Source organism: Ahaetulla prasina, chromosome 1 (genome assembly GCF_028640845.1).
Source record: "Ahaetulla prasina isolate Xishuangbanna chromosome 1, ASM2864084v1, whole genome shotgun sequence".
NCBI lineage: Eukaryota > Metazoa > Chordata > Lepidosauria > Squamata > Colubridae > Ahaetulla > Ahaetulla prasina.
Window position 1 is genome coordinate 102,780,604 of NC_080539.1, and position 218,210 is coordinate 102,998,813.

General features: G+C 37.9%; 3 protein-coding genes across 3 annotated transcripts; 1 reads left to right on the top strand and 2 right to left on the bottom strand.

The window, feature by feature from the left end:
- Window positions 1-11,393: 11,393 nt before the first annotated feature.
- CCDC28A (coiled-coil domain containing 28A) lies at window positions 11,394-25,119 on the bottom strand. Its single transcript, XM_058170825.1, has 6 exons — window positions 24,965-25,119; window positions 21,998-22,171; window positions 18,374-18,537; window positions 14,962-15,116; window positions 13,878-13,900; window positions 11,394-11,858 (listed from the first exon to the last, which is right to left on the bottom strand). The coding sequence occupies exons 2-6, from the start codon at window positions 22,153-22,155 to the stop codon at window positions 11,804-11,806; spliced, it is 555 nt and encodes a 184-aa protein (XP_058026808.1). The 5' UTR covers window positions 22,156-22,171; window positions 24,965-25,119; the 3' UTR covers window positions 11,394-11,803.
- A 13,024-nt stretch (window positions 25,120-38,143) lies between these two features.
- On the top strand, window positions 38,144-201,458 carry NHSL1 (NHS like 1). Its single transcript, XM_058170855.1, has 10 exons — window positions 38,144-39,129; window positions 158,818-158,970; window positions 168,870-168,997; window positions 173,904-173,975; window positions 178,784-178,976; window positions 184,648-184,779; window positions 190,640-191,683; window positions 192,494-194,749; window positions 195,310-195,439; window positions 199,344-201,458. The coding sequence occupies exons 1-10, from the start codon at window positions 38,808-38,810 to the stop codon at window positions 199,987-199,989; spliced, it is 5,076 nt and encodes a 1,691-aa protein (XP_058026838.1). The 5' UTR covers window positions 38,144-38,807; the 3' UTR covers window positions 199,990-201,458.
- A 2,461-nt stretch (window positions 201,459-203,919) lies between these two features.
- Window positions 203,920-217,151, bottom strand: HEBP2 (heme binding protein 2). The gene is made up of 5 exons (XM_058170835.1): window positions 217,069-217,151; window positions 214,990-215,065; window positions 209,232-209,367; window positions 208,331-208,511; window positions 203,920-207,270 (listed from the first exon to the last, which is right to left on the bottom strand). Exons 2-5 carry the CDS (start codon window positions 215,062-215,064, stop codon window positions 207,093-207,095), a joined length of 570 nt encoding a protein of 189 aa, XP_058026818.1. The 5' UTR covers window position 215,065; window positions 217,069-217,151; the 3' UTR covers window positions 203,920-207,092.
- Between the last annotated feature and the right edge of the window lie 1,059 nt (window positions 217,152-218,210).

The following is a 218,210-nucleotide window of genomic DNA, read 5'->3' on the forward strand; positions in this document are numbered from 1 at the left end:
CATTCCCTCCCCACTCCAGGGGAAGGTTACTGCAAAATCTCCATTTCCTCCCGATCAGCTGGGACCAGGGAGGCAGAGAATAGATGGGGGTGGGGCCAGTCAGAATTTTTCCTACTGGTTCTCCGAACTACTCAAAATTTCCATTACCAGTTCTCCAGAACTGGTCAGAACCTGCTGAAACCCATCTCTGCCTCACAGGGTTGTTGTGGGGAAAATAGGAAGACGAAAGTGTACTGAATATGTTCATTGCCTTGAGTTATTTGTAAAAATAGTAAAGGGTCCATAAAAATAAAATAAATAAATAAATATTGGCCTTTTGTAATCTGACAGATATCCTGGGCCTACAACACCCATCGTCCCCCTACCCAAAAGGGCATTTGTTTGTGCAAGCTGTGGGAGGGGCTATAATGTGCAGAAGGGGTTGAAGTATGAATTCTGAACTGGAAATGCTACCTCATGGGTAATCTCTAGAAGTTAGTAACTTGATCAGAATGGGTAGATAGACACTACATATTGTATGATTACCTTTTGTTGCAATCTTTCTGTTAGGTTCGGGAAGTAACGAGGCTGGAGACCAGGGTATTGACAACAGCTCTTTAATATAGGGTGAACCCAGCAACAGGCTGGGGGAAAAACCTCTCCTTTTATACAGTTCTACTGGAGGCTTCGTCCAATCAGCAACGTGCTGATTTCCCGCTCAAATATTTAAAGGTACAAACATGAATACATAACACTCCTCCCCTCCCAGAAAACACTTTGCCTCTATTTACATATTTATTTACATGTTATTTTTCGACGTAGTCACGCAAATAACCTGGGCGTCTCCTAGTTCTTTCTGACCTGCGCGGTTCAGTTCTGGGTGGTGTTTTGAGCTGGTCGGAGGGGCTGTTTTCTCCTCCCAGCTCTTTCTCTGAGCCAACGGGCTCGGATGAGAAGAGACTTTTTCTTGGCCATCCGGCCTTGGATTATTTTTGAACTTGTCCCTGCTGTTTCCCTCGGGAACCTGATGGCGTCGCTGGAACTCTGGGACCTCAGCTAAGTCTTGCGCCTCCCCCGGGTCATTGTCAGCTGTGAATTCAAATTGGTATTGGTCATGATCTGTTTCATTTGGTTCGGTTTGATCAGTTATTCGTTTCCTTAACTGATCTATGTGGCGCCTCCACACTCGGTTGTCTGGTAGCTCTACCACGTACGATTTTGGGCCGGTTATCTTTATTATTTGTCCTGCGAACCAACTAGGGCCGTCCCCATAGTTTCGGGCCCACACCCGGTCGCCTATGCTCATTTCCCTTGTCTTTTCTAGTTCCCCCTTGTAACCCTCTGGTGTGTAATGGGGATTCAAACGGTCAAGTGGGCATCGGAGTTTCCGTCCCATTAGTAATTCGGCTGGGCTTTTCGGTGGCGTGCTTGGGGTTCTGTGCTGAACGGCTAGGAAAAAGTCTATCTTTGTTTGCCAGTCACCTGGCTTGAGCCTGGACAATGCCTCCTTAGCGCTCCGGACGGAACGCTCTGCAAGGCCATTCGACGCAGGGTGGAAAGGCGCAGAGAGGGCATGTCGGATGCCCTCCTCTGCCAGGTATTCTTCAAACTGGGCTGCCGTGAATTGAGGCCCATTGTCGGACACCAGAGTGTCCGGCAACCCGTGAGTTGCAAATAGGTGGCGCAGGGCTGCGATTACTGCTTGCCGTAGTGGATTTCATTAGTATGATCTCCAACCATTTAGAGAATGCATCAACAACCACTAGGAACGTTTGGCCGTGGAAGGGCCAGCAAAATCAATGTGGATTCTTGACCAGGGCCCTTGGGGCTTTTCCCATTCCTGACTGGGGCGTTGGGGTAGAGGTCTGGACTCTTGGCAAGCCTGGCATTTCCTACCCTCTCAGCAATCTCTGCGTCCATGAGTGGCCACCACATAGCTTCTAGCTAACCCTTCATCCTTACGATCCTGGGTGACCCTCGTGGAGGAGGTCCAATACCTTTCCCTTAATTTATCAGGAATTATTACACGATCACCCCATAACAGGCACCCCTTGAGCCGAGAGCTCATCTCGTTTTTAACAAATTCTTTGAACCGTTAGCCCGGCAGAAGCCACCCTCTCTGTACCCAACCGGTACAGTCCTTAACACAATGTCCCGGTATGATGCCCGAGCCACTTCCTTAGATGTGACTGGGCCAGAGTCCAAAGAGTCAATAAGTAGGATGGGCGTCCCGGAGTGGGGTCGCCGGTTGCCCCTGGTAGTGGGCATCGGCTTAACGCGTCTGCATGCCCCACTTCTTTTCCTGGACGATGCTGCAGCTTGTACGAATAAGCGGCTAGGAATATAGTCCATCGGGTCAGTCGTGGCGAAAGTGCCACAGGCGTTGGGCGGTCGCCAGCCAGTATCCCCAGTAGCGGTCTGTGGTCAGTCACGATTTCAAAATTCCGCCCAAAGACATATTCGTGGAATTTTTTAACCCCTGACACAATGGCTAGTGCTTCTTTATCTAGCTGGCTGTAGTTTCTCTCTGGGGAGGACATCGTTCTAGAGTAAAAAGCTATAGGGGCTTCTGTGCCGTTTGGAAGTCTATGGCTGAGTACAGCCCCCACCCCATAAGGGGAGGCATCGCAAACCAGCACTAGGGGTAATGAGTTGTGATATTGGATGAGCAGGCTATCACTTGAGAGCAGGTTCTTTACTGCTTCAAAAGCCCTATTTTCTGACTTTCCCCAAGACCAAACAGTATTTTTTCCTAAGAGCCTATGCAGCGGTTCCGCAACGGTTGCTTTGTTCTTTAAAAAGACCGCGTAAAAATTAACCAATCCCAGGAATGCTTGCAGCTCTGCTTTGTTTTTGGGCGCTGGAGCCTTCCTAATTGCCTTAACCTTGCTCTCAGTAGGGTGAATTCCTTTCTTGTCTATCCGGTAGCCCAAGAAATCGACGGATTCGACCCCTATCTGGCATTTGTTTGTCTTGACTTTTAATCCGGCTGTCCGGAAAATGCTCAAAACCTTTCTTAACCGCTCCCCCAATTCCTCCATGTTTTCCCCTGAAATTAGGACATCATCGAAGTAGGGAACTACCCCTGGGAGCCCCTGCAGTAGTCGTTCCATCAGGTTTTGGAACAGCCCTGGTGCCACACTGACCCCAAATTGCAATCGGGTGCACTTGAAAGCCCCCCTGTGCGTCACAATCGTTTGGGCTTCGGCTGTGCGGGCGTCTACGGGCAGTTGTTGGTAGGCTTGGGCCAAGTCTAACTTTGCAAAGACTTGCCCTTGCCCCAAAGAGTGCAATAAGTGTTGCACCACGGGAACCGGTGGCGCTTTTCTGTAAGGCTTTGTTAAGCGTCGCCTTGTAGTCAGCGCAAATTCTAATTGACCCGTCCGGCTTTATTGGGGTGACGATTGGCGTCTCCCACTTTGCGTGATCGACTGGCACCAAAATCCCCTGATTTATGAGCTTGTCCAGCTCCTTATCGATTTTTGGTTTTAGGGCAAAAGGGACTCTCCTCGCCTTAAGCCTAATGGGGGCTACCTGGGGGTCTAAGTTGAAGGAAATAGGGGTCCCCTTGTACTTGCCCAGGCAGTCCTTGAAGACATCTTCGAACTCGTTAAAGAGAATGTCTTTCAGGTTACAGTCACTTCTGTAGATGCCAGTCACTCCCATGCCCAGGGCACGAAACCAGTCTAGTCCCAACAGACTGGGCAGAGTTCCTTCGACGATCGTGATGGGCAGGGTCTTCTTGTGTGGACCGTACTCGACTCGGACGGAGGTGGTCCGTCGAACAGGGATGCGATTCCCCTGGTAGTCGTGGACTCGTAGCCGTTGTGCTTGCAGGTGGCGCTTCGCGACAGACGGCAGTGACTTCGCCAAAGTGTCCCAGGACATGATGGTGATCGCTGATCCCGTGTCTACTTCAAGCCGGCACCGTACTCCCTCTATTTTTGGCTTGGTGAAGATCTTCTTCTCCACTCGGGTCGAGGCGCGGCCTATGACCACAGTTGTTTGGTTGGAATCCGCGCCTTTTTTGTTTGAGCCAATCGCGGGTCGCCTTGCCGATTCCGCGCTCTGATTGGCCGATTTGAATTTTCGGCGGGAAGGTTGGGCCGCTCGACAAACTTGAGCTAGGTGCCCTTTCTTCCCACACCGCCGGCAGGTCGCGTCCTTAAACTTGCAGCGTTGCCGCTGGTGTTGACCACCGCAGCTCCCGCATTCATCTCTGTCCCCTTTGTCGCGTTTCTCGGTTCGGCAGACCCCTTCCTCATCTTCACCGTCGGATTCGGTCTGAACCTCCTCCTGGTGCACCGGGGTTGCCTTCGCGCTCGCCTTTGGTGGGACAGGCTTCTGCAGTGTCTCCGCCGCTTGGGTGGACATTTCATGTGCTCTGGCTTCGTCCAGAGCGGTGGCCAGAGTTAGGTTGCTCTTTGCTAGCAGCCGTCGTCGCAAACGGATGTCTTTGACGCCTCGGATGAGTTGCTCGAGGAGCACCTCGTCTAGGTCGCGGTATCCGCAGTCCTTGGACGCTTTTCTTAGGGCGGCCATGTAGTCACCGATGGTTTCACCCTCCATCTGCCTTCGCTCTCCGAATTCAAACCGCCGCACATATTTGGACGGCGTTGGTGCGAAGTGGTTTTTTAGTAAAGTCTGTAGAGTTGGCCATGACACCGACTGCAACGGCGTTGGCTCTGCCAGGGCTTCCGCGATATCAATGACCTCCGGACCACAGTGGCTTAAGAAATAAGCCCTTTTTCGGTTATCTGGAACTCCTTGCAGTTCGTTGGCTTCTAGAAAGCTTTCGAAACGGGTCATATACGTTCCCCATTTCTCCTTAGCCGGGTCAAACGGTGCGGGCGGAGTGTAACTGGCCATCTCCGCTTTTCTGCCCTGAGTTTGCTGGGTTCGGGTTTATCGTGCTTCAGCTCGGTTCTGGTTCTCCTTAGCCTCGAGATCCCATCCTCGTCGCCAATGTTAGGTTCGGGAAGTAACGAGGCTGGAGACCAGGGTATTGACAACAGCTCTTTAATATAGGGTGAACCCAGCAACAGGCTGGGGGAAAAACCTCTCCTTTTATACAGTTCTACTGGAGGCTTCGTCCAATCAGCAACATGCTGATTTCCCGCTCAAATATTTAAAGGTACAAACATGAATACATAACACTTTCCCTGCCCCTCGCCCCCAAATATTACTTGGATCCCCGTTGATCCATGTTGAGTGAGGCACCAACATCAATGAATTTGCATCATGATGATTTAGCCACATGACAAACTGTGGTGGTATTTTAATTTATCCTCCGTATTAGTAACTGGACCAAAAATTTGTACTATCTGATGTTACTATAAATCTGAAGAAATCCCTCTTCACCTTTTCTATCTTTACATTTACTTTAGAAATATTACATTTCTTTTCTCTGAAGCTGTTAACAATCTGAAATATCAGGAAGGGGTCAATGAGCTGAAGAGCTTTGGATCTCTTGTTCTAGAGTGTGTACATGGACTCTTTTTTTATTCTTACACAAACTGGGGGAACAACTGTTTAAAATATGTGGTTAAAATGCAGGGAATAAATCAGTGAGTACTACCAATATCTGTGTGCGGAAAGGGAGAAATCAAATACTAAGCTATTAGTTTCTTTCTTTCTTTCTTTCTTTATTTATTTTTGTCACAACAGTATACACAAACAAATGTCATAGATAAAACAGCATATCTTGAAAATATATATATATATATATATAAAATTAAAATTATGCATCAACTATATTAATTGGATATTATGAAGGGAACAATAAGACAGGAACGGTAGGCACATTTGTGCTCTTATGCACGCCCCTTATAGTCCTCTCAGGAATGGGGTGAGGTCAATAGTAGACAGTTTTTGGTTGAAGATTTTGGGATTATGAGTAGAGACTATGGAGTCAGGTAATGAGTTCCAAGCATTAACAACTCTGTTACAGAAGTCATATTTTCTGCAATCAAGTTTGAAGCGATTGACATTTAGCTTGAATCTATTTTTTGCTCTTGTAATATTGTGATTGAAGCTGAAGTAGTCTTTTATAGACTTTTTTTTCTTATTAAAACATACACTTTTTCTTTTCAAAAGCTCCATTTTAGATTTTGTGGTTCGGGGGCAAAAAAGGGTGAGACTTCCATATACGGAAGACAGGATAGAAAGAAGAGGGATTAAAGCTCAATAATGTTCACTGGAAAAGCAAAAAGGGGAAATTTTCCTTCCACTCTCACATTCCAAGTTTTGCTCTTGTTTTCACTCTTTCCTTTTGCTAGGTTAACTTCGAATGTTTTTGTTATAAATTTTATAAGGGAAACAATTGCACTCTGAGATGAATTGAATCCTATTAACCTCTAGAATTATCCTACAAATTAAGCTTTTGTGCGTCAGCCTCAGGATTCAGTGTTATGACGCGTTTTGCTCTTTTTAGACTAAGAGAACATCAACTCCGCAGTTTCTGAAACAGAGCATACACAATACACCCCCCCGACCCCTCAATATCCTAGCTATCCATTCACATGTTTGAACAAATAAATGATCACAGGGGATCTACTACTTTACCTTAAGAATTGATGGATCTTTCCCTTCTGAGAAAAGCCAGAAGTATTGTTGGCTGAAGGTCTTCTGCACATCTCCATAGGAACCAATGTACACAATACAACATACCTTGGGCTTTTAGCCAACACTGGCTGACTCAGAACCAGAAGATAAATATTCCTTGTCCAGTTTGAATCTTTTTACAAGGGCAAAGTCCTTTGGCTTTGCATGGCACTGTAGCACTATGTCTATCAACCTGTGTACTTATATGACAATATTTCTATGGGGCTTTGATTAAAAAAAGAGAGAGAGAACAAGAGAGATAAAGCTCTTCCTAGAGATGGAGGCCCAGTAAAAAAAAACAACACCAACCAAACTTTCTATGCCCTTCTTATCAACATACCAAACAACAATACAAAGTAGATATTCAATTTTCCAGAAAACAGAAAAACTTACCACTGAAGTAACACCTCTGAAACAATTAAAACATGCCAATATCTATAATAGTGAAAATTACTGTGGTCCCCACTTATATGGAAGGGAGCAGATCAGTAAAGCTCAGCAGAGAAAGGGGTTATTACTGTGAGAATCAAGCTGTGATGCTAATCAGTCATCAATATAATGATCTCCATATGAAACCACTCACTTTCACATAATAAGTGTCTGGCATCTGGTTTTAATTTCCTCTTCCATCAATCATCTGAAAATAATAAGACCATACAGATATAGAAGGATAATTACCTGAAAGCAACTAGAAGTGGAAAATTTGAACAGCATACCTTCACACTTTCATTACTTAAAATAAATATAGTTGTTCTTAGTTGCAAAGTCGTGTCCGACCCATCGCGACCCCATGGACAATGTTCCTCCAGGCCTTCCTATCCTCTACCATCCTCTGGAGTCCATTTAAGCTCACGCTGACTGCTTCAGTGACTCCATCCAGCCACCTCATTCTCTGTCGTCCCCTTCTTCTTTTGCCCTCAATCTTTCCCAGCATTAGGCTCTTCTCCAGTGAGTCCTTCCTTCTCATTAGGTGGCCAAAGTATTTCAGTTTCATCTTCAGGATCTGGCCTTCTAAAGAGCAGTCAGGGTTGATCTCCTCTAGGACTGACTTGTTTGTTCGCCTTGCAGTCCAAGGGACTCGCAGGAGTCTTCTCCAGCACCAGAGTTCAAAGGCCTCAATTCTTTGGCACTCAGCCTTTCTTATGGTCCAACTTTCACAGCCATACATTGCAACTGGGAAAACCATAGCCTTGACTATACGCACTTTTGTTGGCAGGGTGATGTCTCTGCTTTTTAGTATGCTGTCTAGATTTGCCATAGCTTTCCCCAGGAGCAAGCGTCTTTTAATTTCTTGGCTGCAGTTCCCATCTGCAGTGATCTTGGAGCCCAGGAAAATATAATCTGTCACTACCTCCATTTCCTACCCATCTATCTGCCAGGAGGGCCAGATGCCATGATCTTAGTTTTCTTAATGTTGAGTTTCAAGCCAACTTTTGCACTCTCCTCCTTCACCCACATCAAGAGGCTTTTTAGTTCCTCTTCGCTTTCTGCCATTAGAGTGGTATCATCTGCATATCTGAGGTTGTTGATATTTCTCCCGGCAATCTTAATTCCAACTTTTGATTCGTCTAGCCCCGCCTTTCTCACGATGTGCTCTGCATATAAGTTAAATAGGCAGGGCGATAGTATACAGCCTTGCCGGACTCCTTTTCCAATTTTGAACCAATCAGTAGTTCTGTGTCCAGTTCTCACTGTTGCTTCTTGACCCGCATATAGGTTTCTCAAGAGACAAATAAGATGGTCTGGAACTCCCATCTCTTTAAGAACTTACCACAATTTGTTGTGATCCACACTTTAGCACTTTAGGCTTTAGCATAGTCAATGAAGCAGAAGTAGATGTTTTTCTGGAACTCCCTAGCTTTCTCCATGATCCAGTGTATGTTGGCAATTTGATCTCTAGTTCCTCTGCCTCTTTGAAATCCTGCCTGTACTTCTGGTAGTTCTCAATTCACATACTGCTGGAGCCTAGCTTGTAGGATTTTAAGCATAACCTTACTAGCATGTGAAATGAGTGCAATGGTGTGATAGTTTGAACATTCTTTGGCATTGCCTTTCTTTGGAATTGGAATGTAAACTGACCTTTTCCAATCCTGCGGCCACTGTTGAGTTTTCCAAATTTGCTGACAAAGTGAGTGTAGCACTTTTACTGCATCGTCTTTTAAGATTTTGAATAGTTCAACTGGAATACTGTCTCCTCCACTAGCTTTGTGGTTGCTCAGATTTCCTAAGGCCCATTTGACTTCTCATTCTAGGATGTCTGGCTCAAGGACAGTGACCACCCCATTGTGGTTATAATGGATGTTAAGCTCATTCTTGTATAGTTCTTCTGTGTAATTTTGCCACTTCTTCTTAATCTCTTCTGCCTCTGCTAGGTCCCTGTCATTTTGGTCCTTTATCATGCCCATCTTTGCATGAAACATTCCCTTAGTATCTCCAATTTTCTTGAAGAGAACTCTGGTCCTCCCTATTCTATTGTTTTCTTGTATTTCTTTGCACTGTTCATTTAAGAATGCATTATTATCTCTTCTAGCTATTCTCTGGAATTCTGCATTCAACTGGGTGTATCTTTCTCTTTCTCCTTTGCCTTTTGCTTCCCTTCTTTCCTCAGTTATTTGCAAAGCTTCCTCAGACAGCCATTTTGCTTTCTTGCATTTCTTTTTCTTTGGGATGATTTTAGTTGCTACCTCTTGTACAATGTTGCAAACCTCCGTCCATAGTTCTTCAGGCACTCTGTCTATCAGATCTAATTTTTTAAATCTATTTGTCACCTCTATTGTGTATTCATCAGAGATATGATTTAGTTCATACTAAATTGGCCTGGTGCTTTTTCCTACTTTCTTCAATTTAAGCCTAAATTTTGCAAGGAGAAGCTCATGATCTGAGCCACAGTCAGCTCCTGGTCTTGTTTTTCCTGACTGTATAGAACTTCTCCATCTTTGGCTGCAGAGCACATAGTCAATCTGATTTCTGTGTTGACTGTCTGTGATGTCCATGTGTAGAATTGTCTCTTGGGTTGTTGGAAGAGACTGTTTACTATGACCATCAGATTATCTTGACAGAAATCGATCTGCCTGCTCCCTGGTTCATTTTGTACTCCAAGGCCAAACTTGCCTGATATTCCAGTTATCTTTGGCTTCCTGCTTTAGCATTCTCCTACAAATAGGAAGCTGTAAGCACCTAGCCTGAAGATGATGAATGAGACTTCGTCAAAACGTCGCCAAGACACTTCCAATTTTACGCGGGAGAAAACCCGAATAACCAAAGACCTACATACAAACACCCGCGAAAACCTCAGAAAACAAATATATATATATGTGTGTGTGTGTGTGTGTGTATATATATATATATGTGTGTGTGTGTATATATATATATATTCGGGAGAAAACCCGAATAACCAAAGACCCACATATATATATATATATATTTGTTTTCTGAGGTTTTCGCGGGTGTTTGTATGTAGTCTTTGGTTATTTGGGTTTTTTCCCGCGTAAAATTGGAAGTGTCTTGGCGACGTTTCGACGAAGTCTCATTCGTCATCTTCAGGCTTCAGCTTCGTGCTTCTGGGAGCAATGGGTGATTGCAGCTCTTTCTTCCTTTTTAACTGCTAGTGGGGGTTTGAACTGATTGGGTGGGAGCTTGGCTGTGTTCTGATTGGATGGGGTTTTTTTTGTGCTCTGATTGGCTGGCGGTGTGTCCTGTGTTGGTGGGGGCTTGGTTGTGCTCAGATTAGTCTACATGCACTATATACATGCAAAAGACTAATGTGGAATCCTTGTTGCTATCCGAGCTTGGTTGTCTGCTTGCAGACAAATGTCTGAGACCTTTTTCTCACTCAAGATTATTAAATGAGTGAAATCAATGTGCAACTACAAACTCGTTCTAATAACAAGGGCTCCCAAGTGGTAAAGGAAATGTAAAGCTGTAATGAAAATGTAGTGCAATTCCTCCCTTGCTTTGAGGGCTGAGTTATGTGTAGGATGAGCCCAACTTCAGCTATTTCTGCTCATCCAACTCAGCAAAGTAGACATGCTTCAGGTCCCCTGAGGCAGTTATCTAATGGGACCTAGACTCCATACTTTTACTGTTGAAACATCTGCTCTTTGGGATGAGCTTCTTCCCCAGCCCTAATGTACAGGCACTCTGATCCTACTACTGTTTTGTAAAGCTGAGAAGAGATGTTCTTCTCTGTTCTTCTCTTGTGTCTTGGACCAAGATGGTCACTGAACCCACTCAATTATGAGAGGGAGTGTTTATTTGAGCCATGGTAGCATACTGGTTAGAATGCAATATTGCAGGCTAATTCTGCTGACTGCCAGGAGTTCGATTCTCACCAGCTCAAGGCTGTCACAGCCTTCCATCCTTCCGAAGTTGGTAAAATGAGGACCCAGATTGTTGGGGCCAATATGTTGACTCTGTAAACTGCTTAGAGAGGCCCATAAAGCATTATGAACCTGTATATAAGTCTAAGGGCTATTTTCAGCCTTGGTTATCTGTATACTGTTGTAGTTTATTACACTGGTTTTATATTTATTTAATATATTAATATATTATATTTATTATTAATATATAAATATTAATATTTTTATATTTATATGTATTTATTTATTTAAATATATTTATAAATATATTTATTTATATTTATTTATTTTATATATTTATCCAATCACACTTGGCTAATAAATTCTCTTCTATTCTATTTACTTATATCTGCTGTCCAGAGTAATAAATTATGAATTTGACAGTTTTATAAATTCAATAAATAAAGATACACATAAAAACGCTCAACGGTAACAAAAATTCTATAGAAAATAGAGGTCTTTAAAATTATTTTATTGCTAAAATAAATTAAACATTCATTTAATGGCATCACTGAGCATGTGCTGATTGTCTACATTGTGGAAAAGGAAGCAGGCACACCATAGTTCATTGTTAACTTAATCAATACTGATTATTATTATTTTTTCCATTTTAGAAATGCTCTTTCAAGTTTCCCCACTTTTCACAGAGGATAAGGCAACGATACAAAGCATAGCAGCAAAACATGGCCGTCCTGTACCCTAAGCTTCAAGGCTGACAAGGCTGCAACAACGCACGTCTGCTAAGAGGAGTGTGTGCACATATTAATTATTTTCAACATGTTGTTACAGAAGCAAGGAACAGTCTGCTGGAAATTAAATACGGGAACTTGGATCCCCTAAAAACAAGCAAGAAAACCGCAGGTTTAGCTTCTGCTGGTATTCGGAAGATCTTGAACATCTGCTAAGTGAAGTTTCTGTCTGAAGTAAGGTGTCAAGGAATAGCAATCAACGACTTTGAGCTGAAAGTAAAATGTCTTATGCTCTTCTAAGTTTACATGCATTTCAGGAGAAGCAAGTTTTGAGGTAATTTCTGAAGATGTTTTTAAGGGGCTCCAGGATACATAGAACCTTGTCTTTCCTTTCTAAAAAAGGACCCTAAGTAGCAGGTGAGCATGAGAAAAATGGAAAAGTTACATTTCACATAAAACATGCAACTGTAGTACTGCTTCACTCAAGTTTAAATCATAGTCATAGATAGATATTGGGTGAAAGATTTTTAAAAAATAAATGGGTTCTTTCTCTGCTATATAATCCCAGAATAAGTCCTCTAAATCAGGGGTCTCCAACCTTGGTCCCTTTAAGACTTCTGGACTTCAACTCTGCAAAGCTGGCTGAGGAACTCTGGGAGTTGAAGTCCACAAGTCTTAAAGGGACGAAGGTTGGAGACCCCTGCTCTAAATACTGAAATTATTTCTGCTTTTTCCCTGGGAGCTCAAGATGGCAGACATGAAAGCCTTTCCACCTTTTAGTTCTCACGAAAGAAAACTAATGAGGTAGCTTGAGTTGAGAGCAAACATTGTCTAAAGTCACTCAGGGAGTTACAGTGGGGGAAGGTGGACTTGAGCCTGAGGCTCCCTGGATTTAGTTCAACATCTTAACTACCACACAGAGATGCTACTAGGCTATGTCACATTACAGACCCAGTTCCTACTGCTCTTTAACATTTTTAAAAATTATGCAAAATCAAAATTATGTTAATTTCACACTGGGTATGACAATTGGGTCTCCACAGCCTTGGTCCAATATTCTGTTTTATCGTTTCACTATTATTATATTTAATAATACTATATTTACTATTACTTTACTATCTTTATAATTATCTTGAGCCATGGTTGCGCAGTGGTTAGAATGCAGTATTGCAGGCTAATTGTGCCAAATGTCAGCAATTCAATTCTCACCAGCTCAAGGTTGATTCAGTCTTCCATCCTTCCGAAGTTGGTAAAATGAGGACCCAGACTTTTGGGGACAATATGCTGACTCTGTAAACCGCTTAGAAAGGGCTGTAAAGCACTGCGAAGCAGTATTTAAGTCTAAATAAGGTAGGTAAAATGAGGACCCAGATTGTTGGGGGCAATAAGTTATTTATTTATTTTTATTTTATTATTTAAATTTGTATACCGCCCTTCTCCCGAAGGACTCAGGTTGACTTTGACAAGTTGACTTTGTATATAAATATACAAATAGAATGAAGACTATTGCTAACATAGTGTAAGCCACCCTGAGTCTTCGGAGAAGGGCGGGATATAAATGCAAATAAAAAAAAATGCTATTGCTATTACTACTAGAAACAATAGGAGTAAGGCAACCAGGTTGGTGAACGTAGGCATTAGGAAAAATGATAAGTAGTAAGCATACAATGCTTTTTAAAAATCTACATAGTAACAAACACACAGAAAGAGACACCCCAAGTTATAGTTTATTAAGCCACATGGAGAAAAGTATTACTGAGCCAAAAAAATGACACTTCCCACTATTATTCAGGTCTATAGAGAAGAGTTTTGTGGGAAGCATGTGAAATCAACTTACAGCCCAAACATGGAGTAAATCACACTGTTTCTTATCAACCTCTTAAGTTAGTTCACAATTGATACAACCGATTTCCATTCAAAGCCACTAAAGAAATATTGCTCTGTTCAAAAACTGAGCAGAAGGTAAAGTAACCAGGTAAATTTGGAGATGTACAAAGATACGGAAGTGAAAAGAAATGGAGGGAACAAAAAGCGGAAAAATGTGAGTTGCATGCTATTTAAAATAACTTGTAAATCATGAAGAAATGTTAAATGTTTCTCGGTTGCAGGCTCAGACAAAACAGATTAAACTGTTTTTAGACTGAGGTGCAGTTGCCTCACATGCACTTAATTTTACTCTTTGTATAAAATGAGCTATTACATTTACACAACTATTTGGTTAAGACTTGATATTTCACAAAAAGGATACATAGAAGAATTCAGTTCTTCCAGCTACAGCAGAAAGAAATATAAAAAGTTGCACTTATTAATTGTCCAGATAATTTATCAGTAAGACTTAATTGTATTTAGAAAAGAGACTGAGCTCTACTGGAACCCCAACTAGAGAAAGAATTGGATGTCAATTTCCCACAGCAATGTCCCCACACTGTTCTGCAATGTTTCCAAACCCTCCAGAACATTTTTTCATCAATGATGGAAAAATAAACTGAATTTGCCTTTTCTGCAGGAGACTTCTACTTTGGGAAACAACAGCGGCCCATCAATTTAATATTTTTTGTTATTCAAACATTTGTGACAGCACTAAACTAATCTTGCAATCCACATTAGATTCAACTTTCATCCTTTACCAAATTCCCAAATGCAAATGTAATGATACCACAAAGGCAGAATGCAAAACAAATACCTGAAACCTATCAATACCTCTTTTTGTTGCTTCCAGAGATTGTAATGCTGACATTTATGAAAATGTAATGGTATTTATAGGGTTTTAGGGAGGGATGAAAAGACAAAAAAATGGAATACATTCCTTTTTAAATGTATTCTTTGGTTTAAAAAAAGGAAGGCTGCAGTGTTTTTTCTTTATCAATAGAGGGTGGTATAATATTGGGAAAATGTCTCATTGTCAGCGCACCTTCACTTATGAAGGAAAAGGTTATAGTTTGAACAATGTAATTTTCTTATTATGCAAACTTTACAAAAATAACAAAGCCACCTATTTTTGAAGGATAAAAAACAGACCTGAAGTCAGGGGAATTTTTGCACCTCTGCTCTCAATAAGGAGTGCAAAATGCTTCATTTGGAACATAAAATTTCACAAAAGTACAGCGTTAGAATGCAAGGCAGGGTGTTCTGAGCACTGTGAGACAGTTTTGCTGTTAAAATGGGTCACTCTTTAAAAATCTGGTGCTCAAAATTGTTTGAAACAAACAGAACTGAAGAAGCAAAGCATCTTCAAGGAAAAACAAAGTCCAGTTGCCTTTCGAAAAAGCACCTTTGAAACACACCCTTTGCAAGACTCTATTATAAACTCCCTGCGCCCTGCTTATACTTACATCTGACAACAACCTATCCAGATTAGAGTCGCTAGCTAATTTTCTTTTATCTTCAGGGAGTTCTTCCAACTCTCCGTAAAGCTCCAAGTTCAAGCGGGCCAACTTCTCTTGCATTTCTCTTACATGTTCCATTTGCTCAATAGAACATTCATTTCCTGAAGTAAACAAAGGTATAAAAGAGCATTAAGCCAAAGATTTGATAATAATTGAAAGTATTAACTTTCCATCATGCTAACAGACAGATCAGAACTGCTACAGGAAGCTTAAGAAAATGATTAAAGTGCAACATCGCGCCTGTGCTTTACTCTTCAGAACTGAAGGGCAACATGACTCCACAAACCAGCTTCAAAAGAGCACTTCGCTTGAAACAGCGTAGAAGCAATGTTCCCCTTTGAAGGTCTGATAACCCCATAATTTAGTTTTTCTTCATAGTAATTCTCCCTGAACCTGTCCTTCCATAAATCTTGCAGATGGTTTTCTGTTTTCTTTAGGCGATCCCAAGCTAAAGATGTGGCATCTCTGGAGGCTTTGAAGCCACATATCATTTTTTAAAAGTGCTTTTGTGGGGTGATGAATAAATATGATTTATTGGATTTACCTCACCACATTCAAGAAAACTCTTGTTAGTTTACCCCTTCCATCAATGTAAGATCATAAAACGTTCACAATAAAAAAAAAGAGAGAAATAAATTACAAACAGCCAGCCAACCCTAAGGGAAGTTTATGATGCCATCTCAAATCTCAAAAGCTCCCTGTAAAGCTCCACTTTAATACCTTACAGAAAAACAGAAGTGTGGGGGTTCATACAATTTCCAGGAAAAGGCTTTTCCAGAATGCAGGCGCACCAAAGGACAAGCAATCTGTGAATCTCCAACCCTGTTAACTTTACAGACTTTGTGAGTGACCACCAGCAGGTTCTACTGCGACATATGGGGCAAGACTAGTTAGAGAAGGTAGCCCTGAAAGTACCTTCATGCTAAGTCACGTAAGGCTTTAAAAGTTAAAAACAGCATTTGAATTGCGCTTAGAAACCAACAGGAGCCATTGTAGGGTACAGGTGTCATGTATTCACGTTAGAATGTAACAGTTAGCACCTGGGCTGCCACATAGTGCAGGGGTCTCCCACCTTGGCAACTTTAAGACTTGTGGACTTCAACTCCCAGAATTCTTCAGCCAGTTTTAAAGTTGCCAAGGTTGGAGACCCCTGACATAGTGGATCAACAGAAAGGTCCAGGTGAAGTTCAGAGGCAGTCCCGTGTAGATCTGTGCTGCCATACAAACCACTGGTGGCTAAGTCATACCATATTCATTTTTATACCCTTAGTGGTATAGGTTCATTTTACTATTTTCAGAAATACAATGTAATCTGCACGACTTTACTCATATATCAGGTTTGATATGCTTATTAAATAAAAAAGTATACTTTAATCCATTGCTCCAAAATGTTTTGCTTTGTTACCCAAAGCCGCTTATCAAAAGGCTTACCCATTGTAGGTAAAACCAGTGGTGAAATGTAAAAGTTGTTACTACTGGTTCTGTGGGTGTGATTTGGTGTGTGTGTGTGGGGGGGTAATGTGACTGGGTGGGGGGTGGCCAACTTTTTCTCTTTTTTTTACTTTTAAAAGCATTTTTTCTACAATCTCTTCAGCTGAACAGGTCAGGTCTGACGATCCCAGCTGAGCTGTGTAGTCATCTGAGACTTTTTTTTTTACTTTTAAAAGCATTTTTTCCGCTGAAGAAAAAATGCTTTTAAAAGTAAAAAAAAAGCCTCTGATGATCAAACGGCTCAGCTGGGCATTGGGGGGGGGGCAGGAATTTTTGCTACCGGTTCTCCGAACCGCCCGTCACCATCACTACTGGATCAGACGATCCGGTCCGAACCGGTAGTATTTCACCCCTGGGTAAAACACTTTAATTTCAATGTCCCTGAGAGGATTTGGTAATAGATTTGGGTGTCATTATCCAAAGAGCCTGAGTAATTTATCCAAGCTTGAGAAGCACTGCTTTAGTATCATGGGAATTTTATTTCTGGGTGTTTCTTCTATCCTTTGAGGCTTACTTAAGACTTTAAACAAAAAGTCAGCAGCAGACAATTCCACAAGCAAATCAAGCCTTGAATCTTCCTTCCTTCCTTCCTCACTCGTGGCCATCTCGGAACAGAAAAGCATCTCACTGTTGCCTTTGAGAATTGTACTGCATTGCTTGTCCTCCACACACAGGAATTGCAGTATTCTGCTGCCCTAAATAAAGGCCTACTTATTACAAGTTAACAGAAAGTAGAGCTGTGAACAAAGGCAAAAAGATGCTTTGGACAGTGCAAGCCATGCTTACAGGACAGCTCTCTGCAAATTTTTTAAAGCAGGGGTATCTTTTCCTAGGATCATATGCCTCCCTCCAGTTTCAACATTATTCCAGAAAAACACATTGGATTTTATGAATTGCAAGAGGGTTTACAAACATGCCTCTACACATTGCTTAGCCATAACCAGAGAGACATTTGGGAGAAATTAAAAAAACAGCTTTTTGTCACATTGCGTTCATTATTCTAAAGAAAACATTTCACTGGAATTGTTTATTCCTTCCAATTTGTTTCAGCTTTCCCAATCTTTCTGAAAAAAAGAATTAAAGACAGAAAATAATGTAAAAATTTAAATTTCTAGCTATAATTCAAAATTGATGGGCAAGACTCAGGCCATTCTCCCTATGCTTGGATATGTAGCAAATAAAATTTGTGTCTCATTGGGAGGATAAAGTAATTTATTTATTTTATTTATTTATCAAAATTTGCTGCCCATCTTCTGGCTCGGGAGACTCTGAGCAGCTAATTTAAGTATGTATTACAATCACTTACATAGCTAGCGAGAATATAGGCCTGTGAATATAGTATGCTGAAATATATATGTTACATACCCTACTTTCTAGTCTTAACAGGTGAAGCCACGGCCACTATAGACAATTTACTCTGAATGCTAACTTATTTTTTAAAATCTCCTCTTACTATTCTACTCCTCCTTTAAAAATATAAATTCTGAAGAAAGAGTTCGGATAGCAAATATATTACAAATGGAATACAAAAAAGGGTTGCCAGGCTCAGAATTGTTAAATAACATTACTGTCTATTTTAATGTTGATTTTTATCTTTTAAAAACTTTTCAAAATTATTTTGAGTATTCACCACAGTAGAAAACTGTTACATAAATCCATTAAGTAGTACCATAATAGCAACGGTACATTGATCCAAGCAACTTGCCTTGAAAAAATAAGTTTAATGAAACATTTCCCAATTTGTATGACTTCAGCAAATCATGCAGTTGCTTTCAGTTATGCTCTCAATGTCCCACTTTTTCCAACAGTGGTCACATGAGCATTTCAACATGTAATTTATCTAGGGGAACAGTCAGAATACAAATACCAAATGCTTGCAGTTTTCCAGAATGGAAGTCATTCAGAAGACTCAGAAGTCCTTTCTCCATTTCTTGAACATCTGATACATCCGTGAGAAATGAATGCTGGATTGGAGCTGACTGGGCTCCTTTGTTTTCCACTCCTGGTGTTTTGGCTTTCTCTTTCACACCTCTAAGACAGAAAAATTGTCATTTAGTTCTGCTTGCTACTTTGAATGTCCCACCTCAACAAATGCTCTGAAGCAGGGGTCTCAAACTCGTGACCAGCAGGCCGGATGCATCACACGCTGGCCAGGCCCACCCCTGGTTTAGCAAAGGGGGGAGTCGCGATACATCACATGACAAAGCAAGACGTCACATGACCTGATGCTGCAAGTTTGACACCCCTGCTCTGAAGGAAGAACTTAACCCCTTCTCTCCCAAACATATACAAAAACAATTCACTATAGGAACTCAGGTTATGATTCATAGGGTTAGTTTTTAAAGCTACCGATCAGATAGCTTATGTATCATATGTCCATAAATTTTGCTTTCCTTTATCAAGAAGGCTAATGGAAAACTGCTCAATTAGCTTAGGAAAGTGTTCAGTCTCTGGGAAAAGCCTCCTTTTCTTCTCTAATTGGTCTGGAGCAACTATTTCAGTTGTTCCCCTAAGTGAAGTTATCCTATTGTGGTGTCTTATTTGGACAAATCATGATAGGAATCAGCTTTGTTCCAACTTTCCAAAAAAAGATTCTGCATCATATATACCTTCATCATTCCCTAGTCCACATTAATTACTGTATGCCAATTCTACACTTTGCCCTTAAAAGCTGAAAGAACCAATCTGGTATATTTCAGTTCCAACTAACTGTTATTTGTACCCTCTTCTATTCTTATACCAAGTATAAGAATAAAAGGGAAATGGTTATTAGGGCTGAAGTATTAGCCCTTTTCAGAAATCCAGACATTTGTCAGAACAGGCAAGCCTTGTTACAATATCCAGGTCCCTCAATGTTTAGCCTTCTTGTATTGTACAGGAATGTTTCAAGATTCAGCTTTTAGCCAGGACAGCTGACGTCCTGTAATAGCTTCTGCACTCATGCTTGGGCTTATCTCTTGAGAAAATAATTTAGAAAGAGATATAATGTACAGGTGCCACCTTATCTTGACCAGCATGACCTACTATCTGATCAGTAAGAGTAGCAGAATCATTAGGCGTCTCACGAAGAACTTGCTTTTTCACTTTCTTATATTTTGGATAAACTGAGTTATGCTGTATTTAAGTAGAACCTGTTATTTTGATTATTGTTTTGCAATTGCATTCTGTTCATTGAGCAGGAGATTCCAGACATGCCTGGATATTTGCTATCAAAGCCTTGGATGTACCCCTAGATGTATTTATCTAATTTATATGCCACTCATATCACAGTTCGAGGTAACTCTGAGTGGCAAAGTAATTATCTCACATGCTATCAAAGTTACTAGGATCTTCAAAAGAAAAAAGTGAGTTTGCATTGCATATCACTATTCCTGAAAGAAAAACATAAGCCCATTTAAGGGCTGAACCTGACAGGAATTCACATATACATCTTTAATATATCTTTAACTCATCTTTGGAAATAGTTTCTTTGACTGTGTTCTGAGTTTACATTCAGAAATACTTTTATTTACAAAACACTGTACAACCACTTCAAATCCAGGAGGGAACACATTGTTCCATTCTTGAGTATTAAGAAGAAAAAAGAAGAAAACTTATGGGAAATGTTTCTTGACTCGAATAATTAGCAGAACTTGCACTACTGCCTTCATTCTGCAATGTTCATTAGACCTTGAAATGTCAATGCATTTGTTCTAGAATGGAGACATTTCAGGACCTAACCAAAGGATGCTATCTCTTTTATCTGGACATGTCCTGTTTCATTTTCTGGCCAAAACATTCCTTGCCAAATCTAAAAAAGAAACAAGTCAACAGAGCAGGTGAGATATTTCTCAGACTATATTTGTATTGCCCTGTAGTTAGTTTTCCTTTACCCATTTCCCTAACCAGAAGCAAGTAGCTCTGCAAAACTGGAAGACTAATATAGGAATGACAAAACAAAAACAACAAAAAAAGAGCAGAACAGAGTATAAAATGTTAGTGGCGGGCTACTTCTATTCTTTGCCTCAATGATTTTTGGAATTATCTCCTCTATCTGCTGAAATGACTGCAATAGCAGCAGCATTATTTTTTCAAATAGTGTTGTGTTGATTGGGTTTTGTGAAAGACTAAGCAAAGTTTACTTGAACACAATTGAAGTCTGGCCTCCTGAATGGGTTTTTTAAAAAAATATTATTTTAACTAACAGGTTTCATGTCCTGAAAATCTTTTAAAATCCTTCTTCTATGGCAAGGGTCCCCAAACTTGGCAGCTTTAAGACTTGTAGACTTCAACTCCCAGAATTCTCCAGCCAGCATGGCTGGCTGGAGAATTCTGGGAGTTGAAGTCTACAAGTTTTAAAGCTGCCAAGTTTGAAGACCTCTGTTCTATGGCATCCATCTTTGGAAGCTCTAGCAATGCCACATATTGTATGATACCTTTATTTTTCTTTTGAAGGTATTGTTCCACTTTGCTTTTCATGCTTTTTGAAAAATATCAGGAAAACTGTATCTGGGGATTAGAAAAGCCCTGAAGATAAACCTCCTTAATTGTTTCAAATTATAGGGATGTGGAATCCCTTGTGCTCTCAAAGCCGGGCTGTTTGCTTGCAGATATTTCATTACATTCATTCTCCTTGGTAGTTCTTTGATTAAGAGAAAACTACATCCCCACCAAAACTGGCAGGGCAAGCTGCTGTATGAAAACAGGGTGCAAACCCCACACTTACTCACACTGATGATGTCGCCTAGTTGGGTAATGAAACATCTGCAAGCAAACAACCAGCGCAGAGAGCACCAAAGATTTCACTGTTCAACTCTGAGCTGCAGATATTCTCTTCTATTGGATTTACAGGACTGGCAGGAAATGTCCACTATTACTAATATTCTTTTGTGTGGGGGATATATTTTACCCCCCTTAAAACCTTGAAAATTTTCAAAAATCGTGTTCCTTGCCCTACCCACTTGAGATGTCATGCAAAGCTCCATGAAGCTCTTGAGCTTATGGAAATTTGTATCGAAATATTGTACTGATTGGAAGAAAAGTAATTTCTTCTTTTGTTTTATGCACCATTTTCTCAAGTAGTAAAGATCACACTCAATTTTAAAAATAAAAAACTCCCAGTTAGTTAAAGAAACAGCATGTATGTGTTTGTATGTTTTTAATTAATCTATCACAATAGAACCAAAATTAGTTTGGAACCAAATATTGCCTCTAATGACTAAACTCATAAATGGAGTTTGGATGATCACATCCAAAGGGGCCAGCACCCTTAAGCTTGAATTTGTTGACCCATACCCCTCCCCAAATGAGAGGGTTGGAAAACATCATACCAAGGAGCTTCTGGGGGAAAAGCTTCAAAAAAGGGGAAGCCACAGACGGCTTAGCATGGCAAACTGGATGATTTGTGGGTCAGGTATTCTTTATCCCTTAATGTCTCCCTGCCTGAAAATTGTAAAGCCCTCAAATTTAACCAGCTTTGATAGCCAGAAGCACATTCCATATAAAACCTTACCTTTTAAGCTTTGGTTTTTGTAAATGAACCTGGGATGTAGAATTGGTAAATGCTGTACTTTTGCTAGAAGGCACAGTGTTTTTCTTATTGTTGTGAACCTGACTGACGTGAGTCATAGATGACTTGGGACTTCTCCTTTTGTTTTTTTTCTCCTCCATTTCCTGATTCTTTTATCTTTTATTGTAGAGGAAGAAAAATAGCAAATATCATTTATATATACATATGCTTATCATATCGTGATTTCAATGGAAAAATAATTTTGCACAGTATTTTTACATTTGATAAACTAGCTTGATTTTATAGCAACAAGCCAACTCAGATATACTAGAAAATATAAATCCTCCAAATTAAATTATCACCATAATGCAGCATAGAAAAAAGCACATAGAAAGACAGCACAATGCATCACAATGCAAGAAAGAAAAAAGAAAGGAAGGAAGGAAAGAAAGGAGAAGGAACAAAAGAAATGAGAGAGAAAAAGAAAGAGAGAGAGAGAGAGAGAGAGAGAAAGAAAGAGAAAGAAAGAAAGAAAGAAAGAAAGAAAGAAAGAAAGAAAGAAAGAAAGAAAGAAAGAAAGTAAGTAAGTAAGTCAGAAAAATCCAAATTGGAAGAGGTGACAAGTGTTGCATACACCAATTTGCCGCCTACCCGTTTGTCAAATGTGAACGATGCAATTTGACAGCTACTTTCAGTAAAGGAAATATTATTAGTCAAATCATATGACTATATATTCGAAGCCAGTAATTCATAAAATATTTTTTATTTTAAAATTTTTATTTTTTCCAAATAAAAATAATGGCAATTTCATCTTCAAAAGTGGGTTAAATGTATGTCATAATGAACATGTAATTCACAGAAAATGTATTAAAATGTATGATAATATCCATTAGAACTGTGGGAATTACTGGAAGGTCTGTAAGTGATATCAAATACAAATGCCAGTCAATATGATCAACCTCGCTTGAAAATCAGTATGAGTATACCCTTTAAAAAATGCTGGTTATTCAGAAGAGAATAGATAGCTGTTTCCACCTCTCCCCCCCAGAAACAATTCAGCACCACTGACCTATTTTAAAGACTCCAATCTGTTCAACAAAAGCTTTGCCTGGCTATCAAATTGGTATACTATATATGCCTTCTCATGACAAAGCTCCTAAAAAAACTTCTGTGCATTCCCTACTATTTCAAGGACTGTGAAAGTTGTAGTACAATTCCATTCAAAATGGTGGTGTGTCCCCAGATTATAATTTTTAAAAAAAAGTCAAAATAATAATCACATATAGTTATACAATCCTTGAATGCTGGTTTGTTTTTATATTTTATATTGTGTTCATAAAATGTATTCATTTTATGGTAAACTGCCTAGAGTTAGATGGTCAGCAATAGGATGAATACAGGTATTCCTCGATTTACAACTATTCGTTTAGTGACTACTCGAAGTTACGGCACGGAAAAAAGTGACTCATGACCGTTTTTCCACTTATAACCATTGTAGCATCCCCATGGTCCTGTGATCAAAATGTGCATGCTTGGCAATTAGTTTATATTTATGATGGATGCAGCATCCCAGGATCACGCAATTGCTTTTTGCAACCTTCTGACAAGCAAAGTCATTGGGAAGCCAGGCCCCAAGGTGCTTTTTTCAAAGACAACTGGACTTTCTGGGTTTTCTTTGAAGATGTTTCTCTTTTCATCCACGAAGCGAAACATGGATGAGAAGCAAAACATCTTCAAAAAAAACCCAGAAAGTCTAGCTGCCTCTTGAAAAAATTTCCACATTTGGGACAACCATGACCTGGATGACTAAGAATCTCCACAGACATTGGGAAGGGGAGTTCACTTTAAAACTATTAGCTAACAATTGTTAAGTTAATAAACTCAAAAATGGGACAAAAGTCATGTCTCACTTAGCAACAGAAATTCTGGCCTCAATTATTATGGTTATAAGTCAAGCCTGTATATAAATATGTAACACTTGCAGTTTTGACTGCACCATCATGGCTAGCATTTAGATTGTTGTTTTTTTTCCACATCTTGGGTAATATTTTAAGGAGGGGAAAAAATCTAATCCCTCAATTTTAAACCTAAAACTTAATCCTTTCCCTCTCAGTTCTTGCTTGACCTGTTGCTCTGGAAATGAGAGTCTCCTACCATTGGTAGTTCTAGCTGGCAAAACCATTTTTAGGATAACTGTGCTTGAGTGGGTCCTTTAAGTAAGCTGCAGCAGACTCACTTTGGTCTGGTTTTAATTTCAGTTCTCAATAAGTCTTTGCTACTCTCTGCAACAAATAACACCCTCATTGATTCCAGATAAAACAGAGGCAAAGTAGACTGAAGTATCTGCAGAAAAGGATGTTTGTAAAAAAACAAAAAACAAAACCCCAACTTCATCTCATGACTTTTCCTATTTGAAATCCAAAGTGTTTGGTCAGGTCCGCAAACCCTTTAATGGAGGCCATGTTTCAACGAAAGAATGGATTGAAATAGGTTTGACCTGAACCTGACTGTAACTTTGTTGCTTATGATTTATATTTATATTAATTGTTTCCTAGTATGACTTGATTGCTTAAATTTACCCTATGGACTATCATTAAGTGTTATACCTTATGATTCTTGACGAATGTATCTTGTCTTTTTTATGTACACTGAGAGCAAACGCACCAAAGACAAATCCCTTGTGTGTCCAATCACTCTTGGCCAATAAAGAATTCTATTAACCTGATCGATGCCCGAGGGTCAAGTACCAAGTCCCGTGTCTTGTTGATACGCACTCCCACGGTCACGCAACAAGCGTTCTTAAAGTTTTGCAAACGCCTGATCGATCCCACACCATTTTCTCAGTTAACCGAGTTGGAAGAAAACGGTTGTAGGCAGTTTGGGCTTCACCCTGTCGTGGAAATGCTGCTAACATCCCTGGGAGGTGGGGGGGTGGGGGTGGCGGCGAGAGCAATGGGTCCTCGGACCTACCTGCGACGGCGAGGAAGTGCCTGGTATTTTCCCCACAAGTCAGTCCGGTCCGACTGAACCCCTGTAATCTGCCGGCACTGGCTTATCTCTTCCCCGATAAGGCGGCCACCCCGCGCAACGCAGCCCTTCCGAATGAGCCGGCAGAACGAAACTTCCGGGCCAGCTGCAAACAAGAACCCACGTGCTCTAGGAGACGAAACCGAGGGGGGAGAACCCGGAAGAGGTCGGTCACGTGACCGCGCGTTCTTAGAGTGCCTCTTCCACATCGCTGAGATGCTCAACCTTTTCTTTCTTTCTTTCTTTCTTTCTTTCCTTCCTTCCTTCCTTTTTCCTTCTTTCTTTCTTTCTTTCCTTCCTTCCTTTCTTCCTTCCTTTTTCCTTCTTTCTCTTCCTTCCTTCTTTCTTTCTTTCTTTCCGTCCTTCCTTCCTTCCTTCCTTCCTTCCTTCTTTCTTTCTCTTTCCTTCCTTCCTTTCTTCCTTCCTTTTTCCTTCTTTCTCTTCCTTCCTTCCTTCTTTCTTTCTTCCTTTCTTCCTACCTTCCTTCTTTCTTTTCTTCCTTCTCTCTCCTTTCTTTCTATCCTCTTTCCTTTCTTTCTTTATTTCCTTCTCTTTTTTTCTCTCTCTCTCATCTCCCTTCCTTCCTTTTTTTCTTTTTCTCTCTCTCTCCCTCCCTCCCTCTTTCTCTTTCCCCCTCCATCCATCCACCCCCCTACCTCATGCCTCCCACCGACCCGCACCCTCACACAGAGAGGGTCTTCTCAGGGTGCCGTCCGCCAAACAATGTCGGCTGACGGCCCCCAGGGGCAGGGCCTTCTCTGTTGGAGCTCCTACGCTCTGGAACGAACTTCCCCCTGGCTTACGCCAAGTGCCTGACCTTCGGACCTTTCGCCGTGAGCTGAAAACACACTTATTTATTCAAGCGGGACTGGCTTAACAGTTTTATTAAATTTTAATTGGGGTTTTATTATTTTAGGGTTTTAAATTTTAAATTTTTAATGTCGGCCACTTTTGTAATATGCTCTGTTTTAAATTTTTTGTTTTAATTGTATATATATTGGGTTTTTATCTTTTGGCTGTACACCGCCCTGAGTCCTTCGGGAGAAGGGCGGTATAAAAATCTAATAAAATAAATAAATAAATAAATAAATAAATTCTCTTCGTTCATTTGTTGGGTACTGATCGGCTTGTATTTGTTCCTTTTATCCAGAGAGAAAAGTTCGACTGGAATCCAAAGCTCTACAGTAGCCACGATCCTATTGCTTTAATAGGATGCGATACTTCATCGCTCCATCATCTCCCAGATACAATAGATACTGCCTAGATGGGAATTTTAAGCTAGCAGGAACCAGGTTGGGGAAGAACATTGCTGTGAGGCTTGCTTGCTCCAGGAAGGGCAAGCATTGATCTCTGTTTCAACTTTGGCAATGAGTGCAATCCCAAACATCCCCCTTATTCCTCTTTTTTCCATCTCTTCCCCCCCTATTAATTTTTTTAAACATCGATTCACCTTCATAGCAGAACTTTCAAAAGTATTTCTATAATAATGCAGTGGATGAGGTACTCGTATACAATAATTTTTTTCTTGCATAATTTTAATTTGCAAGTTTCCCACAGTTGCTGGTAATCTAGGGTATATACATTTAGTAAAAACCAGTCACTGTTTTTAGAAAAAAAAGGGTGACATAAATATAAACAGATGTGGCTAGTTTCACCCATCTACACTGTCAAGACAGTGAATTACTGACTTGCCATTCCATGTTTATTCTGTTACAGACCGAAAGGCCAGTGTGTAATTTTGATGGTGATTGCAGTTTTCTGGGAAAACCAAGAGAATTCTGAGCTGGTCTTTGTACTTGGAATAATGGCAGATCAAGATCCAAGCAGCTATTTCAATATAGTAACAAACTCTTGATCTTTTTTTTAATACTGCAATCATCCTATTTTAAACTTATCATTCTTATCCATTGCTGCTTCTTGCATGTAAAAGTAGAATGAGGGGTAAGTAGAGAGAATTCAAATTAAACTGTTGTAAAATTCATTAGCTACCATATATTGGATTTCAAAATGGGAAATTTTACAACAATCAAATACTACATGTATTCCACAAAGGTGGCACCAATGCAACTTGAACTGAAATAAATACAAAGGTAATTCTTGAGTTGCATACATTGTTTCTGTAAGTAAATATTTATTTAAATTGCTTTAAGTGGAATGCGGTTCAACTTTTCCCTGTGCAGGAACAGTTACTGGAACCTGCAGTGAGTCACTGGAGAGTACAGTAGTGGGGTTTTTTTTTCTAGCAACAATACTGCTCTGAATAACTGCTGAAAAAAGGATCAGTACTTATTGTATGTAGAGATGAGGTAAATAGGCTTTTTCAATCAGTTTTTACTTTTTATTGAAAAAAGTTTCACCTCTCCAATACACAGCAGGAGCAAGGAGAAAAGTGACACTGACATTCCCTAAGTGGATTGCCTCTTTCAAGGGACTTCAATATGCAAAACTACATACATACATGAATGATCAAATTAAATCTGTTAAAAGTATCTTTCACAGTTTTGATCTTATGGCACTACTACTCATAAGGGCAGTACGCCATCTCTTGGGATCTATCACAGGAAGCACAAATTGTTTTCTAAGGGTGGCACAACATGATCCCTGCTTTTGAAGATGTGCAGAAACATAACCAAAAGTGATGCACATGCACAGATATTGCTACCACATTTTTCTTCCACAATACTGTAGGCAACTTTACATTGAATGCCATTCTATCTTCAGCTGTTCAAAGCCTCTCTCCACCACATTTCTGCACATGTGGTTGCATTATGCCTTCTGTGGATTGGGAAGCCTGAAAAATAGTTACCTAAACCACTGGTATATATCAGTGGTGGGTTGCCCCTGGTTCGGACCGATTTGCAAGAACAGGTAGTAAGACCGGCAGGAAGCTCCATCCACTGACCTGGATGTCATCAGTAAGCTTCTGCGCATGTGCACGTGTGCAGTCCTGTTGCGAACCGGTAGTAAAGATAAGTAGAACCCACCCCTGGTATATATTTCTTGCATAATAAAACTTGGTATGTCTAGTTTAATAAAAAGATATTTTATTTAATAAAAAGATATCCTTTTAATAAAAAGAAGGACTAGGGGAGACATGATAGCAGTGTTCCAATATCTCAGGGGTTGCCACAAAGAAGAGGGAGTCGGGCTGTTCTCCAAAGCACCTGAGGGTAGAACAAGAAGCAATGGGTGGAAACTAATCAAGGAGAGAAGCAACTTAGAACTAAGGAGAAATTTCCTGGCAGTTAGAACAATCAATAAGTGGAACGACTTGCCTGCAGAAGTTGTGAATGCTCCAACACTGGAAATTTTTAAGAAAATGTTGGATAACCATCTGACTGAGATGGTGTAGGGTTTCCTGCCTGGGCAGGGGGTTGGACTAGAAGGCCTCCAAGGTCCTTTCCAACTCTGTTGTTATATTATATTATATATTTAGTATATGCTATCTCCTAAGGTAATTAATGGTGAAAAGCCACCTCCAATCGATCACCATGGAATTTCTAGCAACAAATAAAGAGCTCTGAAAAACAAAAGGCATTGAACTCTTATACAGTGTAGAAATCCCATTTCACCAAACCATTCAGGGTCTGCCAGAGATGAGAACTCTGGAGACCGCTTGACATTCATACATGACTGCACACCTCAACCAGTGGTGAGTTTCTACCGGTTCGCCCTGGTTCGGGAAAATCGGTGGCTGCGGTGGGAGGCTCCGCCCACCCACTCTGAGCATGCACAGAAGGTTCTGTGCATGTGCAGAAGCACCACAAACGAACAAAGCGAGTGCGTGCGCACGCACACTCATAGTTCCAAACCCATAGCGAAGGTAAGTGAAATCCACTACTGACCTCAAACTCATTATGGTTGTTTCCACTAGGGACCTTCCCAGGTGAGATTGATGCACAACCTCATGGCAAATGACCAGTCCTCACACTATATTAGTCCTGTCCTTCACTGTAGCTTGTAAGCTACTGTTGCAATGGTGGATCTTAGGAATTGTCGTATTGAAGTAATAGTTGCATTACAGGAAGTGAAGGAGTCATAAAGCTAAAGGTGGGTGCAGGCATGTTAATGGCTGAAGGGGAATTTGCACAACAATGCCTTGTACAGTCACATCAACATGTATACAACCACCTCATTTTATCCAAGGTGTATAAACTTTATACACTTTATACTATATTTTTCCCTTGATACTATAAAGGGAAACGTAATCCCTGGTATCATGTTTTGCTTGTATGGCTTTTCATTTCCTATTATGGAAGACGGGCTGTGGTTATCCATTCTATACATCGACTCCTAGCTTGCCAATAATTTTATGTGGATACAGAGGTCCTTAGACAATTGCAAATCACTGTGTTTGTGAATACTTGGAAGAAAATATATGTATGTCCCAGATACTCACGCGCTGTCAAAGAACAGCTGGCGAGGGGGTTCCTCCCATTTCTGGAGGGAAACCCTGTAGAAAACCATAGGCAGCCATCAGGGCAGTGATTGAGACTAATGTAACAGTAAGCTAAAAAGCATTGTTGTTTGTTTCCTTCACTGCAGTCTTTTGTGGTCGCTGCCCCCATCCTCCCCTCTTCCATCTTAGACTATGTTTTATCAATGCACTGGTTACTGTTATATTCTTGGTGTGCTGCCAAATGCTGCTTTGAATCTGTGTTATTGTGTTTGTGGTACTGCCACATTTGCAGAGACAGTACTGTGACATGAATGGGGAAAAATACTGTAAATGGGTTTGCTATGCAACAGATTCTTTTCCTATGATTCATTGAAGGGAGCAAATTTATCAAGGATTCTAATGCTCACTCCCTCACAACCCCAATGGAGACCAGCATGCAATGTTCCAGGGCCCCTCAAGGAATTCAGAACTATTTCCTTAAACTATCTTCCATCCAGGAGTGCTATTCAGCAGGCTCTGACAGGTTCTGGAGAACTAGTAGCAGAAATTTTGAGTAGTTTGGAGTACCAGCAAATACCACCTTTGGCTGGCCCCAGAGTGGGGTGGGAATGGAGATTTTGCAGTATTCTTCCCCTGGAGTGGGGTGGGAATGGAGATTTTGCAGTATCCTTCCCCTGGAGTGGGGTGGGAATGGAGATTTTGCATATCCTTCCCCTGGAGTAGGGTGGGAATAGAGATTTTGCAGTATCCTTCCCCTGCCACGCCCACCAAGCCACACAATACCCACCAAGCCATGCCCACAGAACCGGTAGTAAAAAAATTTGAATTCCACCACTGCTTCATCTCTTGTTTTTGAACAGGATAAACCAAAGACTGAAGAAGACATCCTAGTGTAGAATCCAGGGAATAGGGGCATACTATTCCAGGCCCTTAGGTTACTGAGCCAGTATGATAAAACACGCATGCAGGGAGTCTGCATTCCTACAGCAAAGAAAGTTATAAAACAGGTGCTTGAAGTACATTACCTGGGACATTGCAATATGGCAAACTGAAAGCAACCCTTCCCTCCCCCCATCTCCAAAACGTGGCATAGTGATAGTGGCATAGTGGTTGGCCACTGCTAGGGCAAGAACAGATGATAAGAAATATACTCTTGCAAAAAGTTTATACAATAGTAGTTAATAGAAAATTGAATATGGGTCAGCAATGTGTTGTAGGTTTTTTTTTAAAATCCAATTTAACAGAATAATATAGTTGGAAAGGACCTTGGAGGTCTTCTAGTCCACTCCCTTGCCCAGATAGGAAATCCTATACTATTTCAGACAAGTGGTTGTCCATCCTCTTCTGGAGGCAAGTCATTCCACTGATTAATTGTTCTAACTGTCAGGAAATTTCTCCTTAGTTCTAAGTTGCTTCTCTCTTTGATTAGTTTCTACCCATTGCTTCTTGTCCTACCCTCAGATGTTTTGGAGAATAGCTTGATTCCCTCTTCTTTGTGGCAACCCCTGAGATATTGGAACACTGCTATCATGTCTCCCCTAGTCCTTCTTTTCATTAAACTAAACATACCCTGTTCCTGCAACCATTCTTCATATTTTAGTCTCCAGTCCCCTCATCATTTTTGTTGCGCTTCTCTGCACTCTTTCTAGAGTCTCAACATCTTTTTTATATCATGGTGACCAAAACTGGATGCAGTATTCCAAGTGTGGTCTCACCAAAGCATTATAAAGTGGTACTAACATGTCACTTGCTCTTTTTCATAGCCTGAATTTTACTTTCCTTCACAGAAAGATAATACAATATTGTGACCAGTGATGTTACACCGTTATCTCCCCCAAAGCAGTTTGGTGATAGTTTTTTGTCTGTCACATATGACAGAGGATGAAGATGCTCCTCCTTGTGCCCACCTGGATAGAATCTGTCTCCATCCTTTCGGGCATGCACACACCAGAGCAACCCAATCCCTCTCAGAAAAGTGGATGAAGTGTCACGCATAGAGAGAGGATGCCTTAGGTATGACAACTAGCCTGGCAACCTGTATTGGCTGAATACAGGTAAAACAGCAAATGAGGAAGGGAGGAAAGGAAAGGCAATGGGTGCAATTTGGGGCATGGAACCCCTTTTACATCAGTGGTTTGGCCTGAATTAATATGGTTAATTGCACAGTCAGCCAGAAGTTTAGATGAATTTGGCATTTTTGTTCACCCATCAAGTCCTTTCCAAGGACCTGGGATAGGCTGATGTTAAATGTATCAATAAGCTCTTCTGAGTAAAACTGCCTTTTGCAGTTAACTGATGGTGGATTTGCCAATAGTTTTCAAGTGATGCTACAGATGTTTGGGGATTGCACTCAAAAGCACCTATTACTATTGGCACTACCTTTGCTTTATTTTGCCACAGGTCTTCACAGTTGTCTTTGTACTTTGTTGTTTTCTCCTTCTTTTCTTTTCTGCTGTCTCCAGATACAGTCACGTCCACTATCCGGACGTTTTCTTTCTTTCTCATTGACAATTGTTAGTTATGTGGTGGGTGCCTGTCTATTTGAATTCTAAAGTCCTGGAGAAATTTAGCTTCTTTATTTCTTTATTACTTCCTCTATTTGATGGTCACACCATTTCCTGCTTGCAGACAAATGATATGTCTTGCAGATCTTCCAATGAACTATTTTTGCTACTTTGTCATGCCGTTGTTTATAGGCGGTCAGTGCAAACTTCTTCCAGCAGCTGTTGAGGTGATCCACTGTTCCTTCAGCTTCTTCACAGAGTTGACATTTACAGGACATTGCTGTCTTCTCAATTCTGGCTTTGTATGTATTTGTTCTTAGGCATCAATCTTGTACAATCCAAATTAGCCCCTCTGATCAATTTTCCTGCTCTTAGCCATTACCAGGTCTCGTTGTTATATGCCTGCTATTACCATATTTTTTGAGTATAAGGTGCACTTCCCCTCACACAAAAGAGGCTGAAAATTTGGGTGCAATTTATACTCCAAGTAGTTTTTTTGAAGCTTTTATCAGCCCTAACAAGGCGCTAGCAAGTGACAGTTGCCTGTTTTTCTCATTGCTGCTCCCTCTGACGATCAGCTGTGCTTTAGAAGCTGTTTTTTATCCCCAACCAGAGGATAAAAAATGCGCGCAGAGCTCAAAACCAGCAAACTAATCTGCTGAAGCTGACCAGACTAAGGACGCTTGCCAGATGAATACCTGGTAGGAAGATTTTTATTTTCCTATTTTCCTCCGCAAAAAACTAAGGTGCATCTTATGCTCTGGTGCGTCTTATACTCCGAAAGTACCGAAGTACTCTGGTACTTTATGTACTAGCCTTGTAATACTTTGCCTTGCCACGTCTTTTTTCTATTCTTCTTTTGGTTTTTCTTGTAGACTAATTTTGTCTTTTCAGTAATCAGTAAGTCATCATCCTATAGTAGGTTCATCTTCTTCACTGTGCTTCAGATATTCTTCGAATGCTGTTGTTTTTTTAACTGTCTGATGTACTTGCAACATTCCACACCCACTTATTTTCCTTGGCAAGTTGAGTCTATCAACATTGCTTTGTGGGTGAAGGGCATGATTCATTGTTATTGTTTTTTTCATCTTCTAATCCAGGGCTTTTAATTCTACTTGAATGCAATTCAATATTCTAACTGTGTACGACTGGAATTGACCAGGTGTTAATTGCCTTGATGATATTTCCTCCACTGTTTGAATTTTAAGATCTTCTTCACTTTTATAATGTATTCACTTCTAACCTCCTTCTTGACTTCAGTGTGCTTGAAATCATCAGCTTGAAGGATGCCCAAGTGTTTGTAGTGTTTGTCTTTAACCAGACTCTTGATGTTATTTCTGGAGGGCATCTTGCTTCATTCGTTGTTTTCTTCTGTTGATGAGGAAAACTGGCACATTTGTCCAGTCCAAATAGATGTTCCAGGGAATCATTTTGGTGACTGTGTTATGTTGTTGTTTATAATCAGCTTGTGAAATCTTCTTGCATGAGTGATATATATGATCTACTGTTTGTTTTGCCTCTTTGTACAATCTGCAATTGGAATCATTTGATGAGTTTTTAATTCTGAATAATAAGGATGATGATGATGGTACTTGGTTGATACCTAGGACACTAGCAGCAACCAATATCCACCATTAGCACCAGTCAATGGTATTTGACTGAATGTTCAGTTGACTGAGTTTCTTCATCATCATCATCATCATTCTGCGCCTCCCCCTCTCCTGCTTCTCCTTTTCCCCCTACCTCTCCTACTCCTGTTTCTCCTTCTCCTTCCTCTCCCCTTCCCCCTGATCCTCCTTTCTCCCTCTCCCTCTCCTCCTCCTCTTCCCTCGTCCTTCCTTCTCCCTCTTCCCTCCTTCTGCTTTTGGAATTTGGGTTTGAATCACTGAAAATATCAGGCAAATTGCTAGCCTGTTCTCAAAGACAGCAAGAATTGGCTGTCCTTGTGGTGACACCCCATGACTAGGACTAGCTTCACCAAGACATATGGCTACAAAATGTATTTCACAACAATTAACAATAAATTAGTGATGACTAAATGCCAGGAGGATATAAGAACAGTGTGCTCATTTTTCCACTTAATTTGCTATGAATATACTTTCTCATTAATCTATTTTTTCTTATTAAATTAGTTTATTTTTAGTCACTTTAAATCAGCTATCTGTATCACTCCCTCTGGTTTAAAATCTGATATTTGAAGAGGTTGGTGCTATAATTTATACATAGAGGAGGAACCCAGCACCAGACTATAGGAGGATAACAGATGTCATGTATTTATTTGATTGTTTACTATAGTGGTATGCGGTCCATTCCCAGAGATTTTAGGAGAGTAATATTTATTTAAAGAATAGAAATGCCAAATAAGTACAAAAACAAAACCCATATAAATATACCAAAGATACTGCATGCACTGCCTCTATTTTATAAAGCTTTATCCTGTGGCGAAAGGAAAGGGGTTTTTTTCTCTAGTTTTTTGAAGCACAGGAGGGATAAAGCCTACTGACCCTTTCAAAGGATTTCCAGAGAATGGAGATGTTGATGGAAAGAACGTGCTTCTGAAGTCCACCTCTGATGACAATTGCAAGCCTGGAGACTGTTGGCCCTACGATTCCTATTTGGACAAGGAGGTAAATGACAGACAAGGTAGCCTCTGAAATAACCAAGACTGGAGCCAAGTAAGATCTTTGGGGCAATAATCACCACTTAGAATCACACTCAGAGACCCAATGGCAGCCAATGGAGCTTCACAAGCAAGGGGTGGAATGGGATCACCAAATATATCAGGACATATCCGAGCTGATGCATTCTAGGTGTACCTTTTGAATGTTCTTCAAGGACAACCCATGTAGAATGCATTAGAGCAGGGATGTCAAACTCGATTTCATTGAGGGCCACATCAGGGTTGTGTTTGACCTTGGGAGGCTGGGGTGGGTGTGGCCAGTTCGACATCACTCCTGCAGGGTGCTTAGATCTGGCTCACGGGGCTACCCTGGAAACAGCAAAGGACTGGCCCGCTGGTGCCTCTGCAGCGAAAATGGAGCTTCGTTTTCACTAGCAGAAGGCTGCAGGAGGTTGTCGTAGCTGAAAACAGAGCTCAGGAACCTGTTTTCACTGGCAGAGCACTCGAGCCACCACAGGCACCCGATACATGTGACGTCGAGCTGGTCACGTCCACCATGGCCATGCCCCCCCCCCAAGGTCAAACACAACCCTGATGCAGCCCTCAATGAAATAGAGTTTGACAGCCCTGCTCTAGGGGGTCAGAATATGCATTTTTCGAGCCTTCTAAAGTAATTTGGATGACACTATTAAGAGTTCAGTGATAATTTGCCAGCCACATAGTCATAAGACATCAATGGGAAGCAGCAAGCTGCCAATTTCATCCACTTTTTTTAAGAGCCACGGTGGCACAATGGTTAGAGTGCAGTACTGCAGGCTACTTCTGCTGACTGCCAGCTGCCTGCAATTTGACAGTTCAAATCTCACCATGCTCAAGGTTGACTCATCCTTCCCTCTTTCCAAGGTGGGTAAAATGAAGACCCAAATTGTTGGGGGCAATATGCTGACTCTGTAAACCGCTTAGAGAGAGCTGTAAAGCACTGTAAAGCAGTATATAAGTCTAAGTGCTATTGCTATTGCTAAAAAAAAAATCAGCATGTTTTCTAGAATATCAGAGGAAAGAGGGAATCTTTTCAATTGTGCTGTTGCAAAACTTTGGTACCTTTGTACTGGGAATTGGTGGCAGTTTGATGCTGCTACCCTAAATTTCCAGCAGTGAAGGCATGATATCTGAGCCTGTGCAAGGCCTTTGAGTTCCCTAGCTCTGCTCTACTAATTATCTATGACCCCTACGCCCTAATGTAGTGCTGGTGTTTGTCCGAGCATCTAATCCAACTGTAATGACCATCTGAGCCATTATCCAAGAAGAACATGATTAGCTGACATATATAATTTTACATATGGTTGGATAAAATGACAGGTGTATTTTTTTCCATGTGTATTCATTGGTTATTAAGTGTAGCACTAAGCTTGAACTGAATGTCCTTTATAAATGATTCCTTCTTCATGGTTAGATGTTCTAAGTAACAAACACCTGGTTTTGAATTTCTAAACTCAAGATTGGGCAGAGATTCTGACAACTTCTCTGTAGCCCGCCTGAAGTATGGGAGGTAGACATGCATACACATGTTTGCAGAAATACCTAAAGTAGGAACAGAAGTTTTTAGTGATTACAGCTAAAGTACACTAATGTGTTTTTCTTTTGTGTGTGCCTGTTGCTTATAACTGTATTTCATGACATTGAGAAACTTAATCAGAATGCAGAAAATCCTTCTAATTTAATAACTACTAATATGGAGCCTGAAAGATAGGAATATAAAATATTAAGCACGATTAATTGAGGAGTGAGCTAACATAATTCTAGGCAAGACAAGAGATTCAAGTATTTTTATGAATGTGTTTTTACCTCCAGAAGATATGATCAAACTAATTTTTTAAGAACCATGGTTCCATTTCTCGGGTGGTACAATAGTTAGAATGCAGTATTGCAGACTAAATCTGCCCACATCCTGGAGTTCGATCCTGACTGGCTCAACCTTCCATCCTTCTGAGATCGGTAAAATGAGGATCTAGTTTTTGGGAGGCAATATGCTGACTTTGTAAACTTTCAAGAGAGTGCTGTAAAGTCCTATGGGGCAGTATATAAATTTAAGTGCTATTGCTATGTCTGCTATGTAGATACTTGTTTTCCTTCCAAGTGTATCTGCTAGATGGTTTCATAAGATTCAAAGAGGTGTTACTTAAAATGCCCCTGTTTTCAGCAAGCTAAGGCATGTCAAGAAATAATATATGGTTAGTATTTATTTATTTATAAAATTTAGTGGCCATCTATCTTACCACAAGGTAATTCTGGATGAGTTAGTATACATCTAGCTCCTTAAGATATTCTCCAAACATCAAGATTTGTGGGGAAAACCTATCAATGAATAATGTAAGAAGTTCTGCCTATATAATTTGCCATGTATGGCCATCAGTCCAAATGAGCACGATGTGACATACACGACAGATACTAGATTGTCACCTGAATAAGAGATCAAAACAGATATCAATATATCCTCTCCTGGACACAAAATAGACCACAATTTGCCTCCTGGGGCTCTAGTGCTATGGGAAAAAGCCTTATCTCTTGACTAGAAATGTAGATAAATGAAAGAGCCACTATGCATGACTGAAGTCAACTATGGAAGTTCATCAGGTGGTTTTGAACATTTTCTCTAAGAGGGTTGTTGTTGGAGAGCATAATAAGAGGGAATCCTGTATGCCGTGCCTTCCATTCCTGATTGAAAAGTGGGCTATAAAAATAATACGTAAATGGATGTTGCAAGAAAAAAGATCAGGGAATCCACCCTTAAAACTGCCAGAGCCATGCCATTAGGGGCTCAGTCCATTTTACCAAAAGGTCCAAGAAAAATCCATTCCATATTTATACAGGTAGTCCTCGACTTACAACAGTTCATTTAGTGACCGTTCAAAGTTATGACGGCACTGAAAAAAGTGAGTTACGACCATTTTTCAAACTTACAACCTTTGTAGCATCCCTATGATCGTGTGATCAAAATTCAGATGCTTGGCAACTAATTCATACTTACATCCCTTACTGTGCCCCAAGGTCATGTGATCACCTTTCGCAACCTTGGGGAAGACAGATTCGCTTAACGACGATGTTAACTAACTTATCAACTGCAACGATTCACTTAGCTACTCTGGCAAGAAAGGTTGTAAAACGGGGCAAAACTCACTTGACAAATATTTCATTTAACAACAGAAGTTTTGGGCTAGGTTGTGGTCGCAAATCGAGGACTATCTATACTCTTTTTTTTTTCTTTTCTCCTGCCTTTGTCCTAAGATTGCTTCTGTGAAAAAAGGACCAGCATTTGAGCCCTTAAAGGACAAGGCCAAGGCTTTCCCTGGGCCCTTAAAATGACCGAAAAAGGTGGCAGCTAAGAGTGCCAGAGGAGAAAGTTCATTTTGAGAGAAAGAGTCCTTAAAAGCTTCCTCGGGAGGGAGAGCGAACCAACTGAGCCAAGGCTGAGATTCGCTGACCTCCAGCGGCAGAAAGAGTTAAAGCGAAGGCGGAGAGAAAGAGAGAGAGAAAGGCGCTCCACCTTCGGCTGGCTGGGGGGCAAGGAGTAACTCGGGCTGGGAGAGCCACAGGTAGGCGGCGGCCTTGATTGTTGTTATTGGGTTGCTTAAAGAAAGCTCTCGCGCCAGGTTTCTGGTGAGACGGATCGTCTTGCGCTCCCCTTCCCCGCCTCATCGGTTTCCCAGGGTGGAAGCGCGGTTGCTTCGGGAAAGCAAGAAAAGAAGGATCCCAGGTGACCGAGCGCCTTAGTGGGGGAGTCACCCGAGCAGATCCCTTTTCTTCCAGCCCGCTTCCTCGCCGACTTCCACCAACATCGGCCGAGCTCTCTCCCCTGCGGTCCTTCCTTCCTTCCGTTCGGAACTGCCCGGCTCAAAAGCTCTGCTGGATTCCTGCTCCCCGGCGCGCTCCGCTCTTTGCAGCGCCTTTCGGGCTAAGCGGCGAGCGGGCGGGCAGGCAGGCGAGCCAACTCTTCCCAACAACGCTCGCTTCGGCGCAATGTACCTGTGGCGGCGGTTCCCTTGCGGGCCCTGGGCTAACGGGGCTTACGGCCACGCCACCACTTCGCTCCGGCCTTTTTAGTAACGGCAAGCGAGAAGGCGAAAGGGAAGAAAGAAAGAAAGAAAAAAACTCGGTTGGAAAAGCTCGGCCTTCTTTCGGGCACAGGGGACGCCGGCAGCGCCAAGCCTCCGCTTTGGGTTGGATGCCTGTTGCTTTCAACCCGGCGAAGCGGAAGCCCAAACGATGCCTTTCCCTCTGAGGACCGTGGCTCCCCTCCAGCTCTGCCGCTTGGAAGAGGGCGCTGCCGCCTTTCCGAGGGACAAAGAAGGGCACGCCAGGCGGAGTGGCGCGGGGCTCCTCTTCGACTCTTTGGAAGAAGTCTGCTCCCGCTCGCTGGTCTCCCTCCTCTGGCAGCTCTCGGACCTCTCCCGCTGGGCCAGCGACATCTTCGGCGGGATCCAGAGCGAAGCCGACAGCTTAGGGCGTCGGAGCGTCCGGCTCCGGGGCCGCTTGGAGTCCCTCAAGGCTCTCGCCGGTTGCCTGGACCATCGCAAAGTCAAAGTCCGTAAGTCTCTGGCTTGTGGCTGGGTTTGGCGGGCGAGCTCGACCGGCGTGTTGGCTGCAGGGCCAACTCTCAGCTGCTGCGGGTCGGTGTGTGTGTGTGTGTGTTTGCGTGCGTGCGTGCCGCGCGGGGGAGAAGAAGGGAGGTTTGGGTCGGGGGAAGTGTTTGAAGTTTGCATGGGTCCCTCTGCTTCTCCGTGGGACCCACGGAAGACCCACCACCACCCAGTCGCGAGTGAAAACGGGGCCGTCTCCTCTTCCCGTCCAAATCGTCCTGGGACCAGAGGCTGGTGGTTCTTCTGAGCGGATTTTGCCTGAAAGGGTTTAAGCGGTTATTGCAAATAGATACAGGCTCCACGGGTTGGGTCACATTGTTGAAATGCTGCTTTGCCTCTCCCAAACAGGGTTCCTGAAAGAGTCCAAAATGCTCAAAACAAAAGACCCGGGTTTCTTCCTTCTCCGTGGCTTGGGTAAACCACGGGGCCACTTAGAAACCCTCCCTGACAGTGCGCCAGGCATGTATTTGGCGTGGCTGTGTGCTGAAATACAGATGTGCGTCCATCAGATGGGATTATTTCCTTCTGGATTGCATGCCTGAGATTCCAAGAGGGTGTGAAGCAGGTTTGGGATTAGGTCCCAAGACTGTAAAATGTTTTCTGAAGATAGGAGAAAATCTTCCACATCTGTGTTTCTTTGTGCTTGTGTTTTTATAAACAGGACAGTAAAGGGGGCGGAAAATGGAAGGGAACTTCAGATGAAAAAAATATTTCTGGTACACTTTTAAGAGACTTCTTTACAATGTCATTAGTTAACTTGTTTTATGGCAATGGAAACGTGGGATTGTCTGATCAAATTTCTTCTAGTGAAATCTATTCTGATAATACTAAACTCTGGGAATGATCTCTTCCATGAGTCCCTTGATTAACTAAAGTTTGTATATTATACATTTTTTTGGAAAATAATGCATAGAAGTTTGTAGAAGCCCCAATGACTGATTAAAGTCATTCAAACAGAGAATGAGTTTGAATCACACTGATATGACACCTGAATGATCAAACCCTCATTGAAGAAGTATTGAAACTTGGTAAACTTTCAAAAGCAAGTTTTAATTCAATATTTTTTCTTCTGAACAACATTGTTCCTATATCCAGACTGTGTTTTTTTTTTTATGGATTTGACTTTAGTACTGGATGCACAAATTCTACCTTCAGGATGAAAAAGCTTTTATTAACTTCATTTAATTTGGAAAGAAAAGGACACTCTTGCTATACTGTAGATGTTATCGGAGTTATGTTTTCCACAAAGACATAAAGCCAACACCCATGGTTTGGTAATACAGTTATTAGGGTGCACCAAACTATTACAGAGGTGTCTCCTACTAAAGAAAGCCTTTAAATGCTGCTGCAAAATATGTGAATTCCTAGAAGGGTCTAGGGGAAGTGTTCATGAGCGGTCCTTGGTACTCTCTGAGCTGTTTGGTCCTTGGTACTCCTTGATTGTTTTCTTGCAAACGTTTCATTACCCAAACTAGGTAACATCATCAGTGCTAGTACATTTGCAAGAAAACAACCATGCTCAGAGAGTACCAAGGAGCCCTCATTTCAACCCTGAGCTACAAATATTTTCCTTTATTGTTTATTCATGAGCATATATTGAGATAAACAATTGACACTTTTGGGGAAACCTTCTTTTTGAACAATAAGATAGTGGTTGGCATCTTCTGTGGTAGCAACTATATCTGCTGCTGGCAAATTAGCCTAGCATCTGGTGCCTATTTTTTGGAGAGCAGCAGAAATCTGGTCTCCTGAGCCTTTAAAGCTAATTAAAGTAACATTTGCTCTTACTGATTTCATCAGGACGGGATGTCATTGGTTAGTTACCTTTTACATAATAATGTGCTGTTTCTGTTGTTTTATCCTTTGAAAATTGGAATCAACTTCGACAACTGTTCACAGTGGGATAAGAATATTTTGTAAAGAATGAAATACATCTTTCTTTAAAATGTCCTTGGCTGAAAAATGTGAAGGTTTTTTTTCCTTAGGAGAGAATTCTATAACTTCTGCTGAGTTACGTAACAGTATACTTTTCCTTAATTTTCCCATGGATAAGATAATGCTAGTCTGGTATCTTTGATCAACCTCAAAGTATTTTAAAGTTAGACAAAGGCGTCTGATCCTTAAGGTTATCTTTCTGGGAGAATACTGAATCAACAATGCACAAAAGTGATTTGACTTCACCTTTCACTGGAGTACTAACCCAATTCCTGGGAGTAAGCTCTAGTGAGTACAAGATATTTAATTTCACTTTATGTTTATGAAAGAATTACTTTAACACTTTCCATTTTATTATATTCCATTAATCTAAACATGGAAGTGCTTTACTTTTTGCACAATATGTTCCTTTTTATTCACCCCCACTGTCCAATTCAATTTTACTTACAATCTGTTCTAATAAAGTAACTTGTTTTTATTTATAGTATGTGTACAGCTTATTCAGAGATCCAAGACTAAAAGAATTGCTGTCACGTGATCTGTTCATTCTGAATTAAAAGACTTTCATGTAAATATTATACAAATAATACTGGAATTCAACTTTAGTCATTGGGAATCTACCTTTGACTGTTTAAATGAATGGAAGCAAAGCCAGGAGGAGGCATGCTTCCTTCCTGCTTTCTTTTTCTTATCCCAGGCCCTGGCGTTGGAGGTTCAGAAGCATGTTATGATTTTCCCTCTGTAAACTACATACATCCTTTCCCCAGAAACTTTGTTAATTCTTGCATGGAGTGTTTGGAATTTCCTGCTGGCTCTCTGCAGTGAAATATTTTTCCGACCTCTCCTCTTTTTTCAGTTTTGCAGTTTGTCCCACTCTGCACAAAACAAAGCTTATAATGTGTGATGTACAGACAATTCAGCAGAGTAGAGAAGCTTGTTTGTCAGCATTTCTGATGGGTATCAGTTTTCAGCTTTCATTTGGCACATTAGCCTTAGGAGAGTAATTGGGGTTCTTGTTTGCTTACACTAACCTTTTTGTTTCAATTCATATATATATTTTTTGGAAATAAAACCCTTTTAAAATTCTGTTCACAATAGATGGTCCTATAGATTTAATTTTTATAATATAATTATTTTTTTATAATTTTCAATATCTAAAGCTTATTCTTCAACACTATGTTCTATTTACATTGGATTGTAAAGAGTGTTCTGAGAATTCCATAGAAGTTTCCATTGAAAAATTGGGGAACTCTGCAATATTTTAACCCAGCACGCGTTAAAAATTACACAGATATATAGAGCAGCTTTTCAGATGGCTCATTGCCCCAAGAGTTTAAAAAAAATTAGGCCACAGAACTAATTAATTAAAATATTTCCCTTGAACCTCTGATCAAGAAGCATAATTTTAGTAGTAGAAGACTGCATGAACTTTTAGGTTCAGGTATTGCCCTTGATCTCTCATGGAACATCATCAAATTCTTATAGCATTCTACAGTTTTCAGGTACATACTGGTAATTCAAATAATCCTTCATTAGTTAACCAATGTCTTTAGCTGAGTTTGTGCTCATTGTTGCATTTTAAGTTTCATGATAATGTACAAGAAATAGTAAGCAACCACCTTAGCATATTAAGATGAAGTATTAATTTATGCACATAGTTTAAAATGAGTAAATAATTTGTGCATATAATTTGAAGAACAAAAAAGAATTTACATTGTGCTAATTTATTTAATTTTGCTTTGTTTTACCTCTTGATTATTTAGCAAAAATATATTACAATTTCTGTAAAATTCTTCCCTATTGTAAGTTTGGGCTTGCTAGGGTTTTTTTTTTTCTTTAATGGTTGAAGTATAAGTCCTGTTTTCCCCCTTCCATTCATTGTATCAGAGACTTCCTGGACTGCAGAATCCCTGAAATTTTCTTGGCAATATTTTTCAGAAGTGGTTTGCCATTTTCTTCTTCCTAGGGCTTAAAGTAAATGACTACTGCAAGTCATCCAGTTTGCTTTGTGCTGGAACTGGAACGGACTGGACTGGAACTCACTATCTCCCAGTTCCTAGCCTGATAACCTTAACAACTATATTAAACTGACTTTCAGTATAAGTCCAAGAGCACAAAGGATGGAAATATAATATTTTCGGGAATTACACCGAGATTTTTTTCCAGTTTTTCAGAAGCAATGTATGAATATTGCAATTCAATATTTGAAATGTATGCAGTATTTCTTTTAATATTATCCTTAGTGATCGGAGTTCTCTTTGCTGTTTTAAGAACATTCAATGCAATATGGCTAACTTTGCTCATACAAATAGAAAGTTTGTCATACTTTTTACATGCAGAAATATACACTAGTCACATAATAATTTTGTCTACTAATTGAATTTACTTTAATATATTTGGAAATCTTCAATTTGGTGTCCCTTAATGCTGCTTCTGTCCTTTGAAGTTAGATCAAGGCAAATCTACCAACCTCTAAAAGAAAAAAAGCAGCAACAGGCTTGTTTTCAGGCACAGAACATTCCTTCCTTCCTTCCTTCCTTCCTTCCTTCCTTCCTTCCTTCCTTCCTTCCTTCCTTCCTTCCTTCCTTCCTTCCTTCCTTCCTTCCTTCCTTCCTTCCCCCCCCTCCCTCTGTGGCACTTGTAACAGAAGTGCCTCTTGTCTTTGCATTTAAGAGTTATATTGCATATAGGAATTATATTGCTCTGTTACTCTGAATAAAAAGATTCAGGAAAAAGCACTTTGCATTATGGAGTTCCAAATAGGTGCTACATACCTACTATTACATACCTTGAAGCATCTTTTAGTTTTTGAATCTCAAGCACAGCATTGTCATAATAAAATATCTTTGGAATATAAAGGAAAGCAATATACGAGCCCCTGTTTTATTGCATCCATAATGCCAAACAAAACATCACATTTGATTTTTTTTCATCTTTTCCAATTTTTTTCAACTTTTGAAATTTGCAAGCTTTTTATTATTATTTTTCTGCATGCCTCCATATCTCCGTATATATCTAATAGCTTCAAACTGCTATGCTATACAAAGTCATTTTGAATTGTAAACCTGAAACAAAATTTTGCAAAATTTAATTTACAACATGTACCATCAGTGAGGAAGTATATGTATTTACCTTATTTCATGTAAAATATCTTAAAAATGCCTTTAGAAATAAAAATGAATACATCCACATATATATTTTATTTGATCTTGGGGATCTTTTTTATGGTTGAGAAATGGAAAGTGAAATTGTCGACATTGCTGAAAACCAGTTCACACCACATAGGACATAGCAGTCATGGTTAGAAAAATTTGTAATCAGGACAGTTTTATATATATATGCTACCATTTAACATCCTATCTATTTATTCAGAGGACTTAGAAGATTGTTTTTATTTTTTTCTTAAGAATAATGAGTTTTAATTCCCTTTCGGTAAAGAATGAAATCTATAAAAAGATATCACATGAACTGAGAATTTAAAGATTTTTTTAAAATCTCTCTTTCCTGAAAAGCTTTGCAAGCCACTGTTTAACCAAAATAACATAGAAATTATAGCAATAAACAAAAATAAAATCCTTTGTTTTTCCTTGTATTTGAAGTTTGGAAAACTAGCAATTTGCTGCATTCTAAGTAAGACAATATGCTTCTTCTGGACTTGTAGAAAAGACTGTATGGTTTTGGTAAAATGGTTTTCTTATGTTATAGATAATGTGGAAGGGATTCTTTGTAGAAATTGCTAAATCCTTTCCCATTTATTCTTGTGATTCATACAGTTGGGTGACTGCAGTTCATGTCTTCTCCACAGCCCTCCAATGTTAGGAAGGAAATACTATGCAATGAAACTTGTGACTGTTTTTGTTTTGTTTGGGGTCAGCTGTTTCCATGGGGGAACATCTCATTTGGCTCACTCACCTCCTGCTGCAACAAAGAAAAATACTATGAAAGGGCTTTCCTGTGTATTAAAAAAAGAACCATATGAATGGAAGAATCTTCCCTTCCATCCTTCACAACACTTCCTGTCTTGAAAGAATTTGTTTATAAAACATTTATTCAATATTGTAGTCACTTCTATGGTATATATAACACTGCAGAATTGTTCTAGCAGCTTTCCTCTTCTTTGGTACCTATGCTTTTCCACAAGTGAATCGCATAAATGTCTTGCTTAGTTTTCTGAAGAAACATTGCCTTTCTTGTTTAAGATGATGTCTGAACCATTGGAGCTTTTTAGGTCCCAGATAAGAAAGCGAAAACAGCCTAATTTGATTTGCAAGACAGTTTTAACTGTTTTATTCTTAAATAGTAACTAAATGCCTAGGTTCTATCCTTCAAAATCTATAACTTGGACCAATTTTTTTTCTCCCTTCACTTTATCACAAAATTACATGAAAAACTGTCATATTTCATTCAATACTTTATCGCAAGGCTATTGCAATACTAGAAACAAAGATACACAGGAATTACTAAGTCACAGCCATAATTTTATAATTTAACAGTAAAGATAAAGGTGTCCCCCCCCTGCACATGCCCAATAGTTGTTTCTGGCTCTAGGGGGCGGTGCTCATCTCCATTTCTAAGCCAAAGAGCCAGCGCTGTCTGAAAACATTTCCATGGTCATGTGGCCGGCATGATTAAATGCCAAAGACGCATGGAGCACTGTTACCTTCCCACCAAAGTGGTCCCTATTTTTCTACTTGCATTTTTTACATGCTTTCGAACTGCTAGGTTGGCAGAAGCTGGGACAAGTAACGGGAGCTCACCCCGTTACACGGCACTAGGGATTTAAACCGCTGAACTGCCGACCTTCTGATCGACAAGCACAGTGTCTTAGCCACTGAGCCACCGCGTCCCTAATTTAACAGAGAATAATAAAAACCAGGAATTTGTTTCAAAAGTTTAGCCTTTGCAGTATTAATGACATACTTTATAAGAAGTAAAAAAAATGCAGGTTTCATTAAAACATGAACCCTTTACAACGTGAAATGCACAAATCTTTGCTGTGCTAAAGCAAAATCCATCTGAATGAGCATGAAGTTTGCACATAAATAATTTTTGTCTAAAACTTGATTTTTTGTGTGTGTGTATGATATAGATAAGTTTCCTTGTAATAAAAAATTATCCTGTTATTAGCTAATAATTATCTAATGTTATTATCTAATAATCTTCAAAAGAGTAGCTACATCGAAAGAACAATTAGCAATGACCAGATATAGCTGCAAGAAGTCTGCCTTAGATTTGGCTAATAATCAGTGATTTATGTTCAGATCTGGCATGACTTTGAAAAAACTCTTTGATTTATTTTTTTTTAAAGCAAATAATACCAACTGGGAGATAAGAAAAATAACAGCAGTTAACATACTTCCTCTTCTGCAGTCCTGGAAAAGATACTATTCTGAAGCTTGGGTCTGTTTTAACGTGCACAAGTTCCCTATTACAGCATTGATTAAACTTTGTGCCTATTATAGTAATCACAATAATTTAATCTTGCCGCAAAGCCATTTGCAGTTTTATAAGCCTGTTCGTTACATTAAAAAATGCACCCCTTGCACTATATGATTTATTATTTATTTAAAACATTTTGTTTTCTCTTACTAAAAGCAATTCCTTTTAGAAGTCACTCTAATAGGTATTTGACATTTTCTACCACTCATAATATCTATCCCCTTGCACACAGGGATATACTGTGTACTGCATAATCTATGTACTGTAGTTTATGCATAAATTTTGCATTTCCAATAACTAATATATAAAGTTTTCAGAGAAGAAAATCTAAATATTTTGAGCTTGAAACCAAAGGTACTATTAAAAGTCATTCCTTTATTTTGTATTTGGTCAGTGAATATTTATTAATTAGATGGTATAAAAAGTGTGTGACATTTTTGGCTGCTGTTGGCAAACCAGATGACTAATTATAGCATTAATTAATGGGTGTAGGACTGTGGACTTGCAAGGCAGGCATAACAGGTATGGTTTTATTTTCTGCCATGTCTTACTTGGGGAACGGATTAATTTCAAATGATAATGCTGTGTTTCTTAAAATTAGTAGCATTATACAATAGTATGATACTTAAGGGATTTGGTGGCTCAGTGGCTCAGACTCTGAGCTTGTCGATTGCAAGGTAGGCAGTTTAGTGGTTTGAATCCCTAGTGCTGCGTAACAGAGTGAGCCTTTGTTACTTATCCCAGCTTCTGCCAACCCAGCAGTTCGAAAGCACATAAAAAATGCAAGTAGAAAAATAGGGACCACCTTTGGTGGGAAGGTAACAGAGTTCTGTGGGCCTTTGGCATTTACTCATGACCACGGAGATGTCTTCGGACAGCGCTAGCTCTTTGGTTTTGGTTTTGGTTTTGAAATAGAGATGAGCACCGCCTCTAGAGCCAGAAATGACTAGCAGGCATGTGTGGGGGAACCTTTACCTTTTATGGTACTTAAATGTAATCTGATGCATGAAGAAATTGGCTATAGTGACAAATATCCTTATTTCAGTCACTTTTAGTTTTGTGGTCAGTTTTTATTTCTGGCCACAGAGAAATGTTTTTATACAATCAAATGCACGAAATGGATATATTTTGCTCCCGGAAATTCCAGTATGGTGTGGAATGCCAGTATACAGTCATCTTATATCATAGTCCTGGTCTCATTTGAAGGACAGGAAACGGAATAGATATGGCCATATGTAGGCATACTATATAGTAGTGCATTGGGAAAAAATAATTCTCCCAAATTACTAATTAAAAAGTAATTTAATATACCTTTTCCACCTAAAATTTAAGCAGGAGGAAATTATCTGCCCCATGTTTAAAGGTAATTTACATGAATAAAAAGTTCTCGTTCTCATTGTTCCTCCTGTTTTAAAATATGCTATCACCTATTACTGACTTTTTATGTATTGCAAGACTTATATGTGCCAAATCTATCAACCAGTAATAAAGAAGAAGTTGCATGTAGTTATGTAACTATTTGTGTAGTTGTAGAAATGGCACCTGCATTTAAAATATATGGTAAACTGTCCAGAGTCTCTGGGAGTCGGCAGGGAAATAAATTTAATAATAATATTGAAAATGAATATTCAGACTTATGTGTAGTATAATCATTGAATGCAATTGACTAAAGTTATTCTTAAGTTTTGTTGATGTCAGTGCTTCTGTTCTATATATAAATAAATCTGGATCCACCAATAGTTATAAAAATAATTGTCTTCAGCTAGAAAAAAAATCCTCTTCGTTTCTGATACTTATAATTTATTTTGCACAAAAATATTAGGTTATTGAACTATTTCTGTGTTATAATTTGGCATCTCTACCCTTTCCAGTATAGATTAACAGTGGCCTTGGCCTTGGTAATAGGTGTTTAACTATTTATTTTTTATATTTTCAATTTCAAGCGTGCAATGATGAGTCAGGGCAGCTTACAACATTTGTTTAGAGAAGGTTCATAAAAATTTGAGAAAGTGATTCTGTACTTTCAGATTATTGATTTATAGTGAAAAAAAAATGCTCAAAATCTGTTGTCTATGGAAATTCTCAATCATCCAGGTCATGGTTGTCGCAAAAGAGGCAACTGGACTTTCTGGACTTTCTTTGAAGATGTTTCACTTCTCATCCAAGAAGCTTCTTCAGCTCTGACTGGATGATGGGGAACAGAAAGTTCAGCTGCCTCTTAAAATAGTACCTTTGGGTCAAAAGTCTGTTTGTATTCTTTTCAATTTATTGGATTGACTATATTCAAAGTAGATATCAGACTAAGAGTTATCAGACTGTTTTTGAATGATTATGATGTATTATTTTTTATTGTTTTCGGGGGAAGTTAGGAATTGATGATCGTAGGGGTATAATTAAGTTGGGACGAAAATTTTTTAGCATATGTTTGTTTTATTTTTAACTATACCTTGTGCTCGTTCTGGGAAGTGGGGGGGAGGGGGGTTGTGAAGGGAGGGGGGAGGGGAGGTGGGGGGAAAGGGGAAAAAAATTTCTGTAAAACTTTTTGAATAAAAAAAAAATTTATTGAAAATCATATTATTGTATGATGAAGGAAATTTAAAATAGACTGATGATCATTTGAACCTAATGAGAAAACTCAGTTCTTGTATATTGCTTCACAGTTATTTACAGCACACTCTAAGAGGATTACAGAGTCAGTATATTGCCCCCCCCAAATAATCTGGGTCATCATTTTACTGACCTCGGAAGGCTGGAAGGCTGAGTCAACCCACAGAAATACCTATTCCATTCCATTTCGGTGTAAGCAATATTATATAAAATGCAGAAAAGATTAAGATAGTAAGCCAAAGAAATTAAAGGCATGAAAAACAAAAAGGAAAGGAACATTTGCATTCTGCCTTGGCAAATGGTCCTCTTCTATTATCTACATTGCCCTTTGTTATTTTCTCTCCTTGATCCTATCAACTCCAGCAATGACTGGGATCTTCAGCTTCCTCTTGACCCATTCACTCTTCCTTCATTCATTTTGAGATTGAGACTTGAGCCTCAATCATTATTTCCAGAAGATCTAGTCAATGCAGCACAATTCTTTTGTCCCAGTCTCCACTTTTGTATTCAAACACATCCATTCACCACTCATTCCGTCCCATTGAGCTTACTTATATGTTTCTCCAGACATTAACAGCCTTCACTTCCGTGCAAAGTGTGAGCAAAAATGTTATTTTATACTGCTACTTTGTTTTTTAACAAATATTCATTAACCTTTATCAATTGCATGTTATCCATTACTTTTCTATCTGCATGTATGCATCTCTTTACTTCCCAGATGGCCCAGACATTTTCTCTGTACTGTCTTCTGATTGCCCGCATCCATTCAAATTATCTGACAGAATAACAGTTTGGGTGAATTGAAGCATCCATTTAGTAATATATTATTAATTTATTTATTTGATATGCTTCCATCTTAATTTGTACAATTCAAGTTGACATTTATAATGCTCCTCCTTATTTTCATAACAGCAGTGAGGTGTGGTGGGCTGAGAGAAAGTGGCTAGCCCAAAGCCTAAGAGAGCACTATGGTCTCCTGCAGGTATACCCTACTTGCCTTAGCTTACAGTACCTGTGTCATTTCCCTGCCATTGATAAGAATAGTGGTGGTTAGCTTTGGCACATTTTGATCAAAGAGCCTGCCCAATTTTACTTCAAGCATATTCATACCATTCTATGCAAAGTAGGATCGCTAATCTAGAAAGCTCCTTGCAAACCAGTATATTTACATTGTACCATCTTGGAGATTCAATGCAATGTTTTGATAGTCTTCATTCTTCATATTTGAGGACACAGTGGCTCAGTGGCTAAGACATTGAGCTTGTCGATCAGAAGGTCGGCAGTTCAGGGGAGAAAAAGAGTTATAGATATGTCATGATTGTATGGTAATTGTATTAGAATGATATGGTTGAATTATGGTATTATTAAAAGTATATAAAATATGACTAAGGGGAAGGAGAGGAGAAGAAAAGAGGGAAAGAGAGAGAAAGAGAGGGGAGTAGAGAAGAGAGGGAGGAGAAAGAAGATGAAAAGAGAGGGAATGTTTTAAAAATGAGTGAAATATGGTGTACAGGAGAAAAGAAAACCGATGGGCCATTTCGTATTTTCTTTTCTTTTCTTGAGGTTTATACTATTGAAACTATAACGGAAGATAATACGGATGCTAAAGCACATTGGTTTAGATTTACTGCATACTAGTTAATAGTTATATGAAAATTAAAATTTTGTGTAAAAGGTAGGAGTAAATAATAGGAAATAAGAAAAATGGAATGTAAAAATATGTTTATATGTATGGAAATGTATGATACTCAAACATCGTGCCATTCACACAATGATATGTATACATTTAAAAAAAATAATAAAAACTTGATAAAAAAAAGAAAATGCATACTATAAAAAATTAATAAACTGCTATGAAATGTATCCATTAAGCTTGTTCTAGTTAAGCATGGCAGGTTGCCAGTTTGTGGAGGAGTGGCTCAACTGAGCCTTGTTTTTGTTGCTCCACCTGTTAAGATGAGCACATCAATGAATACTGTATGAAGGCAGGTGCAGCTGGAGATGTACCAAGAATGGAAGAACAATTCAGATATTCCATGGTGTCATGCAGATTTCTCTCTCTACCATGTGAATGTCTTGTGATTCAAAGCACAGGAACCACCAAAGAAGAGAGAGAGAGAGAGAAAGAGAAGAGAGATGCACAAGTGTTTGCTTTCTTGCATTACCACTTAAAACACTCATATTGGGAAGTCATTTGTTGTCGCCTCGTGAGACTCATCTGTACCGAAGCACTACAGTATGACTACATTTAACTGGATGAGACTTATTCCCATGTGGTACCACATTAGAATTAAAATTGCCTGGTTCATAGAACTAATTCAAGACAAAAACAAAGAACAGCTCTTATTTTCAAATGATTTGAATACCATTTGTCAGCAACACCTTTTTTTTTTGTCAAATAATGTTATCTGAGATTAAATAATACAAGCAGAACATGTACAACTACAGAATAAACGAATATATTAAAAAAAATTAAAAAGGAGTGCAGAAAAAGAAAAAAAATATGAGAAAAAGAAAGCTCCCCCTTCGGCCTCAGCAACTTTAACAATTGATCACTATTTCTTAAATTATAAGCAAAAATCTCTTCATTCTATAAATGTCATCCCAATTTCTATAAACCTATGTCTAGAACTCTATGAAATAGGAGAGGCCCAAAATATTACAGATTATATCTAATTATACCCAATATAAATCGTTATGTTCCCTTTAAATAAATCCCTATTTTCTCTCTTCAAATAATCAAGGTTTAGTCCCACTCAAAAAAGAATTAAATATTAATAGAAATAAACATCATCATCAGTTCTAATCAAGCAACTGCTAAACATTTCCCAAAATAACAAGCCATTCTTTTAATCTTGATTGAATAACTAATTCTGTATTCTTTCATTTTTTTTCTTCAATCTTTCTTCAGAGAAAGTTCTAACATCTGATTTCTCATACTCTCCTTTTCTCACAAAGTTCTTGTTTCCATCTTTATGTAGCTCCTTTTGTACTTCCAATGTAGCAACTCCAGCAAATCCCTCTTGCAAACTCAGTATAAGGAAATATTCCATATTGCTAATTTGACTATTTTTTTTAAATTTCTTCATCAATTTTAAATCATAATCTTTCATTTGTAAATCCCTTATTTTCATCTCCTTTTTGTTAGCTCTAATTTTTAATTCTACCTGTATGTCAGTTTCAAACAACCAATGTACAAGAGTTAAATAGTTCAAAACCTCCTGTCACCATATTTTACAGTAGATCAAATGTTTCTTTTAAGGTAGCCATCTGGTGCCCTCTAGTGTGTAATCTTCAAAGTCTTTTTTTTAAATTATTATTATTGAAAAAGTTTTTACAAAAAAAAAAGCTTCCCCCCCCTTTCCCCCTCTCCCCCTCTGCCCCCCTCCCTTCAAACCCCCCCCCCACTTCCCGGAACAAACACAAGGTATAGTTAAAAATAAAACAAGCATATGCTAAAATTTTTCCCTCCTAACTCAGTTATACTCCTGCAATTCTTATCAAATCCTAACCTCCCCCATAGCAATCAGAAATAATACATCCTGATCATTCAAGGGCAGTCTGATATCTCTTAATCTGATATCTATTTTGAATATAGACAATCCATTTTTTCCATTCATTTAAGTATCTTTCTTGTATATTGACTTTCAAAAAGGCTGAGATTTTTGCCATCTCAGCCAAATTAGCAACTTTCAATATCCATTCTTCTATTGTAGGTAGTTCTTTTTTCTTCCAATACTGTCCTATCAGTAGTCTTGCCACTGTTACTAAATTTAAAATTAATTTAGTCTCAATTACTGTACAGTCCGTGATAATTCCCAGTAAAAAAAATTGTGGTAGGAACTTTATCTTCTTTTTCAAAACATTTTGTATAATCCACCAAATTCTTATCCAAAAAGTCTTAATGTTCTTGCAAGTCCACCAAATATGAAAATATGTAGCATCATCACAATTACATCTCCAACATTTTGCTTGCATATCTGGATACATACATGATAGTTTCTTAGGATCTAAATGCCATCTATAAAACATTTTGTAAAATTTTTCCCTTAAATTCTGTGCCTGCGTAAATTTAACATTTCTAACCCAATTTTTTCCCCAAGTTTCCAACAATATTGGCTCCTGAAAATTTTGTGCCCACTTTATCATACAGTCCTTTACCAAATCCCTTTCAGAATCTATTTCAAGTAACACATTATACAATCTCTTTATATACTCCTGAGACTGGTTTCTAATTTGCTTTACCAAATTTTCCTCATTCTGCACTATACCAATTTTCTGATCTTCCTTCCATCTAGCACGTAATTGCCCATATTGAAACCAAGTATAATTTTTCCCTTCTTCTTTTAATACGTGCAGAGATCTTAATTGCAAACTACCTCTTTCAGTATACAAAAGATCTTTATATGTAATCATTTCCTGATTCTGTTCTATATTTATATTCTCTATTGTATGTCTGGGACTTGCCCACATAGGAACCTTATAATTTAGTTTGTAAGAGTATTTTTTCCAGACACGCAAGAGAGCAGTTCTTAACACGTGATTTTTAAAAGCCTTAGCCACTTTTTTGTTGTAGATTAAATATGCATGCCATCCATATAGTAAATCATAACCTTCTATATTCAGGATTCTTTCCTCCGTTAGATTAAACCAATCACTTATTGCAGAGAGAGCAGCTGCTTCATAATATAATTTAAAATTGGGCATTTTTAAGCCTCCTCTTTCCTGTGAATCTTGAATTATTTTCATTTTAACCCTCACTTTTTTACCTTCCCATATAAATTTATTAATTCCAGTCTGCCATTCCTCCAAATTTTTATCTTTCTTAAATATTGGTATCATCTGAAAGAGGAATAAAAATCTAGGTAAAACATTCATTTTAATAGCAGCTATTCTCCCCAGCAATGATAACTGCATTTTTTTCCAAACAGTCAACTCCTTCTGAACGTTTTGCCATAACACCTCAAAATTATTCTTGTACAATTTCACATTTGAAGGGGTAATATAAACCCCTAAATATTTAACCTTTTTTACAATTTCAAATCCTGTTATTTTCTCTAATTTTTCTTTCTGTTGTTTAGTCATATTTTTTATTATCACTTTTGTTTTATTCTGATTTACCTTAAACCCTGAAACCTTTCCATATCGATCAATTATTTCCAACAGAGAAACACTTGAATTTATAGGATTTGTTAGAGTAATCACCAAGTCATCTGCAAAAGCTCTCACTTTATATTCATATTGTCTAACTTTAATTCCCTCTGTCTCCTTTGATTCTCGTATTTTATCCAATAGTGGCTCCAGAGTTAGAATAAACAATAATGGTGATAAAGGACATCCCTGTCTTGTTCCTTTCGCAATCTTAAAGGCTTCTGTTAAATTACCATTAATTATTATCTGAGCTGTTTGCTCTCCATAAATCGCTCTAATTATTCTCAGAAAACAATCTCCAAATTGCATTTTATCTATTAATTTAAATAAAAAATCCCAATGCAATCGATCAAAAGCTTTCTCTGCATCCAGAAAAATAAATGCTGCTGGAATAAAAATTTTCTTTTCTAAATATTCCAATAAAATAATCTTCAAAGTCTTCTTATCTGTTTCAAAATATAACCAAAGAATCCCTTGGGAGAGGAGCCTTTCAATCAATTTTAAAGTCTTAAATCAAATCCATCTGATCCTTTTATCTGTTTAAAACTTTCTAAAGTCAACAAAAAAAAATCATCCTTTTGCTATAATTTTAATAATTTTATTAATTTGTAATAAAAAGCACACATCTTTAAACTTATATTTAAACTTTTTTAAGAATTGAAAGAAACTTACCAGTGATTTAATAAAACTTGCCGGTTTAAAGATTCTTAAACTTTAAATAAAACTATGTATGTATCAGGGGTGAAATACAGCGGGACTGAAAGGTTCTGGACAACCAGTAGCGGAAATTTTGAGTAGTTCGAAGAACCGGTAGTGGAAATTTTGAGTAGTTCGGAGAATCAGCAAATACCACCTCTGGCTGGTCCCAGAATGGGGTGGGAATGGAGATTTTGCAATATCCTTCCCCCAGGAGTGGGGAGGAAATGGGGATTTTGCAGTATCCTTCCCCTGCCACACCCACCAAGCCATGCCCACAGAACCGGTAGTAAAAAAAAGTTGAATCTCACCACTGGTATGTATGTATGTACGTATGTGTGTGTATCAAATATAAAGTCCAAAATGGTTAAGAGATTACTCCAGTTGAACATAGTCCATATAGATGACATTAGCAGTTGCAATGTGGTGGAATCTGGTGCTGTTGCAGGATGTAGGGGGTCTTTCACAAGAAGCTAAGAGACAAATCAGCCTTGAGTCCTTGGCATGCAGAAAGAGGCCCAGGAGGGATTCTTCCTAAACCTTCACATAATATATCTGATAGTTTTGCAGTGTATACTTTAGGCTGGAAAGATTCCTGTGTATGGGAGAAACAAAAACAAAGAAATTTCTCTGAGCAATTAATAATAATAATAACCACAGAGTTGGAAGGGACCTTGGAGGCCTTCTAGTCCAACCCCCTGCCCAGGCAGGAAACCCTACACCATCTCAGACAGATGGTTATCCAACATTTTCTTAAAAATTTCCAGTGTTGGAGCATTCACAACAATTCATTGGGTTATTCTTGGTTCCTTGCACCTAGCATATAAACAGAACAGACATAACTTCCATGACTTCCAGCCAATTGCAAGTTGACACAAAAATGCAGCTCCTGCCCTCTACTTGCAAAAACGTAGCTATATGGAGGTAAGTAATCTGATGGTCTCTCTTTAACTCCAAAGAGATTTTAGTAGCCTGATTCCTGTATTTAGGTATCATTTCAGTCACAATGGTTCCTCTCTTGGATTGATTGGAAGTTCTGCACACCAACACAGTTTTAATGATACTGTAAAGTATATTCTTCATATTAATTCTTTTTCCTATAAGCAGTGGTGGTTGTTGTATTTAATTTAAGCAGTGAGGAAAAACTTATGTCAAATAATCATATGTACAGTAGATTAATAATGGGCTTGAGAAACAGATGAAAGATGTAATGGTAGGGAAAAAGTAGGTAGAGCAATAACTTTGCATATAATAGACCCAGCCTCCACCCACTTTCTCCAGATACTCATTTTGGACTAATTAGCACTTGTACAACATAACCTGTCAGGCAGGCTTTGTTAAAATAATGCTAATCAGGGAAAGTTTAGAGTGAAACGTCTATCCTTCCAGTTGTGATTTCATCCCTCTACCATGTTGTTGTGATAAAGGTTTCAAACAAAAGGTTTTCTTCCCTGCTTTTTAACTTGGGTTTAAAAGTTTAAAATTGGGTTTAAATATACTATATGCTGCATCTTCTTTGCTAAATTGATTTCACGTTAAATTACTGTATAAATCAGGGGTCTCCAACCTTGGTCCCTTTAGTCTTAAAGGGACCAAGGTTGGAGACCTCTGGTATAAATCATACAAAAGACCACCTTAGTCTGTCATAATGGGTTAACATCCAAGTATACTTTCTGGAAAACATTTAATTTTTTTCTTTTTTATCCTGACAGACGCATCAATGATAGATTTTTCATTTTTATTCCTTCCATAGAACTTGTAAATGATTGATACCAGGTGTAGATATTTGTGTGAATAAAAAATATGCTGTCATAGACGTATTTTAATATCAAATTTTAAACATAGGTGTAGCCCAGCATTATTCTTTCATGTAAAATGTTGAGTAGTCTATGACATTTCAGGGTAGGTATTAACGGTGAAGAAATCTCAGTATTGAAAGCTTCAGCTGATAATTCTCAGTCATAGGTTCTAAGTATTTATTTAGTTTATTATTCTTATCCTGGCTATTACTAATCTAGCATATTTTTACAACCTACTGAAAATTAGAGATATTTTCAATCTGTTCTTGACATTAGAGTTTGTGTGTTTTATGGGGTTCTTTGTAGACCTGCTTTAGAATGATATCTTATGAAATGCTGCATGAAAAGGGCCTGGTGTGGAGAGAGATAAGTCATTTGGGAAAGAAGGATTGAGCTTTAATTCAAGCCCATCTGGCAATTAGCAAATAAACAGGCAATATAAAACAAATGGAAAAGTCCAAAGGTTCACAGAGCCTTTTAGAATGTTGGTATGTTTAACACAATTAATGCAATTAAGAATAAATTCTGATTTGACAAGTCAAAGGTGGGATCTCTTTTGCAAAAAACCGTTAATGTCTAAAAGCAAACACTAAGAATATATATTTTACCAGCTTCAATTTTAAAGGCATTGGCAAATAATTTAAATACTAGACATGATATTTTAATTATTCATGCAGACGACAAACTAAATAATATTGCTTCAAGGAAGGAAGCATATATTTGAGTGAGAACATCAGTATGTATATGCAACTGAATAAGAGAGTTGTTTTATCGCTGTAGGAGAATTTATAATTAATAGTAATCATTCGCTATTCTTGAATCTAAACCTATACAACAAAACTTCACTGTATTGCTGTCAGTTGTAAATTCAAGCAGTGCTGGAAAATTTCTGTCTGAAATCTTAGGGATTGCTCTACTGACATTGATGGACCAGTGATCAGAATAATGCATCTTCTATCCAGAAGCTTTATCCATACACAGTAAACTACTGTATTTTTCGGAGTATAAGATGCACAGGAGTATAAGACACAGTTTTTGGGGAGAAAAATAAGAAAAAAGTTGATTGGCAGGTGGATTGGCCTCCCCAATCAGCTGTTTCCAGAGGTGAATTTTAGCAACAGGTTCCTTGATTGTGAGCTCTGTGCCTTGCTTTTTTTTTTTTTGCTTTTTTTCCCCTGCCTCTGAAAGCCTCTGAAACAGAACTTCAGAAAAAAAAGCCTCTGAAGCTCCGTTTGGGGGCTTCTTTTCTGAAGCTTCGTTTCTGATGCTCTTTTCAGTCTCTGAAACCTCTGTTTGAGAAGCTGGGCGGGGCTACATTCGGAGTATAAGACGCATCCAGATTTTCACCCTCATTTTTTGGGGAAAAAGATGCGTCTTATACTCTGAAAAATACAGTAAATAGTTGCACAATATTTAAGATACAAGTAGAAAACATACATCAACTTTGCATTTTTTCAGTATCTAAATGACAGTTTTTTTTAAGGGCAAATTATTTCTCTTAATTTTACCCATATGCCCTTTCATATTTAGCAATTCATAAATCCATATGATATCCCATTAGAGGACAGTGATTGTCCTTGTTAGACAACATGGTCACTTTTCCTATATGATAGGAAATGATATCATTATATTATGATACTCTAGCACAGAATTCATAATTTTCCCAACCTGATCCACAAAACCTAGTTCCTTTTTTAAAACTTGATGTGGTTCTGTAAAAAGTAATAGGCATCTTGGGTACGATCCCAAAACAGTGGATCACCATTTGAACACCATTGGCATTGACAAAATCACCCTTACTCAATTGCAAAAAGCAGTTTTGTTTGGAACGTTCTGCTTACATTCTGTGACAATACCTTCGACACCATCAAATAACAACATCTGTCTAACCCAGATCCTTGGGAAAAACTCGGTAGATGGATAAAAATACCAAATCCATCCTAAACTGTTGACTGTGTGTGACGAACCATAATAACAACTTTAATAGGTTCATTGGCATAAACAAATTACAAAAAACCACTTCATTTCATTGCCATTTTTATACACTAAACTAGAGCTTTATCTCTGGATTAGGGATTTCAAGATATATTTTTTTTTACTAAGAAGTTCTATATTTGAAAAGCCCTGCTCTGGCCCTCTAATTGTCAGGACAAATTAGATGTGGCCTGTATCTCCAAGCGCTCATTCTACTTGATTGTTTGAAAAAGGGGCATGACATTTTAATTCGTGCTGAGCTGTGGGAAAATAGGAAATGGCTAAAATAATTTCTCTCATTTCTTTTCCCTTTAATAACAGCATATTTGTAAAGATCAAATTGTTTATAGCATCCTAACCTGAGCCAAAAGGGGATATATACTTTTTTGTATCTGTTACTTAAGTTCTTTTAAATTATTTTTTAACTGAAAACCTTCTGCTCCCTGTGCTGTGCCAAACTTTCTCCCCTGAGTTTGGTTTCAGAATAGCTCTCACAATGGCACAGTTACAGATTTATTCCAATTAATTTTAGATATAGATAATTGCCCCAGATTAATTTTGTATGTATTGGAACAATCTAGTGATTTAGTTAGAAAAACAAAATGTAATATAATTTAGGTATTAATTTTTTACTTCCTTTTTCATATCAGAATACCTTTGATGGCTATTAAATTATATTTAAACATTAAAAACGTCTGTTGTTTATGATAAAGACAGAGAAAAATTAGAAACCAAATAATTAACACCACAATCTGGAACAGATTTTCAGTACAATGATAAACATTTTAAAGTTGCTAAGAGGAATTGCCAATTAATATTACTGAAAGATTTTAAGCCTAGAAAAATAACATTGCTTGTTATAATTATTAATAGAAGCATATTCTTTATATTTGGAATGCAGGGTTAAAACATGAAATAAATATCTAAATAATAGATGATTTTGATTTAACTTTACTGTGAATTAAGTTAATGTTCATGAATTGATCATGAAAATATTTCTCTAAATCTATAGATATGCTGTTTATAATGTTAGGTGCTGTTTTATAATATGGCTTTATGAACTTTCTAATGCCAAAAATTTAGTATAGTCCAGATATTCATATGCATGTGACATACATTACAAATTCCACAGAATATAACACACTGCACATATGTTTTTTGTATATCTAAAGATCTTGGGGATCTTAAAGCACTTTTCTGTTTATATGTATGTAGAAATGTTACAGATTATACTATATATGCTTTAAACTGAAAATTGAAAATGTTTAAATCAGAACTACGTAAAAATTAAGAAGAAACATGGGCATTGAATACTATTATATTTTAAAACATAAAATAGTACTGATATTATTGGTTCACATTATTATTGTAATATGTTAGCATGTTCTGATTCCTAAAAACATTTTGATTGCCTATCTCAATAATCAAAACTGATTTTACTAGAGTAATCATGAATTTACTATTCATGAATAGTAATAAATCATATGAAAAGTATGCATATGTTTATAAAAACAACATGAATTACTAATGACATAAAAATTTAAATCACATAAATCCCCAATTATGCTAGGCATAATGTAGTTGTAACCGGAGAGGGAAAACTCAATTCACAACACAAGTTTGAGCTCACATGAATGCCTTTGTGTATACAGCTGTACACACAAAGGTTTCCTCACAGCAGATTTAATTATTGAATGTGCCATTGAAGATTAGATTCACTAGTATGACTCCAAAGGAGTAGGTCTCATTGTATGATGAGTTTCTTCCCTTGTGAAGATGATTGCAAAGGGAAATAATATACTTTTGGCTTAGCATAATACACAAATTTATCCATAGAAAGAAACTATGGCTTACAAGCAAAGTAGTTACATTCACACTTCCCTCCAATTCAAAAGTAAACCACACTAAGGCTTAATTTGATGTAGAAGTAAAACTAAATACTAATAGTAATCCTTTACGATGTATGCTTGTAATAAATGTTGATTGTGCAGCACTTCTATTTCTACCCCCTTTTTCCTTTTCTTTTTAAAACTATTTCTCCATGATTTATTTAGTGTGAATATTTAATTTTCTAGTTCCAAGGTTACTATCTTCCAGTTAGTTGAAGTTTAGCTTGTTCTGGAAGTACCAGTATGTGAATTGAATGTATTCTCTTCCGTCCCAATGAGATTTCTCCTATTAGTGACACTGCTTTACACATGATATTACGGTATATTAAAAAAAAAAAGCTTGATGGCATTCAGCTTACTAATGAAAACATAAACTCATTCTCAAAAAATGGTTTATTTGAAATCCTGCTTAATCTGATACTTTAAGCTTATTTGACCAATTTTTTTTCTGACTCATGATTAAGCTTGTATGAGGTTCATTTATATTAAAATATATCTTTGTAGGAAATGATGGAAGAATCCTTTCTGAGTTACTGAATCATGAAAAACCTGTTTCCTAGAGTTTCAGCAAATTATATTAGACAATAATTTGATTTCTATCCAGTTCAAAGAACATTAAAATGTTTAATCTTGAATGTCCACATAAGTTAACATGAAGATCTATTTTTGAGAAGAGCTCAGTATTAGAAAGAAGGCCTATGAATTGCACTAGAACAGAAATTTATACAGTATTCCTTTGTTTAAGTTGTGATGAATAAAAGGCTATAGGATTTAATGAAAAACTATTTTTCCTGAAACATGTCTCTTGGTCATGATGGCTATGCTCATAGAATGATTGAGTTCAGGTATTCCTTGATTTACAACCATTTGTTTAGTGACCGTTCAAAGTTACAACAGCATTGAAAAAAGTGACTGAAAAAGTATGACTGTTTTTCACATTTACAACCTTTGTAGCATCCCCATGGTCATGTGATCACAATTTGGATACTTGGCAACTGGTATGTATTTATGACAGTTGCACTGTCCTAGGGTCATGTGATCATTATTTTTTATTATTATTTATTATTATTTATTAGATTTTTATACCGCCCTTCTCCCGAAGGACTCAGGGCGGTGTACAGCCAATATAAAACAATAACAATGTACAATTAAAACAGAGAATTAAAAAACTTATTCTATAATTGGCCAAAATTTAAAATGTTTAAACTTAAAAACCCTTAAAATTCATATAAATTACAACCCCAGTTAAAATTAATATTTAAAATTAAAAAATTAAGAATTTAAAAAGTTTAAGACAGTCCCGCTCGAATAAATAAATGCGTTTTCAGCTCACGGCGGAAGGTCCGAAGGTCAGGCAATTGACGCAAACTAGGGGGGAGTTTGTTCCAAAGGGTAGGAGTCCCCACAGAGAAGGATCTTCCCCTGGGGGCCTCCAGCCGACATTGCTTGGCGGACGGCACCCTGAGAAGTCCCTCTCTGTGCGAGCGTACGGGTCGGTGGGAGGCGTGAGATAACAGCAGGCAGTCCCGTAAGTACCCAGGCCCTAAGCCATGGAGCGCTTTAAAGGTCATCATCATTTGTAATCTTACCAGCCAGCCTTTGACAAGCAAAGTCAATGGGGGAAGCCAGATTCGCTTAATGATCATACAATTCTTTTTATAACTACAATGATTTGCTTAACAAATGTGTCAAAAAAGGTCGTTAAATAGGGCAAGACTCAGTTGACAACTGCCTTGCTTAGCAATCAAAATTTTGGACTCAGTTGTGTTTGTAAGTTGAGTTCCTGTAAGGCACAGGTCTCCAACCCCTGGGCCATGGCTCACTACGGGGCCACAGACCATCTGGAAATGGGCTGCGCAAGCGATGAGCAAGTGTACGTGCACTCGCAGCTTTACTTACATGCGCAGCTCTACTTGCACAAGCTTGTGCTTAGTGCAAAGCTCCATTTGCTTGAGCAGCAGGCACTCCCACGTGAAGGGGATAGTAGGCATGCACCCAAGCATGCACACTCACACATTTACTCACACTTACTCAACCTGCTTCGAAATGGGCCACAGCCCGGGAGTGGGCTGTGGCCAGGGGTTAGGATTGTATTCCTGCAGTGCGAATATTTTAGGATTAAATGCAATAAATAGATTTGAAATCAACCTTTAAAATCATGCTCATCATATCATTTCCACACAGAGATGGACTACTTATTTATTTATCAACTTACATACCAGTCAAATCACCAAAGTAACTAGGTGGCTTCTGTATTAAGGTTTATTTAAAGGGGAGGGGAACCCTCTCATTTTTATAGTTGTTTTTATTTGGCTCATTGCAGCATTACTGCAGTGATAATTCCTCATTTATCCCATTCAGAACTCTGTTGCTGGTTTCTGTATTTTTCATTAACTTTATAAACTATATTATCCCAAGCTTTCTCATCCCAAAGAACAATGTATCTGTTACAGTTAGTTTCCAAAGAAGAAGAATAGGCCGAGCCATAAATTTTACAATCTTAATGTGGTACTTTCTTTTAAACTACTAATTAAAGTTAACACTGTAAAGAAGCTAATTGTTTAAATGTGGTCAGGCCTGAGAGGTAATAAATTATTTCTTTGTTTTAATACTAACTGGCTATTAGTCTTTTATTTCAAGACAGATTTTACCATCTTTTAAAAATAATATATAGTTACAGAGCTTTTTATGTTTCTTAGGACCTGTTTTGTATGCTTATACAACGAGCAAAAGTGTCTTGAATATTTAAAAGCAAGATTTGTAATATTTAACTACACATGACTACCTATGAATAAATTCAGCTGAAGCCCCTACTTTGGACCATTAATCTTTAAAAATTAGATGTAAGAGCCCTTAGAGAGGCAGGCATGTTTGTCATGGGATAAACTTTCCGTTAGTAATTAGTTCAGGTAGAATGGTTTGATGTATGTCCTTTCCCCAAGTTGTCTTGATCACTACCAAGTGATAGTTAGTGACTGAGATATAAAAAGGAGGAAATAAGCAAGATTTTCCAAGCTTCTGCAGGCTGAAAACCTGAGTTTTATACAGAAATACACTGAAGAAGATACTAACTTATGAAAGTTTTTTTCAGGAGAATGACATAGATTTTTCATAGGGCAACAATATTGTTTCTGGAGGAGGCAGAAACTAGGTAACATGAAGATTGGTTTGTTGTGGAAGGAAATGAACATTACATGCCAATTATAATAAATATCGATCCTGCCTGAACTGGGATTCAGAATGTTTAGGTGATTATGTATTTAAATCGGTCCACAAGGATTTCTAGGTATTAAATGTCAATTGATAGATATCCTCAATATAAAGGAGCCTAATTATGAGTTCATTTAGGATTTATTAGAATTTATATTGTAGCAAGGATTTTTTTCTGCTGGGTTCTTAAGATTCCAAAGGCTAAATTTTTACTAGTACAAAAATATTAATAAAAATGCCTTTTTAAAAAAGACTAATATACCTCTATAAACCAAACAATAGAAAAGGTTAACGTATATTTTTAATAGGTTAAAAACTATTATTTATCTTTAAAAGATGTAAAATACCTTGATTCCCCTTTTTCAGAATGAGAAGTCTTAAATACGGCAAGTAGCCTGGGCCCCTGTGTCTTAACAGGGAAATTTTTTAAGGAGTTTAAAGAAATTCTGATCTTAGAATTTTTGTTAATTAGCAATTTTTTCCACCAAGGATATTCTGTCCCTCAACGTGGGAAATATTCAAAATAATTTTAATTCTCAAACCAGGTAAAGGTTTATCATCATCATCTTTTAGACCTATATCTTTTCTTAATATAAATTATACACTAAGGTTTTAGCTGATCATTTCAAATTAATATGAACAGGAAAATTATACATTCTGTCCAATCAGGATTTATCCCCAAAAGAAATATATCAGGTCCCGCTAGGAAATTGTTGAATATCATTAACCATTGTAAAATTAATACATGGTTTCTATTATTTTGCTATCTATGCATTTTTAATACTTTTGATTTTGTTGAAAGGATCTTTTTAAAATAAACATTACATAAACTTGAATTTGTTGATTATTTCTTCTGTTGATGGGTCAAATTTATAATCATACTTTTGCTCGGATAAGAATTAATAGCTATGATTCATAGCAATGTGTTTTTTTAAGTCATAAAGCACTTGTTTATCACCACTGTTAATTGAGTTTGTTATAGAAATAAGATAGCATTTTGTGCTAACAAGGAAATAAAAATAGGAGGAAAAAAATTATTAAACTTGTTTGCTACTGACACAATTCTGACTTTTTCAAATCTTAAACATTGTTCAAAATCGTAGAAGACAGAGGAAATGGCCTTGAAGAGCAGGACAAACTTGCTACCAAGGCAACAGTCAGATAAGCAGGGCTTTAGCCCATTCTAAGAAACTAATCTGAGTAATTGTCACAAATAACCTCTTTCTTAGTTCAGGTGAATTGAGAAAGTATGGAAGCACACTCAGATTTGCAGGATTCTGTTACTGTAGATGTCACAATAAAAGTAGCCCTCAGTTATATGTCATTAATTTCATAGTCAGGTCTATGTTATAGGGCAGGGGTCCCCAACCCTGGACTGCAGTCCACTACTGGGCCGTAGCCTATTCGGAATTGGGCCGTCCAGTGGCTGGCTGGAGTACATGCAAATGGGCAGCTCAACTTGCGCGACTGGCGGGCTGGTGGGTGCATAGATGCTGGCCTGCTGCATACATGGCCCAGTTCCCCTCCCCCCCACAGCCAGTGTATTGGAATTTACAGAGCCAGTAGTGTGTGTGGATCATACCTACAGTTAACCCATAAACTTTCAAACTAGAATGAACAGGTTCATACCTCATCTAAGTCTAAACTAAACAAACTATATGGTTTACAATAGTGAGTGAATGCAGCTATTGTGAAACTATATTCTATTAAACATTAAAAGAGTATTGGTTTAGCTTAGCACATGGAGAAGAATTATACATTTTTAATTCTTAAATGAACTTTGTTTCTTCTATGTATTTTTTCTCCTGACTGTTAAAACTCTGGAAGAGCAAGCTATCTAATTGCACAAAAGCAGGAAATTGACATAGAAACAATAACAGTATTTTTTGCAAAAGCCAGTAGATTTCTGCTTCTGTCTCTCGTATTCAATTGGTATTTCAAGATTACTGCCTGAAAATTGCTGCGGGTTGACTGGTTCCAAATGTTTTAAGATGAGAACATTAGTCTTTAAATTAGTACATAAACTGCCTTTTAAAAAGAAATGAATGAGCTTGTGAAACAGCGTATTGGAAGCTTAAAATAGGTTCTTGTCTATTAGAGGCCCTTCTAACTCAGAAGAAGCATCAACATAATTGTCACGGTTTTCATTTTACAAAGAGCACGAAATTTTGGCAAAAGTATAAAAACTTTTTGTGGCTTGTCTGGCTTGTAGCCTAGTACTAAATCTTTGCTTCATAGATTTCTCTACTAAAGACAGGAAACCGAGTAATAAATAAAATGTTATTCAGGTTGACTGTCATGACGATGAGACACACCTTCAAGTCCACATAATTTAGATGAAGAATGGATGTAGAACAGCACATTCTAAAACAGGGATTACTTTTTAAATTTAGGATAGGTTAACCAGGTAGTTATTTAAGTTTTATTGTAATGTAGTATTTGTATTTATTTTGCCACATCCTTATATCATGTAACCACTGTCCCTGTTTATCTGTTAGAGTAAATGTCTAATAAATCATTAAACATTTTGGATTTCATAGAAAAATATGAACTGGAAGAATTGTAGAAAGTTTTCTTACATAAATTAGGTTAATTTTCATCAGGTAATTTGCATTAACAACAGTTTACATTGGACTGAGAAAATGTAACTGGCCCAAAGTCACTCAGCTAACTTTCATGTTCTTGAATTTCTGGTATTAGGTAAATGTGAGGATCGAAATGAAAGAGGTTTGATTGACCAATTCAAGGAAGAACAGTCATATTCAATAGAGATAAGTTCATTTATCAAGAGGTCCTAGACACTAAGACAGCAGTAAATCCAGATTTGCTAGCATTTCAATCAAAGACTTGAATTGCATTATAGAATGGGTAGGAAGGGAAGATGCAGTTTCATCCCTGCTGCCTTCCTGCCACTCTCAAAATAGAGACTTTGAAAGTTGAATCCATATAACTGGCAGCTAGTATAGCTCCAGTATCTCCCCAAGAATGATTGCAAGTTGTATACCTCTATTATAGAAACCTTGACACTTTGAATATTTATTTATTTATTTATTATTTAAATTTTTATACCGCCCTTCTCCCGAAGGACTCAGGGCGGTTTACAGCCAGATAAAATAAACAGTACTATTACAAAATAAATACTATTAAAATACCACTAAAAAACTTATTCAATTTGGCCGCAATTAAAATTTAGCAAATAATAAAACCCATTAAAAACCCATTTAAAACCCCTTAAAAACCCACGAATTTAAAAACTAATCCAGTCCTGCGCAGATGAATAAATGTGTTTTAAGCTCGCGACGGAAGGTTCGGAGGTCCGGAAGTTGACGAAGTCCTGGGGGGAGTTCGTTCCAGAGGGTGGGAGCCCCCACAGAGAAGGCCCTTCCCCTGGGTGTCGCCAGACGACACTGTCTCGCTGACGGCACCCTGAGGAGTCCCTCTCTGTGAGAGCGCACGGGTCGGTGAGAGGTATCCGGTAGCAGTAGGCGGTCCCGTAAGTAACCCAGCCCTATGCCATGGAGCGTAGGCTCTTACTTTTCTGAGTAAGGCAAAAACTTTTGCAAACTGGTGCCTTATATGCCCCAAAACATAGTTTCTCAGGAAACAAGATGGTTTCAGACAGCATCCTATGTGCTAGTTTTTAGAGCTGTGGACCAGGGTAGAACATGCAGGTTAGGAAGGATTGTAGGGAAAGACATATTTCTTTGGCATAGACAGCAAAATGTCATACTGCTTGTTTTCTAAGCTTGGAATGTAAAAGATTTTAAATTTAAAGACTGTTAAATGTAGAATAAAATTAACCTGTCCTTCACCAATATAATTGTCCATCTACTTCATTAATTAATTAATTAATTCCACTATAGAGTTTCCAAGGGAACTTGGTTTTCCCACAATGTGTCTAAAATATGATGATTTGAATCTGTCTACTTGATGAGAACTCTGGATTCATTTATACCATGAACCATGTCATACAAAATTTGCCTCTCAAATACTCACAAATCATGAATATAAATAATTATAATTTATTGCAATAACTAAATGACAGATTTGTCATTCATTACACACAATGCTTATAAATAATTTATCATAGGGTGATAAAAGTTCTTAGCAGCAAAGAATGTTTCATCTAAGGCTTGGACAAAAAATCAACTTCGTTTTTATGGAACTTATTAAGGTTCCTTCTTTGTGTCAGTTTTTCTGGTTAAGTTCCTTTGAACACCATTCCTTTTTGGGAGAGGACACTTAGTTGATGATCTCTGTCTTGTCTCTATCACCTGACAATATCCTACCAACTTTTCCTAGCAACAAATCCAGCCCTTTTCTCTCCCTTTTACTATGTTACAAAAACCCTTTCTATTGCCTTTAACATCTTTGCAAAATGGCAATTTAATATCTAAAGTGCAAAAAGATTATTACAATTATGCAGCTTATTACAGTTTAACAATTTAACATTTAAAACTAATGTTTGATTTTGGTTACCTTCTAAGGAATGAGGTGCCTTTCTATGTGAGTGTGTTTAGTTCGGGATTGTATGGTTTAGATCCGGGGTCGCCAGCCTTGGAAACTTTAAGCGTGGAGGACTTCAACTCCCAGAATTCCCCAGGCAGCTTTGCTGGCTGGAGAATTCTGAGAGTTGAAGTCTTTCAGGCTTAAAGTTCCCAAGGTTGGAGACCCTGGTTTAGATTGATGTACTTGTCCAGAAACAATTTGGCCTTAGGAAAAACATGTGCTGTTAGTATTTGTAGGAATACATTATTACATACAAGAGAAAAGTAAAAGGTCTCACCTCTGGTTCTGGGGAATTAAACTATTTTCTGAACTTATTCAGCCATTAACAAAGAAACCTGTTATTTCTTGCAAAGTCCGATTTTGAATTATATGAGAGCATCTTCAGAAGAGCCTCTTTCACTGTTTGAAGTGACCAGGCAGGAAAGATCAGTGTAGACTCTCTAACCATAACTGTGCATAGATACTGTTCACCATCTGACACCATTTGCAGCTATTTGCAAATCCTGTGACAACTGGCATTGTAAGGATCACACCCAAAAGAGGAACCTGCTTTTTCTGGTTGAGTGCAGTCCCGTACAGAACAAGCTTCATCTTAATCCCAGAGTACAATATGTTCTCTACGAAAAGCATCCCCATCGTGTGTGAAGTTGTTTATTCTTGCTTATCCAGACTATTATCAAGAGTATTCATTGTTCAAGAATAGTGGTTTCTTCCTTGAAGAGAAAAGATAGTAAGCAGCATAGCTAGGTGTCATTAACATACTGAAGGATCTCCCTGAATAGTTTCATGAACACTCACTGCCAGTAGATGTTTGTATTGAATGAGCAAGCATTCCTCCCTGTCATTCAACTGATCATTGTAGCTTTTCAATTGATTGCTGATGGCATTAGCATCCTCATCGTCATCCTGAAATTGTGGTTATCCTTACTAGTGGTCTTCATCAAATCCATCAAAAGATCCGCAGGAGCTCCTCCTTTACAAAGACGAGAACAACAAACATAGCAATGTTGTCATTCCATATGTTGCAGGACCATCTGAAAAGCTCAGGAGAATTTTCAGTCAGCACAACATACATGTACTGTACACTTTAAACCCAAGAATACACTGAGGCAGAAGCTTGTCCACCCAAGGATAAAACAAACAGACAAAAACAACTGATCAATGTAATTATGCAATACAATGCAGTGAGACATGTGCAGATCTGTACACTGGTGAAACAAAACAACCACTTCACAAGCGCATGGCACAACATAGGAGATCAAACCCGTCAGGACAAGATTCAGCGCTCCATCTGCATTTGAAAGACAAAGGTCACTCTTTTGAAGACAGCAAAGTCCACATTTTGGATAGAGAGGATCATTGGTTTGAAAGAGATGTAAAAGAGGCCTTCCCTTCTGTTGAGAGGCCTTCTCTCAACAGAAGGGAAGGAATAAGACGTCACCTATCTCCAGCCAATATCGCATTGCTTGCAGCAGTGCCAAGAAGATTCCAGGACCTGGAAGGACCTGAGAATCTCCACAGGCATCCCCATCTACACTTGCAAAGATTACAAATAGGTAGACAGGCAAAGAACCAAATATTATTTGCTCAGGTAAGACAAAGGGAATCATCTCAGCCCCTCTTCTTTCTAATGTTTTAAAAAAAGAAGCTTGGCTAAAATCCAAGTCTGGAAAGAGGGAGGAAGAGCAAAAAGAGCAAGAATACACTAGATGGGAGGCTGAAAGAAGTCAGGCTCTAATCTCCCCTAAGCCTCAAAAACTAAGCTTGGAAAAGCTAAAAGCAATTCAAAGTAAAACTGAATCAGGAAGAGAACTGGTCAGGATTTTATGTTTTATTGTAATGGGTGTTATATACTTTAATGTCTCTGAGTATTTGTGATTAATGTCTCTAGTGCCATGTTCTCTGCAAATGCTAAGTGAATTGTATTTTGTTTGTTTTTATGCTCCTCGGAACCTATGGACTTCAGAGTGCAAGCTGGTGAACCATCATATGATCTGCTCGGAGATCTCTTTTGTACAATTCTGTGGAAGGTTAAAAATAAGATGCTGTGTGTGATTTTAGTAGCACAATTGGATTTTCTCTACAAATCACCATTTTCACAGTAAGCTGCTTAAAGCAGTAGAAGAATACATTTTCTATTTAATTTTATTTAATTTAATTTTTAGTTAAACATAATTTACAATTAAACTTCTTATATTGTTCTGACTTGGTGTGTGTGTGTGTGTGTGTGTTTGTGTGCAGTGGTTCTTCTCGCACACACATATCAAGCTCATGCTACAATTATAGGAGGTGGCTTTAAAGATGTTCACTCTTATCATTCCTGAATTTTTTGATTTTTTTTACTTAGAGGCTGCGGGATTTCTATCCATCCCATACACAGAGATTAAAATACTGTGCACAGGGAGGTAGTGGCAGAGAAAGTACTTTAAATTTGCTGTATCAACATTGGGGTTGATAGTCCAGCCAGCTTGTGTAATAACCCAGACTCGCAGAGATAACTGGGAAGAAAGGGGAGAAACATTTCTTGTTCATCGTATAGGCCAGTGATAGTGAACCTTTTTGGCACTAAGTGTTGAAAAGGTTGCATGGAAATGTCACACATGCACATGTGTGCTCATTGGGACTACACTCCGGAAAAGCCAAACTTCTGGGTTCTAGTATGCATGCGCACCATATAATCAGCTTGCCGGTGCGCATGCACACACTGGTTTTTGGCACTGCCACATGCGCGAAGGACAGCTGATCGTCGTGCGCACATGCGGGCTAGAAACCCGGAAGACAAACAGGCAAAGCTGCGCGTGCCGGGCAACATGGCTTTGTGTGCCACTTTTGGCATGCCATAGATTAAACAGTTTAAGAAATAGAACTGCATGGAGCACCATAGATAATCAATTTAGGAGTATTTTATTTTATTATTTTATTTGGAAATATTTAAACTTTTTTGAAATAGTAACATGTTATCAAAGAAGCAAGAAGAAGTATGAGGGAATAGTTATTTTATTGTTCATGACTTATGGAACACACACACACAGAGAAATGCATAAATAAATGTTTTTTTTAATGTTGCTACAAAATTTACATTTTGCAATTATCTATTGTAAAAATCTGATACAGAATAGGTTATTCTGCTTTAAAGTTCAGAATAAAACTGTGTAATCTTCATGTTTCTTCAGCACAAAATGGGACATACTTGAGAAAAAGTAAACTCAAGACCTTCAAGTCATCTTGGACACTTTATTTTGGATAAAGATTTCCATCTATGCACCCTAATCCAACAAGAATTTTATTGAATTCTTCTGTCAAAATGTCTCTTTATCTTGATATCCAAAAACTACTGTCCAAGTAATTTTGAGAATGGAAATTTCTTTGCAGGCACGTAACTATTTTCAAGAACTAAATTTATTCTGTAATGTAAATGTCACTCAGCAACCTTATTCATCCATGTGTAGTTTAATGAACAGTATTCTGTTTAAGATGTTCTTATAATATGTTACATATTGTGGTAGTGTTAATTTAAGCTAATAAGTATTAAGTTTGGGAAAGTTTTTCAATTTTGACTACTAAATTTGAAGTATATTTTGAGCAACACATGTATTTTCATATTTATCCTATAGAATAGTAGTCTAAACATGTGACTATGCCTATTATTCATCTATGTTTGTAATTATTATTTCAAGCATCTGAGCAACAGTGCTGACTATGATGAGGGTATATTACCTGGGTTATATTAGGATTTTTAAAAAATTCATATATCTTGTTTTCCTAGTTTTGTAGAAACCCAGCTACCATAACTGCTTTATATTATCCGAAAATAAATATCTAAAATAGATTAATCCTAATACCACAGAAATATTGGAACAGTACTTAATGGCTTTTTAAAATGAGCATTCATTGTTGGAGCAGAAATTCCTGGCACATGACCATTATATCTCTTCTGTGATTCCCACGATTGGGACCAGGACAGCTTTGTTAAATTAATGCAGCACATTCCATAGTTTGTTTTCATTGTATCAATTACAAATGGTTTCCTGACTATACTAAACTTTAGCAAATGTAATACTATTGTAAACTAAAAACAAAAAAACGATTTCCAGCATGAGTGAATAATCCCAACAAGCAGATTTGATTTTTTTTGAACCCTTCATTCTCCATGATTCATTATTTTTCGTATGCTTATAAATCCAGCTAATATTTTTAGACTGAATATCTCAGGCCATGTGACAATAACCTCAAGAATATCATCATTCAAATTAAACATTGATGGTGCAGAAAATGTAGAGAATCAGTTGGGTGTAGTGGTTAAAGCACTGGTGAGAAACCAGTAGATCGAGAGTTCTAATCCCATCTGAGGCACAAAGCCATTGGTGTGACCCTGAGCCAGCTTTTTTCTCTCAGTTCTAGAAAGTGGATTTTGAATATGTCTTTCTAATCCTGAACTAATATTCTAATCATGATACTTTACTGCCTCTTATAATTAAAGTGCACATGGAAAATGGCACTAAAGAGTTTAAAAGAACCTCAGATTACAGCCAAAAAACAATTATGCATAACTACATTGAATCTTCAGAAAGGAGATTGTCTTTTCCTAAAGATGGTTATCTCATTGTTTTATGTACACTGAGAGCATATGCACCAAACAAATTCCTTGTGTGTCCAATCACACTTGGCCAATAAATTCTATTCTATTCTAAATTCTATTGTTGAAGGACTTTTCAGAAGCTTCCTACAAGTCTGCTTGTTTGTTTCCTTTGGTTTCATGGTGCCTGCTAATCCAGAATGTTTTAATGTAGTTAATAGTTTGTTTCTTGGGAGTTTACTGATTGCTAAATAAGTGTGGCATTGTTGCTACTCTTCTGTAATTTTATGTTAGTTGAATTCATAGAAAATAATAAGCATAAATTGCTGAGAATTTGTGTTTGCTAGGAATTATGGCATTACAGTTATGAGTAAATAAAGCTTAGCTGGAGATTCCTACAACATTGCCAGTATGTTGAAGAATTATAACGGAAATGGTTTCTAGAAACTAGAAAGGAAATTGTTTCTTCCTAAGTTTCAAGAAACCCTCCCAGGAAAGTACAGCATTCAATTGGTTGCCTTATAATTCTTTTTTTCAGTATTTGTCTTGGCTTCTTGTACTCTATAGTGGGGAAAACTCTAGTTCTGTTTGTTTCTTTGCATTCATTTCTTGCCAGTTATTTAGATACAAAATAAAAGCAGTCAGTATAATAGAAAAGAAAGAATGTTCTTTAGCATAATAGAGCTAACTGCAGAGTTTCTAGAAAACAAGGTCAGCTCTCTATTTTTGAAGAAAATTGTAGAGAGAAACATACATCAGATTATTACACATTTAAACATTGTGATGGATATGAAACTAGAAATACTCATGCTGTCCTGTATATGTTACCTTGTTTGTTGAATTTCTTTGTTATTAAAAATATAAAATGCTTTCAAAATATGTTAGCGTACAAAAAAGGAAGCTTTTCAATTCATGATTGTAAAATGGGAAACTAGACCTGAATATATAATTTATATTGGCCTAGATTTAGAAGCTTTTCCTCATTTATTCTCAGATAAATATATAACAGAATAAATAAACTTGTCTATAACTAGACAGTGGTTATTGTTTAAAACCTTTCTTACTGACTTATTATTGCAATATTTTATATAGAGTGAGAACCTGCACAATAAACTGTTTTTGAATATTGTAGAATGACGGGTTTCATGATACTCTTCACAAATATTTAAGCCATGTTCGTTCTCTCTCTCCCTCTTCCCCTCCCCCATCCCTCTCTCTGTACCCATATGTATTTTTATGTATATGTATGTTTTTGTGTAGATGTATAGATATCCTCGACATATGACAGACCACTTAATGAACTTTCAAAGTTACAACAAAATTACATACGACCTTGTTTCAAAGTTATGACAGCTACAGCACCTCTGTGTTTATTCTTTCTTCTGACCAACCACAGGGATGCTGCAGAGCCCCCCCCTTCTCTCCCACCTCACCAGGAACCCAGCACTTAAACCTGCTCCCCATATGTCCATCACCCATCACACTTCCTTTTTGAAGCTCACTGGACCTTATGTTGGGAAAGGAGGGAAGGCCACATGTCCCTGGGCCATGCAGTGGCAACCCAGAAGTAGTCACCATTTTATCCTGTGGGCAGGAACAAAATGGCAGCCTCCAGACAACTGATTTGTTTTGCTGCCTTAACAGAGTCTGCACAGCACTGCAGAAGTTCTAAACATGGCAGAAAGCTTCTGCAGTGCTGTGTAGAATTCATTTAAGCAGAAAAATTGAGTACTTTATTTTCAGGCTGCACAACAACAACCTGAATATGACTGCCACTTTGTGGGTGGGACAACTGGAATTGCACCATGCAGTTGCACAATTTAGCAACACATTCTAACCCTCTGAAAGGCCTCCAATTCTTCATAAGGTAAAGTGAGAAAGTGGATATTTGGTCTGATGGGACCGGAATTAGGCCTAACGCTTGGGGGGATCCTGTGGGAATGGGGGAAAGCCTGTAGAGACCCAAGGGACTAAAGTGGAACATGGAACTTATTTTGGGAGGGGGACGTTAGGGAAGCCTTGGGAGGGCCAGGGCAGGTTAGTTTGGGCCTACGCTAGATGTCCAAGGGTCTCTCCCACCCCTGAAGCACTCTGTGTTCTGCTTAATGACCTGCACATTCATTTAACAATTCATTGGGGAGAGCATATATGGTGGGGCTTGTTAGATGAGATAATTAACTTAACCACCATCGTGATTGGGCAGGTTCCATTATAGTCATATCTCGAGGATTACCTGTATGTGTATATTTTCTAGCTGTGATCTCTTATTTCTTTACCTTCTACATTCTCTCCCCTTTTCTCTTTGTTTCCTCTTAATATAAAAATGCCATATTAATTAAAAAGGTCTAGAATTCTACATTCTGATTCTGACCCATACTCTGAACCTATGGTACTTAAAAACTGCTTAAGAAAAGACTGCTTGAGATGGAGTGTTTGCACTGCTGTAGAAACATGGGCTAAACACAGTTGTCATCTTCAAGAACAGAGATGTATAGTGTAATTGATTGGCTTCACAAAGACATGTCACATGGCTACCTATGGTATCAGAAATTGTGAATATGTGTCAGTGTATCGTCTTACCTGATTTAGGACTTTGTGTTTCTGAGTGGAATTGATTCAGTCATCTTATTGTAGATCAGATGTATGTACAGTAATCAGATGAGACATGGCTGTTGTGCATGTCTGAACCATCATTTTCCCCTTATTAAGTAGCCATCTCTTTGTTTTTTTATTATTTTGTATTCTGTTTTCAAGAAACTATAATTGATGAATGGTTTGTTAAAACTTATTTGTGCTTAATATTATGTAACACCCCTCCATGCATTTTAATTCTGTTTTTTAATTTCTGTTTTGCTCAATTGTTGAAAAAAAATTCTAGTTTTCTCAAAGGTACTTATTTTCTAATTGGATACCCCAAGTCCTCTGGATTCAGTCACAGTAATGTTTTGATTTCAGACTAATTGGAAAGCAATAATTGTATAAACCCATGGCTAATTGGGGAGAAAAGAATAAACATTTCTATGACTTAGTTTAAACCAGGGGTCTCCAACTTTGGTCCCTTTAAGACTTGTGGACTTCAACTCTCAGAGTCCCTCAGCCAGCAAAGCTGGCTAAGGAACTCTGGGAGTTGAAGTCCACAAGTCTTAAAGGGACCAAAGTTGGAGACCCCTGGTTTAAAATATAATATAAGGGGATTATATTGCTGTCTTTACTGTTCCTCAAAGAATGGCTATTAGTAGGGCCTCTGTATTCCATGATTGAATAACAACTTTTGATTAATACACACTTTACCCATTCACATTTATAAGCAAAACATTGAAGCAAAACATTTTAATGTGTAAAGTATTACTTTTATATGAGAATTTAGTTACTATATTAAGTAATGTGTCTCTGAAGAATTAATTATTGGTAATAAGTGACAAAAATAACTTAAAGTATTAATTTTGTTTCTCCACCTTTGGACTTGTACCTTATTAGAATTAGTGATCATCTATTTATATCTGTCTCTGTCATTCACCGTGGTATACATTTTTTATTGATAGAACTACTTGCTATCGTTATACTACAAATGAAAACAGAACTCAACATTTTAGGTGAACATAAGAAACAATCTAACTTAGTAAACTTTCTCCCTGAAACCAAATTCTTTCTTAATCATTATTGTATGTTTTTTGCATTCTAATTTTAACAATGAAAAGAAATTTGAGATCAGCTGCTAAATAGATTACATTATTGATTTTGAATACATTGCCAAAGGAAAACAAAGAAGTGTTTGTAATTTAAGCACTTCAGTACCTCCAATCAGTATTTCATTGCAGATATACAAAGACGTACAAAAGAGACGGGATAATGCTAGTTCTCCAAGGCAGATTGGTGGACCGCCTTATAAGCAGATGCCAAGGACACATCAAGTGCCTTGTTTTATAGGTATTAAGTAATACTTTTTGTAAGGAGTTGAAAAGTTGAACCTTTGCAGGTTCATTTTTTAGGAGTAGACTAAGCTACTGCATCCAGTTTTGCTCGCCACGATGTAAAAAAGATATTGAGACTCTAGAAAGATTGCAGAGAAGAGCAACAAAGATGATTAAGGGACTGGAGGCTAAAATATATGAAGAATGGTTGCAGGAACTAGCTATGTGTAGTTTAATGAAAAGAAGGACTAGGGGAGACATTATAACAGTGTTCCAATTGCTACATAGAAGAGGGAATCAAGCTATTCTCCAAAGCACCTGAGGGTAGGACAAGAAGCAATGGGTGGAAACGTAACACCTATCCTGCGCAGACTGCACTGGCTACCTGTTGTTTTCCGGGTGCGCTTCAAGGTATTGGTTACCACCTTTAAAGCGCTCCATGGCTTAGGACCGGGCTACCTACGGGACCGTCTACTGCCGGCCTCTATCTCCCAGCGTCCGGTGCGTTCCCACAGAGAGGGACTCCTCAGGGTGCCATCAGCCAAACAGTGTCGACTGGCGGCCCCCAGGGGGAGGGCCTTCTCTGTGGGGGCTCCTACCCTGTGGAATGAACTTCCCCTCGGGCTTCGACAACTATCTGACCTTAGGACCTTTCGCCGCGAACTTAAAACCTATTTATTTCATATGGCTGGACTGGCCTGATTTTAATTTTAAATTTTCTGGCATATTTGAATCAGTTTTTCAAGGGTTGTTTTAATTATTGAGTATGTTTGTTTGTATTTTATTTGCCTGTTCACCACCCTGAGTCCTTCGGGAGAAGTGCGGTATACAAATTAAAACATCATCATTATTATTAATCAAGGAGAGAAGCAATTTAGAACTAAGGAGAAATTTCCTGACAGTTAGAACAATTAATCAGCCGAACGACTTGCCTCCAGAAGTTGTGAATGCTCCAACACTGAAAGTTTTTAAGATGATGTTGGATAACCATTTGTCTGAAATGGCATAGGGTTTCCTGCCTAAGCAAGGGGTTGGACTAGAAGACCTCCAAGGTCCCTTCCAACTCTGTTATTCTATTCTACTGCTAGTTCAGTAATAGATTGTTGCAGTGCACAAATGGTTTTCTGCTTATGTACCGAACACATCTGTCTATGTTTAGGGATTATCAGGTTTTGATTTATCTGATCGTATGAAATTCTATTGAATAACTGTAATTCATTTCTTATTTATATTTCTATTGCTAGTATACTAAAACATGAAGAGATGGTAGAGATATACTGCTTGGCTTTTGCTTTAAATATTTTATCTAAATCTAGATGTATTGGGGCAAATGTAGAAATCCTAATTAGTGCTAATCCCACAGAGCACCATTTCCTACTTTGTGATATATAGTGCTGAACAACTGCTACCTCCTTATGAGTCAAACATATATAGAGATAAAGTTGGGAGAATTATTACGGAGAATGCTAATGTGCTTTTATGTTTCTCCAATGAAATCCCAAGAATAGAGGATATAAAATAGAAGGACTAGGGAGACATTATAACAGTGTTCCAATTGCTACATAGAAGAGGGAATCAAGCTATTCTCCAAAGCACCTGAGGGTAGGACAAGAAGCAATGGGTGGAACGTAACACCTATCCTGCAGACTGCACTGGCTACCTGTTGTTTTCGGTGCGCTTCAAGGTATTGGTTACCACCTTTAAAGCGCTCCATGGCTTAGGACCGGGCTACCTACGGGACCGTCTACTGCCGGCCTCTATCTCCCAGCGTCCGGTGCGTTCCCACAGAGAGGGACTCCTCAGGGTGCCATCAGCCAAACAGTGTCGACTGGCGGCCCCCAGGGGGAGGGCCTTCTCTGTGGGGGCTCCTACCCTGTGGAATGAACTTCCCTCGGCTTGACAACTATCTGACCTTAGGACCTTTCGCCGCGAACTTAAAACCTATTTATTTCATATGGCTGGACTGGCCTGATTTTAATTTTAAATTTTAATTGAATTATTGATGGGTTTTAAATTTTGTAATTTTATGGGGTGTAATGTCATTTTAAATTTTAATTGAATTATTGATGGGTTTTAAATTTTCTGGCATATTTGAATCAGTTTTCAAGGGTTGTTTTAATTATTGAGTATGTTTGTTTGTATTTTATTTGCCTGTTCACCACCCTGAGTCCTTCGGAGAAGTGCGGTATACAAATTAAAACATTATTATTATTGTTGTTGTTGTTGTTATTATTATTATTATTATTATTATTAATCAAGGAGAGAAGCAATTTAGAACTAAGGAGAAATTTCCTGAGAGTTAGAACAATTAATCAGCCGAACGACTTGCCTCCAGAAGTTGTGAATGCTCCAACACTGGAAGTTTTTAAGATGATGTTGGATAACCATTTGTCTGAAATGGCATAGGGTTTCCTGCCTAAGCAAGGGGTTGGACTAGAAGACCTCCAAGGTCCCTTCCAACTCTGTTATTCTATTCTACTGCTAGTTCAGTAATAGATTGTTGCAGTGCACAAATGGTTTTCTGCTTATGTACCGAACACATCTGTCTATGTTTAGGGATTATCAGGTTTTGATTTATCTGATCGTATGAAATTCTATTGAATAACTGTAATTCATTTCTTATTTATAGTTCTATTGCTAGTATACTAAAACATGAAGAGATGGTAGAGATATACTGCTTGGCTTTTGCTTTAAATATTTTATCTAAATCTAGATGTATTGGGGCAAATGTAGAAATCCTAATTAGTGCTAATCCCACAGAGCACCATTTCCTACTTTGTGATATATAGTGCTGAACAACTGCTACCTCCTTATGAGTCAAACATATATAGAGATAAAGTTGGGAGAATTATTACGGAGAATGCTAATGTGCTTTTATGTTTCTCCAATGAAATCCCAAGAATAGAGGATATAAAATAGAAGGACTAGAAGCTGTCACATAGGACCAATGTGGAAAAAGAGGAAGTATGCTTTCATTTTCATGTATGTTAATACTATTGACCATGTTATATTCTCTTCCTCTTGCTTCTGCTGTTTCACAGACCTTGTGAAAATCCTTGGAAATATGTAGGTTATCTGATATCAGGAACTTCTCTACTAACAGGATATTTTACTGGAAATACTTAATAAATTATAGACAATAAACAAAACTTGAATTTCCACCAACATATTGGCTAGGTGACATACAGGTGTTCCCTGAGTTATGACTGACTGCTTAGTGACTGCTTTAAGTTATGATGGCTCATGACTGGTTGTTTATTATTTAAAGTTACTTATGATCCAATTCTAAAATTCCTAATAGATGGGCCCCTCTGATGGTAATTTGATCTCACTTAAGGCACTCGGCAACCGACCTGCATTTACAGCATCCCGTAGTCATGTGAACACATTTTATGACATTTTTGCTGAAAACCAGGGTTTACTTCTGGGTTTTGGCCAAACGCCCATATTAAACAATTGGCTTGCTTAAGGACTGTGACAGGCATTTAACGACTATGGCAGTTGCTTAACATTCACTGCAAAAAAGGCCATAAAATCAGATTGGTCATGTGAGTGACCCATTTTACAATCATCATGACTTACCACCATAATGGCCAGATTCCATTATGGTCATAAGTCAAGTAATACCTGTAGATGGGATTCAATTGTTAACCTGCTTTACCTTTCACACAGAAGATTTAAATGGACAGGTCATTTAAATTAATTCATTTTCTTTGGGAACAATTTGTTTATCCTTTTTAAAAGAAATTTCCCAGTATTCTAAACTTTCCTTTAAAAGAAAGAAGTAGTTGTTTACGTTTAAAACACTGCAGAATAGTTTGCCACAAAAAATTTCTTTTCTGTGAAGCCACAACCTCATCTGTATCCAAGCTTGAAAAACATATGGGGGGATAATATACTAACTCATCACAATTTTTTCAATGTGGCACTTTCTTTTTGAAATATTGCTGGAAAAAAAAACCTATACTGGAATGAAAAAAAATCCCCAAGAGGGATGAGATCAAATGTAAATTACTAGGCTATGTTGAAGTGGTTTGGAATCAACTTCTTGTTGAGGACAAGGTCACTGGCAGGAAATATTATTTTAAAAAAAGTAATACACAATTCCATATTATTACTACAAATACAGGCTTCCAAATATACCTCTACTAAAATTACAGAAATACAGGACAGATACTGACTGCTTGTTGATTCTCTTCTACAAATGCCTCCTTAATCCTGGTTATTCCACTCAATTCCATCAGCCAGACTTGCTTCTGCATTTACAGCCTAATCAGGTACGGTGGGATGGGGGAGATAAATTGCCCAGGGTGCCAAATATAGATTTCTTGGACAAAACTCAGCTATTTTATTTAGCAGTGGAGACAAATATTGCAGACACTTTATTAGTAAAGTAGTGAGAATGGCAAGTATTTATGATTACAACCTTAGTTCCCATTTTGCAGATAGTGGATGTTATGGCGATATGTGGGCTAGAAAAATTCAAATGCTCAGTAGACAATCCACAAACTGTGGATTCACAATTAGTTAACAATCAAAATTACACTATACATAGTTGGGGGAAAAATGCCTTTGGCTGTGTTTCATTTCTGTGTTTTTTTGGAGGCAACAATTAAGCTTGTTCATTGATAACTCCTATGGTTTATGTCGAATAAATGTTTTCCTGTTTTCAAGACAAAATCTATTAAAAAGCTAACAATGAATGGAGGATTCTTTTTGAGAAAATGTTTAGTAGCCCTAATTGTCTGTACAAATGTGGAATATGAGAGTTCATGTTCACACAGACAGATTATTTTTTATTGATACTGATAAATCGGATTATGGTATTTATATTGTAAATTGAGCTGCAAAGACAAAAAGGGAGAAATTAAAGACTTGAGCAAATGAAAGAAAATTTTGAAGGAGACGACTTCCGGTGTCCAGCGGCAACGGACGTCTGGAAGGCTTCTCCTGCCTCCAGCGCCCGAATCCGGCCGCCGCCGAGGCCCTCAGGGGCCAGGTGTTCCGAAAAGGACACCTGCCGCACGGACGGCTCGCCAGGGGTCTCCCAGCCGACATATAGGACTGTGGGGACCGATGCTGGCGCGTCCTAGGCTTGGCGGGGTTTGGAGGCCACAGGCCGCGGCCATTATTTTGGTCGTCGCCTGGGCCGCTGTGCCCGGTGACACCGGGGCATTGGATTTATAACTGCAGCAGCCTGGTGGTGAACAGGGAACGGAGAAGAATTGAGGAGGAGAAGGGAAGGGAATATCGGTAAACGTGAGTGGACTGCTCCGGAGTGCGGGGGGGTTTTTTCTCCCCTGCGGTTGGAAGGAGCACGAGTTATTCTGGAGAGAGGAGAACTTAAAATAAGAAGATTACCGGTTTTGTGGAGCTCTGGAGAGAAGAGGTGATGGAGAAATTTAGGAGGGAAGGTTTGAGGCCCCCCCTCCTTCTGGGGAACAGTGGTGGCGTCCAGCTTCCGCCTTCACTATGAGAATTTTGATGACATCACTTCCCTTCGACTTCCTGGTTGACTAACTGTACTCTGGACTCGTTGCTCCTGTGAGTGCCCCCTGGTGGATCCGGAGGAAATTACAAGGATACCGTGCCTGCCTGAGGATTTTGTATTTTTTTTTCCTTAATGGCAAAAGGTCAGAGACCAACTGCTGGAGAGATGGAGAGAATTTTGGAAAAGTTATCTAATATGGACAAGAAATTGGATGAAATAAGAGCAGAAATTGTGACTATCCAAAAGGATTTAAAGGATACTCAACAAGTTTCAGCAGAAAACAAGCAGAAAGTGGAAGGTTTGGAGGGTGAGATGCGGGCAGTGGAGAAAGAGAGGAGACGACAGGCAATGCTGTGCTTGGACTACAGATGGATAAAATGTCTTATTTCCTTAGGTTTCAAAATTTGGAAGAAGTGGACCAAGAAGATTTGAGAGATGTTGTGACTAAATTGTTGGGAGAATTTCTTGGGAGAGGTGTTGATTTCATGAATTGGGATGTGGATCGAGTTTATAGAGTTAATTGCAATATGCACGCATGCAGTTCCCAGAGAGGTTCATGTCAAATTTGTGAGAAGAGAGACGAGAGATGAAATTCTTAGAAAACATAGGAGTGGGGCACTGATTTACAGGGGCAGGAGATAGCCATTCTGAGGCAGATTCCCAGACAGGTACGTGAAAAAGAAAGAAATATTATTTTTGTCAAGCAAATTGTACCAGAAGGAGTGGGCTTCAGATGGCTGATGCCAGAGGATTGATGATTTTCCGGGAGGGCATTACGAAAAAATTAGTACAATTATGGAGGCTACGGCCTATGTGGAGGAACACAAAGCCTCCTGGAATCAGATGACCCAGGAATTGAAGAAGGGAGGTTATAGATCATGGGGCGGAAGCGGCTGCCGCTGTTGCGGCCCTGGAGTTGGGTCAGGCTGAACCCAGAGTTCTGAGATCCAAAACTAGGAAGTGATAAAGATATTTGGGATTGTGTTGGTTTTCCTTATTCTCTTTTGTACGATATTCTGTTTATTTTTGACCCTTCTTTATTACGTATTTAAAATTTGTAAACTTAGCTACTTCGTGTCACCTGCTTGCCATATGGCTGTTGTATGTGTTAAAAAATTTGAGTAAAATTCTTATTTTAGATAAGAAAAATGAAAATTTACCATACCTGATATGTATTTGTACAAACCTTTTTTGACTAATAAAAACTTTTTGAATAAAAAAAAAAAAAAAAAAAGAAAGAAAATTTTGAAGAGATTCCTTGCTTGTAGTGTCATTTGTTTCTGGTGACTTTATAAACATGGGAACAAAGAAACACAATTTCCCCACAAATTCAGTTTTACAAATTCCCATTTCAACCTGCAGGATTGTTTCAAACCTTCTATCTTCAAGAAGGTTTTAGAAAAATGCAGTGCTGGTTTTTAAGCAATGTATGTGAGTGAAGACAGAATTTACTCATTTCTTTTACTCATTAAAGAAATGCTCTTTTAAAAAGGGATATTAGAACAAAAACCCCTCCTACCTACTGTATATTCCTAGAGCTAACATTTTACCTTCTATGTGTTCCCTTGTACTTTATCCCATCCCATTCTCTTTAACAATCTGTACCAACGCCGATCTGGAAGAGAATTGATTAATATATGGTCTTTCCAGAAGAAGACATCAGAAAAAGGCAGCATTAGATTAAGGAGATAATCTAAATCAAACAAAAGAAAGAATAATGGTCAATGTTCTGACAAAAACTCAGTTTTAACTAAAGCATTCCTTCCAAATCAGTGATGTACAATACAGTTTTGGAACATCCTTTCTATATTCTCCACTGTTATTATGCTTATGGTCTTATTTACTGCTCACATTTTTAAAGTTGCTTTAGTTTACAGCTAAACTTTAGTTTACACTTGGAATATTAATTATTTTACACTGCCATCTTGTGGCTATATTTTATGTTTTGTACTGTAGGGCTCTCTACGTTAGAAAAATGAATGTCACTTCTGACACTAGCATAGTTTTAAAATATTTATAATTATGCCTTTAATACAAGTATCTAGCTAAGATAATAGCACTCTGACTTGATTATATCTGTTTTATTCCATTTACATTCTTATCTTCCTTTGTGGATTGAATCAGTGGAAAAAGAAGGGAAGTTTTACTTCTTATTCCCGTAGGCAGCTATAGTTCAATAATAGGAATTTGTAATAAATAACAGAGGAAATAATTGTTCATACTCTCAAAAATTGCATGGAAAAACTATCTCATTTTACAGAGAATAAATAGAAGTTAAAAAATAGTTGGTTAGGACGGTTATTATAGTTAATAACTAAAATATAGTTGGATAGCACAGTTTAATTATAGAAGTGGCCATACTTGAAGAACGAGATTTTGCTAGGCTATGAACTTTGATATGAACTCTTAAATTTCTAGTTATCTCTACATTATTTTTCATAAAACAGTGTTTGAATATTGGTTAAGAATTCAATATTTACAGACTATTACAACATTTGAATGACACAGTAAGCCATAGGAATTGCTTATTAATTTAATGGCTGAGTGATTTAATGGGAAACAGCTAACAGCAATTTCTTTCCAGACTACTGATTTTTCTGCAGGGTTCCTCCAGACACAACTAACTAGAAAATGTCTGCATGGTTTGTTTTAATTTACTTAGGAGTATGTTTTCTGGTTAGCAGGGCCAAAAATATCCTACACAAAACAAATTACATATGGCTGTTCATCGCTGTGTTGTTTGAGGTCAACAATTAAGCTTGCTTATCTTTGATGAGGACAGTTCTAAAGGCCTAGGGTAGTCAGATATATATGTCCTTCTGCTGTTTGTGGCTCTCTTTATTCTGTTTGGGTTCCAGCTTCGCTTCGTTAGCCAGTTGACTGAAGGCAATTACTTCTACCCACAAGCAAAGGAATTTTTTCCCCTAACCAGGAAATAAAATTTCAAAGAGCAATTGACAGAGAGGGTTATAACTATCCTGCCAAGTAATGGCTTAAAACACTGCTTCCTACCTTTTTCTTTATGCAGTTCACTAATTTTGTTTATTTATTTTGTCAAACATGTACAAGATAACAAGTATAAGTATGAACATACACATGAACAAAGGAAGTAAGCACAGATAAATGGGGACAGCAAGACAGGGACAGTAGGCACGCTGGTGCACTTATTCACGGACCTCTTAGGAATGGGGTGAGGTCCACGGTAGACAGTTTGAGGTTGAAACTGTGAGGGTTTGAGGCTGTAACGACGGAGTTGGGTAGAGCATTTCAGGCATTGACCACTCTGTTGCTGAAGTGGTATTTTCTGCAATCGAGTTTGGAGCGCTTTATCTTGAGTTTGTATCGGTTGTTTGCCGTGTATTATTGAGGTTGAAGCTGAAGAAGTCATTGATAGTCAAGACGTTGTAGCAATTTTGTGTACTATGCTTAAATTGGACTGCAGGCGGCGCAGTTCGAAATTGTCCAAGGTGAAAATTTCAAGGCTGGAGGCATAGGCATCTAATTTTATCTAGATCCTTAACAAGGATCACCAGAGCTTCACGATTTGGTGCCTGTGGCCATCATGGTGAATTCCCAGATATCACAGGCATCAATCTTGCAAGAATGCATGCCAGAAGATCAACATCTGGCAAGAGTTGGTGATCTTACATGACAAGTCAAGAATCATTGAACTAAAGAAAACCCCTCTTCTCCTTTGCATTTCTCAGAAACAAAAAAGATAAGAATTGTGGGCCTTCAGATACCGCTTTGAGATGAGGTCACTATCTACAGAAATGTCTTCACTTTGCTTACTTCTTTTTATGTCACTTTTCAAGGAAAGAATGGTGGGAGGCATTCAGTTCCCTATCAAAATCAAACTTGAGCAGAAATTAGAGATGAGATGACCTCTACTGTCTTGGAATCTTCAAAGCTGGAAGCAAAGTATTTTGCTAATCTTTAGATAACATGCCCTTTTCATCTTGATGAGGATGCCAAGTGGGTTTGCTGTTCACTGTCACATTTTACAAGGTTTTGACGTAAACAAACCTTCAAAGTAAAATATAAAAAAGAAAAACCTTTAACTTTTTTGGATTTTTTTCTAAAATGTTAACTTATTTCTTAGGCATGATTTTATTAGCAAAATGTAGTGTTATCTTGTTTATGACAAAGTCTCATCTCAGAAAAATGATTGACGCCTGAAGAGAAAAGAAAGAAGATTCTCCTAATTTTCATCATTATTTTCTTTCTGTGAGAAAAATTAGATATTGTTTTACTATTGTCTCTCAGTTTTCTTTTTCTTCTTATATTTTGAACAAACTATTACTGCAGACTGTAATATGCAGGTTTTTTAGTGGGGAAAAAGAAGACTTTCAGTCAACTCAGAACAAGAAACTTTAGATTTTGGAAGCGAGTAAATCTGCCTCCACTTTGTCTTTCTTTTTATTTAGATACTGAGAAGAAAATAAGCTTTCCTGTTTTGTTGTTTTTCCCAATTATTTCTCAATTCTTAGTTAAAGACTTCTTTTCCCAAAGGGAAAAAAAAATGTGTTTTTTTTTCACCCTGGCAGAACAACTTATTTCCAATTGGTCCTTCAGATCTTCCAAAGATGCATCCATCACCACTGTAATTGAATCCATTTATCTTGTTGCTGGTCATCCTCTTTTTCCTCTTTCCTCCCATCTTGCCCATTATAGATGGGAAAGATCTATAGATACCTTACAAGAGCAAGTTCTTCTCACATAATGTTATTATAACTACCATAATAGTTGTTATGTTTACCACTATATTCAGTTTTTTTATTGTGTTATTACCATTCAGGGTGGATTTTTTTCTTTTGTATTTTTGTATTTCAGCTTAAAAAAAAACTTATGTGAAAACTGATCGTATGCTAAGCCAGGGGTGTCAAACTCAATTTCATTGAGGGCCGCATCAGGGCTGTGGTTGACCTTGGGGGGGCTGGATGGGCATGGCCGACTGGTTGGGAATGGCCACCTTGTTGCCACTCCTCAAACTGCTGGCATGTTTCCTCTTCACATTGGGTAGACCTGGCTGAAGTCACACTGGCCAAATGTTTCCTCTTTGCATTGGGTAGACTGGGCCAAAGCGACGTGGGTAAATTGGGCCAAAGTGATGCTGGTCGTCCCCTTATATTTTCCAGGACAGCCTCAAAGGCCAGATCCAACAACATTGCAGGCCCCGTGGGTCTTGAGCTTGACACTCTTGTGCTAAGCCAGTCATGAGTGAGTTTCTCAGTAATAGGTCAATCAAGCTTTTTTGCTTAGCTTTGTCCAAAGTGCTTCCACCATTGCAATTGCTTCCTTTATTATTATTTTATTTTAGTAGTAGTATAATAGACTGTGGAGATCAGCAGTTGGTTATTTGCCCACCTATAAAATTCTCAGTTGATTTTCATGGAATGGATATATTGTACTTTACAATATCCAGCTGGGAAGCAAAGTATTTTGCTAATCTTTAGATAACATGCCCTTTTCATCTTGATGAGGATGCCAAGTGGGTTTGCTGTTCACTGTCACATTTTACAAGGTTTTGACGTAAACAAACCTTCAAAGTAAAATATAAAAAAGAAAAACCTTTAACTTTTTTGGATTTTTTTTCTAAAATGTTAACTTATTTCTTAGGCATGATTTTATTAGCAAAATGTAGTGTTATCTTGTTTATGACAAAGTCTCATCTCAGAAAAATGATTGACGCCTGAAGAGAAAAGAAAGAAGATTCTCCTAATTTTCATCATTATTTTCTTTCTGTGAGAAAAATTAGATATTATTTTACTATTGTCTCTCAGTTTTCTTTTTCTTCTTATATTTTGAACAAACTATTACTGCAGACTGTAATATGCAGGTTTTTTAGTGGGGAAAAAGAAGACTTTCAGTCAACTCAGAACAAGAAACTTTAGCTTTTGGAAGCGAGTAAATTTGCCTCCACTTTGTCTTTCTTTTTATTTAGATACTGAGAAGAAAATAAGCTTTCCTGTTTTGTTGTTGTTCCCAATTATTTCTCAATTCTTAAAGACTTCTTTTCCCAAAGGGAAAAAAAAATGTGTTTTTTTTTCACCCTGGCAGAACAACCTATTTCCAATTGGTCCTTCAGATCTTCCAAAGATGCATCCATCACCACTGTAATTGAATCCATTTATCTTGTTGCTGGTCATCCTCTTTTTCCTCTTTCCTCCCATCTTGCCCATTATAGATGGGAAAGATCTATAGATACCTTACAAGAGCAAGTTCTTCTCACATAATGTTATTATAACTACCATAATAGTTGTTATGTTTACCACTATATTCAGTTTTTTTATTGTGTTATTACCATTCAGGGTGGATTTTTTTCTTTTGTATTTTTGTATTTCAGCTTAAAAAAAAACTTATGTGAAAACTGATCGTATGCTAAGCCAGGGGTGTCAAACTCAATTTCATTGAGGGCCGCATCAGGGCTGTGGTTGACCGTGGGCATGGCTGACTGGTTGGGCATGGCCACCTTGTTGCCACTCCTCAAACTGCTGGCATGTTTCCTCTTTGCATTGGGTAGACCTGGCTGAAGTCACACTGGCCAAATGTTTCCTCTTTGCATTGGGTAGACTGGGCCAAAGCGACGTGGGTAAATTGGGCCAAAGTGATGCGGGTCGGCTCCTTACATTTTCCAGGACAGCCTCCAAGGCCAGATCCAACAACATTGCAGGCCCCGTGGGCCTTGAGCTTGACACTCTTGTGCTAAGCCAGTCATGAGTGAATTTCTCAGTAATAGGTCAATCAAGCTTTTTTGCTTAGCTTTGTCCAAAGTGCTTCCACCATTGCAATTGCTTCCTTTATTATTATTTTATTTAGTAGTAGTATAATAGACTGTGGAGATCAGCAGTTGGTTATTTGCCCACCTATAAAATTCTCAGTTGATTTTCATGGAATGGATATATTGTACTTTACAATATCCAGCTGGGAAGCAACCATAAAATTAATTGAACATACAGGTAATCCCCAGGTTATGAGCATTCCCTTAGTAAACGTTCGAAGTTATGCAATCACTCAAGGGTCCTTGAGTGGCTCAGACTGCTAAGACAGTCTGTTATTAACAGCAGCTGCTTGCAATTATTGCAGGTTCAAGTCCCAACAGGCCCAAAGTTGACTCAGCCTTCCATCCTTTATAAGGTAGGTAAAATGAGGACCCAGATTGTTGGGGGCAATAAGTTGACTTTGTATATAAATATACAAATAGGATGAAGACTATTGCTAACATAGTGTAAGCCGCCCTGAATCTTCAGAGAAGGGTGGGATATAAATGCAAATAAAAATAAATAAATAAATAAATAAATAAAAAAGCATCCCTTAGCGTTTCTGAACAAGGCCCGAAACTATGAATCTTGCAGCACCACAACAGTTGTTCGCCCTTATGAACAACCGCTGAGGATCTACATTTGTCCTGCCAGCCAAAATGGAGCATCTGAGGGGTGGATCTGACCCTCAGAAGCCCTGTGCGGCCATCCGGAGGCCTTGCCCAACACCTTGCCAGCCAAAATGAAGCCTCTGGGGTTGGATCTGGCCCTCCAAAGCTCTGTTTGGCTCTCTGCGGGCCTCTTTTGGATCTGGCCCCCGGAGTCTCCATTTCAGTCTGCAATGGGCCAGGGGAGGCCTGCAGGGGCCTGAACAGAACTGAAGAGGGGCGCTTGAGGCAGGAGAGGAGACTGCTTGCTAGATCTTTACAAGGTAAGTGACCCGGCATGGCAGGTTGTTGTTGGGGAAGCAGTTTGGGTCTGTATGAGGCATTTCAGTGGGTCGGGGAAGCCTTGGGTGGTCTTAGGCAGGTGGTCTGTTCCATGGTAGGCTTCCTATGGCCTTCCCCACCCTGAAATACCTCATGTGCACTTAACGAGCCTGACATTACATTAGTGAATGCGTGGGTGAGAGGAGAGAGTGATCTCGTTCAAAGTACGAGATTCACTCCCTTGAATCCTCGGGTTACGAATGGAATGGGGAGGCTCCATTCCATTCATAACTCAAGGACTACCTGTATTTGACTGAAAATCTAGTTTCTGGCCAGTGTTCTGAAATTTAACTAGAAAGTTACTTCCATTTTCCCATTTCCTTCATATTCATTTAATCTGCACTTTACTAGAATATAATTCACACTTTCAGAAGTATTACGTACTGTGGTCAGTGTGGTTGTATGAATTGTATGACTGGAGTTATTCTAATAGTTCAATTAAGTATATATTTGCCGCACGTGAAAGAGAAAATGGAAGTGTTGGAGGTGCATATGCTGTTCTTCAAAGCTAATTCAGTATAAATGCAACCTATTCAATTATTTACTAAAGACAGTTAGCTAATCCATTGTTCAAGGATCTAAAAGTCAGCTGATTCATAGGTAATCTGATACAATACTTAGCTGTTTGATTCCCAGGCAGAGGGCTGTACCTTATCTTTTCATTAAGTAACCATAACTTTTCAGGGAGAAAGCTTTGAAAGTCCTGCTCAGCTAGTTTTTCCTTAAGAAAATATGTTTCTGCATGCTATAGCAATAATATAGTTTTGGGTACATCATTTATTCAATAATCTGTGACACATTCTGTTCTTTAAATTTTGCTAACTTTATCACATCAGAAAAGTTGGCAGGAAATAATACTGTGCAAGTGAGTTTCCAAAGATTTCTGCAGATAGATTCAGATGCTCCCAGAGTATGTAGACCTAGAAAAGTATCTTACATTTTTAATATATCTTCAAGAACTGCCCTTTTGGACTAATTGTATTATCTGAAGTCTTAACATGCAATTATTGTCATCATAATCCTTAAAAGCAGAGAAACTAAAAATGCATTGGACTTTGCTGTTTTTTGTTTTTGCTTTTGTACATTGGTTCGTTTCTCCTTTTTTACTGTTGTTTTCCTCCCATAATCTAAGAAACATCCAACAGTGGACCCCAATGTGTGGTGTTCATTTGTTTGGTCACTTTATTGGCAAAATCTAATGATGAATCCTGAAATGGGTTAAGGTATAGTTTAGTGAAGCATATAGCTAAAAAGAGATCATGAACTTTAAGCCAGGTAATTTCTGTGGCAATATTGATGGTAAGAACCGAACTAGGTGGCTCAGTGGCTAAGACACAGAGCTTGTCGATCAGAAAGGTCAGCAGTTCGGATCCCTAGTACAGGTCTCCTGTGTGAGCAGGGGGGTTGGATTAGATGACCTCCAAGGTCCCTTCCAACCAGTGGTGAAATCCAATTTTTTTTACTACTGGTTCTGTGGGCGTGGCTTGGTGGGTGTAGTGTGGTGTGGCTTGGTGGGTGTGACTTGGTCGATGTGACTTGGTGGGCGTGGCAGGGGAAGGATACTGCAAAATCTCCATTCCCTCCCCAGTCCTTTGGGAAAGGATATTGCAAAATCTCCATTCCCACCCCACTCTGGGGCCAGCCAGAGGTGGTATTTGCCGGTTTTCCGAACTACTCAAAATTTCTACTACCAGTTCTCTAAACTGCTCAAAATTTCTGCTACCGGTTCTTCAGAACCTGCTGGATTTCACCCGTGCTTCCAACTCTGTTACTGTTAACTAACAGTTGGAGTCGTGTATTAAAAACTTACTTGCAATTCCTGTTCACCCTATCAATAAAAGTAGCATTAAAATAAGCAACCTTTTACATGTCTGATGTTAGAAAAAAGAATTGTCATTTGGTTACTGAGTTGTTGTTTTTTTTAAGTTCTCCTTGTGTAAGTCAACTGAGATGCCATTGTGTTATTTTACTTCTGTTTCCTGTTCAGAAGTTTGAACTGTTGTTAGCTCTCTGCCGTGGAAGGGAGGAGTTTCTGTTTCTATAGCTGCGCCTCTAGGAGCGGAAGCCTATCATATTTCACCCTAATCCTAATTGATAGCTATAGCCAAGCTTATTGTTAACGAGAATCGTTCTGGAGAGCCTTCCCTGAGCCTTTTCCTTATAGGCAGAAAGCTACATGGCTGGTTTGGGAAAATCAGAATGCCTTTTCCGCAGAGAAAAGAGAGAGCGGCTGTAATTTATATCCTCCTTGCCTGGCAACTTGCTAACAGCATGCATTTCTTTCTGATCAAAGGAGCTCTTGGTTCCTCTACGTAATAGGAGGGGAGCCTGGATTACGAGCACACTGGAGAGAAGAGATGGACTTTGGATGAAAGCTGGGAAAAGCCAAAATCTGTGTATTTTTCGGGAGTGTACTTCGACACTCTCCTAATCTGATTTCCTGGAGGTTGTTTTCAGCGTGTCAATCTGTTTCGCTTGCCTCTATTGTGTCGTGCTTGGCAGCTCGGAAAGTACTGTGGGCAAAAAAGCAGAATTAGCCACTTGGTTTTTTTTTGTTCGATTGAGTTTTAAGATGAACAAGCGTGCTACTTATTTTAAAACAGGTACACGCCCACGCTGGTGGTAAAAGGAACGGGAGAAGATTTAAGAGCGTTCTTAATCGTTGCGTATTGGGGATTATTATTTTTTAAAGAGAAAAATGAAACAGGAGAGCTCCTCAAAATCTCTGCGGTTTAAATCTAATCCAGGATCCCTTTCACGTGCTGTAAGCTGGATAAACTTCTCCACGCTGTCCAAGCAAACAAAAAGATTGTTTCGCAGTGATGGTGAACTCACATCCATATGTGGGGACCAAGTGGAAGAGGATGAGAACTGGATCTACCGACCACAACACAGAAATGGTGATCGTTGTTTTTATACTTAATCCAGATCTCATCTTTTTAATTGTGCTTTGTAAGATTGTGCTTTCATTGTTCCCATGCTCCTTTTCATTTTCTCTACAAGCGTCTCTGTTGACCTTCTTGATTCTGGGGCGTTTCTTGATAATGCAACCTGCTGTTTTATTGTAGCCTTACAAAATCATTCTTCCTCAGAGGCTGGCTAGCCTATGAAAACAGGATTTTCGTTGCTGTGCTTTTTAATGTGGCAGTTTGTTATGACAAAGGATTTCTCTGACATTGCGTGAGGGGAGGGGAACTGAAATGTAATGGGCCTAAAGATAGAAGACAGGAAAACATTAATTGCAAAAATAGATCCTTCAGTTATTTTTGGAGACATAATCAGTGCATGTAACAGACATTTGTGTAACAGGTGTATGTAAAGCAAACCGTAAGGTTTTTTTCTTGCTTCACCTGTGGATGAGGTTTAACAGTTTCTGGAAGGTGGGACCTTAAGGAACATGTATTTATATATTTAATATTCTGATGTTTATTATGCAGGCAATGTGCTATACAATTTTCTTTATAATTTGATCGGAACTTTTAGCTTAGCTTCATGTGAGATTCATTCCCTTCCTAAATGTGTACAATATTTATGTGGTATTCTGGCAAGGAAGAATTATTAGCTTTAGCTAGAATTGTTTCTAGACAGTAGGAATGGTGATTCATCCACCTTTTTGAAAACTATACAGACACATCCTTGAAGTCCCCAGGAGTTGAGTTTGACCTGAAAGTCTCTTTACCTTTACTCTACTTCTAAACCTTCCTTTCTTACCAATGGCAGTTTCATTTTTTTCCTACAAATCAAAGTGTTTTCTACTCGTGAGTAATTGTGTGCCTCATTTCTCATCTCTTATAAAAATATGATCAGGACTTTGTTAAAGTAATAATTATCTTTTTGGCCAGTGTTGTAGGGACCCCTTATAATAATCCAGTGAGCTAACTATTGTACTATTAGAATTTATACATATGCACAAAAATCATAGCAAATGATAGACTGTATTGGAAACTGTGCAGCTATTTAGTTTATATTTTACTGAAAAAGGCATAATCTATTCTTAAACATTGAGAAAATCAGTCACAAATGTTGAAAGAGCACTTGTGTAAAACAACCCCATGATAGCTGCAAACTTCATAGCGTGGGAAAAATGAGGATGGGTATGTATCTATTGTTTTATGGCACTTGACTAGAAAACTTACTTGTGAGTTCTTGTTTGGATGCCAAATTTGTTTTGTTTCCTGCTGTGGCACCCCACTAGAGCCCAAAGATCTTTTAGTAAAAGTAAATGGCTATTCGATTTCTCCTATATTCCGTTAATTCTTTCCATGGTGCATTTTCTCTTGCTTTGAAGCTCTGTTTAAAAGAGATGAGACTGAAAGATAACTGGAGGAGGTGGAGAAGATAAAAAGAGACTAAACTAGATGAGATTACTGTAAATCAGCCTGAATTTTCAGGACTTCACTCCTAAATTAGTCAAAGTCTTCAATGTCATTTGTAAAAGTAATAAAAAGAATTTAATAAAAAAACATTTACTAAATTCCCCTCTTAAATCCAAATGTGTTAAGTCAGCCAATCTTCTAGAATCATATACCTAATTGTAAAGTGAATTTTAAAATGGAAAATCTAGAATTCTGAAAAACCAGAGAAATCTTTGGTCAAATCTTTTTTTAAAAAAAAATGAGTCATTTAGAGGGTAAATTTGTAAAATAAAAGTTTGGTAATTGATATTAAAGCAATTTAATAAATAAATTCTGAAATATAAGGTTAATATTAAGTTAATATTAACTAATAACCCTAAGCCTTGTATAGTCTGTACCAGGACATTCATAATAGTCACAGCATTAAGATTTTTTATTTTTAGTCCTCTAAAGTAAACATTAATGACTCACTAATGCCATATATGCAGTACAGGCAATGATAAACTTGGCACTATTTCTGTGGTCAATTTTTGAAGTCCATGTGTGTATCCTATCTGGACATTTTAAATTTACCATATATTGTAAATGTCCATGACCACACCTGGAGTTTACATTTCCCTGTGCACTGATTCATCTCCAGGAAACTTGATATCTATGAGTAATATTACCGTGTTTCCACTGATGATTGCTTTATAAGGTATCTATGAGCTCAAAAGATTTATTGGTTTAAGAGCTCCAAAGCAACTCTGTCATATTGTTAGAAACACTCAGAAGTGATTGCAGTTGTAATAATTTCCCAGTCAGGCAGACTAACCTTTGGACTAGAAACCCGAGATTGCAAAATAACCCCAGGTAAGAATGTCTGGTCTGAATAATGTGAATAAAGCAAATGTATAATGATTTCTTTTTTGAAAAACAACTAGGAAATCAAGATTCCTTTTCCTGAATTCAGATTACAAACAATGCCGTAGTACATCAGTCTTGCATAGGAATCCCTAGGCATAAAGCTTTACATATTTGTAAAATCCAATGAATTACTTTTCAACCTTGATCTTTGAGATTTGTTCCAAGAAATAGTACCAGAGATTAGCATGAGGAAAATTTATTTACAGAATACAATGTAGAGATAGGACCTTATTCATATTAGAATACGGACCAGTTATGCCAATTGTTGAAATTAACCTATTCATATTACTAAATAGTTCCTTTTCTCATTGTAAGACCCTTATTCTTGGAATGCCTACACCTCAAGTTGAACTTCTTAAAATTATGAAGTAAATAACAAAGAGGCCAATACCATACTTTGTGAAACATCCTTTCCTATGTAACATTGAATGTGGCTAAAAAAAGCAAGTTGTCCTTAGTAATTTGTAACCCACTTTGTTTCCAAGAGTATTTCAAAAACTAAAATGAATTATATATTTCAACAATTCTGTGGTTTAAACTTAACATGTAGAATAGACCCTGGAGAAATGCTGGCACGCCAATGTTCTTATTTGGTTTTTTTTTTATAACTGTTCTACTGGGTATTCAGTTAAATTATCAGGTTTACATGAAGTCGGATTGAAGTCAATTTGGCTTGCATGTAAGGCTAAAAGTAGAAATCCAAGGAGAGGACATTTAATCAAAATGTGCTAGAAGCTGCATTACCACAAGTGTGTTACCCAGATGTTAAGTCTATTTCCTTGAAGTTCGTTGCTTCAGTATTTGAAACGTAGCATTGTATGCTGCTCGAAGTTATTTTCTTGTGAGATCGGTAGATAAATAAAAATGTTTAAAGACATTTTTTAGTTGGCTGACTTTTTTTGAAAATTTGAAAGGGACAACAAATCTAGCAAAACAAATGTAATTATGTGATGTATTATGCAGAAGTAAGTAATGTATTGTTCATTTAAGTTTTATGTTCTCTTTTGTTGATTGTCATATTGTCATTAGATTTTCTTGCAAGGGCTAGTTTTTCCTTTAATGAGAGTTCACATACTCACCCAGTGTAGGAATGGGAGAAAGATGTGGGACTGAACATACTTCATTGATTTGGGGACGGGGGGGTTGATGGGCAGCATAATTGTGCACTTGACTCATATATAAAATAAAGAAACCTATTGTATTGTGCACAGTACAGGATAGAATGAGGACTTTTTACCCCTGTAATTGGACAGCATCTGTAAAAATCTTTATTATTTGTAATGATATGCATGGCAGTTAATAATTTTTTAAAGTTATTGTTTTTATTGGAATAATGAATACAGATAGCCTCTGACTGACAACAGTTCATTTAGTGAGTGTTTGAAGTTACGTCACTGAAAAAAGTTGATTTATGGTTGTTTTTCATGCTTACGACCATTACAACATCCCCATGGTCATGTAATCAAAATTCAGATTGCTTGGCAACTGATTCATGTTTATGACCATTGTGACAAGAAAGGATCATAAACTGGGGCAAAACTCACTTAACTGTCTTGCTTAGCAATAGAACTTTTGGCCTCAATTGTGGTCGTAAGTTGAGAACACCCTGTAATGGGATATGACTGTTTCAAAACACTTGAAGTACCCTTGATTTTAGTTAGCATATGTTGGAATTATTATATAAATTGTACTATTGAAGAGTGCTTTAAGCAGTCTTGTATATCAAACGTGGCAATTTTTATTTTGTATATGGTAGTATATTATTCCAACTTACTATGTGATGATGATGGGGTTGTTTCTGAGTGCTTAGAAGCTGTGGCATGAGGTAGTATAGGCTTTAGTTCAATCCTAGCAAGACCAAGCAACTTTGATTTTCTAGGGTTGCCCAATCTGGTGATTTTCCATCTTTAATTCTTGGTGGGATAGCAAGATAGACCTTCAGATAGAAGTGGCGCAAAATTTGGGAATTTTCCTGGATTCAAGCCTTGTGTTTGAAGAACAGATGTTGACCGTAGTCAGGATGGTTTTTGTAGCACTCCATCTGGTGTACTAATTTTGCCTTTTCCTGGATCAGCACCGTTTATTGTCACTCATGCCTTTGCCATCTCCCAAGTGGGTAGAAATGTGCTATACATGGGGCTACCCTTGAAGATCACTCAGAAGCTGCAGCTGGTCCAGAACTCAATAATGCAAACAGTTATGGGAACACCTCTTAGCTACACTTGTTTCCAGTAGGCTTCTGGAGGGCCTCCTTTATCACCTCTAAAACCCTTCATTGGGTGGGATCAGGTTTTAAGTGGGATTTCTCTCTAATTGTTTCTGCTGGTCTCACTAAATTTAAACTAGAAGGGAATGTTCCAGGTTGCAACTATTAAACAATGCCATTTGATGGAAGTAGAGAGACCTTTCCTGTCATAGCATGTGCCCTATGGAATATGAGATTTCCTTACATTTTGTAAGTCCTTAATGATAGGGTGTCTCTTTGGGAATGGGGTTTGGAAGTTGGGTGAACCCAGAGGTGAAATCCAGCAGGTTCTGATAGGTTCTGGAGAACTGGTAGCAGAAATTTTGAGCAGTTCAGAGAACCGGCAAATACCACCTCTGGCTGGCCCCAGAGTGGGGTGGGAATGGAGATTTTGCAATATCCTTCCCCAGGAATGGGGAGGGAATAGGGATTTTGCAGTATCTTTCCCCTTCCACACCCACCAAGCCACGGCCACCAAGCCACACCACGCCCGCCATGCCATGCCCACAGAACTAGTAGTAAAAAAAATTTGTATTTCACCACTGGGTGAACCTATCAATGTGATTGTTTTTTCTTACGATTTAAGTTGGGTTTGTTCTCGGGCATCATTATTTTATTAGTAATTGCTTTTGTTTTGGCTTTTAATACTACGTTGGCTGATGAGAATGAAGGTCAATAAGATTGGCAGCTATATACATTGATTTGGCAATCCTTATGATTTATATTGATATATTGATCATCAATTGTGTTGTAAATGTTGTACCTTGATGAACGTATCTTTTCTTTTATGTACACTGAGAGCATATGCACCAAGACAAATTCCTTGTGTGTCCAATCACACTTGGCCAATAAAATTCTATTCTATTCTATTCTATTTTAGTAAATAAATAAATAGTCAAAATACCACGCAAAAGGAAGCTTGGTCTTTTCATGTATCTATTATATTCTGGCAGCATGACCTGATTAGATTTTTTTCTCACAACTTTACTGTACTTGCGCTAATCAAATGCTTATGTCATCAGATCAAGGCAGCTTGGTAGGTTCCAAAGGTCTGGTTTGACTTTAGCAGTATTTCTTGCATGCTACTCGCTTCAGTATGATTTCTGAAAGTCAATTTGAATTAAACGTTAATTTAGGAGTTTATAACAACACAGACTGTAAAAAATGTGTAATGGCACATATATTATCAGAGTGGCCACATATAGTAGCTTTTCAGGAAATAGAGAGTTATGAGTATAAAATATCTTGCAACTCCTACAGTTTTATGGAAGTTTATCTTCCAATCTTCTAGATAGTCAATGTGTGCCTGTTTCCCCCAAAACAAGACATCCCCTGATAATAAGCCCAATTGGGCTTTTGAGCTCATGGCAATAAGGCCAAGCGCTTATTTCAGGCTTCAAAAAATATATAAGACAGGGTCTTATTTTTGGGGAAACACAGTAGTGGCTAAGTGCCAGAATGGAAACCATGAGACCATGAATTTTAGTCCCATCTTGAGCAAAAATCCAGCTGGGTGACCTTGGTCTAGTCACAATCTTTCAGCCCTAAGAAGGAGCAGTGGCAAACTACTTACAGAATCTTGCAACAAAACTGCAGGGACTTATCCAGGTAGATTCCATTAATCAAAAAGTTGATCTGAAGGCACCAAATTATATAAATATATAATTCACTGAAATTGTTCTCTTATCATAGGGATGTCAAACTCATGTCACGGCAGCATCACATGACATATTGGGACTTTTTCCCACTTTGCTAAACTGGATGTGGGCGTGGCCAGTGTGTGACGCATCTAGCCCATGAACCAGAAGTTTGACAGCCCTGTCTTATCATATTCAGATCACTCCGTATTGACTTTGGAGTTGCCTCCAACCTTTCATTGTCACAGTGAGGAAGGATATATTAATTTGTTATTTCTTCTGATGTATGCTGTTGAATTTCAGAGGAAAATGGCTTAGTTCCTGAGGCGCTGGTTAACAGCCATCAATTGCTATAAGAACTCTCTCAGGTTCCTAGATCCTGGAGAGCCCTCTAGTTTTCGAAGGGATTCTATGAAGTGGCAAAAGAGATACCTAGAATGCCATTGAAAGAAAATGAAGAGTAACCCTGAGCAAGCACAGGAATATTATTTCAAGTAGTTAAATGCTATCATTTTTCCAGATTGCAGTCAGAGCCTTGTATGAAGAGTTCTAGGCATTTCTCAAATGAAATTGTTTAGATTCATTCTTAGCTAGTTTCCAGTTTGCAAATCCTTTGGAGTTGATTAAGAAATAGTCCAGTATGGTTCTCTGGAAAGAATTCAATCCTTGTGGTCCTAAGACATTGGGGCTGTAAGTGCAGCCATGTTGTATTAAATCTATGTTTTTTCCAGTTGATTAAAGCCTCCTCGGAAATGAGGTCTAGCTGGATCTAGTGGTGGTAAATGGATTTTTGAAATAAAGGATGTCTTCTCCAGCTTTTAAAGATGCAGAGCCCACCTACTTCTTCAATAAATCATTCCAGGATCCACTGATACTGGATAAATTGTGTCTTGTCTCCAACCTTCCTTTTTTTAGGGAAGGTTGTTGAGAAGGTAGTCAATTAGCAGCTTCAGAATATCCTGGAGGAAACTGTTTACTTTGACCTTTTCAGTCAGGTTTCAGAGTGCAGTAATTCTATAGCATTGATTATGCTTATAAATGACCTCTAACAGAATTGAGGTTCATTTATGAATGAATGAATGAATGAATGAATGAATGAATGAATGAATGAATGAATGAATGAATTTTATCTGGCTGCATGAAACCAACCAGGCAACTTACAAAATTTGCATATTCAAAGCAAATATAAATCAGAAGAAATTAAAATGGTGATTAAAAATGCAAAGTTAGCAATTATAAATTTCTAAAAGTAGTGTAGCTAAAAAAGTAATTCTCAAGAGCTGTCCAGAAAAGTTATGTTTTTCACCTGCTTCATAAAAGCCATGAAGGTAGGGGGGTGTATGTGATTTAGATAACAAGCTGTTCCATGAAAGGAAAGCTGCCCATCATTGGGCTCCTGGTAGGCAGGAATCTCATATGGCAGTTGTCTTGGTAGGGTGAGCAGAAACTATTGAGGAAAGGCAATTCCTTAGATACCTAAGCCCTCAGCCATGTAGGGAAGGGGAGATCATCCATCTGGGACTTCTTTTTTCTTTTTCTTTTTGTCTTAGCAGCTTTCTGTACCGTTTTCATACCATAGTGTCCTCCTAGATTTAAAGGCTTAGACCGAAGCAGGGTGTTGAAGTGATTCTCCTTCTTCCTTTGAGACTCATTCCAATCAATGTTGGTAATAGGAGAGGTCTAGTACTAGACCTGTTACACTTCCTTTGTTCTTAACATTTCTGTGAAAACTCTTGAGTGAAGTTATTCATTAGCATACTCAGATATCATCAGCTGATGATATTTAGCTATACCTTTCAAGCAAGTAATGGTATCAAGGTTCCTTTCAGGTGTTTTGAAACTGTTAGTGGAAGGAGGCAAATGTGAAGAACAGGGTTTATTTTAACTGAAGCAAGACCAAACAGAGTTTTGGGATGCTCTGGTTCTTGGAATCTTCCATCTTCAGTTCTCAATATGGTTGCATTTCCAGATAGAACTGATGTACAAATTCTCTGCGAGACTTAGCAGGAAGAGCAGGTGGCAACTCTACCCAAAAGATCCTTCATGCCAATCCATTTTCTATGCCAGTTACTTATGTCCATTGGTGGACCAGGAAGCCCTCTCCATATTAACTCACACCCAAGCCAATTCTTATTTGGAGTTCTACAGCATGCTATATGAGCTGTGCTTGAAGGCTGTCTAGAAGCTTCACTTGGGTCCATGTACAATGGTACAGATGGGTATGTGTGAATCCAATACACTCAAGAAACACCATTATTTTTGAGAGTTACACTAGCTACCCATAGGCTTTTAGATATAATTCAAGTTTGTTACTCTCTTATAAAGACCTTCATGGAACAAGAGCAGGTTATTTGTCTGTTTGTTTCTGCATATTCCACAAGATCTAACAGGGAAATACAGTCCTTGAGTTACGATCATAATGGAGCCCAAAATTTATGTTGCTAAGTGAAACAATTTTTTTTTTAGTTTTGCCCCATTTTATGGCTTTTCTTACCACAGTTAAGTGATTTATTGCATTTGTTTAGTTAGTAATATTATTGTTAAGTGAATCTGGCTTCCCAATTGACTTTGCTTGTCAGAAGGTCACAAAAGGGGATCACATGATCCTGGGACATTGCGACCACCATGAGTCAGTTGCCAAGTGTCTGAATTTTGATCATGTGACCATGGGGATGCTACAATAATCTTAAGTATGAAAAATGGTCATGTCACTTTTTTCAGTGCTGTTGTAATTTTGAACGGTCACTAAATGAACTGGGGACTATCTCTATGCTCTATGCTCCCTTTTATGAAATAGTATTATCTAGCAGGACCCAGGAAGTGTGTCTTCTTTGTTATAGCATATGCCCTTTGGAAGAGCATATCTCTAGAGATTCCATTACCTTCCATTAACCTTCTAGAAATCCTTGAAAACCTGGGTGTTTTTTCTCTGGCATTAGGCCAGAATTGGCACAAAGGACTGATGGGTGTTTGGCAGCCATGAAGTTGGTTGACTTCTACCAACTTCAGGTTGGAATCTGTTGTGGTTTGGCTTTGGTTGCATGGTTCTGTGGTGTGTCTTTGTTTTGTTGTTTTTTAAAAATCTTTGTTCTGTCCTCCTCCGCCTCCGTCCGAATGATGGCTTAATTAGCTGGCACTATCAGCTCTGGCGACAAAAGAGCCAGCGTCTGCCAAGAGCCCTCGTTATTTTCCACGACGCTGGTGAGTCACAAACTTCAGCTCTAGTCAATCAGTGGATTTGCCTGATACAAAGAGACACACCAGCTCTTGCTGCCTTTTATATCCTGTGGAGTGTGGCTCCATGACTCAGCACTTCCTAGGCCTGCCCCACCCTTGCTTCTGTTGTTCCCTCTTCTGCTGCCTACAAAACCTAGGATTCAACCATGCCTGATTGCTGTCAGCTGGATCTGCAGGCATGGCCTGGGGGGAGAAAGAGTCAGGGGATAGAGGCCTCATTATCTCTTTCACCTGGCCTGCTTCTGGCTCCTGGAACTGAGCCAGGGAAGCCGGTGCTCCCGAGGTAAGTCCTGACGGCCCTTCCCCCTCACTGTCCAAGTCACTTTCTGGCAGCAGGCCCGGCTCCGAGTCACTTTCTGGCAGCAGGGCCGGCTCGGGGGGCGCAGACACAACAATCTTATGTTATTCACCCAGAGTTGATATTCATGATTTGGGCACCTTATGTATCAAAACATACCAAAAGTAAGAAAGAACTATGAGCAACTCTTGATTTTCTGGTTTTATCATGATATGTCTTGTCCTTATCTTTCTTTTCTTATGGTACTACTGGTTTGGTTTTTTGGTTATTGTTCAGTCGCTAAATCATATCCAACTCTTTGCAATCCGATGGACCACAGCACATCTGCCCCTCCTGTCCTCCACTGTCTCTCGAAATCTGCCCAAACCTATGCCCGCTGCATCAATGACCACTTTTAACAGTCTCATCTTCTGCTGTCTCCCTTTTCCACTCCAGTATCCTTGCCAAGAAAACTCCATAGACAGCACCAAAAGACTAAAAGGTACTACTGGTGCAATCTGTCAATCACAGTTTATTTTATGTTTGATCTGTGATTTAAATTTAACAATAACCCTGGCATGTAAATTGAATTAAAATTACATTGTACAATATAAATGAGTTTGAATCACAGTTTCTTAGTTCAGATATAAAGGAAATTAGTTATTTCAGAAATAATATTACAATGTGCAAGAGAATGGAGGATAGTAATTTTTTTAAAAATAAAATAGCATAATTAGGTCTTAGTCATGTTTCTGACATTAGATTGGGATAGAAATATACCTAGTTCAGCATTTTTGGCCAGGAGGAAAGGATGCTGCTGTATTAAGATGCTCCAAGAATAGGCCACACTTTCTTGAAGCTGCAGAAATGGGAACAGCTTGTCCTAGAAGTTGTGCAGTGACTGATCTCTGCCACTTTTCTAATTCAAAGTTGGCACAAAGGACTGACGGGTGTTTGGCAGCCATGTAGTTTAGGCAGATGGAAATCCTGCTGTAAAATCTGCAATAGTGTAAGAAATGTTTTGCTTTCCCCTCTCCGTCCCCCCACCCCTTTCTCTTTCTCTCTCTACCCCTTACACGGACACATGCGCAGAGTCTGAAACACTAGTAATTGCTTAAAATTCCAAAGTAATAACTACTTCTGGTTTGCTATTTGATACCATAATCACATGGATAGTTTGGATAATTATGTTGTATTGACAACTAATGTTAACTTGGACATGCTGAAACTATAGGCTAGATTTATAGTGGTTTGCAAGAGTATAATTTAATTTGATTTAGACTGTTATAGTGAGTTAAATTTGGAATTTGCCCGGAAAAAATAAACAAACTATAGAATCAGTATTAGTACTATTTTTATACTTTATAGCTACATTAATACTGCTGTTCTTTTTTTGTAATAATTTTATTAAACATTACAGTTAAAAACATAAGAACAAATACAAACTAAGAGATAAAAGTATAAAAAGAAAAATTAGAAAGTTAGAAAAGAAAGAAAAATACAAACAAACATAGAAAAGAAAGAAAAAAGAATATAGTAGAGAAAGTATATATATATACATATATACATATATATTTGTTTTCTGAGGTTTTCGCGGGTGTCGCAGAATTTTACGCAGGAGAAAACCCGAATAACCAAAGACCTATATACATACATATATATATATATATATTTGTTTTCTGAGGTTTTCGCGGGTGTTTGTATGTAGGTCTTTGGTTATTTGGGTTTTCTCCCGCGTAAAATTGGAAGTGTCTTGGCGACGTTTCGACGAAGTCTCATTCGTCATCTTCAGGCTTCAGTTTCGTGCTTCTGGGAGCAATGTGTGATTGCAGCTGTTTCTTCCTTTTTAACTGCTAGTGGGGGTTTGAACTGATTGGGTGGGAGCTTGGCTGTGCTCTGATTGGATGGGGTTTTTTTGTGCTCTGATTGGCTGGGGGTGTGTCCTGTTTGGGTGGGGGATTGGTTGTGCTCAGATTAGTTTGTATTGCAGGGGGATTTGAGCTGGTGAGATGCATTGCTGTTGTTTGGTTTCGTGTTTGTGGTCGTGCTACATCTTCATAGTCTGCTGCATGTATGGATTGGAGGGGTTTGAAATGGCTAATGTTGCAGCTGCAGTCTGGCTTCTGGTCCTTGGTCGTGCTTCATGATTAGTGTGGATTTGGGTCTGCTTTCTGGGTGGATGTGTGGTGGTGACATCCTGTGTGGACCTCGTGAGTGTGGGTCTGGTGTCATTCCTCGTGTTAGGGACTCGTTTGTCAATAAGGGCGGGTTTCCAAATGGCTGGTAGGCGGGAGGTATCATCTCGTTTGTTCATGCTGTGTGGGCGTTTTTCTATCTCGATGGCTTCTCTGATTATTCTGTTGTTAAAGTGTTCAGTTTTGGCGATAGTTCTGATCTTTTTAAAGTCAATATCATGTCCTGTGGCTTTAAGGTGTTTGACCAGGGAAGAAGTCGGTTCCTATTTTTTGACTGAGTTCTTGTGTTCTTCACTGCGTGCACTTATTCTTCTGTTGGTTTGTCCAATGTATGTGGTGGGGCAGGCGGTGCATGGGATTGAAATATATATATATGTAGGTCTTTGGTTATTTGGGTTTTCTCCCGCGTAAAATTAGAAGTGTCTTGGCAACGTTTCGACGGAGCAATGTGTGATTATCTGAGCACAACCAAGCCCCCACCCAAACAGGACACACTCCCAGCCAATCAGAGCCAATCAGAGCACAAAAAAACCCCATCCAATCAGAGCACAGCCAAGCTCCCACCCAATCAGTTCAAACCCCCTCTAGCAGTTAAAAGGAAGAAACAGCTGTGATCACACATTGCTCCCAGAAGCACGAAGCTGAAGCCTGAAGATGACGAATGAGACTTCGTCGAAACATTGCCAAGACACTTCCAATTTTACGCGGGAGAAAACCTGAATAATCAGACCTACATATATACATATACATATACATACATACATACCTACATACATACATACATACATACATACATACATACATATATATATATATTGATTTCCCCTCTCATAAAGTATAAACATTTTTAGTAATCTATCACCTTTTATTAAAGTACAACAAGTGACATCTTTGTCCACTATTTCATCTGTTTTTTTTATAATCTTTATACTCTCATCAAAAGCAGAAAGTCCATTAAGAGTTGCTGGAGAAAACAATTTTTAACCTGGATCAAATAAACCAACTTCATGTTCCTTCCTTCTATTTCTAATAATCTTGATCTTTAATTCCTTCAAATAATATTCTAGCACTGAATTTCTTAGCATTTTTTTGTCTCACAAAATTCTTTAACACTTTAACAAGCCTTTTTTGTAAATCAAATATTGAAAAATTATTCAGGTTATTTACTTATTTGTTTATTTCTATATTCATTTTAATTATTAAGATATCAGCTGATATCTTTTGTACGTCCAATGTAACACCTTTTTTTCATATTCTTGTAGTCTGTCATTTTAAAATCATTTTCAGATCAGTCACAATCTAGTCAAGTAAAATATGTTCCTCTTCTATAATTTTTATATACAGTCTATCTTTAGAGGCAGACACTTTTAAAATTAACTTCTGGATTCATTGTTCAGAAATATCTATCAGTACATCCAGTGTTAAAGTATTTTGTTCCATTCTGTTTTAGTAAATAAAATTTAAATGATCATTTCCTTTAATTGTAATCTCTAGACTCATCCTAACATTTTTTCAACCATTCAAAACAGGATTTCTCCATGTAAAGGATTCTTATACTGTCATTAATTTCAATATCTTACGTCAAATCAGTTTGACCCTTAATCCATTTGTAACTTTCGAATTCTAATCACCATTTTGCTGTTTATTCAAAATATTTTTTTAATTCTTAAACTTGTATTTAAAATTTATTTCGCTAAGGACTAAAGGAGACTCACGCAGTGCTGTAAAACCTGCCTTTGTGGAGGTTCCTAATAGCTAAAAATCAGCTAAAAACGATTTCAGCATTCTTGGAAAACTACTTTCAACTTGGGTTAGTGGATACTTTCTTTGTTTCATTCATACAGCCTTAAGAATTATCACATTTGGTCAATTCTGAATCATGACTTTTTAAAGCAAAAATTATACAGACATAATATCTGATCTAGTCAGTATTTAGGTATTCTACTTTTTTCCTAAGTTCTTAGCTTAATAAGTGCTTTCCTATTTGGAAAAAAATTGTTTATTATAGAGATGGATGAGGTTTTAGACTGTAGTCACAAATTGTAGACTGTAGTTGTAACAAATTGCGGACAGATTTTGGATGCAGAAGTTTCTAATTATTTTTCCTCACTGTGTTCTAAATTGCTTCTAATTACTAGGCTCCCCTGTGAGTTACCAAACCTATTTATCTGGGAGCTACTGCCTGCATACAGTATATTTTGTTTCTCCTTGTGTAATGGTAGGGTCTAAGTAGGTTAATTTCCCATTGTTTTAGTTTTTTTTCTCTTTTCCTGTTCTTCCTTCCTTTCTTTTTTTCATGAAGCAGAATCTGTTTGAATTTTCAGAACTCTCGTTCTCAGGGAAGACTGACAATAAAGAGAAATAAAAAGCAAGGGTGGATCAAAATCTTTCCCCTAATTGCTGTGAATGAAGAGGCAACTAATGTCTGCTGGAACTTTAAAAGAAAGGGTAGCCTTTTTAAAATCTCAGACTAAAATCCAAACTAAGGAAGAACTAAGATGTTATGTAAGAACATCTGCTGTGTAAGAACTAAGATGCTGTGTAAGAAGTTGGTCTTATAGAGCAATGAATTATGAAACTCAGCTTCATTTTTCTCCAGGAGATTGGCCTTTTATTAATCCCAATTTGAAAGTGCTTGGGGGAATCATTTTTCTAGCCCAGATGAAATTTAATGTTGCAATATGGTACCCAGTTATCTCTGATGCTTTGGTTTGAAAAACGTGATGGCCTTTTTAAAATTATTCCAACATGTTATCATTTGCAGAAACTCAAAGGAACTTTAGCAGAAAAAATTATTAGATTTCTGAAAGTTCACTCCTTTCCTGGAATGTTTTCCAACGCACTCATTCTACATGCATGCACATAGACATTTGCATATTCCTAAATGTATGTATAGTGTGTGTATGTGTGTGTGCGTGCACTGAATCAATTTTTGGGGGAACAATTGTCCCAGTACATTAATTTGTGACAAGAAGACTACGCAGAAGCTTAAAGGTATGGTTTGTGCATAAGAAACATGGATTATTTATTATGTCAGTTTGTGCACCTGGGAATCTAATTCTGCACCTGGCTAGTAACACTATTCAGTATATTGGCTTGTTTGTTTGATTGATAAGATTATTTGTGCACATTTATTTTCAGGAAGATAAAAATATTGAAAATATTGTCCCTGAAATATGAATTTTATAATATTATTGTGCTGGGTTAAAATAATTTAATTCAGATTTCAATATATCCTACAAACAACAAAATATAAATTAGCTTTAACTATTTAGGTAAATATATAGTTGTTTGCTGACATTCTACATAAATGCTGTCAGGCCTGGAAGCCATCTTTGCATTGAATCTTCAGGCCTGTCACATTTAGTTCTGTGGGAAACTGGGAGGGAGGATTTTATGGAGCAGGGGAGATATATAGTCATAATAACATTCCTTTCTCAGAGACTCAAGGACATCTTGCCCTGCACCTGGAGGGCTGGAACTGGGAGGCCTCTCCAGTTGGGACAGTGCTGTGATTGGACCATGTGATGGACTTGTGGGTGCTGGGCAGGGACTTGGACTTTTTGTTGGGTGGGGAAAACCTGGAAGCTTCAGCTTTAGGTTTTCCCAGATGTGCCAATATGACATCTCTAATAAAATGGAGCTTTGAGGGACTTCTAGCCTTGGAGTCTTCTTTCGTTGGGGGTGTTACTTGGAACCCTGACAAATGTGTTACTGTAATTTTATATAATTAAATATACACCCTATCGATTCATAATTAAAAGAATATATTGTTACATAATTTAAAGTACTAAAAAGTTAACTGAACACTGCAGGCTCAGATATTAAAGTCCAGCTAGAGAAATCAGTATCTTTCTGAGTGAAATATTTTAGTAGCAACAGAGGAGCAGAAAGAAAAATTAATTGCCAGAGGTAATTTTAGTTTGGGTGCAGCCATGGATAAGACTTTTAGACACTTGTTATAATTAATCTAGTCTCAACTAGATTTTATTTGGCATTTATTTCATTCACCCCCATCAAACCTTAAGAAAACTGGTCCTTTAGGATATATATAGGGTAATATTCTGGTCCTTCTTTCACAGAGAAGGAATATTGAAGAAGGATGTAGTAAAAAAAACCTTCTAAAGTTGAACAATACTGAAAAGATTATGTAAAGTGCTTTATAAGCATAAAATATAGTGCAAAAATTTATAGAGTCGGATATCCAATCTGACTATTAAAGCACAATTTCAAATGCCACAATTTTGAGCAAAATAGATGTACACAATACTTTTGTAACTCAGAAAAGTTATCAAACGGAATCATGAACCACGTAGCCTTTGAAGAGAATAGAATAGAATTTATTGGCCAAGTGTGATTGGACACACAAGGAATTTGTCTTGGTGCATATGCTCTCAGTGTACATAAAAGAAAAGATACGTTCATCAAGGTACAACATTTACAACACAATTGATGGTCAATATATCAATATCAATCAATATAAATCATAAGGATTGCCAGCAACAAGTTATAGTCATACAGTCATAAGTGGAAAGAGATTGGTGGTGGGAACTATGAAACGATTAATAGTAGTGCAGATTCAGTAAATAGTCTGACAGTGTTGAGGGAATTATTTGTTTAGCAGAGTGATGGCCTTCGGGAAAAAACTGTTCTTGTGTCTAGTTGTTCTGGTGTGCAGGGCTCTATAGCGTCGTTTTGAGGGTAGGAGTTGAAACAGTTTATGTCCAGGATGCGAGGGATCTGCAAATATTTTCACGGCCCTCTTCTTGATTCGTGCAGTATACAGGTCCTCAATGGAAGGCAGGTTGGTAGCAATTATTTTTTCTGCAGTTCTAATTATCCTCTGAAGTCTGTGTTTTTCTTGTTGGGTTGCAGAACCGAACCAGACAGTTATAGAGGTGCAAATGACAGACTCAATAATTCCTCTGTAGAATTGGATCAGCAGCTCCTTGGGCAGTTTGAGCTTACTGAGTTGACGTAATTAAACAACCAGCCCATTTAAACGTTATGAATATTGCTTATATTTTTTAATGAACATAATAAATAATTTATGTTTTTTCTTTGCTATCGATTGCCACACTTTATGGTTACTAACTTGGTGAAAACTCTGTATGGTTGGTTTTTCTAATGTGCAGATCCAGTTCATTATTAAACACATAGTGATGTGCTTCTCTTCACCATGGGTTAAGGAATCATACTTTCAAATTGGCAGGCCTGATCTAATGATTACCAACTTAAATCATGTTCCCCTGCTGGAATATAACTCATTCGAGTCCAGTAATAAACTTTGCCTGATTAGCTGCACCTGCTGACATCCCCAGGGCAAAGCAAATAGTTGATTGTCATTGGTATAAATCTCAAATGATAGCTGCTGTCCCTTTTCTTTATTTTTCCTTGTTTGCTTGTCTTGACAGAATGAATCTTCTCCTTTCGGTTTGATGGGGCCCAATAAAGATTTTTTAAAAAAAAAAAACTGTGACAAAGAGATTAATGCACTATTTTAAGACATACATTTAGCAGTTGCTTGAATTGCTACTTGATTTTTAGTCTTAAATTTTTATACTTTTTCTCTTTAAAAGCCATGAAAGATTTACTCAAGAAGCTATCTAATTGCAAAACTGATATTTTTTAAAAAAATATATATATCTGCCATAGTTTACTTGGGGAACTGCTACGTTTAAATAGCTTCATTTATCTGTTGTTAATTCACCCAAATATCTTTGCTTATTTTAAAAATATGAGCAGTCAACCATGTTATGACTTAGTGGCAGTCATCGGACTGCCATCACAGCAAAATAACATGTATCCTGAAACTCTGCAATACTGAATATAAAAACACCTCCAGGAAAACTGAGTTCTATCATGACTGATTTGTATCCTACTATAGGAAACTGCCCTACTTAAATCTGAATAGTGTAATTTGTGAATTTAATAAATAGAATTGGAGGCTGACAACCACTAGAATGCTCTATAGGTGAAGTTAAGCTTAAGTTCAAATATAACAGGGGTGCCAAACTGGATTTCTTCAAGGGCTGGATCAGCATTTTAGTTCTCCACAGGCTGGCGGGAGGTGGCGGCAGCAGGGGTGGGTGGGACAAATGCCTCCTGCAGCACACTACTGGCCAAAATGGGGCACGGGAATCTATGCACGGCCCCCCTGCACCTCATTTTCACCCTTCATAACCTCCTGCAGCATACGGCCGGCCATTTTTCAGGCCATTTTTGGGGCCATTTTTGGGCCGTTTTACAGCCCATTTTCAGCTGGCAGAGTGCTGCAGGGGACCATAGAGGGTGAAAATGAAGCGGGGGGGCGCATGTATCCCGTTTTAGCCACCAGAGGCCCACAGGGAAATCTTTTGATATTTTCAGGCTGGCCCTATGGGCCAGATTTTGCCTGCGGGCCTTGAGTTTGACACCCCTGAAATATAACCAGCTATAAATTGGCTATAAATGTATTATTTCAGACTTACCACAAAAGGCAAGAAGCAAGTTACATAAATATAATTCGGATATAAGCCTTGGGATAGCCGATGGCTTTTTTCTGGGGGTTTCTTGCTGCCCTGGAAGGCATAATAGATGCGGGAGGATAGTGGTAGGGGGAGTTGTAGATAGTCCCTTACTTTATTGAGCTCAGGGTTGGGAAAAACCAACCCTGGAATGGCTTGGCTTGGGTGGGTTGTCACTTAATGACAATACCTGCAATTATTCTTTAATGATCTCAACAAATCCACTACTTTGCTATACTAAGCACCTAATTTGGTATTGTAATGTACTATACTTACAGCTGATACAGTGTGCTATGGCACAAGCAATTCTTGGGACCCCAAGAATGGTCCATGTAACACCACTGCTCCATGAGCTGCATTGGGTGCTGGTCTGCTTCAAGATTTTGGTAATCACCTTTAAAGTCCTTCATGGCACAGGTCCAGGCTATTTGAAGGATTGTCTCATCCCACTGGGATTGGCCCGTTTCACCCGTGCTGGCAGAGGAGGCATGCCACAGGTCTTGTCAACCCTAATATTCTGGCTGGTGGGGTACAGGAGAAGGCCTTCTCTGCCATTGTACCTGATCTCTAGAACATCTTGCCCTCCTGGAGTGTGGTTGGCTGCAATGCTCCTGACTTTCTGTTAGAGCTCTGCCACTTGGCTTGGGCTCACAGTAGTGGCGGTTGATTGATTAACAATAGATCCTACCTCCCCCATCCTGCTCCTGCCTTCCCCATCCTTTAACTGGGCCATGGTATTTGGCTCTGTGTAGTATTTTATTTATGTTTTTATTTTGATACAGTTTTTGTTTTTTATGATTGTAGGAAAGAATTATTCTGAGATGAGTAGCCAGTTAATCAATCAATCAATCAATCAATCAATCAATCAATCAATGTTTCTTTCAAGTAGCTCTGAAATTCTGTACAATAATAAATTACATGCTACAGAATTGTTTCACTGAATATGTATCATAAGTTGAATTCTACCCTGTATTCAGTGGTGGGTTGCCCCCGGTTCGGACCACTTCTATAGAACCGGTAGTTAAACTGGCGGGAGGCTCCGCCCACTGACCTGAACATCATCAAAAGTGATCTGCGCATGTGCAGAAGCTCACGCATGAGCACGATGCAAACTGGTAGTAAAGGTAAGTAGAACCCACCCCTGCCAGTATTTTGTGTGTAGCTGGTGTGAAAGAAACGAAGGTCAATGGGAAATTATAAAAAAATTAAATAAAACTTATAATTTGGCTAATGACCTTCATTTACTTGCACTTTAGTCTTATTTATAAAATTAATATACAATACTTTATTCCAGGAGTATGATAATTTATTGCCTTAGAATGTCTTCATTAAAAGTTAGTAGCCCTCATTTCATCTTGGGGCAGTGAATTCCACAGGGTATTATGCACTATCTGAAGAACTGCTTGCTTCGCTCTGTTCTAAATCTCCTTCCAATTATACCTTTATTAGGTGGCATCTGGTCCTACCACTTTGCAATACTGAGAAAACACTTCTCCTTGACCACTTTCTCCATGTGATGCATGATTTTGTAACCTCTGTTGCTCTCTATTTCTTCCTAAATGTCTGATCGTTTATGCCCATTTTGGTTCTCTCCTACTTCACTTTTTCCATCTCTGCTATATTCTTTTTCAAATGTAGCTATTGGAATTATACACATGCTCCTAGTGCAGAGGTACCATACATCTGTATAAGGGCATTGCAATGTCAGGCAATTTTATTTTCAAGTCCTTTCCTAATGAAGCCTACAATGGAATTTGCCTTTTTCATTCCTGCTGCACACTGAGTCAAAATCTTTACTCAGCTGTCCACTATGACCTTAGCATTTTTTTCCTGGCTATTGGCTGTCAGCTCAGACCTCATGAGTTTGAGCCCTAACGTGTATCAGTTTACACTTATTTAAATTGAACCTCATTTCTTGAACTATTTAGAGAGATCCTTTCGGTATTTTTCACAAGCAATTTTTGCCACTCTGAAGAGTTGATAATATTCACAAACCTGGCCCCCAGGTCACTATTAAATCAAGGTAATTTATGAACAAGTAAAAAGTAGTAAGCATTCAGGTAGCCTTATTTAGTAAGGTGTTTAGTCTTCAGAAAATGGTCTCTACTGTACATAATTAGTGTAAATGAGTATGTGTAAATATTTCTATTTTTTTACTGCTGCTGTTCTTCATTGTTTTTGTTTGCCCAAAACTGTAGTTTTTTTTAAATGCAGTAATTATTTCATCATATATGCTTTTTTATATCCAAGTAAATGCTTTATGAAGACTACGTTATTAGATAGTATTTAGTTTTACTCTATTTTTCTTTGTTCCGAAGCTTAAATACAATACATTTCAGGAATATGTGTGATGATACATTGTAACCACATACTAAACCTTTCTTAAACTTGGCAGCAGCAGCAGAATTATTTTATTTTACTTGTATAATAATATAATATAATATAACAACAGAGTTGGAAGGGACCTTGGAGGCCTTCTAGTCCAACCCCCTGCCCAGGCAGGAAACCCTACACCATCTCAGTCAGATGGTTATCCAACATTTTCTTAAAAATTTCCAGTGTTGGAGCATTCACAACTTCTGCAGGCAAGTCGTTCCACTTATTAATTGTTCTAACTGTCAGGAAATTTCTCCTTAGTTCTAAGTTGCTTCTTTCCTTGATCAGTTTCCACCCATTGCTTCTTGTTCTACCCTCAGGTGCTTTGGAGAACAGCCCGACTCCCTCTTCTTTGTGGCAACCCCTGAGATATTGGAACACTGCTATCATGTCTCCCCTAGTCCTTCTTTTTATTAAACTAGACATACCCAGTTCCTGCAACCGTTCTTCATATGTTTTATCCTCCAGTCCCCTAATCATCTTTGTTGCTCTTCTCTGCACTCTTTCTAGAGTCTCAGCACCTTTTTTACATCACGGCGACCAAAACTAAATGCAGTATTCCAAGTGTGGCCTTACCAAGGCATTATAAAGTGGCACTAACACTTCACGTGATCTTGATTCTATCCCTCTGTTCATGCAGCCCAGAACTGTGTTGGCTTTTTTAGCAGCTGCTGCACACTGCTGGCTCATATCTAAATGGTTATCCACTAGATTCCAAGATCCCTCTCACAGGTACTACTATTGAGCAAGGTACCACATATACGGTACCTGTGCATTTTGTTTTTTTTGCCTAAAACCTTACTTTTTTGATTGTTGAATTTCATAATAATTTCATAATTATTCATAATTTAATAATAAAGTTACTTTTGGTAAATAACAAAAACACAGGGCAAAATCCTAACCTCTCAGTGCAGAAAAGAACATAGTGAGGGATGGGAAACTATTACAGATTATTTTCTATTAATTCCCATTCCCTTCCATTCTACACACTTTCATAGTTTTGTCTTTTACACAAATTGGGTTATTTGGAGAAATTCATTTAAAAAGAGAGCTTAAAGATTTCTCTCTTGACCTGTCACAAATTTATGAGGCATTGCCCTTTATATGCCCTCTAGCTTTTATTTGACTTTCTCTTAAGCTTATTTGATTCATAACTGGGATTGGCTTCATGCAGAGTCTTACTGTGGTTTAACTGATTCTTTTTGTTTAAAAAGTGATAAGGAGTGCCAGACCCAGAGGTCACTTTGGAACATTCAGTCTGAGTTAATATTAAATTAAATTGCATCGATGTATCCATTTATATGTAGTTATGCCCACTTTTGAACTGACTGTTCCCCATATTTATCTTGTAGTTATAAAAAGTTAGATTCGACGCAACGTGTTCAAAACAGTTCAGTAGTTCTACATGTGGAAGTGAAGTTTTAAAATCTTTAGTATCTATTTTTCATTATGAAATGTCATTTTACTGGTAAAGTTATACATAGCTTCAATAAAAAAATAAATACTTGGGAGTATAGATGGACACAAGGTTTGAAATTTATATAAAATGATGTATCAGTGGTATTTTAACTCCTGATAAATTGTCAAAAATGTATAAAGGAATTACAAATACCGTAAGTTTTGGAATTGTTCGGGTATCCCTTGAGTTACAACTATTTGGTTAGTGCCTGTTTGAAATTATAACAGCACTGAAGAAAGTGTCTTATGCGTACAACTGTTGCAACATTCCCATGGTCATGTGATCAAAATTTGAGTCCTTGGCAACTGGCATGTATTTGTGATGGTTGTACTATCCTGGGGTCATGTGATCACCATTTATAACTTCTCAGCTAACTTCCAACAAGCAAAGTCAATAAGAAAAACCAGAGTCACTTGACTACTGCATGGTCCACTTAACAACAGCTGTAGCAAAAAGGTTGTAAAATGATTCACAACTCACTTAACAAATTCCTTGCTTAGTAACATAAAGTTTGGGTTTAGTTTTGATCATAGGTCAAGGGCTATCTGTAATTAATCCAAAGGTACTTTGGTGGAAATGTAAGAAGGCTAAAAAAAAATTGTATCACATATTTTTGTTTAAAAAAATTGAAAATGGATCTTATATTGAAACCTAAAGCTTTTCTTTTAGAGATGGGAGATGAACAAGTGGAGAAAAACACAGGACTTTGTTTTTATATATGACTATGGCAGCAATGTTGTTACATGCCCTAGCATGGAAAGATCAACTATAGTACCTGTTATTATCAATTTAATATCTGATACAGGCAGTCTTTGTTTAATGATTGGTCACTTAACTGTTTTTCAAAGTTACAACTGACTGCCAAAAAATTACTTACAATCCAACTTTGAAGTTACAACTGACTTACACATATTCTCCACAATCATATGATTGCATTTCAGTTGCTTGGCAATTGGCTTGAATTTATTACTGGTTGCAGAATCCCACAGTCATAGGATCACGATTTGCAATGATTTTTTTTCTGGTTTCCAGCAAAAACCAAAAAGGGCCATTTGGGAGAACAGATTTGCTTAATGATTATGTGGCTTGCTTAATGACCACAGTGACTAGCTCTACACCATTATAAAAATGGCCGTAAAATTGAGTTAGATAATTTGATGACTCTTTTAAGAACTGCAGTGATTTACGATAGAAATTTTGGGCTCAGTTGTGGTTGTTAAGTGAGGACTAGTTGTAGGTCCTCTATCTGAGGACTAAATATTAAATGGAATTTTAGAAATTTTTAATTTTACTGTTGTATACTGCCCAGAGTCACTTTGTGTGAGATGAGTAATAGAAATTTGATAAATAAATAAATAAGCTTTAATTTATTTTGTAGTCATATTTTGATAACTTAATTTTCCCTTACTCCTCATCTGATAAAAACACAAATGTAAATAAATACAATATCTAAACTAAAGGAAAGTATTTTCACATATTTGTAGGTTCTATCAAATTTAACTGTGATTTATTTTTAATAACAAGTTTGTTGGCTTAAATATCTGAATTATGGAATAATACTTCATAAAGAGAAGTTTCAACAGAAGATCAGTGGAAAGAAGCATTTGATGTTTTTTCCTCCCCTGAGACTGCTTTTAAACTCATTAAGTTAAACATATTTCAGACCAGTTTCTTTGTTTCAGATTTCCTGGTTATTCTGATACACATTTTGGCGCATACTTGCCTCTATCCCAAAAAATAACTTTAGGCAGCATAGGAGCCCACTCCCCACATTCATTGCCCCAGGCTAGACACAAAAACCATGATTCAGACATTCTTGAACTCGACTGAATTACAGCTGGGAACATGTAGATGAAAAGTAATTCTCTTTTGATAGAAAAGGTTTGGTTGTTTCAAATCCAAGCCTCAAGAGACAAGAGTTTTAGGAGAACAGAAGAAAACGTACCCTAGAGTCGGCAACGACTAGCACGTATGTGCGAGGGGAACCTTTACCTTTACCTTATGCTCAGGGATTATCTAAAGATCAGATCCAGGAGTAAGTAACATAGAAAAATCTGTTACAGGCAATAATTACCTCAGAAGGAAAGAAAAGGGGATATTACAAATATTGTAATATTGCAGTTTACAAGTATCAAAGAACATTCTAGAGAAGCAAGCAGTGCTTGCTTGCTTGAGAGAGACTTCCATCTGTGAGGAATAAGGAATATTTGTAATGAAGACGTTTCACTTTTGATTCACTTTATTTTGAATAACCTTTGTCTCCGAAAACAATTCTCTGTGACAGTTATTTTATTTGTGCAGTTATTCTCAGTCTGTATATCTTTGTCTTTTTGAACAGTATATCTCACCCACCTTGGATCTGTCCCAAATTTATATTGTGTTTGCTAATTTTATGATTAGTTTATGAGTTGAATGCTTGAGGATGCTGTTTGATTTATCTGTATTATTTATTCTACTTATCCTTATTGCATGTGGCTACCTGCAAAATTAAACAGGAAAATTCCCTTTTTTAAAAATATATATAAAGTTGATTAGGAATTATATTCTGTGCTGTGGATTTAATTCCCAATAGAGAGAAGACTGAATTCTCTAGCTACATGTTTCAAAAACACATAGTCACTAGAAAGTGACCCTATAGAATTTATTTCAGCTTTATCAATTTCCCCCTTTTTATTCACAAGTAAATATAGCCTGAGGGAATTCTACCTGTCTTCCATGCTGGAATTAAGATCACTATTGTTTCTCTTTGGTTCACATTAGAGTTTAGTCTAGTATATGAGGTGCTGGCCTGGAAATCAGGAGAGTTTTAGTTCTACTCCCTCCTTAGGCATGAAAAACTAGCTGGGTAACTTTGGACTACTCACTCTCTCTCAGCTCACTTATCTCACAGAGTTGTGGTTTTGGGGAAAATAGAAGGACGAAGGAATACTGATATATTTGCTACCTTGACTTGTATATGAAAATGAGGGTGGTGGAATAATAATAATAATAATAATAAAAGAGAGCTAGGATACCAGGTAAAGACCTTTCTCAAGGAGAGAGGTAGCGGCAGTAGTAGCTACCAAGCAGCTACACCAACATAAACCCAGAGGACCTCTGGGAAGTGAGTTGAGATCTCCTAAGTATAGTGTTAAGCAGCTGTAGCCAGTAAGGCCTTTGCACAACTCTTATCTGGTGCACCAGATGTATTCTTTCCTAGGTCAGGGGAAGGCAGTCACTCATGTCCCAGTCACTTGGGGTTTGACTACTGCAACACACTGTACATGAGGCTGCCCTTGAAGACAAACCACAAACTTCAACTTGTCCAGAATGCAAGAGTGTGAACAGTGATGGGCATGCCTCAGTAAGCCCATGTAACACCTCAGTTTTATGAGCTGTGCCAATTGCCAGGTTGCCTTTTGGGGCAATTCAGGGTGCTGGTTATGACCTATAAAACCCTATAGAACATAAAACCTAGTTACTTGAGGAGCCATCCATATCCCATAGTATCTGCCCAGCTGATTTGATCTTCCAGGATTGGTGCAGTCTTGAGTTTCTTCAATTAAACCATGTCATTCATTGGGACCCTAGAAATGTGCCTTCTCTGTGGCAGCACCTGCCATCTGCCCACTCCGCTGTTGTTTAGAAGAACAGTGAAGACCTGGCTCTTCACCCAGGCCTTTGGTGAGGGAAAGTGAGACTATTTACTTCTTTCAATTCAATCCAATCTGTCGCTCTTGCCATCTTTCATTTTATATCTTTTATTGTAATTTTTTTTCTGATTGTTCTGAGCTGTCCAGATTATTCTGGAGTCAACCCTACCACTATGATGGTGATAACATAGGGTTAAAAAGCACACTAGGAATTTAGAGCGTGATTCACCAATGACTGATGCTGTTCTTCCCAATTTGTTTCAGTGGTTTGTTGTTGCTGGTTTTGTTTGTTTTCCTCCCTGTAGCAGATGGCTAGGTAAAACAAGACTCAGAGGCACTTACTATGCAATGTTCCAAAAAATTTCTTGGTTCATTCTTCACATTATTAAAAAAAAAGGAAAGAGTTGAACAACAAGCATAGATAACAAAGATATGATTTTAAAAAATATAGTAAAAGTTTAATATATAACAAATATAATTGCTATGTTTGCTTAGCCAGTAAGGCAGAAATATGACTGAGTCCTTAGTATTTTCTGAGCTTGGTTTTCTTGCAGACATTTTATTACCCAAACTAGGTAACATGATCAGTGCACATCCTAGTTTGCATAATGAAATTGCTGCAAGAAAACAACCAAGTTCAGAGAATACCAAAGACACACACACACACCTGTTTCAACCCTGAATATTCTTCTCTATCAAAAATATGGTTGGCCAAACTTTTGATTAACCATGAGCGTGTGTTTTCCAAATATAGCCTAAATAAACCATTTGAAGGAGGTCCCCTAATTTGTTTAGGAATTCTTGCAAGCTATTCCAATTCAAGTGTGATTGAGCAATATATGCCAACGTAATAATATTGGATGGAAGTGGATGAAATCAAGTTTGTTCTTCATATGGAATATATAATATCTGTATTTCTCTTAATCTAATCTACGTTGCTCATAGTATTAATCTTTACATCAATTTTCCAATGGATCCCAGATATTTTTTCTTTATTCTGTCTTCATTGCTGCCATGGCTCACAAGAATGCAGCTCTGTCATATATAGTTTTCTGCCACCCTCCCTGTCTCCCTGCAGAGAAACACTAGGGAGCTAGATTAATTTTCATACTCATGCAATTTTGGAAGGTAAGAAGGGCATTTGCATTAGAGTTTCTGTGAAAAGCTATGTTTGTGCAGATAGGATCTAGAAAAAGGGGCTGATGTTAACAAGATTTTATTTACATATCCTGATACATATCTTTGGTTAAATTCCATTTTTTTAAAATCAAACTTGTGAAATAGACAGGTGATGTACTCTTTTATTTACTTTTCTCTCTGCTGTCTTGTAAACAGAGAACTGCAAGTGTATGTGTAGCTTCATCTTTATTTAGAGGTCAGAATAGCTATTCTCCTAATTAGATATGATATTTGTCCTATTTACTTAGAAGCAAGGTTAACTGAAAAACTGTTGAAGATACTGTTTATATCTATTTATAACTATAAAATATTTGCAATCCAGTCTGTGTTCATAGCTGTGCATGCTTAACATTTAGTTACAATTATGCATAATTTCTTGGTTTGCTGCATGTGTATGTAAAATACCTGTGCATTTTAAAAAGTTGCAAACTTTCTAGCATGCTTCAAATTGAAACAGATTGTAATCCAGATTGATTATCCAAAAGTTAAGGAGGGAGGGAATTCATCATTCGGAGATGCAGCTAAGGTAAATGAAAGTTGGTTTAATTTTTTTTTACTGCACACTGACCAGCTCGTGAGTGCAAATTGTTTTCAAAGGAAAAACAAGCTGACAAAGGAGAAAAAAATGTATTCAAGTTGTAGTCTGATAGGCGTGGCTGAAGAGGCACAATTCCCTTTTCCTTTCTCTTGTCTTTTTTTTTTTTTTTTGTAGTAGCAGGGAGGGGGGAATAGGGAGGTGTCAGTAGTGTTGTTGAAGAATCAGTGGGTTGGGCGACAGCTTCCTGGAGCAGCAGATTTGGTCTGCAGCCAGCTTCTCCCGCTGAGTGCTTGAATGGGGGGAACTGGGGAACAGCTGTACCTAACATTGGTGTGTTGCTTTCTCCCCAAGCAAGACTTTTCCATTTCCTTCCATGGGACAGTCTCAGAATGTTTTGTCTAAAAGGTAAGGGGGTTTGGGCAGTGATACGGCTTCTTTTTATATAGCCACTTGGGCTGTGTTGCTGTTTGGGAAGGGGAGCGGTGGAATCTTTTTGTCCATAGTTGAGCCAATTCTCAGAACTTTATGAGAAGTGTAATCTCTGGTTTTAGATCCTGAGTCAGAGAACAGCCCAAACCATCTCACCCCTTTGTCTTTCACGATCCGAGAGAAAGCATATTTCTGGCTGGAATGCATGTAATCTTTTCCTGTACAAAAGAACGACCTTGTTCTGTAGGTTGTAAATTGCTGACCCTATCAACTATTTGCAAATACATTGTTTGGATCATTGGAATGTTTGGGTGGATTTATTGAATGGAGCATGTACCCTGGCTCAGCTACTAAACAGCATTCATCAGACAATTCCTTTATTTAACTGATCTCACAACAGCAGCTCCTAATTATATTGGGGTGTGCAGGGATGGGTGGGTAGGAAATAAGAATATAAATACAAAACTGCATTGGGCTGTTTTTTTAGGATGTATATACCTAATATATATATATCCTCATAAAGATATGGAGGTGGGTGGTGGGCTTAGACACAAAATATTACTGCTTAATTGTATTGTGTTTTCCTTGTTGAAATAAAGAGAAGTCAAACTAATATGCATACAGTACAAGTCAAAGCATTCTATACTGATACATCAGAGTTAGAATTTATAAGATAATAAAAAGACAGTTGTCTACCAGAAAAAACAGTTGTCTACCAGGATGATGAGAAATATATATTTGCAATAATATAACTGTTACAACTTATTATGGGTGAGTTTTCAAATGCCTGATTCACCCCTGCATGTGCTATAAACTAGTACATTGGTAACATTTCTTAAATTCAAATCAGATTAGGATGTTAATACTACCAATCTCTCCCCCTGCAGCTTTGCCAGAGTATTTTTAACTGATTATTTTTAAGCACTGTATTGTCTCAATGGAGAGATTACTTATGTTACTGAATTTGTGTTTGCATTTTAAAAAATTGAGAAAGAGTAAAAAACATAAATATTTTAAATTGGTTTGACTTAAATGTTATAGTCACACTCAAAACATTATATGAGATTTTGCATTATAGAAATTTATTATGAAGCACTCTGGTGAACCATTTTGGGCCTTCAGGGCAAATCAAATAATTGAAATTAAATATATTCATATTGAAGGGTAAGGGTACATAAAGGTTTCATTTGTGCTGGGCAGCTTAAAGAAGTTACAAACAGGTCAAGAAGTTACTGGGACTTTCAGAGATAGGCAGGCTGCAAAAAGAGTAGGAAAATGGGATTCTCTTATTGTTATAATATATACACTACTTAAAAACCAATATGATGTCATGGTTCATGCATACAATTGGGTAATTTGGGACAGACACTGTTTCTTAGTCCGACCCACAACAGAGTTGTTGTTGTGAATGAGGTAGTCTATGGTGTAAGGAACGGAAATAGATCTTAACAAATATAAAAACAAAAGGGCTCCAGTAGGTAAAATGCAATGGCTCACTGTCGTCCTCCTTCTTGTTATCTAGAGAGATACTCAAATATATATACAATTACCGTGAGCTGATTTTTTTCCTTATAGGATTAGTCATGTGAACACTTTTGTATAGCAAAAATTGTGTTGAAAAAACTGATGGACAAAGTTTTGTGGGAGGATATATTTTGAAATTCTTCCAAAAGTTGGTACTCAATAGAGATCAAACAGAATTTTTTTTCAGATTCTGTAAAAATAGAATAATGAAAAACAAACAGAAAGGTTGACAAAAATGAATGGCAATTTAGTTTAACTGCTGTTTAAACATGTTTGCTGTTCTTGTTTTGCCTAGAAATACAAGTGAAAAGTTAGCAAGATTTGTTAAATAAATTCCAAACACCAAAACAGTCACTACTAAATCCCTCCACTTGGGATAGAGCCAAGATATTTATATTGGATCTACCGATAGCTTGCTCAGAACATCTTGACATGTACAGATGATAAAGGAGGAGCCTTATGATTTAACTCTTACTTAGTAAATTAGATCTAACTTTGTGCTAGCAAGTTTCCTCTGCTTCACAAGAGAAAACTTCTATATAATGTTTATTACGGTTCATCACCCAGTCAGCCAGATGTTTAGACTAGATTTGGCCTTTTTATTCACCTGCTGAGTCTTCCACAAGGATCTGAATTAGACAGATGTTTGATGGTGCAGGTTGTAAGCTGTACCATAAAACTGCCTTTTTTAATTGACTGATAATGATTTTTGTCAATGACAATGGTCTTCAAGTGGTGCTCCAGATGCTTTGAAATTAGGAATAGGAACCCAAGGCACCTATTACTATCGGTGCCATTTTTGCTTTCTTTTGCCACACACGTTCTACTTTTATTTGCAGGTCTTTACATTTGTGATTTTCTCCAGTTCTTTCTCTTCTGTTCCCGTCTTTCCAGGTACTACTGCAGAGTCCACTGTCCAGCCTTTTTTTTTTTTGGTCTTAATAGTTGTTAAGTCTGGAGTGTCAAGTGGCAAACACTTGTCTGCTTGAATTCTAAAGTTCAGAATGCTTTAGATTCTTCATTTTCTATTACTTTGTCTATTTTGTGGTCTGTTGCTTGTTGGCAGGCAAACACTTTTTTATTATTATCTTATCCCACCTTTTTTAATATATATAAAACTAAGGCGACAAACACAGCTACTATTCCTGCCTCCTGTTTTTCCAATAATAAAAACTTTTTGAGGTGACCAGAGAAAACTGGCTGAGACAGAGTGACTGGCCCAAAGTCACCCAGCCAGTTTTCATGCCTAAGGGGGTGGGGTCACAATCTCCTGTTTTCTAGGCCAACTACTATAGCAAATTGGCTTTTTTTTCTTTAGAAACATTACAGTATATGTATTATATTCGATAACAGCAATAGTTTCTATTCTGCTTGCATGAGTTTTGTTTTCTTAACTGTTGTTGAACTCTATTTAATAGCTTCAAGTACTTGATTTCACTTATTTATATATCACTTAAGACCAGAAGAAAACCCTGGAAGTCACGAATAGGATATGGGATGTTTTTGGTTTCTTCAATGTTGCAATGTATTGTTTGGACAATATGCTAATTCCAAAACCCCCACAGAGCTTGATTAAATGTGTTTATTTATTTTCCTATAAATATGCATTTCAGTTTTCTGTAAGAATGTTTCCTGAGCCTTTATTTATGATTAGTGTCCAGTGCAGAAATGTTGTTTGCTTCAGATTTTGTTTAAATTATGATGGAAGAGAGGCCGAAGGGACATTTGAATTAACTTCAAATAAATCCATTGCAATTCACTAAATATAATTAATATTGTTTAGTGATAGGTGACGATTACGTCTTCATTGACACACCCCTATCAGTGTGCCCCTACAGTGTTTGCATTTTTTAAAATATCATAATTCAGGAATGAGAAGATTCGATGTGCTTACTTAGGATAATGGTTAGCCACTGTTGCTATTAGAGGTACTGGAAAGGTGAAGGAAATTCTTTGGGCCCTGCATTTCTCTTCCTTCTTTCTTGCTCCCCTCCCCTTATTGCCTGTTCCCTTCCCTCCGCACTAGCTGGAGAGCACTAGTCCTGGTGACATATCTGATCATTGCCACACCCAAGTGTAGGTATTCCCAAGGAGAGCATCTAGTTGGAGCTGCTGCTGTAGGAGTGTTAATGGCAATCTCCAACAGATATTGAGTTACAGGCAAGTTTAGAGAAGAGGAGAAGAGCAGGGAAGTATAAGATCTGTGATTTGGGGTGGGGAGAGAGGTAAGCTTCAGTGAGGAAGTATCAGTAGGGAAGTACAGCAGGCAGGAGAAGAACAAGACAAAGAACACAGGTAGTCCTCGACTTACAAGTACAATGGAGCCCAGAACTTCTGTTGCTAAATGAGATATTTCTTAAGTGAGATTTGCCCCCATTTTATGACCTTTCTTGTCACAGTTGTTAAGTGAATCACTGCAGTTGCTAAATTAGTAACAGTTGTTAAATGAATCTGCCCCCCCACCCGTTGATTTGCTTGTCAGAAGGTTGCAGAGCTGATCACATGACCCTGGGACACTGCAACCATCATAAATATGAGCCAGTTGCTAAGCATCATATGACCACGGGGACAGTTGTAGGTGTGACACATGGTTATAAGTCACTTTTTTCAGTGCCATTGTAACTTTGAACAATCATTAAACGAACTGTTGAGGACTCACAACAGAAACTGCAGTTTGGAATAGTAACCAAGCTCTTCCAGAAGAATTATATTAAGTCTGATTAAAAATAACTGAGAACGTTTAATCTCTTTGGAAAGTTTTAGTCTCTCTGGCAGCCAAAGCAGGGGTGAAATCCAGCAGATTCTGACAGGTTCTGGAGAACTGGTAGTGGAAATTTTGAGTAGTTCGGAGAACCAGCAAATACCACCTCTGGCTGGCCCCAGAGTGGGGTGGGAATGGAGATTTTGCAATATCCTCACCCCAGGAGTGGGGAGGGAATGGGATTTTCCAGTATCCTTTCCCTGCCACACCCACCAAGCCACATCACATCCACCAAGCCACGCCCACAGAACCGGGAGTAAAAAAAAATGGATTTCACCACTGAGCTGAAGGTGAAATAGCTATGGAGGCATCAAGCTCCTAGTTGGATGGGAGGGCTGTGGTCTTGAGGCATATCAGTTGGAACTTTATAAATAGCGGACTTTTCCTTCATACAACATATATGTATGCACTGGGGCTGTCCTTCTGTTTTCCAGTTGATAAGACCCTTGTCCTATCAGTTCATCTTGATCTAGCTTCAACCTATGTTGGTATGAGATGAAACCTCTCTTGTGAAGTGAGGTTTCTCTAAAAAGAGATGTGCTATCTAGGATCTGAACCGAAGAGGGTCAAGGATGCACTCACAGTACATCAACAGCATTTCCACATCAAAGAAGCTTTGAAATCTATTCTAGTTTTAACAACTTTATTTTATTTTTTTATTTCTCTTGTTTAGCAGTCGCCCATTTCCCTTCTAGAATGACTCTACTTGTATTCTAGTCACCAGGTCAAACCCAAGTAGCATTTGGGTTTATTTATTTATTTGTTTACATCAATGTATGGGACTAGGGTGACAAAAGCAGGAAGTTGGATGTTTAAGAAGCTTGAAGAAAGGGAATTGTAATAGGAAAAATACAGGCCAAAGCAGTTGCATGTAGCAAGGCTACTTTTCTCTTTTAGTCTCAAGAAAAACCATGATCTTTCTTTTTTAGGTAGTGAGTAGATAATGAGAGAAGAAAGACATAGGACAATTAAGATATACTAACTAGAAGCTATTCTATCCTACTGGGTAGCAAGAAATTGATTACAGAGATGGTCTATGAGGGACCAAGAATATAAAGCTGCACAAATGCACATGAAAGTTGTTCATTGCCTGAAGAAGTTTTGAAACTGTGGAATGGAAACGATCTGCATATCTTTTCCCTTGTTCTTCTCAATTTTTTAAAACTAAGTGAGAAGATCTCATTTTACTGTGATCTATGAGTTTCTTTTACTATCATGTGCAGAACTGCCCTTGTGTCGAAATCACATGAATACGTTCCCTTTTAGATGTTGCAACAGTTTGGGAACATTAATGACTAGGATGGGCAATATATGTAGACAAAAACAATCAAACCCAATATGTGTAGTTGAGTGCTCTATCTCAGGGGTCTCCAACCTTGGCAACTTTAAGACTTGTGGACTTCAATTCCCAGAATTCCTCAGCCAGGGAAGCTGGCTGAGGAAATCTAGGAGTTGAAGTCCACAAGTCTTAAAGTTGCCAAGGTTGAAGACCCCTGCTCTATCTTCAGGTTTTGAGAACAATTCTTGATGTTTTGATGTGGAAATGCTGCCAAAGTTCTGTTCATTTTATCATGCAATGTGCACAGTTCCATTTTTAAAACTGTAACCTTATTTTCTTAAAGACTAGTCTTGATTTCCAGGTGGCACAGAACTTAGAATAAATTAATGGCTTTTGTCTTGTGACAGTCAAATTATTGTATTGAGGAAGATATCACCAAAACAAGATGACATATGTTTGCATAAAGCATATATATGCTAATTAATGTATGAGTTCAAATAACAAGTTTATTTATTTATTTATTTATTTATTTATTTATTTATTTATTTGTCACAACATTATATACAGGAACATACATTGAAAGGAAACAATAGGACAGGAACGGTTAAAATAATTAGTTAAAATAATTAGTGTGATATAGGTATCATACACCTTTCTATAATGAGGCTTCTGTGATCAGGAGATTGGCATGCTTGCATGTTTTGCTTTTTAGGTATGAACTACTGATGGACAGCTTCAAAGTCACTTGGAAACTGTCCTTAAGTTTGCATAATGTTTATAGTATCTACACTACAGATAAGCAGTTGAGAAACATAGTGACTGCTTTATTGTTAACCATCTTAACATTTGTTCTTGTTAGCTGTTTAATCACCCTCTGGATATCATAGCTGTGGTTTCAAATTGATGAATTGAGTTGCATTGTTGTTCTAGTTAAGTTAGGGTAAGAGATTTGGGGGGGGGGGCGATGTTAAGTAAAAATATTATTTATTTCCCAAATTCTTTTCAAGTAAGATCTGAATAGCTAATATTTGGTTGAATCATTGTATGGTATCAGCATGTAAGAATAATGAGGATCAGAGTAAATTAGGTATGTTACACTATGGATGAACTCTGAAAATATTTTGCATAGTTTTATTTATTGTACAGCTGTGAATTTGGTGAAGGGGTAGGCAAAATATTTTCTGCTAATAATAGGATGTTAAAGACCATCTCTGAAAAATCCTGAGTATGTGCTTACTGTACTCCAGAGAAAAGCTCTTTGCTAGAAATGCCAATTTATCTTTTCTCTTTTTAAAAAAAGATATCAGTGATTTGTTCACCAGTTGTCTCTTATGTAGTTTACATATAAAGACATTCCTTGAATTCTTTTCTTGGCAATGTTCTTAGCAAATATGTAAAGTTTGGAATCAGAAACAGACTTTTGGAAAGGTGTCTAAGAGAGCTAGGCACTTTGAACTGAAGGACACATTAATCTATTTCTCTTAGAAAATAAAATAAAAATATGTAGTCACTTTTATAATATGCTTTTACAAACATAATTTGAATTTGTTAGTGTTCACTTTGATTAGGTTAGTCTTACACAGGCTTGACTTTGATTAGGTTAGTCTTAATCAGTCCAGTTTACTTCTAATAAACATTGTCCTTGGATTTAATTAAGGAAAATTGATTTATGACATCAATAACAGATAATGTATTTTGAATAACATGGGAAAAAGTATGGGCAAACATCTATCTTGACAATTTTTGGCTGGAAAGCAGTGTTTACAAACTACTACATGGAGGTTGAATGAGTTTATGGGCAGGTTTTTCTTTGGTTTTTAATTGTGATTATATATATGCCTTGAAACAGTGGTGAAATGTAAAATTTGTTACTACCGGTTCTGTGGGCGTGGCTTGATGGTGGTGGGGTAATGTGACTAAGTGGGCGTGGCCAACTTTTTTTTAAAAAAACTTTTAAAAGCATTTTTTCTACAACATCTTTGGCCGAGAGAGAATGACTGACCCAAGATCACCTAGTTCCATGTCCAGACAGAACTGAACTCACAGTTTCCTTGGTTTTAGCCTAGGGACTTAACCTCTAGGCTCAAGTGGCTAAATACAGAAAAATCATTAAATAAATAAATTAAAAAATAAATAAATAAGTTTATAAAAACAAAGTTAGACAAGCCACACTGGCATAACCCTCTGCTATAGCTCATATTTTCAATATTTATTTCAAGTGAAAACCAAGTTCAGCTTTGCCCACAAGAGTAATGCTGCACATCACTGACTAATTAAATTGCCATCATCATTAAAATGTGCAATCAGAGATTTTTACCACTATGGTGCCATTGGTTTGGTGAAAGCTAATATAATGTGATGTGGACTAAGCCATAATGTATAATGAACACTATCATAATACAGAAATTTCTTTTCAGCAACATATACTGTGTGATTCCTACCAGCAAACCTATAAACATTATTAGGAATTTGTTCTGCATTGTCTTGTATAGGATTGCATTTTTAGTTACCATATGTTCCCATTAGAGTAAACATCAGAGAACTATGTACAACTGTTGTTGAGTGCAAGTATGAAAGGAATTTTTAGTGCAAAACGGTATGCGAAATTGCATACACATTGTTTGATATGAAGATCTGTTTATCAATTATTATATATAACAAGAGTCTGCTTATATATCCATTGTATTAATAATGTATGAATTACAGGGTTTTCAAGGATTTGAACTGAATAATTCGCACTGTGTTGCATTAAATAGGCATGTTTATGGCAGTTTTATACCCATGCTTAGCATCTGAGATCCCCCCCCCACATGTATATTAAATTGTTGTTTTTTTTACTTTGATAGAAGAATTTATCAAAGTAAAGTGGCTATCTTGATGAACGTATCTTTTCTTTTATGTACACTGAGAGCATATGCACCAAGACAAATTCCTTGTGTGTCCAATCACACTTGGCCAATAAAATTCTATTCTATTCTATTCTATCCAGTTAGTGAACTCTAAGCTATCTGATAGACCCTCTTACTTCCGTTCTTTGTTCCTGTCCTGTAAGATCTGGTAGAATGAGAGTGTTCCAAGTCCTATCTTTAAAACAGGGTCATCTGATGGGACCCAGGGACCTCACCTGCTGTGTTATGGCATCTCCACTGTGGAATAATATCCCCCAGTGGCCCTGACATTTGTTTCCTTGAAAACCTGATCCCTTCCCCAGGTGCTGAGTTAGAAAGTATGTGCCTGGCCAAGAATTGAATATATTAGTCCCTGAGATACTGCCTTCATAGTGTTTTCATTGCACTGGATAATCTTTTAAACTTATATGCTACCTAAAGTTGTTAAGAGTTATATGGCGTATAAATATGATGGCGGCTCAAAAGACTAATGCAGTCTGTTATTAATACAGCTGCTTGCAATTACTGCAAGTTCAAGTCCCACCAGGCTCAAGGTTGACTCAGCCTTCCATCCTTTATAAGGTAGGTAAAATGAGGACCCAGATTGTTGGGGGCAATAAAAAGTTGACTTTGTATATAATATACAAATGGATGAGACTATTGCTTAACACAATGTAAGCCGCCCTGAGTCTTCGGAGAAGGGCGGGATATAAATTCAAATAAAAATTAAAATAAAATAAAATAAAATGAACACACACATAAATAAATCTTGTTTCCTCTTGCTGGTGGGTTGTTGTTGTTGTTGTTTTGTAAACATACTGTGTGTGAAAGTGAGAGGAAAGGAATAAAAAGACATTAAGTATAGTAGGGTAGCTTTATTTTTATCAGCATGCAGAAAAATTGAAGGAAAAACTTGTAGCCTTCAAATATTATATTGGTAGTCCTTGGCCACAATTAAGCCCAACATTTCTGTTGCTAGTGAGATAAGTGTTGTTAAGTGAATGTTGCTCCCATTTTATGACCTTTCTTGCCATGGTTGTTAAGTGAATCACTGCAGCTGTCAAATTAGTAACACGGTTGTTAAATGAATTTGGCTTCCCCATTGACTTTGCTTGTCAGAAGGTCGCAAAAGGGATAACATGACCCTGGGATAGTGCAACCATCATACATATCCATTCCCAAGCATCTGGGGATGCTGCAGTGGTCATAAGTATGAAAAATAGTCATAAATTACTTTTTTGGTGCCATTTTAACTTTGAACAATTGCTCAATGAACTGTTATAAGTCAAGGACTATCTATAGTATAGTTCAAATGAAGAATAATGGGGTGATATATTTTTATTTCTACCTCCTTAATTGGTGGAAAATAAAGCATGTGTTTTAAATCTGCTTACATAGATAATATGTTATAGCCTGTTAGTAACCCTAATATTGATATTTAATTCTAAAAAAATACTGTATTCCAATTAATAAAGTGGGTGCTGCATTAGCTATTACCATGATGTACATCTGAAGGAAATACTGTTTGTTTTGGAACTTTAAATCTTATAAGAAGTTGTTGAGCAGCAGTGAAAAATTGGGGGTTGTGGTTTTTTTCTGATGGAGGGGCTACATATTAATCCATAATTTTAATGTATTTGAATTGGCAACAGTGGTGGGATTCAGCCATTTAAATTCTTGCCCCAGCCCTTCCAGGAGTCCCCACATGTCCCATTTTAGTTCCCAGATAAGTGCAGGGAGGCCTCCTAGGCCCAAAGTGGGGCATGGTGTGGTGCGCCCCCTGTGGCCCGTTTTCACTCCTAGGAGTGGGAGGTCTCCTAGGCCCAAACGGGGCACGGGGTGTGTGCAGTGGGCCCCGCCCCGAGGCCTGTTTTTGCTCCCAGGAGGCTTCAGGGAGGCCTGCTAGGCCCAAAACAGGGCTCAGGGTGTGTGTCCCCCTGTGGCCCATTTTTGCTCTCGGGGGTGCAAGAGGCCGAGTGTTGCCTGTCACACCCACTGGCAACGCCCACCATGGTCACGCCCACCCAGCCGGTCATTAGGGCAGAGAACCAGTTGTTAAGTTATTTGAATCCCACCACTGATTGGCAGGTTGGTCTTCTTCCAATTGTACAGTGTCTGAATTCCTAGCTCTAGCATAGTGAACTGTAAAATTTGTGCTTTTCATCGATGTAAAGAATGCTTTGCGCTCTCAGTGCTAGGATGTGCCAGCTATAGCAGTTTTGTCGTTCTATTGTTGCTTTAGATTAGAGGCATTTCTTTTTATTTATTTTTTGGCAGCAACCTGTTTTTCGGATGCAGCAGCAGCTGCATGAAAAAAAGTTAAAATCCTCCAGTATTGTGCCAGATAAATGGCTTTTGTGTCAGTATCAGAGGCAACCTGTTTTAAAGAGTGAAAGTACTCCATTTAACGGGTGAAACTAGATGTAACCTTGAAAGGTGAAACTTGAAGAAAAACAGTCTTCATGCCAGGCAAACTGTTATTCCATCTCATTTACAAAATGATATATTCCATTGTTAATAACATTATATGACTTCCTGTAAAAATTCCAACAGTAGAATCAAAGCCTGAATGTTTGAAAACCTGAAATTAATTTATTTTTGTGGGAGGTTTGATGCTTTGATCCTAGTCTGAGTTACCATTCCATTGTCAGTGTGTTATATCAGTTCTTGCTTGTTAAGCAGAAATCTCAAAAACATTGGCAAATAAGTACAGAACATGAAGTCCTAGGACCATATGTGATTCATTGAAGACTTAAGATATTCCAATGACCTTTTGATTATAAAATGACCTTTTAAATATGACAGAAGCAAAATTATTAAGTAAATGACTAGACATTAATGTCTCTTCATTTAGCTATGTAATCCATTCAGAAAGAGAGGCAGAGAGAGAGATGCTACAAAGTTTGTTGGTTGGTGCCATCTCATGTACATCTTCTCTTGTGCAGCTACCCTGGCATTATTCTCACTCTGACATAATAGTAAGGGGCAGAAATTTATTCTTAAGTGCACACATTTATCAGTCAATTTTTTTTACTACTGTTGATTATGATCATATTTGCTAATCAAGGTAGTCACTACATGGGGAGTGAGTTGCTGTATTAATTTTTTCTTAGATTTTAATGAAATAAAAACATATTTATTTTGTGTCCTATTACTCCTTGACCTAAAATAAAAGTGCATTCCAGAGTTAGAAGAACTGATTTTAAATAAGCTTTTAAGATATGGCCATCTGCGTGGGCAATTGTATGTTCAGAGGTTGATAAATAATCTGGGATAAAGCTTAAGTCACGTAGCATCAGAGTTCAGTTGTAACTTAAAGAGGTATCTTGAAATTGGTGTCTGTGTAATCCCACAACTGGTCTTAAACTGGAGCCCAAGGCCTGCTGTTGGTGTTTCTTGGCCTCCAGTTACCAGTTGTGGGATTACACTGGAAACAGTACCCATATGTCAAATCTGTTCAAAGGGAGCATAAACATTTTATTGGTTTATATTACCAGATATATGGTCATAAAAGCAGGCTGGTTGTAGCAAAACTAGAAAGGCAAGAATTCTAATATTTTAATATGGGGTCATTCTTTTTTTTATTTGAAAGGTTATGGGGAGATAATCAGCATATTTACCAGAGATTATTACAATAGTTTCCTATAGACTCTGTTTATCTGCAGATCCAGGAGTTGATAACTTGATAGAAATAAATGAAAGGCAAATTAAGATGAAGATGGACTTGGAGATATGCTTCTGGAAAGGACTTATTCTGGTCTTTTTCTTTCTTTCTTAGCTTTTTTTTTTTTGTCTCTCTTAAATGATCTGTAAAATTGGTTTATCTCTATGTGACTATTATCAGTTGATTCGTCTGAATGCCAAGCTTCCAAGAATTCCCTAATGGTTTTGGAGTTAGCTTGATCTAGGTTTCCCATTTGAAACAATGGTTGAGTCTGTCCATGTGTTGTGAGGTTAAGAAATTTTCATTGTGTCTTCTGATTGCAAAACTGTGTTACTAATTTAACAAGTGCAGTGATTCACTTAACAATTCTGTCAAGAAAAGTCATAAAATGGGGCAAAACTGACTTAATAAATGTCTTGCTTAGCAATAGAAATTTTGGGCTCGGCTGTGATCATCAGTAAAGATTACCTGTAGTTGGTTTGCAGCTACAGTGATGCCATGTAATTATAATAATCTGTGTTTGTTTCTGAAATGTTTTTGATGCATGTATAGTGTGATCCTTTTTATAGCTTGTTTTGAATGTGCTGTAGTGGGTTGAGTGCAGGGGTGAAATCCTATTGGTTCGGGCAGACCGCTAGGGATTATGGGCATCAGTTCGCCAAACTGGTAGCAATTACCCCTCCTTGGTCCCACCCATGCCTGGACGGTCGACACTCACCTCTTCCAGCCACTCGATATTCCACAGAATTCAGTGCAGCAGAGAGAATGGAGCTGCTGCAGCCTGTCCCTTTAAGGTAGTCCCCAGGAGGGAGGGGGCCAGGAGGGAACCATAAAGAGAGCAGCAGCTCCCTTGTGAATGGAGGGAGAAAAGTTAACATTCTCTCTGCCACAGAATTCAATGTTAAATGCAGCAGAGAGAATACTAACTTTTCTCCCTCCATTCACAATGGAGCTGCTGCTTTTAAGGTAGTCCCCAGGAAGGAGGGGGACCTGGGGGGGGAGCATCTGGAATGGAGCCGTTTTTGTGAAAAGCAGGAAAATGGTTTTCCTGCCTGTCATCCATTCGTCAATCTCAGCACAGATTGAGGGAAGGATGGTAGGCAGGAATATTCTCCTCCCCATTTTCCTGCCATTCACGACAAGGAGTGGCTGGGAGGGGAGGGCCGGTGAGGAGCCCCTCGATATGAGTGATGTCGAGTTGACCACGCCCACCCTCTCCCCAACAAGCCACACCCACAGAACTGGTAGGGGAATTTTTTTTAATTTCACCCCTGGTTGAGTGTCAGATACTTTTCGATAAAGGTATAGAGTATCCATTTTGTTCTATAGGCAGTCTGTTTTTCTTTTGTTCTTTGCTGAGTTGCATTGCTACAGTACTAAAATACTGATACAAATGTTTGTACTTTATTTCTGATCCTGGTAGCAGGTGCAGAACTGACAGCAAATGGACACAGTAGATCAATATGGAATTATGGCATGCTTTAAAACTGTGTTAATTGTTGTACTGTCTGTGCCCCTTGACCTCGGGGCTGCTGTTGGTCTCTGCACATCTGCTGTCAGCCTTGCATAAAGCCACATCAACATGCATACACAATTTTTACATTTATTGGCATGGCTGAATGTTATTTGTTTGTTTATTTTGGGAAGACAGTATGGCAATATATAGAAAAAACCTGCATCATTGGAAAAAGTGGGGAGATTCAGTTGAGCCCACAGTGAAGTAGGTCAGTGGTCAGGCCACTCGCTAACAAAGCTGTCTGAGGCTCATTGCTTAGAAGGCTGTCTTGTAAGCAAACAGGCTTTAAACATGAAGGTGACTTTACTGTATATATTAACTGAAAACACAACTGCCATGTATATCTATCACTACGTATTATATGCAATAGTACATAACAGCGTTATATTTGATTGAAATGTGAAATATTCACATCATAGTCATATTATAAATAAATTTATCTTGGAAATAAAGTAGAGTTAGGCTTCCTGGCTGTTAATATTATTCTGAAAACTGCATAAAAAGCCCCACTTTTATCAGCATAAACAAAGATCTGGACAGCTATTGCAAATCAGTTCATAAAAAGCTACCGTATATACTCGAGTATAAGCCGAGTTTTTCAGCACATTTTTTGTGCTGAAAAACGTCCTAAACTTATACTCGGATCGGCTTATACTCGGATCGGCTTATACTCGAGTTGTTTTTTTTTTAAGCCCTCGGCTTATACTCGGATCGGCTTATACTCGAGTTGTTTTTCTTTTTCACATTTTACGGACGGAAGCCCTGCGGTGCAGTGAGAGGGCGGGCGGGGAGCCGCCAGCCTTCTCAGCTGAGGAGGAGGGTTTCCCCAACCGGTAGGTGCCTCATTTCCCACCCTCGGCTTATACTCGAGTCCCCAGTTTACCCCAGTTTTTGGGGTAAAATTGGGGACCTCGGCTTATACTCGGATCGGCTTATATTCGAGTATATACGGTACTTTTCGCATACTTTACAGTAGTGGCCAAAATTGTGGAAACCTTTTGGGAAAAGTGTATTTTTGAGTTTTGATGGCTAATAACACCACTTTTTGGGGGGAGTAGTACCATAAAATTATATATCAATGGAAAGATAACGTAATCAAAAATGTAATGCAACAAAGTTTGTTCATTTATCTGCATTCGATGATAAGCCAAATATCTATATTAAGCCAAATAAGCAGAAAAAGGAAGTACAACTTGCTTAGGTTGATATCAGGTAGCTTTCCTTCATCTGATTGTAGCTAATGTCAGTGTTTAGAGAGCCAATCAGGTGTCATCTTGTTTTGGCAATGAGCCAATCAAATCACAGTAGGATTCTGTTATTGATGTCATGTATTGAAGCTGAGAGGAGAACATTTGTGTGTGTTATATGATTGCTATCAAGTTGGTTGGGTTTTTTTGTGTTCTTTCATTTAGTGAGCTTGTAATGTAATGGTGCAAAGAGTTGACTAGTTACCCAGAAAGCGATGTAAAATAGTATTATTAAGTGAACAAGGCTACAGTTATAAATAAATTAGAAGAAAAATTGGTGGAAACCTAACCGAAGGTGGCATATCTAAGTTTTTGAAGAGGTATAAGGAGACTCAGTCACTACAAAACCATACTGGTAAAGGCAGGAAAAGGTGCATAACAGCAAGTGATGATAGAAGAATTAAGAGACTGTGCCTACGTGACAGAAGAAAAGCATCTGGGTTTATACAAGAGGAAATGGTGCAATGCAATGTGAAGTTGAGTGCAAGGACTGTTTGTTGCAGACTGCAGGAATTTGGCCTAAAATCTAGAATTCCACAAAAAAAGCCACTTTTATCTCTCAAACAAAGGTTGAAAAGCATTACATTATTGATTAAATTATTTTTCTATTGATAAAAACTTTTATGGTACTATTAAAAAAAAAGTGGTGTTATTAGCTATCAAACTTCAAAAATACACTCAAAAGTTTCCACAATTTTGGCCACTACTGTATATTATTCTTGCATATCTATAGAATGTTTGCTTCTGTATTTCACAAAATCTTTGTTAGTTCTTAATTCAGCTGCTGACTTACCATCTTTGCTCTATTTTCAGCACATTTCTATTTGTCAGGCTTTGTTTTGCAACCATTATCCATTCTTTTTATATTATTTCCAGGCTCTATTTATCAAACTTTCTTACCTTTATTTTTCTTTCTTCTTATTAACAATGCACAGCTTCTCTTTCCTTATTCTGATCTTTAATTTTTTTCTCTTAATTTACTATGTCTGCATTCTCCTCATATGATAAAATGTATCTGATGTTTCCATAAACTGAATAGCTGTCACACCAACTTAGAAAAGTATATGCAGGTTGTTATGCATGAACCTTTATGGCAGTGGTGAAATCCAATTTTTTTACTACCGGTTCTGTGGACGTGTCTTAGTGGGTATGGCAGGGGAAGGATACTGCAAAGTCTCCATTCCCACCCCACTCCAGGGGAAGGATACTGCAAAATCCCCATTCCCTCCTTTGCCGGTTCTCTGAACTACTCAAAATTTTCACTACCGCTTCTCCAGAACCTGTCAGAACCTACTAGATTTCACCCCTGCTTTACAGTGAGTTAAAAAAACAGCTTTTCAAGCAGTCCAGTTCCAACATATATAAATTGTTTTGTCATTCTGCCTTGATTACAGAGTTAGTGCTTGTAAATGGACGTTTCTGATTGTTTAGGCTCTAGCAATGAGCACATTGCTAGCGGGTAAACAATCAGTAAGTTCCATTTACAAGCACTAAGTTTGTAATCAAGGACAGAATTGTAGCCATAGTCTAATAAATATTAGTTTAATATCCCTTTTGCCATTATTTGCTTGCCCACACTGCTATGCAAACTCAATTAGATTGATTGCTAGCAGATGGCTGGTTTGAGTACATAGTCAACAGTATTTAAGTTCCTAGTTACAGATATTTATTCAGTATACAATTGACTTGCCAGGGCCAAAGACTTTGTAATAAAATATCTGTCATTAATTTAAGATTTTTCTGATTTGATAATAGTGAGTTCATTACCTTAAATAAAATAGTGCAATTGCTTTGATGTTTGAAAGACAGAAAACTGCAGTCATTAAGCAATGCAACTGTTGTAAATTAAAAGCATTTATTATTTAATTATGACAGTTACAAATGAATATTAACATTGTTGTTATTTGGTCCTAGTCTCTCTTTTGTGGCTTTTCTCATGTCAGTCTAACATCTTTGTAATGTGCCCTTAATGCTTACTTTTAGCAGATGCTGCTTTATGACTTCTGTAACATTATATGTTGAGAAGAGAGAATGAATGGCTGCTATTCTTTTTGTTCAAAATATTTGTTTCTGAATGCCTAGGAAAATATTTGATAGTTGCAATGGGAACCAGTGTTTATGTAAGATTCATGCACCAAAAGAATGAATCAAAGTTGTAGATGTTTCTATCAATTTTTCTGGAGAAAGAACTGGAATGGAAATATTCCACTACATTCCTTCATGTGTTTGTATCAGTGATGAAATCCAATTTTTTTCACTACTGGTTCTGTGGGTAGGGCGTGGTGGGTGTGGTGTGGTTTGGTGGCCATGGTCAGGGAAAGGATACTGCAAAATCTCCATTCCCACCCGACTGCAGGGGAAGAATACTGCAAAATCTCCATTCGCATCCCACTCACTCGGAGGTCAGAGAATTGGCGCAACGTTGGAGGTAGTTCTTTCCGGAGGGCTGGGCCCCCCACAGAGAAGGCCCTCCCCCTGGTGGTCGCCAGCCGACATTGTCTGGCCGACAGCACCCTGAGGAGACCCTCTCTATGGGAGCGCACTGGTCGATGGGAGGCTACCGGTGGCAGCAGGCAGTCCCGTAAGTATCCCAGTCCTAAGCCATGGAGCGCTTTAAAGACTGTCACTAACACCTTAAATTGCACCCGGAAGACAACCAGAAGCCAGTGCAGCCCGCGCAGGATAGGTGTTATATGGGAGCCTCGAGCCGCTCCCACTATCACCCGCGCGGCTGCATTCTGGACCAGTTGAAGCCTCCGGTTACCCTTCAAGGGGAACCCCATGTAGAGAGTGTTGCAGTAGTCCAGACGGGAAGTAACGAGGGCATGAGTGACCGTGCACAGAGCATACCGGTCCAGGAAGGGATGCAACTGGCGTATCAGGCGAACCTGATAAAAAGCCCCTCTGGCGACGGCCGTCATATGGTCTTCTAATGACAGCCGTGTATCCAGAAGGACGCCAAGATTGCGGACCTTCCCCGTGGGGGCCAACAACTCACCCCCCATGGTCAGCGATGGAATCAACTGATTATACCGGGACGCCGGCATCTACAGCCACTCAGTCTTGGACGGGTTGAGTTGGAGCCTGTTTTTCCCCATCCAGACCCGCACAGCCTGCAGGCACTGGGACATCATTTCAGCGGCTTCGTTGGGGTGGTTAGGGGTGGAGGTGTACAGCTGCGTATCATCAGCGTACAGATGACAACTCACCCCAAAAACCACGGATGATCTCACCCAGCGGCTTCAAATAGATGTTGAACAGGAGAGGCGAGAGCACCGACCCCTGCAGCACTCCACACAGGAGGTGCCTCATGGTCGAACTCTGCCCCCCGTCAACACCGTCTGCATCCGGTCAGAGAGGAAGGAGGAGAACCACCGAAAAATGGTGCCCCCCACTCCTAACCCCTCCAGCCGTCGCAGCAGGATACCATGGTCGATGGTATCAAAAGCCACTGAGAGGTCTAATAGGACCAGGGCAGAGGAACAACCCCTGTCCCGGGCCCTCCAGAGATCATCCACCAACGCGACCAACGCTGTCTCCGTGCTGTAACCAGGCCGGAAACCGGACTGGAACGGGTCCAGATAGACAGTTTCATCCAGGTACCGCCACAAAGCGAAGGTTGGAGACTGGATGGTAGTTTGCCAAAACAGTTGGGTCCAGGGAAGGCTTCTTGAGAAGGGGCCTCACCACCGCCTCTTTCAAGGCGGCGGGGAAAACACCCTCCCTCAAAGAAGCGTTCACAATTCCCCAGAGCCAACCTCGTGTAACCTCCTGCGTGGCCAGTACCAACCAGGAGGGACACGGGTCCAATAAACATGTGTTTGCATTCAGCCATCTCAGTATCCTGTCCATGTCCTCGGGAGCCACAGTGTCAAACTCATCCCAGATGATATCTCCAAGATCTGCCTCCGTCTGCCCGTCCGGATCTACCCATACTGCATCCAGCCCATCCCGGATCTGAGTGACTTTATCATGCAGATAACATCCAAAGTCCTCAGCACGTCCCTGCAAGGGGTCCTCCCCGGCTCCCTGTACAGGAAGGGAGCGGGTCACCCTAAACAGGGCGGCTGGGCGATTATCTGCTGATGCAATAAGGGCGGCGAAATATTCACGTTTCGCTGCTCTTATCACCACTAGATAGGTCTGAATGTGAGACCTCACTAGTGTTCGATCAGATTCGGAGCGGCTGGCTCTCCAACTACTCTCTAGGCGTCTTTTCCGGCACTTCATCTCTCTCAGCCCCTCGGAGTACTAAGGGGCTGGTCGAGATCAGCGCCGGGTCAGAGGCCGCAAAGGCACGATTCGATCTAAGGCCCCCACCGCCGCCCGTTACCACCAGGCGGCGGTAAGTTCCTCGGCCGAGCCGTGAGCCAGTCCTCAGGGAATGGTCCAAGCTCCATCAGAAACCTCTCTGGGTCCATCAGGTGCCTGCGACGGAACCACCGAATCGGTTCCGTCTCTCTGCAGTGTGGGTTGGCGGTTCGAAAATCCAGCCGAAGAAGAGAATGTTCAGACCATGACAAGGGTTGAATAACTAAGTCCCCTAGTTCCAGATCATTCAACCACTGTCCAGAGACGAAAATCAAGTCAAGCGTGTTCCCCCCAATGTGAGTGGGCCCATCCACTAATTGGGTCAGGTCCAAGGCCGTCATGGAAACCAAGAACTCCCAAGCCACTACAGATGCTTCGCCGGTCGATGGCAGGTTGAAATCCCCCATGACCATAAGTCTAGGGATGTCAACTGCCACTCCGGCTATCACCTCCAGCAACTCGGGCAGGGCTGCTGCCACGCCGCAAAGAGCCAGGTACGTGATCAGCAAACCCACCTGAATCCCATGACCCCACTTCACAAGGAGGGATTCACAACCGGCTATCTGTGGTACAGTGGTCTCCCTCGGTCCTAGATCCTCGTTAATAATAATGAGGTTCTCCAGAACCTGTGAGAACCTGCTGGATTTCATCCCTGGTTTGTATGTTTTTTTTATGTATGTGTCCTACTCCAGTTGCTCTTGGCTTGCCTCTTGAGAAGAACTTGCCATTGGCCCATTCTGGCCTTCATTGAAAGAGTGGCAATCTTCTGGTGGAAATGACATGATATTCTTCACTTTTTCTCTATCTCATGTAGTTTATGAACTTCTGCTGTGCTATAAGCAGTGGTGGGATTCATTGGTTGTAATAACTGGTTCACTGTGCGCATGTTTCCGCCCATGCTCAATACGATCGAAAATTACCTTCTACTGAATCCAGAGTGAGTAAAACAGCTGAGGCTCGGCAATCCACTCTGCTGCACCTATCAGCCGGGCTTAAAACAAAAGAAATATAGGTGGGGGGGGGCGGTTCGCTCTCAGCTGATTGTCAGAGCACAAACAGGTCAGAACCAGCTGAATCCCACCCCTGCCTATAAACTATATTCTGCTGTCCTATAAGATATAACTTTTTTCTATGAAGGTTTGTTAGGTGCTATACTTTTAAAAAATTTGATTAATGTAGAGTTCAATTCAGCTACTGCAGCAAAAAAGCTTAATGCGAATCTCCCAGTTTTCCTGTATCTTATTCAGTATAATTAATACGGAAAACTATGGTACTTAACTGTATTGTTACCTCTAAATGAAATGCTATTGTATTCTGTTTCTTCCTCATGTTTGGGTATATAGCAAGGAATAGCAACAGAAAGAAAATATATGAAATATTTAAAACATAATAAAAATATAACTATTTTAAAATAGTTAATGGTAGTACTGAAATTACCTTTTCTGGGAACAGTGGAAATAAAGAAAAGAGCAAAAATTGCCCTAAGAGAAAGGATTGGCGATTGATAGCAAAAGTCTTCTAAGAAACAAAAGCTCATACATAGATAGCAGATCCAACATTATCAGAAAAGATCCTCAGGCCTTTTATATTTATCAAAAAAATATTTTTTCTTGTCTCCATGGTAAATAATAGTCCATTGTAATTTTTACATTCCTTTATTACTTTCTAGAACAAGATAGACTAATCTGGATCCATCAGTCACTTATTCAAGTAATTAACTTCTGCAATATATTTTGTCTTTGCCTTTTGTCTTCTAAGAAATCTGCTACCTCATTTTATCTAATCTACTGGCACACCCTATTAGAAGACGTAAGAGGATTGGATACCGTAAACTATTAGTTCATCACAGGACAAAACTGGCTCATCTTGATTTGTCTAATTAGCATCTTATATATGGACCAGCTGCCTCCTTGAACAAAAAAAACAGACAATAAGATTATTTTATTAATTGAATATTAATTCTTGCATGCGTGAACCATATGTGGGATCTTTCTGAATCCACTGTAGCAAATCCATTATGAGAACAGAATAAACTCAAGACCAATTGTATCTGCAGAGAACAGAACATTGGAGCCATGAAAAATGTTTGTATCATTATCCTAAGTACAACCCATCTGGGCCCCTCCTGCTCTTTGTTACTCATATTAACACATTTAAGAACAAAACAGAATGCAAGTTTAGTAACTGTGTTTCTGGGAATTGGTACTCCTTTCTTTGAAAACAAAACTCAGGTCTTTCCTCTACCACATGTTTTCTAAATTCATAAATTAATTATTTGTATTAATATTATGTTGAGGCTTATGTGTTTTTAAAGTTTATAATGCAATGAAAGTAATTCTGCTTTTGTAAACAGTTAAAATTTATCTCTATATACACACAGGATGTATCAAAAGTCAGACTCTGAAGAAAGTTTATTTTATAAATTAAAATAAATATTCAAATTGGTATACATGTTCGTCTAAACACTTATTTGTGCATGGCCGCTAAACATTCCTAACTAAAGTAACATTTTTTTACCTGAAAAATACATTTATTAATATAATTATTGAAACTTAATCAGAATAGAATTGGAAGGGACCTTGGAGGTCTTCTAGTCCAACCCACTGCTTAAGCAGGAGACCCTATACCATTTCAGACAAGTGATTATCCAATATCTTCTTAAAAATCTCCAGTGATAACGCAAGCTCTGAGGGCAAGGTGTTCCATTGGTTAATTGTCCTCTCTGTTAGGAAGTTTCTCCTTAATTCCAGGTTGCTTCTGTCCTTGGTTTGTTTCCATCAATTGTTTTTTGTCTTTCCCTCTGGCGCTTTGGAAAAATAAGTTCACCCCCTCCTCTTTGTGTCAGGCTCTCAAATACTGGAATATTGCTATCATGTGCCCCGTAGTCCTTCTTCTCTCTAGACCAGAGGTGGTATTCACTTACCTTCACTACTGGTTCGCAAATGTGAGTGTGTGCGCCTCCTACGCACATGCACAGAGCCTTCTGCGCATGCAGAAGGACATGATGATGTCCAGGCGGGTGGGTGAAGCCTCCTGCTGCTGGCGCTACCGGATGGCACAATCCTTTAGTACTTGACACCTGGACCTGCAACCATTATAAATATGAGTTATTTGCAGAGCGTCTGAATTTTGATCATGAGGTCATGGAGATGCTGCAACGTTTGTAAGTTTGAAAAACTGTCATAAGTTACTTTTTTCAATGCTGTTGTAACTTCAAATGGTCACTAAATGAATTGTTGTAAGTCAAGGAATATCTGTAATGTAAACTGGTGTCATAGAAACATAGCACAAACTAAGCTATTTACCACCAAACTATTTAGCACCAAACCACGAAGAGCTTTATAGATTCAAATCAGCATTCTAATTGCACCTAGAATCAAATAAGAAAGCAATGTAGGACCTGCAAAACAGGTGTTGTGCCTCTCCCGCCCTCCTCTCCTCAGGCCCCTCCCATCTCCTGCTATCTGAGTCAGAGTCTGATAATGAAGAGGAACGGCCCGCCATGCCTCCAGCCCCCAGCCCTGGCACCATGCCCGGACAGAATGAGCAAACAAACCTCCCTCCTACAGCATGTGATCACGAAGCCAGCCACGTGCTAGAATTGCCAGCAGCAGACCAGAAGGACGGAAAGTCACAGTGAACGGATCCCCGCTTCCGGAGAATGGAGAGGCGATGTCAGCAAAAGGAAGTGAGGGGCAGACCTGAATAAGTGCTGAGTCATGGAGCCACACCCCATGGTCTATATAAAGGATCTGCTTTTTGGCATTCCTTGAGTCAAGCAAAGTCTCATCTGGTTTGCTGAAGTCACACCTTGGATTCCTGCCTGCCCTGAGAACTCTGACAGGAATTTGGCAAGGCTGCAGAGGCTTCGTGGCCACGCTTGATACAGACTTCCCAGACCCAGCCGTCGGAGGGGGAGGGGGACACAGCAACAGGTGTAATATGTGCTCGGTTCGCTATTGGTAATGCGCGACGCTTCTGCACATGCGCAGAGCATTTTTGATGATGTCTGGGCAGGTGGGCGGAGCCTCCCCCGCTGCCATTACTGGTTTGCCGGAATTGGGGTGAACTGGTAGAAACCCACCCCTACTGTGAACAGTGGGGCCATTGCATTTTGTACTAACTGAAGTTTCGGATGGTCTTTAAAGTTAGCCCCATATAAAATACGTTGCAATAGTCTAGTCGGATGTTGATGAGGTGAAGAACCACTAAAACAATGCAAAATGAAAGTTAGCAGCATACTGAGTACCATACCAAAAAGTCCTGGATCACACTTAGAAAAATCTGAACATTGACAAAGTTTCCATCTGTACGTTACAAAAGGCCACACATGCTTGGATCCCTACATATAGGTCAACATTACAACATTTTAGGTTCTTTGGAAGAACCCAATGCATATGAAGGCCAATATCAGCTAAAGAGCTGGCAGCTGTGATTTCACATTGCTGTGTATCTGGTGGGTTCTATTTAGCTTTACTACTGGTTCGCAACGGGAGCACATGCACAGAAGCCCCTTGTTGACATCAGGGCAGATAGGTGTAGCCTCCTGCCGGTTTTACTACCGGTTCTATAGAACCAGACAGAACCGGGAGCAACCCACCACTGCTGTGTATATAATATTAATAATAAACAGTTTACAATAAATAAATAGCTCTGAGTAGCCGAAGCTTAGGGAAAGGAGCTAGTGTGGATAGTTTAATGAAATCACTGGTTCCCAAAATTTTGGATTTATCTATCCATGGAATCTGCATTTCAATTTTATGAGATTCCTAAATCAAAATAGAATTTTAGTCATATGGACTGAACTCATTACAGTACACAATTCCATTCAGTGATTTATATTTGGTTGACCATGCTTTTTATTCTTAGAATGTAATAATTTTTCTTATTTAATGTGATTATAGTATATGTAATATTCATAACTATTACATATGTAATATTCATAGCTATTCACAACTAAGTAGTAATATTTTAAAAAGCTATAATCTTCATGATACGTTTAAATCTTTAGCTTATCTATATTATACCGGTATTATATTTTAATGTTCTCTCTTGTTGTTTTCTCAAAACTATTTGTTTTTTTAAAAAGGAAGAAGAAAAATTACTAGCTTAATCTGCTGAAGTAAAAAAATAAAAAAGCTAAGCAAGATAGATCTAATTAGTGCTTGGAAAGGAGACAGAAAGTCAACATGGACATTTACCCGTGATCAGGAGTTAAGCTTTGGTGGTCTGCCAGCTCCATACTAATATAGCTTTTTTAAATAAAACCTAGCAAGACCTGGAATAGGCTGCATTGTTCTGAGCTTAAAAAGAATATTGTATACAAGAAAACAGTAATTATTGGTTGCCTACAGATGGCAGCATTTTACCTTTTTTCCAGATTTTGTAAATCTGTTGTACTGTTTTGGGAAGTAGCTAATTATGCTCTCGCCCATCACTACCATCTGTTCTGATTATTTTCCTTACAGAAAATTGACTATAACAGGTTACCCATATGTTAGCTTCTTTTCAATGTCCTTAAAAATCTTTCTTCTTGAGCAAAACAATTTTAAAGCGCATATAGGCAAAATTCCATAGCTGCCTTTGTAAAAAGTATTACATTGATCACCATTGCTTCCATTCTCATATGATAATATTCATAAAATAATATTCTCATTTTATCTGACCAATAAAACTTTAAACACTGACCACCAGAGACACTTTCTGCTTCCAAGAAAGAGAGTAACTGGCCAAGGTCACCCAGCCAACTTTGTGTCTAAGGTAGGACTAGAACTCCCAATCTCCTAGCCTGAAACATTAATCACTATATCAAGCTGGTTCTCTTCTGGTTTAGCTTACTGGAATTAGGGTGATGATATTCTGTTTTGGAAATGGCCTGTGGCAGATTCATAGTGCAATTAAAACAAATGTATTATGTGGAAGGCCATTTTGTTAAATTAGAAAATGCTCAATTTTCAAATAGTTATTGTTCTGAAGGAAAAGATAAATCCGTTGACCAAAAGATGGATCTGATCTAATATATTTAGTTTTGATTGCCAAGATACTTAACAATTTTTTAAATGACCAAACTCTTAAAAAAAAATTCTTGAGCACCTTAGCTGAATGTTCTTGGCAGTGTAAGTTGTTTACATTGCTATCTTTCAGTTCCAGAGCAAGGTTGCTTAGAGCCATAGAAAATAGTTAATTTTCATTTTTAGCTGTTAACTCTAGGTTAATGATTGAGATAACAGTTCTGTGTAAAAGTTGGTACCTCTTAGACTGTGCAATCAGCTAAAGTAAATGCACTAAGTAAGTGCCAGAAATCTTGCATCAAAGTACTGAGTAAATAAGCAGAGCAATGATCAGAAGGTAACCCACAGTATATTTAAATAATTAAGCAAATTCAGAAATGGCATTGAACTATCAATGGGTAACTAGAAGCAGAATTGACTTGCTGTTATTTAAACTTGAAGGAATTTATTGCACTGAAAAACAAAGGCTTTTGTGCAGTACTTTTTTCTATCTCTTCAAAGATACAGTACATTATTTATTAACATTTTGGTTCAGAATATATTCCATGTCTTTGTAGGAGGAGCTATGTAAAAACAATATTTTTTTCAACAAATTTGGAAATTAATGTGTATTAAGATGTATATGTACTGTATGTCATATTTGTTTTGTCTACATTAATTTCTTCAAAATAATTTTGAGTGCTATTTAAAATTCTGAAATTTGACTTTCTCTTTTATTTTTGCAAAAACAATCACTGCCTATAGTCACTCTATGAGGGAGTGACTATGAGATTTGGCCTCCAAATCTTTTTATATAGTCCCTTTTATAGATACATACTGGTAGTACAGAATGAAGTTCTTAGATAGATATTAAGGATTTGAGGACTCTTTGTTGTTCAGATGTTCTGAATGTAGATAGAGGAGCATCAAGGTTTTTTGTATAGACACACAATAAGCTTACTGTCTGGTGCTCCTATTGGTTGAGATTTCCTGAGGGGGTTGCTAATTTATTTGTATTGATTGTAATATTGACTGTTTACACTTTAATCTCATTTTCTTTTTTAGAGTCATGTCTTCCTTGACCTTACAGTAGATTACAGTAGAAATATATGTAGCTGTTCTATCTGCTGCTGACCTGCATGCTAATTTGTTGGCTGTATTATGAAATATTTCATTAATATATTTTGTGTATATTTTATACTTCCTTTTTAAATATTGGTGATTTATGAAATTATTTGTTGTAATGCTTACAGAACACATTGGAACCAACTTTTAGATTTAAATACAGAATTGAACATTTGAAACAGGCCATGGAGCCTGGTTTTGGAAGATAACATTTATGACAATTCCATAATTTATTCTTTGAAGTTGAATTCATGTAAGCCTCCGTGTTGAGTCATAGTATAAAAGTATTGTAACCATGGTTTTGGAATTATATATTCCATAATTCCTGAATTTGGCATACATGTTTTGATTTATGGAAGCTATAATTTTGATTCTTGAGGCATAAGTTTACATATCAGCATCACAAACCTTGAAATAATTCTATGGAACTATGACTATTTTACTAAATTGTTATAAATTTGGCACACGATGCATTTACTTGTGGTATTCTGTGTGTGTCGCTTAGGTAAGGATGGATATGAGACTATCTTTGACATATCATTATAAGGGGACTATACTGTTATGCATAATTAAATGGTGAATGTTATTTCAAGAAAATTACTATTTCATTCCTCAGTGTCCTCGTCCCCCCCTACTTTTCCTTTGTTTCATCAATATGAATTGGCCATACAATTCACAAATACTAGCATCTTACTCTCTATTTATTATATAATATAATTATACTATACTACACTACACTAGTTATAAATATCTTATTCTGATGTGCTTATACTTATAGTTTGTGATGGTAGAGAAAATGAATCAGTAATCAAGGATACTAAATTAAAACCCGTGTGAGGAATGTATTATTATTTATGGTAAAATAAGGTAATTATAAGAAGTTCTCCTTTTACTTTCTTTGTCTCTCATCATAATCCCATTTTATTGTCAAATCTACCAATCTCCTTCTCAGGATTTCTGATCTCCTGAAGAAACTGCCATCAATTTCTTCTAAGCAGTTACCTACTTTATAATCTTCTTAGCAAAGATGTTTTATGTGTGGCTCTTGCTTTGCGATATGGTGCCCAGGTTGTTGGGCTTTTGTTTTTGTTTTTAACAGCTGTTTTAAGGAAAAATGTGACTTACTTTCTGATTCTTCTCCAGATCCCCAGTTTAATTAATTATCACTTCTTAGGAGCCAAGGCAGTATTAAGATGCATGAAGGCTGAGGCTGCCTAGTTGAAAGAGGCTATTGTGAGTAGAGTTCAGTTCATGATGGGAGGGCAGCTAAATTCATTGCTTCTTGGGAGAGGTTTTGTGACAAGAACTCACTTTTGTTCTGAGGGATAATGCTGGGGGTTGGCTAAGTCTTGCATGGTTTGAAAAGAAAAAAAAAGCCTCATAACTTATAAATTATTTATCATTAGTTCTTGTAGAAGTATTTGATAACTACTGCAGTGAAATAGTAGATTAGATTAATAGTCTGAATGTGAGTGGGAGGGGATTTAATGATTTTTTTCATGTTTGTTTGTTCGCTTCTTAGAAATTTATTATGGCATCTAATTGGAATAAACAAGTATTGTTTCTTAAGGTTTCTCTTTGAGTAGGCTGTACGGTATATTACATGAGAGAGAAGATTCAGTGCTTTAAAATGAAGCTTTAAAAATATTTACTTTTTGCTTTATCTGTTTGAATTGGAAAACAACCAAGTATGTAGCAACTGAAATATATCCTTTTTTGTGATACCTCATTTGGCAATGGTTGTAGCTTAGTATATTTGTCATGATATAGGGTACATATGTTTTCTTTACTAAAACACTAGTTTAACACTCTATAGTCTATACATATAATAAATGCACTTGGTACATTAAATGAAAAAGTATTCTTAGAGACAAGCCATGTTAATCTCTGGTTGCCACTGTTTAATCAAGCCACTGCTACCATAGTGCTCTATGGTAGCACACTAAGCATCTGATAAAGTGAGTTGTAACTCACCAGAGCTTATGCCTTTTGAAATGCATTGGTTTGAATAACTACTACCAGATTTTTTCTAATTATACTGTGAAAGAATTATCCTTTAAAGCCCTTAAATTTTATATATTATATTTTAACATGTCCAAACATTATTCAAATCTCTATTAGCCTGCATTATTTGTTATTAAGTTTTTATTATACCCATCCTTCAAAGAATTCCCAATCATGAACATAAATTCTGTTCCTTGTTGTAAAGTAGGTTGCATTGGGAAATGGTGACTTGTCCAAGGTCATCTTCATGTGGAGTGAAAATTGAATCTTTTCTGACTTTCATCGTATAGAATACATGTATCCTTCACTTACTAGCACACTTGGGGCCAGAATTTCCATCATAAGTCATTATGATAATAAGTTGAATTGGCCCCAATTTTATGACAATTTTTGCAGTGGTTATTAATAGAATAGATAGAATAGAATTTTTTATTGGCCAAGTGTGATTGGACACACAAGGAATTTGTCTTGGTGCATATGCTCTCAGTGTACATAAAAGAAAAGATACGTTCATCAAGGTACAACATTTACAACACAAATGATGGTCAATATATCAATATAAATCATAAGGATTGCCAGCAACAAAGTTACAGTCATACAGTCATAAGTGGAAAGCAAATCACGTCGTCATTAGTAGGAGATGATCAGGCTGAGCCTGAGGAAAGAGTCAAACAGTTCATCAGTTGTGAGTCCCTGTGTGACCTGTGTGTAAAAGATTGCAAATAGTGATGATATAACTTCAGGATGCATGTATTATTAATGTATGTATGTATTTTGTATGTATGTATGACTGTATGATTGCCAATTGCCCGAATTACAATCATGTGACTGTTGGATTGGTCCAATAACCTACAACCTCAGTTTGCACTTTCTGAATTCCAATCAGAAATATGTTTGTTTCAGTATTAGTTTATCTAATATGAAATAATTATTTAAAGCAAGAATATCCTTAAAGATTATTGCTAATAAAATGTGGGAAAGTAAATGTTTCCAGTTCTACAAAAGACTGACAAAGTCAGTTTAGAAATATAGGTTCAAACAGCAAAATAATGAATTGGAACGTGGAGATTAGATACTTCATTCCCATCATATAAATGATAACTTAAACCAGTGATGGTTAACCTTTTCGGTGCTGACTGCCCAAAACATGCGTGCGAGCGTACGAATGCACGTGCGCGTGCCAGAACCCCCAAAATGCAATATGAGCGCCCCCCCATGCATGCGCTCCCCATACCTGTTTTGGCTTCCAGGTTGGTGCAAGAGGCTTTCCAGGCACAAAACAGTGCGGGGGGAGGACATGCGCCGTTTTGGGCCTGGAAAGCCTCCTGCACCAAACTGCACACTTCCACGCATGCGGCCTGCTCCACTGCGCATGCACACATGCATCCCCACATGTGCCCCGCACCTCCACACATGCATGACAGAGACACAAAGACCAGCTGGCTGGCATGAGGTGCGCGCAGAGGCACAGTGGAGCTGGGCTGGGGTGACGGCTGGCGTGCCCACAGAGAGGGCTTGCGTGCCACCTGTGGCATGTGTGCCATAGTTCGCCATCACTTAAATCATTCTTACGCCAGTAGGTGAAAAACTTAAACATGGCAATCTTTCCTCTTACAATAAGCACATTGTTCTAATTAAAGTTGAGAACAGTTCAGTTTTGCTGTGGTCATTAAGTGAATGCCATAGTCATTAAGCAAATGTAGCATTCTTTAAGTGAGTCAATTTTTCCCAATGGGTCTTTTTGTCAGAAACCAGAGGTAGACACCAGATACTGGTAAAAAAATGTTGTAAATCACAGGCATATGACCACAGGATATTGCAAATGGCTGTAAAACTAAGCCAGTTGCCAAGTGCCCAAAATGCAACCCCGTGACCACAGTGTGTGTGGCGGGGAGGGGGCTGTCCTAACTTTGAAACAGATCGTAAGTAATTTTTGGGGAACTGTTGTAACTTTGATTACAAGTTACAAATTACAAGGCATTTCCTCAGGCGGGGAAGTCATGCTTGACCAAAGTTTTTCCCAGGGCTTGGGGCCTGTATGAGCACCTTTGTTCCTAACAGGGTTTTGTAGGCCACCTTATGATCATTAAATTATTCTGAGAGTTAACCCACTGAAGATTGGACATTGAAATATGTATATTGTTTATGCCCATCAGATGGATTGTAGTCATCGATTTGATACATGTTCTACTTACCTTACATTATTTTCATTTGTACCTGTGATTTTGCAAATATTCAAGCTTCATTGAGTGCTTCACAATAGCATTTTATTATAGGGAGAAAACTAGTCATCAAGAATTCTTTCACTGTGGAAAATTAAATTCAAAACAAGTTAAGCATGAAACCTCTCAGCAAATACATTTTTCTTCATTGATCAACATTGAATATTAAAAGTGCATAATTCAATAATACTTTCATTATTCTGTCAATCTTGTACTAGTTGCTTCCATATTAATAGGGATATAAGCCTTTGCACTGTTTCGTGTTTTTAGTCTGGTACATGGCTGATGCAACTTTTAAGAGAAGTTCTCTCCTGAAGGTAATTACGGTAATCAGGGAACATGCATTGTCTACCCATTTACATTGCTGTGATGTAACAAAGTTGGTTGAAGTGTTAAAGGGGAAAACTATTAACGCATATGGTATTCCAGTCTGAGTCTATGGAAAGGACTGAGATGGCCCCTGCTGTTGGTGTTTCTTTGGGGAAATGAGAATTCCTTTCAGGTCAAGCTAAGGCATTGCTTGGTCTTTCTTTGAAAGGACAGTCTGACTTCTTGAGCCTCAGCATTGTGCTACAGGCATGCCCCGCTGAGTACATTAATAGCGTGCTTAGCATTGTTCTCTGCAAAAATTGTGAATTGCTTCCAAAGAGATGAAAGAGATTAGGCTTTCACTTCAAAAATCCTTCACTTACCAATATTGTTTTAAGACAGAAATTTTACCTAAGTGGGAATTGTAAATAGTAAGTTGGTTTTAACAAATCCTGTGAGTGAGTCAATGAATGAATGAATGAATGGAAAGATAAAACTGTACAGTAGTGTTTATTATACACACTTGTATACACCAGAAATTGGCAGGTAAATGTAACACTGGGAAGCAGAATGATTTAAAGGAAAATCATTTTAGAAGTCGCCGAAAGGATCAAAATATACAGATAGGAGAGAAAGGCACTTTATGATTTACACGCACACACAAAACAGGTCTGTAGGAATTTTATAGCAGTGCTGGAATCATGCTGACTATAAAGACAATCCTTGGTAGGAAAAAAATTGCATATCTCACTGTCCCAGACAATAATAAAAGAAAATCCTATTCACGATAGGGTAGGATGAGAAAAGATGCCCATTAAAACATCTACCTCATACAGTATTCTGTCCTGTAAAGGATTTTGCAGATCCCATTAAGGCAATGCCAGGGGGGACGATGTGCATTTATTGTACTCATCTTTGTAAAGTACAGTCTGCAGGGGAAAAAAGAACTCTGGGTTTCCTAAGAGAAGTGGGGTGGGGGAGAAAGGGAGAAACTATGAATGAGCATTGAAGCAGAAATCTCCATCTTGCTTCCATGCAAACATGAACAAAGATTGGCTCCCCTCGCCCCCCACCTTCTCCTCACATTGTAACTGGCTGTTGCAGGCACAGCATTATGTTTCCGATGGAGGCTTTCAGGTTCAAGGGCTGTTAATGGTTTGTAATTGGTAGGACGTTTCACTGCAACGGAGCGCTTGCTTTTTAAAAGAAGAAACGAGGAAAAGAGGGGTGGCGTAAGGATGAACAAAGTTAGCAGAAATTGTAAGAACTGTTGGGAAAGCGCTGGAATTTAGTTTCTGCACGAAGCTTCTCGCTCTCTATGGAAACCTGGAGCATGCAAGGCATTCCCTACTGAAATGGGGGTGCTTATCAATACAAAGCTCAAAGCCTTAATACAGTTTTTCAAGAGAAGGAGTAAGTAGGCATGGTGTGTGTGTGTGTGTTTAAAAAATCTGTTTAGATTTTTGGCAGAAGCATTGCGAAAACATTATATAACCTGCTCTTATTTCTCCAACTGTACATAGCATTGTTTCGTTTACTGTGCTTTGATATTGTGTGGAGGCAGCTTATTAAGCGGTGCCCTAAGCACCTGCCCTAGCTTTTGTTGAGCTTGGAAAGTTTTGAATTGCCGTTTCCTCCTTTTCCTTTTGTGTGCCTGAATTACCCATGGAGAAAGGAGAAACGCTTTTTGATGCAACCCAGCAATAGTAATCTTGAAAGAAACTTGATACAGGCAAGAGGCGATTGTATAGAGATGTTTAACCAGCTGAAGCCTTGTATAGTCCTTACAGCACCATGCTTGTGCAAAACTAATGCAGGACCCCTTTGCTTTGTTTTGTCGCTCTCTCCAAACTTGTCACAGGTATTTCAATGGTTTCAGTCTATCCTGATGTTCAAGCAGCCCTTATTTAAGATCACAAATTGTTTTAACTTGCTAGTAGTGTGTGTGTGTGTGTGTGTGTATTAACAAAGGTACTCTGCATTTAACTCAAAAGGAAACTTGGTGGCAATAGTCCTGCCCTCAGCATTTGTGTGGCAAGTCTAATTTAATTCTGTATTCAGCACCTGTGATTTTCTCTCCGGCTTGTTTTCTCCCTCACCGTCATTTCATCCATTCTTCATTATAGGTAAAGATTGAAAGTGATCGAAGTGTCAGGAAGATGGCTCATCTTTCTGTTCATTATTTGTGCAGGGGGGAGCTGGGGCTTCTTTAGCAAGGCTTAAGAAGGCAGTCGAGCATTGTGTCAGCATGATCTACCTGGCTGCATGAGATGGTCCTTGTAATATATGGTGTAATAAATGAGGATGACCTTAGAATTCCTCAAGCAGATCTTGCTGACTCCCATTAGTAAGATGTGCATGAAAAACTCTAAGGGCAAACCGGTCGTATTCATAGGCTGGCCAAAATACTGTAGCCACATTGAAATGTAGGGCTTTTTCCTGTAAGGTCATTTATCACAGTTGGTTAATTTGTGTTGAAAAAATGCAGACAGGTTTCCCACTAATGGTGGTGTTACTTACCTACATACTGTAACTTCTCAGCACATATTCCATTAAAACAGATACTTACAACCACAGCTGAGGCCAAAATTTGTACTGCTAAGTGAGACATTTGTTAGGCGAGTTTGGCTCCATTTTATGACCTATCTTGCCACTGCCGTTAAGCAAATCATTGCACTTGTTAAGTTAGAACATGGTTGTTAAGTAAATCTGGTTTCCTCCATTGATTTTGCTTTTCAGAAGGTCGCAAAAGGTGATCACATGACCCCAGGACACTGCAACCGTCATAAATATGAACCAGTTGTCATGCATTCTGAATTTTGATCACGTGACCATGGGATGCTGCAACGGCCATAAGTGTGAAAAAACTGTCATAAATCACTTTTTTCAACCACTTTTCAATCACTAAATGAATTGTTGTAAGTCAAGGACTACCTTGTAGTTACATAGCTACCTGTAGTTACATAGCAGTTTGTGCTTTGTTAATAAAGTCCAATAAAAGATGGCTGCTGAGTTTTGCGTCTCTTAAGAGGATTACCATCAAACCCAAAAGTGCTGCTTTTTCAAGAGGCAACTAGACTTTCTTGTTCTTTGAAGACGTTTTGCTTCTCATGAAGAAGCTTTTTCAGCTTTTTGGATAAGAAGCGAAACGTCTTCAAAGACATGACCTTTGAGACAACTAGGACCTGGATGACTGATGGACAACTGGATGATTGTCCATAGACTCATGATGGCGAACCTATGGCACGCATGCCGGAATTGGCACATAGAGCCATCTCTCCAGGCACGCCAGCCATCGCCTGTTAAAGGTCCGGGTTCTGGCACACATGTACAGCTAGTCTTTGCGCATGCATGCTCACCAGAAACCAGAAGATCAGGTGACCATCATGCATGTGCGTGCCGGAAACTGGAAGCTCAGCTTCCCGGTGCACACATGCGCACTGGGGAACTGCTTTCTGGTTTCCGGTGCTCCTTCATGTGCACACTGGGGAGCTGTTCTTCCGGTTTCTGGTACTCCTCCGTGCACGCGCACACATTCCCGTTTCGGCACTTGATGCCGAAAAGGTTCGGCAACACTGCCATAGACAATACCATCCAAGTATCAATGCTTTTCTGATTTTGAGGGGATTGATGATTTTTAACACCTTATAAAAATTTTTTCACTTATTTGAATGCACACACACATACAACCATCTAATAACTCCTTCACAAAATTACAATTTATATCAACTTTTGGATCTTTGTGAAGGGCATACCTACATTTTTTTTAGTAGACATGTACTGGAGTTGGGCTCCTCTATTTTAGCAAACCATGAAGATAAAGAAAGCACTTGTGCAAAACACTGTAGTGTCATCCAAGGAGACAAGGAATTCCAGAACTCATCTTACGTGAAAACCATATGAAGGCAGAATTCCATCTATTCATTACTGTATTTATAAAGAAAATGTAGTATTTATAAAAATCATTACATAAGCAGTATCCTTTGGCAAGTAGTCCTTGACTTATGGCCACAATTGTGGCCAGAATTTCCATTGCTAAGCAAGTCAGTTCATTTAGTGAGTTGTGCCTAATTTTACGACCTTTTTGGGACAATTATTAACCAAATCACTGCAAGGGAATTGTGCATTCACATTAAGTGAACCAGGTTTCCTCCATTGACTTTGCTTGTTGGAAGATTGCAAATAGTGATCATAGCCCCAGGTTGATACAGCCATCATAAATGCATGCCTGTTGCCAAGCATCCATTTTTTTTATCACATTTGGGAATCTGTGACAGTCATTAGTACAATGAATAATCATAAGCCCCTTTTTAAAGTACTGTTGTAAACAAATGGTTGTAAATCGAGGGTCACCTGTAGTTTCTTATTTGGTCTTATTTGATCATACTATCCCTTTCTATAAGCGCTTTATGCAATCCATCTCCATTGGCAATGTTCTGTTTCTGTGGCAAGCTTAGATGGAAATAACATTTGTGCTTTGTTTCCCTGGCTCTAACTGGCAGTCATATAGACTGAGTTCTAATAACTATGGGCTGTACAGAACTTTTTTGGGGGGGAGAAAGAGATAAATTAACTACATATTGAGCTGTAGAAAAGGCTGCAATTGCCTTGACTCCCAATCCATTCTCCTGAAGTTTCTGTCCCCATTTCTTCATCTACCTGTTCTAATTAGAAAAATGTCTGCCTTCACCCCCTCCAACTCCATATTGGGAAAATTAATCATTGAAGTATTTCTGTCTCGGATCCTGCTAGAAGAAATTGATAAGGATCCAGCGGCCTGGCCTTTCACAGCATAGAAGCCTTTACATTTAGAACGGCCCCACTAGCATTTTCTAGAGGGAAGTGCAAATGTTGTTTTCAGCACACTTGTGCATTGTGGGAACAGATTAACTGGAGGATTTAATTATCTATTTAATTCTGTGTCTGCTTGCTGTGTTCAGTATTTGAAACACTGCTATAGGTCTCACACTTTTAGGAGATTGTTGAGGTGAGGCAGGCAAACTTCTAACTCAAAGGAGACCTTAGTTTTGGAAATTCTCCTTTGAGACCAGGGTCCAGTTAGACCAGGGTCTCCAACCGTGGCAACTTTAAGACTTGTGAACTCCCAGAGCTTCTCAGCCAGCTTTGTTGGGAGTTGAAATTCACAAGACTTAAAGTTGCCAAGGTTGGAGACCCCTGATTTAGACCTCAAACGAGATGTTCTTTACAGACCTTTTAAGGCGAGCTAAAGTGTTTTTTCCCCCCTGCCTGTTTTAAAATTACATTCATCTGCCCTTGGAATATGTTATTTTTTTGAATCATTTTGTAATTATTTAATTACATTTATAAACACTTAATCCATAGGGAGCTTGCAGTTTACAATATAAAACACTCAAGACACTTTATACAATAAAAGTACACAAATAAATACTCTACAAATCCGTAAAAGTGTAGAATAAAATGAAATGAACAGCCAAATTATAGCCAAAGATAGAATCAATCCAAATGCCCTCTGGAAGTTTTAAGCAACTTGTAAAAGTCAGACAAGGTGGGATACAATAGAAGAGTGTCCCACGTTGTTATATACACTGTTTCTGAAGTTATTTGTGCAAGTATTTTCATTCTTTTTAGTGACGAAAGGTGGAATTCTTTTATACTGGGTTATTTCTTTTATACTGCTCAGGGTTGGTTTTTGATCATAAAGTTCTATCTAAACAGCTTGGGTCCCAAGAGATTCCTTTTGCTTTTGTGCTTTTGTCCTCTGAGGTTGACTTGTCTACTCCTTTCATGAATTTATGTAAATGAGAAATTTATGTAAATGAGTACCTGGGTCAGACCCTTCTTTCTTTGGAATTCTTTGGTCAGGCAGAACAAATCCGAACATTCTTCTCTAATACTTTAGCAAGCTATTCCAGAAGGTTTTTTTACATCTGTCCTGAGTTATATTTTCCTTGCCCAGGGAAGCAGATGACTCTGCATGCACAGCAGAGGTGGGTTTCAGCAGGTTCTGGCCAGTTCTGGAGAACCGGTAGCGGAAATTTTGAGTAGTTCAGAGAACCGATAGTAAAAATTCTGACTGGCCACGCCTCATCTATTCTCTGCCTCCCAATTCCCAGCTGATTGGGAGGAAATGAGGATTTTTGCAGTAACCTTCACCTGGAGTGGGGTGGGAATGTAGATTTTACAGTATCCTTCCCCTAAGCCACACCCACCAAGCAATACCACACCCACCAAGCCACACTACCACAGAAGTGGTAGTAAAAAATTTTGAAACCCACCACTGATGCACAGACAATCTACAGAGACAATCTGGGAAGGATCACAAAATGCTAAGACAGAGATGCTGGTCGCCTCAATACTTTGCTTGCATCAATACAATTTGCTACATATTCTTTCAAATCATAATCCTACTCCATTAGAGTTGTACAACACTAATGCATATCCTCTGAGGTCAGACTGAGCCTTAGCTTGTACTATGTTAAGTCTTGGGTCTTCCAAAGGGTCTTTAAGAAATTATTTAAGTCTTTGTTTCATTAGAAGTGTGTTATTGCTTGCTGCTGATGGTGCTGATGTTGTGTGTGTTTTGCTGTATGTTATTGAATTGCATTCATTAAAAAAACCCCTATATCTGGAATTACCTTCAGTTGGAGTCACATAAGCACAGAAGGAAATAAAAAATAAAATATTTTAAAAAACATCACACACATGCTTTACTCTGTTTTTCGAACCGTTGTACTGTGTTGTAGCAAACCACATAAAAGCCTTTCTACATGTAAAATAGAGTGAGCAATCAAAGTGGTTGTTATTACTCCTTTCATTTCTCTGAGTTTATCAAGTGATTTCATTCTTTTAATTTTTAGTATTTTAACACAGCATTAAATGTATCTCCATCTTTCTGCTCTTTTATAGCTGTCTCCAACCTAGATGAAGAGAGTAGATGGACAGTTCATTATACAGCTCCCTGGCATCAGCAGGAGAATGTTTTTTTACCTTCTACCAGGCCACCCTGTGTAGAGGAGCTGCATCGTCAAGCCAAATTGAATCTGAAGTCTGTGTTGAGAGGTAGGAACTTAACAAATACATGTTCAGTCAACAAGATCACACCTATGCCACCTTTTGTTTCCTTAAGGGCTCACTTATCTTTTCAAAGTCCTTTACTTTTCCAGTTTTTCCAGTTTCCAGTTTTTCCCAAACTCATTCCCAAACTCATTTATTTTCATTAATGTGTTTGTTCTGTCACTTTGAAGCCTAATGCACAATGTTGCCTTCAGTCCATCTCCAAAACCCAAGAAATGAGACTTCCCAGTCTAAGAACATCCAATCGAGAAAAAATGTGGAATATAGAAATGGCACAAATTACTTGTTATGACAAATGACCAGTTCAGATTAGTTCATTTCTATAGCCTGATATTTCTTGAATTATTTTGACACAAAATTAAGAAGAATGGTAACTGCTAAGATAGCCTGAAAATAAGAGGGTGGCCTGAAATGTAAGTGATAGCTGAGAAACTGTTCTCAGTGCACTATTTTCATTTTTGCATGTTTGGATTGTATTGTAGCATTTTTTTTTAAAAAAAATATCTCACTCTACTTTGAAGTGACTTTAAAGAAATCTTAGCTGATATCTTGGGTAGAGTTTGTTTTGTACATGAATATTAAAAGCATGAATATCAGGCACTATTGTTTGAAAAGTTCATTGTAGGCAAAGTTGTTTGAATAGTGTAATTAATTGTTTAATGTAAAAGCAGAACTTAGTAACTGAATAACAAATATTTAATATGAAAATATTAAATCTCTTGCTTCCAGAAGTATTTGATGAAATGGTTTTTAATTCGTTTTAGTGCTCAATGTTAAATGACATATGGTTTTATACAGTAGATTTTAAGTGGGATAGATTGCTGCCCTAATCTCAGTATGGAAAATGTATTCCTAAGTGAAAATCTCTGGGCTCTGTAATTTCTCACCTCACATGATAAGAGTTGGTTTCAAAAGTAGTTGACAAGAATAGAAATGCTTGAATATCTGTTGCTTCAAGTGAAGTGCAGCAGGATGTGAAAATATGTTGTTCTTCAACTGTGATCAGAAAAATAGAATGCTTCCATATAGAGTTTTTAACATTATAGTGAAAAGGTATTGTGTAGAAATTCTGCCTTTCTTCCTCAGTGAAATTTTCTCTAGAAAGAATAATAATAAAAACTTATTGGTTGGGAAATAGGATAGTTAAAAATAAAAGCACAATATCTGGACCTTCATAAAATGTTGTAAATGTGGCAGGACAATTATGCAATAAAAGCTTTACCTGAACTAGGTTGATAAGCTATTCTAAGAAATGATTTAGTTTCCAGTTATAAATGAATTTTTGAAGGTAAGTGATGAGATCATATTGCCTTATTTGGAAAGGGGAAAAACAGGTACTTACATTGTTTAATTCTCTTTATTGTATTTGGAGAAAAACATTTAATTAGAAAGGGTTTTTTTGGTTTTTTTTGCATTTATATCCCGCCCTTCTCCGAAGACTCAGGGCGGCTTACACTATGTCAAGCAATAGTCTTCATCCATTTGTATACTATATACAAAGTCAACTTATTGCCCCCCAACAATCTGGGTCCTCATTTTACCTACCTTATAAAGGATGGAAGGCTGAGTCAACCTTGGGCCTGGTGGGACTTGAACCTGCAATATTGCAAGCAGTTGCTGTTAATAACAGGCTGCATTAGCCTGTTGCGCCACCAGAGGCGCAACCAAATCTACAACCAAAGTTGTAGATTGCATCCATATTACAGAAACAGGCTGAATCCTGTATGGGTACTTCCCTCATGTTTCTCTTTTGTACCTATGTACACCAAAGACTCCTCTAACGGGTTCCCATTTCTCCAGAACTTCCAGATGGAAATGATCAGAAGATTCTGTTCTGGGGCTGGATGCTATTCCAAAGATTTTCTAAATATAGAGTCTACAAACTAGAATCAGCATTTGGTGTCTTCATGGACACAGTTGTTTTCTTATAAATGATTGATAAAAGTTCTTCCAGGATGCTTTTTCAAATCTGTGACTACTATTAAAATTCTGGAATTATCTGGTGGACTTCCATCCTCATATGATCCTGGGATCGGGCAAGGTCAGCTAGGAGCTTCTAACTGTTAATTTGTATAACTAACTCTGGAGTATGTGCGTTTATATGAGAAATATCAAAATACTTTTGTGTATAGAAATGTACTGCTATTTTCTATTCAGCAAAATTGGATAGCAAAATTCACAGCTTGAATTTTATTTCCTTATTCAGGATTGAAGACAAGCTACTCTAATGCAGTAAACGAAAAATGGAAGTACAGGTAGTTCTCGACTTACGATCACAATTGAGCCCAACATTTCTGCTGTTAAGTGAGAAATTTGTTAAGCAAGTTTTGCCCCCATTTTACGACCTTTCTTGCCATAGTTGTTAAGTGAATCACTGCAATTGATAAGTTAGTAGCCTGGTTGTTAAGTGAATCTGGCTTTCCCATTGACTTTGCTTGTCAGAAGGTCACAAAAAACGATCAATGACCCTGGGACACTGTAACCGTGTATGGACCAATTGCCAAGTATAGACCAATTGCCAGGCATCTGAAATTTTGATCATGTGATCATGGGGATGCTGGTCATAAATGGTCATAAAATCACTATTTTATTGCCATTGTAACTTTGAATGGTCACTAAATGGACTGTTGTAAGTTGAGGACTACCTGTGGTATAAATGAAAAATATTGCTCTGTGCTGAAAATCCAAATTGAAAGTAAAAATCATGTCTGGAATTAAATATTTCCCCTTTTCATTCTACCAATCAGACAGTTACAAGGAAGTGATTCGAAAATAACAGCTGGCATACCATATTTTTCTGTGTATAAGACGATACTTTTTCTTAAAAACATTTACCTGAAAATGGAAGGGCGTTTTATAAGACAAGAACCACATTTGCAAAACTGCCAATAACTTATCTGTGCAAACTAGCCTCATGAGCAAAACTTCGATTGCTGAAAATATTAATTTCTGGATTTTGGGTAAGAAAAGCGGGGGGAGGTTCTTATACATGGGAGCTTCTTATAGACAGAAAAATATGGTAAGTAGAAAACCCAAGAGGCATAATAGGGGAGAGGGGCACAAAAATGAGCACTCTTTTGCAGATGATATTTGTTGACAGGCTGTCACTAGGGAGTGCTCAAGGTGATCCTGTCCATTTGTCTTTGAGTAATTTAAATATTTACCCTGTGCATTTATGGATAATAAGGAGTGATCGCCTCAGTCATGCCTACTTACCTCTCCATTGTGAAAATAAATGTAGTTAATTGTTGTTTACCGATACGTAATGGGTGAAGCATGCTTCCCAACATTTATTGCTTAGAATATAACATGAATCATCAATACTGGCATTCTCTCTGGCTGATATTTGGTAAGCCAGTACTTATTAAGGAACTTAAATTATTATTAACTTTGAAATAAAGCTTTTGCTTCAGCAGTGGGCCCCCATTGTAGTCTAGATATCATGCCTACTAAAGAAACATATCTTGTTCCTAAACCTTCCACTTTGATTATCTCTGCAAATCTTCACCCATCTGTTGCTCTGTTTCCTTCTCTGACCAGGTGACAAATTTATCGTGATAGTTCCATTCACTGTTCTTTCTCTGCCTCCCTACAGGATTTGAAGAATTCAGGCAATGACTTTAGTGCTTTCTTGGAATGCTGGAGATGCAAGATCTCTACTTTATGCCAGTTAGCTTAAAATGTTTTATTTAATTGATTTATGTGGCTATTCATCTCGAATACATTACTTGAGGTGGCTGATGATAACAACAAGTGAATAAAACAAATGCATGTACAAAAAAATTAAAACACACAGCAGCCAGGAAAAACTCACAAAATAGTCATTAACATTTAAAACAGCCCTAATGTCAATTCTTTCTCCATAATTGGCTTACCTCCAACGTTACACTAATAGACTTCCATTCATGCAGTGAATGTCGTATGTCTTAGTGAGGCTTCCAGATTGGCTCCACAGTATGCCCCAATTCCCTGGAATAGATTTCAGGGGGTTGCAAATACAAAGATTCTGTTTCTATCACACTACATTTTCTGATGATGATCATAATTGAGTACAACCCATCATCCCAAAAACGGGAATCTTCTCATGATGGTCCTATGAACCAAGAAAGTGACAACAACAACAACAATAATAATAATAAAAATTATTATTAACTTTGAAACAAAGCTTTTGCTTCAGCAGTGGACCCCCATTGTAGTCTAGATATCATGCCTACTAAAGAAACATATCTTGTTCCTAAACCTTCCACTTTGATTATCTCTGCAAATCCTCACCCATCTGTTGCTCTGTTTCCTTCTCTGACCAGGTGACAAATTTATCGTGATAGTTCCATTCACTGTTCTTTCTCTGCCTCCCTACAGGATTTGAAGAATTCAGGCAATGACTTTAGTGCTTTCTTGGAATGCTGGAGATGCAGGATCTCTACTTTATGCCAGTTAGCTTAAAATGTTTTATTTAATTGATTTATGTGGCTATTCATCTCGAATACATTACTTGAGGTGGCTGATAATAATAAAAAGTGAATAAAAACAAATGCATGTACAAAAAAATTAAAACACACAGCAGCCAGGAAAAACTCACAAAATAGTCATTAACATTTAAAACAGCCCTAATGTTAATTCTTTCTCCATAATTGGCTTACCTCCAACGTTGCACTAATAGACTTCCATTCATGCAGTGAATGTCGTATGTCTTAGTGAGGCTTCCAGATTGGCTCCACAGTATGCCCCAATTCCCTGGAATAGATTTCAGGAGGTTGCAAATACAAAGATTCTGTTTCTATCACACTACATCTTCTGATGATGATCATAATTGAGTACAACCCATCATCCCAAAAACGGGAATCTTCTCATGATGGTCCTATGAACCAAGAAAGTGACATTTAAATACATTTAAAAACCATAAAACCTAATTAAATATTAAAAACCCAATAATAAAATTTAAAAATTCTATGCCAGTCCTGCGCGGAAAAATAGATAGGTCTTCAGCTTGCGGCGAAAGGTCTGAAGATCAGGGAGTTGTCGAAGTCCAGGGGGAAGTTCGTTCCATAGGGTAGGAGCCCCCACAGAGAAGGTCCTTCCCCTGGGGGCCGCCAGCCGACATTGCTTGGCTGACAGCACCCTAAGGAGTCCCTCTCTGTGAGAGCGCACGGGTCAATGGGAGGCAAACGGTGGCAGTAGGCGGTCCCGTAAGTAACCCGGTCCTAAGCCATGGAGCGCTTTAAAGGTGGTAACCAACACCTTGAAGTGCACCCGGAAGACCACAGGTAGCCAGTGCAGCTTGCGCAGGATCGGTGTTATATGGGAGCCACGAGTAGCTCCCTCAATCACCCGCGCAGCCGCATTCTGGACCAATTGGAGCCTCCGGGTGCTCTTCAAGGGGAGCCCCATGTAAAGAGCATTGCAGTAGTCCAGGCGAGAGGTAACAAGAGCATGAGTGACTGTGCATAAGGCATGGACCAGTGAATGAATAAGCCAACCTTCATCTTGAAAAGTGCATATTAATTTGAAAACTATATAAATAGTTTGTTGCAGTGAATGTGTCTAGTCCCATTTGTGTTTGAAGGGAGACTGCAATTTGTTATGCTGACCCTAAAGCTAATAATAAAATGGTTCTTGAAGGGTTCAGAGTAGGATATCTGAATGTTATTTTGGGACTTTAATATTTGTCTGTTTGTGGGGAAAAGAGGCATGTTGGTATATGCCTACATAGCACCTTTATACCAAGCTATTGAGAACTAAGCAGTTATAACTATTATACAATATGTCATTGTCAAAAATCTAAAAATCAACCAGCCAATCTGTTGGAATTCCTGACTCAGTTAAAAAAAAGAGAGGTGTTCTCCCTCCCCCCCCAAAAAAAACAAAACAAAACAAAACAAAAACCTGCAGTGAAATATGCTGTGGATTTAGTTCATGAATCTGCTTTATATTCCAGGCTGGGATATATATTTTTTTTCAGCAACAGCCCAAGTGCTGCTGTTAGCATTTTTTTTTTTAAAAAACTAAGCTTGATATGAAACAGTCCTTGTGGCATCTCATTTCTGCTGCTGATAGGCTTTTTTTTAAGTCTACAGAAGTGGGTCCTGTTCCATTAGATGCAAACTTCATTGCTGAGGTTTGCCATATTTAGACTGTTAGACAGAAATAGCTCCTTATCAGAATCAAGAGAGTTTGCATTTAAAAGCCCACTTATGATCCAGATAGCTGTTGCAATTATATTAACCATCAGCAGATTTGTACTACTGTACCCATTGTTAATGGATTTATGCACGGTCTAAAAACTATATCCTCATATGGGGACTCAATGATGTTCAGTAACTATCAATAAGTTGCCACCATTCCCTTTTGGGGGAAATAAGTTGAAAAGATGGTCAGTCTTTAATTCTGAAACAGATTAATTCAGAACTAGCCTGTTTCATGTGTACATTACTTGCATTGTAAATAATGATAAAAATGTATATCTATATATAAGAAGAGATGGGAACTATCTCATTAGCTACATTTCCTAGTGGAATATCTGTATATTATAACGGATGGGTCCAAAATGGGGCATATTGCAAGGCCATTGCTTCCCACGTTTCTGGTATTTTCCTCCCTTTTCTGCTTTGTTCAATGGAAAGGAGTTGAAGAAAACCGGGGCCGGTTTAGCTCAGGCTGGTAAAGCCTGTTATTAAGAACACAGAGCCTGCAATTACTGCAGGTTCAAGCCCGGCCCAAGGTTGACTCAGCCTTCCATCCTTTATAAGGTAGGTAAAATGAGGACCCAAATTGTTGGGGGGGGCAATAAGTTGACTTTGTAAAAAAAAATATACAAATAGAATGAGACTATTGCCTTATACACTGTAAGCCGCCCTGAGTCTTCGGAGAAGGGCGGGGTATAAATGTAAAAAAAAAAAAAAAGGAAATTGCTGTTATCAGTGGGCTAAACCCTTAACCTGAGGAAAATTTGGCAAGTGGCAGTATGTAAGTGTTCATGGCAAATCTTGAAACACCTAAGCAAGGTTGGGACGTAGACAGGAGATTATCAAGAACTGAAACCTCAGCACAGTGAAGTATAAGAATTTGAAAAACAAATATTCTTGGGGGAGAATGTCATATTACTATCAAGAAAACAACATGGATTTGTCATTGCTACTAGGGGACTTACTGGTTTACTTGAAGATACTTCTACAAAGAACTCCCAAGTAGTCCATTCTACTACAAAGATTTCTTGTGGTTTAATCATTTAACTTTAAATTAAACTTTAAAAAGTTTATTTTTATTCTATTGTAAGAAAAATAAAATGATCATGTGTACTTCAACACTAATTGATCAATTAATGACATGAGTGGCTCAGGTTACTAAAAATGTTCTCTATAGATTCAATGGAGAAGTCCTAAATATAATGGCTATTAAAAATACTATAAATACTGTAATCTAGAACAAGGATCTGTCTTCAACCTTGGCAACTTTAAGACTTGTGGACTTCAACTCCCAGAGTTCCTCAGCCAGCAGAGCTTTGCATATGAACTTTGCAAAGCTGGTTGAGGAACTCTGGGAGTTGAAGTCCACAAGTCTTAAAGTTGCCAAGGTTGGAGACCCCTGATCTAGAAGGCAGGAGTGGTTGTCTAGCATTGTACCCCTGGACTCTACGTCCCTAGAGGAATAATGAATTCTCTCGTGCATTTTATGCTTTGTGCAGTACCTGCTGTTGGAAGCGTTCCATGTGTGAGAAGTGAAATAGCTTCTTCCTCAAAAACATGATATTTGAAGTAATATAAAACAAAGCTTTTCTGACTAGTAGCTCTGCTATAAAAATGGCATGGAAAATAGACAACCATAATTAAAAGAAAATATCAGAATCCTATTCAGTGAAAAATCAGCATAAAATGTTATGAAGAGTCAGAAGATTGAGTTTGTGATTGTACTGTGGTTTGTGTTATTACAGCAAAAGTTTTCAGAGTTGTATAAATGTAGTACCGCATACCACATATACCATAGCTACATGGAGACTTGGAGTAATGCATTATGATATGTAAATTGTGTAACCACATTTTCAAGACTTGATCACGTAGTTTACTCCGATCCTGCTAAAAGGAAAATGACAAACTTTTCTATATTTATTTATTTATTGTCATCATGGCTCTGGGTGGCTACCAGGAATTAAACATCACAATGTTACAACAACATCGCAGTATCCCAATAAATTCTATAACCCATATGAACAGATACTAAACATTCCACATAATTCCAGATACATAAGAATGCGGGGGAAATTAATACTTTGGCTGATGTGCTACATATATTGAGGCTTCCTAGTCTACATGCAAAACCAAACTTCAGCATTTTGTTAAATGCACAAACCTTCTTTGAAATAGACTGAATTGGGACACACAATTACACCAGAAAAAAAATACAAGCAAGGTGTTTTAAAAAGCAGCTTTTACAGTTCTATAGGTGGCTTTCAGAACTGCATAATCTTCATAATCTATGTAATAAAAGGTTCTGCCGATGTATTCTTTGCTGCCTGCAATATTCTCTTTGTTAACAAAGACTTCATTTACTAGAAGTTTTGAATTTCCTGCATTATTTAAGTGAGATAAGTAACTATGTAACATGATGAATTCAAGAGATGATGAGAAAACAATCAAGCTTGGTTATCTGGCATAATCCTGCACTTTTAATTTAATTGCAAAACTTGCCATTCTACTCTGTTCAGAAGATTGCAATTAACATCTTTCTCAGATGGAATTCAGTTGCTGGTCTCAGTCAAAACAGTTTTATGTTTCAAGGAATTGACTTACAGCACATTTGAATATGCTTTTCTTTAAATCGTACTTGCTTGTCTGCTTTTGAGAAAGAACAGAGAAACCAGATAAGAGTTAATGAATAAACTGAGATTAGAAAAATCCCAAATTTGGTTGGGTTGGAATTTTATACGAGGGGTGTGTGTGTGTGTGTTGAGAGAGAGAGAGAGAGAGAGAAAGAGAGAGAGAGAGAAATATTTTCTTGTTTTTCATTGATAAGTATTATGTCGGAACTAGGAACCTTTTCCCCCTGTAAAATCCACTGTAAGATTTTAATAAGATGTTGCAATACATGTACAAAAAGTGCAAACCCTGCATTGTGAGAAACTTTGCAGATACCTCTATATTTTACTTCTGTATCAACAATGTAACTCTGATAACTTCTAATCAAAGACCATAGGAGAAGTTTCTACTTCATTTGAACGATTCCATATATCTTTAAAGAGCTAAGTGATTTCATGTTCATAGGCATCTTAAATTTCATCTAAAGTCAGGCACTGTGTGTTTTGTAATACAAATTTAAACTATAATAAATTAACATAATATGTGTGAATCCAAGTAGTGTGGCCTATTGTAATTGAAAGATGGAATGTATTATCAAAGAGTAGATTTTCTAAGTGCCATCTAGGGTATTTTTTGGTATGGTACCACCCAGGGATGGTTCTACTTACCTTTACTACCAGTTTACAACAGGACCATGCGCGCTTCTGTGCAGAAACTTCCTGATGGCGTCCGGGTCAGTGGGCGGAGCCTCCCGCTGGTTTTACTACCGGTTCTTGCGAACCAGTCCAAACCAGGGGCAACCCACCACTGGTACCGCCATAACCAGTTTATGGCCTGGGATCACCACAGTCAGTTTATGCCATAAACTTTCAACTTTGGTTTTCAGATTTTGATACTTTCTGATCTTTTTCGATTATTCTTCTTTCTCTTCATATTGCCATATCAATTAGCCACATTTTCTTCTTTTCAACTATTAAAGAGGATAAAACTAGCTACAGATGAGTTCTCCTTGGAACTATTTGTACTTCTTGTTTGGAATTTACGTGTAACTCAACAACAGTTCATGGTATCTTATATTTTCTCCACCACTTACAGAATGTGACAAACTTCGGAGAGATGGCTATAGAAGTTCTCAATACTATTCTCAGGGTCCAACATTTTCATCTTCATCCAACACAATCTATGGAAGTTATCAAGATGATTACGAAGAAATTGAACAGAAGGTGAGACAGCAGAGTCTTGAAAAAAACAAATGAAAATATTGCAGAAAAGTTGAATAAACACACGAGATATATACTGTAATGTTCCATATTTGAAAACGATAAACCAGCTTTTAAAATGTCCCAAAAGCATCTTGTTTGAGTTCTTTAGAATAGTTTAATTTGCAGGGGGGAAAATTACTGTGCAGATACTCAGGTACTATTTCAAACAAAAGCTCTGATTTAAAAACTGGCTAGGTTAGGTTTTGCCGCTTTTATGAACAAATAGAAAGAACTATTGTTCCCTTGTAAATACTCTGGCTTTGTAGTGATCACATTGTCCCATAGAACGTACCATAAATGACAGGACCACTCCTTTATTGGCTTTCCCTTGTTTGTTCTTTGATATGTACGGTGTGAACACAATGTGATTGTCTTCTTTATTCTATTACTTGTTTGAATTATTTGTGCCACAATGAATTGATAATATCATATCTTTGTAACATCTGTCCCTTATGGAGCATTTAATTAGTTAATTTATTTATATGTCATGTACTCCCAAATAGGCATGACTTCTCTAAAAGAAAATCTAATGAGTAAAAAATATATTTTGAGATGTTTCTTTTAAAAAAATAGTAAAGAAGAATAGAATAGAATAGAATTTTTTCTTGGCCAAGTGTGATTGGACACACAAGGAATTTGTCTTGGTGCATTGCTCTCAGTGTACATAAAAGAAAAGATACCTTCATCAAGGTACAACACTTACAACACTTAGTGATAGTCATAGGATACAAATTTAACATTTAATGATACAACACTTAATGATAGTCATAGGCTAAAAATAAGCAATCAGGAAACAATATCAACATAAATCGTAATGATACAAGCAACAAAGTTACAATCATACAGTCATAAGTGGAAGGAGTAAAGAAGAAGCGGTCCATGAAGAGAGAGGGAAGGACTACTAGAGTAGATGACAGCAATATTGTATATTATATCTATTATTTATATATAAACAGAAAACAAATATATATATATATATATATATATATATATATATATATATATATATATATATATATATATAAATATATATATATATATATATATATATATGGAGAGAGAGAGAGATAAGACAATATCTGAACAATATCAGGAAGAATTAAAGAACATTAAAAAAATAAATTAAAAAAATATTTGACAACTTTTTCAAAGGCTGAACAATTTGGAATTATAAAGATGTTCTTCCTATATTGATGAGGAGGCATCTCCTCATCTGAATTTTATTTATTAAATTTATTTACTGCTCATCTTATTACAGGGTAACTCTGGGCATTTTACAATCTGAGTTTATTTTTCACATAACTAAACAGGCTCATATATTAATACCAAATTGAAAGGTAACATCAACACTTGGTACTGACCTTGTTGAACAGCAAATCAGTGTAGATCATTCACTATCAAAATAATATAGTCCAATGGGTTACATCAGTCAGCAACATGGCTGCTACATGTGGCAAATGAGGCATTTACAGCTGTTCCCAAATCAGGTTGACTTTGATATGCCTACATCTTATGCAGTAAATATAATTATGCCAATCCTGCAGTCAAAACCATTATCAGCTGAAGATCTGGAATCTTCTGTGGACCATTTATTTATTTTATTTATTTATTTTATTAGATTTTTATACCGCCCTTCTCCCGAAGGACTCAGGGCGGTGTACAGCCAAAATAGTAAAAAACCCACAATATACACATTAAAACAAAACTTAAAACCAAGCATATAACTTACATGGCCAAAATTTAAAACAATTTAAAACCCTAAGATACATAAAAACCCCAATTTAAAAATTTAATAAAAAAAATAATTAAAAATGAAGGAGTCTCTAGCTAGAGACAGCTTTTTCAGGCAGAATGTTTTATTTTCCAGAACATACTAAATTCCAAACTAGTCTTCATTTTGAGTCATACTACAGATAATCCTTGTTTAACCACCACAATTGGGACTGTAAGCTTGGAAACTACCATTATGCTCATATAATCTGACTTCAATTTCCTTTGCTTTAAAGACCTGTGAAGGTTGTAAATGCAAGGATTGGCCAGAAAGTTACATTTTCATCACCGTTGTAACTGAGAATGGTCACTATACTAGGTGGTTGCTAAACATGGGCTACCTGTACACCCATCTTAATTTATTCTCATTTTGATTACCCTCGGTCATTTCAATTAACAAAAGAGATTTTTTTTGCCATTTTCCCAAATGCTGGGAAAATGGGAATTCGGGGCAGTGCTACAGGGCCTAAAAGACCCAAAGAATAAATCTCTCTTCTGCATACCAGATTGATAAGCTTGTGGCAATGAATCTTCAAAAAGGCCTGTCCTTCTTATTGAAGTATCTCGTCAGGTTCATAATAAGAAAGTTAGTCCCTTAGATAATCAGACCTACTTTTGAAAGTAATCTTAAACAGTGTCTGATAGACAGTTGTCAGCCAGTGTAGCTTAGCAGTCTAGCTACAGTATTTTGCACTAGCAGCAATTTCTGGTCACTTTTCAAAGATAGCCTCACCACGGCATATTATAGTAGTCTGGTAGAATTGTAACCAAGTATACAAATAAGAGTTGCCAAGTACAGTATGCTCAAGAAGGACCAAAGGTGATGCATTAGCTACAATTGTGCAAATATAAATGTTCTCAACCACTGGTAATTGTCAAGCATTATTGCATGGAAGTTTGATCCTGAACAGATGTAACCTTTAGCTGAGATGTGTTTTCTTTGGTGTTCATATGATGAGCTACTTGCTTGTAGAAGATAAGGTTGCTAGTTACCCATATGTGAGAAGCACTGAAAGACCTTGGTGAAGAAAAAGAGTTGATTATCTGTAACTATGGGTCTTGAAGAGATCATATGTGCATTCAGGCAACCCACTCACCATCCCCATTTATTTTGGATAAATTCGGATGCTTCTTGTACCTGCTGTATTGTCTCAGGGAAGTAGAAGAGAAACCTTGAGCATGAATAGTGAAACTTCTTTCCTGCCAAAATATTTCTCACGTTTGGAAAATTCCCAAGAAAGACTGCGTGAATGCACATAGGAGCATTCAAAGAGCCAATTACAGGTAAGCAACCTGTTCATCGAAGTAACAAACAGTGTAGTAATTTGCTTGAAAGTTTCAGTAAACAGAATGGGTCTTTTTTCTAACAAAAACATCACAAAGATTTTTACTATGAAAATATTTCAGCTTCCTGTTTATAGGTAATTTTTCATTAAAAGAATACCTGCACATTAGTACTTACAAATAAAATTTTAAAATCTAATTAATATGCTTCATAGAATACTTGTTATGTTAGTTTATATATTATAAATCAGTACAGGAGGCTTTAGCACAAAACAGTAAACTAAAATATTGAGTGGGTCATTTTACAGAAAGAAAACTGGGTTTATGCATCATTGACTCATCCCCCCCTTCCCTCTTCCTTTAATCAACTTGCTCTATTCTAGCAGCTTTCTCTGTGCATCAGTTATTGTTTCCTTCCCAAACACTAATGTGTGGTTCAGCTCCCATTGCTGCATGTTTTCCAACCTCTAAAAATGCTTGGGTTTCCATTTATATAGAGGAAATCTGTTCTTATTCATGTTGTACCTCTACTTCTTCTCATTTAATTGGCAAGGTAAAGACCAGGTCATTGTTCAGTGTGGATGTAGGCAGCTCAGCAAGAACAAGAAACGGGGCAGGAAAGTCATTTTATTTTGGTGAATATGTGTGGGGGGGGTTGTAAATCAAGAAATTTGGCATGGAGAAGATTAGAGAGCATTAATGTTCTGCAGAACCTTCCACCATGAAGTAAGCAACAACCTTTTTATGGCCAAAAGTCATAGTTTACGTATGGGGTAGTTGAAGGCTAAGTAGATGGGGACCATGTCACATGTGGACAGGGATAATTTCATACGTTTAGTAACCTTTCATTTTTAATCCTTATATTCCCATTTTAGAGTTTATACTACAATTTTCATGCATTTCTTCTTTAAAATAGGTAGAAATGAGATCACTGGTTTTAAGCCACTGGATCCTAGGGCCACAAAAAAAGAAGAGTTAGGATGCCTGTAGCTCTGAGGCTGCAGATTATTTGCCCCTGACATGTTCAGCTTTTGTTCTCTACATCCTTTTAGTTTATATAGCACTAACTAAAGGCTTGATAATCAAATACTGTACACTGAGGAGGTGGATAAGAGCTGCTGATGGAAAAATGTATGACATGTACTGGTTGATGTAACAATGGCAACCATTTTCATGGAAACTCAAATCTATATTGTAATTCTTATAACTGAGACATAATTTTAAAATATTAAATATTGTGCGTGGTTTCACCACATTTAAATGGAAATCTGTGAAATTACTTGACTGCTCTATTAATCCAACGTTCATGATTGTTTTGAAAAGCAGAGGTATAGAGCCCATAATAGTTCAGGAATGGGTGATTTGAAAGATCACTATTCAGGACCCTTCTCTGGTTGTCAGAGAAGATAATATGGTCTATATAGATAATGTCTTTGACCTGATATAGGCATAATTGTATATTATTTTGACTTACCGGTAGTTCTGGATTATCGTTATGCACAGATATGTAATCCCTGGCACAAGTTGAGGTGTTTGCCATGTTAAGACTTGATGATGCTAATTTAAATACAGTTCCCACTTGTAAACACACTGAATTGGTTGATCCAGTAATATTCCTTTTTCTGTTCCTCTCTTGCACTCATTATACGTTCTGTGGAAAAGGTGTGTTTGCATATAATAACTGGTTTTTTTTTTATAAAATTATTTGTTCTGTGATGTGGATACTGTGTCGTCGTCTGTTTTTTATGTCTGTGTGTTTTCATTATTTTCTCTTCGTCACTCATTTGCTTTCTTTTTCTCTCTCACCCAACAGTCTAGTCTGTTAGACTGCCTCCCTCAGTCTTGCTTAAGTGCCTGCTGTTGTTTGATGTCATGGACGATCAAGGTATCAAGCCCCCTCCAGAATCATCCAGCTGTAATATCCGCAGTCTGATGCTATTGTCACATTAGAGTATCCTCCTCTTAACACTGCTCTTATTTTAAAAATTACTCCTGCTGCTTTATTTCATGTCACAGGGAAAACACTGTGCAGTAACTCTAAATTCTCTAATCCTTTTAAAAATATTATTTCATTTCTTAGCAAACTTGAACCGGGGTTTTTTTTTTTGCTGTCCTGGTTTTTTTTTTTCCTGTTTTCTAAATGGGCATTGTGGAAAGTTACTAACTTGCAGAAAGCGTTGTACGTTTTGTCATAAAATTGAATTTCCAAACTAATTTAAGTTCAAAACTTTCTTAAAACCTTTCATGTAAGAATGAACAGTGACAAACTCTTAGGGTCTTGCTTAATTCATACATCTTACAGAAGAACCTTATGCAATTTCCAAATCTCCTTTTTGGCGTCCCTGAATCCTTCTCTGAATGTGACTGTAAGAAATCAGAATATTCGTATGTTGTTTTGAGACTTGAATGGCTCAGTTTTTATAAATATAGGAGAGAGAGAAAGAGAGAGAGAGAGAGAGAGAGAGAGAGAGAGAGAGAGAGAGAGAGACATATAAAGACATCTTTAGTCATCCAAGGTTCAGCCTGGCTTCTGATCATCAAAAAACAAATTTTATTGTTGTTTTATATAGTTCTTGTGATGTAATTGTAGATTTCAAAAAGGAGAAAGTAATCAGAAAGCTGTTGCTTGAATATTTTCTAAATTGGTATTTTCTAAGAAAAATGTTGGTGATAGTGATCGGAACAGTAGCCCTGCTAGATTAACTCAATGCTCATCCTAATCCATAATTACGTTTCACATTATCAACTGTAGGATGTTCGTACCAGAAGATGGAGAATCTTCTGACAGATGTCTTCTATCATTGTTCCCCTGAAATTATTTTGAAGTATAGCACCTTCAGTGAAAAACATACTGCCCTCATTAAATCTTAAGATTAATAGTTTTTGATAGATACATCCTCCATTAATTTATTCAGTCCCCCTTAAAGACAATAAAAGTTTGTGAACTCTTGAATTTTTAATACTTCTAAATCAATATGACATCTCTTTATTTACTGGTAGTTTTAGAACTTGTTTGGAGAGCAGATCACACTTTAGGTCATATTTATGCAGGATTATTGAAAATTCAAAAGAGTTCATAAACTTTTAAGCACCATTGTACAAAGATTAAATAGGACTTTGATATATGTATTATATTTATTGATATGACTGCATTTTGTAATGAACTTTGCATGAAAGAAATTTTGATTTATATAGATCCCCAATTAAAATATAGTTCTATGTGCTACAACATCATCCTTTCTTTGATAAGACTATGTACAACAGATGCACTTGGAAATCTGTATCGAGAAAAATATATATTAATATATAGGATCCTAAAGACATCAGAGTAAGAGCACAATTCTGCAAGGCACAGTTCCTGAATCTATTTTGACAGTCCAAGTAGATTTCTTGAATATGGAATTGGTTTGTTATGAACTATACAGTGAGGAACTGAATAAATGCAAAATATACAATTTTTTCAATAGAAAGGCTCTACTTTTGCATTTTCTTTAGTTTCTGGAATTTTTCTACTCATTAATGTGTAGAATTTTAATGTAATGGTTATGGGCATCTTCCTATTAAATTAGCTTAGTTGGAATCTTCCCTCATTTAGTGAATACTGGTTGGTTGGTTGATTTGTTTGTTTGTTTGATTGATTGATTACATGTCCCTGGAGACAGAAGATAACTGTACATTAGGCTTCTTCTTCTTTGCATTGATCCTACAGAAGAATTCCTAATACCAAAAAAATTCCTTTGTCTAGTTTTATTTGTTCCAATAACCTCATATTGGATTTAAATTTCACTCTCCCAAAATATTAAGAATTCTAGAATTGAAATTTTAGGACATTTAGTAGTAGATAACATCAGTGTGTTACTTCAGCTGCTACAAGCCATCCATGTTTACATTTCGTTATCAGTTGCCATAACACTGAAACTGTTTTTCAGCAACATTCAGATTGGAATGACCTAGAAAAATACCTTTCCTATTAGGCAATGTTAAGACCCCCAAGTGGGATTTGGTCACTAAAAGTAGTGCCTGAATCAAAATACTTTACTGCATTAAAATATTGAGAAAATTTTAAAACAGTTTTTTATTAGAAGATATCAATTCCTGTTTAACTGTTCAATAGCAATAACCAAATAAGAAGTTCATTTTTTTCCCTGCTATTATTAATATCTTGATAATTTGTTCTGTGGATCCATCATAGATTTCCCACTTTGTCAGCAATCTTGTTATGTTAAAATTTATAAGTGCTCTTAAACAGTGTTTATTTATAGCTGTACAGTCCCCTTTCCCCACAAAAGTATAGTTTACTGTTTAATATATGCAATTCTATTTCTTTTCATATTTGAAAAAAAATTCAATTCAGGGGCATCAGCTTATGGCAATTACTAATTTTGGAATTGTTAATCAGTATGTTTATGATTATGTTGAAATATGTTGTTGTGGCTTACCACACAGCACCACCATACTTGAAGTATTATTCCATTCTCAGTGAACCCAAGAGAGAAGAAACATGCCCTTTGGCTATTATTGCATAATAAATAAAAATCCATTCTACTATTTCTATCTTGCACTCAAAAAGGATACATTTCTTATTCTTGTGATTCTTATATTCGTATTCTTGCATTCTTTTTTTCCAGTTATATAATTTCAAAACTAGCTCTGACCTGGGATTTTTTTTAAAAAGAAATAAGTTGATTATAAGAGCAACAAAGATGATTAGGGGACTGGAGGCTAAAACATATGAAGAACGGTTGCAGGAACTCGGTATGTCTAGTTTAATAAAAAGAAGGACTAGGGGAGACATGATAGCAGTGTTCCAATATCTCAGGGGTTGCCACAAAGAAGAGGGAGTCTGGCTGTTCTCCAAAGCACCTGAGGGTAGAACAAGAAGCAATGGGTGGAAACTGATCAAGGAAAGAAGCAACTTAGAACTAAGGAGAAATTTCCTGACAGTTAGAACAATTAATAAGTGGAACGACTTGCCTGCAGAAGTTGTGAATGCTCCAACACTGGAAATTTTAAAGAAAATGTTGGATAACCATCTGTCTGAGATGGTGTAGGGTTTCCTGCCTGGGCAGGGGGTTGGACTAGAAGGCCTCCAAGATCCCTTCCAACTCTGTTGTTATATGATATGATATGATATGATATGATATGATATGATATGATACGATACGATACGATATGATATGATATGATATGATATATTATATTATATTATATTATATTATATTATATTATATTATATTATATTATATTATATTATATTATATATTATAAGGTTATCCTGGAAGTAAACAGTAATTCATGATTTATTGTTAAGTTGTTTGTATGACTAAGATTGCTTTGCTTTAGTGCAGCTTCATAATGTGTATTTTTCCTCCACCAAAGTGTGTGTCGTATTTCAGAAAAACACACACTTCTAAGAGATGAAACAAATGGATATAGCATTTACTGTACAAGTGGTCCTTGATTAATTACATAACTGGGACCAGAATTTTCATCACTAAAAGATGTGAATATAAACCACAATATCAAGTCATTGTTTAGATACTGCATTCCCGGCTATTCCCCAGTTGCCATCACTAAGAGAGGACCTCACGTGATCACGACTTTTGACTTGCTACTGGCTTTCCCATTGACTTTGCTTGTGGAACGCTGGCAGGGAAAGTTGCGGATCATTTGATTGCGGGACACCGTGGTGGTCAGAAATCTCATTGGGAACTTATGAAAACTGGCATACATATATTAGTTTAATGTTTTGTTGGAGCATCACAGTTGTGATGATTTATGATAAAATGTTCATAAATAGGCAAGACTCTAAGAGGCTATTAAGTATTTATGTTCTCACTGAAGTCATTCTCAACTTTTGGCAGAGTTTTAACCCAAACTGACATAATAACCTGCATTCCTTGATTTGTAGTTTTTCCATTTGCATTTATTATAAAAATTCCTATAAATGTATCCATGGTAACGTAATTTTGAGACAGACTTTGATCTATTCTCAGTTTTCTTATATAACAAATGCTGTCATTTAGTCAAATTAATGTTGCCATGGACATTTATCAAATCTTAAGAATATATTAACTGTTGGGAGTATAAAGGTTGCATAGTAGTTTCAATATCTTCTCAAGTGTTCATAATCTGTGACACTCTGCAACTTCCTGTCTCCCAAGATACTTTGTTGTTGTGAGAAAAAAATGGAGTATGCGATTCCATGATGAAATCCAAAACAATCACTTTTCTAATATATCACTGTTGCTAAAGTTAAAGCTAATCAATTTTTTAAAAAAATAAGAAAGCCCCAAATGAGTTCCAAAAAGTGAAAATATTGCAGAAAAACTAACCTATTGCTTATAGATTAATAGACTTATAGTTGTTGTCTTTAAGAACAAATATACTAATGGAATGAATCATTACATGTTTGATTACTTTCTTACTAAATACTTTAGTAAGAAATTGAACCGTGGATTACTCTTGTCTTGGCTATTAAAAATCTTCTGCAAAACTGTCATAAGAAATTGAGTCAGGTGTCAAAAACATGTTTTCAAATTCTGTCACAATGTCTTGTTCACAGGAGAAATGCTTTATTTAAAATAAGGTCGTGTGTAGCTGGAAAAATGTCTAATTTATCTTTTGCTACAATTTTTTAAAGCGGATTTTAAAAAATCCCTACAATTAATGATATACTGGGTTTTTTTATAGTGTTCAACTCCTTCTCCTGAAGAGGAGAAGCTTATTCCTGTCAAAAGACCCAAAACACCAACTCCTGATGAATTATCTGACATCAACACTCAGACAAATTGGACCAAATCACTTCCACTGCCAACGCCAGAGGAAAAGATGCGACAACAGGCTCAGGCAGTCGCAACTGATGTTATTCCTATTAATGTAACAGGTAGACTTTTAATTTTATGGATTTATAGCATCTCTTTATGATATTTAGAACAAAATCATACCTTTATAAAAAGTACTGCTTATGTTAAATAATGGTAACAGTTGATAAGCATTAGGGCCTTTAAATATTACAATATCAGAACTCTCTCCCCTTCAAAACTCATGCTGAATGATTAAATATTCTGAAAAATACTGAAATTCTGAAAAATGTTATACTTCTGAACTTTCTGTAGTGTAATCTTTGTTCTTTAATGACTTTTTTCATAATAATGTTTCTGCTAGTTTTTAAAGAAGTTTGTTTAAAAAATATGTAGCTCATTTCATTCACTATCAAACGTGTTTTCTAGTAGCATATATGTTGTTATGGAATAATATTTTTGCTACATAAAAGGATGAATAAGGCTTAATGACCTAAAATAAAATTGACTGAGACGGCTGGTCCATAATAAAAGATTTTAAATTGGAAGTAAGGTTGTTCTCTAAGGAAGACAAAGCAGAATAATTAGCAAGCTTTCATTTTCTCCGGAATTATTAAGCAAGAGGGAAAGCAGGAGAAGAAAAAAATTGACCTGTGAAAGCCCTAAAACCTGTTCATCAAGAATCTGAAAAAGACTATAGAAGGAGATTGCCAGCATAGCTGAATTAGGCTTTTTTTTTTCTGGATATGATGATAGGTTAGGTCATAATTCAGGAAGTTGATAAAAAAAAAAACAAGCAATCATTGTTTCTGGTTTTCTGTATAGCCTATAGCTATATAGGGATGTTTCTAATCCTTAGAAAACATGAAGGTTCCTTCTCAGAGGCACAAGAAGAGAAGCACGACTGAAAGATTGAAAACTGAATTCTTGGTCCTTTACAAGGGATTCATCATTCTTAATCCAGCTGGGTTTTGTTCTTTCCTGCTTAAAAAGGAGTGTCAGACTCAAGGCACTATTTTTGAACTGCAATCACATGCTAATCTACAAGATCAGTTAAACCAACTGACTTTTTTCATTAATAATCAATTAACACAGGTGCGTTCTTTTTCCAATGTGGTGACTAATATCTGCTTAGCTATATTATTAGTCTTAACCTTCTGAGAGAATTTTAATATAACTCAGCAATCAGGGTTCAGTAAAAAAAATACGAAAGAAAGAAATAGATAAAACAAAAATTTGTGTACCCTAGAAGAACCAAAAAAAAAAAAGTTTGTGGAAATTAAATTGTTGAAAACTAATAAATGGGGGTTTTCACCCCTTATTTTCTGCCTTCTTAAAAATTTATGGTTGTATTCAGTTGGAGCTTCTTTGTTAATATAGTTTTGCCCTCCACTGAATTGGTTTTTCCTCAGTTCTGCAGTCTCTGCATGCCTTCCAGATCTGGTGGATGTAGATATCCTTCCAGATTTGAGGAGCACGATATCAAGACGACAAAGGAATTGGGGACAGTCCTGTTATGTTAACAGAAGTACCTTCCCACAGTTATGGGTGCAGACAAGATAAAAAAGTACATGTAAATCAAAAACATTTAATAGGGAATATGCCAATTGTTTAATCTTATTTGACCCACAAAAGATAGACACAGGGACTTAAAAAATGGATCAGAGAGTAATGTGATCCTAAAGCAGAAAGACTTCAACTCTGCTAAAGTGTTCATTTTTCATGCTTTATGGCTATTGATATCTGAGTAAATACACAAAGATTCCACTATAAATCTGTCCTCCCAAATATGTGCTTTCTAGATAAAACATAAAATATTCTTTTCAGGTAAGGAAATAAAACGTGTTTCCCCGAAAATAGGACATGTCCCGAAAATAAAGCCAAGCCTCATTTTTGGGGTAGGCGTAAATATATGCCCTCCCCCGAAAATAAGCCCTAGTGACAGGGTAGGCGTGGCCAGCACAAGAGGCAGCCCTTCCCTTCCCCGGTCACCTCAGTGCTTCTTGGCCCCTTAATCGGATCATTCACAGCTGATTCGCGGGTGCCACTCAGGCCGCCACCTCCAGCAAGCACGGCTGTTTTTGTAGCCAATTGCGGCTGCAAAAGAAGCCGGAGGTCAAGCAACACACCCCACATGCCTCGCACCCTAATTACCTACTGGTGACAGTCACAGCAGGCAATTCCCTCCATGGAACAGCTGGGTGCTATTCCATGGACGGGTGCTGATCTATCCATCGCCTCCAGCAAGCGCAGCTGTTTTTGCCATGGATTGCGGCCACTTCTGCAGCAGAAGGCCAAGCGATGTGCCCCATGTGCCTTGTGCTGGCCTTCCGAAGGGTACTGTAGCAGGAGCTATCAACAATTTTTTATCCTTATTTCATCCAACCATACTGGGCCACGTGAGCCAGGATGAAATAAGGAAGGCCAGCATGAGGCGTGAGTCTCCTGCTGGAGAGGAGTGCTTTTGGGAGAGAAGGCAAAGGGGATGCGATCGCTTGCAAATTCCCGCCCTGCTCCCACCTCTCCGCCGGGGACTCCCGGCAGTCCCAGATGCCCAAAGTCCGCACCCTCCTGGCTTTTCCACAGTGCCCAGCTCTTTATTGAGGGTGGTGGCAGGTGATGTGGAGGAGAAGTGAGATGCATGGAGCGAGACAAGGCTCGCTCCTCTTGCCATCTCTTCTCCCCCTCTCACTGGGCATGGCATGGCTTCCTGCCCCTGCACAAATTGGATCCAATTTGAGGGTGGCAGGTGGTGAGGGGTGGGGCCGGGGAGACATGAGATGCACGTCTTCCCTGCCTTGTAGCTCCATCACCATTGTCTGCAGACAAACATGTTGTAGGGTAAAAAATCCCTCACGAGTTCAATCAAACTTCACCATTCGCTGCCTCCTGCACCCCCAAAATAATAAGACACCCCGCTGATAATAAGGCCAAGCCCTATTTCGGGGTTAAAAAAAAATAAGACAAGGTCTTATTTTCAGGGAAACACGGTATATCATTAAACATATGCCTCTGGTCTATGTGATACAAGAGGACTAGGTCATAAGAATCCATTGTTTCTTCTTCCATAGAAATATTATGACAATCTAGGCCAGCCACAGTGGATTTTATTACAATAAAATATTAATATTGCTGAACTAATATTAACTTTAAATGTCCTATTTAAGAATTAAAAGCTTGTAAAATAAAATTAATTAATAATGGACATGATATTTCACTTGTCTGCAAGGACTTAGTGCCTTTCCACCTTTAGTTTCATCTGTCAGTGCTCTTCTAGTAAGATAAATTCTACTACTAAAACTCGATATGAATATATTGAAGACTTAAGAGGACGAGCTTTGGGAGTGGATTTAGTCCCATGAATTAGCAAGAATTTAACTTGTTTTGAACATGATATACAATACAGGATATACAAGGTGTAGTATACTTTTCCAGAGACTAGCAATTTTTTCTTTCTTAACGCTGTTGTGTGTCTCTGGATGTGGTTTTACCCAAATAGTAGATATTACTTGGTGATTGTTGTCTCAAGTAAAAGATAAAAGCCTTTATTTGCTTACAAATAACTAGCTTCATTGGGTTGCTTCTCAATTAGTCAGTGAATTTAAACAGCTCTGTATAAATGTAAATTACAGCAAAAAAAAAAAAGTGGCTCAGAAATTCATATGAAAAAATCGTGGAGTGCAAATTTAAGATAACAAACAATTTTCCTAAGAGGTTTAATTTAGAGGTCTGCTAGACAAGCTAAAGTTACTAATCTGCATAAACATTTTATAAAATGGCCACTTATAACACTATTCTAATTGGTGATAGAAAATTGAAGACTGAATGAGAACTCTAGTGAAAAAAGGATCAGTAAAATGAGCCTTCTAAGTGTGAATATACACAGTTATTATCTAATTCTCTGAAGATTCTCTCTGGTTTGCAAAATCTGATACTGATATAAATTGGGATGGGATGTAGACAATTGTAGTACTACTTTTATAGAATAGAGAGGCTTTTGGCACTTCTTCCAAGAGCCAATTAATGACTCTTAACAACAGTGGCATATCTGAGGAATTTTTTTCTGTAGTTTTTGCAGCATGGGATGAAGTACTTCTGTTCAAATAAAAGCAATAATGTAAGAGGCTCCCTGGTATGTTGAACAGAGTAGGGTTGATGGTCTGAAACTCTTAATCTGCTTAACTGCAAATGCTCCTTTATTCCTAACATTAGAGATGTTCCATCTAACAAGAACAAGACATCTTTGGGCTCACATACAACATCATCTTCTCAAACTCCCAAATTTTTGTCCATGCAACTGAAGACGAAACAGTTACCTTTAGTCTGTTGCTCTAATCCAGAACATATCCATGTGTAGAGTTAAAAAAAAAACTCTTTTGAATCATTTGCATATCCCATGTTTTCCTTAAAACTGATCTGATGAATTGACCTGATCATGAGAGGATCCATAAATAGCACATTCTAGCATATGCTAAAAATACTTTTCAGTGAGAAATAACTTGGCTAGTCAGAAATGTAAAGTATGGAACGATTCATTTTTTTCCTTTGCTACAGTGAAGACAAGATGAAAGAACTTAATCTAGTTTTCTGAAACTTTTAAATCAAATATTTTGTGAATACAAACAAAAACCAAAATGGGAAGTATATTTGATTTGTAATCTTATCTGAAAGAATACAAAACAAGAGCAGAATATAAATATGGCTAATGACAAATAGTCAATTTATTAACTCACTGAAAAAAATGGAAATGTCTATAGCTATCTGACTTGGAGAACTGCTGTTGGGTCCATTTTGATGCAGCACATATTCAATTATAAGGCTTACTTCTGTTACATGCAACATGAATCATCTTCAATTACTTAAACCTCATTTTGATTCAAACATTCAGCAAATGTAGCATCCAGTGGTGATAGATTAAACATAGTTGAGATTTCAAGTGGAAAAGCAGTTCACTATAATTATAGTTTGTTTATCCAGTGATGCTATGACTTAGTATGCTTTTTGTGAATGATCAGAATGAAGTGGAGTATATTATCTTTTTGATCAGAGATAGCCGATTTAATAAAAAAATATTCCTAATTCCATGATTAGGCAAACACACACATATACACACACATACACACACATACATTTTCAAGACCTATAGAATCATACAGATATAAATAAGTCTTTTTGGCAGCATACAGTCATAATACTGTATGTTGGTACAGTACAGTACAGTTACAGTTTTGATGTTACATGTAACTGTATGTATATGTATTTCAAATGTTTTCCAAAACCATTTTCACTTGAAAACCTATTTTTGGTTGTGGTCATTAGGTCTTAATTTGACTTAGGATGCTATGTAAACACTATCGTTTACATGTCTATATTTATGACTTACAGTGTTTTTTTGTGAATCCAACAAGTTTTAACACATTCTACAAAACAAAATTAATAAAAGGAGTCAGCAACATTTTCTAGTGCTGAAACCTGATAACCCAGGCATTCTTCTTGCTAACCCCAGATCATCCAAAATCACAGGAGATCAAGTCACCAAGAAATTATCCACCTTGGCATTTAATTTCTTTTCTTATTTTTTACACTTTAAGCCTTACAGTTGCAGAGTGCTGTATCTGTTCCTGCTTTATATGACTGTGCTAACATCATATATTAATGCCTTTTCTTCATTTCTACTATAAGCAAGTGGAAGAAAGTGCATGATGTCAGCGTGCTTGAAAATAATGGTGCTTTGCTTGTTCTACTGTACATCAGGGGAGAATTTTGACCGCCAAGCCAGCATACGGAGGTCTTTGATTTACACAGATACTGTGGTAAGGCGGCCGAAGAAAATGAAAAGGAGAAAGACTATTACAGGAGTCCCTGACAACATCCAAAGAGAGCTAGGTACGGCTCATCAGAACTGTATTCCATTTCAATTAATTGCTGGTCATAACTAAACTCATAACATTTAATTGCGCTTATGAAACCAATACAGTCTGATAGCCTCTTAAAAGTTCCAAATGAATGTATGGTTGGTCACTAAGAAAGAATAGCAAGTGCGTTCTTTGTATATTTGTATATTTATATATTTGTCTCCTACCAAGAAATTAAAATTCCTGTTTCACGCTGGAAATGCTTATGGCTGGGATTTGCTGGAAGGAAATGCAATAAAACTCATATAGATACTGTCACTAGTGAACTAGAGGTATTCAGTAGTAACCATTTGCTAATTTTCAAGGCCATTTCACAGATGATAGTTTTGCTCCAGAAAATTTCCCATTTCAGATTGTGTGTTGAATGAATACATACATTTGTTTTAGGTAGTACAGGGAAAGGCCATCTGTGTAAGAAAGCTTTAATGTGAAAATTATAGTTTTTATTGAATAGGTATTAAGTACATTAATATAACTTGCCAGTTTTATTGCTGCCTAAATATTTTTCCGAATTCTAACATTTTGTTGAAGTTATTCTACTAACAACTATATCTCCCTTTTTAAAAGTGAAATTCAGTTAGTCCTTGACTTACAACAGTTCATTTAGCGACTGTTCGAAGTTAACAACAGCACTGAAAAAAGTGACATATGATTTTTTTCCATACTTAAAACCGATCATGTGATCAAAATTCATATGCTTAACAATTGGTACATATTTATGATAGTTGCAGTGCCGTGTGATCCCCTTTTGTGACCTTCTGACAAGCAAAGTCAATGGGGAAGCCAGATGTTACTAACTTAACAACTGCAGTGGCAAAAAAAAGTTTGTAAAATGGGGCAAAATTCATTTAACAATTGTTTCACTTAGAAACAGAAATTTTGGCTCAATTGTGGTCATAAGTCAAGGACTACTTGTAATAAGTCTTTAAAAATATGATGCGGTTTCAAGTATGTTTGACTGTGTATTTGACCAATTTATATAGCTACCTCTCTCAATAATAAATACTTATGCTTTATAAGATTTCTAATAATAATTTTAATAAACATTACAGTTAAAAAAATAAAACCTACCCTGTTTCCCCAAAAATAAGACATCCCCTGATAATAAGTCCAATCGGCCTTTTGAGCGCATGTGCTAAAATAAGCCTCCTTCCCCCCCCCCCCCCCGAAAATAAGCCCTCCCCAAATATATTTAAACGCAAAGCTGGAAATCAGGTAAGACAGCAAGAGGAGCCCCATCTTGCTCCACACGCCCCAAAATAATAAGACCTCCCTGAAATTAAGACCAAGCACTTATTTCGGAGTTCAAAAAAATATAAGACAAGGTCTTATATAAAAATATAAGACAGGGGAAACACAGTAATACAGACTAAAAAGAAAAAAAAAGAAATAGAAAAATAGAAAAGAAAGAAAAAATAAGAATATAGTAAAGAAAAGAAATACATAAAGAAATTACTTCTCCCTCCATGAGAGCAGTACAAATAATTTTAGTAACTTGTCACCTTCTGTTAAAATACAACATATTGTCTCTTCTTCTCATATATCATATCTTATGTATATGATATATATCTATATAAGATGTATCTCATATATCTTATCTTGTCTTGAAACTTAATTGTTCAGTTCTGGTCAGCAAAAGTTCCTTATGGGTTAGCAGAGATAGTAACATATCTATTTTAAACCTAATAATGTAAACCAACTTTATATTCCTTTATCTTGTAACAATCTTGATCTTTTATTCCTTCAAATAATGTCCTAGAACTTCCTTTCCTTTCCTTCCTTTCTTTGTCACTTCTCACAGAATCTTTTAAAAGTTTGTCAAGTCCCTTTGTAAATTCCAGTATAGTAAAGTTATCCCGGTTACTTAGAAAAGATCCAATCCCCATTCAGCCTGTCCAGGAAAAGAGTTCTCTTCAAGGCAAAGAGTGGAAAATTGCTGCCTGCCCTCCTCTGCCTGCTCTGTCCCTTTAATGACCCTTGTGGTTACTTAATGACTGCAACTGGGAGAGCTGGGATTGCAGTTGTCAAGCAAAATGGTCATATTGGTGCCTCACTTAATCACTGCAATGATTTAAAATTGACATTCTGGACTCGGATTGTTAGGCAAGAGATGCTTAAACTGATTTTCTATGGCCATTTTTCATAATATCCTTCACTACATCCAACATTAAATATTTTGCCTCCCTCTGCATTATTACATAATATTTAAGTGTTCTTCTCATTTGCAAAAGAACAGCATTTTTTCATGGGAAGGACTCTTATAATTAATTTCAAAAACATATTTTAAATTCATCTGGACCCTTCGCCCATTTATAACTTTCCAAAATAAACATTCTGTTTATTTATTAAAAACATGTAGCTCCCCATCTTCTAATCGACTCTCAGTGGCTCCCAATCTAATGTTAAAACAGCGTATCAAATCATATTAAAACTGCAAATTAAACAGATCAAAATATTAAAAACATTGTCACATGACCATGGACGTGGTACAAATATTTGCAATGGCTGAAAGTGCTTTGCAGCCCATAAAGCATTTTTTCTGAGGCTATTGGGGTTCCCAATTATCTTTAAAAGAAATGGTCATAAGTTGAGGACTACCTTTAGTCAACAGCGTTTGAATGATGTCAACAGCGAAGTTGGATATAATCAGAGTTTTCATATAAAAAAATAATTTAAAATCTTTGTAGATGATAAACATTATGTGATTTGCGGTCTCAGATTAATCTTTGTAGTGGCTTCATGCTTCATACAAAGAACAACTGCACATATATCAAAACTGGAATTTCTAACAATTAAAAAAAAAGTAAGAGAAGATCCTTATGAATTGTGTTTTTAGAAGAAATCCATGCTAAATAAAGGTGAATACAGTATGACCAAGCAACTAAAACATAGGGTAATTTGAATAACATCTACAGTTTCCTTCAAATTGTGCCCAATTGGAATTTTACTTCTCTTTATTTCTCTCTTGAGACAGATCCTCATGCAGCATCATATTTCATTTTTAAAGTGCTTCTAATTTCAAGAGAGATAGGAGGAACTGAAGTTCATGGAATCCAATCCTCCTTTCACGCACAGTTAGCCACAGTGATTTTATAAATGAGAACCTGTGATCCTCATGTGAATGTGAAACACATTCTGAATGTGAAACACTACCTTTTACTATTCTCTTCCTCTTCTGTTTAACTTCTCTGTGCTAGCAACTGTTCAATTTCCTGATGACCACTTACTTCTAACCCATTTAGAATTTGCCTTGCATATTGCATTGGAGAAAAGATAGCTTGTAATTGCCTTTTTCAAGATATAGGAACCCATGATCCATCCACAACATCCAAGACTTACCACAATGAAAGCCGAGCAGAGCTTTTTAAAGCAATTTAAAAAAATTACACAAGGTTATGTAATTCTATTTTCCATGTGTGTACATGTCTTCATCCTATTTGTATTGCCAATGGAAAGGGATCTCTGGAGGAGGATAAAATTATTAGAACCAAGAAGTTACTTTCAAGTTTTAAAAATAAATGTAAGAAACTCAAATTAAATGGAGCTTGTTTGGGAAAATGAATGTTAAAGAAAGAGAAAATAAATGCACAAACATAACAGAGGTATCTTATACTTAATCATCTGGAATCAGTACTTGTACGACATATAAGAAAAGAACTCTATGCATGCGTTGCCTAGATTAACAGCAAATTACAGTGGATGTAATTTCTTGTTCAGTCAAGAGGACAATTTATTAATGTAGAAAGTGAGAATGCGATTCAATCCTCAGATGTTGTGAGGAAAAAATAAATCTTAACTCCATACACTAATAACCCAAACAGTTATTGTAATTATTCAGTTCAGAAATGTCCTGCTGGATTAAATCGAAGCACATTTTAATTCAGGATTCTGTTCCTTAGACTGGCCAATCAGATGCCTCTGAGATGTTTATAGGCTGGAAGATATACCCCATTTTCACCTTTCCTGCCTCTACAACTGGCATTTGTAGATGCATGAGTTAGGGTTAGGGTTAGGGTTAGGGTTAATGTTAGGGTTAATTAGCATGTTAATGCTAATAGCCTTTGTTTGGCCTCTTCCAAAGAACTTTATCCTATTTCTAAAGACATCTCAGTCTAGTAGCCATTACATGTTTTCTGACAATAAATTCCATGTTAGTGGATATGATGTTCAGCAGAAAGAGATACACAACCACTTACTTTGGACTCAGGTTTCCATCCGATCTGCGTTCGTTATTTGGAAGATAACATCTTATCTCCTAAGTTATAGCAATGGAGAGTTACTATTATTCTTGCTGGTCATCATATGTTATGCAAGGTTTTCATATTACATTCTTTACCATTAGCCAGCTTTTACTATGGAAAATTCTATAGAAATGTTCAAAAAAATGTTTCTATTTGGAATCTGTATATGAAAAACAGTTTTAGGAATGAGTGGAATATTTATTTCTTTATTAGATTTATTTGCCACATGTCTTATTTCAAAGCGACTCTGGGCAGCTCACAGCATTAAGAGCATTAAAACCATAAAAGCTAAAAATGTCTGAAATGATAAAAACGTCATGACAGTCAAAGATACAATTATAGCTAAAGATGGGGAGAGAGGAAGCAGGATACATTATAAGGGGAGGTGGGATTGCCTCTTAATTTATCAAACCCTTTCCAGTGTGAAACTTCCCCACTTGGGCTCCAAGCCATCTGTCAAAAGTAGGTCTTCAGGCCCTCATAGAAGGTTAGACGGTGGAAGCCAATTTCATCTTAGGGCTTAAGATGTTCCAAAGTGCAGGAGCCATGACAGAGAAAGGCCCCCTCCTGTACCCTGCCAACCAAAATTCCTTGACTGATGCGCCCATAGCATGCCTCCTCTGCCAGGGCTGGCCAGTTCCATAACCTGGTTTCCTTCAGTATCCTGGACTTACGCCATGCAGGACTTTAAAGGTAGTTAAAGTCCCAGATCTTGAAGCTTCATCCACCCAAATCCATTCAGTCTTGCCAGGGTTCAGTCAAAGCCTATTGTCCTCATCCAGGGCCCCCCACTGCTAAATGTTCCAGGTACTGTGAGAGGATATCACTTGGATTACCAACATACTTGGATACTCAATTATAACGTTGAGTATCATTAGCATACTGATGATACTTCAGCCCCTGGTGGTGAGTGATCTCATTCAGCAGCTTCATGTAGATGTTAAAAAGGGTGGAGGACTATTAACCCCATGGCACGGCACAAAGGAGCGGCTGTGGGCTGGATTCAACAATAGTGCCAGCTGATACAGTTTAAAATATATTTGAACTGAAGCACACAAGGAACCTACTAGCCTGCTGTTAGCTGTCTTTATGCATTTTCATCTATTTTCGTCTTTTTAAAAAATCCTAGTATATCGCATTTGCAATCTATAATACAAATATAAACATGCCAAGAGTCTTTCATTAGGAATGTCTGAACATATTGGAACCTGTATATGAATAGAATAGAATAGAATAGAATAGAATAGAATAGAATAGAATAGAATAGAATAGAATAGAATAGAATAGAACAGAACAGAACAGAACAGAACAGAACAGAACAGAACAGAATAGAATTTTTTATTGGCCAAGTGTGATTGGACACACAAGGAATTTGTCTTGGTGCATATGCTCTCAGTGTACATAAAAGAAAAGGTACGTTCATCAAGAATCATAAGGTACAACACTTAATGATAGTCATAGGGTACAAATAAGCAGTCAGGAAACAATGTGAGTTCTGTAAAAACTTTTTATTAATGGACACATTTTAAAATGCAATTATAACAATGCTGTATATTTATTTTTCTAACAGTTTTGTTTTAATATCTACAGTTGGCAATGGCAAATATGACATCCGGGGCCATTCATTATGTGTCCCTGATCATTATTCTACACTAGGAAGACTTGAGAGTTGTCAGTCTTCTATGCAGCAGTGTGGCACCAAAGACTCCAGCTGTCAGACAGAAGAAGTTAAAGTGGTGCCACCTTCAGTTAGGCGAATACGTGCACAGAAAGGTCAAGGAATTGCAGCCCAGATGTCACAGCTTTCCACTTCTTCTGGAAACATGTCTGTGATGAGTGATTCTGCTGGAGTCATGCCTACTTCTCGCCTAACTAATGATCTGGGCTTTCACAGTCTACCTCGGTCTGCAGCAAGAGTGTCCCTACAGTTACCTGAACGTAGGCATAGCCTCTCCAAGCCAACAGAAAGTGGACCTTTGTTACATCACGTAGGTGTGTGGCAAGGGAATGAAAAAATAGATGATATGAGAAATGGCTGTAGGATAAATGGGATACAGAGACCAAAATCTCAAGAATTAAACTCTGAGAATGGAAAAACAGATGGCACAGCCTGTATGATCTCTCCACGTGTTGCATATTCTACCATCATCACACCAAAATCTTCCCTATCATCCTCTTCAGACGTTATGAACAACAACCCAGGAGAGAATTCCGAGACAATAGATGGGAAAATGGTGAACTCTTCTTTGTATCTAAAGCCTAGAGACAATCTTGTTGGCAGTGGTACAATAAATGCAAAAGAGCGACGTCACTCTTCTAATGGCACCTGGAGTGACACCAGCTCAACACATCACTCACATTCCTCAGACACCACTATCTCATCCAATGGTGTAATGGTGTTTGTATCCTTTTGTGATACAGGAACTACAGAAAGTATCCCTCAAAGTGTGACCTATAATTTTAGGAACAATCACCATTCACCAAGCCATTCTCACAACATGAACAGTAGAAGTGAATCAAGTTACACTGTGGACAACATACAGGACAAAGTTAAACAAAATGCAAAGCACTGTGGCGTCAAACATTGTGGAAATGACACTACTACCTTACACATGTCAAAATGTGCCATTCCAGGTTGCTCCAGCTCTGACACCCTTGAAAGAGTCTTAGCCAAAGAAGACTCACACTCTTTATATTCTGTGGACAGTGATGTCTGTTACCCTTCCATGCATGTGGATTCAGATGTCCAGTCTATTAAAAGCTGCAGCGAAAATGGCTTTGCAAATCCCAGGCATAGTGTCATTAATGTGTTTGCTGGAACTGAGAAGAAATCTCTGGAAGATTTTGCAAGTTCCAATGACAAGTCACTCACACGTAGCATTTCCTTTAAAAAGGCAAAAAAACCACCTCTCCCACCATCCAGAACAGATTCTCTTCGAAGAATCCCCAAGAACAAACCTCAGTCCAGCGGACAAGTACTGGATGATAAGCTGATAGCTAGCCTTCAACATTCCTTGCAACTGAACCTCCAGTGCAAAAATGGCAGCTCACCGTCGCAAAGTCCCAGCAGTGATTATGATGATCCTTGGGTGCTGCGGTCTCGTAGCCAGAGCACTGTCAGTGCCGGTAGCAGCATGATGTCTGGCACAGGACTGAACATGTATTCCATCTGTGCAGTCACCCCAGCCCAGAGTGACACAAGTAGCATCAAATCAGAATACACTGACCAGTGGTGTTACTACAGTGATTACCCTGGGATTCCAGATGACCCTTTAAAATCCACAGCAATTCATTCCTCTAATACTGTACCAAAGTTAATTGATTTTAATGTTAGTCACCTTAATGATGGGTCAAGGGCTTCTATACCACAAGTGCCCTCTGGAGTGGCCAAACATTGTGGAAATGACACTACTACCTTACACATGTCAAAATGTGCCATTCCAGGTTGCTCCAGCTCTGACACCCTTGAAAGAGTCTTAGCCAAAGAAGACTCACACTCTTTATATTCTGTGGACAGTGATGTCTGTTACCCTTCCATGCATGTGGATTCAGATGTCCAGTCTATTAAAAGCTGCAGCGAAAATGGCTTTGCAAATCCCAGGCATAGTGTCATTAATGTGTTTGCTGGAACTGAGAAGAAATCTCTGGAAGATTTTGCAAGTTCCAATGACAAGTCACTCACACGTAGCATTTCCTTTAAAAAGGCAAAAAAACCACCTCTCCCACCATCCAGAACAGATTCTCTTCGAAGAATCCCCAAGAACAAACCTCAGTCCAGCGGACAAGTACTGGATGATAAGCTGATAGCTAGCCTTCAACATTCTTTGCAACTGAACCTCCAGTGCAAAAATGGCAGCTCACCGTCGCAAAGTCCCAGCAGTGATTATGACGATCCTTGGGTGCTGCGGTCTCGTAGCCAGAGCACTGTCAGTGCCAGTAGCAGCATGATGTCTGGCACAGGACTGAACATGTATTCCATCTGTGCAGTCACCCCAGCCCAGAGTGACACAAGTAGCATCAAATCAGAATACACTGACCAGTGGTGTTACTACAGTGATTACCCTGGGATTCCAGATGACCCTTTAAAATCCACAGCAATTCATTCCTCTAATACTGTACCAAAGTTAATTGATTTTAATGTTAGTCACCTTAATGATGGGTCAAGGGCTTCTATACCACAAGTGCCCTCTGGAGTGGCCAAAACAAAAGCTATTTCTCCAGAAAAATCACAGAGAGTTACATCGCCATCTAGTGGGTATTCTAGCCAGTCCAACACACCCACAGCACTTACACCAGTGCCTGTCATTCTAAAGTCTATGTCAACAGGAAATGCGAAGTCCAAGATGAAGCCTAGAGTGCCTGAAAGAAAATCAAGTCTGCTGTCTTCGGTTTCAGTGTCTTCCTCTTCCACCTCTCTGTCATCAAATACCTCTGCTGAAGGAACTATGAAGAAACCTGATCCTACCCTGAGCTTCCCTCCAGTTACATCAACATCACTACTATCTTCAGTTTCCAATGACCCTCTTCTTCCTCCCCCGCCACCTCCCCTAACAGATGTTACTGATCTTCCCCAGTCACCTGGATCACCAAATTTTCCACCTCCTCCCCCAGATGTTGTCACAAACACTTCTTTTCCTCAGAATATTGGATGGTTTAAAAATCAAGATACTTCAAATCATTCTTCTCATTCATTACTTCCCGATTCTTCTCCTCACCTCCCACCCACTTTTCCAACTACAGTTCCTCCCCCAGCCCCACCCTTGGATCCCAAGTTCATGAGAGATGGCCACAAACCTGTACCATACTCTTTCAAGAAACATAATTTGGAAGGTTCTTGCAACCATGCAAAACAGCCTTTAAATAAGGATGATGTCCCAAGGCCTGCAATGCCACTAATAACTACTGAAGCTCTCCAGATGGTACAGCTGAGGTCAGTGAAGAAAGCTGTGAAGTCAGAGGTTGAGCAGTCAGATGAGTCTGCTTCCAAAGCAAGTCCTCAGGAAAAAAACCGGGATCCTTTTCCTGCTGAGTTGCCTTTCAAATCACATTTGTCAGGAGGATACAGTGACATGCTGGATGCAGTTGGGGGTGAAGCCCAGAGAGCTTCTGTTTGTTGCCCAAATAGCAGAAGGTCTGAACCTATCAGTGCTAAAATGCCCAGAAATGCAATAAGCATAATTAACTCATTTGCCAGAGAGTCACAACCAGACCAAGCAGGAGAAGCTTTGGTGCAGAACCAAGACTGTCGTAGTAATCTTGCAGGTTCATCCCTTCAGGAACAATCTGGATTTCTCAGCAAGCCTCAGGATATATTGCCAAACAAGAAACCACCGCCTGTTTCAAAGAAACCCAAACTGTTCCTGATTGTGCCACCCCCACAGCCTGATGTTACAACAGAGAAAATAGCTGTGGGTGAAATAGCAAAAAGCATTCCAAGTACAGCTATGAAGGATGCTGAAATTGCACAGTACAGCCAGGTTAACAATTATCCTATGGATGGATTCGGTTCCTATGAAATGGAGTCCAACAATCTTGTCTCAGAAGGACGAACTGCGAGTCCTATCTCCTGTGAAACCAGGGTCCCTATTCTGCAGCCTCGGCAGGAAGAGACGGCTTCCTCATGTGAACGAAGCAGTCCAGACAGAAATGTAGACAGCATCTCTGGAGCAGAGAAGCAGTTTTCTCAAGAGGATGAAAGTTGTAAGTTTTTTTCCATTGTGTCTTGTCTTTTCACCTAGTCTATTAGTCACCAATCACATTTGGAATTATGGAGAGTCACATCATAAGAACAGTAAAGATTTTTACTTTTATATGATAAAGATTACATGTCGTCTATATAATTTCATACTAGTCTTAAGGAAAACCAGAAAGCTTGGATTACTATGGGTATAATGAAATTATTACCTAATTCTTTTATTTAAAAAAAAACCTTATTAGATAGCATTTCATTAGCTTTATCCCTATTCTGAAAAAATTCCTGGGTGTAAAATATAGGTTCTAAACTAAGGTGATGATGATTTCTTTATTGGGGGAATAGTTCCACTTTGATTCCATCCAAAAACTTTAACCAGGGATTAATTTTCTTCATGTTCCTTTCGTGGACACCAGTTAACTGAGAACGTTATGAAAAGATAGGTCCGATTGTTGCACAGTTTGTGAGAAATGTACAGACTGTATTTGTTCATTTGCCATTCTGTTAACTATTGCATTAGATTACATTTGTGCTTGGGTTTTTGTTTTTTTTCATTCTCGTATTTTAGTTGAAGCAATTGAAGCAGATGCAGCAGCCAGCTTTTTGCTACAGAGGCCAAGCTATGGGGAAGGCAGTGAGATAATGGCAGTGCCAAGTCGACCAAGAACGACTGAGGATCTTTTTGCAGCCATTCACAGGTACTGCTTAAATTGTTTTTATAAGGTTACTTCATTGTATGTCCTTTGTAGTTTCTTTAGTATATTTCTTCTATCATAACATTTGTGCTTTCCAATTTTCATTAATTAATACATCCGTGTCCCACATCCCTTATATGTAGGGATAATACCTTTCATTGCTTTACAATAATGTTTCATTCATTTTAAAATTTAACTCTCCTACCAACAAAATCATGTTTTATTACATGATCAGCCATGGTCTCTTCTTGGTGCCAGTGATTCCTTCTTTGATTGTACTCTTGTCTCAGTCTACATGATTTAACATACACTATTGCTTTTTCTATGTAGCTTTTTCTTTCTCTTCATCCCCTCCATCTCTCTCTCTTTTTTTTTTTTTTTTTTTTTTTTTACTCCTGGCGCAGTTTGGGACAGAGGCTCAACTCTAATGCTTCATGGCAAGCTTGGCTTAAACTGGCAAGTAAACACAATATAACCACCATAAGGAAAAAACATAGGACAGTAGCCAGAATAGAGATTGCCATAATTTAATTAAAGATGACATGCTGCTTTATCAACTGAAACGTGCAATACCGACAAACCCTATCCTTAATCCAATTCTTTCTTAATTTAAAAAGGGGAAATGATTATAGGTACACATTTCAAGTACTTTAGTTTCCCCCGAATGATTTGAATTATGAACATCTTTTGAGGGAGTTATTGTCCAATGCATCCGCAGAACTTTCAGGTTCAGGAAGGCTGGATGAAGTCAATGTAAACATTTTGTTTACAAGAAGGTTCTTTGGTGATAAATTTTTAGAAGCCAACATCCTCTAAAGAGGCTTCAGGAACTTCAATAGAGAAAGTACTGTATTAACAATTTGTAGTATCCTGCATGAAGCATTGGTTCCATCTAGTGGTCATTTATTGCCATTTATTGAGCTGGTTTCAAAGTAAAATTGAAAGTGACTGCCCAATACACACCAAGATGTTGCCTGCTTTTATTCATATGCACAGGAACTACAACACTTTAGTTACTCAAGGCACAAAGATTTTCTTGCTATGTCCCAGTGTGATAGAATGTTCTGTTGACTTTCAAAGGATAGGAACCATTATAAAGATAATTTTAAATCTTGTCCAACTTATATTTTGCAATCAATAGTGTCTTCCTGTGTCTGCATGGGGAAGGGTAGTCATGGGTTGTTTGATGACAGCAGTGTCATCATGCAAGGCCCACCCTTTTACACATGCATCATGTCATCACTTGCAGGGCCCATGACAGACCTACCAACCATCTTTCATTAATCCAGTAACAGCAGCAGGGTCCTGCAATGTTAAAGCATGACAGCAAGAACAGTTTTGCTGCTGGGACTATGCTATTTCATGACAGTTTAAGATTTGATTTCATGACAATTTGGGATATTTTTTTTTGACACAATTGTCAATTTTAATTCTGTAAAAGAGAATTTTTGTTAGTGTAGTGAGAAAATTGAGAATACTTTCCAAAGAGGGAGAGGGTGGGGGGGGGATAGAGAGAGAGAGAGAGAGAGAGAGAGGAGGAAGAGGAGGAGGAGGAGGAGAAGGAGAAGAAGAAGAAGAAGAAGAAGAAAAAGAGGAAGAAGACAGATAGACAGACTAAAAACAAATAAAAAATTCCCTTGACATTAAAAAAATGTAGGTACATAAAATAGCTGGGTATAACCAGAATAGCAGTCAACCTGATGATAAGAGTAAGACCAAAAATAGAGCCAATTTGGTCTAGCAGTTAAGGGGCCAGGCTAGAAAGCGGGAGACTTGAGTTCTAATTCTGCCTCAGGCATGAAACCCGGCTGGCTGACTTTGAGTCAAGCATTCACAAGGTTGTCGTTTTTGAGGAAAATAGGAGAAAGAAGGAATATTATGTATAGGTTCGCTGCCTTGAGCTACTTATAAAGTAATAAAGACAGGATAAAAAAAATAATAAAATAGAGAAAAAAACTATATGTGAGAGAACATTTTAATAAAGTGTGTGCTTTTCTATCACCATTGCATTTTCCAAAGTGTTATTGTTTAGGCGCCTTCATATTACATATTGTATTGTACATATGGCATAGGTAGCCATATGTTAACTAATGCCATAGTATCAATTAAAATCAGTTATATTATACATGTTATCATTCTGTTGGTCACAGATTTTACATGCTTGTCAGAGGAGGCTTCTTGTCAGGCAATACAGAAAGAACGGTACATAATAGAGGCCTTAGGAAAAAACTACATTTTCATAAGTGAAATTTTAAATTGCATAGTTTTGTATTCCTAAGTTTTTTAATTTTCTGGATGATGCTCTTTAAGGGGGGGTCTGTATTGCACAGTTCTATAAAACAACAGGTGCTGTTTAGATTATTTGTGTAAGACAGAAATAGAGAACGACAGTTTGTATTAATGCTGATCTTATTATTACAACACAGTGTAATGTGAATGTATCACCGCTCAATTTGCTACAATGATACAACAGTGATACTATCTGCATTCCCAATCTTTTCTGATTTTGTATTAACAAATTGTTCTCCCTGTCAAACTGAATATGGAAAAAGAACATTTTTCCATTGTTCTTAACATTTCTTGCTGATGTGTACTACTGCAAGTACATAAAAATATACAACCTAACTTTTCTTTTAGGGGCAGAATATATCATCAAAAATATGCTGGTTAGAATCTATAATTATAGTATTATGTTTCCAGAAACCATAATACAGTTTTCTTCTCCACCACTGTATTGCATCACTCCCCTCCCTCCTTTTTTATCTGGAGGCTTATCCTATTTGAATTGGTACCCTCCTCTTCTGTGATGGGTATTGCTTCCATGGATGGAATTATATTGGTGGGGCTGCCTTACACTGTGTCTAATTAAATGCAAGCAGTAATTCAAGTCTACTGCAGCAGAGACCAGAAACTACGCCATACTTATTCCAATAATTATTTCTGAGTTACTTTAAAGATTGTTGTTGTACTTGGACACACATGCTTGGTATTACAGTTTGTATTGGAATGCAATTCAGATGATCACATGTTTGTTCCCTGTTTTAAACTATATATTCTGGGGTTTTTTCGCTTCCATGTATACCCTTGTTGCTTTAATGAATATCCTGTTCACCATGTGACCATAAATGTAGTTAGTTGAGTGCTGTTGCTAAATAGTGAAACACTATTTAGTGCCCCATTTGCTAATTGCTGTTTAATAGGAAAGTGAAGTGCTTGCTGGTTTGATGGTTTCCCACAGAGCTTATAAATTTTATTTTGATTTCATTAATTCCATTCCCTTGGCAATTTCATTGGGAAATGCATATTAGTGCACATTTTGTAAATTGTCCTCAGTTTGGAAGAGATTATTAGATTGGAAATATGTGTTCATTAAAAGTAATGTTTAGCAAGTTTCAAATATTTGTTTTACAAAATAAACAACAACAGAAGAAACTTTTAAATTACATGCATAATGTTCGGTTTAGATGTGTGCCCAGGAATTAAAAACACTTTTATGTCTGAAATATGGCATACAATTCAATTTTTGCCAAAACTACACTTCCTGTAAGTTCAGTAACAGTAGTTACTATATTCATATATTTCCTGCTTAACAAGTATAGATAGTCCTCATTTAGTGACCACAATTGGGACCAACAATTTGATTATCAAGTAAGGTGGTCATAAAGTGAAATCATAACTGTGTTTCAGCTAACTCTTGTTTTACATAAGAGCTCACTCTTGTGAAGTTTGTAAATATGAGGACTGGTCATAAAATTTTTCATCACTGTTGTAATTGCAGTCACCACCTGAGGCAGTCACTAAATGAGGACTACTTTATTATCTTTTTCATATTGGGATGCAAAATAAGTTCTTAGATGAGAAGCTAGTAACTTTTTTTCCCCTGGTTTTTTCCAACTCACAATCACAGATCCAAAAGGAAAGTCCTTGGCCGCAAAGATTCTGAGGAAGATCACGCTGTAAATCATTCTCCATCGCCTCCAGTTACCCCTACTGGTTCTTCCCCAAACCTGCTTTCTCCGAGGCAGGCGGGGTCAATTCAGAGAAATATTCGCAAGAGCAGCACCAGCAACGACAACTTCAAAGCTCTCCTTCTTAAAAAAGGGAGCCGCTCCGACACCAGTTCTCGTATGTCCGCAGCAGAGATGCTAAAGAATACAGACCCAAGATTTCAAAGAGCCAAAGTAGATTCTATCGGAGATCTGAGTGAGAGCATAGCGGGTTCCCCGACCAAGACCAAAAGGCCCCAGGAGGAATGGGCCAAGAGTGAAGGCCTGATGCCAAGGAGTCTGTCTCTATCCAGCACAAGATACAGCAGATCTCGAACCCCACCCTCTGCCGCAAGTAGCAAGTATAGTGCTCGAAACCGGATCCAGAGTAGCCCTATGACTGTTATCAGTGAGGGTGATGTAGAAGTAGGTGAATCTGCAGAAAACAGAACTCGCAGGTTTTCAGAAGAGGAACCACCCGATGTATTTGAGAGTGATGATACGGATATCAATGAAAATAGAGACTCTGCCGAGGATGACAATATGTTCAAGGACTTGTTATCTTAATGGGTAACACAGAATGCGCTTTGATTTTTTTTTTAATATTAGCATTTAAACTAAAAAAAAAAGTTTAAATGAGGTTTAAGAGGCTAGACTTTCGTATGTAACAAGGAAGGCACCAAGTCTAAGTACAATTTAGGGTGAATTTGTGTATGGGATACTTACTGTATAGATGATGCAGTACACTGATATTCTGTTCAACTCAATTGGACTGACTTTTTTGTTTGGAAATAACCAGACCTCTGCATTCAAGCCTTAATAATAACAATAATAATAGTAATGACAGTTCTTGGATTCTAGTTTGAGCATGCTTACTTTTCTTTTTTCTTTTTTTGAGAGTGTAAAAAACTCTGCAAAAACAACAACGGGAAGCTTCTGTGGTACAGGTGGCAGTAACATTTTAAGTATTATATTTATAAAACCTAGTAAACTTATCACAGGGACTATTTGAAAGAAATGTGCAGCCTATTAGTTAGCAGGACTGGCGTTGTCCCACTGCTGTTTCTGATGTGATCTAGTCTCCTCTTATGAGCTAACCATGTCCTAATAACATAAGAAGGGTTTGGTTTAAATTTTGAAAATTACACCTGGAAAAGAAAAAAAAAACTTGTGATACAGAAGTGACTGCTGTGCAGCCATATTACAATCCATCTGCTTGGTCTTCAGAAGCCATTTATTCTGTGTGGTTTCTCTGAATAAATTTTGAGGTATCCTTTTGGGGACCTAAAATAGTTGCAGGCTTATAATGGGGGATATAGATATATTCAGGGGAAACATAATAAGCAGCCAATAATGTTTCGGTTTTAAAGTAAATGCAACATTGGAGAACTTACACCATAGAACTGTGAAGAATACATTTTCCTTTTCTATTAAACTGTATTGTTAGTGTATGTCAAAAAGGGAGAAGAGCTTTGAATAACATATCACTTGAAAGTTTCAACAGTAACTGTCTTTTTGTTACCAAAGAGTGCACTACAATTACTTTTACTTTTTAGGAATAGCCAGCATTTCCTCATTCTGGGGAAATAACATTGCTTATTTAGAAGACTTTAATGTTTATTAAGAATTTATCATTGATTTTTTTTTAAAAAAAATAACATTTTCTTCCTTGTAAAGAAAACTACAGACAAAATAACTGCAGTTTTGCTCTCTGTTTTGTAAAGAAGCTTTTAATTTTTGAAAAGGGATTTTGCATAAGTTGATAGTCTGTAAGGTTTTTATAATATTTGTACATAATGGAAGTTCTTAAGGTAATTCTTGTTTTCTCAGTTTGGAATTTCTACATTTTTAGATGTTAAGAAAAATCCTGTATGTAGATAATTTATTTTGATGAAAAACACTTGACTCCTTTTTTGCCCTCCATCTCTATATTGTTAATACTGTATATTTCAGGGGTCTTCATTCAGCTGAAGAAGAAGATGGAGACAATGCTGTGATTCTGCTTTAATAAACAAGGCTGCCATTTTGTCATCTTGCGACTCGAGTTAATGACCATTCTGTTTCCATACAACATCTTCTTAAATGAACATTAGCAAAGGATCATATTGGGAAATCCGGATGCTATGTAGTTATTAAATAGTGCTTATCTCTTACATGTTTGATTTTCTTCCTAAGAATGATAAGCCACATAATTGGAAATATCCAAAAGAAAAAAGAACATTCCATATATTTTACTTTTTTTATGGGGAGAGTAGCTTTGACATTTGCAGTAATGTCCATCATTCCCGAAAACACAGTAGTTGCTGCGAGGGTACATCAGCATGGTATGGTGTTTTTTTTAAAAAAAACCCCACTGCATTTTAGTTCCAAAATTTCAGATAAATTAACCACATTGAAATTATGTATCCACCTTTCTCTGCCTATCTTGACTGAGCACTCTTATTGTTATTTCAATCAGAATAGAGCTGGAAGCGACCTTTGAGGTCTTCTACTCCAACCCCCTGCTTAAGCAGGAGCCTCTATACCATTTCAAGACAAGTGACTGTCCAGCCTCTTCTTAAAAATCTCCAGTGATTAATGTCTATGGAGATTCTCAGTCATCCAGGTCATGATTGTCCCAAAGATGCTTCTTCAAGAGGCAACTGTACTTTCTGTTTTTTCTTTGAAGATGTTTTGCTGCTCATCCAAGAAGTCTGTAGAGATTCTCAGTCATCCAGGTCATGGTTGTACCAAAGGTGCTTTTTCAGGAGGCAACAAGAAATTCCAGAAGCGAAACGTCTTCAAAGAAAAACCAGAAAGTCCAGTTGTCTCTTGAAAAAGCACCTTTGGGACTCCAGCATCCACAACTTCTGATGGCAAGTTGTTCCATTGGTTAATTGTTCTCACTGTGATGAAGTTTCTCCTTAATTCCAGGTTGCTTCTCTCCTCAATTAGTTTCCATCCATTGTTTCTTGTCTTGCCCTCTGGTGCTTTGGAAAATAAGTTGACCCCCTCCTCTTTGTGGCAACCTCCCAAATACTGGAATACTATCATGTCCCTCCTAGTCCTTATCTCTAGACTAGCCAAACCCAAATCCTGCAACCATTCATGTTTTTTCTCCAAAGACATAATCATTAGTTGTTCTTCTTTGCACTTTTTCCAAAGTCTCAACATCTTTTTTGTAATGTAGTGATGACCAAAACTGGATGCAGTATTCCAGGTGTGGCTTTATTAAGGCTTTACAAAATAGCACTAACACTCCATGTGATTTTGATTCTACGCCTCTTGTTTATACAACCAAGGATTGTATTAGCTTTTTGGATTACTGTTGCACACTGCTGCCTCATATTTAAGTGATCGTCTGCTAGGACTTCAAGGTCCCAGACAAAAACAGTTACTGTTTTTGAGCCAGGTTTCACCTAATAGTGTTCAAACTCAGCAATGTGTACTCAACTCTTAGAATGCTTAGAAATATTTGTACCTATGAGCATATGAAAAAATCTAGCTACGGTACTTGTTCTCAAACCAAGGAGTTTGAAGCAAGCAGTGAAGAGGGAGAAAGCAGATACTGAAATAAGCAGAAAGTATGTAGCAGCTGTAAAATGCACTTACCTTCGCTACCAGATCAGAAATGTGAGCGCACTCTCACTACGTTCACGTCTCTTCTGCGCATATGCAGAGGGTCAAAAACAGGCCATGATAACGTCATGGTGGGTGGGCGGAGCCTCCCGCCGCCGGTTCTACCAGCTCGCGCAAGTCGGATAGATCCAGCAAAGATTTCACTGCTGGTATGTAGGGCATAGGAGTATACCCCATCATGCTTCACTCATTCATATCAAAGGGATAAGTTTCCAATAAACAATGTCAAAAGGAACCAGTTGTGTAGATTCTATGTCATGTTACCAATAATAGGAAAATATTATAATATATTATTATTATAATATAATAATATATAAGACAAGGCTCAGATGCTTAGAAATTATTATACTGAAACCCAGCCTATGGCAATGACAGTTCTCTATGTTTAACATATACAATACAGGTAGGACCAGAAGATTTGGCTGTTGAGCAGGTTTAGCAAGCTTTGTGTGCATGTGTGTTTCATCCATTGTGTGTGGGTGTGTTCGCATCCATGGTTATGTGGGTAAGTACACAAACACATGTATGAATGAAGTGAGGTTCTTGGTCTCAAATCAATAGAATAAGCAAAGATAATAAAAGCAAACATTTCTTAATTCCAAGTATAAGTATGTATTAAAAAGACTCAATTGTTCTTGAATGTAAGTATGTACAAAATGTTATTACAGAAACAGAACATTCCAGGAAACCCCAGAATGTTCTCTTCTTCCTCCAAACCATGGAGGAATTGTCCTTAGGGCAATTTTCTACAAACTGACTTTTCGATTCTTCACAAACCACTTAATATGCTGGTAGATTTACTTCAGGAATACTGCTGGATTCCCTTTGAACATTTGGATCAGCTTGGTGTGGGAAAAACTATTGTGGACTTCTGTGAAATGTTCTTCAGAACATTTTTAATATACTTACTTGCCATATACAGACATTTTTATTTTCATTGTTTTCCTTGTGCTTCAGCCAATGTATTTATACAATACCTATTAAACCAAGAAGTTTTTACAAAATAGCATACTCGCCAAATAAGGATTTGTTCCCAAAAACAAATGTAATTAATTTACAAATGTTATATCATATATTTTTAGTAAAGCTATAACTACAATATTTGATTTTAAATACTGTGGGCTGCTTGAGTATATATTAGTAAACCATTTAATTACTTACAAACAATGTCTAATTTTAGAGTTGCCTCTTCTATTTAGTACTAAAAGCACTTTTAATATATGGTATGATAAAGCCAACTGTAAGAAGGCATGAAATTTTAAAAATGAGAGTTTTTATGCCTTGCTACAGTTTAGAGATAAATACGTACAAAGAAACATTTCCTCTTTCTATTAATTATGGCACAAAATACATATATTTTGTATCATTCGGTTTGCTATTCTCTGTTATACAGATAGTTCTTAACTTATGACTGTAATTGAGCCCAGACTTATGATAGTAAATCATGCCAGTTGTTAAATGGTTCACTATGTGACCATACCCAATTTTACAACTGTTTTGCAGCGGTCATTAAGTTATTCACCATGACCATTAAGGTAACATCACAGTCCTTAAGTGAAACCATTATTCACAATGGGCATTTTTTGCTGGAAACCCAAAGTAAATTCTTGTTTCTGGCCAAAAAAAAAAAAGAGAGAGAGAGGCATAATTTGTGGTCACGTGACTGGGATGCTGCAAATGGCCGTAAAGGTAAGTTGGTTGCTAAGCACCCGAAATACAACCATGTGATGGAAGCGCCATTGGAACTTAAAATCTGAGTTGTAAGTAGTCCTGGGAAATATAACTTCAAAGAGTCACTAAGCTACTGGTTTTAAGTCGACTATCTCTATACATAAATAAGAGGAAGAAACATTATACAATACAATTTCATTTAGAAGCAACAATACAATTAGTAGTTTTCCACATTAATTATGCTGAATAAAATACAGGATAACAGGACTGAATTCTACATTAATCCTCTTTTTTAAAAAAAAGATCTATAGCACCTTACAAACTTTCAGGAATAAAAATACACAGCTTGTAATGCAGGGTAAAGTGGGAATCATACATTAATAATGCATTAATATAGGAGTTTGGAAGGCCCATTGTTATCTGACCAAGTTACGCTACTTTTCATTATAGCAACATGGATTGGCAATATTGCAGGTTTCCATGGTAGAAAAACTCACTGCATGCTATATGGAAGACAATAGCATTGAACTCTAGTGAGCCAGTTTGTTAAATTCCCTCCACTATAGCTTTCAAAGGTGCACAAATATTTTCACCCAAAAGCAAAGCATAAACTAATGTCAGTTGAATCTAAGCATGATCAACTCAGGCATGAATATTTTTAAATATTTATAGCATGTGAATGATAATTTACATACATTGTGGCATCTAAGTGTAACCATCAATTGGAACCTGGTTTTCCAATTAAGGATATTCCTTCTTAAGGACAAGTAGTCTTCATTCAGCTACTGCCTCAAGCAGTGACCTTTTGCAGTTATAACTGTTGGAAATGTAACTGTGACTAATACCTGCATTTATGACCTCTGCAGCATCTCTTATCAAGTCATGTGTTTGTCACAACGGTCAGTCAGCACTATACTGCTTTGTCCTTTGGCTGACTTGGTTTTTTTTTCCTTCCTTGCCCGTTGCAGATTGCTTAAACAAGCCATATTTCCTGAACTGCTTTTGTTCACACACACAACTTCCCTCAAAGTCTTAACTAAAGTAAACAAGGTCAGCTCTGTGACCTTAATAATTCGATTAGAACAGTCCAGCCCACTAGCCTTGCTATCTGAAACTGACAAGATCCTAATCAGTTTCACGTTGAAGGCTTTTCTTTGCCTCCTAAGCAGCTGCAAGCACAACAGCCAACCTACAGCATTCCTTTCAATGTCTATTGCCTATTGTGTGCCTGCTTACTCTTCTCTAATGTATGTAAATACAAATTACATTCTAGTTAATCATTCTAGCACTGGGATGAGTATTAGAAAAGATGAGGGAGTGGCGGGAAAGGAAAGCTGAAGTAAAATCATAAGCAGTTACATGATTTTCATATAGCAACCACTTCACTTAATGGCTGAGTTGCTGGAACCAATTGCTAAACAAGAACTACCTATATATATTCAATAATTATTCAGAAGAAGGATTGGCAGAGTTCAAAGAATTAAAGTCCACAATCAATATTTTGAGGAGGTGAAAGGGAATCTCACCCTAAAAACTGCCCCCCCTAAACAGGCCATAAGGGCCTCCCAAATTCAGCAACCCCTGATTTACAGGACACATAGGAAGTGTTTAAAAATCCTCAGACCAGTATTTGATTTAAAAGGAAGCTGGGATGGGCGTTAACATTCTTACCTTTTAGGTAACATTTCAAAAAGGGCTAAAAGGGGAAGCAGATTGGATCTCCAGGCTTACCTCAGAAACTTCTTTCTTGGCCAGCTCAAGAGTTTTGCCTTTTAATTCCACCCCCCCTCCATCAAGGGATACGGTAATGCAAGAGGGACATAACTTTCTGCCCCTTTTCCTTTCGCTGTGGAAGTGGGAAATTTGAGAGGGTTTTTGAGTTAATTAGTGCCTCAAGACTATCCAAGGTCATTATGCTTGATTTTGCGGCAAAGATCAGCAGCAAAATAACGCAATTTAGCAGTTTGCCTTCTAATGGAGAAAAACAAAACTCTAGAAACCAGTATGAGATTCATGGAGATTCCACCTGCCTTTCAAATTTCCTGTCTCCCCAGATTAAGCCTTCAAATTAGTGAAAAAAGCTTAAGTATTACCGTTTTTGTAGAAAGTTGAGTTAATTTCCTACAAAACATAATTCATCATACTTTCAAGGATTATAAATATTATAAAATAGTTATTAGCATTACTCTATTAGCCATATTTTAGCAAAAAAAAAAAAGATCAATTTTATAACAGCATAGAAATTTAGGCAATGGTAAAAGCAAAGAAATTTGTTAGAAAAATATACAAAACCCCTTATTTTATATATAAGGAAAACTGCTCCCTTTTAAATTAAGCATTTAAAAGTTAATACTTATAATCTGTATTGCTGTAGAAAGATTTTAGCTTCTTTTGATAAGCCAAACTTCATTATGCCTGTTTAGCAACTTAAATGGACTGTCATAACCAGCAGTGTAATAGATCTTTTCTTGAAATGTTCTTCCATCCCGCTTTAAAGATTCAGCAAGTGCCTGTATTTCGTCTTGATTTCTTTTAGCTTTAGCAAATCCTCCAAACGATCTGTTAAGAACAGACATACATAATTATGACAAAGCAGTACGGAGACCAAACATGTGAAGTCAAAATCCAAGATTACTGTTAATGAAATACTTTCCCCAGAATTTAAGCATTGCTTTATGTTATTCTTAGCTATCTATCATATGACCTTTGTTTAATTTGTTTACATCCATATAAAAGCAGCAAATTAATATACCCTCGTGATGCGCATGGAATGCTGAACAAACATAAATTAGCTCTGAATACAACGAACAATCGATTCATGGATTAAAAAAATATCATGGCCAATTCCAAAGACTGTTTTAAGAGAAAGAAGAAATGAGAAGGTACAAATGTAGATTCCTGTAATGGCATATAAAATACATTTCACAGAATACAGATTTCATCCTTGTTTTCATCCTCTAATTTCTTTTTAGTATTATTATTATTTATAAGCCTGTTAGATCTTAAACAAAGTTGCTCAGAAATTGAAAAACTGTATATTTAGTAATTTATAATTACTTAAGTATCTGAGAACATCTGACAACTTTTGATTTTAGCAGGCTTTTTTTTTTAAATCCCAGAATATTTTAAACATATACAACATATTTTATCCACCACAAGGTGGCAGTCAACAGTTATTAACAATTTTAAATAGCTTTTAGCTCTGATATACTCCATTAGGACCAAGTAGCTGTTGTATACAAGAGTTATCTTTCACCTTAACAGATTAAACATTAAGATCTCTAGAAAGGGGGAAGGGGGAACCTTTCTCTCACAAATACCAACTGGCTAGTTAATAATATGCACCAGATAATAATATGTAGATATTTTAAACAGGGACTGTGTGACCAGTATAGCTTAAAAAAAACAAACAACTATTGAACGTCAAAAACATTGCTATCAACTTGTCCTTTAAATATAAGTGATATACTGAGACCCAGTCTAGTCCAGACAAGAAGCTCTAACCAATGCGTACTAACACTTTTATTGTAAGATTACAATACCTTGCGTGTCTGAACATAACATCTCTATCTACACCCCCCTTGCCTTTACAGTCCAAGAAACCAGAGTCAATAATTACCTGACAAAGACCGTAATTGCTGGCTTACTTTCGATAAAGACATCTGCTTCTGAAGGCTTGGGTGGATTTGCCTGGTACTGAGATGGCACATAAAAGGCAACTGTTGTGATTGACTCGGAGAACGGGCCAGCTCCTGGCTGGACGTAGCATGTCACTGGAGCTGTCATAGCTATCTTTGTTCCTGCAAAAGGCAGGACAAATCATGTCATTAGCCCGACCAAGAAGCAAACTAAACACACTGCTAAACTCTAAGGATTAAGTCTTTAAATTAGGATGCTAAAATCCTGAAATCTGTCATATATTAAATAATATTATCATCAGCCAGAAACAATGATTAAAACAGTTTCATTCTGGGTAAACATACAGCTCAATATTAAACTGCACACAAAATAAATATAATCAAATGACTACGCTTAAGACAACTCAAGTCAAACACCAAATATATCTACTATACTTTCTGAGCAGAAATACAGTTAAATCTACAAATAAGGTAACTTTAGTAATATTTTAAAATGCACCTAACTACTATAGAAGAAAATTGATTCCAATACAATTATTAAACCCTTTTTGCAATTAAAAAAAATAGAGGACTGAGGCAATTTGACCAAAGAATCATTAGTAAAATGAATGTCCTCAGGATGATTATTTTTCTAATAATTTTATCTTTATCCATGTTTTGAAATGTTTATTAAAATATTTGTATGTGCCTTTAGTCAAAAAATAGAGAACAGCTTCTAATAAAAGATTTTAGAATATGCATGTAAGACATTTAGCAAAGCAACACATTTTGGAAAATGATGAAATATGTCAGTGTGACATGAATTTTTCTAGGTGAAAAAAGAGAAACAATTTCCAAAAAAAATAGGATACATAATTGGTGCCCAAATATCCTGTATATTACCTTTTTCATTCTTGCCTTTAATATAGTTAAAGAGCTTCATGAAGCCAGCATTGATGGCTGCATCCCAGTCTATGGTTTTAAGAGATGTACACACCCATTTGGCAGGTTCATATTGTCGAATTTCATAATCGGATGCCTTTAAAAAAAGTTCAGGTCACAGATCATGACATTGTTACTAAATAATCTGCATATCATAAACTCTGAAGGAATTCATTAAAATACCAATAAAACAAAAATTAAACTATGGTTTGTTAAGTTACAAATATTACTGAGTTAGTTTAGGTTAGGGCAGACCCACATTTAACCGTAAAGCTCATTCAGTAACCCAAAGATGCTTTTCAAAAGTCAACTGGACTTTGTTTTTATACATTTTACTTCTCATCCAAGAAACATCTTCAGTTCTTCTTGGAATTTTAACATCTTGTATGAGAAGCTAAACATTCACAAGGAGGAAAAAAACGCAAGAAAGTCCAGATGCCTTTTGAAAAGCACCTTTTCAACCATGATCTGGATGATTTAGAATCTCTATAGACATTCACTCAGTAACTTCAGGTCAGCCATACCTGAATCACCCTCTGTTGTGAGAAGGGTTGGCTAGAGCTCATTGGAAGAAAAGTAGGATGTAACATAGTAAATAAACAATAAAGGAATAAAGGCAGGGGGGAAACGCTACCCGTTCAGCCGAATTGGTAGCGATGGTGGCGGGTGGTTCAGAGAACCAGTAGCAATGGCATTGCGAGGCTCCGCCAACCCACCTGATCGTCATTACTTCCTGGTTTTAACTAGGAAGTAAGCTGTTTTTTACCCTCTGCGCATCCGCAGAAGGGTTTGCCCATGTGCAGAGGGTCCACATGTGCACATGACGCACTTCCAAACTGGTGGGGAAAGTAAGTAGATTTTACCCCTGAATAAAGGATAGAATACCTTCAAACAGGAGGCACTGCACTGACAGAAGGATTGTTTAAAACCCATTTTTTCCAACTTTATTTAAAAATACTACTGGAATCCTACAATCTGATCTTATAGCACATCCAACCCCATTAGGTATTATGGCTGTGCACTTCAAAAAGTATTTGAAAGAAGTGCTTGACATATGCTCTGAACATATGCACAGTACATCTCTATAGTCATTAAAGCAGCCTAAGTTTTTCCAGACTTCTGCCCAAGGCTGGAAAAAAATCTGCTTGACAAAATTCTGCACTGGCTCTACATAGAAAAACTTGCTGTTTTCATAAGTCACAGGTACTAGTAACTAGGCTCACTCAAAGTCTTTTCAAACATGTGAATGACCCTCCTGGAGAATATTCACAGATGCATTTAATGTTGTGATAGTTTAAAAATTAGAAGTAGCCATGAAAGGGTTGTGATTCAAGCAAAGAAATAAGGATGAGCTACTTATCTCCCTCTTAGTCATTTCCTCAGTCAAATTTCCACCTATCTGCACTACATGCTTCAAAGGAAAACCACACTTTTCTTTATGGTAGAAATGTTTAGAAAAAATATTTTGAGTGCAAAATATTCCAAGTAACTTTCACGAAGTTGAAACACCTTTCAAACATAATTCCCATAATAACTTGATGCTAAGAAGGCATGCTGAGATTCTGGGTTTTGGCCTCTATATACCTGACAGGTGTCAAGTTAGGACAGGCTAATCTCCTGACAGATATCATAAGAGAGTAGTTATAGTCCTTGCTGTATGGCTATTTGTTTAGTTAGAATAGAATTTAATTGAATAACAGAGTTGGAAGGGACCTTGAAGGTCTTCTAGTGACTAGCCCAACACCCTGCTCAGGCAGGAAACCCTATAGCATTACAGACAAATGGTTGTCCAATCTCCTCTTAAAAACTTCCAGTGTCGGAGCATTCACACTTCTGGAGGCAATTTGTTCCATTGATTAATTGTTCTAACTGCAGGAAATTTCTCCTTAGTTCTTGGTTGCTTCTCCCCTTGATTAGTTTCCATCCATTGCTTCTTTTCCTGTGTTCAGGTGCTTTAGAGCAGGGGTCTCCAACCTTGGTCCCTTTAAGACTTGTGGACTTCAACTCCCAGAGTTCCTCAGCCAGCTTTGCTTTGCTGGCTGAGGAACTCTGGGAGTTGAAGTCCACAAGTCTTAAAGGGACCAAGGTTGGAGACCCCTGCTTTAGAGAAAAACTTGATTCCCTCTTTTTTGTGGCAACTCCTGAGATATTGGAACACTGTTATCATGGCACCCCTAGTCCTTCTTTTCATTAAACGATACCAGTGGTGTCAAACTGGCAGCCTACAGGCCGGATGCATCACATGCAGGCCACACCCACCCCAGCTCCGCGAAGGGGAAAAAGTCACGTGACGGCAACGTGATGCGGCGAGTTTGACACCCATGAACTAGAAAGTTGACTGTTAAAGTTATAGAATTGCTAGAAAAATTGATGTACAGATAGTCCTTGACTTATAACCATAATTGAGACCAGAATCTAGCTTTTTGAGCAAGGCGGTTGTTAATTCACTATTTTTGAATCTTTCAGTGTTAGTTTGATTCAAATTTGAATAGGCAAAATTAATTTGACTAATCACAAGTTGATGAAACTAGCAGTTAAATTATTTTACTTCAAACTGAATTAAAGCATTGCCCTTCTGTAAAAATAACAGACTGCCTTTCAAAGCCAAGAATAGGGCAGAACAAGCACACAATTTGAACACTCAGCACTTTGCTTCTCCTGCTCATTCATATCATTACCATCTGTACGCTGATGATACGCAACTGTACTTTTCCACCCCAGGCCACCCCAACGAAGCTGTCAAAGTGCTGTCCTGGTGTCTGGAAGCCGTGCGGGTCTGGATGGGGAGAAACAGGCTCAAGCTCAACCCCTCCAAGACGGAGTGGCTGTGGATGCCGGCATCCCGGTACAGTCAGCTGCAACCACAGCTGATTGTCGGGGGCGAGTCATTGGCCCCGATGGAGAGGGTGCGCAACTTAGGCGTTCTCCTGGATGGACGGTTGTCTTTTGAAGAACACTTGACGACCGTCTCCAGGAGAGCTTTTTATCAGGTACGCCTGATTCGCCAATTGCGCCCCTTTCTAGACCGGGATTCCTTATGCACAGTCACTCACGCTCTTGTTAGCTCTCGCCTGGACTACTGCAATGCTCTCTACATGGGGCTCCCCTTGAAGAGCACCCGGAGGCTCCAGTTGGTTCAGAATGCAGCTGCGTGGGTGATAGAGGGAGCCGCTCGTGGCTCCCATATAACACCACTCCTGCGCAAGCTGCACTGGTTACCTGTGGTCTTCCAGGTGCACTTCAAGGTGCTGGTTATCACCTTTGAAGCGCTCAATAGCTTAGGACCGGGTTACTTACGGGACCGCCTACTGCCACCATTTGCCTCCCAGCGACCCGTGCGCTCTCACATGGAGGGACTCCTCAGGGTGCCGTCAGCCAAACAATGTCGGCTGGCGGCCCCCAGGGGAAGGGCCTTCTCTGTGGGGGCTCCTACCCTATGGAACGAACTTCCCCTGGGACTTCGACAACTTCCTGACCTTCGGACCTTCCGCCGCGAGCTGAAGACGTACCTATTTTTTCATGCAGGACTGGCATAAAAAATTTTAGAATTTTATTATTAGGTTTTAAATTTTAAATGGTTTTATGGTTTTAAATGTTTTTTAAATTGGGGCCAATCTGAATAAGTTTTTTAATTATTGTTTTACTTGTATTGTATTCATTCATTGTTGCTTTTATCTGGCTGTGAACTGCCCTGAGTCCTTCGGGAGAAGGGCAGTATAAAAATTAAATTAAAACAAAACAAACAAAACAATATGAACAGATCAAGATAGCTGCCCTTTTATTGCCATCTCAACTAGACTTGGTCTGGCTATGTTGTTTGTCATCTCAAACAAGGATATGGTCAATCTATCTTTGAAGGAAAGTTATTTATTTATTTATTTATTTATTTAATACACCACCCACGACATACATGAGGACATAGCACAATCAATATGCAAGGACTGCTGTTGCACAAGTCCTCATTTAAGATGACCGATAAAGAGTTTATTTGGAGTATCCTAGAGTTTCCTATCTAAGGAGACCACCTTGTACTACTTAATTATAGGGCTGCTCCCAAGAAGAATCTAACTTATGCATTACATAATATCAATAAATACAAAAGAGAGGAAGGCAACTGTATAGAATATCACAGAAGGGGGAAAGAAAATAGAGACAATGATGATTACATAAACAAAGCAATTTTCATGCTGGCAAACAATGGAAGCTTGTGAGAGAAGTTCAGGTTGCCTCCTTCCTAATTCTGCCTCCTAACTCGGCCGAGCTCAAACAGTAAACAAGGAGTAGGGACCATATGAAATTAAGTTGGAAATTCACATTGTCCCTTTAATATTGTTTTTTCTGCGATAGTCACATCTACAACATAACATAACATAACATAACATAACATAACATAACATAACATAACATAACATAACATAACATAACATAACATAACATAACATAACATAACATAACATAACATAACATAACAACAGAGTTAGAAGGGACCTTGGAGGCCTTCTAGTCCAACCCCCTGCCCAGGCAGGAAACCCTACACCATCTCAGTCAGATGGTTAACAGCGTATATGTAAGTGACAACTTATGCAAAGTTATTATCAATGATGCAGATTTTATGGCATGGTTAGACTGAACTAGAGGCAATTGTGCCAGAATACTTTTTATTGTTTTACTGCATTTTATTACTATAAAACCTATGTAGTACGTTATATTATTTAGGCATAAAAATGAATTGACTAGAAATTGTTAACATTAATATTTAGATAACTTAAAAATTGAAAGATAAAGAAATTTGTTTTGGAAGTGTCTTGGCGACGTTTGACGAAGTCTCATTCGTCATCTTCAGGCTTCAGCCTGCTCCCAGAAGCACGAAGCTGAAGCCTGAAGATGACGAATGAGACTTCGTCGAAACATCGCCAAGACACTTCCAATTTTACGCGGGAGAAAACCCGAATAACCAAAGATCTATAAAGAAATTTATATCAATATTAACTGTGATTATTAAAATGTCAGTCTTAAGGTTATCTAACATTTACATCCAAAGGTAAAAGTGGAATGAATAAAAAACTGCAACGTACACAAAACTATTTGTTATACAATAAAGGTTACCATTTAAGCTTATTGTTTAATACTAAGATCTCCACTGCATTATTATTGTTTGTGCATATTAAAGAAAAAAGAAAAACAGACAAAATAACAATAACAAAAAGTAAAAAAGAAACTCAGCTATTTGGTTTTCAACTTTCCCCTTTTAGTGCCTCCAACAATTTACAGTGTTTATATGCATTTAGGGCCCCTTAGAAGCATGTCAGAAAATTCCTGCCATCCAATGTTCGGAACCGCACACTATGGATTTAGCCTCTACAATCACTTTGGGTTAATTTAATCTGGATCCTTGGTGCTCTGTAAATTTGAGCTGTGGTGGCGCAGTGGTTAGAATACAGTATTGCAGGCTAATTCTGCTAACTGCCAGCAATTTGGTAGCTTGATTCTAACCAGCTCAACCTTCATCCGTCTGAGATCAGTAAAATGAGAATCCAGATTATTGGGGGCAATATGCTGACTCTGTAAACCACTTAGAGAGAGCTGTAAAGCTCTGCAAAGCAGTATAGAAGTCTAAGCGCCATTACTATTGCTAAATCTCTCAAGATAACTTTGAGGATCAATCCCATTACTTGTTGAATGAGGCTAATCCAAGGCTGGAAATGAAAACATAAGTCACCTGATTTGGTAATGCAGTCCATTTAGGCATCTCCAAGCCAGAAGAAAAAAGGGCTTGTTTTATAGTCTTCAACATCCTATATAAACAAAAAGAAAAAGTTACAGCTCTTCTATATTATGGGTTAAACCTAGACGTTCATGAAGTTCAATCCTTTTGAAAAAGGATCTGCAAAAGATTTTAGCTTGAAGGTTTTTAACAACTACAACATAAAGCAAACGTTTTATTCTCATCTCTTCAATTTTTTAAGTTGATGAGAGGAAGAAAAGCTATGGCTAAGAGAACAAGGAAAAGAACTGTGTAACAAAACTAAGCAAATACATTTGCAGAAATCACTAAGTTAACTTGTTTGGATTAAGGAGCAGTTACTTTTATAAAAATAGAAACCCTTTATGGTTGTATTTGCTGAAAATGGATAGAATGAATTGATGATTTTTGAATTTATTGATTAAAAAGGCTTGTTTAACAAAAGAAAAGCATATATAGTGTGAAAGTGTGGAGATACAATTAGTGTAACAGCTGCAAAGTTGAAAAGTTGCCTCTTTACATTTTTTTCTTTTCCTTTTTGTTATCTTTCGCTATCTTTAAATCTTCTTTTTCTATTTTTTCTTTTTGTAGTTTTTAAGCCTATATAGAAACCTCTAATAGTAAAAAATTACTTTAAAAAAAAAGACTGTAAACACAGATATTATGTTAATAAAACACAGATGTAAACATCCTGGATACAAGTTTGCTCTGAGACACCCTGTTCTTTTAACTGGGTTTGTTGTATAGTGTCCTCTACAGCAGGGGTCACCAACCTTTCGGACCTCAGGGACCACTAAATTCATAATTATAAATCCCGAGGACCACTAATATGATTTAAAAAAAAAAAGTATTTAGTGCAATATAAAAAATGCAAATAATTTTTCTGCGGACCACCAAAATTTTCTTGCAGACCACCAGTGGTCCACGGACCACTGGTTGGTGACCACTGCTCCACAGCACCCTGTTGATCAATTTGGTGGAACTCTCAAGGCTGAAGTCCTCCTCCTATATTCACCATTCCTTAAGTTGATAGCTCTTGCATTCCTCCCAGAAGCACTTCGGGATTGCACTGATTCCAAATGTCAGCGGTATACCATTTATTCTGCACCAGCAGGGCTCCCCTGGATTTGTTGTGCTTCTCTATCCAAAGAATAAAAGTCCCATTTCAGGAACTGTCACAACTGCATCGCCTGCATATCCTGCCCGATTCTTCGCTTCGCTTATTCAGCAAAGGGCTAAACCTGAATCCCGTTCAAAGTTCGAAGAGTTGAATTGGGACAGCACTGCAGAAAAAAACAATTGCTACCAACCTGCCTTCCATTGAGGAAGTCAAAAAGAGGGCTGTGAAAATATTTACGCCCCCCTCACATCCTGGACATAAACTGTTTTAATTCCTACCCTCAAAACGACGCTACAGAGCACTGCACACCAGAACAACTAGACACAAGGACAGTTTCTTCCCGAACGCCATTACCCTGCTAAACAAATAATTCCCTCAACACTGTCAAACTATTTACTAAGTCTGCACTACTATTAATCTTCTCATCGTTCCCACCACCCATCTCCTGTATGACTGTAACTTTGTTGCTTGTATCCTTACGATTTATATTGATTTTTTTTTTATTTTGTCACAACATTATATACAGGAACATATATTGAAAGGAAACAATAGGACAGGAACGGTAGGCACTTTCGTGCACTTATGCACGCCCCTTATATATTGTTTCCTGATTGCTTATTTGTACCCCTGGACCAGGGTCTGCAAACTTGGCTCCCTCGGAGTTGAAGTCCACAAGTCTTAAAAGAGCCAAGTTTGGAGACCCGTGCCCTGGACTATCATTAAGAGTTGTATCTTACGATTCTTGATGAACGTACCTTTTCTTTTATGTAAGCTGAGAGCATATGCACCAAGGCAAATTCCTTGTGTGTCCAATCACACTTGGCAATAAAAAATTCTACTCTATTTCCAGGGGGGGGGGAAAGGCCTATGGGATATGTAGTTCCAAACATAACTTATCAAAACGAAACTTATCCCTGCCTTTCGGCCAAACTCACCTTTCTGTTAGCCTCTTCTCTGCTCCCCCAAGCAGGAACTTTTGCAAAAGGCAACAGGGTTTATTTGGGGGGGGTGGGGCATAACATTTCTAGCCTCGAGAGTCGTGGGGCGGGGCTGCCCAGCTCAGGGTGGATTGAATAATTATTCTCCTCTTCCCTCCCTCCCTCCCCCGAAAACAGCAGAAAGAAACTGCTGGTGGACTCGGGGAAGGGGTGGGGAGAGAGACAGGGAGAATTCGGTTTTCTGATTGGTTGCGAATGGGCGGCATCTACGCCCATGGGGGGGATTTTAAGGGAGCCTCGGCCGGCTGTTTTGCTGGAGGGGGAAAAGCTTCTGCTTTTGTTGGCGCTTGGTGTGGGATGTCGCTTGTTGGGGAAAGGAGTGAGCTCATGGCCTCCTGTCAGATGCCCAGAGGGGGAGGAGAGGGAGAGATGAAAAGGGCTCTTTGAAGCAGAAGGCATTCGTGTTTATCTCGCCCGCTCACTCCCACAGCGCTGCATTCCTCTTCGCTGAGGGAATTGCTTGCCTTTTCGACGGGGCGGCTCGCTCCGAAGGCGGGGCTGGCTTTCGCTTCGGCCGAGGGGCGTTTCTCGCGCTCGGAGGTGGAAAGGAAAGTTCGGCACTCGAAGTTTGCGCTCTTGGGAGGACAAATTGGATGTTCACTTCGCAATCCCACGCTCTCGTTTTGCGTTTACGGGGAGGGACGCGTGCTTGGCGCTTTGCACGGCAAAGCCAAGCAGCAAGCAAGCAAGGTTTCGCGGTTAGGGTTTGATGAGGGTCCTCTAATGAAATCTTGCCCAGTGTTTCAAGACTTTCTCTTTTTTCTTTTTGTAAGAATGCCAAATTCTTCTTCTTAGAATAGAATAACAGAGTTGGAAGGGACCTTGGAGGTCTTCTAGTCCAACCCCCTGCTTAGGCAGGAAACTCTACACCATTTCAGACAAATGGCTATCCAACATTTTCTTAAAAACTTCCAGTGTTGGAGCATTCACAACTTCTGGAGGCAAATCGTTCCACCGATTAATTGTTCTAACTGTCAGGAAATTTCTTCTCTCCTTGATTAGTTTCCACCCATTGCTTCGTGTGTGATTCGGGGTAAGAAAGAACACGGGCAAGAACACGGAGTAAGAGAGCTAAAAAT

What these genes read in the sequence shown, in the direction of transcription:
- HEBP2 (XM_058170835.1), bottom strand. Translation starts at nt 215,064, where the DNA reads ATGTTGAAGACTATAAAACAAGCCCTTTTTTCTTCTGGCTTGGAGATG. An exon ending in GGACTGCATTACCAAATCAG is followed by an intron (nt 209,368 to 214,989) that starts GTGACTTATGTT and finishes CTTTTTTTAAAG; the next exon opens with GCATCCGATTATGAAATTCG. An exon ending in TAAAGGCAAGAATGAAAAAG is followed by an intron (nt 208,512 to 209,231) that starts GTAATATACAGG and finishes TGCCTTTTGCAG; the next exon opens with GAACAAAGATAGCTATGACA.
- CCDC28A (XM_058170825.1), bottom strand. Translation starts at nt 22,155, where the DNA reads ATGGAGGAGAAAAAAAACAAAAGGAGAAGTCCCAAGTCATCTATGACT. An exon ending in CAAAAACCAAAGCTTAAAAG is followed by an intron (nt 18,538 to 21,997) that starts GTAAGGTTTTAT and finishes TTTCTGTCTTAG; the next exon opens with AGGTGTGAAAGAGAAAGCCA. An exon ending in TGGAAAACTGCAAGCATTTG is followed by an intron (nt 15,117 to 18,373) that starts GTATTTGTATTC and finishes TGTTTACTTCAG; the next exon opens with GAAATGAATGTTCTATTGAG.
- NHSL1 (XM_058170855.1), top strand. Translation starts at nt 38,808, where the DNA reads ATGCCTTTCCCTCTGAGGACCGTGGCTCCCCTCCAGCTCTGCCGCTTG. An exon ending in ACGAAGAAATTGAACAGAAG is followed by an intron (nt 168,998 to 173,903) that starts GTGAGACAGCAG and finishes CTCACCCAACAG; the next exon opens with TCTAGTCTGTTAGACTGCCT. An exon ending in CAACATCCAAAGAGAGCTAG is followed by an intron (nt 184,780 to 190,639) that starts GTACGGCTCATC and finishes TAATATCTACAG; the next exon opens with TTGGCAATGGCAAATATGAC.